This window comes from Erinaceus europaeus, chromosome 1 (genome assembly GCF_950295315.1).
Source record: "Erinaceus europaeus chromosome 1, mEriEur2.1, whole genome shotgun sequence".
NCBI lineage: Eukaryota > Metazoa > Chordata > Mammalia > Eulipotyphla > Erinaceidae > Erinaceus > Erinaceus europaeus.
Genome location: NC_080162.1, coordinates 61,616,212 through 61,904,569, shown reverse-complemented (window position 1 = coordinate 61,904,569; position 288,358 = coordinate 61,616,212). Strand labels below are relative to the sequence as shown.

The window sequence follows — 288,358 nt, the reverse complement described above, 5'->3', positions numbered from 1 at the left end:
AATGGACAGAAGCTGAAAGTATTCCCCCCTCAGATCGGGGACTAGACAGGGCTGTCCACTGTCACCGTTATTCTTCAACATAGTATTGGAAGTTCTGGCCATAGCAATCAGGCAAGAGAAAGGAATCAAAGGAATACATATTGGAAGCGAAGAAGTCAAGCTCTCACTATTTGCAGATGATATGATAGTATTCATAGAAAAACCTAAAGAATTCAGAAGAAAATTACTGGAAGTTATTAGGCAATATCGACCTTCTCGTGGTGCATCCTGTGAGTACCCATTTATTGGGGAAACTGACGATCCTTCCTAGCCGACTGAATCCACATGGATCCCAGTCACTTTCAAAGCCAGCAACAAGCAGACATCAGGCTCAACCTGACGCTGTTGACTGGCTACGGAAGAAGGGCAAATGCTAGAAGAAGAAGGCAATATAGCAAGGAATCAGGCTACAAAATCAATGTGCAAACATCAGTGGCATTTCATTATGCAAACACTAAATCTGAAGAAGTAGAAATCCAGAAATCACTCCCATTTACTGTTTCAGCAAAATCAATCAAATACCTAGGAATAAAGTTGACCAAAGAAGTGAAAGACTTATACACTGAAAACTGAGTCACTACTCAAGGAAATAGAATCTGATACCAAGAAATGGAAAGCTATCCCATGCTCATAGATTGGAAGAATAAATTTCATCAAAATGAATATTCTCCCCAGAGCCATATACAAATTTAATGCAATACCCATCAAAGTTCCACCAAGCTTCTTTAAGAGAATAGAGAAAACACTACAATCATTTATCTGGAACCTGAAAACACCTAGAATTGCCAAAGCCATCTTAAGGAAAAGAAACAGAAATGGAGGCATCACACTGCCAGACTTTAAGTATATTATAAAGCCATCATCATCAAAACAGCATGGTACTGGAACAAAAATAGGCACACAGACCAGTGGAACAGAATTGAAAGCCCAGAAATAAATCCCCACACCTACGGACATCTAATCTTTGATAAGGGGGCCCAAAGCATTACACGGAAAAAGAAGGCTCTCTTCAATAAATGGTGCTGGGTAAATTGGGTTGTAACATGCAGAAGAATGAAACTGAACCACTTTATCTCACCAGAAACAAAAATCAACTCCAAATGGATCAAAGACCTAGATGTCAGACCAGAAACAATCAAATACTTAGAGGAAAACATTGGTAAAACTGTTTCCCATACTACTCCTCAAGGACATCTTTGATGAATCAAACCCAATTGCAAGGAAGACCAAAGCAGAAACAAACCAATGGGACTACATCAAATTGAAAAGCTTCTGCACATCCAAAGAAACTATTAAACAAACAGAGAGACCCCTCACAGAATGGGAGAAGATCTTCACATGCCATACATCAGACAAGAAACTAATAACTAAAATATATAAAGAGTTCAGCAAACTTAGCACCAAAAAAGCAAATGACCCCATCCAAAAATGGGCAGAGGATATGAACAAAACATTCACTACAGAGGAGATCCAAAAGGCTAACAAACATATGAAAAACTGCTCTAGGTCACTGATTGTCAGAGAAATGCAAATTAAGACAACACTAAGATACCACCTCACTCCTGTAAGAATGGCATACATCAAAAAGGACAGCAGCAACAAATGCTGGAGAGGATGTGGGGACAGAGGAACCCTTTTACATTGCTGGTGGGAATGTAAATTGGTACAGCCTCTGTGGAGAGCAGTCTGGAGAACTCTCAGAAGGCTAGACATGGACCTTCCATATGATCCAGTAATTCCTCTCCTGGGGTTATACCCCAAGGACTCCATAACACCCAACCAAAAAGAGTTGTGTACTCCTATGTTCATAGCAGCACAATTCATAATAGCTAAAACCTAGAAGCAACCCAGGTCCCCAACAACAGATGAGTGGCTGAGAAAGCTGTGGTATATATACACAATGGAATACTATGCAGCTATCAAGAACAATGAACCCACCCTCTCTGACCCATCTTGGTCAGAGCTAGAAGGAATTATGTTAAGTGAGCTAAGTCAGAAAGATAAAGATGAGTATGGGATGACCCCACTCAGCAACAGAAGTTGAATAAGATCAGAAAGGGAAACTAAAAGCAGGACCTGACCAAATTGTAAGTAGGGCACCAAAGTAAAAACTCTGTGGTGAGGGGTAGACATGCAGCTTTCTGGGCCAGTGGGGGGTGGGAGTGGGTGGGAGGGATGGGTCACAGTCTTTTGGTGGGGGGAATGGTGTTTATGTACACTCCTATTAAAATGTAGTCATATAAATCACTAGTTAATACGAGAGGAGGTAAATTAATTGTATGTGTTTTTCAAAACACAAACTGAATCTTTTTAATATATAGGTTGTGCAATTGATATGCAGACTCTCTCAAAAGCCTAGACCAAGTAGATCAGAAGCAACCAATAGTACAGCTATTTGCTGTACAGTATCCAGTATTGGATACTGGATACTGTACAGCAAACCCTAACAAAAGGACTTTTCAAAGTTTGTTGTTAAAAAGAAAAGGGGGAATTGTTGTATGCTTTATATTGGGTTGTTCTATCTCTCCCTCTGCCAAGAAAATTGGTTCAGTCCTGCTAGTTTTTGCAGGCCCACTTGTCCCTGCCCCAAGGAACCCCGAGAGAGTTCCAGAGTTCCAGAGTTAGAGAGTGCTTGGCGCCGCCGCGGGGGAAAGAGGCAGCAGAGTTCTGTTTGGTGCTTAGTTTGGGTTAGTTTATGAATTGTTGTTCTTGAATAAAGAAATACAGCTTCCTTGCCCAGCCGTATGTCTCTGGTCGTCTCTGTTACCCGCCTGTGAAGCTAGCCCAGCCAGCTAAAGTCTCCGAATTTTAACAAGAAAAGTTAATCCAATTACCAATTAATTTGATGATAACATTAACTATCGATTGTCTTTTGGAACCCTAAGACAGCAAGAACCTCACATCTCCACTATAGAGCCTCTACTTCCCCCAGTCCTGGAACCCTTGGATAGGGCCCACTTTTCTGCATGCTTCTCCCAATCCATATCAAATAATATTGCATCTGCCGATCACAACCTAACCAATGCAAAGATTGCCACCTCAGCGTGCTTCACTTCAGACTGTGTCCAGAGACTTCACGTGTGGAATGACAACCCTTCAGCTTCATTACTCGGGTGAGACCTTTCCTTTCATAGTATACTCTAATTCCATCTCAGGTGGTTCACTTTCTAACGAAGTCCCAAAACCTAGATATACACCAGGTTCTGTGAGAGAGAACTTATGTTCACACGTATCCGTAAACTACTGCAAAATATATACCTGAAAGCAGAAGTACACTAGAGTTTGCAGTGAGTACCCCCCTAACACTTCCTCTCCACTATTCCAAGTTTTGGGTCCATGACTGCTCAACAATTTGTTTGCTTCGTATGTTAACTCTCTTTTCACTCACCAGGTTCCAGATGTCACCAGGATGCCGGCCAGGCTTCCCTGGACTGAAGACCCCACCGATGTGTCCTGGAGGTCTGCTTCCCCAGAGACCCACCCTACTAGGGAAAGAGAGAGGCAGACTGGGAGTATGGACTGACCAGTCAATGCCCATGTTCAGCGGGAAAGCAATTACAGAAGCCAGACCTTCTACCTTCTGCAACCCACAATGACCCTGGGTCCATGCTCCCAGAGGGATAGAGAATGGGAATACTATCAGAGGAGGGGGTAGGATATGGAGATTGGGTGGTGGAAATTGTGTGGAATTTTACCCCTCCTACCCCATGGTTTTGTTAATTAATCCTTTCTTAAATAAAAAAGAAAAAAACAGAAAAATTCATGTTAAGTGAAATAAATCAGAAACAGAAGGAAGAATATGGGATGATCTCACTCTCACGCAGAACTTGAAAAACAAGATCAGAAGAGCAAATGCAAGTAGAACCTGAACTGGAATTGGTGTATTGCAACAAAGTAAAAGACTCTGTAGTGTGTGGGGGGGAGAACACAACCCCCCCAACAGAGGACTTAGTGGGGCTTGTATTATTACCTGGAAAACTGAGAAATGTTATGCATGTAAAATCTATTGTACTTACTGTAGAATTTAAAATATTAATTCCCAAATAAAGAAATTTTTTTAAAAAAAGTATGCCAGTCTCTTGCCCTTATTCAGCTTTTGCAGTCCTTGCTTTGATAGTGTTAGCTTTGGAGTGAATGAGGGAAGTGTAATAGAAAGTAGGTGAGGAGGTTATCTAAGTCTAAGTAAACATTTTATTATGAACTTTATACTGAATCACGGCAGATTATTGTGTACTTTTGCTTTCAGGAATATATTTTCTCCTAATGTATGGATATGTGTGAACATATACTCTTTCTCATGGGACCTAGTCTATTTCTATGTTTTGGGACCTTGTTAGGAAGTGAACCACATGGAATGGAATTAGAGAATCCTATGAAAGGTAAGGTCTCACCTGAGTAATGAGGTTGACGGGTTGAAATTCCAAACCTTACGTCTATGGGCACAGTCTCAAGTGAAGTATGCTGAGGTGGTACTGGATGCATTGATTAGATTGGGGTCAGTGGATGCAATATCATTTGGTATGAATTGAGAGAAGAATGCAGGAAAGTGAGCCACACCCTAGAGGCTCCAGGGACTGGGGGAAATATAGGCTCTATAGAGGAAGCAGGAGGTTCCTGCTGTCTTAGGGTTTAAGAAAGTAATAGATATTTATTGCTATAATCACATTATTTGGCAATTGGGTTAACTTTGAAATATCCCTTTGTTAGCATTTGCTGTATCATACACAACATCACCATAATTTATGTTCTTTGACATTATTTATATATAGCTGTGCCACCAGTTGCTTCTGTTCTCCCTATTCTAAGCTTTTAAGAGTCAAATCAAAGACTCAGCCTATGGTCTGTGCATTTAAAAGTTTGAGACATTCAATCATTATTTCCCCCCCTCATAGTAATTAAATAGTGATTTATATGACTACAAATTAATAGGAGTGTACATGAACATTGTCCTCTCCACCAAAAGACTGTGTTCCATCCCGTTCTCACCCCTCCTAACCGTGAAGCCGAAAATCTACCCACATCCTCCACCCAGGGTTTTTACTTTGGTGCCCTACTCCAGGAAAAATAGTTTTTTTTTTTTTTTTTTATAAAAAGGAAGCATTGACAAAACCATAGGATAAGAGGGATACAACTCCACACAATTCCCACCACCAGATCTCCATAGCCCATCCTCTCTGCCGGGCTGAGCTTCACTGACGGGAGACAGACGACCAGGGAATTCATGGCTGAGCTGTACACAGTATCTCTTTATTCATGCAGAACGCAGCACAATCTAAGCCATCCTATCCAAACTAAACTAAACTATATATAATTACAATCCTGTCCTTATATATACTGGCCATGTAGGGTGGAAACAGGATGTGATGTAGAGAGGGTGGAGCGAAAAGTGACTGGCGCAAATCAGGGTGTACTAGGAGAAGGGACGGAGCAAAAACACATCATGAATCAGTGGGGATTAAACCAATGCCCTGCAGGCAGGACAGTGCATAGTTAACAGTGGTTATGTAAACAGAATACAGTGTTAAGCAGGGGAATTAAACCAACGAAACAGAAGGGGTTTTTTTAGAAGCAGAATTAGAAGCATACCAACACTCTCCACTGATAGCTTTCCTATTCTTTATCCCTCTGGGAGTATGAACCCAAGGTCATTGTGGATGCAGGAGGTGGAAGGTCTGACTTCTGTAATTACTTCCCCGCTGAACATGGGTGTTGACATAAAATCTTTGGAATAATGGGAGAACAATCCTAAACACGGTGAAAACATAAAGTTGGATTACATCCATTGGTTTTACTCCCAGGGCAAAATTATCTGCCCTTCTCTACAAGCAGCATTTAACGTATCATTAGTTTGAAGTAGTTATTAACTTTGTGGTGTACTTTTGTTTCAGTCAATGCCCTATCATTAACCATTTACATTGTTATAATCTTTTACATCCTTATAAAAATCATTTTTATACACATCTTTGTATTCAAACTTTGCTTACTATTGCATGTTTCTAATGTTTCATCTTCAGCTCTAAAATATCTTAAAGAATCCACTAGTTAAAAATTATATATAGGCTATGTTGCAAAAAAAAAATTCTCTCTTATTCTCTTTCTCTTTATAGAGGGACACCTATTACTCAGTCATTTTTAATATTAAATTATTTAGTAGGATATAAAATATATTGTAATATAGTTTACCATGTAAAAATACTTACAAATTCAGCTTATAAAAAATAACACTTTGTAAAAATTTTCGTGAATGTACTGATAAAATTTATTTTCTTTTTCATTTTAATGTGGATTAACCATTGGCAGTACAGTTGAAGATATATGCTTGTAATTTTTCATCTCCCCAAGAGAGATGTCTGCAAAACACTCTCACCCCCGTATTCAGTTCTTTTATTAACTGAATGATTAATTTTTAGTGCCAGTATATGAGTTGAAGAAAATGATAATCTCATAACCTCTCTGATCAAGGTGTTAATATAAAGAATTCCCTATAGACCATTTTATCAAATGATAGAGACCAAAATCTTGTAGAAATTTCTAAAAAAGTTTTCTGCTTATTGGAAGAGACTAATTTTTTCATCTGAAATTATAATAAATTTTTTCAAAAAAAATCGAGTGTACAATCCAAAAAAGCATTGTGTTCATTAATACTATTACGGGAGATAAAATATTTAGGTTTTTGTTTGTTTTTGCCATTTTCCTAATACTGTCCATTACAGATATTTTCTTTCCTCACACTGCAAGGTTTAGAATCCTTTGAATAAATAAAATGTACTGTTTTTTAAAATGTATTTTATTGGGCAGGGGTAGATAGCACAATTGCTATGCAAACAGACTCTCATACCTGAGGCTCCAAAGGCCCAGGTTCAATCCCCTGCACCACCATAAGCCAGAGCTGAGCAGTGCTCTGGTAAAAAAAAAAAAAATATATATATATATATATATATATAATGTATTTTATTTATTCATGAATTCTATCTAGAGAGAGGAAGAAAGAGAGATCCAGAGTATTGCCCCCTCCAACAAAGTTCTCTCAAGTTCATAGATACAAGTCAACTATATATAGGAATGATACTTTTTTTCCACAGAAAAACAAAAAAAGACATTATGACTTTATACATTTTTTCTTTTTTCAAGTTCATCTATTTCAATTGTTTATATTCCATATATAAGTGAAATAATCTCTTAATTGTCCTTCACTTCTTTACTTACTTCACTAAACATTATCACTAGTTTCATTCATTTATACCCAAAAGACACACAGTCTTTTTAACTGCTGAGTAGTACTCCATGGAATATATAATTTATGACTTTTTTGTATTTTTATAACTCAACTTAGTGATTTTTATTTCATAATGCTAAAGCCCCTTAACTCTAGGTTTTCCTCATAGGTTATCTTTGCCCTGATATTTTAAACTTTTAATAAGGAAAATGAGAAGACTCACACCAGAGAAGCACATGGGCCATTTGGGCAAAGGTGGCTGGTGTTATGTAGAATGTAATGCCTATTTTTCTTCACTTCTAAAGCTTTGCCTTCACTTCTTCTCTATGTCATGCCTAGATCTATTACAACTTCTCAGTGCCCTTCCTTTTTCTCTACCTTCTTAGATAAGGGAAACAATATATAACTTCCTCATATATTTTCTAGATTATCTTCCCTTTCAATAATGGTCCTATATATATATATATATTCAATGGTAACAAAAATTCTGGGTCCCAGTGGAATTGGGATTCAGATACCTCTGTTTATCTTCTCTTAATATTTTATTGATCAAAAATATTTTGGAAGGTGCAGAAGAAAGGAATTCTAGTTTATATTGCTACAGTATCTCTTGGCCAGTTGTATTCATTGTTTCTTCTAAAGACTGGCATGTGGTGACTATAATGTTGATTCTGGAAGAGAGTAGAAGATGAAAAAAATAAACCTTATTTACTATCTTTTGTATTTATTATACTGTACATTTTGTCTTATATTTCCTAAATACTGTATATTTACTACATGTTGAATAACTAGGGTATATGAGGGAATAACTATATATACTATAAATATATATATATTCTATATATACTATATATTGAATAACTAGGGTATATGAGAGAAGTCACATATATAAGTCATAGGGAAGGTGATAAAGATGTTTAAGTCTAAGTAATAAATACTTAACTGAAGAATTTATGGTGCCTTCTTTAGGCTGTTATAATTTATGATGCCAAGCTTATTAGGTCTAAGTCTAATCACAAAAGACTATTTTACTTTAAAGAATAGAATTGCTCCTAATAGAGATGTGAACACATGTGTATAGCCTATATCCAGGAGTTGCAACTTTGTTGAAAAACACACAAGCTAAAATGAAATTGAGTAGTGCCCCTTGTGTTAGAGAAGATCCCACCTGGTAAAATAAGTTGGGGGGTTTTCATCTCCAAGACAGTCTACTACAACGACATAGTAGCAGCATGGCTTGGCATGTGACACAGGTAGAATCAATTTAGTTTAGACCAACAAAAGTGGGATAATGGGGTCAGACATCAAGGCGTAAAAAGTCTCAGAAATTCCAGAACAAGGAAAAGAATTAATTAAAAAATATAAACATATAGGGAAGCTTCCAATGGAGGGGATGGGACTCGGAACTCTAAAGTCGGAAACTGTGTGGAATTGTACCCCTGCAATCTTACAATTTTATTCATTATTATTAAATTACTAACAATAAAAAAGAATAAGGTTGGGAGTCAGGCAGTAGCGCAGTGCGTTTAGAGCAGCAGGTTAAGCACAGGTGGTGTAAAGCGCAAGGACCGGCATACGGATCTGGTTCGAGCCACTGGCTCTCCACCTGCAGGGGAGTCACTTCACAGGCGGTGAAGCAGGTCTGCAGGTGTCTGTCTTTCTCTCCCCCTCTCTGTCTTCCTTTCCTCTCTCCATTTCTCTCTGTCCTATCTAACCACGATGACATCAATAACAACAATAATAACTACAACAACAGTAAAAAAAAGAAAACAAGTGCAACAAAAGGTAAATTAAATAAATATAAAAATTAAAAAAATAAGGTTTTTTTTTAAAAGAATGAATTTTAAAAGAGAAAAGGAAAGAGTCCTTCTAGCCTTTTATGAGGTGTTTAAAGTGATAATAGTTCATTATCACTACAAGCAAGTTACTTAGCTTATTTTTCTTTGCTACTTGATAGAATTAACAATGGTAGACCTAAAGTTAGCAGGCTTTTTGCAATTTCAGAATATTTAATAACAATGCCTTAGTACTGATGGGACCAAATGATTTTGATCTCTCTGTTCTGAGGTTGTGGGTGAATTAGGTATTAAAAAGAAAATTATTTTTAGAACTGCTTAAAGAGTTTAAGCCCAGTATCAGAATTAAATCAGCTTATAAATTTGAGATATGAAATATTTAAACTAAACAAATTATACTTAGTACTAAAATGAAGGCACTTTAAAAACTTAAAGTATTAATTTTTTCACTGACTTAGTGATTTAATAATGGGGGTATAATTAAACAACATTTCTACCACCAAAATCCGGTGTCCATACCACCACAACCACAGGATTGTGTATGTAAAAAAAAATGTTGTCTAAAACCAGTGCAATTTTTGTTTTGCTTTTTCTGTTGAGGTATATTTTTTACATTTGTTTGTTTTGACTAGGATACCCATTGATATGCTGAATAGGAGTGATCATAGTAAATATCTTTGACTTGTTCATTATCTTTATTTGGAATTTTTAATTATATATATGTATTGGATAGAGACAGCCAGAAACCAAAAGGGAATGGGATAATAGAGAAGGAGAGAGACAGAGAGACAATGCAGCCCTGCTTCACCACTCATAAAGTTTCCCCGTGCAGGTGGGAACCAGGGTCTCAAATTCGGGGTCCTTGTGCATTGTAATACATGCGCTTAACCAGGTGTGCCACCACCTGGCCCCCTTGTTCATTTTCTTAACAGAAAATCTTTCAATTACTGATCATTAACTATGGATTTATAAGTATATAGGCTTTATGGTATGTTGCCTGGCTGAGCTTCACTGATGGGAGACAGACGACCAGGGACTCATGGCTGAACAGTATGCAGTATCTCTTTATTCACGCAGAAAGCAGCACAATCAAAGCTAAGCTAAGCTAAACTAAACTAAACTTAAAACTCACAATACTGTCCTTATATATAATTGCCAAGTAGGGTGTAAGCAGGATGTGACGTAGAGAGGGTGGAGCAAAAAGAGATTGATGAAAATCAGGGTGTGACAAGGAGATGGGGCAGAGCAGGTGAGAATTCTACCAATGAACCACCAATGCCCTGGAGGGAGGGTGGTGCTTAGTTAACAGTGGTTATGTAAATAGAATACAGTGTTAAGCAGGGGGGATTAAACCAATGAAACAGAAGGGGATTTTAGAAGCAAAATTAGAAGCATACCAACAGTATGTAAGCATGTTACTTCCATAAATAGCTTGCTCAGTTATTTCATCATGAAAAAAGTGCATTTTACAGAGATACCTCACAGGAAACTAAGATAAACATATGATTTTTCCCTTCTTTCTATTAATGTGGTATATCATTTCTACTGACTTGCATATTTTAAACAATCCTCACATTATAGGAGTGAATTCCATTTGGTCATGGTGTACGACTCTTTTCATATAATGCAAAATTCATATTATTAGTATATGTGGTGGCGCACCTGGTTGAGCTCACATATTACAATATGTGAGGACCCATGTGCAAGTCTCCAATCCCCACCTGCAGGGGGAAAGCTTTGCTAGTGGTGAAGCAGGACTGCAGGTGTCTCTCTGTCTCTTTCCCCCTCTATCACCCCTTTCCCTCTTTATTTCTGGCTGTCTCTATCCAATAAATAAAGATAATAAAAAAAAACAGAAAAATTTTGATTAGTGGTTGGATCTTAATAGTATTAGTCTGTTTCAATTTTCAGTTTCATTGTGATTCATTCAGTAAGGCTGTTCTTTGGAATTTGTCCCTTTTTTCTATACTGTTCAGGTTAGTCATTTATTGGGTCCCACCACTGGCAATTATTTCCTAGGTTACGCCTTGGAAGGGTTGAAACTGAGTAGAGAATTGTTTCAAAATCTCTGTGGGGCATAGAGAGTAATGGTTTCATTGGGTCCCTGCACAGTTAGAGCTGTTAATTAACTGTGACTAGGAGATATAGAAGCTACATGTGTGATCATTTCAGGATTTCCAGGAGGTACAGACAGAAGTGTCTCCCTCTGGATCATTAGCCCTCAAGAAGCTCTGACAGACTATGGTTGTGATAAAACTGGTGTAAGGTCCTTTCCAGCTATATTTTTCTAGAAGGAAAAAGGTCTTTGCCTACTAATTTACCAATATTCTTTATGTTGATGACTTTAGACATAATTCTTTAGAAAGTGGCATATGTTGTAAATATTTTCTATTTTGATTTGGTCTGTTTCTGTTTCATATTATATTTCTGAGCAAGCAAAGCATTTAGAAAGTATAAAAAGTACATAAAAGTATATTACCAATTAGAGAATACTATGCCACATAATGAGTTAGTAAATTTTAGTCTATACCTGTTTCTGTCTAATCCATTGCCCATAGTGGATCATTATGTACATCTTGGATTAGACAACTGCAAGTAAATTTCTGTATATAAATATCATTTCTTCTTCACTCTTATAAATAGCAGAATTTAAGTTTAAATATTCCTGAATTTTCTATTTTGCTTAGGAAAACATATGACATATCTTTCTGTATCAACAGAAAAACTATAATCATTTTTTTTCTTTTTTTATTATTTTTTTTATTTAAGAAAAGATAAATTAACAAAAACATAGGGTAGGAGGGGTACAACTCCACACAATTCCCACCACCCAATATCCATATCCCATCCCCTCCCCTGATAGCTTTCCCATTCTCTATCCCTCTGGGAGCATGGACCCAGGGTCATTGTGGGTTGCAGAAGGTAGAAGGTCTGGCTTCTGTAATTGCTTCCCCGCTGAACATGGACGTTGACTGGTCAGTTCATACTCCAAGTCTGCCTCTCTCTTTCCCTAGTAGGGTGGGTCTCTGGGGAAGTGGAGCTCCAGGACATATTGGTGGGGTCTTCAGTCCAGGGAAGCCTGCCGGCATCCTGATAACATCTGGAACCTGGTGACTGAAAAGAGAGTTAACATACAAAGCCAAACAAATTGTTGAGCAATCATGGACCCAAATCTTGGAATAGTGGAGAGGAAGTGTTAGGGGGGTACTCACTGCAAACTCTAGTGTACTTCTGCTTTCAGGTAATGTGATGATAATGTTAACTATCAATTGTCTTTTGGAACCCTAAGACAGCAGGAACCTCACATCTCCACTATAGAGCCTCTACTTCCCCCAGTCCTGGAACCCTTGGATAGGGCCCACTTTCCCATATGCCTCTCCCAATCCATATCAAATAATATTGTATCTGCCGATCGTAACCTAACCAATGCAAAGATTTCCACCTCAACATGCTTCACTTCAGACTGTGCCCATAGACTTCACGTGTGGAATGACAACCCTTCAGCTTCATTACTCGGGTGAGACCTTTCCTTTCATAGTATACTCTAATTCCATCTCAGGTGGTTCACTTTCTAACAAAGTCCCAAAACCTAGATATACACCAGTTTCTGTGAGAGAGAGCATATGTTCACAGGTATCCATAAACTAGGGCAAAATCATTTCTTTTTTAATAGCAATATAGCTGCTGCATATGACACATGTATATGATACAAGTGGCATATATTATTTAGCAAAATTTGTAGAAATAAAAAATGAGATACTTCACCTTTGCCTTGGGCAAAACCCAGGTTTGAGCTTAGATCTCACCATATTTGAGGAAACTTCCATGCTGTGATCTCTCTCTCTCTCTATCTCTCTCTCTCTGACTCTCTGTCTCCATTAAAAAAAAAACTAAAGAACAAAAATGAATAAATATAAAAAAATAAAAAAGAAATGCAAAAAAAACTAAAGCAAAGCTTCAATGAATAACCTTATGGCTATATTACCTCTTCATATGTAAGGCAATATATGTATAAAATCTATTCCAGGGACTGAGTGGTTAAGCACACATATCACCACACAAAAGGCCCTGGTCTCTACCTGCTGGGAGAAAAATTCAGGAGCGATGGAGCACGACTGCAGATGTCTTTATTTGCCTCTTGACTTTTTTTTTAAATTTATTTGATTTATTATTTTTTTATAGTTTTTATTTATAAAAAGGAAACACTGACAAGAACCATAGGATAAGAGGGGTACAACTCCACACAATTCCCACCACCAGAACTCAATTTCCCATCCCCTCCCCTGGTAGATTCCCTAGTCCTTATCCCTCTGGAAGTATGGACCCAGGGTCTTTATGGGGTGCAGAAGGTGGAAGGTCTGGCATCTGTAATTGCTTCCCCACTGAACATGGGCATTGACAGGTCAATCCATACACCCAGCCTGTTTCTCTCTTTCTATAATTGGGGGTGGCTCTGGGGAAGCAGGGCTCAGGGATACATTGGTGGGGGTCATCTGCCCAGGGAAGTTCAGTTGACATCATGTTAGCATGTGGAAATTGGTGGTTAAAAGAAGAGTTAATGTATAAATACAAACAAATTGTTGACTAATCATAAACCTAAACCTGCTGGATTACTGAAGATGAAGATTTGGGTGGGGTCTCTGTTTTGTAGATAGTTAGTAGGCCTATTTTAATTATATTCCAAAGAGTCCATGACTATACTAGTGCTTTTGTTTTGTTTTGTTTTGGTTTTTTTTTTAACCTGACATCTGATATGCAGGTGGACCCAAGTTATTGTCTGGGGAGATGATGTCATGGCTGGGAAAAGGACCAGAAAGCTGGATCAGGGAAGAGTGTAGCTCCCAAATATGGGAAAGGTGTATAAATATTGTTGACTGTAAATCCCATCAATTTGATGTGATCTGGGTCCCATAATCAGCTTAGGAGTCTATTTGACCTCTGCATCCCTGTAGATCTGAGCTCACATTCTCTGGTCATGAGTAGGAAGGTTCCAAGCTGCCCCAATGTCAGGACCCATCTTCCTTAGGTGTAGCATAGAATATATTGTCCATCCTCCCTTCAGAGGATGGACCATTCTGTACTCTTGTTGATCCATGTTGATGGCAAGGTCCTATGGGGGCCCCTGGAGGGGTCTTTTGTTTTTTTCCTTATAGAGATGACCAGTAGCAATGGAGAGTGGGATTTATTGGAGCTCTAGGCCCATCTTGTCTGTTTGGGAACAGCAGTACTCTCCAAATGGGGCCCCAGCTGAAGAGGTGGCCCGATAGTGACTAAAGAGTCATTATTAAATTATGTCATTCTCTTGTCCTTTTACAACTTTTGTAGTCCTTACTTTGATATGGTTAGCTTTGGAGTGACTGAGGGAAGTGTAATAGGAGGTAGGTGAGGAGGTTATCTACTTCTAAGTAGACATTATTTCATTAGGAACTTTATGGTGTCTTTTTAGGTCTTTCTACTTGCTTCCTGTATATACTCACTCATTGCAGACTATTGTGCGTTTTTGCTGTCAGGTATATATTTTTCCCTAATTTATGGATACATGTGAACATATGCCCTATCTCATGGGACTTGGTCTATATGTAGGTTTTTTGACTTTGTTAGGAAGTGAACCACCTGAAATGGAATTAAAGAATCCTATGAAAGGAAAGGTCTCACCAGAGTACTGAGGCTGAGGAGTTGACATTCCATGCCTGATGTTGCTGGACACAGTCTGAAGTGAAGCTTGTTGAGTTGATTAGGTTGAGATCAGCAGATGCAATATCATTTGGTATGAATTGAGAGAAGCATACAGGAAAGTGAGCCCCATTCTAGAGGTTCTAGGATTGGGGGAAATACAAACTCTATAGAAGAAGCAGGAGGTTCCTGCTATCCTAGAGTTTAAGAAGGCAATAGATAGTTATTGCTGTAAACAAATTATTTGGTAACTGGGTTAAATTTAAAAATTCCTTTGTTAGGATTTGCTGTAACATACACAACATCACTGTAATTTATGTACTTTGACATTATTCGTATATAACTGTGTCTTATAGAGTTATGCCACTGGTTGCTTCTGTTCTCCCTAGTCTAAGCTTTTTAGAGAGTCAACATTTAAAAGACTTGACCTATGGTCTGTGCATTAAAAAGTTTGAGACATTAAATCAATGTTTCCTCTCTCATATTAATTGAATAGTGATTTATATGACTACAAATTAATAGGAGTGTGCATAAACACCATTCCCACCACCAAAAGACTGTGTCCCATCCCATTCCATCCAGTGAAGCCAAACATCCACCCTCACTATCAACCCAGAGATTTTTACTTTGGTGCCCTACTCCACACCCAGTCAAATTCTGATTTGAGTTTCCCTTTCTGTTCTTCTTTCTCAACTTTGTTTATGAGTGAGACCATTCCATACTTATCTTTATCTTTCTTAGTCCATTTAACATAATTCCTTCTAGCTCCATCCAAGATGGGTCAGAGAAGGTGGGTTCATTGTTCTTAACAGCTGCATAATATTCCATTGTGTATATATACCACAGCTGTCTCAGCTTTCTCTTTTTCTTTTTGTTGCCCTTGTTGTTCTTATTGTAATTATAGTTATTATTGTTGTTGTTATTGATGTCATCATTGTTAGATAGGATAGAGAGAAATGGAGAGATGAAGGGAAGACAGAGGGGGGGAGAGAAAAACAAACACTTGCAGGTGTGCTTCACCACATGTTAAGTGACTCCTCTGCAGGTGGGGAGCCAGGGGCTGGAACCAGAATCCTTACACTGGTCCTTGCAGCTTAACCTGCTGTGCTACCATCCGACTCCTGCCTCTTGACTTCTTGAGGTTCTCTTTTGATTTCATCTATCTCTATCCAGTAAATACACAAATCATTTAAAAATATTGAATTTAATAATAAAAATATTAATTATATTAATTCTATAACAATATGATATAACATGTTATATATTATATAATTATGCAATTCGATCTATAATTAAGAAGAATAATTAAACTTATTTTTTAAATAATTTCTTTCCAGTTTACAAAAATCTCTTCCAGAGGTAAGTTTACTGAAACAAAGGACAAATGAATTTATAATGTTAATGTTGATAACTTTTGTCAAATTTCCTTATATGCTTAGTATTTTCCCTGTAAATAAGAGGACTATATATGAAAATATAGAATACAATGCATGAGCATATTACAATCCAGTAATATTTGTGAGGAGGTCCTGAATAGGTCAAGCACATGTGAGGAAGAAGTCAGTATCTTGAGAATTACATTTAAGGAATAAAATTTTTTAATACTTTAGTTTTGAGTCTTGTAAAAGGAGTTTGTGAACTATATTTTGTAATCTGTTTTCTTTGAGGCTAACTACATACATATTTCTTAGAAATAATCCATATTTTTGCAGAAAATGTAGCCTCATTAATTTTCACTCATCTTTTATTTCCTTATTTATTTTAGTGTGCTTTATCTGTTAAGAATAAGTGGTGTAACAAATCCTCCCAGACCTATTGTATTTCTATTTATATCTTTTGTATATTCATTAGAACTGTTTCTAGTTTGATGTTTTGTTTTCCCTAATATAGTTTCATGAAGACTACAACCTTTATAAAATAAATGTACTCACATTATCCTTATGCTTTCTGTTCTGAATTTTAGTATGTCTAATACTAATATTACTATTCTTACTACTATTAATATCCTATCTTCTGTCAAATAATTTTAATTATCGATTACTTATAAACTTCTAAATCAGTAAGTTATAAATGTCTAATATTTAGCATAGGAATTTTACTCATTTATATTATTTCAGAATTTCTATACTTATGATGTTTGTCTTATTTTAGGCTTCTTATTACACTTCTCTATGGTTTCTTTTACTCTCTCTTATTTGCTATACTGCTAATGTTTCCTTTTTTGTCTTTTACTCTTCTTTAAAACAAACATCTTTATTATATCTCTTAGTTAATTTTTTAAAAGATCCTTCAAGTTAGAAACTTTTATGCATCAAAGTTATGAATATAATAATAAAGTTTTGTTCCGTTCTATCCAAGGAAATAAATTTGGTATGTTTATATAATTTTACTGCCTGTGTCACAATCTTCATGTAGTTATTGTTATTATATATACTCAGAGTCCAGATGATTATAATGAAAATATATTTTAATACAAAACATATTTAATACACTTTAAATATTGAAACACACTTTACTAAACATAGTCTACTGCACAATTTAATACCAGAACATATTTTAGAATATCTTTAAGAAGACAAATTTCAAATTTGTATTCAATTACATGAACAACTTTTTTTTACAGCAATTTATAAGCAATTTTATTTTAGCCTGTTCTAGTCACTGTCACCCATCACAACATACCATGATTTCCTCATTCTGGAATTGTAGATTATTATTTTGCTTCCAGGTATTTGGAACCCATAATCAACTCACTTTTTTCCCAAGAGTGGTCAATAGACATTATGGCTGCTGAACATTAGCAAATAGTGTGTGTGTGTGTGTGTGTGTGTGTGTTTTACAAATATCCATGAAGAGTTACTATAGGAGATTATTTATCTGATAAAAGATTTCCCCCCAAAGCGGTGTAGATTCAATTGCATTAATGTCTGTCAGTGAACAAATAAACAAAAAACACAATATGCAGCCAGAAATGCATCTCTTTGTAGGAACCTTTTATTGATAATATCTCTTTTGATGTCAACTAATATTTTTCATAATATTTCATCAATTTCTTTACATTTGTCAAAGTATATACCTCAACTATTTAAATAAGTTTCAAAGTTTTTTTTTTAATTTTTAGTTTTTATTTATGTTTATTGAGAGGGCTAATGCTTTGATAGGACAGGAAGAAATTTGGATAGGGTATGGGTAGACAGAGAGGGAGAGTGAAAGACAGACACTGGAAGACCTGCTTTATGACTCCCCCACCCCCACCCTGCAGGTAGGGAGAGGGTGCTCTAACCTGGGCCTCATGCATGGTAATCTGTGTGTTCAATGGGGTGTGCTATTGCCCACTGCCCTATTTCATTTTGTTTTAATAAGATGCCAGCAAATGAACCCAGGGCTCCATATATGTGAGACAACAGTGAGCCACCAACTCAGCTTAATTTTTACTATGTTTTTAGAGATAGAGAGAGAGAATGGTGTGGGGCATCAAGCCCAAGATTTCAGGCATGGTAAGGCATTCTATTGATGAGCCATCTTCCAGTCCCTCATGCACCACTATTTATTTATCCTTTCTTTTTTTTTTTTTATACAGGGGACAAGAGAGGTAAAGGGGGAGGAAGAGAGAGAAAGAGAAAAAAAGGGAGAGAGGAGAAGGAGAGAGAGAAAAGAAAGGCTACAGCATCAAAGCTTTCTTCAGTGTAATAGGGGTTAGGCTCTAAGCTAGGATTGTTTGATATATAAAATTCATTCAATGAAGAGGTTGAAGAGTGGGAGGGGGGGAGAGTACAGGTCCAAAATGTATGACAGAGGACGTGGGGGGGGGTTGTATTGTTATGTGGAAAACAGAAATGTTATGCATGTACAAACTATTGTATTTACTGTTGAATGTAAAACATTAATCCCCCAATAAAGAAATTAAAAGATTGGAGAGATAGCTCACCAGGTAGGCTGCTTGCATAAACATATATGAAGCCAAGGTTCCAGCCGCAACAACATCTGAGGAAAGCTATTATGACTCCAGGGAGGGTTCCAGTGCTGTGGAATCTCTGTCTGTCTGTCTGTCTCTTTCTCTCTAACTTCTCTATTTGAAATGAGAAAGCAGGTATTCCCAGAGCACTGAAATCATTCATGAACAAGGCGTAGCTTTGCAAATAAGACAGTGAAGATGAATGTTTCCATGTTTTGCTCCATCATAGAGGTATTTCAAAGTAATAAGTACAGGAGGAAGAGTGAAGTAGGACTAACCTGGAGTCGTTCTAACTTGAAAAATGACAGGATTTTTAGAAATTTGTTGGAGAGCTGAACCTAGCTTTCTCCAAATAATGCTTTCTCACTTTTTACTAGAATTATTTTCACTCACTTTTGTGCTGCAGCTGACATCATAATTTATTGCTGATATGAATATCCACAATAGGCATTTATAACAGGTGTATGCACTTCAATGCCTCAGAGTATTTATTCTACTAGGACAGCTGACAGTGCTTTATTTTTGGAAACAATATTTTGATTAACGTTTCAATGTATTTGTAGTGGAATCAGACAATAATTTCTCTATTAATGGTATTTCTAGTTCATGTGGTACTAACACCTTTAACTTCAGTTAATAATTTCACATTGTTTTCTAAATTGGATCTAACAGTTTACACTCTAAACAGTGGGGAGTCCCAGTCAAATATTACAACATTATCTTTTTACTTTTTATGAAAATGTGAGCAATACATCATTGTATGAAGAGTTTATTTGAATTCCTGATGTAATTATCAAATACTTATCTTTTCTCATTTTTGTCCCCCGATTTATTATTCCTCTTCTGTGAAATGACTTTCATCTTTCTCAAGCATTTTTATTATGTATTCTTCTATTTTTAATTATAACGAGATGTTATTAACATTTCGAGATATCAATCTTTTGTGTGTTTTCATATGCATGAAATTTTCTTACCGGCTTATTTTTTTAAATATTATCAAAATCTCTGTGATAAGATGGTGTAGTCTTTATGTAACTTTAGCGTTTTTGTTTAAAATACACAGGCTTATTTTCAACCTGTTTAAGAAATACTCTTTTTCTTCAGGATAAGAACACTATCTTCACATTTATTGCAAAGGTTTTAAAATGGACCTTTAATTGTCCGTAATTTGCACAAAAACTTTTTTTTGTCTATGAATAGAGGTAGAAATGAGTTGAGGTTTCCATATTAAGAAATGACATCAGAGACTGAGTGGTCAATAACTTCTCTGTGATTTGCAATGAGAACTCAGTCATATAACTAGTTGTTTTTATCTTGTTTCTTTCATTGTTTTAACTATTTGGCACATATAGCCCACTGTCTTAATAACTCTAGTTGTATAATAACGTTATTTCTGATAAAATGTGATCTTACCTAAAAATATTTTAGCTATGCTTAGGTAAGTAATTAATCACAGAAGCTTTATAATTATTATTTTTACACACACACACACACACACACCACCCCAAATATTTGTCCTATAACTCCACTAAACAGACTACATAAATCAGAAGTTAGCACCAAACCAGGGCTCAAACTATGAAAACATCTCTTTTTCATTTGCAAATAAGTTTTTTTTAATAATCATATCAATTCCTCCATAGGTTGTTAATGGTTGTTTTCAAGTTACAAAGACAGAATAGATGTAACCTAGAAAGGAAGAGAAGGCAAGACCATAGAAAAAAGAGGCAAGGAGTTGGGCTGTAGCACAATGGGTTAAGTGCATGTGGTGCAAAGCTCAAGGACCAGCGTAAAGATCCAGGTTCAAGCCCCCGGCTCCCCACCTGCAGGAGAGTCGCTTCACAGGCGGTGAAGCAGGTCTGTAGGTGTCTATCTTTCTCTCCCCCTCTCCGTCTTCCCCTCTTCTCTTCATTTCTCTCTGTCCTATCCAACAACGATGACATCAATAACAATAATAACTACAACAATAAAACAACAAGGGCAACAAAGGGGAATAAATAAATATTTAAAATTGTTTTAAAAGATTTAGTAATAATTCTAAGGAAATAATAGTGGAACCTATGTATGCATATGTTTTGTTCAAATTCTCCATCCAATGAAAGACTTTCAAGAATGGGTTTCCCAAGCTCTTGTGCCAGACCCTGTAATGACCCAGATTGCAGTGTCTCTTTGACCTAGTCGTTGCTATGCCTCAATATGAATGAACAAGAAATTAATTTGGTGACTAATCAGGGGAGTTGTTTTTTCTAGTGAATTCACTTTGGTAAAATGAAATAATCTATTTGGAAGAAACCCAAATCTATAGTTGCTAAAGTTAGGTGTGAAATAGTGAAATCATTTTGAAGGATATGTCGTCAAGCCTCCTAGTGATACATTTCATATGGAGAAAGTTAAGAAAGAAACACAAGAAAAAATTAAAAGGGGAGGAGTGCATGGAGGTTAGAAAGATAGCTCACTTGGTAAACTGCCTGCATTGCCATGTGCATGACCCAGGTATAAGCTCCCACATCACATGTCTGCCATGGCAACAAAGGAAACTCTGGAGCTGCTGGGTCTTCCCCACCCCCTTCCACCAACACCACCGTCTCTGCTAGAATGAAAATGGTAGCCATGAGCAATGAAATCACACATATATGTGAGACCTTGATCCTATGATAGAAAGAAAGAAAGAAAAGCGGAGAAAGGAAGAGGGGGAGAAAGAAAGAAGAGAAAGAAAGAAAAGAAGGGAGGAAGGAAAGAAGAAAAGAAAGAAAGAAAGAGAGAGAGAGAGAGAGAAAGAAAGAAAGAAAGAAAGAAAGAAAGAAAGAAAGAAAGAAAGAAAGAAAGAAAGAAAAAGAAAGAAAGAGAAAAAAAGAAAAAATGTGAATCAGGATCTTGCGTCATCTAAGTTTTGAAGGCTATATTAGAGGAAGAACATAGTTGAGATCCAGGATCTGCATTTAGATCCTGGATCTAAACTAAGTTCTGCTTTCAATGTGACCCCCCAAATGCATTGAGCATTTAGGGTAAACATCCACTTGAACAAATACTTGAACTGATAAGTAGGTTTGAACTACAATAATTTAACACACTCAAGTCACACACTCTAGTGTAATTTAAGCTCTGCTTAATAGACTGGAATATTTTCCCACTCTATATGAATAAGATAATGCTTCTAAAACATGTTTAATTTCTTTATTAGAAAAATAATGATTTATACGATAATGTTGTTGGTAGACCAATGTAATTAGCATATGGCTGTTGTCAGGCTGATAGACACATAAACCCACAAGAGATTGTAGGTGTGTTAGAAGTGATTTAAGAGCCAGCCTGCCAGAACTAGAACTCCTTTTCTGAGTGTTTTTCCTTCACTTCAATTGCCATGGCACTTCTCCCGTGACCTGAACACGTGGAGCTGAGCTCTGATAAAACTCAGCTTAAAATACTCTCCTCTCCGGTCATAACGACTAGCTGATATCTCTGCCCCATTGCTTATCTTGCTGTACTTAAATAACTGTGATGTAATAAATCTCTTGACTGTTTAAACTTTGACTAAAACCACCCTGATGTCTTTTATTTTTTAATTACTATAAATTGTGGCATAGGTACAATTTCTTATGATTTTGTGACAGGTGTCTACATACCATTCCCATCACCAACTTAAGTCTTCCTCAACTACTGTGCACCAAATGTCCAATATTCACTCAACCACAGCTCCTTACCCTACCTCCACCTCCCATCTCCAACCCCTGTTGTCAGCCTTGCTATAACAGATCACACCTTATCCAATTTTTGCTTTTCTTTTCTGCCAGGCTAGCCAATACTTTTCTTCTTCTTAAGTTACACTTATAAAGCATTCTAAAAATAGCCAAGACTTTTGGGTTTTAGCAAGTATTAATATTAATTTCCCAGAGCTCCACACATACCTTTTTATATATTTCATTGTAGTTTTGCAGTGAGATACACCTGGTAAATGGTTTTAACTCTTCCTCAATGACTGAAGGGAGAAAATCAAATATAAATCCAATGAAGCTAAATACTTCATTTACCTCATATTCTTAAGTTTACCTTGTTTTCCTCCCAAGTTATAACAGGACTTATCTCTTTCTACCTAAGTGCTTTGACAAGCATTCTATCTAAATATTTTGCTCTCCACACACAACTGGGATGGAAGGCTTCTTACTGCACTCAACTCTATTTTATTCTCTACAATGACATGATGGAGTAAATCGAAATGCAAGTAAGAGTTATAGATTAAAGAAAGGAAAGGACTACTTATCTGCTGCTAAGAGTGGGAGGGGTTTAGGGAAGATAATGTTCCCCATGACTTTAGCTGAAACTTCCCTCTTCAAGGGCTTTTATATTCACTGATCAATGAGAGCAATAATGTTTCAAATTCTTCAAATTACCTATGTTCTGTCTCTTCAATAAAGTTCCATCAGATTATTTTCAATTTATATCATCATCATTATTACTATTACTACTGGTGAAACTGGATCCTGAAACCCTGAAATTTCACTGTTTTAGAGGACATTTTCATTCAGATAGAGAAATTTAGAGTGGGGCCTGTGTGGTGGCATACCTGGTTGAGTGCACTTATTACAATGTGCAAGGACCTGGGTATGGGCTCACAGTCTCCACCTGCAAGGAGAAAGTTTCAGGAGTGGTGAAGCAGGGCTGCAGGTGACTCTGTCTCTTTTCACTCTATCACCCCTTCCCTTTTGATTTCTGGCTGTCTCTATCCAATAAATAAAGATAATATTTTAAAAAATTTTAAAAAGAGAGAGAGAGAGAGAGAGATCAAGTGGGAGAAATACCATAGCTACATTTTCTCCATTGCCATAGCATCTCCCACCTGGTTTCCAGGTCAAAATGTTGGTAAAAAGCATAGCAGGGTGGTGGTAGATGGCATAATGGCTATGCAAATAGACTGTCATGCCTGAGGCTCTGAAGTCCCAGGTTCAGTCCCCCACACCACCATAAGCCAGAGCTGATTATTGCTCTGTTAAAGAAAAAAAAAATATCAGAGTACTCTATCTCTCTTGTCTTCTTTATTCTCTGATGTCTCCTATTAATAAAACAGACAAACAAAACAACTGTTACTCACTCTACTTAGTACCTAATTACAGCTATGTTTAACAACATCATATATATTGCTCTCTATTCTTTTCAGTTGATTTTCCCCCTATCATTCTGCAATCTGAATCTTATGCCTCAACATGGAATTAACCAGAACTTTGGTGGTATTATATGGGCCAATATCCATTGAGCAAACCAAGTCACAGGCTTGAGTGAGACCAAAGTCAAAAAACAGAAAATCAAATTTATGCTTCTGGAGGGAAACATTGCAATGCCATATGGAAAAGACTAACTAAGCAGGGGCCCAGGATATGTTGCACCTGGCTAAGCACACAGGTTATTATGCACAAAGACCTAGGTTGAATACCTTGCTCCCCACCTGCAAGGGGACACTTTACAAGTGGTGAAGCAGGTCTGCAAGTGTCTTTTTCTTTCTCTATTTCCCTCTCCTCTCTTCAAATTATCTCTATCCTATCAAAATAATATAGAAAGAAAAAAGGAAAAAAATCTGCCTGAAGTGGAGGATTTATAGTGCTGGCACCAAGTCCTAGAAGTAATCCAGGTCACAATAAAAAATAAAGAAATAAATGGGGGAGGGGAAGAGTATGAAGACAAGAGGATTGAATAAATGGAAATATTTCATTCAAGCCTCTATACCCACCTCCTAATTATTTGATCTTAGACAATTCATTTAAATTCTCCAAATATGAAATTACTCAGCCATGAAATGAGATGAACACTACTTCTTTCTTTTTCATAAAATTTGATCAAGTAAGACAAGGAAATAAATTATCTAGCACTAGATTCAACTTTTTTTTTTTTAATTTCTACCAGTAGTAACCAATAGGTAAAGTGCTTAGTTAGCCATATTGGAAATAGTTAGTGTTGGGAGCTCTTCAACTAAAGATTGGTCTTATTTCATGAATTATAAAACAGGAAGCAGACATATAGAATTGAAGGCTGGGCAGAATTGGAGGAGAACATGACCATCTCTGCCACTTCTGTTACAATATAATTCTTTCCACATGGATTCTGAACCTCCTCCTCTCCTAGAAGCTGAACATACTATAGACCTATCCCCTCCCCCCCAGAAGCTGGGACATACACATATATAAAACTTTGCCAGTCAATTCCACTTCTCCAATGAATTTTTGACTGTAGAGTTCTAAAAGAAGACCACAAATACCAAAATACCAGGTATTGGTGAATTGGATTGAATTTAAAACCAACAAGTAAAGCTTTATCTGGAAGCAGGTATAGCATCAGGGACTAAAAACTCAACTCTTTCTGGAAGGTCATATCCTTTGTTAAAAGTGGGAGTAGCTGAAAGGCATTAATATCTTTGTTCTAGATGAGTCTAGGTCCTACCAATGAGAAGAATTTTGGTAGGTTGAAAGATTTAGTGGTCTTTGCTCTCTTTCTCTCAAAATTGACTTCCTATCTTTCTCACCCATCTTCACTTCCAACTGTCTAAAAAGAGAACACTTCTTATAAGAGGGGAACTCATCTTCATCCTCAAATTGCACAATAAAGTGGATTCCCCTTCAAGTAAAAACTGATATGTCAGCACTTGGACTGTCATTGGGACCAGGTAACAGATCTTTAAAAATATAGGTTCAAAAGTAGAACGTTAAATTTTCTGGTAGAATCACTTCAGTTTTTAATTCTAAGAGGCCTTCTTAGACTGAGGTGAAAGCTCCATTTTGCCATCAGGAGTGGAAGCTAAGATTTGGAACCTTACTAATGACCTGAAGTCCCTCATACTCTCCTGTTTTAGACCTCATCATCCTTGGCCAATGTTTAAAAGATCTGATGTAACCACAAATTCAGTGAGCAATGACATCACAACCACCACAAACAAATTGATCAGCTTCTTCTTCAAAATATAGCAGATCAAAAAAAAATGAAGAAATGAAAAAGAAAGAATTAAAAATATTAATGCCTTTCAGCTACTCCCACTTTTAAGAAAGGATATGACCTTCAGGAAAGGGATGGGTTTTTAGTCCCTAAGGCTATACCTGCTTCCAGATCAGGCTTTATTTGTTGGTTTTAAATTCAACCCAATTCACCAATCCCTGGTATTAGTATTTGTGGTCTTCTTTTAGAACTCTACAGTCAAAAATTCATAGGAGGAGTAGAAATGATTGGTGAAGTGTTACATATATGCATGCCCCAGCTTCAGAAGAGGGCAGAAAAAATAGGCCTATAGTATGTTCAGCTTCTAGGAGAGGAGGAGGTTCAGAATCCACGTGGAAAGAATTGTATTGTCACAGAAGTGGCAGAGGTCATGTTGGAGATGCTCCATTGAATTATATCTCTTGGAGAAGTAAATTATTTGGTGTAAGTAAATTACTTATCTAGAAGCACTGTTTCTCAGAGGCTACAAGATAGAATGGAAAAATTTACTCCTCTTCTTAGACAAGGTGCTTTATCAATATAGGATATATTTTTTAAATATTTATTTATTCCCTTTTGCTGCCCTTGTGCTTTATTGTAGTTATTATGATGTTGCTGTTGTTGGATAGGACAGAGAGAAATGGAGAGAAGAGGGGAAGACAGAGGGGGAGAGAAAGCTAGACACCTGCAGACCGACTTCACCACCTGTAAAGCGACTTCCCTGCAGGTGGGGAGCCGGGGCTTGAACCGGGATCCTTAGGTCCTTGTGCTTGGTGCCACATGCGCTTAACCCGCTGCTCTACCGCCCGACTCCCAATATAGGATATTTTACTGATCAGCTTCTTGATCAGTAGTGCTTGAGATGGTAGAACAGGACAGTGATTATCTGGCAGGTTTCTTTTAGAAGAATGAGACTCTGGGAAGCAGGTTGTCTAGGAGCAAGAGCTATGCCAAGATATGGTCTCAGTTGCAGTTCGACCTGATAATTTAAAGAGGTCTAGAAGGTGAATTTCAGCACAGAGTTGCTCCTACTCCAGATGGCAAGGATCATATCAGCTATTCATCTCTGTAATTCCATCAGTCACTGGCTTCAGGCTACCTCAGAGGAGAGTGTTATCCCTCAGGCAGTGAAGCTACTGTCAACAAATTCTCAGCCAATAGTGGTAGTGATCATGGTAGCCAACACTCCCAGATACTGGAGGCTAGGATCATCTTCCCATAAAATAAATCTGTACAGGGCATCAACATGTTGATGTTTCTAGTATAACAAAGTTTCTCTCAGCTACATCACATTTTTAAATTTATATTTTTTCTTCTATTAAAATAGATAATTTTATAGCTATGTGGTTCCAGGCTTCATACGCTTTTCTTTCTACTTTTGTACCGATTAACTCTTTAATCTCATTGTAAAAGATTGCCTCTCTGATCTCCTGTGTCATCTTGTCAAGTTTCCTCTATCTACCCAGCCTACCTATATATCATTTTGGTTGCTATATTTTATTATGCTCTAAACCACCTGATTTTGTACAAACCCATGTTTGAGTTCTGTTGAAAAAAATAAGTTATTCTGTCAGCAACATCTGGTGTCTGAGTGTCCCATTCTATCTACTAGTGCCCCGACAACCCATCTAATGTCTGTCACTTTGAAATAAACATTTTACAGTCTCAAAAATTTCATACCTTTGAGGATAAAAGGTTTCATTGGTTCAAAGAAAATGGTTTTGAAATCCACAGATCAAAAGATTGTTAAGGAAATGTTTGGGTTGTCCTCCCAACCCCCTGATTAGAATATTATTTCTGAACATTTGGTATCTAAAGCTATCAGAACATTTGTAGCAGAGTTTTGTTGATCAGATATCTGATCAAAGACAAAATCAATCAGTGTCTTCATAGAAACCCTGACCACTCAATGCCTGAGAGGTTAATGCAGACAGTGTCTGCTTGCCTGAGGTCCATGCTGTACTTTCTGACGACATGGGCAGCTAATGCAATCAAGGTTGGGATTAATTAAATTAAAAGTCTGCTTTTATTGCTTAGGAAATACAGCAAATTCAATACTCTTTGACAGCCTGGAGCTGGAGGCCTGCCTTTAATGTGATCACTGCTACATTGGTACAGCCAGACAGCTTGTCATTTTGGAAGGCAGAAAGACTTCATGCCAGTTCTGAGCTGCCTCCACCTTGTTTTCAGAAGCTTTCAATAAGCAATCAACATTATCCACATGCAGTTCCACCTGCACCTACCTAGGAACAAGCACTTCTCTTTTTCTTACAATATACTCCTTGGTTACCTAGTCAGTCCCTTCAGTTAGCCTAGAGGCTCAGTTGCTCTCTGAAGCTTATGAAATCTGTCTTGTTTTTTTAAATGATTTATTTATTTATTGGTTAGAAATAGAAAGAGAGGGGGTCGGGCGGTGGCGCAGTGGGTTAAGCGCATGTGGCGCAAAGTGCAAGGACCAGCGTAAGGATCAGGTCCGAGCCCCCAGCCTCCCACCTGCAGGGGAATGGCTTCACAGGCTGTACAGCAGGTCTGCAGGTGTCTGTCTTTCTCTCCCCCTCTCTGTCTTCCCCTCCTCTCTCCATTTCTCTCTGTCCTATCCAACAATGAACAGCATCAACAATAGCAATAATAATAACCACAATGAGGCTACAACAACAAGGGCAACAAAAGGGGGAAAAGTGGCCTCCAGGAGCGGTGGATTCATGGTGCAGGCACCAATAACCCTGGAGGGAAAAAAAAAAAAACCTTAGAAAAAAATAAGAGAGAAATTGTGAGGAGAGGGAGAAGAGGAAAGAGAGGCAGACACTTGCATCTCTGCTTCACTGCTTAGGAAACTTTCTCACTACAGGTAGGAACCAGAGGCTCCAACCCAGGTCTCTGTGCATGGTAACATGTGTGCTCAACAGGATACACCACTACTGCTGCCTCCCCCCACCCCCCCCACCCCCACTTTGTTTTTTTGTAATGTACTTCCCCCTCCCATTATTATGCATTTTAGGAACACTTTCAAAAAGGGTATGAATATTTGTACAAATCCTATTTCAGTTTTGGTTGAGTACTGATGTTACCTAGGATATTTTATGCATGGGTCCCTTCTCTAGGGACTTCATGTGTATTATAATTAGTTGAGGGATGCAACTTGGTCATCAGGTGTTTTAAAAACTCCTGAATGCTTCTGTGTATCCATCATTGAAAGCCTCTGCATCATACTCACCACAACAATGAAAAGAAAGACTTTGCTCAGTGGCAAAATTTTTATTGAGTTCTGGAGAATCTCTGAACTCTAACAGAGTAGAAATCTTGACACATTAGACAGAAAACTAGTTCAGCCTCCTTTAGGAGTAGCTGCCCTTTCAAGAACACCAGGAGGACTTTCTATGAAAAATATTATAATATCCAAGGATAGGGACAGACCTTGCCAGTTGAAAACGTCTAAAACACTCCAAGTCTGTACCTGACGTGTATGGACCCAGACCCCTGCAGGCACTAGCCTCAATGCCTAGCTGAAGTATATGGGGTAAACTCAAGACACCCTCCCCTAACAGCCCTGGGCTATAATCTACCTTTCATTCTGTCCTCCCTGTTAGACTCCCTGTGCTCCCTGTTAAGCAATGTGCATATAATTTCTCAAAGATCCAGACACACTGTAAAAAAATTTGAAAATTTTCAGAGATTTAATTGAAATATGCCAAATTCTAACCAGTCTTAGAGACTCCTTGAGGATACAGCAAAATAGTGTGAACTTTAAAAGGTTTTATTCCTTTCTTAAAAAAATTTAATGGGCAAAGGAGAGAGAGAGAGAGAATTGTATTAATTATCAGACTCCAGATTTGAACTGGGGTTGTTCACATATGAAGGCAGTGCACAATCTATTTAAGCTTATTTTGTCAGCCCACTTTTTAATTTTTTAAACAAAGTAATGGAAAATAATTTTGAAAAGTGTCACCCATTTTCATATTACAGTGAGGATTTTTTTGCCTTAAATATATAAGTAAATCTTTCCTTTCCCATATTTGGGAGCTACTCTCTTCCCAGATCTAGCTTTCTTGTCCTTTTTCCAGCCATGACATCATCTCCCCAGATAATAACTAGGATCCACCTGCATATCAGATTTCAGGCTCAGGAAAAAAAAAAAAACTTGTATAGCCACAGCCCTTTGGAATATAAATAAAGTATGCTTACTAGCTATCTACAAAATGGAGAACCCCCCAACTCTTCATCTGCACTACTCCAGCCTTTAGATTAGTCAACAACTTCTTTGGCTTTATATGTTAATTCTTTTGTCAACCACCAGGTTTCAGATGCTAAGATGATGCCAACCAGACTTCTCTAGACAGATGATCCCACCAATGTGTCCTGAAGTTCCGATTCCCAAGAATCCTGCCCCACTAGGGAAAGAGAGAGACAGGCTGGGGGTATGGATTGACCTGTCAATGCCCATGTTCAGCGGGGAATCAATTATAGAAGCCAGACCTTCCACCTTCTGCATCCCACAATGACCTTGGGTCCATACTCCCAGAGGGTTAAAGAATAGGCAAGCTATCAAGGGAGGGGATGGGAAACAGAATTCTGGTGGTGGGAATTGTGTGGAGTTGTACCCCTCTTATCCTATGGTTTTGTCAGTGTTTCCTTTTCATAAATAAATAATAAAAAAAGAAAAGAAATGACCACTGTAAGTCAACAACTGTACTGTAAGCCACCAATCCCCTAATAAAGTGGAAAAAACTACTCAAATATATATATAAGTAAATCTTAAGAAATACATACACACACACACACACACACACATAATCGCCTCACTTTATATAAATGCCCAGGTTTAAAATCAGAGGTGCTTGGAATTTGTCTAAACTCCTAGGAATTTACTGACAGAATAAGGTTCTGATTTAAGCCTTTCAAAATGGTACACTTTGCTAATATATGTCATGCATTACAAATTATACTCTCCATTTATCTTGAAAGACACAAGGTATGGAAAGAGAGGGAAAGTAGAAGTATATTTTAAGTCCATATTACATATGGCAAGACTCAATAGTATTTGTTTTTTCCACAGATAGATGTATTTTCAAGATTCTTTAATTTAAAAAGAACTCTACCATGTACTGACCTATGTGACACCCATGTTTTCTTTACTTTTCTTCTTTTTTGATCCATCTACCTCCATAATTTGAAACAAAGTACAGTGAGAAAGGATGGAGAGAGAAAATATTTGTGGTGTTTTAAAAAAGTAAGGAGATCATAAGGAAAACAAAAATAAACCATTGTGGCCACATCAGATTAAAAAGCTTCTGCATAGCAAAAAGGAACCATCACCCAGACAAACTCCTTACAGAATGCGAGATGTTTGCATGTCACACATCAGACTAAAGGCTAATAGCCAAAACAGATAAAGAGATTAGCAGACTCAGAAACAAAGAAATAAACAACCCCATCCAAAAGTGGGAAGAGGATATCGACAGAATATTCATGAAAAAGGAGGTCCGAAGTGTCATAGGCATATGAAAAAATGCTCCAAGTCATTGATTATCAGAGAAATTCAAATAAAGATAACAATTAGATACCTTTTTACTCTTATGAGAATGTCATACAATAGAAACAGCAATTGTTGGAGTGGTTGAAGAGACAAAGAAAACCTTCTATATTACTGATGAGAATGTAAACTGGTAACCCCTGTGGAGAGCAGTCTGGAGAACACTCAGAAGGCTAGAAATGCCCCTACCTTATAAACTGGCAATTCCTTTTCTGTGGATATCTATCTCTCAAGAAAATAGACACATCTATCCAAAGATATATATATATATATATATATATATATATATATATATATATATCTTCAGATATAAATTGTATATATATACAGTTTATATATATATAATTGTATATACTATATATTATATATTATATTTACAATTATATATATATATATAATTTGTAATAGCCTAGACTTGGAAGCAATTTAAGTGTCCAACAACAGATAAGTGGTTAACAAATTTGTGGTATATATACACAGTGAAATACTACTCAGCTATTAAGAATAATAAAGTCACTTTCTTGGGGCCAGGTGGTGGAACACCCGGTTAAATGTACACATTACTGTGTTCAAGGACTCAGGTTCAAGCCCCCTGGTCTCCGCCTTCAGGGAGGAAGCTTCAAAAGTGGTAAGTCAGTGCTGCAGGTGTCTCTCTGCCTCTCTTTCTATCTTCGCCACCTCTCTCAATTTTTCTTTGTCTCTACCCAAAAGTAAATAAATAATTTTTTTAAAAATAAAGTCATCTTCTTCACCTCATCTTGGATAGAACTTGAAGGAATCATGTTAATTGTGATAAGTCTGAAAGAGAAGGATTAATATGGGATGATCTCACACTCATAGACAAAATATTATAAATAAGAACATAAAGAGGAAACACAGAATAAAACTTGGGCTAGGTTTGGTGTTTTCAGTCAAAACACAGGACTCTGGGAAGGGAGAGGGTTGGTTGAGAGTTTGGCTCCTGGTACATGAGGGTAAAAAAGGATCCAGGATGGGGGTGGGACTGAGACTGTTTTAGAGATACCTATCATTGTGAGATGAGAAATCTTACCCATCTGTCAGAAGCTGTACCATTAATCACCCCCTCATAAAAATAAAGAGTAATGAAATTAGATCTGATTGAACTCAGTGCTGATCTAACTGGTGAGTTTGTGCCAGTTTTTTTCTCTTTTTGCCCTGGTAACATCCTTTTCATTGAATTCCTTCTGGGCACATGACCACATGCACTTCTGAAGCAGTTCTTCCAGCTACTGAAATAGATGGGGATGGACTTGTCAAGGGTCCTCCAGAAATTGATCGCTCTCTTTAAATAAGGGTTTGAATAGCCATGCTGCCTCAGTGCCATCAATCAGCAGTCACTGGGAAGAGAAAATGTTTTCCCTAGTGACTTAATCAATCAGGGGAATGTTGTCTAGCTGACTGAAGTCAGCCAGTATGTAAGTAATTGTTTCTAGTCTATTTTGTCATCAGCTAGTGGCTTAAGCAGAGAAAGGTAGAAGCGGTTAGGCCAGTGATCAAGGTAGATGTTTTTTATGTGCTCCCTTGGAAAGATGCTGATTCAGGGAAAAGAGAAATGAAATTTTTCTCTAAGAAGTTCTGCTATTACATTTAATATGACTTTGTTTTCAGATAGGACTCAGAATAGAAGTGAAAGCAGAAAAAAAAAATGTCCTTTATTGGATGTGGGATGAAGTAAGATACCTTTATTCTTCCTTCCTGCATGCTAGCTCATTGCTAGAATTTCTTTTTCTAATTTTTATTTATAAAAAGAAAACACTGACAAAAAGCATAGGATAAGAGGGGTACAACTCCACATAATTTCTACCATCAGAACTCTGTATCCCATCCCGTCCCCTGATAGCTTTCCTATTCTTTAACCCTCTGGGAGTATGGACCCAGGGTCATTATAGGGTGCAGAAGACGGAAGGTCTGGCTTCTGGAATTGCTTCTTCGCTGAACAAGGGCATTGGCGGGTTGATCCATACTCCCAGCCTACCTCTCTCTTTACTTAGTGGGGCAGGGCTCTGGAGAAGAGGGTCTCCAGGACACATTGGTGGGGTCCTCTGCCCAGGGAAGTCAGGTTGTCATCATGTTAGCATCTGGAACATGGTGACTGAATCAAGAGTGAACATATAAAGCCAAACACATTGTTGACTAATTATGAACCTAATTGTTCTGCTACACCCATCCTTCTTTTTCCTGAACGGGAGGCCTTCTTCAATTACTCTACTTACTGTCTTCAATTACTTACTCTCTTCAATTACTCTACTTATGTTTTCTGTTTTATTAGGGTCAACTACCATCCATGATCTTCTTATTTTTGTTAACTTCTTTTATAAATTTTATTTATAAAGTAGAAATATTGACAATACCATAGAATATGAGGGGTACAATTCCATACAGTTCCCACCACCAGAACTCTGTATCTCATCCCATGCCTTGAAAGCATTCCTATTCTTTATCCTTTACCTGTTCTTTACTTCTACAAAGTAGACTACAGAGCAAATAGGGCCTGATTTCATTCATGTTAGTTTTTCTTATTGCTATCTCAGTGCAGAGAAGATAATGAGTCCATTGTAAGTATTTGGTTAGGGAAACAATTATTTACTATATGGTCATCTCATGCTTTAAATGTTTCTATTACTGATCTGATACTAGTTTACAAGAGTATAAGGTTACAGAAGAATAATTTCACAGCATGTCCATAACTAGAGTTCTGTAACACTGGGGCTATTGTACCCCAAGATAACCACCATAGTGTCTCTCTCTCTCTCTCTCTCTCTCTCTCTCTCTCTCTCTCTCTCTCTCTCTATTTATTGATCTCTCTCATCTCACTTTTTAATTTTTTTTTAATTTTTCATTTATTTACCTCCAGGTTTATCTCTGGGGCTTGCTGTCTATACTATGTATGAATCCACTGTTCTTGGAAGGCATTTTTTCCTATTTTTGTTGTCTTTGTTGTTATTATTGTTTGATATCATGGAGAGAAATCGAGAGAGGAGGGGAAGACAGAGAGAGGGAAAGAAAAATAGACACCTGCATAACTGCTTCACCACTTGAGAAGTGACCCCCCCCCCCCGCAGGTGGGGAGCCAGCGACTCAAACCGGATCCTTAAGCCAGTCCTTGCACTTGGTGCCATGTGCACTTAACCCGTTGTGCTACAACCCAGCATCACCACCATAGTTGTTACAAAGTTTTAGACACAATTTGGTAAGATTTTTCTATCTCTTTCTTTTGCAAGTTTATGTGTTTCAATTCCCTTTATTCCACATATGAGCAAAAACATCTTGTAGTTATCTTTCACTCCCTTACTTACTTCATTATGCATAGTCACCACCAGTTCCATCCATTCAGACATCCAGGGTAAGGTATGACCAGGAAGTAGTGATAGGAATGGGTAAGCAGGTAGAAACTGACACAAGAAAAATCTGGAAACAAGGTAAGCTCAAACTCCTTACAAGCTTTCTTTCATTTTATATATGAGTCTTCTATTTATTTTTATTTGTAATACTTTTTAGTGATTTAATATTGATTTACAAAATTATATGTCAATAGGGGTATAATTCCATGCCATCCATCCCTGCCACCAGAGTTCTAAATCCCCAATCCCTCCATTGCAAACCACTGCGGTTCTCCCAAGGTTGCAGGCATGGGTTAACTATCATCTCTACAACTATCTGCTAGATTTTTATATAATTGCCCCTTTTCTTTTCCAGGTCCAGTCCTCTCTTCCCCTCCAAGCCTCTCATGATCCTATTAGTACATCCAACTGTTCCTCCCTTTCTCCTCCTCTCTGATGGAACTGGCATTCTTATACTCTTCCTCCTAGCAGTTTTCCCCCACTGGGAATATAGATTAAAATATTTTTGGGGATGCAGAAGTTAGGAGTTCTGACTTATATAACTGCTTCTCCATTGGACCTGGGAATTATCAGGTCAGTCCATATCCTCAGCCTGTTTCTAGTTTTTCCTAGTAGAGTTCTGGAGTGGTAAGGTTCCAGGACACACTGGTGAGGTCGTCTGCCCAGAGAAGTCAGGATGAAATCATGGTAGCATCTGCAACTTGGTGTCTGGAAGGTGGCAGGACATAAAGTGAGGCAAAATGGTTAATAAGTAGGAACCAAAAAGTAGGAACAGAGCAGATGAGATTAGGAAACATAGGGTGGAAGAAAGCTAGGAAGTCCATTTTAGGCATGTTTCTAGGGGCCCATGACTATGGTTGTTTTTGCTTAAGTTTGATAGTTAACATGAAGTTGGATAAAAACATTGTCTGAGAAAATGGGGTCAGAGTAGAGAAAATGGCTAGAAAGTTGGATTAGGGAAGAGATCAGCTTCCATTCTTGAAAAACATTGTGTGGGTAGAATTATTTATCTCCACCCATATGACCCAGGACCCATAAATATATTTATATTTAGCATCAGAACCTGTATAACCTCTAAGTCCCTATTGATCTGAGCTCACAGCTCATTGTCAAAGTTGGAAACATTGCAGGCTACACTTATTTCAGGACCAGTCTTCCTCAAGTGGCAGTACAGGATAGCCCAGCCTCCCTTTAGAGATTAGAACAGCCCCTACTATTGCTGCTTTATGGTAAGGGCAAGGTCCTGGGAAGGCCTGCAAGAGGGCTTGGGATGATGGTCCTGATAGAAGTGACCAGTGGGTGATGCAGAGAGGGATTTCATAGAAGACTAGCCCATTACAAGCTTTCTTTCCATATTTGTCTTTTGATGATAAGAATATATCCATAGAAGTCTCTCAGGACCACCATGTGAGCAGAATGTTAAGTCAGCTCTCAATCTTCTTTCTTTCTTTCTTCCCTTCCTTCCTTCCTTCCTTCCTGCCTCTCTTTCTTTTTCTCTACTTCTCTATCTCTCTCCCTAACATGATTTTCTGTGCAATAAAGTTTAATTTACTTGATAAAAAAGAATATATTCATAGAGAACACTATTTGAGGTTTGGCTTTGTTGTTCACTGAAAATATCTGACTAGGAAGGAAGAGGGTGTATAAAGAAAAAAAAATCTGGCAAAAAGCCCAGGTCAGTTAGTATGGAATTAAATAAGCCTCCAACAGATTGATATGTCTTAAGGGCATTGCATATTGAGACTGGATATTGAGGAGGATGTAAAATATGTTAACTATTTCAAAGTTAAGTCAATTGTCAAATAATGTGATTATAGCAATAACTATCTATTGCCTTCTTAAACCCTAAGACAGCAGGAACTTCCCACTTCCTCTTTAGAGCCTATATTTCCCCCACTCCTGCAACCCCTAGGGTGGGGCTCACTTTCCTGCATACTTCTCTCAAGTCATACCAAATAATATTGCATCTTCCAATCCCAACCTAATCAATGCAAGGAGTACCACCTTAGCATGCTTCACTTCAGACTGTGTCCAGAGATGTCAGGCATGGAATGTCAACCCTTCAGTCTCATTACTCGGGTGAGAGCTTTCCTTTCATGGTATTCTCTAATTCCATTCCAAGAGGTTCACTTCCTAACAAAGTACCATAATCTAGATATAGACCAGGTCTATACGATAGAGCGCATGTTCACATGTATCCATAAACTAGGGCAAAATATATACCTGAAAGCAAAAATACATGAGTCTGTAGAGAGTCAGTATCAAGTTCATAATGAAATAGTGTCTACTTAGACTTAGATACCCTACTCACCTACTTCCCATTACAGTTCTCGCACTCACTCCAAAGCTAACCTCATCAAAGCAAGGACTGCAAAAGCTGAATAAGGGCAAGAGACTTGCATACTTTAATGATGACTCTTTAGTCACTATCAGGCCATTCCATCAGCTGGGGCCCTATTCAGGGAGTTCTGAGATTCCCAAATAGACATGATGGGCCTAGACCTCAAATAAATCCCTCTCTCCATTGTTACTGGTCGTTCCTAGCAAGAACAACACAATAGACCCCTTTCTGGGCCCCCATAGGACCTTGCCCTAAACTTGTATCAACAATGGTAGACAATGTTCCATCCTCTGAAGGGAGGATGGACAACATACTCTATGCTACACCTGAGGAAGATGGGTCCTGACACTGGGGCAACTTGGAATGTTCCTACTTATGACTAGAGAATGTGAGCTCAGATCTATAAGGATGCAGAGGTCACATAGGCTCCTAAGCTGAATATGGGCCCCAGATCACATCTATGGGGTTTACAGTCAACAATATTTATACGCCTTTCCCATATTTGGGAACTATTCTCATCCCTGATCCAGATTTCTGGTCCTTCTGACAACCATGACACCACCTCTCCAGACAATAATTAATTAGGATCCACCTGCATATCAGATTTCAAGCTCAGGCAAAAAAAAAAAAAAAAAAAAACTAGTATAGCCAAAGGCCATTTGGAATAGAACTAAATTATGCCTACTAGTGTTGTTTTTGCTGGGCTGGCTTCATGGGCGGGAGACAGAGATGACCAGAAACCCATGGCTGAGCTTAGAATGCAGTTTGATCTTTATTCATGAGTGGGCAAGCAGTCTGACAAACCTAATCACCACACAATGTGCTCCTCCATCTCTCTCCTCTGGCCGCAGTACCCAGAACTAAGAAAGTACATAGGATAGGGGGCGGGAGAAGGAAGAAGAGCGAAACTAGCAAAGACTAGACCAAAATCTCCCGGAGGCAGGGGGAGGGAGCGAGACCAAACCAATGTAACCGAATGACCATGTAGATAGACTACAATGTCAAGCAATGTAACAGAAGGGATCCCAGAAGCAGAACTAGAAGCATACCAACAGTTTCCCCTTTTCTTTTTAACTAATTGACCATAGTATCAGGAGTGTGGGATGAACAGAAACCTATATCATACAGGCATTTTCAAAAAAGAAAGTGGCACAAACATGGAGGAACTAGTAAGCGAGCAACAAGAACCAGTGTGATGCCAAGGGAAGGCCTGAGGGGGGCGTTTCTTGCCTCTGTGGGCAAGGCTTATCAAGCTAAAGGACATGTCTTGCTTCTGTGGGCTTCTCTTGCATCAACGGGCGTTTCCTACCTCTGTGGGCATTACCTTGCATGGGGAGGGGTAGAATGTCCTATATAGTCCTAAGGCAGCTGGCTGGGGGGGTAGAATGTCCTATATAGTCCCAAGGCAGCTGGCTGCAGTCAGTCTTTGAGAAACCCAGCAGTGTAAAGGGAAGCTGCTATAAAGTTGTGCAAAATGTCCAAGAGGTGTACCAGTGAGTCCGATAGAAGTGCCAGTCTAAAGCAGATGTCCACGGAAGAATGCCAGGGGGTGGAACATTGCATGAGGAAGGTCAGCCACTAGAATTCCACTTTTCTGTAGAGAATTTGACAGCTGAAATTTACTTACTTGTGAAACAAAACTTGTAGCAGGTTAGAAGTTTACCACAATTGATAATTCGATGATTATAATGGGTTTAAGTATCTTTATAAATTTGGAAGGTCTTTCTCGTTTCATTTTAAGGCTCTTTAACCAATTTAAGTGCAATAAAATGTGGTAAGGCAAAGAACCACTGCTAGAGCCTCAGGCATGAGAATCATTAGCATAACCACTGTGCAATCCACCGTTTCTAATTGAGAAGGTATTTGAGGGCTTTACATATCAACAACGTCTATTTTTTTTTTTAAGCACCAATGTAACCTTCTGCATCCCACAATGACCTTGGGTCCATACTCCCAGAGGGTTAAAGAATAAGAAAACTATCTGGGGAGGGGATGGTGGTAGTTTCAGTAGATCTCCAGATAAAACTGAAGTTATTCTTTGTTTACCTTTTCTAATTAGGCTTGGCACTTCTTAAGTGTTAGGAGTTCTTTGGGTACTAAATTTCTAGAACTTAAAAAAAATATACAATAAAGTACCAAAGGAACTAAAGGAATTAACTGAATGTGTCAGAACTATAGTAACTGTTCAGAATGCTTCATCTCAATAGATTAAAAAAAAAAAAAAAAAAGTACACAGAGCTTCCCCTAGAACAAGAGGGACCTAAGTCATGCTCACATTGGCGAGAGTTCCAATCCATTCTAATGAACTGCTGCTGTACCCAACAAGAATATTATATTGCCTCTCAAGTTAAATTGTATTGCAGGAGGCTGGCAAGAAACTCAAAGTGCAAATCAAGGATTAGATGAACACTCCCGATAGAATGGAACAGAAATAGAGCAAAGGTCGAGAGTTTCAAGAGAATAACAGTACTTTAGAAAGACAAAACTCTCAAGTATTTCATCATTTGTCAGAGGCAATGATGCTGAATTATTCTGTTTCAGAAAAGGACATAAAGAGCTGAACTTCTTGCTGAGAAGAGGATTATTTGTGGGAGTCTGGCGGTAGTGCAGTGGGTTAAACACACGTGGCGCAAAGTGCAAGGACCAGAGTAAGGATCCCGGTTCCAGCCCCTAATCCCTACCTGCCCAGGAGTCACTTCACAGGCAGTGAAGCAAGTCTGCAGGTATCTTTCTCTCCTGCTCACTGCCTTCCCCTCCTCTCTCCATTTCTCTCTGTCCTAGCCAACAACATCATCAATATTAACTACAACAATAAAACAACAAGGGCAACAAAAGGGAATAAATAAATACTAAAAAAGAGGATAATTTGCTTATCTTTGGATGTTGTCTTAACATTATGGAAACATAAGAATTCCCTTAAAAGCAAGGATTATATCTTAAAATTTTAAATCAATATACATTAACCTGATTCTGGAAGTGTACTAATAATAGTAGCCAGTATTTCTAATACTGAGTAAAGGCATTTGTATTATATGCATCATGTACATGTTTATTTTACCTTCAAAGTAAGCCAAATTGTGGGTTATTATTTGTTTTGGTCTACAAATAAATAAACTGGGAACTACAAATATGGTGAAATTTCAAATTTTTCTAGCTAGACTGTCTAGTGAATATTTTATTTGAATCACATAGTCTGACTTTAGAGCTTGTCATTTCACCATTATGGTTCAGAGCAATCTTAAGAGCATCAACAAATGGAAGAAGAAAGTTTCCAATATAGATCTGATAAAGTTACTGATAGCCATAAAATAATGATTCATGAGCCCCCACACCTATGGATATCTAATCTTTGATAAAGGGGCTCAGATGATTAAATGGGGAAAGCAGAGTCTCTTCAACAAATGGTGTTGGAAACAATGGGTTGAAACATGCAGAAGAATGGAACTGAACCACTGTATTTCACCAAATACAAAAGTAAATTCCAAGTGGATCAAGTACTTGGATGTTAGACCACAAACTGTCAGATACTTAGAGGAAAATATTGGCAGAATTCTTTTCCGCATAAATTTTAAAGACATCTTCAATGACATGAATCCAATTACAGAGAAGACTAAGGCAAGTATAAACCTATGGGACTACATCAAATTAAAAAGCTTCTGCACAGCAAAAGAAACTACTATCCAAACCAAGAGACCCCTCACAGAATGGGAGATCTTTACATGCCATATATCAGACAAGAGTTTAATAATCAACATATATAAAAGAGCTTTCCAAACTCAACAACAAGACAACAAATAACCCGATCCATAAATGGGGGGAGTACATGGACAGAATATTCACCACATAAGAGATCCAAAAGGCCGAGAAACTCATGAAAAAATACTCCAAGTCTCTTATTGTCAGAGAAATGCAAATAAAGACAACAACGAGATACCACTTTACTCCTGTGAGAATGTCATACATCAGAAAAGGTAACAGTAGCAAATGCTGGAGAGGGTGTGGGGTCAAAGGAACCCTCCTATACTGCTGGTGGGAATGTAAATTGGTCCAGCCTCTGTGCAGAACAGTCTGGAGAACTCTCAGAAGGCTAGAAATGGACCTACCCTATGATCCTGCAATTCCTCTCCTGGGGATATATCCTAAGGAACCCAACATATCCATCCCAAAAGATCTGTGTACACATATATTCTTGGCATCACAATTTGTAATAGCCAAAACCTGGAAGCAACCCAGGTGTCCAACAACAGATGAGTGGCTGAGCAAGTTGTGGTATATACACAATGGAATACTGCTCAGCTGTTAAAAATGGTGACTTCACCGTTTTCAGCTGATCTCGGATGGACCTTGAAAAAATCATGTTGAGTGAAATAAGTCAGAAACAGAAGGATAAATATGGGATGATCTCACTCTGAAGTTGAAAAACAAGATCAGAAAAGAAAACAGAAGTAGAACCTGAACTGGAATTGGCTTAACGCACCAAAGTAAAAGACTCTGGGGTGGGTGAGTGGGGGAAAACAGGTCCAAGAAGGATTCAGAGGACCTAATGGGGGTTGTATTGTTATATGGGAAACTGGGGAATGTTATGCATGTACAAACTACTATATTTACTGTTGAATGTAAAACATTAATTCCCCAATAAAGAAGAAATCAAAAAAATAAATAATGATTCATAGGGAAAAAACAACAACAACAAAAAGTTTTGCAGAAAGTTAAGCAGTTCAGTGTGATTAGCAACTTTTCTCTCTCTTTTTTTCTTCTTTTTTTCTCATGGACACTGAATTAGTGTGCTCTCCTGCCCAGGATATTCTCCTTCAAAACTACCTACCTGGACTATCTTTTATCGAGATACAATGTCCATAAAAAATATTCAGAAACTCAATTGTCCTGCCATTCCTCCCAAGTATGCAGAAAAATTATCTCTTTTTTAAAAATTTAATCTTTATTTATTTTCTGGATAGAGACAGTCAGAAATTGAGATGGAAGGGGGTGTTAGAGAGGGAGAGAGACAGGGAGACACCTGTAGTACTGCTTCACCACTTGTAAAGCTTTCCCCCTGCATGTGGAGGCCAGGGGCTCGAACCTGCGTCCTTGCACACTGTAAGATGTGAGCTCAATCAGGTGTGCCATCACCTGACCCCGCAGAGAAATTATCTTAAACACATTAATCTGAACTAAAATATCTTTTCATCTGTCTAGATCAGAGTGGTGAACCTTTTGTATTATAACAATTTCCCAGCACACTAGGTCACACAAAATTATCAACTCTAAAGTTACTACTTACTACTGCTATCATAAAAAAAAAAAAATCTAGTTTTATTGAATTTCAAGTCTAGCTGTGGTTTCCTTGGAAGGGCCAGACTGGATAATTTTGTGTGCTATATATCATTCACAGGCTGGATAATCCCCACCACTGATTTAGATAGTCACATTGCTACTAAATTTCTCATGTGAGAAGTATTCTCTAGTTAACAAGTAAAACCTTTGATTCCTAAATAAATCCTTTCTTCACTATCTGATGGTATATATTAAATAAATATTTTAAGGAGTTAATATGGGGATGTCAGGTGATGGCATACCTGGTTAAGCACACACAGTACTAAGTTCAAGGACCCAAGCAAGGATCCAAGTTCCAGCCCCAGCTCACCACTTGCAGAGGGCATGCTTCACATGCAGTGAAACAGATCTGCAGGTGTCTTTCTGTCTCTCGCCCCTCTATCTCCCCACCTCCCAATTTCTTTCTGTCCTGTCCAATAAAATGAAAAAAAAAAGAGTAATATGGTATGGGCCTAATAAGTACTGATAAATTTGTGGAAAAGATGGGAAAGGAATATGTATTGTTTGCAAAGTAAAGTTGTTTTTGTTTATCTAAATTATGTAAAAACAAGTGTGTGGTGTGGGGGGTAAATAGCATAATGATTAAGCAAAAAAGACTCTCATGCCTGAACCTCCATAGTCCCAGGTTCAATCCCCCACACTATAAATCAGAGATGTGCAATGCTCTCATAAAAAACAAACAAACAGTACAAACAAACAAATTGTGTCTTTACAGATATAATTACTGAATGGACTGCCAAAGATCAGAAGACTTATTGAAATTGCCAGAGTGAAATCATTTACTTTCTTCCTTGTGACCCTTTGATGAACAGTGGATTAAGTTGTATTATTTCTTAAACATTTTCTGAGTCAAGAATTCATGTACCAACAAACATTCGGGCTATTATTCCAGCTAACAATGCTTGGAAGTGGGTGAAGTGAGACCGGAAAAGGGTGGAAACCAATGAAAATCCTCTTAGATAAATTTACACCGTGGAAAGCAAGTGCATTGATCCCCTTGGAGAACCCTGAAAACCTGTGTAGTCAAGTACCAAGGGCTATTTATCTCACCTGAAAGTTGTGGCAGCTGGTATATTTGCATACTAATTTCTATTAGTCATTGGTTAAATGCTGCTCTGGTGGGAAGGGTGTCTTCTTTCTAGCGCTTCATAGATGCTGCACAGGTGTTAAGTTAGATTCTGACAATCAGAGAAAGACCTCAGGCAAAGAAGTGCAGGTGCAGACTAGCATATCCTGAAGTGTGAGGATAAGGCTGTGTAGGTGGCATACTGAATGGCGTAGACAAAATATGCCAGCTTCATTTAGAACTGAACCAAGAAGATAAACAATTATAATTGTTATTCTCATAGTCTCTTTGAATCAGTTAAACTCAATAAAGATAATAACAACACTACAAGCCTTGCATTATGAAATATATTCGAGATATTTCATAATGAAATGGAGTTATTGTGTAATGGCCTCCCTTGCCCAAAGTCACATAACTGCAAAGCAGCAGGGTCGTGAAAATAGCATAAATCTTCTGCCTCTGCTGCCAGTCTTAGTAAATTATATCTATATATTTGTGTACATTCTCTATGTCAAAGTCAAATGGAAGACAGGCCAAGAATTTTTTCTCTTCCCTAAATTATAAACATGAAAAAAGAAAGAGAGTGTTAATCTCAGCTCCCAAGTGTTTTGTGTACTTGCTCAAAGTGTGCTGAGGAGTGTTAATGCTGCTCACTTGTTCCATCTCAATGGTGATTGATTTACCACCTCCTAGTAGAACATCTTATAGCTCTGAGATCTTTGGGGAAAGATTTAATTTCAGTTTACATTTTAGATAAAAAGGGAAGTAAAAAGGCTGTGAAATTGAGGTAGGAGCTACATTATACTCAGAACTATTTATCAATGTATTTCTGTAGGACATTGAGCCTGGACGCTAACAAGAGACAATAAATAACATGACAAGATTGGGTGTGGGGGGTCCTGGAATTGAAGCAGAAGAGGAAAGTTGCTAGACGGGTTCATTTTACTTTCCCCATTCTGTCTTGACCACTCAAGGTCATACTGCAGGTAGTTCATTAGGATCTTTCTATCTCTACAAATCTTCCTGCAAACACATCTATCCAATTGTTCCAGAGAGGCTTTTCTCTTTGACTGTTAGTTAACTGGAACATCAGTTCATATGTTGGACCTATTTCCGGCTCTCACTTCCTAATATATTCATAAACCTTACCTGACACCTTCTAAAAATACAAGGGTTCCTTAGCAAGTAAGGAAGGGACTGGATGAGATGTCAGTCAGAGTATCTTGAGTACAATTAAACTTTACTATCAACCAATCTCCTAGACAGTAAGTACTCACTGTATATAGTAGCATAATCACCTTTCCCTTATGCCTATAGTATTCCAAATCTTGGATAATTGTGCTTCTTTGAATAAAGACAATTTGTCCTATGTATAGTGAAATGTCCTGTCATTTTGTAAGCCTTTTGATTAAAAAATAACACACTAGAAAATTCTTTAGCCAGGCTTCATACAGATTAAATTTGTAGAAAAATCATTTCAGACACAAAAGTCAACACAACTGAACAATATCTTCCCAGCTTATTTTTCAGATTAAATCTTTTTAATTGCATGACTCAGCATTCTCTTAGCTCACATGTAATGAGAACCATGAAAGTCTGGGGCACGGACTGCCAAAAGGCTAACTTCCAAACTAGTGGAAATTAGACTGGCTAAATAGGTAGTATGTATAATATATATTTGGCAACTAATGTCTATTAAAAAATCTCATCTGCTATGTTTTTACCTTTAGCTTCCTGATTATTAAAAATTGTTCTGCTTTATATCTTAATGCTTTGGGGTCACCAAGTTGCAGATGCTACCATGATGCCAACCTGACTTCCCTGAGAAGATGACCTCACCAATGTGTCCTGGAACCCCACCTCTCCAGAGCCCTGCCCCACTAGGGAAAGACAGAAACAGGCTAGGAGTATGGATTTAGTTGCCAACACCCATATCCAGCAGAGAATCAATTACAGAAGCAGACCTTCCGTCTTCTGTACCCTATAATGATCTTGGGTCCATACTCAGAGAGAGATAAAGAATAGGAAAGCTTCCAGTGGAGGGGATAGTATGAAGAACTCTGGTGGTGGGAATGGTGTGGAATTTTACCCCTCTTAACCTACCATCATGTCAATTATTATTAAATCAATCAATAAATGCAAATAAATAAAATAAAAAGATAAATATGTAAGCTATGTGTTGCCTTAGTACTACATAGGAGGAAATGGACTAAGATGAGAAAGAAGAAGAGAAGCAAATAGAAGGAAATTGAAGAAAATGTGTAAGAGAGAGAGAGAGAGAGAGAGAAGGATGAAGGGAGAAGAAAAGAGCCTCATTTCCCTTGGCAGTCTTCACTGGAAGACATCACCAATTTTTAAAACAAGAGATTTGCCTTACCTATCTTCTTAGATCTGATTTTTTTTTTCAAAAAATTTTTTCATCATATTTTCATTTTAGATAGTTAACTTAAGGGAGGCAGTTTACATTCTGACTCCTGCCAAAATTATTGGTTGATTCAGAGAGCAGGCGGACTGGGACTGTCATACTATGTGATGAAACAATTTCCGATACTGAGTTTTCTTTCTATTAAAATGATACTTTTTAGTTGTGACTGTTTTCTTTTAGACCACACCTCTTCTCATTAACTGAAGAAGAAAAATAATAAAGAATATGCTTATGTAAACATTAGAATAGCAGCATATTTTTTAAAAATCTACTTTTTAATTATCTGGTGGCTCATATGCTTGACAACCACTATTACCTGGATAATTCCAATCATGGTCAGATTCATCTATGATAGTTCTCAGGAATACAAGCAAACACACTAGAGGTCTTCCCATCTCCCTTTTGATTGCAGTGTTTTGGTAATGTTCTGAAAGCATGAAGCTGCATCTATTCAACTCAACCAAGATCGGGTTACCTTGGAAAGGTTAAGGAGTTAGTCATCCCTTGAAGACCACGTTCTTACCTTGTCCCACTTCTTTACCTCTCACTATAAGGCTGGACATATTTGTATTTCTATAAAAAGCAGATGAGATAGGAAGAGAGCAGAAACAAGGACTTCTCACATAGCATCAAGTCACTGGACCAGGATGAAAGGAAATTAAAAACTACCTGAATCCATTGTAGGGAAGTGGAACCTGGAGTCATTTCCAAGTGTTTTATAATTCCAGATATATTGATGTGGAGAAAAATAGTTAAAGGTATTAGGGTAAATAAAAGGAACAGTATCAGTTAAGAAATTCTACACAAGATGTTAAAAGGATCTGAATAATACCTCTTATTTATTCTTTTCCTTTTAACAGAAGCTGAAGTAGTGAAAACCTTGAGCAGTGGTTCTCCTGAACTCATAACTTGAGCCTCTCTAAGGTAGTCAGGAATGTCCAGACCACACAAACTGAAAAGTCTACTGCTCCTGATTCTTCCACTTGAAACACAAAGGAAGTATGTCAAAAATGGAAAGTAAGACACTGACCACACCAACAATTGATATACTACTTAATATTTGACCACACCACCAATTGATATACTACTTAATACTTGACTAACCCTCAACAGAGACCCGTTCAATTGGGAGTGTGGTACTTTTAAGAAAATTTAAAACCAACGACGTATTGCCTGTTTGGGGTTACTAAATGTTCCATAGAATTACAGTAGAATTAAGGAGAAATCTCAATTACTGTCATTGTATTGGCATTTAGAAATTAAAGGATCTTTGAAATCCACTCTGTAGGCAACTAAGATTGCATTTAAAAGATACAAGTGTTGATGCTTTAAACACGTGTTATATTTGGGATTCTTTTGGATGATTTAGCTAACAAGGCTGAACTAAATCAGCAGGTTGACATTTTAATTCAGTTCATGTAGTAGAGGAGCTTTGTGAGGTTTCAGAACCTGCTGCCGTTATTATTAACTGATCATGTGCTACAGTGAATATTTGCCCAAACTCATAAAAAATTTCTCTGCAAGGTCTATTGACTTGTTACTGGTATATGTAATATAATAATCAAAATGAATGTTTATTGTGGCTGTAGAGTGAATACACAGAGACTGATTAATCCACTTGTAGAAACTCTGAAATGAAGATAAAAACCATAATAACATCCACCTTTAATATTAACCCTGTGGGGACTCTGTTAATAATTGGTCTGGATTTGAGCACAGATTTTAATCAACTTACAGGGCATTAAATTTACAACCTACCGACTTCTCATTCATCTCCTGGAACTGTGAATCTAATGTTGAACAAATGTCAGAGAGGGTTATTTTAAGAGTTCATCTTAGGATGTTCTATCGGCATTCATAGCTCATAATAAAACAGTTTAGCTGTGTACCTGACCAAAGCAAAATCTGGAGAGAATTCCTCCTCATTTGTCATAGAAGAAGGATAAAGCTTGTTTTTTTTTCTGTATTGCAGAGAATATGGGTTTTAAACCCATACTTGAGTAATTCAGGCCAAACTAAGCATTCTGAGAAGAGAAGAAAAAGGAATTTCACTAATGAAAATAATGTATTAAAACACTGTGGTAATCAACTGATCTGTGACTTTGATCTAAGCTGGGATTCTTTTTTTTTTCTTTATGGGGGGATTAATGGTTTAAAGTCAATAGTAAAACATAGTATTTTGTACATGGGTAACATTTATCAGTTTTTCACATAACAGTCTGCCATCATGTTCCAGGACATGAACTCCTTTCCTTCCCCCCACCCCATAAATTGGAATTCTTAAATAACTGGACTTCAGGAAATTCTTTGGAACTCTTTTTATGTAGACAAATCAAAAGATGTCTACCAAATGTAAACAAAATCCAGGTGACTCATTGAACCCCACTTTCATCCTCTAATTTATAGGTCAGAGACAAAGTGAGATGCATTCATTGAAACTGGAGATTCTCCTCTGCATTTATTAGAACTGGTTTATTGTCTACTTTTTTTCTGTTAAGCTATAAACTCACTAAAGGTAGGAGCCATGTAGATGTTCACTATTGAACCACCAGCATATAAAGGCTTGGGAAAATTTTTTATGAAACTCAGTAAATATTTATGAAATTAAAAGATAGGATATTCATCTACTGAACTTCTAATTTTCAAGTAATGTTAGGGAAAGAAAAAAAAAAGGAACAAGATTTAACACTGATTATTCCTGTCCTCTAGTCTTCATTATTAACAGTTGATTATAATTGAGTGTCATAATGATAGTAACTTTTGGTAAGCCATGATTATATTTATATTATTCATTTAGCTTTTTTTTTAACATTTCCTTTATTGGGAGATTAATGTTTTATAGTCACCAGTAAATACAATAATCTGTGGATGCATAACATTTCTCAACTTTCCATATAGCAATACAAGCCACACTAGGTCTTCTGTCAGCCTTTTCTAGGACATGACTCTCCATCCGACTCACCCCAAAGTCTTTCACTTTGGTGCAATACACCAACTCCAGTCCAGGTTCTGCTTAGCGTGTTCTCTTCTGATCTGACATCATTTAGCTTTTTAATGCAATGCTGCTACGATTTTAGCACACTTAAGAGGCACCAGAAGAAGTAGAGAAACCACAGATGATTTGACTTCACCCTGAGACCTTTGACTTTGGAGGTCTATCTTAGGTCCTGAAATTATGCACTTCTAAGGAGTTCCAGATGATATTGATACTGCCAGTCCATCATCTACACTTTGAAAAGAAAGCCTCTACAACCCCTGTCAAGTTATTCTAGTGGTAATAAATTCAGAGAATATAATCACCTCCAGTGACCACCACAGAGCTACAACTCTGAAAAGTTCTCGACCCCCCCACCCCCCAGTTTCTGTGCAAGTGCTTTCACCTTATATGGCATCTTTAAAACATCTGAACTTCATATTAATCATAGGAAGCTGCCTCAGAAGATAGAATTGAAAATTAAGTTCTTCCCTTGCCTTATTGTGTGAGCATTGTTATAAGAGTATTAATCGGGCAGGGGTAGATAGCATAATGGTTATGCAAACAGACTGTCATGTCTGAGGCTTCGAAGTCCCAGGTCCAATCCCCTATACCACCTTAAACAAGAGCTCTGGTAAAAAAAAAAAAAAAAAAAAAAAGAGTATTAATCAAATATTTTAGAAAGAAAAATAATTTTCTTCTAATCTTCGCATTTTGTCAATGATTTCTTTTTGAATTTTGTCATGAGAATATTAATTTTCAAGTAGCTGTAATAGTGATGAGTGTAAATTTTTTCTTGTTTTTTATTTAATATATTATTTTTTCATTAAGTTGCAATGCATTTTAACTTTAATTTTAGTAATGGTTAAATGAATATGTGAATATACAAATATGTACATGTACAGTAGAGTATTAGTCTTTACATGTTACTCTGAAAAACTATCTCTTCCACTGTAAGAGTCATTCAAGTACTCTTGTAATACCATCTTTGCAAACATTCTCTGAATTATTATTATTATTATTATTATTATTATTATTTTGCCTCCAGTGTCATCACTGGAGCTTGGTGCCAGTGCTATGAATCCACTGCTCCTGAAGGCTGTTTTTCCCATTCTGTTGCCCTTGTCGTGGTTGTTATTGTTATTGTTGTTATAGCTGCTGTTGTTGTTGGATAGGATAGAGAGAAATCGAGAGAGGAGGGGAAGACAGAGAGGAGGAGAGAAAGATTGCTTTCAAAGGGACCCTTCTGCAGGTGGGGAGCTGGGGGCTCGAACTAGGATACTTATGTCAGTCCTTGCACTTTGCGCTGTGTGCTTAACCACTGCACTACCACCCAACCCCTTCTCTGAATTAATTTTAAAGAAATTTGAGAAGAATATCCACATACAGCTTCAATTCATAGTTATTGGCTTTTTTTAATATGACTTTGGGGTCTTTTTGATTATGAAACAAAATGTCCTGGATGACTTTTTTCATTCTTTGAGGAAAAAGGAGAGAGAGGAGAGAGACATCATAGCACTGCTGATGTTGTGATGATATCCACTGATCTACTTCCAGTACCATCCAAGATGCAATCATGTAGTGCAGAGCTCAAAGTCAAGACCTGCGCTTAGTAAATTCTACATTCTCCCAGTCCTCAATCTGGTTTTTATCATAACAGTATTACTCATTATCATTCCTCATTATTAACTTTGTTTGACTCTATGTGAGACCTTTCAATTCCCAGAAACACAAGTGTGTCTTTAAAATATCTGTGTTCACAAGCACTGGAAGATATGAAAATGACTTATTTTGCTTTGTCATTCAATTTCACCTAAACTGATATAATTAAATAGACCTTTTTTTCACTGCAACCCTGTCTATACTTTTTACAGAACTATGAATATGTGAGGATAATGAGTATAACTTTGTTGTGAAGAGTGAGTAAATCTCCCAAGTTGTGAGATGTTACATCCATTTGGTACAAAGTTATGAATACAAGCTACAACTATATAGATGGTAAAAAAAAAAAAAAAAAGATTTGAACTTAGTATCTCATAAGAACAAAGTGTTCTCAAATCAAATTTTAATTCTCAAACACATTTTAGGTATTTACCATTGGTTTATAGTATTAAAGGGGCAGGGTGGTGGCACAGATTATAGAGTATACCTGTTACAATGTGCAAGGTTTTGGGTTCAAGGCTCCAGTCCGCATCTGCAAGGGGGAGCTTCATGGGTGGTGAAGCAATGCTGCAGGTGTCTCTCTTTCCCACTTACTCTCTAAGTCCCCTTCTCCAATGACTAATCTCTGCCTATCTCTACAAAATAAAGTATTATAAAACTCAAGAGCACAACATTTCAGCTACGTGTATAATCTTCACCGCCTCCACTATCCAAGTTTTAGTGTCATCATATTATCACAATGACCCTTCGATTTATTCCTTCCATAATCCCTTTTCTTTCCATCAGGTAATCACAGTATTTGCCACACTATTAATTATTTGAGTTGTGTTTTGCCAGACTTTGCCTAGTTATTTATTCATTATATTTCTATTGGTGATTTGATAATCATTTACAAGACTCTAAAATAATAAGAATATAATTTCACACTATTCCCACCACCAAAGTTCTGGGTTCTACCCTCTTCAACAGTAACCACCACAGTTATCCCAAGATTATAGATATGGATTGACAATTTTTTTTCTTTTTTCAAATTCATGTGCTTCAGTGCTGTACATTCCACACGAGGAAAACCGTTCTATAGTTGTCCATAACTTACTTACTTACTTCATTAATCATAATTACTGTCAGTCTCATCCAGTTAGTGCCAAAGCATACATTATAGTCTTTTTAACTGCTGTGTAGTACTCCATTGAGTATATGTCTCATGGTATACGTGTGTGTGTATGTATGTATGTGTGTGTTTATGTGTGTGTGTGTGTGTGTGTATTTATAAGATTTAAATTATTTTGTGTCCAGTGCAGTCATGGTTTGTGGTCCCAAGAAACAAAGAAGCATATGGTTGTTTCAAAGTACTGGATGCTTGATAAACTAAGAGATGTTTGCTCTTCATCCTCCCTCATTTTTCTAAGGAATAGACTTAAGTATGATCTGGATATGAGTGAAAAAGTGATGCATGTATGGTTCATTAAGATTGATGACTAGGGGGAGTCTGGTGGTAGCGCAGTGGGTTAAGCTTAGGTGGCGCAAAGCACAAGGACCGGTGTAAGGATCCCGGTTCAAGCCTCCCTCCGGCTCCCCACCTGCAAGGGAGTGACTTCACCGCTTATGAAGCGACTCTTGTGCAGGTGGGGAGCCAGGGGCTCAAACGCTGGTCCTTGCACTTTGTGCTATGTGCGCTTAACCAGCTGTGCTACTGCCGGACTCCCCACTTTAAACTTTTAATCAAGAAAATATGACTGCCCTGTGTGGAAGCTGATGCCCATTTTTATTCACTTCTAAAGCCCTGCCTTAATTTCCTTTCTAAGCCACACCTACACCTCTAACAACTTTAGGGTGTCATTCCTTTCTCCTCTTCCCTCTCAGGTAAGGAAAATAGCACCTGATTCTCTCAGATATTCTCTAGGTTCTTTTCTCTCTCAGTGATGGCGCAAAAAAAAAAAAAAATTCCTGTTCAGAGAAGTTCTGAATCACAGTGGAACTTGGGTTCAGAGCCCTTGGGTCATCTTCCCCTAACATTTTCCTCTCTGGAAATATGGACCAAGATTATTTTGGGGGTGCAAAGTGAAGAAGTCCTGGATTCTGTAATTGTTTCTTCACTGGATGTAGATATTGGATGGTTGATCCATACCCCCAGTCTGTCTCTGTATTTCTCTAGTAGGGTATGGCCCTGGAGAGTTGAGGTTCAAGGACACACTGGTGATGTCATCTGCCTAGGGAGGTCAGGATAAAATTGCAATATCTGAAACTTATTAGCTGAAAGACAGTCATATATAAAATAGGACAAGATGCTTGATAAATAGGCACCAAAGAATAGAAATAGAGCCAATTATAATGGGGACCCTAAGGTGGAAAGAAGTTATGATGTCAACTTTAGGTAGGCTAGTAGAAGCCCAGAGCTTTAGTAATCTTCACTTGAGTTTGATAGCTAACATGAAAATAAACTAGAAATATTGTCTGGGAGCGTGATGTCAGAGAATAAAACAGCTTGAAAGCCAGGTTAGTGTAGAGAGTGACTCCCAAACTTGAAAATACATATAAATACAATTGTACAGCCTATATGTTCAAAAAATAAATCAATAAAATTTCTGAGGAAGTAGAGTAATATGTAAAATGCCATTCACTGGCATTCCTACTAAGTAAAGGTACATTAAGACAAAAATAAGACACCATTTCTCATTTACAGCACTTGAAGATACCAAAATATTTAATATATAATTTACAACATAGGTGACAACAGTTAAAGGAGCCAGGCAGTCTCTACACTCTTAATTAGAATAAAAATTGCTACAGCCTCACTGAATAAAAATGTGGCAGATTCAAATCTATCACTAAAGAAAATGTTCATATACCTAAGAACATGCTTTTTTGCTTCTAAGAATTTATGCTATGATCATATTCACAAATGTACACTGAGATATAAGTATACACATGTTCATTACAAAATATTCTTTATGATTTAAAAAATGGGAAGCAACCTAAAGCCCATAGGCAGAGAAATTACTAATAAATTCTGAAACACCCATTCAACAGAACACTAGATAATTACAGAAAAGATATAAAGCTCTGTGTGCTGACAAGGAAATCTCTCCAAGAAATATATTTTTAATTTGTAACGAAAAATAAAAGTACATTGTAAAGTTGAATCTATAATATATATAAAGTGTTTTTGTCTTTTTAAAAACAAAACCCTTGAAGTTAAAAAATATTTAATGTTTATGTAGTCCTTCTTATGAACGAAAATATGTCTTTCAAAAATAATATGAAGATGAAATGAGGTAATATATGTTAACAATTTGTGAGATATGTGGTCCAATCCAGTTATATATTGTCTCGTAGTGGTTGTGGGTAGGGTTAAGGGAACAGAACTTTAGTGGAAGGTGCGGTGACTCTACTATGTGTGGCTGTGAAATTATGTCCATAAAATCTTATAATTTTGTATAACACTGTTAAATCACAAATGAAAATGAAAAAAAAATTTAAACGGTTTATCGAAGGTCACACTGCCAACAAATAGCAAGAGCAGAAATCTCTCCTTTTCACTTAACTCTAGTGCCTATTTTCTCCATCACTTCTCTGTGGAGTTGCATTGTTTTCCTTACTTCAAACTATTCCTTACATTCTCTCTGTAGCTTTAAGTTTTCCTTATGCACCATTTTAAACTAACTAGTGTTGAAGTGTACTCTACCTTCTGCTTTCTCATATATTTGGTTAGTCCAGCTCCTTCCTTCCTTCCTCCCTCTCTCCCTCCCTTCCTTCCTTCTCTTTCTCCTTTCCTTGTTTCCTTTTTTTTTTTTTTTTTTTAACCTCCAAGCTTATTGCTGGGGCTGGGTGCCTGCACTACAAATTCACTGCTCCTGGTGGCCATTTTTTCCATTTTAGTGGATAGGATAGAGAGAAATTGAGGGAGGAAAAGGATAGAGGGAGAGATAAAGATAGACACCTGCAGGCCTCCTTCACTGCTTTTGAAACATCCCTCCTGCAGGTGGGGTGGGGGGAGCCAGAAGCTTGAACCCAGATTCTTCTGTGGGTCCTTGCACTTAGTACTATGTGTGCTTAATTGGCTACCCCAACACCATGCCCCCAGTACCGTTACTTTTCTATGAGTCTTTTGTTGATATTCTTGTCTTGACTCCAAATCACAAATCACAGAATTTCTTCTTAGAATGTCTTGTTACTTCACAACTGCCTCTTCGAATCCCAGATTTCACTCAGTGTCTAGTGTACACATCACACCTTCAGCTATGTTTTCCTCATTTGCCCCAAGCCCAAACCGTTTTTAGATAATGATTAAACACTTTATCTTAACACCACTATCACATGTTGCAGTATTTAAGTGTAAATTATATGACTTCAATCGTAAGAGCACAGCTGCCTGGATGTAGGAGACCTGACTCATTTTGCACACCACCACCACTTACAGATGTGAGACACTAACTGATTAACTGAAGCTTCCTCTTTTCTCGAAAGCATTTACTTCACTATAATTGTGCTTCTGACTTTAAAAAGCATAGGACTCATTCAGGGGTCTTATCAAATATTAGCAGCTGGTGGGGGTCTGAAGTCAGAAGATGACTTATTCAGTACTGTGTAAATTTTGTTAGGCACTTAGACCAGACTACCATGGGCGCACCATGCAAATGGGGAAGCTTAACTAGTGAAGAAGCAGCTTTGTGGTATCTCTCTCCCTCTCTGCCTTTAATACTCTATTTGGAAAAAAAAAAAAAAAAAAGAACTCCCTCCAGGTGTGGTGAAATTGTGCTGGCACTGAAGCTCTAGCAGCAAGAAAAAGGAAAAATTATTCAAAATAGCAGTTTCTGGTTACATAGGCCTCTACCTTGGGGTCCATGACTGTGCTTCATTGGAAAGAGTGTAAGTGATGTTTATACATATCATCTAGTTACCAAACACTGAACAGAAATATCCTACAATACACATTTTTTAGTTTCCCACACTTAAAATTACAAAGCAAGGATTTAACTGAGAAAAATAATGTTTATGAAACAATTACAAACTAGTGTCCAAGATAACTTACTCATTTTCTACAATCAATTTCATATCAATATTTTTGTCTTTTAAAACTTTCTCCAATTCTGTCTGTTTTAATCTGTTTAACAAATAAGTAAGGATCAGGCACTGGCACATAGAGGGCACACATCACAATGTGCAAGGACCTGGGTTCAAGTCCCTGGTCTCCACCTGCAGGAGAAATGTTTGATGAGTGGTGAAGCAACTCCATCTCTCTCTGTTTCTCTCTCTCTCTCTGTTTCTCTCTCAACTTCATCTCTTCTTCTCTCTCTCCCCCTTCCTTCTCAATTTCTTTCTGTGTCTATTAAAAATAAACAAATAAATAAAATATTTAAAAAGATTTTGTTCTTTTTTTTTTAACCACCAGGTTTATCACTGGGGTTCGGTCCTGGCACTAGACATCCACTGCTCCTGCCAGCCATTTTTATTTTCTTTCTAATTCTTATTAGAAAGGACAGAGAGAAATTGAGAGAGTAAGGGTAGATAAAGAGAAGGAGAGAAAATGGACATCTGTTTCACCAGTCATGAAGTGTCCCTCCTGCAGGTGAGGAGGAGAAGCTGAACTCAGGTCCTTGCACTTGGTAATATGTATGCTTAACTGGGTGTGCCACCCACCCAGCCCCTTAAAAAGGTTTTCAAAAAATAAAAAATAAAAGAAGTAAAAATAACTATACAGGCAGGCAGGCTACAGTCTCTTTGTAGTTGAGGTATTTTGTATTCATGGAACAAGGTTTCAAAAGTGATTCTGTCCCAGAAATATTTGCTTTATATCTTCTCAGCATCTGTCTTATTCTCCTGTAGTCTATTATTTGAACTGCAACAATTATGATCATATTAAAATACAAATATGTACCTGGGAGGTAACAAAGTCATAGTTTATCAAACCTGTATGCAGGAGATCCTGGAGGTCCCGGGTTCAATCCCTAGTGTCAAAACATGCCAGAGCTGAGGAATGCTCTGGTTTCTCTTTCGGTCTTTTTCCCATGAAAATAAATAATTAGGTTAAGAAATTAAATAAAATGGGAGGCCAGGCAGTAGAGCAGCAGGTTAAGACGAAGAGCACATGGGATGAAGAGCACAAGGACCTGCCTAAGGATCCTCCTTTGTGCTCCTGGCTCCCCACCTGCAGGGGGCTCGCTTCACAAGCAGTGAAACAGGTCTGCAGTTGTCTATCTTTCTCTTCCTCTCTCAGTCTTCCCCTCCTCTCTCATTTTCTCTCTGTCCTGTCCAACAACAGCAACAGCAATAATAATAAAAATAATGGCAACAAAGGCAACAAAAATGGGAAAAAATGGCCTCCAGGAGCAGTGTATTCATAGTGCAGGCACCGAGCCCCAACAATAGCCCTGGAAGCAAGATAATAATAATAATAATAATAATAAAATAGGATTGTGTCACCTAAATTAAAGCCATATACCAATCAAATCTGTTAGGTGGCTCACACAACCATAGACTCCTTCTCCAGTTCTTTGGAGTCTGTATAAATCTATACATACCATATGTGATGGTTTAGTTTACATTTAATAATTATCCCCATTCCCCAATTCCAATGACAGTAAATTCCTCTATCCTATTATGTTGAACTTAGTCATGGAATTTGCTTTGGACAATAAGATGTTGGTACTTATAACCTGACCAATGACTTTAATAATGTGCTGATATGATTTCACTTGATTTTTCCTCAGTAATAAGAAGAGCCTTGCCTGGGTGGTTGGGATCATTCCTCAGCACCACATTGCAAAAACAATCATTTCAGTAATTCTACACTGTGTGGCTGTGACGATGGGGAGTGGTGAGCTATAGCATAAACAATATAGCAGGCTGGTTGCATTGAGCATAATCATATCTCATAATTATTGACAGGGGTATTTGTAATGAGTTAATGTAGATAAATTAATTTGTATCAAAAGATACTATGAGACTACTACCATGTTTATAACCAGAGCTGGTAACACCTTTTGAGGAGACAATGATGTATTGAAGCAGCTCATATTTAATTGAGAAAAATCTTCACTTTAGATGTTAACTTTTCATTGGAATTTTGATTATTATATGATTATAATTTATATGAAGGCATTTTAGATTTTTGTCCCTGCTTCTCTGGACCTGTGACTGTCAAACCTATGAAACATATTAACTAAAACTTAGACTGTGTACATAATAACAACAGAGGCAAAGAGAGAGAGAGAGAGGAAAGAGAGCAAAAGAGAGAGAGAGAGAAAGAGAGAGAGAGAGAGAGAGAGAGAAGAGAGAGGAGAGAGAGCAAAAGAGAGAGAGAGAGAAGGAAACAGAAGTACCAATCTTCCTTCAGTGTAGTTGGCACCAGGCTTGAATCTGAGTCACATATATGTTTTTAAATGTGATTGTTACAAAATACAAAGAAAAAATAAGAGTTTGTTCCAAATTAAGATCTGAGGGAAAATAAAATTCAATATTTTATGAATAATATTACTAGAAAAATTGATAAAGTGGGGTTATGGACTATAGGTAGTATGCATTAATTGTATCTTAAAATAAATAAGCTGATTTACCTGTTTAATAGTTATATGATAAATCATCTTTATTCTTAGTCAATATATGTTATTAGGAAATTACATCTCAGAAAAATATAAAATAATAAAATTGGTGTAATAAAATATTATAAATTAATATCTATATATTAATAATTTATAAAAGTTCTTTGAATTAGTCTTGTAAATTTTCTATGAATTTGGTATTGACAGAATAGGTTGTAAGACTGAAACAAATCAAAGGGCCAGAAGACCACACACCTGGTAGGATGCATGTGTTATATTTAGCTCAGGTTTGAATTCTGGCATCTTGTGGGGGTACCATGGCACTGAAGGAAGGTCAACCACAGAATTCTTAAACAGGTCTCTGAGTACATTACATTGGGTCTCTTGCACTTAAAAACATTATACCATAAGGGGGCACTAAACCCTATTTTCAAACCCAAATAAAAATTGCAGGGCACCATGTCAAGATCATGCTCATTATCTTCAATAATTATGTATTCCCTCCACTGTCAAAATATGTTGGTTATTTTCAACAATAGTACTCAACAATGATAGTGAGTGGTTGTGTATCTCTATGGAGCCACAGAGAATAAATTCAGAAAAGCAGTTTCAGAGTCTTCATATGATGAGAATTTAGGGGTTGTATTCTGGCTAGGGAGGTAGCAGTGAACTATGGTCATGAGTGATGTTTTTATTCTTATGGGGGGGTAAGTATTGAGCAATACCTTAGAGATAATTAAATCATAAGGGAAATAAAGCTTCTGCAAACCACTTATTAGTGTCACTACTGGTGCAGGCCTGAGACTTGATTTTTTTTTTTTAATCAGAATTTACTACAAGGGCAGAACAAAGAGCAGGTGTAGCATGATGCTCTGAATGAAAAACAAGCTGAAAATGCCTAGACTATAGAAAGCCCAATTTCATAAAATGAAACCACTAAAACAAAGAATGTTTCTAAAAGAACAATAAAACACCAAATAACTTGAACTCTTATATTCTATATGTGTAAAAATCCCTATGAAATAAGGCTCTGAAAGTTACATGCAAAGCTGTCAGTGATTTACTTTTTGTGAAATTGATCTGAAAAATAATTCAGCTCTTTGTCTTAAATGTTTACTTTCTCTGGAGCCTTTGTGCAAAACAGCAACAAAAACATTTTCCTTTATGGTACTTGGCCTGTACTTTCAGGGTACATTACATAAATTAGCATAAAATGTTTCTGTGATGCCCTTATACATTATTTTATTTTTCTTTCAGGGGAGCGATTTATTGATTCACACATTCACTCAATACTTTCCTTAGTAGATACATTAGCACCATTGCTCCTTCACTCACCTGGAGGTAATCAGCAGAGTCATTAAACAATTCTCACTTAGCCATCTGGAACCCTTAGCCTAAAGCCTTTCTCTTGCTGTCCATTGGGTGAGAGGTAGATCTACAGTACAGAGGACTTAGCATGTCCTTATAATAAGCATCAAGCAAGGAGAGATAAGGACCTGTAGGTAAATATTCCAGTTTCCCCTTGTCCTCGGTGGAATAATTCTGAGCTGAGTTCCCCAATCTCTCAGAGGGTTCCCAGTGGTTTAGGCTCTGCTTGCAGCTTGTAGCAACCTACTCAATAACGCGGTCTTTATCAAATGCCTGTTCTTCTCTCATTAACTTCCCCCATCCCTTGCCTGTGTTTCCCAGGATGCAAGCATGTGAATTACTTGAACTGAAGTTCTTGGTTCTACATATTCAAATCAGCACTCCTCTGCCTAAGGCAGAGACTGGTTTTTTGGGAAGGGGGGAAGTGGACAGTTGAAAGACAAAGGCAACAATGCAGGAAGTTTCTGCAAGTGTCAAAGATAAACTAAGTACATAAATTCAAAAATAGGATGCATCTAGACTACTACAAAGACAATAAATGAAACAGACTAATGGGATAGAACTATAAATGAAACAAAATAATGGGGGAATGTGTTGAGTGGTGGCTCAGGGGTTAAATTCACATGGCACAAAGCCCAAGGACCTAAGGCATAAAGATCCTGGTTCAAGCCTCCGGTGAAGCAGATCTGCAGGTGTCTTTCTTTCTCTCCCCCTCTGTCTTTCCCTCCTCTCTCCATTTCTCTCTGTCCTATCCAACAATGATGACATCAATAACAACTACAACAATAAATCAACAAGGGCAACAAAAGGGAATAAATAAATGACTTTGCTTTGGATATATATATCTACACAACTAAACAACCATAATTCTGTATTTTTTTTTTTTTTTTGCCTCCAGGGTTATTGCTGGGACTCTGTGTGGGCACTACCAATCCACTGCTCCTGTGGCCATTTTTTTTATTTTGTTTTGGCGGGGGGGGGGGGATAAGACAGAGAGACATTGAAAGGGGAGGGGATAGACACTGCAGACATGCTTCACTGCTTCACTACTTGTGAAGCTACAGGGTTCGAACTGGGATCCTTGAGCCAGTCCTTATGCTTTGTATTATGTATGCTTAAACCAGTGCACCATCGCCTGGCCCCCTAAACAACCATAATTCCACTATAGAAATATTAGAAGTGAAAGCACGTCTTTAACACAAAGAATATAGCAGTAATATCTCCCTTAGGTTTTTTGAAAGGTTCATTTTATATGGCCCACCTAGAGGCAAGCTATAATCACAATAGTTCCTGTGTTCACAGACACTTATATGAGGATAAAATATCTTGTAGATCTTCTCCAGGGGCCTCGCAAACACAGAGTGCAGTCTCAAAAAATAAATAATATGGTATCTGAATTTCTTTTTTAATGTTAGAACTTTATTGAGTAATGGTTCACAGTAGTCTTTTTTTTATTCACTTTTCTGTCACCAAAGGTCTGTGTCCCCATCACAATTCTCTCACAGCCTTAGATATAGGTTGACTTTTTTCTTTCTCTTTTCCACATTTGTATGTTCTATTCTCTATATTCTGCATATAAGTGACCACACTATAGTTATCTTTCAACTCCTTACTTGCTTCACCAAACATAATCTTCTCCAATTCTATCCACCTTATCCCAGAGGATAGAGTAGTATTTTTTATTGCTAAATAATACTCCATTGAGTATATTTCCCTTTGTTTTATCCAGTCATCAGTCAGAAAGCATTTTGATTATTTCCAAGCTTTTGCTATTGTGAATAAAGCTGCTATGAACAGAAGGGTGCATATATCTCTTCAAATCAGCTGATCAGTGCTGAGTGAGGAATACTAGAATGTTAGAAGAATTTACACTTGGGGATATAGACCCTTGTATTGACAGTCCACAAAGAGAGGAGTTGGTAGACCACAATTTTGCATTGAAGTTGTACACTCCAGCTGGAGTGTACAAATGAAGAATGAAGTCCAGTCCACATTGAAACCCTATATCAATATGGAAATCCCACACAACACTGGGGAAATTGCCATCTAAAATCCCATGTAGAACTAATTCAGTCCAATACACCTCTAAGCCAATGCTTCAAATTTACATATGGATAGATTAGAAATCCTAATCATACTTACCTGCATTCCATTGACACCCACCTATTGTGTTTGGAGGATAGGTTAAGGGAAGAAAACAAAACAAGGACAAGTAAATAAACAAGAAAAAAAATGAATTAAAGTAATGCTTCCTATGGGGAAATTCTTTTTTGATAGCTAAATATGTTAATGGACTAGATATTAGTAGAGAGTTGACATTCCACTTAGTTTAGGTAATAAATTGTGTCAAATTGCTTTAAAAACTTGTAAAATATTGTTATTTACATATTTATTTTTACCAGAGTACTGCTCAGCTCATGGTGGGGTGAAGTATTGAACCTGGTACTTGAGAGCCCCAGGCATGACAGTCTCTTTGCATAACCATTATGTGACCTATCCCCACCCCTATTATCCATTCTTAAGTGCTTTCTACAGGGAAACACCCAAAAATCAGCATATCAATACCCTAAGTTTATTTTAGATAGTCAAAGCTTCTTTAAACTAGCTTTCTAGAGCAACTTGTCCATTATTTCAGATGTTATTACAACTACTTTAGGATGAACACTAACTAGAACATGAATTTTAGAAAGTATAAAATCTACCAAAAAGTTGGCCCCTGTCTCTTTTTCCTATCAATGATTTAAGGTGAATACCACTCACTGATACCTGTTCAGATGAGAGGGTGGGGGTTGGGAAATTACCAACAAATTTCTCAGGGTTATATGCCTCGGTGTTTCTGGATTAGACTATAGGGACCAAATTCATTAAAAGTTACCTCGGGTGTATTAAGTCCGATAATCAATCAGCCCTGAGGCAAAGAAGCAGTCTTTGTGATTGTTTGGAATGTCAGCACTAACCACCCTGTGAAGGAGTCTTAACAGGCTCTAAAGGGGCTTGAGATGAGCTGATATTATTGCCTGGATTGCCTGTGCAAGATTGCAACTAATAACTATGATTACATTCAAAACACCCTTGTCAGAAAATAACAGGACTGTATGCCCTCATGACTTGACATTATTGTGTTCTACACTCTGCTCCTGCAAGATGCTTTTTTTTTTTCCTCATGTTTCAGACAAATCTATACTTCTCTATAGAGGCTGCTTTTTGCTAAATGAATACATTTTCTTTGATAAAAATACCTATGTTCCTTTCCAGCCAGACACTGTGATATTTTTTTTAAGTGAGTAAACACTCTGTAGTCTTTCTCATTGCCCCATTTTTTTCCCCCTTCAGCTCTGATTACCTCTTCAAAATAAACATCAAAAATTGCAAAATATAAAAGCAGCATTTTCTCCACCGCTGAAGTGCTTTTCTTTTTATTTACAGCTGGCAATAGTGCATTTTGTATAAGATTCTACAAAAACATTTACAAAAGTAACAGATCTAGAATTCTGTTTCTTTTACTTTTAACATTTATATCTGAGAATGAGAGACAGAAAAGCCAAGGGGAGGAGAAAGAGAGAGAGAGAGAGAAATCCTTGGTCATCTCTGCCTATGGTGATGCCTTGGCTAGAACTAGAACTTAAGGGCCCTCAGTAATGCAAGTCTTCTGTGCTACCACTGCAAAATCTCTCTGGCCTACTATTTTTTTTTAATTTTTAATTCTTTATGGTCTTTTATTTATTTCTAATCTTTTATTAAGGATATGTTGTTGCGAAGTCTATTGTCTCAGTGGTATAGTATATTAACCGGTTAAAAAAAAAAAGATGGCTTCAGTTAGTATACACTTTAAGATTAGTTTCAATATTTTACAGTTTAAACGTGATCTTTGGAAAGACAGACACTCAGTCCTTCAATCACTGTAAAAATTCTTTCAAATATAAAACAAGACAAACAAGAAAATTTTCAAAATAATTTTAGTTTGAAACCTAACTCAGAGTCAAAGAAACCAACCATTCAAACTGGAGTTTTCTGTCTGGAGTTTCAGGATAAATGGCATTTTGTTAGGCCATTGGAGAAGAAGATGTACTGATAATAATAATGCCTAGACTTTCTCTTAGGAAGAAAAGCACTAAACTTGATATTTCTCAAGTTTAGACAGCTGGAGAATACCACAATTTAAAGATCTACTTACCTTTTAATTTAAATTTTAAATTTAATTTAAATTTTAAATTTCTATCTTGTATAGATATTGTGTGTAGTAGAAGACAAGATTCTACTTTGCATGATGCATATGAAGTTTATAATAGCAAAACAGTAGACAGCTTTTGCAGTGTGATTAAGTACTTTAAAAGCATATTGGAAAGAGCTAGAGAGAGAGAACTCATAAAGTAGTGTGCTTACCTTGCCATTATGTGGCTCAGGCTTGAGCTCTCTAGCACCAAATGGAAGATACCATGACAACTGAGAAAATTCAACTGCTGTGGTGTCTCTCCTCTCAATATCTCTCTTTGTCTCTTGATCTGAATGTAAATGTGTTCTAGAAGGGTGAAATACATGAAGCTCTGGTTCTCCTCCCTCCCCCCATAATATATTTTTATACTTAAAAATATATTTCATATTTTTATATTTAATATAACTTTCTGAAATACATGACCCCCAAAGTACAGTAGCATATATTAGAGGGAGCTCTGAAATGGTCAGTTAGGGTAGGGTGAAACATAGTAGCATATGAGCCAGGGTCTAAAGTAAGGAGGGTGATTAAAAACTAACCACATGAGTTACAGGTAGAGGTTGCACAGATCCAAGGGGCCCAGAGTCATTGTAAGCCCAAAAAAGAAGAGCAACAATAGTGAACGGGTCCCTGTCTGTACAAAATAGAGTGAGGGACTGGATAATACTATAGATGGAGAGGTAACAATAGCTCAGACCATGATTATTCCTGCTTACCAAGAGCATTGGAGAACTTCTTATCCCCTAATCTCAGCACAAACATGGTATCACTGTATCTGCACAGCTTTGTCCTTCATGAGGGAGTAGACAGTAGTATATTCCAGAGATACTAAAAACAAATCTCTAAATCAGGGAGACAGCATAATGGTTACGCAAAAATACTTTCCTACCTAAGACTCTAAGATCCCAAATTCAGTGCCAAGCACCACCATAAACCAGAGCTAAGCAGTGCTCTGGTAATTGCCTATCTCTCTATCTCTCTGGATCTCCCTCATTATAGTAAATAAAATATTATAAAATAAAAATAAATAAAATTCCCCAAGTCTAGATGAACCAATTAAATAGAATAAATGAGCATTAGAAGGGTGTGACTAAGGAACGCATCAGAACATACACAAGCAAGTAAAATTATCTCAGCTTCCCTAATAAATTTATTTTTCTCACTGATGTAGGTAAGGAATTCTTCCATGGATTACAATGGGTCATTGATGAGAATAAGGAAGGTTAAATTAGCAAGCAAATTTTGGGGTGTGCTAGGGAGAGCGTAATATAGAAGCAAAGACTAAAAAAACTGTTTACATGGAAACTGTGAGTATAGCTTCTGGTACAGCATTTTAGGGAGAGGTCATTTGGAGTTATCTATTTGACAGTAAACTAGCACATCAAGTTAATATTCTTTCTCCTACACCAGGGATTGGTTATCATGCCCTGGGTCATGTAAAAAGCAACAATTGTATTAGCTTTCTTTTTGTGACACCAGGTTCTCATTCATGTATGATTCTACCACTCCTTTTTATTTCAGATGGACAGAAAGATAGAACCAGAGAATGGGTGAGATAGCATAGTGCATGAGTTTCCCCCATTATTGTATATTTCCCATGCATTTCCAGGGTTCAGACCTAGGTTGTTCACACAGGGAGGTTCACATCCTTACCTGGTGAGCTAACTGAAAAACCTCTTCACAATGAACATCTACGAAGTACCTTTGTTCAGTGAGAAGTGTCTTGGCTTGATATGTACAGCACAGAACTAAAGTTCTCCACATCCAATTTTAACATCTGAAGAACACCCCCCCCCCAAAAAAAAAACACATTTCTTTGCACTTTGCACAGTTCCTGGTAAAAAGTTTCCCAAGAGCTGTTTTTGACTTAAGGGAATGAGAACTATGGGTGACAGGACATTTACTCAGCAGAGTGACTATTGGCAAAGCAGCGACTGCATCTTACTGGGTGGATTTTATAGGTTCATGCAAATGAAGCATGAGCAATGACTGTTGCAGGGCTTCTAATCAACAAAGTGATATGCCCGTAATTAGGTTTCAACAGACTCAGATCCCATTCTAAGCATTAATTGGGAGAAAATATGTAGATTACTGGTTAATAATAGAACAGTTTTAGTTCCATAGTCATTTTCTTCCTGTTCATCAATTTGTTTGATTGCTTGTGTGGCAAACACTTGATCTTCCCTGTATGTGTTTAAGCTATTTTAGAAGCTTTTTTTTTTTTAACAGCCATTTATTAATTAGACATGTCTTTAAAGCACGGTGATAGATCTCTAAGGTCTATGAAAAACTATTTTGAATATTGGAAGCTTTAAGAGAGTGTCATGGTGTTTCAGAGAATGTGAGAGTGAACAAAACAGTACTGTGTATCTCCCATCTGTGTGAGGGAAGGGGGAGGCAAGATTCACATTCTTGAAATAAAGATGTGCTACAGACTCAGCATATACTGTACCATACTAGTTACCTACTTTCCTATAAAATTATCTGCCCAATTAGACTATAGAATTCTTGTCCACCTTCAAATTCTGTTTACCCCTTTTTTAAACATATTTGTATTTCAGATCAGTTTTACTTAATGGATTTTTCCCTTCTAATTTTCAGACACTTCTTTTTTCCCAAGAGTATAGACAAACCTTTTCTTCTTTCTGGAATTATATGACTTAGTCTACTATGACTCTTAGATGGTTTGGAGTCTATTTACATGCCTGGCTCAAACATACATAGTAGATAATTGGCAAGTTTTCGAAAGACAGAAAATTTAGAAATAAAAATGCTCAGAAGTGCATAGTGCAGACTACACACTATAAAGTCAACTGCTTATATACAAAGCAAAGAGATTAACACAAGCACAAATACTAAAGATAAGTGTGTCAGAATCACTGGGAACCCAGGGGAGAATACTTATCCTAAGTCCACCCCTAGTTCTGAGTCAGTAGTTAGGCAAAGAATTTGTCTTCCCCCAAATTTGAGATTCTGACTTACTAGTCATTTGAGTAGAACTAAATTACAAAGCATATGATCCACAAAACATTAAACAACAACAACAAAATCTATAAGTAAAAGTTTCAAAGAAAATACAGTTCTGAAATATACACATATGTAGGTTATCTGCAAGAAAAGTTCAATTCACTAGCTTCTTATTTAAATGTATTATAAATATAAGCAAAATTAAGAGGGAGGCTGCGTGATTAAAATCATGCAATGAACCTAAAACAAATGATTGATACTTTGAAACTGCCTTTTTTTTTAAAAATCATTTTATTATTTCCCAGGAAAATCTTATTGAGAGATTTCGGAGAAGATAATATTAGGTTGTAAGTAAAGATAGGAAAAGGCCCAAGAGCAGGACTGTTATAAAGCCTGCACTCTCAAAAATTTTACAAAAATGAAGTCAAGACAATCTTTCAAAATAAACAAAGAGCAGAGAAAATTGCTAAAAGTAATTCTCAGAGACTTAAAGAGAAGACTATAAGAGGAATTCATATTAGTTTGCCCAAGGGGCTCTATTAATGACATGTTGGGTGAAGATCTATGTATTTTTTAAAATTTTTATTTATAAAAAGGAAACACTGAAAAAGCCATAGGATAAGAGGGGTACAACTCACTATTACCACCACCAGAACTCCATATCCCATCCCCTCCCTTGATAGTTCTCCTATTCTTAAACCCTCTGGGAGCATGGACCCAGGGTCATTATGGGGTCCTTCCTCTGCTGGGTTCTTGTGTTTTTACTCTGTGCACCTAACCCAGTGCACCATCACTCAATGTCCTGAAATTTCAATATTTCTCTGATCCATTGCTGTCACTCATAGGGTCTCTCTACTTGGTTGCAAGATGGCTACTGTAACACCTTCCTGTTGTGGAAAGGAAAAACTGACTTGGTAGGGTGAATTACCTTCCCCTAATTGTTTCTCCAACACCTTTTTTTTCCTCTGTAAAATTTATGGAACACTTCAAGAATTTGTGTGTCATCCTTGTGCAGGGGCCATGCTAATCTTCTCTTCCAATTTTAGTATATGTGCTGCCAAAGCGAGCACAACACCTTCTTAAATTAGTACTTTCAGTAGAGGAGAATGGAAAGAAGTAGAAGCATTTACAGAAGCCAGACCTTCCACCTTCTGCACCCCACAATGATCCTGAGTCCATACTCCCAGAGGGATAAAAAATAAGGAAGCTATCAAGGGAGGGGATTGGATATGGACCTCTGGGGGTGGGCAATGTGTGGAAATGCACCCCTGTTACCCTATGGTCTTGTCAATATTTCTGTTTTATAAATAAAAATTAATAATAAAAAAGTAGAAGGTAACCTGAACTGGCTCCTATCAATCAAGATGTGTAGCTACATTTAGAAACATAGTTGATCTGGGGAAAAAAAAAGAAACTGAATCAAGCTCCAGAAATGGATATGGCTGTGGGTAGAAGTGACACTGTCAATCTTTGTCCCATATGAAGACTTTGGATCAGAAATGTAGAAAATATATTAAGTAGGGGAGCACTTGCCCTTTAGAAGTTCACAATTTAATCCAAATCAGTAACAATGCAGAGATCACATTACAGGTGATAATGAAAGAGACCAGAGATAACAATTAAGAGAAAACAGTTTAAATACTGCATATATTGCAGTGATAAAATTCCTTATTCCATCTTTCCAGATTTCATCTTGCAGTAAATGCTAATTTGAGAATAGACTTTTTTTTTTTTTTTAGATGAATACCTAATAGCAGAATCAGAATGTGGGCAAGCTACACATTTGCATCTGTTTTAATTTTTGAGAACTGCTCTACTAAATGTGATAAAGGATGTAATTTTCCTTTAGCCCTAAAAATTATTGTGAGTGACTCACAATGTATGTTGCATCACTGGATCTTAATATTTTTTTAAAGTAGGTCTGCAGGCTGGATTTTTATTGGATTCTCTTCCAGGAGTATTCAAAGTTATTGAGAATGTCAGCTTAAAATAAAAGGACATTAATGAGTGATAGTTTATATGCCACACAGACAGTCTGTGATTTGGAGCACTTGGATTTAATTCACACTCTACATTGCTATCTCATTATATTCTTGATTATTTCTCTGGCTATGGGGCTTTGAATGACCTTTTTTTTTTTAGACACTTCTACTCTGAATTCATTGAAATCGTTCTCAAAATTCATGACTTAGGAAAAATAATTTTTCTAACCTGTCTCTTTTGCCCCAAATAGGCTCCATTTCAGGACATAGAGCTTATTTATAGTTATAGTGAGCTCTCCAATCTATATTGCTTACTAAGACATTTCAATTAATGTTGTTTGAATGGCACCTGGCAGAGAGATTGGACAAGTGTTAAACAAATACTAGATACTATTAGTTTTGGTGGTAAGATTCCTGCTACCTCTAAATCTTTATTCTGGAACTCAGGTGGCTAACTATGCAGTCTCTGAAGGCAGACTACTTGGGAAATTATTTTACCTTCACCACATGCAGGTATTTTGAACAAGTTCCACAATCATTTAAATTATAATTTCCCTCTCTATAAAATGGAGATAACAAAAATAGTATAACCATTTTTATTTTTTAAGAACTAGGTAAAACAGTATATCTTAATGCCACTTTTTAAAAATTGATTTAATTATGATTAACAAGTCCATTGGATAAAAGGGATAAAATTCCACCCAATTAGCACCAGCAGAGTTCTCCATCCCATCCCCTCCATTGGAAGTTTTCCTATTCTTTATCTCTCTTGGAGTATGGACCTATGATCATCGTGTGGTACAGAAGGTGCAAAGTCTGGCTTCTGTAATTGTTTCTCTGCTGGACATGGTTATTGACATGTCCATCCAAATTCCCAGCCTTTCTCTCTTTTTCCCTAATGGGGCAGAGCTCTGGAGAGGTGTGGTTCCAGTAAACACTGGTGAGATGATCTGTTCAGGGAAGTTAGGTTGGCATCATGCAAGCATCTGAAATTTGGTGACTGAAAAAGCATTGAAATATAAAGCAGAACAATTTATTTATCTGGAACCTAAAGATAAGAATATAGCAGATGAGATTTTGTGGTCTCCATTGTGGTAAAAGCTAGTAGTTCTATTTTAGGTGTATTCCAAGGGGCCTATAACTTTAGTTAATTTTTACCTGATCCCAATAGCTAATATGCAGGTGTACTAAAGGTATTGTCTGGGGAGATGGTGTCAGAGTTGGAAATAAGAGTAGAAAGCTGGATCTGGGCAGAGAGTAGCTCCCAAACATGGGAAAAGTATATAAATATAACTAGCTGTAAACCCCATCAATTTGATCTGGGGATCATATTCAGCACAAGAGCCTGTGTAACCTCTGCATCCCTGTAGGTGTGAGCTCTAATTCCATGGTCATAGCTAGGAACATTCTAGGCTTCACTCATTTCAGAACCCATCTTCTTTTAGTGGCAGAGTATGTTGACTCAGTCTCCCTTCAGTGAATGGGACAGTCCCTACCATTTGTGTTCCACACTGAGGGCAAGGTCCTGGAAGACCGACAAGCAGGTTCATGATGCTATTCCTAATGCAAATGACCAACATTGGTGGAGAGAGGGATCTGATAGAGGACTAGGCAGGTGGACTTTTTGCTTAACTACTCAGAAATACCAAAGTCCATGTCTTAACAAGGACAGAGCAAGTCGGAGGCTACAATTCCTTTTACATATATTGTCATTATGATGCTTCAGAAGTTATCCATTTTCAGTTCCGTTGTATTCACATACTCACTAGTTTTAAGGAGCAGGTGCATGCATCCCACTGTGCATGCATCCACATGCATCCCTTGCAAGAGTGTCCTTGCCGCTTTGTAGCTAGAGCATGTAATATGGGAGATGGTAATGTTGGGAAAATTTTGAAAAAGAACAAAACAAACAAAACAAGTCATTCTCCAGCTAGATCTAGTATTGAATATGAAGAACAACCATTTCACTCCTTTGTTTCTCTGATGGATTGTATCATTTGGAGAAAAGAGGAGAGGCTATATTTTTAGGGATGCGTTTCAAAATATCTAGTCCTGATTTAGAATACTGGAGGGGATTAGTTGATGTTATTTTTTTGTTGGTTCATGACTAGTTTGTTCTGCTTAATGACTCATGGGTGCTTACACACAAGCATAGAGATGACAATTCAAACACATGCTTTTATTTTTGAAAGTTGATAAAGATATTTTCATTATTCACGCATCTTATAAATAAGCTTATCTCTGTCATTGGGCAGCATCTGCATTTGCAACTGTTTCACCTTTCACTGGCTCTTCCATCAATTTCACCAATTCTTGCAACAGGTGTATGTTTAGCTCATGACAAAACTCTAATTTCTGCAGGATCAATATGTCACCAAAATGAGGAAAACAAACAAACAAACAAACAGGCTTCTGTGTATTTTAATCTCTCTCCTTGGACTTCCCTTTTCCCTTGATATTCCCTAATTTATGTCCACCTTCCTTTTCCAACAGCCTGCCCCCAGGGCTTCAAGTTTCAACATCAGGTGTAAGCAACAATAATCATGGAGAGACCTTTTCATGGATTGTTTTTACAAATCAAAGCACTGTAACAAACCAGAATATGTATATGCATAATCATAGTATTTTTGTTTCTGTTATTAAACTCTGGTTATTACAGTTGATACTAAGTATTATGTTTTATAAAATGGAAAATATGCCAGGTTGCATGAATAATATATTCTTTCTGGACAGAGAAAGAAGATATAGAGGTTTTTCAACATGTTGGCCTTATCAAAATATTCCATCTCTACTGTATATGGCAGGAAAAAAATGAAGAAAATCAAGAAATTTAGTAAACTACAGTATTTATTCTACATTTTATCTCAAGGAAATGAAAGTATATTTCTTTTGTCTGCTACCAGTGTTACTGCTGAGACTCTGTACCAATACAACTTCACCATGAACTACTACAGGCAGCTATTTTTTCTAATGAAACAGAGACAAGTAGAGAGGGAAAGAGAGGATAAGAGTAGAAAGCGAAACAGCTGAAAGTTGGGCAGGTTAAGGGCACATGGCACAAAGCTCAAGGACAGGCGTAAATATCCCTCGAGCCCCTGGTTCTCCACCTGTAGGCGAGTCGCTTCACAGGCGGTGAAGCAGGTCTACAGGTGTCTTTCTCTCTCCCTCTCTGCTTTCCCCTCCTCTCTCGATTTCTCTCTGTAGTATCCAATGACAGCAAGAACAACAATAATAATAACCATGACAATGATAAAAAAAAAAAAGGCATAAAAGGGGGAAAAATGGTCTCCAGGAGCAGTAGATTCATGGTGCAGGCACTGAGCCCCAGCAATAACCCTGGAGGCAAAATAGAAAGAGATAGAGAGAAAAGCAGCTGTAGCTCATTGTTTCTTGAGAAGATTTCATGTACAGTTAGGGACTAGAGGCTTGAACCTGGATACTTGTACTTGGTAATGTGAGCTATAGTTGGTATGACACTGCTCAGCCCCTGAAACTACTTCAATGACTTTTTAAAATTTTTTATTGGGGAACTAATGTTTTATATTCAACAGTAAGTATAATAGTTTGTACATGCATAACATTCCCCAGTTTCCCATATTTTTTTGGAATAATTCACTGTATTTCCTAAAGAAATTCACAGGACTTGTTCCTATCAGAGACAAGTTTTTCTATTCTTTAACGGCATATCAAAATGATCCCACCTAATCACCTAATGTCTTCATTAATTCAGATTTTGCTTTTAAGTTTACAACAAACACAGTTGTTGGTACATGTGTAAATTTTCTCAGTTTTCTGAAAAATACTCTTACCCCTAGTCTAGGTCCTCCTCTACTATCATGTACTAGGACCCAATCCCCAGTCCTTTGATTCCATATCCTTTCTCTCTCTCTCTCTCTTTTAAAAGAGTTTCCTGGGAGTCGGGTGGTAGCACAGTAAAGCACAAGGATCAGCGTAAGGATCCTGGTTTGAGCACAGGGCTCCCCACCTGCAGGGGGGTCTCTTCACAAGCGGTGAAGCATGTCTGCAGGTGTCTATCTTTCTCTCCCCCTCTCTGCCTTCCCCTCCTCTCTCCATTTCTCTCTGTCCTATCCAACTACAACAACATCAGTAACAACAATAATGACTACAACAATAAAACAAGGGCAACAAAAGGGAAAATAAATAAATATTTAAAAAACTTTTTAAAAAAAGAGTGTCCTACACTGACCTCCAAGGAGAGAAATCAGCTGTGAGAGAAGTTGAAGAAGTTCTGTTCAGCTTGTAGCCTTGAAAATAATCATTTATATTGTGGAGATTTTCAACTCTATGATGTTTCTCCTTTGAAACTACAGTGCAGAAGGGCCATAAATTCAGTACATATATTTTAACTCTTTTTAATTTGTGTTATGACAATATATATTTTAAATATTTGTTTATTTACTTATTATTCAATAGAGACAGAGAGAAATTGAAAAGGGAGGAGAGCTAGCTAGCTAGCTAGATAAATGATAGCTAGAGACACCTGCAATCCAGCTTCACCACTGGTTAAATTTCCCTCTATAGGTGGGGACCAGGGGCTTGAACCTTGATCCTTGTGCGCTGTAATGTGTGCACACTTGGCCTTTTAATAGCAATATGTTGTACACTAATACCATTTACATTAAATTTGTTGTTTGAAATCAATTGAGAATATGGGAAGAAACAGTGGGTAAAATAATGTTTTGAATTTTATCTACATATTATTTCTATATCTTCTATATCTTCTATATCATATTATTTCTATATCTTTCTTAGACCTTATAGAACTGTAGTGGAAGCTGCTTTGGTGAGGAATGTGAAAAATATAATTATTATGTAGGAGGTATTGTTCAAGATAGCTCTTGAAATACTCATTTCAGAAGGGATAAAAAGACTGCTATACTTTTTTACCCCTCCTTACTGGTTACATAAAACCAAATAATGGTGATACAAAATAGCCTATAAGTCAAATATTTGTGTTGCTGAAATTTGCAAAATAAACCATTTTTATTTTCAAGACAACCACTTGCTATTTAAAAGGCTACAGTTTCAATAGCTTTTGAAGCTGCCTGGCATTTACAGAAAAAAAAAAAAAAGATCTGCTTTGCAACTGGCTCAGATAACTGCCCTTAAACTTGTGGGGTTTTTTATTGGGCAAGAAATTTAATCTCTAGGTCTCAATTTGTTACTTTGAAAGACTGACATATTAATTCTTATCTTTCAGGGTTGCTGTTTGGATCAAGAACAATATATGAAAATCTCCTGGCTTACATTTCACACATCTGTTGTAGGATTTGGATGAATCCAACAAATTTGTATGCTATGATGGACAAATGGTAAAGAGTTGTGCAGACTGAATGAGAAATGATGACAGGATACACTAGAGGGCATGTGTGTGTGGTGGGTAAATTGCCAAGAGGTCAGGAGGTAGTTTGCCTGGTAGATCCTCATCATGCATGCAGCCATGTTTAGAGCCTCCACTCAACACGGGAAAGCCATAGCACCATGGAAAGCTCTGGTACTGTGGTGTTTATGCCCCACCCCCACTCCCTTTTCTATATCTCTATCTGAATCAAAGTCAGTCAATGAATATTAAAATTGTGGTTGCAAAAGGTCTGACTCCACAAAACAAACAAACAAACAAACTTTTCTGAGAGTTATAGACAAGTATAAATACCCTGAGATGATGATAGGTCAGTATTCACTTTATATAATAGAGCATATATTTAGTTTTTCCTGTTACATATTATGTTAATCTGCCCATTTGATGTTGAGAATAGTTAAATAGTATGCTATGCACATAGTACTTCCCAAAGACAGAAAAGTCAACTAGATATCTATCTCAGATGGGGAACATTATATATAATTTTTTGCCATTCAAAGGAATACACACTGATATTTTATTTGCTTGGTCAGTGGCATTCTGCAACAAATTTTCAAGTACATTTCATTAGTATTCCTCTAGAATCTGTCTCTCTAGGGAAAAAAATATATATAATTTTATCAATGAAGATACTGACCTACTCCCTAAGCCCAGTGTCTAGCATAGTATCCAACACGCTATAGACAGCTAAACATTAAATGAAGCAATAAAGACTTATCATGCATCTTTAAAATATGTATTTATTTTGAGATAGGTAATGAGATGGATATAGGTGGAGAGAGGATCTGAGCACTGCTCAAGTCAAACACAAGATAGTGGCAAGGATTGAGCTTGAAGCCTTTGGGACTCAGTCATAAAAGTTGATTGAATCATTTCCCTGGTCCTCCTAGCATACTTTATAACCTTTGTTTTAAATTTTTTAAAATTTTTTATTTAAGAAAGGATCAATGAACAAAACCACAAGGTAGGAGGGGTACAACTCCACACAATTCCCACCACCCAATCTCCATAACCCACCCCCTCCCATGATAGCTTTCTCATTCTCTAGCCCTCTGGGAGCATGGACCCAGGGTCATTGAGGGTTACAGAAGGTAGAAGGTCTGGCTTCTGTAATTGCTTCTGTAATTGAACATGGGCATTGACTGGTCGGTCCATACTCCCAGTCTGCCTCTCTCTTTCCCTAGTAAGGTGTGTCTCTGGGGAAGCTGAGCTCCAGGACACATTGGTGGGGTCTTCAATCCAGGGAAGCCTGGCCAGCATCCTGATGGCATCTGGAACCTGGTGATTAAAAGAGAGTTAACATGTGAAGCCAAACAATTTGTTGAGCAATCATGGATCCCAGGCTTGGAATAGTGGAGAGGAAGTGTTAGGGAGGTATTCACTGCAAACTCTAGTGTACTTCTGCTTTCAGGTATATATTTTGCAGTAGTTTATGGATACGTGTGAACATAAGCTCTCTCTCACAGAAACTGGTGTATATCTAGGTTATGGGACTTTGTTAGAATGTGAGTAAGAAGTTAGAAGTTGAGTAAGAAGTTAGAAGTTTAGTAAGAAGATCTGAAAGGGAAACTAAAAGCAGGACCTGATCAAATTGTAAGTAGGGCACCAAAGTAAAAACCCAGTGGTGAGGGGTAGACGTGCAGCTTCCTGGGCCAGTGGGGGGTGGGAGTGGGTGGGAGGGATGGGTCACAGTCTTTTGGTGGTGGGAATGGTGTTTATGTACACTCCTAGCAAAATGTAGACATATAAATCAGTAGTTATGATATATGAGAGGGAGAAAATCAGTTGTATGTCTCAAAGTTTCTCAAAACACAAACTGAATCTTTTTAATATATAGGCTGTGTATTTGATATGCGGACTCTCTCAAAAGCCTAGACCAAGTAGATTAGAAGCATCCAATTGCACAGCTATATACAAGATACTGGATACTGTACAGCAAACCATATAACAAAAGGACTTTTCAAAGTTAACCCAATTACCAAATAATGTGATGATAACATTAACTATTGATTGTCTTTTTGAACCCTAAGACAGCAGGAACCTCACATCTCCACTATAGAGCCCCTACTTCCCCCAGTCCTGGAACCCTTGGATAGGGCCCACTTTCCCATATGCCTCTCCCAATCCATACCAAATAATATTGCATCCGCCTATCACAACCTAACCAACGCAACGATTGCCACCTCAACATGTTTCACCTCAGGCTGTGTCCAGAGACTTCACGTGTGGAATGACAACCCTTCAGCTTCATTACTCGGGTGAGACCTTTCCTTTTATAGTACACTCTAATTTCATCTCAGGTGGTTCACTTTCTAACTTTATAACCTTTTAAGGGATAATTCCTCATGCCCCACAAATGAAACCAAGAGATTTTCAGATAATGATACTTGATTTTTTTTTTGTCACATGAAGAAATCCTTTTTTGTTTCTCTATTGCCCCTATTTTTGTTTCTTTTTATAGTGATTATTTGCAAAGCAGATGCTCCATTTCCTCTCTTTCCTGTCAATTTTCTTTCCTTTTTAAAAAAATATTTATACTTGTTTATTATTAGATAGAGACAGAAATTGAGATGGTAGAGGGAAAAAGATATAGAGACACCCGTGAAGCTTTCCCTCAGCAAGTAATGATCAGGGGCTTGAACCTGGTTCCTTGTACTTGTACCCCTAACCAAGTGTGCCACCACCTGGTTCCCAATCTTCTACTCTCTGAAATATGTTCAGCATACTAAATATGCTAAATATTCTAATGATACATTCTTATTGAGATCATGATCTCATTTTGAAGCTCAAAAGACACTTTTTTTTTTAACTCTTAAGTTAATGAATGTCTTTATGCTTGGTTCTCTCATACTTTCATATTCCTTCCTTTTTGATAATTTACTATGTTGGCTGCCTTTATTTCTTCCAGTTAAACTCAGGAGTTTCCCATATGGACATCCTTTGTTCTTTCCTCTCATATACTGCATCCTGAATGATCTCAAAACTTAAGCATGAATTTATATCCTTCCTATACCGATATGAAGTTCAGCAAATAGAAAATTGAGCTGATCACTTTACCTCCACACCTGACCTAACATTTCACAACCCAAGTCAGAAATACAGAGGTAACTCTACACACTTTCTTCTCTCTTACCCTTTCTAACCATCCTTTAGTGTCATTAATAACATTTTCTAGTATTTTTTTCCAAGGAAGCATTTAACAGAATGTGCTCTGCTTAAATAAGTTTGATCATTTTCTAACTCTACTTTTCCCTTATGACACAAGGGGATCTAAGAATTTCTACTGTAAATAATGTCTTTAGTTTTCTTTAATCTAGTACTTTGAAATAACCAAACACCAGTGCCACTGATGAACCTAGAGGAATTTCACAAAGTTAAATGTTTCCAGAAACACAGTCTGAAAGCTTGGTTATTTTGCCCCTCCCCACCTTCACTATCATGTGTAATGGTATTCAGCCAAGATTCCCTGGGACTTCTCTTTTCTTTTCTTTTTTTCTTTCTTTTCTTTCCTTTTCCTTTCTTTTCTTTTTTTATTAGTTCTTAAACTCAGTGTCACCACTGCCCATCTTCTATGTTCATGCCATTAAAATTATTACCTTTATCTTTGATCTTTACAGGATTGTTCTGATGCATGGAATGATATAGTATGTCTGACTACTGGGAAGCCATTAGCCACAATAGTGTTAGGATTAATGTGTGCTTCTACAGAGATATGCAGAAGTGGTTCAAAGTTTTGTCTTCCTCAGCATAGCTTCTAACCAATGGTTGGTCTAGAACAGATGAGGCATGATTTATGCTCCAGATTTTATTTTCAGATGAAAGTGAAACTGGACCTACTCCTGAACTCGTGTTCTTGTTTTGTTTCCGCCGGCTTTTTTGAGCTTCTCATTTCCTGTTATACATTCTTTTGGCAGTATTACCTTTGTAAATCTCTTGCACCTAAATCCCACTTTAGACTCACTTTTTTATGACCAAGAGAAGAAACCTTCTTTTCAAGGCTGCCACTACATCTCAGTAAATGACTTCCCTGCCCCCTAGCTTTACCCTTTGCATTTAATCCAGGATAAGATCTTTAGCATGGTGTCCTTGGTATTTTTTATGTAACCCACATCTACTTTTCCAGTAATAGATCTTTCTATCCCAGTAAGCCTGCTTTCTAGCTATACCAAAGACATTGTTATTTTAAAACATACAAAGGCCCGTCATGGCATCATAACATTGCACAAGCTATGCATTTTTTTTTTTCTTTTTAAGATATTTTTTATTGCCACCTGGGTTATTTCTGAGGCTTAGCATCTGCATAAAAAATCTACCACTCCCTGATGTCACCCCCCTCCCCCCTTTTTTTTCTTTATCTGCTAGGAGAACATTGAGGAGGGGAGAGGTAGAGGGAAGGAGACAGACACCTGCAGTACTTGCTTTATCGCTGGTAAAGCTTCCCCCCTGCAAGTGGGAAGTCCCGGATTGAACCTGAGTCTTTATGCATGGTAATGTGTGTGCTTAACCAAGTGTGCCACCACCCAGCCCCCACAATATACACTGTTTGTGAGAAGTGTTATCCCTCAACTTTTCTAGTTGGAAAAATGATACTTCGCCTTCAAAATTATTTTTAAAGATCCTTTAAATTTATTTTATTTTAATGAGAGAGATAACAGAAAGAAAGGCACAGAAAGACCAGAACATTGCTCAGTTCTGGGTTTTTTATAGTGGTGCTGGGCATGAAATGTGGGACTTCAAAGCCTTAGGCATTAAAATCTTTTGCATAACTGTTATACTGTCTTCCTAGCCCTTTTTTTATACATAGCATAAAGTCACCATTTCTTTAACACTACCCTTTTGCAGTCTCACCTTCTCCCTTTCACTTCTAATAGTGTTTGTACATACCATCTATCCCTGTGTTATTTTGTCTGATTTTTGTTTTGATGTTGACCTTTCTGAAGGTTACTCAGTCTGAATGAATGGTTGCTTTGAGTTCCATGTAGTTACATTATATTCAGAAGCTGTTCAGTAAATATCCACTACAAACTAGAAATCACCAGTGCAGTACTCTTGGGACCATGTTTTCGTTCTCATAAATGCTGGACCCTAACTAATTAAGGGAACAAACCAATTTCTTTGTTGTCACTGTCTTTCCCATTATAGACTGAAAGTTTTCTAAATCAAATAACATGCACACACACCACTAAAAAATGGAATATTTTATGCATCAAATTGCCATCAATAAGTCTGCTTGCCAAATTTATCTGAAGATCTTAAAGAAATTAAAACCAACTTAATTTTTGTGGAATAATTAGATTCTATATCGCTATACCCACATGTTGTGGGCTGAACAGTTAAAAGAGCATTTTACAAAAGGACAGCTGTGTTGCGGGAGGATGTTGGTGGTTGTTATTTTCTTTACTGAGAAGTTGATCTGATTGTCTGAGATTTCAGCACTGATATACTTAAGCTGCCACCGGCTCATGACCTCAAAGTGCCTTCTTTTTGTTGGTTTACCAATGTCTGTATGAAGATAGATGCTATGGGTCCGTGTTCCTTGGAGGCAGTTTCTTTAAAAAGCAAAGTTAGCAGTTTCCCCACTAACCTCTGTCCTCAATTCTCACTACTTGGGATGAATTTGTAGGTATGCCTATAACATTTAGCACCCACTGAATCTTATAACACAAAAGTGAAAAAATAGCAAAATCCATTATTCCCTTAGCCTTGTCTGTGACCTTTACGCTAAGAATGTCATATGGCTTTTGAGACAAACTCCACCAGGATGCCTTTCCTGTCGGGATCTTCCTGAGTTGTCCATAGACTACTGTTGATATAAACAACAACAGCAACAAGGTCATTATTTAAATAGGCATAAAACATTTAGTATAAAACTTCCAGGGGGCCGTGCAATAGCGCAGTGGGTTAAGCGCACATGTCGCAAAGCACAAGGACCAGAGTAAGGATCCTGGTTCTATCCCCAGCTCCCCACCTGCAGGAGAGTCGAAGCTTACAAGTGGAGAAGGAGGTCTGAAGGTATCTATCTTTCTCTCCTACTCTCTGTCTTCCCCTCCTTTCTCCATTTCTGTCTATCCTGTCCAACAACAACACCACCAATAGCAATAATATTAATAACCACAACAAAGATAAAAAGTTCCATAAAAATGCACTTCATTTTATGAAAGTAAGTAAATGTTTATTTATTTATATGCAATGTGTCCAGAAAGCCAACCCTAAACAGTTGTTTGAAGTAGTGAAATATGGTTTCTATAATTTCTATCCTGTCATCTTCATTTGTGTTCCTTTTATTCAATTTTTTACATCTGTGACAAACCAACCCAAAATTTAGTGACTTAAAATAATAGTTAATCATTATTTCTCATGATTCTGAGGATTAGCTTCACTAGCTTAATTCTATTGATTCTCACAATTACTTGTGAGATTGTCCAGGATTTTTTATATTTTTGTTTGTTCCTTTTAAAATATTTACTATCTTAGTCTTTCTTTTATTTTATAAGACAGAAAGAAAATGAGAGAGGTGGGGGAGACAAAGAGGAAGAGAGAGAGAGACACCTACAACACTGCTTCACCACTTGTGAAGCTTCTCCCATGCAGGTAGGGACCAGGGTTTTGAGCGCTGGTCCTTGTACATGATAATCCATGTGCACAACCACGTGTGTTGCCCTCTGGCCCTGGTATTTTCATTTTTAATTACCAGCGGGGTCATTACCACCAGGGTTATTACTGAGGGTTGGTGGTGAAATTGTCACTGTAGATGAATCCATCACTTCTGGTGGCTTCTTAAAAACTTAATTTTTATAGAGACAGAGAGAAATTGAGAGGGAAGGGGGAGACTGAGGGGGAGAGAGATGCCTGTGGGACTTAACTGCATTGCTTAAGAAGCTTCCCCTCTGCAAGTGGGGACTGGGATCTTGAATCTTGATCTTTGCACCTGATAATATGTGCACTTTACCAAGTGAGCCACTGCCTGACACTGACTATTGATCTTAGAAGGGGTTATTCCATGTTGCTGCAGTATCAGCTGGGACACTTGGGTACACTTGATTTTGATACTTACGTTTCAAACACTTAAACTGGCACGTTCACTATGCATACAGCAGAACATGGTGCAAGTTCAAAGACACTTAAGATTTGATGGTCATTTTCACTACACTCTGTTGGTCAAAGAAAGTTGGGAGGCAGCCCAAATCCCAAGGGTAGCAATGAAGCTCTTCCTCTTATTGGTAGATCATAGTCATACTGCAAAGTGTGTGGACACAGAGAAAGATAAAAGCAATTTCTAGCCTTTAACTTTTCAAATATGTAATAGTTTCATTATTTTCAGTATATACTTCTAAAAATACCTCCTTCTTGTCCTTAAAACATGTGGGAAAATAATCTGAGAAATATATTCACAGAGATGAACATTGCCTAAAGCTATATGTTGCTACTGTATACTTGAAAAAGAACACAAGAACAACCACTATCCAGTATGCATACAATATAGAGTCTCTGAAAAGAAGAGCACCATAAATAGCAAGTGGTTCCAAGAACTATTTGCTATGACAAAAGGATGATTCTCATAAAAGTTTTAACCTAGCAGTTATAATAATAACTGTTGATGCAATAATAATTCACTGGTATATTTATTGACCACATACTATATGTCAGACATTGAGTAAAAGGTTTTATGACCTCCTTTCATTGCAGAAGTTCCTATTGGCATAAAACTCTTCTTGTACTAGTTGAGAATGCAAATCACTATGCACAAAGGAAGTGGGTTCATGTCCCCAAGCCCCACCTGCAGAGTTTCACAAGTGGTGAAGCAGTGCTACAATCATCTCTCTTTTTCTCCCACTCCCTTTCTCCTCTCAATTTCACTCTGACCTAACAAATAAAGTAAATAATATTTTTTAAACTTTATTTATTTATTTTTAATGGAGACAGAGATAAATTGTGAGGGGAGGGGTAAATAGTGCTGGAGAGAGACAGAGAGACACCTGCAGACCTGCTTCACTATTTGTGAAACTTTCCCCTGCGGGTGGGTACCAGGGGCTTGAACCCAGATCCTTGCGCACTATAATCTGTGTGCTTAACCAGGTGCACCACCGCCTGGCCCATAAATAATATTTTTTTAAAAATTCTTCTTGTAGATTAAGATATTGAGGCTTAGATTTTGTTTGTGTTAATTCATTTTGTGTGTTTGATAGGGACTTGGTAATATGAGCCTAAGTCCCCAGACACTTGATGACTATGCCAGAAATTTGCACTGTAATTGCTTATCATAAAGTAAATAGCTTTCACCATTAGAGAATTCCTTTGTAAATAAAGGGTAACATTGACCCCACTCTGCTTTTCACAGTTGATTCTCAACCATATTGAGTTGAGTGTCACAGTAAAATCACCTTCTCTTAAAAATGCTGACATAAGTTCAGCAGTATCTTTCACTTGGGAGGGTGACAGCTTTGCCATTATTCATGTGTCCCAGGCCAAGTGTACATGTCCCAGAATACTACATGAGAGTACTACAGCACTGGGGGAAGCCTCACTGGTGGGGTCTTCCTCTAATCTTCCTGTTTTTTTATTTATTTATTTATTTATTTTATTTAAGAAAGGATAAATTAACAAAACCATAGGGTAGGAGAGGTACAATTCCACACAATTCCCACCACCCAATCTCCATATCCCATCCCCTCCCCTGATAGCTTTCACAATCTCTATCCCTCTGGGAGCATGGACCCAGGGTCGTTGTGGGTTGCAGTAGGTGGAAGGTCTGGCTTCTGTAATTGCTTCCCTGCTGAACATGGACATTGACTGGTCGGTCCATACTCCCAGTCTGCCTCTCTCTTTCTCTAGTAGGGTAGGTCTCTGGGGAAGCGGAGCTCCAGGACACATTGGTGGGGTCTTCAGTCCAGGGAAGCCTGGCCAGCATCCTGATGTCATCTGGAACCTGGTGACTGAAAAGAGAGTTAACATACAAAGCCAAACAAATTGTTGAAGAATCATGGACCCAAAGGTTGGAATAGTGGAAATGAAGTGTTGGGGGGGGGTACTCCCTGCAAACCCTAGTGTACTTCTGCTTTCAGGTATATATTTTGCACTTGTTTATGGATACATGTTAACATATGCTCTCTCACACAGAACCTGGTGTATATCTAGGTTTTGGGACTTTGTTAGAAAGTGAACCACCTGGGATGGAATTAGAGAATACTATGAAAGGAAAGGTCTCACCTGAGTAATGAAGCTGAAGAGTTGTCATTCCACATCTGAAGTCTCTGGACACAGTCTGAGCTGAAGCATGTTGAGGTGGCAATCGTTGTGTTGATTAGGTTGCGATTAGCTGATGCAATATTATTTGATATGGATTGGGAGAGGCATGCGGGAAAGTGGGCCCTATCCTAAGATTCCAGGACTTGAGAAATATAGGCTCTATAGTGGAGATGTGAAGTTCCTGCTGTCTTAGGGCTCAGAAGCCTAGACCAAGTAGATCAGAGGCAACCAGTGGCACAGCTATTTACAAGATACTGGGTACTATACAGCAAAACCTAACAAAAGGACTTTTCAAAGTTAACCCAATTATCAAATAATGTGATGATAACATTAACTATCCATTGTCTTTTTAAACCCTAAGACAGCAGGAACCTCACATCTCCACTAATCTTCCTGTTTCTATATGGAAAGAAAATTCTACCCAGAGTGGTTAAGTCACAGCAATGAAGGACAAAATCCTAATAGCTTGGCCCTGCCCCTCAAAATGCTGGTAATTTTGCAAAGAACAGGTTTGAAAAATATGTGTTTTTAAAAATTACTTCAGATGATTCTGACTACAGTTTGAGAATTACCACTTTATACAATTGTGTTCAACCTTGTACACTAGGATCCCTGTAAGAGTCTTTCTTTCTCCCTCTCTCTCCCTCTCTCCTTTTCTTTATTTCTTTTCTCTCTCTCTCTCTCTCTCTCTCACACACACACACACAGACTTTTTTTTGTTCTTTTTTTATTTTTTTATTTTACAAGGTTGTCACTGGGACTTGGTGCCTGAACAAAGATGTCACCGTTCCTAGAGGCCATTTTATTGCATTTACCTTCCTTTTTCCCTTCTTTATTTCTTTCTTTCCTTTTTTTTTTTTTTTTTTTTTTTTTTTTGGTAGAGGCAGAGAGATTGAGATAGAGACAGAAAAGTATAGGATAGAGAATCAGCACAAAGAGATACCTGTTCTTTGAGAAGCTTCCCCCATGCAGGTGGAGACAGGTAGATTTAACCTGGATTGTTGTGCATGGAAACATAATAGATGTACCACTGCTTGGCCCCTAGAGGAGTCTTTTAAGGGCTGAATCAGTCTAGGCTCTGCCCCAGAACAAAACTATGTTTTCACATCAATCTCTGAGAAATTCTAGTATACTCAGAATTGAAAGCCATATTTTTAGACTAGATAAATTGTTCCACACCATACATTTTCAGCATATAGATTATGATTTATTAAACTTATAAAAGTTTTTCTCCCTATTATAAGTGATAAAAACACAATGGTAACAAGCATGTTTCATAAGAAAGAATTTCTAATAAGACGAAAGAATCACACTCCTTGATTAGAGCAGGAACTCAGAAATGATTGTTTGGCATTTGAGCTGTAATTAGTAAGATATTGTGTCAGAAAGATGATCAAGCTGTGAGTACTGGGATGAAGTCACCCATGACCTCAGAACCCATAATGTACATTTTTTAAAAAGCTTGAGTGAAGCCATTATCTTCTCTAGAAATAAATCAAATGCCCAAGCATAACTGACTTTAAGATTAAACTCAGAAGCTGATGGCAGGCATGGACATTGAATCTCCCATGGCAAATAAGAAATCATATTTGACTTCTTCCATCAAGTAACCATTTTCAATTTCTGTTGGCATATCTGAGAAATAGAAGCCCATACCTAATTGGCCCCTTAGCTCTAAGCCCTAGAACAGAAGAAATTAGGTTCAGGAAATATTTCCACTGGAGGTGATTTGGAAACTTTTAAAAAATACTTCCCTTAGTAACTTTTACTCAGAGTACTGCATGTAAGCAAAGAATATATATATATATGTATATGTATATGTGTGTACTATATATGCATATATATGTATGCACTATATACATATATATATTTAAGAAATGTGCTTTTTAGATAATTTTCCTTTCTAATAAAAATGTTTTCAATTTGTATGTAATTCAATCAGTCTATAATTTAATTAAAACATAATATGAGTGTTTATTGACTAAGAAATAAGATACTATATATTGTAGATGATTTGAAATAACTTTTGAAAAGGAGAACTTGATCTTCCAATGACAATTTCAAAACCAGCAATTCCAGCATCTTCTGGGAACTTGTTATGAATGTAGACCCCTACCCAGTCATTTTGATAAGATCCCTGGAGGATCTGCAAAATGATCAGTGTTTGAAAAACATTTCAATAGAATGAATGATCTTGTCTTCTCAAGATAGTAGAGTGTTTTTTCATATAGACATATAAAATTATATAATTAAAGTGTAATTTATGATATATAAACCACTAAATTATATACATACATATAAATACCCATACACATAACCAAGTGATATATATATATATATATATATATATATATATGAAAAGTTAAATAATATCTTTAAATTGAGGACAGAATAAAGCATGGGTCCTCCTCTATAGAACTTAAAATATTAGAAATACATTAATGTGACAAATTTCTTTAAATCCAGTACCACAGGACTAGAACCTGAGAATAGGGTTTAATGCACAGTGGTATGTGTGTGTGTGTGTGTGTGTGTGTGTGTGTGTGTGTGTGTGTGTGTGTGTGTGTGTGTGTGTGCGTGTGTAATGGGAGAAGGTAATCTGAGCCAGGAGAGGGAATTAGATATGAATATGATTCTAGAATTATGACTCTTATGCTCTATATGACACAATAATTATGTGCTTCTGTGGTTTGAGGGTACATAAACTCTTGACAAAGTGGTCTTTAGCAGAACCATGGATTAAAAACAGGTAGGCTGTACAGCCATAGAGCATATGTCTTAAACTTCTGAGGCCCTGGGTTTGATCTTTGGCATCACATGAGAGCAATATAAACAGGACAATAGAACTTTATGGATGGTGGAGTGTGCTCTTTTCTCTCTCTCTCTCTCCTGCAACTTCACACTGTTTTACATTAAAAAAGAGACAATTCTCTGAAGGAGGTGAGCAACTATGAGATGTTAGCAGCCAACAATCATAGCAGATGAGGGATGGGCTTATGGGCCTTTAAAGATAAACTTGACAGGACTCCAAAAGCATCCACTGGGATAATACAAGCTCTTAAAAATAGCACAATTAAGAGGCTGGCTGCTATGGCAACATACTTCACTTTTAGTATCTTTTATGTACTGAAAGCGAGAGAATAGTCAGTGTGCTCTGTGATCTGGAAATATGTCATAGAAAGTTGAATTTAACTGGACAGTAGAGAGCAGTCATTTTTTTTCTTTTTCTTCCTTTCCAATAGCAGTATTTGATTTTCCCTGGGGAACACTCCCTGCATCCACTATCACCACATGTGGTTTATGTGATCTGAGTCTGACTTTCTACCTATTGCAGTTAAAAGTTTTCTAAGATTTAGATGTGAATACAATTTTCCTCTTTTTGATATTCTTTGTGGTTTTTTTTTTAAAGATGTGTTTATTTTTATGAGAGAGAGAGAGAGAGAAAGAGAAAGGCACAGAAAGAAAGATCACAGAATTACTCAAGTCTAGGTTATTGTGGTGGTACAGGGAACTAAACCTCGGCCCTTTAAGACCACAGGATGTAAATCCTGTGCTCTAAACTATTTATCTATCTTCCCAGTCCCGTGTTGTTTTAATAAAATGAATTTTCTAATCTAGCTTCCTTTATCCTTCTTAGAAATTGTATAATCATTTTTCTTTCTTTTTAAAAATTTTTAATATTTATTTATTTTAAAATGTTGCTCTTGTTTTTTATTGTTGTTGTAGTTATTATTGTTGTTATTGATGTTTTCATTGTTAGATAGGACAGAGAAAAATGGAGAGAGGAGGGGAAGACAGAGGGCGAGAGAAAGATGGACACCTGCAGACCTGCTTCACCACCTGTGAAGCAACACCCCTGCAGGTGGGGAGCCAGGGGCTCAAACCGGGATCCTTACATCAGTCCTTGCGCTTTGTGCCAGGTGCGCTTAACTCACTACTGTGCTACCGCCTGACTCCCCCCTTTTTTTGTTGTTGTAAATGTGTTCTCTATTCAGATAATTCTGAAAAAAAATCAAATTAAGAATATTTTGTTACCAATTACTTCAATCAAATACTCTTTTTCAGTTCAAAAATTCTATAACGAAAATAAGATAAAGAAAATGTATATTAAAAAGATGATCTTCTTAACCCAATGTTGACCAATATATATAAATTGATAGATTGATTTTCTACAATAAAATGTGTTCAAAAGATTTTTATCTGTAAGCTCTATTTTATTTTCAAATATTGTTAGAAGTATTCTAAATAAGCTGAGAACATATTAATTTAAAAAGAAAAAAACCTGAACAAAACAGTTTAGTAAGCATTTTAAGTGGCATCAAAACTAGACAATTTATTTCCAGTACTGAAAAACATGAAGCAATCAGAAATGCACTAGGGAAAAAACATTGAATGAAAATAAATAAATCTGAATTCTCAGTCTCTAAAAGTGAAACTGGAGTTCCCATTTCCAATGTTTGTTTGTGCTTCAATATTATTAAATTTTCAAAATTGGTAGGGCATTGATAACTCATTGGGTAATTGCATTTACTTATCTGCTTATTTTTAATGATGTTATGTGTTGAAAGGAAACATTACTTACAACAGAGGTCATCAATCCAGTGCTCACCAAGTAGACACTTGACAAAACTTATCTATTTTAATTTGTATTAAATATTCATTGAGAGAATAAAGATACTGGTATTAAGGTTTTATCTTTCTCCCTGCCACCACCAAGGTTAATACTGGGTCTCAGTACTTGCATGATTCCATTATTTCCAAAGGCGATACTTTTTTTAAAAGATAAATAATGGGGAGTCTGGTGGTAGTACAGCAGGTTAAGCACAGGTGGCATGAAGCACAAGGGCTGGTGTGAGGGTCCTGGTTCAGCCTCCGGCTCCCCACCTGTAGAGGAGTCACTTCACAGGCGATGAAGCAGGTCTGCAGGTGTCCATCTTTCTCTCCCCCCTCTGTCTTCTCCTCTTCTCTCCATTTCTCTCGTCCTATACAACAACAACATCAATAACAACAACAATAATAAAACAAGGGCAACAAAAGGGAATAAATAAATAAAATAAAAAATAAAACTTTAAAAAAGGTAAATAATGAAAAATAGAGAAGTAGAGATAGAGACAGAAAGAGTGAAGAGATACTGACCTGTTGGACCACTTCACCACTGCTGTAGCTTCACCACAGCAGGCGCTCTTCTATATTGGCCCAGTAATCAAAACCAGCTCTTCAACTGGCAGTCTGTGCTCATTACTTGGCAAGCCCCTACGTGGACATGTTTTCATGTACGGTCCAAATACAGTTTAAATACAAACAAAACTGAATTCGCCCCAAATCTCAGTACATTCAAAGCCATGTAACCACCCTGCACATGCCACGTCAGATCTGATTTCCCTCCCTCTCTCTTGCCATATACTATGTTCTTCTGAAGTACCACTGAATATAAAGTGGTGAAGGCATTACATCTTTCTATACTTATTATTTGTTTTGCATCATCAGATCTTCACCAAGACACAGGGATGAATTTTTCAGGTGGAGACTGACAAAGAAGCAGATAGAGTAAAGAAACCACAACCATAGACCTTCCTTCAATGTGGTGGGAGCTGGGCTTGAACCTGGGTCATGTAAAAGGCAAAGCAATGCACTGTGTACTGTGTTGCTGTTCTGAAGGGGATCTCTTTAACCTTATCCTCTAAGTTGTCTGGGAAATATTATATTGACACTAAAAGAAAAAAGAAATCAATCTAACAGTGTTCCTTTCTACGTCAGACTTGTACCAGGTACTGAAACCAACTGGATAGTACCAGAAAGGGAAGATTATAATATTTCAAGGTTGAGATATATCTGTGACAGAATTAGTCCAAAGTGAGGTTCCATCTGATATAAATGCAAGTATGTGTGATACCTGATGTTTCTGTTAGAATTTTCCCAATTTTCCTTCCTCAAAGATAGGCCACATAGCATAGCAATTACATCCAATAGTAGTTCACAGGATTTTGTTTCACACTTGCCAACCACACTTACTGTTACCCAACTGCCTTTCACACTTGCCATTCCACATATAACCATTTCATACTTCCTGTTTCACACATACAACTTTATTTTTGGTAAGAAAATTCAAATGACTGTCAATTATTCACGGGCAAGCCTATTGGTTTGCTAGATTCTGCTCTCTTAAGACAGCAAGCTAGTTACTATAATGAATGTGAGTCTAGTGAAGGTAACATGTTTGTTCTTTTTGTAAGGCAAGTATATGTTTTAAAAAGTATATACAGGGAGTCCAACTGTAGGGCAGTGGGTTAAGCACACGTCGTGCGAAGCGCAAGGACCCACTTAAGAATCCTGGTTTAAGCCCCTGGCACCCCACCTGCAGGGGAGTTGCTTCACAGGTGGTGAAGCAGGTTTGCAGCTGTCTATCTTTCTCTTGCCCCGTCTTCCCCTCCTCTCTCCATTTCTCTCTGTCCTATCCAACAACGATGACATCAATAACAACAACAATAATAACTAAAGCAAGGGCAACAAAAGGGGAAACAAAAAAAAAGTATATACATTGTGATTAGTGTTGAGGTTATATTTAGGACTAGGGTCAAGCAAAGCAAAAGAAAATGTTCAGTGAAAATGCACTTATAGGTTTTTCCTTTCGTTTTCTTTTTACTTTCCCTTTTTTTGTTGCCCCCCTTTTTTATTGTAGTAGTTATTATTGTTGATGACTTCATTGTTGGATAAGAAAGAGAGAAGTGGAGAGAGGAGGGGAAGACAGAGAAGGGGAGAGAAAGATAGATACCTGCAGACCCTCTTCGCTGCCTGTGAAGTGACTTCCCCACAAGTGGGGAACTGGGGGCTTGAACCAGGATTCTTACAAGCTAGAACTGGCGCTTGGCGCCACAGGTGCTTAACCCGCCGCGCTACTGCCCATCTCCAGCACTCATGGGTTTTATAAACTAGTTTATAACTAGCGATTAGTCAAATTTAGTTTAAAAATTTATTTATACTCAATCAGTCCCAGTGTTTTCAGATAACCAATCTATATTGGTTAATGAATTGATGATTAGTACCCATTATTTTTTTTCTAGTATTCCAGAAAATTCTTTTAAAGATAAGTAAAAAAATCTTAGTATAAAGGTCTCTCCTCTCATTATTTTATGTCTTACCATATGCATATGCTTTGTTCAAAAAAAGAATAGTAAAATTGTATTTTAAGTCATTGGACAGTATTATTTTGAATGGTCTTTATTTGTCCCTAAGTTTATAGTTTGGAAACAGAATGAAGATAACTAATTTTCATATAGATGGCAAGATACACCAAAAATAGCCTGGACCAGCAAGAAAACTCACTTGGGAAAGGTCCTACTTTATCGAACACAGAATGTAGGTTCAAATCCTTGGCTCCTGTGGCCACAGAGGGAATCTTTTCTCTCTGTGTCTGTCACTCCCTTTATATCTGAAAAAGTCATACTGTAGTAGTGAAGCCCCACCCATAGCTTTTTTTTTTTTCTGGGACTTTGTATTCCTTGGAGTCTGTGAAAGGAATAATCTTATTTTTAATTTTTTTTAATTTGTGATTTATAATAGATTACAAGATTGTAAGATTACTGTAAACATTTCTAAAAAACCCAGCTAAAATTTCAGGTGTTTCTGCTTAAGAATACGTTCATTAGGGAAAAGAAGCTGCCCTGTTCCATAGTTTACACTAGTAATAAATTTAAATCATTTTGAACTTTACATAAGCCATAAAATGTCTTTCTTTTTGGCTTAAGCTTATTTGAACTAAGCTTTTCTGTTAATCCCGAGTATTGTAATCAACATAGAAATTCCAATTTATACCTACTTATGTCCATATTTTTTTGGAATTTTCCTTTAGGAATACAAGCAATCAGTGAAAGTGTCTCTTAAAAAGAATTTATTTGTGGGAATTCCTCAGCTGTTAGACATTTTATGGGTTTCTTTGGTATAAATTCAGACATTATAAATTACATGAGATTTCTTAGATTAGACTGGCAGAGAGTGTTGTCTCTACTCTGCAGGACCTAACTGAACCCAGCCAAGAGCTAGAGTCCAGAGATTAGTAATCTTGATGGTATCTTTCAATGCTAGGAAGTTACATATGATGGAATGAATTTGGTGTTAGAGAGGGGTACAGGATCTTTTTACCTTAAACATTCATCTGCTTTTTGAATCGTAGACCACAGAAACCTTTTCCAAGTCTCAACATAAATAGGAAAGTAAGAATCTGTCACATAATATGTTATGGTTTTATATACACTAGGGTCACCTAAAGGGCTTATTAAAATACAAGTCTCTTCTTCAGTACATCAAAAGTCAGGCCCAAGCATTTGCAATTCACAAGTATCTAGATGGTGCTTATTATGCTAGTTTCGGGGCTACTTTTTGAGAACTCCAGCCAAGAAGAAATCATTTATAGCACATGTAGTAGTGTTGGGTGGATAGGTTGCATTTGACGGTAGTTTTCACACAGATTTCAGTGCTGATGAAGAATCTAAGATCCATTTCCCCAAACGTGTTACACTCTTTCTGAGGTTCCTTGATGCATTTACATACCATTAAATTTAGTTTCTTTCTCTTCTAGTTTGGTCAAATTCACTAAACAAGACATGCCAGTCATTTTAAGTGATTTTTCTGCCTTCTTGTCTTTTTGTGGCTTAATCAGAGTTTGCATTAGCCACAAAAAGATTACCAGTCATGGGACAAAAGCTACTGTAAATACAAGCCAGACAGCTTAAATGAGGAAATCTTCAAACAGGATAATTACTCAAGAAAAGTAAATACTTTCTAGCAAATGTCATAAAAACCACTTTGGATTTTCAACTAATCAATTTACTGAACCATTTCTCTAAAGAAAGTGTCAGGAACCAGTTCCTACTGTGTGAGTTTTCAGGGAATCAGAAAGAGACTGAGCAGAATTAGAGTATCTTGTCTAACTTTAGAAACTATAGGAAAAAAATATTCCACCTAAATTAGTCTTCCCTGTCTACAGGCTGTTTAAGTCTCAACCTTCAGAGAGCATCTCTATTTGGTCACTGGACACCAAATCAAGATCCTCAGAACATCAGCTTGTTTGCATTTGACTAGAGTCTGATAATCTTAAAATTCTCAATTCTACAGAAATATGTTAGAAAAAAAAAAAAGAAAGAAAGAAAAAAACCTCAAGTAAATAACTTGACTTCTCATGTGAAGTATTTAGAAAAAGAACAAAGAAAACCCAAATGCAAACAGAAGGAATGAAATAACAAAAACCAGAGCAGAAATCAGCATTTACAATAAAAATAAATAAATAAAACGATCAATGAAGTTAGATGCTGATTCTTTGAAAGGGTAAACAAAATCAACAGACCTTTAGCCAGACTCACTAAAAGGAAAGGAGAAATGACCCAGATAAATCATATTATAAACGAAAGGAGAGAGTTCACAGCAGACACCACTGAAATCCAAAGTATCATGAGAAACTTCTATGAACAACTATATGCCACCAAACTGGAGAACCTGGAGAAGATAGGCACATTTTTAGAAACACTCTTTCAAGACTAAATCAGGAGGGACTACAAAACATGAATAGACCATTACAGCTGAATAAATTGGAACAATAATAAAAAAGCCTTCCCAACAACAAAAGTCCAGACCCAGATGGTTTTACAAATTAATTCTACAAAACCTTTAAGGAGAAGCTACTACCTATATTCCTCAAGTTCTTCCAAAGTATCGAAGACACAATACTCTCTAATCCTTCTATGAAGCTGACATTACCTTGATAGCAAAAGTAGAGATATAACTAAAAAACAAAACAACAGACATAGAATATAGATGGCTAAACTACTCAACAAAATCCTAGCCAACAAGGTACAGCACTTTATTAAGAAGATTATGCACTATGGCCAAGTAGTATTTATCCCAGGGATGCAAGGCTGATTCAGTTTATATAGTCAATAAATATTATTCCCCACACCAACAGCAGAGAAGCAAAAAAACACAAGTTGCATAAAAAGTCTTCAACAGGATTCAGCATCTGTTCATGATCAAGACACCAAAAAGAATGGGAATAGACAGGAAATTTCTCAGACTAGTTGTATCATACTCAATGGTGAGAAACTAAAAGCTTTCTGTCTCTGGTCAGGTACAAGTTAGGGCTTTTCACTAGCGCTATCACATTTCATCATAGTATTGGAAGTCCTTAGCAATATTGGCCATAGCAACTAGGCAAGAGAATAATTAAGGGACTCAGATTAGAAAGTAAAAAGTTAAGCTGTCACTATTTGTAGATGATATGGTTGTATATATAGAAAATCCTAAAGAATTCAGTAATTTTAAATGATTATAGGCATGCTTTAAGTCAATGTTATATGACAATTAATACCCATGGTCACCTGCTACATTTAATCCTTTATACACAAAGATTATTACTGTTCTGAGATAATCCTGACTTTAAGGAACTCAGAGTAGTTGGAGTGAGAAAATACACAAATGATACCACCTTTATGAGTAGGATTTATACTGGTTTAAGAAATAAGTATAACTGTCCATTGTTGCTAAAGACATTCAAATTATCCAGCTTTTGTACTTTGGATGAAACAAAGCAAGAAAGAAAGAAAGAAAGAAAGAAAGAAAGAAAGAAAGAAAGAAAGAAAGAAAGAAAGAAAGGAAGGAAGAAGGAAAGAAAGGAAAGGAAGGAAGAAATACACTATCAAAGGAGCACCAGGCCTGCGGAAAAGTTGCCCCCATTCTCATTCAGAGGTTTCTTCAGGCTCCAAAAAAAAAAAAAAAAAAGTACTATAATTGGTGTAGTGATGAAAGGTACAGAAGTGGTGGCTTTAACAAGCCCACACTGAAGATTACCTTACCTATTATGTACGTAAAGCAAAGAAAAATAACTCGTCATATATGCATAAAGTTACCATAGAACCCATGGGACATCCCTTCAGAAGTGACACCACCAATAGTTAGGCAAGCCCTATGTCAGTCACAGATACATTCCTGTACAGTGGGTTTAATTGCTGCAGGCTGATAAGGAAGTCTCTAAAGAACAAAAACTATGAAAAAGAAAGGGAACTTGTACAGGTGTGTGTGTGTGTGTGTGTGTGTGTGTGTGTGTGTGTGTGTGTGTGTGTGTGTGTGTGTGTGTATCTAAAGTCTAGGGAAAATGTTCTGCTAGGTAGGAATTAGTAAATTCATACCCAGATTATCAATCACTGGGTATGGCATGCATCTTGCTTTGTGCATACTAAGTTTGAATCTCAGCACCACATGGGATGAGCCATGTCACCAGAGAATGCTCTGATGTATTAGTGTCCCTGCTTATCTCTCTCTTCCTGATTCTATTTAAATAAAAAATTAGCCATGAAATCATACATGAACAAGATCTTGAGTTGGCAAAAATAAGCCAACAAATTCTTCATTCATGGTGCTTTCTTGCATGGAAATTATCTTCTAATCTGAGTGTAACTCACTGCTCTAAGATCTTGTAAGAGAAGGATGAGATCTTGTGTATATGTTCATTGACCAGCACATATTACACATTTTGTTGGTGTCTAATTAATATAATAATTGAGAATGCATTAAAATACAAGGCAACATGTAGTATCTTTATTAACATATAGAACAATGTAATAAAGAAGTTGAGAAAAATTTCCTCAAAATAAGTATCTTGGGAGTTTTACATATGAAGAAAAAATGTTCTATATAGAATTTTTGGCATTGCTGAATTCACAGGAGCTGGAAGGCAAACCCAAAGTTCTGAGGTATAGATGAGAATGTTCACCTGCAGTGGAGGCTTCATTTTGGAAAAATACGAAAAGACTATAGTGAAAGCTATGTCAACTTATTTGCATGGATTATTTCATTAGATTCTGTGACAATCCCGTGAGTTAGTTACTTATGACTTTTGTCTTATAGATGAGGTACCATGCACCTAAATGGTAAATATCTGTTCTAAGTCATTCATCAAGATATTATAGGACTTGACTTTTAGTGCAGTTTTCTGTACTAAATGTCTGAACTAGTGACTACTACAGTCCAGTCCTTTGTAAAAATCAAACAGAACCCTTTAGAACTTGAACTAAGAACAGCTGATATAAACAAATTTGCTTTATCTCCAACTCCTGTTATAATAAACTAGTGACTAACGGTTGAACTTAATTGGAAGCCTAGTAGTATATAAAGAAATAATATTTTCTAAATTCCTTAAGTGTGTTCATTAGTATAGTAAGCTAGACAGTGTTGGAGAGAAAAGCTAACATACCTGGGCAGAAATTTAATACCTTCATTGGTGTCAGGGCCTAGCACTTAGGTTCAAAGACTGGGTGAGTACATTAAAATGACCATTTCAGCTATTTATAGTATGGCAGTCTTTTGGGTGAACACATCATTAGTTTAGGTTCATTCATTTTTGTTTAGCAAGGCATCATCTCAGTAATGGAGACCCTAACCAGTTCTGTGAATCATACTAATGATCTATTATTTTTTTCTTGGTTGACAGGATTTCAGGCATCATAATGGACTTCCTAAGCCTCTGGGTCAGTTTTTCTTTATTCTGTTGCTTCACACCTGACTATACACAGTTGTCCACATTACTTCTACTATTACTTCAAATAATAGATTGCAGCTGAGATGGGTAACCTGCAAGTTCTCCATCAAAGAATCTATAGGTGTGTTGTGATCTCTGCTGCTTCAGTATTGTTGCTTCAATGACAGGGAGTACTCATCTCTTCACGTTAGTAAGAGATTAGAGATAGAAACATGTTCTAACAGAGAGCAGAGGTACTGGTCATTCCTCAGCAGAAGTCAGACGTCAGTGAGAAATACTAATGGAGATACAGAGGAAAAGTATATAAATGCAATAATTTTTTTAACAACACTACCACTTGGAGCATTGTTTCATTCAAATGCTATATTAAAGCCAATGAAATCGCCCACCTGGGAGAGTGCCAGCTTTTTCAAGCACGAGGTTCAGAAAAAAACCTCTGATATACCCCATGGAAATATTGTAACATTAATGGAAACTTCGGTTCTGTGTTGTGTTTTCCTCTCTCTCCGTCCTCTTTATATCATAAAAAGTTGGCCCAGAGCAGTGAAGTGATGGTTATGATAAAAGGGGTTGATGTATTATTCCAGGCATGTTGCAAAACATGAAAAAATAAATGTGAATTCATTCAACCTTGAATATTGTTTGAGTAATCCAGAAACTACCCTGTGTCATGAGTATATGGTGATAAACAAGGCAGATGCCTTCCTGAAGTTTACTGACCCAGTACAGAGATTGACAATAAATTATAACTCCATATTTTTGTTGAAAAGAAAAATAGATCCAGTAAAGAACAGGAAGTTATGATGTGATAATATTATGAATATAAAGGATAGAGATTTTTCCATATGTCCCTTCCCTACGTATATATAGCTTTCCACATTATTATAATACATCCATCATTTTTGAAACTTTGATGATTTTACACTATTACACCATTTTCAAAGGTCATGAATAGACATTTTTTCCAAAGAAGACATATAAATGTAGCCTTGTACATATAAGAGATACACATGGCAAATAATCAGAAAAATGTAAATTAAAATTACAGTGAGAAATTACCTTGGGACTGGGTGGTGGTGCACCTGGTTGAGCACACATGCACAAGGATCTGGGTTCAACTTCCCAGTCCCCAACACCAGACTGGAAAGCTTTGTGAGTGGTGAAATAGGGCTATAGGTCTCTCTCTCTCTGTCTCTCTCTGTCTCTCTCTCTCTATCCATGAACCTCTTCCCTCTTATTTGGCTATCTTTATCCAATAAATAAATTAAGATAATGAGAATGAAAGAAATTTTAAAAAAAGAAATTACTGAGTACTTCTTAGGATGACTATTATAAAAACATGACCAGTTAGCAAATATTCACAAAGATATGGCAAAAAAGAAAGCATTATGCCCTGTTAATGGGCAGGGAAATTGGTACAGACACTACAGAAAATAGTATGGATATTTTTCAACAACTGAAAATAGAACTACCACATGGTCTAACAATTCAATTCTTGGTACATATGAAATTAAACTGTTATATATTTTTTTAAATTTTGGTTATTTTTATTTTATTTCATTTTTATTATTTATTTATAAAAAGGAAACACTAACAAAACCATAGGATAAGAGGGGTACAACTCCGCACAATTCCCATGACCAGAACTCCATATCCCATCCCCTCCCGATAACTTTCCTATTCTTTAACCCTCTAGAGTATGGACCCAAGGTCATTGGGATGCAGAAGGTGGAAGGTCCAGCTTCTGTAATTGCTTCCCCACTGAACATGGGCATTGACAATTAGAGCTATACTCCCAGCCTGCCTCTCTCTTTCCCTAGTGGGGTGGGCCTCTGGGGAAGCAGAGCTCTAGGACACATTGGTGGGGACACATTGGTCATCTGTCCAGGGAAGTCTGATTGGCATCATGCTAGCATCTGGAACCTGGTGGTTGAAAATGGAGTTAACATATAAAGCCAAACAAGTTGTTGACTAACAATGAACCTAAAGGCTGGAGTAGTGCAGATGAAAAGTTGGAGGGGGAGGCTCCATTCTGTAGATAGCTAGCAGACATATTTTATTTATATTCCAAAGGGCCTGTAGCTATACTAGTTTTTTTTTTCTTTTTCATTTTCCCCCTGAGTATGAAATCTGATATGCAGATTGATCCTAGTTATTGTCTGGGGAGATGATGTCATGGCTAGAAAAAGGACTAGAAAGCTGGATCTGGGAAGAGAGTAGCTCCCAAATATGGGAAAGGTGTATAAATATGGTTGATGGTAAACCCCATCATAGGAGCCTATGTGACCTCTGCATCCCTGTAGATCAGAGCTCACATTCTATGGTCATGAATAGGAACATTCCAAGCTGCCCCAATATCAGCACCCATTCTCCTCAGGTGTAGCATAGAGTATGTTGTCCAGTCTTCCTTCAGAGGATGGAACATTCTCTACCATTGTTGATCCAAGTTGAGGGCAATGTCCAATGGGAGTCCACAAAGAGGTCTCTTTTGTTGTTCCTGATATAGGAATTATACTTTGATAAGTATAATTTGGGAGTGAGTGAAGGAAGTATAATAGGAAATAGGTGAGGAGGGTATCTAAGTCTAAGTAGACACTATTTCATTATGAACTTTATACTAACTCACTGCAGACTATTGTGTACTTTTGCTTTCAGATACATATTTTGCACTAATTTATGAATATATGTGAACATATGCCCTATCTAATGGTCCTGGTCTATATTTAGGTTTTGGGACTTTGTTAGGAAGTGAACCTCCTGGAATGGAGTTAAAGAATCCTAAAAAAGGAAAAGTCTCACCCCAGTAATGAGACTGAAGGGTTGACATTCCATGCCTGATGTCTCTGGACAATAGAAAACTACTGGAAGTTATTTGGCAAATGTTGGTATGCATGAGACCCCTTCTGTTTCATTTGGTTTAAATCCCCCCTGCTTAACACTATTCTATTTACATAACCACTTCATTCTATTTACATAACCACTGTTAACAAGTACCACCCTCCCTCCAGGGCATTGGTGGTTCAGTGATAGGATTCTCGCCTGCTCCGGCCCCTCCTTGTCACACTCTGATTTTCACCAGTCATTTTTCTCTCCACCCTCTCTATGTCACATCTTGTTTCCACCCTACTTGGCAAGTATATATATAGACAGCATTGTGAGTTTTATGGTACCTTGAGTTTAGCTTAGCTCAGCTTAGATTGTGCTGCGTCCTGCATGAATAAAGAGATACTGCCTACAGCTCAACCATGAGTCCCTGGTCATCTGTTACCCGCCCGTGAAGCTAGCCCGGCAAAAACAACATAACCCATCGAAAACAACAGGCAAAATAGCACTATGCCAGGCTACAAAATCAATGTACAAAAATCAGTAGCATTTCTTTATGCAAACACTAAATCAGAAGAAGAGGATATCCAGAAATCACTCTCATTCACTGTTGCAGCAAAATCAATAAAATACCTAGGAATAAAACTGACCAAAGAAGTGAAAGACTTGTACACTGGAAACTATGAGTCACTACTCAAGGAAATAGAATTGATACCAAGACATGGAAAGACATCCCATGCTCATGGATTGGAAGAATTAATATCAAAATGAATATTCTCCCCAGAGCGATATACTGCCAGGAGCCAAAACCTTAGCTAAGTCTCTCACATAACCGGTGAGCGGACATTCCGATCATTGTAACTGCAATTACCATCTAACTGTTTGGAAAGTTGCTCACCCACCTCCCTCCCCCCACTACCTTAGCAGAACTTCCTCGTGGTGTGTGCTTAAAATGCGGCTGTAAAATAAAATTTTCAGAGCTTGATCAGAAACCTGTCTTGCTCTCGTTCTTTGTGTCTCTTGTCCCCTCCATTCTCTCGCCCCCTACCCTAGGTTTCCGTCGATAACCCCGCAGGCCGGGGCAAGTTCTATTCCCATGCCTGATTCAGGAGACCCTATCCCTGAGGCTCCTGCTAAGTCCCCTCCTGTTAATATTTACCCCTCTTTGACAACCTTAAGACCCCCCCTGCCAAAGATGGGCCTAATGATAGTCTTTCTCCTAAAGAGGCCTTGATGAAGAGATGGCCAAATATCATAATCCTGACCGGCCACCCCTTTGCTTTTCTTTGTCCAGACTGCCTCCCTATGCACCACCCCTCCGTTTTGTGCTCCGGTCCTCGACTTGGCTGACACCACCAAGGCTAAAACTCAACTAGCACAAAAAACAGCTTCCCTTAGAAAATTAATAGAAGAAAAATGAGACCATTTACAATTAGTTAAAGAACTGTGGGCTCTTGATTTGGCATTATCTTAAAACTAGCCAGCAAAAAAAAAAAAAAAAAAAAATCCAGGTTTTTCCCTCTGGCTACCACCAGAGCTCTCAGAAAGCGTTAAACCAATTCTAAGCGACCAATTCTAAGCGAGATCTTATCTGGCTAGCAAGCTATTCTCTAAAGAAAGAATAAAATCAATCAAGCAAGACATTCTCTCTAACTTAAAAACTATTATTCAGAGAACCAGCACACACTTTTGATAGAAATTTAATGATTTGTTTCTCTAAAACTCTAAAAATGTACCTTAGCCCAGAAAAAGAATTTCAAAGATTTTTCTCCGTGCGGTAAACTAAACCCACCTGTTCCGTCCATGCAGCCAATCATGGCACAGAGCTACTGCTCCACAGATTGGCAAAAAATTCAGTCATTCATTCCCCTAAGCCACAAATGCCACTCCTGGTTGGGGGGGTGTAAAGGATGGAGTTAAGAATCCAAAAACCAAAGCGGTTTTTCAAAGGGAAATATTTCTTTTCACCAAGAATGTCTGTTGTAAGTCTGTGTGCTAATCTTGTTTCCATTAATGTGTGTTAACCCCCAAGTAACTAAAGGTTGTTTTAAGTTTTAAATAAGATTCAGTTAAGCTAAATGTGGTTTTAAAGATCCTGACTCATAGAGCTGGCACACCTTTACCAGAGTAAAATATAGGACAGTTTCGTCCTTCTAATAGCTAATATCAGCATCAATTCATTAGTTAAAAGATTTTCTGAGATCTCTAGGCATGGTAAAATGCCCCTGCAGTCTCTTTCCCTCTTGTGAGAATTGTAAATCTTACCAGCACCCAATACCAACTGCCACTGTTTGTTAATTTGTTAATTCCATGCTTGAAATGGCTTTCTAATAACCCAGTCAGTGTAGAGCAGTGGCCTTGCCAGGAAAAACGGGTTAAACATGATATTCCTGGCCTGATAAAAATTTTTCATTTGGCAGATGTGATTCAACAAAATTATTTAGTGTAAAATGGTCATCTAAAAGAAATGTTAACAGTAAAAATTTATTTTGAACATTTCAGCTATGAGGTTTATCTTAGCTTTTTAAGTTACCTATCCAAATCAAAGTGAAATATCAATTAAGTTGTGTACCCACACTTGTTCATAGCTGCCCTAAGGGTGTGATAGCATTGTGATAAGCAAAGATCCTAACAAAGTTTAACATTTTACTTAAAATTGTTTAAGTGATTTCAAAAAAAAAAGTTTTAAAATACTTTCTCAACTAAACAGGCAAAACTGGCTTGGGTTAGTAAAAGATAACACAATGGTTATGTTAATTATCTAACACCAGAGGCTTTTGCTCTGATAAATGAGGTTTAATTTAAATAAGATATGTAAAAAAATTTTTTTTTCCAAATAAAACTTATCAAATAAATATGAGACAGCCTAATTTAGAGCTGTATAGATGTTTTAGCTAATCTTTTTACATTTTATTCAAGAAGTATGCCCCTGGTTTCCCTGAAAAAGAACTCTAGATATTAAAACATGAGAGACTAGGTAAAAAATTAAGAGAGTTTTATGTCTGATATAGACGAAAATGCTCCGGTTAAAATTTTTATTTTAAAACTTGTTAGAAGATTTTTTTTTTTATCTTACTCATGAGCTAGTTACTTTTGCTTTTATAGTAACTTACTCCTTTTGATAAAGTTGTTACTGAGATAACTCCCCTATTTAAAAAGACTACAAAAATTATTTTCAAATAATTGGCTTTTGAGAGTACAGATTCTACATGTCAAACTTTAATCAGTTCTTTTAGAGAGTAAAAAAATAAATTTATCTGGCTTGTTTTAAGACACTGTCAGAGGTTTATTCTTGATAAATTAAGGTAATACATGGTGCTTCTGGTCTGATAGATTTGTTTTGACAAATCCTGATTTAACAAAATTATTATTTTAAACATTTAAGCTATGAGGTTTTATTTTAGCCTTTTAAGTTGCCATTTTAGAGTTCTAAAGAGCAAAATCTATTGAGTTTTATATCTACGCTTACTCATGATAGCTTTGTGATGAGTAAAGATCTTAGTAAACTAAGTTACAATAGTGTGCTTAAACTGTCTAATCAGTTTAAAATAATGCTAAAAAATGGTAAACATTTTGTCATGTCAACACATTAGGTATTGACTTTCTATAACATACTGGTATATTTTAATAAAGAGCCTTCTAAAATCATATGAAGGAACTCAAGCCAATTCTAACCATTAGATCATCAATTAACTTGGTACAAGTTCTCTCCCTAAGTAAATAATTATAGGTACATCTGCACATGAATAACTGACTGCTCATATGGTAAGATTTAAAACTAAACATTTTTATTTTTTTATTTATGGGTGTGTGATGACTCCTAAAGTCACTCATATCCTAAAATTTTTCTCATTTTTTTACAAGCCTCTTAAAATTTTAACGCTTGACCTGCCATAGTGAGAGCACTTTACTGGCTCCTGCATTGTTTAATTAAGATCCTGCTATTCAGACTTTTAAGATTAATCCCCATTGATAAAAGCCAATGCTCTCTGACAGATTGATGTAATTCACCTGCCCATGTTTAGTAAACAAAAACTTTTTTTTTTCTCAGTGGATACTTTTTCTAAATTTATGTGGGCTACAGCTCAAACAAGAAAAAGCTCAAAAACCTTAGGAGTCATATGCTCTTTTTTGCTTCAATAGACATCCAATCCATATATTTTTGTTTCCTTTAGAACATTAAAAGCTCAATAAATAAATAAATAAATAAGGGGAATGCACCCCCCAGTATTCAGTTGGCTAAAGTGTCAATGAAGTAACTATATAAACCCTTTTAATATTTACAAAAATTCAAATTGTCCATTTATTATATCTCATTGACAAAGCCACCTACTCTCCCAGCCATAGAGTCATATTTCTTCTTTCTTTCTTCAACACTGGATGTCCATGTTTGTTTTCCTTTTATTATGGTGGATGACATTATGGATCTTGCAAAATCCACAGAGTCCCTGTTGGCAAGTCCTTACCACAAAGGATGCCATGACAGTATATAGTCCAGCTAACCTGACCAGCCTATCCAAGTCTTCTCTTTCTGCTGACCTACCACTGCTGACTTCATCCTTACATGTTTATTGACTGCTCGCTTTTCTCAAAATATTCCTCATGTTCAAGGAACCTCACCTTGACTTCTAATATGTATGCACCTCCTCTGTGTTTTGGTACAACACCACCCTATATTTTCATGTCAATTCTTCTCTACCTGGTCCTTGCCTCCTAGTTTTGCTTGTTCCACAGCTGACCCTCTATGAAGAAGAAAAATTTCATCAGTTGGTGCCGACGACCACCGGAGGACCAGACGTGCTGTTTCTTCCCCTGGACATCACATCCACTGACTGCTTCCCTTAGACTTGCTGGTGACGTGCTAGGACATTTTGATGCCCCTTATGGGACCCCTGATTAGTCTTTTGTTAATGATTACCTTGGGACCCTTTATTTTTAATAATATTATTGGCTTTATAAAACAACAAATTGACTCCTTGGCATCGAAACCCTTACAAATATATTATCACAGACTTGATTTGGCTGACAGAGGCTTGGCTGAACCTGAGGGTGACACACCTCTTTTAGGAGCTGCATAAAACTCAGACTTATACATACCAGCCTTGGCGTGGCATGGGCACTGGTAAGGGGTGCAAGGCAAAGCACTGCAGGGGGAGGACCCTATAGTCCGCCTCTGAGTCCCCTGTGAAGCAAATCTGATTTGTATGGAGGTTGGTGTCAGTCATCAAAACTCTTCGCCATGAGTTTTCCTCACCTCAGAAATAGTGGCTCTTCCTCCCCTCTCGAAAAAGACACCAAGAGCCGTGTAAGATGCGGGAAGATCAGTTCTATATTTACCCCATGGGAGAAATCAGGTCAATACTTCTCCCCTCTGGTTAATGCCTGCTTATCTCTTGATAAGATTCCTAGCTTTTACCCTCAATTGCTGCCTCACTTAAATTGTAAAAAGGGAGGACATGCCGGGAGCCAAAACCTTAGCTAAATCTCTCACATAACCAGTGAGCGGACATTCCGATCATTGTAACTGCAATTACCATCTAACTGTTTAGAAAGTTGCTCACCCACCTCCCTCCCCCCACTACCTTAGCAGAACTTCCTCATGGTGTGTGCTTAAAATGCGGCTGCAAAATAAAATTTTCAGAGCTTGATCAGAAACCTGTCTTGCTCTCGTTCCTCATGTCTCTTGTCCCCTCCATTCTCTCGCCCCCTACCCTAGGTTTCCATCGATAACCCCGCAGGCCGGGGCAATATACAAATTTAATATGTTACCCATCAGACTTCCACCAAGCTCCTTTAAGAGAATAGAACAAAAACTACAATCACTTATCTGGAACCAGAAAACCCCTAGAATCAACAAAAAAATCTTGAGGAAAAAAACCAGAAACGGAGGCATCACACTCCTAGATCTCAAACTATATTATAAAGCTATCATCATAAAAACAGCCTGGTACTGGAACAAAAATAGGTACACAGAGCAGTGGAACAGAACTGAAAGCCCAGAACTAAACCCCCACACCTATGGACATCTAATCTTTGATAAGGGGGCCCAAAATATTAAATGGAAAAAGAATGCTCTCTTCAATACACGGTGCTGGGAAAACAGGGTTGAAACATGAAGAAGAATGAAACTGAATCATTTTATCTCACCAGAAACAAAAATTAATTCCAAATGCATCAAGCACCTGCATGTTAGACCATAAACCATTAAATACTTAAAGAAAAACATTGGTGGAACACATTCCCACCTAAACCTCAAGGACATATTTGATGATGCAAACCTAATTGCAAAGAAGAGTAAACTGTTACCTTTTCTTATTTTTAATTTATTTTTTATTTATTAAAAGGAAACATTGACTAAACCATAGGTTAAGAGGGGTACAACTTCACACAGTTCCCACTACCAGAACTCCATATTCCATCCCCTCCCCTGATAGCTTTCCTATTATTTAACCTTCTGGGAGTATGAGCCCAAGGTCACTGTGGGATGCAGAACGTGGAAGGTCTGGCTTCTGTAATTGCTTCCCCACTGAACATGGGCATTGACAGGTCGGTCCACACTCCCAGCCTGTCTTTCTCTTTCCCTAGTGGGGAATGATTCTATGGAAGCAGAGTTCTAGGACATATTGGTAGGGTTGTCTGTCCAGGGAAGTCTGGTTGGCATCATGCTAGCTTCTGGAACCTGGTGGTTGAAAAGAGTGTTAACATACAAAGCCAAACAAATTGTTGACCAATCATGGACCTAAAGGCTGGAATAGTGCAGATGAAGAGTTGTGGGTGTCTCTGTTTTGTAGGTAGCCAGTAGGCATATTTTAGTTATATTCCAAAGGGCCTGTGGCTGTACTAGTGTTTTGTTGTTGTTGTTGTTATTTATTTTTATTTATTTATTTTTTGCCTGAGCCTGAAATCTGATATGCAGGTGAATCCTAATTATTGTCTGGGGATATGTCATGGCCGGCAGAAGGATCAGGGAAGATAGTAGTTCCCAAATATGGGAAAGGTGTGTAAATATTGTTGACTGTAAACCCTTTTTATCTGATGTCATCTGGGGCCCATATTCAGCTTAGGAGGCTATGTAATCTCTGCATCCCTGTAGATCTTACCTCACATTCTATGGTCATAAGTAGGAACATTCCAAGCTGCCCCAATATCAGGATCCATCTTCCTCAGGTGTAGCATAGAGTTCATTGTCCATCCTCCCTTCAGAGGATGGAACATTCTCTACCATTGTTGATCCAAGTTGAGGGCAAGGTCCTATTGGGGCTAAACTGTTTTCTTAAGAGGAATATATACACATGTTTTTTTCTTAGCATTATTTACATTAACCAAGACATAGAAAAATATATCTAACAACAGATGAACAGCAAAAACAAAAGATGTGGTATAATATGTACAAAGGTGTATTATTCAGGCACACAAAAAAGAAAAATCTGCCATTTTCAACAATTATTTACTTATTGTTACCATGCACAAGGATCTAGCTTCCAGCCATCAGCCCCCTCCTACAGGGCAGAAGTCTCATAAGTGGTGAAGTAGTGGTACAGTGTCTTTTTTCTCCCTCTTAATTGCTTCTCAATATATCTTTTTGTTTATCCAATAAACAATTTTTAAAACAAAATAAATTGTTTTTTATAGTTTTTTTAAAATTATCTTTATTTAGGGGGCCAGTCAGTAATGCAGCGGGTTAAATGCACATGGTGTGAAGCACAAGGACTGGCATAAGGACCCCAGTTCAAGCCCCTGAGTCTCCACCTGTAGGGGAGTTGCTTCACAGGCAATGAAGCAAGTCTTCAGGTGTCTTTCTCTCTTACTCTCTGTCTTCCCCACCTCCTCCATTTCTCTCTTTCCTATCCAACAATGATGATATCAATAACAACAACAATAATAACTACAACAACAATTAAAATTTATCTTTGTTTATTTGTTGGGTAGAAATGGTGAGAAATCTAGAGGAAAGGGGTGACAGGCAGAGAGAAAGATAGACACCTGCAGACTTGCTTCACCACTCACAAAGCTTTCTCCCTGCAGGTGGGAAGAAAATTGAGGGTACTGAACATGGGTCCTTGTAAATTGTAACACGTGTGCTCAACCAGGTGTACTAACACCCACCCCTCTTAAATTATTTCCAATTATGTTTCAATAAATATGAACAAAATAAAAAATATAAATTTTTCAAAGTATACAGCCTACATTAGAGTTCACTCTGGACATTATACATTCTATATATTATAAAAAATTATGTCAGGGGACTAGGTGGTGGCACAGCCAATTGTAAGCACATGTTACCACATATAAAGAGCTGGGTTCAACCTCCAGGTAACCTCCCCCACAGAAAGAAACCTTCATGTGTACTGAAGCAATGCTACAGGTGTCTCTTTTAATCTCTTGCCTCTTTATTTCTTCCTTCTCTCTAACTTTCTCTGTTTCTATCCAATAAATAAATAAATAAATAACTTAAAAAACTAAATGTGATCCTACGGTGGGCAGAGCCAAGATGATGACTTGAAGGCAGCTGCTGGCATGAGCTCTGATGTATAAGGAAGGATACTGGGCCGTCAGCAGGACGGTGAATAAGGGGTCCTACGTGGGACACCAAGGAAAGGTCCTATAGCTCAATCTTGGGTTAGAAAACAGAGTAAAAAGAAAAGAAATCTTTTGATTATTTCTGAAGCACACCCCTCCCCCCCACCCCATAACCAGGCCCCAGGTGCTGGAGACATGCTACTAGCAGGCTCCCTGCTGAGCTTTTTTTCTTTACCAAGATTCCTGGCTCACCAGGGGTGTCATTCCAATCTTTTTCCTTTTTGATTTCCTTCTCTCCTTTTTAAATTTATTTATTCCCTTTTGTTGCCCTTGTTTTTTTATTGTTGTAGTTATTATTGATGTCATCGTTGTTGACTAGGACAGAGAGAGATAGAGAGAGGAGGGGAAGACAGAGAGGGGGAGAGAAAGATAGACACCTGCAGACCTCTTGTGAAAGGACTCCCCTACAGGTAGGGAGCTGGGGGCAGGAACCAGGATCCTTACAGCAATCCTTGTACTTGGTGCTACATGCACTTAACCCTGCACTACCACCTGACTCCCTTCCTTCTCTCTCTCTCTCTCTCTCTCTTTCTAAGTGGCTGGAGCTCTATTTGAATGGCAATATATCTGACCAACACAGCTTCACCCCTGCCTGGGAAAGAGTATCTGGAGGTTTTGTTTGTTTGTTTGTTTGTTTAACAATTGGCTGTCTTTGCTCATGCTGCCTGAGCCAATCCGGAGCCCTCCAAACTACAGACTGACTATTAGTGTTTTTTACTCTGTTCTATTTTATTATTACTATTATATATATGTGTGTCTCTTCCCCCCCCCCTTCTTCAGGTTGACCAAAATTAACTATTATTGTTTCTGGACATTTTTTTTTTTTTTGCTATTTGTTTATTTTCTTTGCTGAAGTATATGTTAAGGCATTTGGTCTTTTTGTTTGTTTAAAAGTTGCTATTGAACTCTAAGATTCTGTATTTCCTATTTTAAACAGAAGTCCTTTATCAAACATCTTCTGCAACTATTTTCTCCAACTATTACATAGAAGAGCTGGTAAAAGGCTGTTTATTGTTGTCTATAAGAAAAACCTGGCTTATTTTTTTATTGTGTTTTAACCCAGAACTTAGTTTCTGTGGGCCTTACCTACTCAGTTATTTATCTCAAGATTCATGCTATTTGTAGTTAGTCTCAAGAAGCCTCATCAAGGTTTTTCCCTATGTTAAAATTAATTTCCGTAAAGTGTTTTATATATACAAATATATAATTTTTTATAGATGATATTCTAGTTACTTAATAACCATAATCATGTGTTAGGGCATTTTTCCTCCAATTTATTACGTTTGCTGCTTTGTCAAATGTCAGTTAAGTTTATTTGGGTGAATTTATTTTCATTTTCTCCTTCAATATTTTTGTCTATTGTTTTCCTATATCATCCTGATTTTTTTATTACTAAAGTTTTATAGAAGTCTTAAAATCAGAAAGTGTCAGTCCTTCAATTTATTGCTTATATGTGTCTGGAAAAAAATTATCAGTTTTCTCAGAATTTCTACAGATATGATCATGTCACCTGTAAACAGATTTATGTTCAATCCTTCCCAGTATCTATGCCTTTTATTTTATTTTGATAGAGACAAAGAAGCATACAGGCAGAGAGAGAACAAGAAGTATAGATATAGATATAGATATAGATGATATAGATATAGATGATATAGATATAGATATAGATATAGATATAGACATATATATATATATAGAGAGAGAGAGAGAGAGAGATTATCAAACCACATTTTGCACAGAGCATGCACAAAGTTTTCTTCATTGCTATGAGGGCTAGGCTCAAACTTGGCTCATGCAAATGACAAAACAGCAAGCACATTGTCTAAATGAGCTATTTCACTGGACCTTGCATTCTTTTCTTATTTTACTGCATTAACTAGAACTAGTTGAAGACTAGTAGGGAGAGGACACATTCTCACTTTGTTCCTGATCTCAATGAAGATCTTTTAATTTCTCATAATTAAGTGCAACATTAAATGTAAATTTTATATAGAAATCCTTTATAAAATTATTTTTATTGATTAAATTCTCTTCTATTCATAATTCAGTAAGCATTTTATTAAAAATAGATACTGGGTTTTGTTAAGTGTTCTCTTTTCCATCAGTTGATATAACTAGGTCATTTTTCTTCTCTACTGAATTTATCTATTAAACTATTTGGTTTTCAAAGTTTAAATCAGTTTTACATACCTGACATAGATCACCATAAGAAATAACATATAATTCTGTTTTCATGTTTGTTTGATTCAATTTTCTCCTTTGGAGGATTTTTGCATTTGTATTCATGAGAGATACTGGCCTGCAGTTGTCTTTACTTATAGCTTTGTCTGGTTTTGGTGCCAGATAACTAACTAATTAGGCCAATGCTGACCCAATAAAATAAAATATAAAGTGATTGTTTTTCATCAGTTTTCTGAAAGAGATTGTAGAACATTTGTATAATTCCAGCCTTAAATGTACATCTATCCATACAGCCTAACATCACCAGAATGACTGGACTTGAGTTCCCAATCATCATTAAGTATATCTACCTTATTAAATATCAAGAAATCCTACGGAACTTGCCTAGGTCCTAATGCATTTCTGAGGCACAGAAATGTGGTACTTATGAAGCACAGAAACATGGTATTTAGGAAGAAGACTCTCAAATTACATTGCCATAGTAGAAGTGAATTGGAAGAAGGAATAGTAGTATGGCTATCTCTTTTGTATCCAGAGAATCGGGCTTAGATCTCAGTGCTGGAATAAGCCCTTTTCCAACAGGACTGATATCAGACTCTGACCATTTACTCAACCTCCAAGATTCTTCATCAAGTCCACTGATGCCAACTTTCTGGCATTTGTCCTCAAATTAGCATCTCTCTAATCTTTAATTTCTGTTCTTCTCTTAGAATGCATTTTCAGGGGTCCAGGAGGTAGCGCACCAGGTTAAGCTCACATAGTACAAAGCCCTAAGATCTGAACAAAGATTCCAATTCCAGCCAGAGGCTCCCCACCTTAAGGGGGTGTGGGGTTGCTTCACAAATTGTGAAACATGTCTGCAGGTGTTTATCTTTCTCTCTCTCCCTCTTTACCTTCTCCCTCCTCTCTCAATTTCTCTTTGTCCTATCATATATAAAAAAAGAAAGGGGGGATGGCCTCCAGGAGGAGTGGATTCATAGTGCTGGGACTGAGCCCCAATGATAACCCTGGAGGCAAAAAAAAAAAAAAAGAATGCATTTGCTTCTCCAAAGATATCTTCCTGAAAATTTCCTGATGTGACATATAAAAATAGATTGCACATACACTTGCATACATGCAAAGGTGCATGTACATGTTTTTTCTTTTGGCATGAGTGGAAAGACAACATAATTTGAGGAAACCATGGCTAATGCAAATCAATCGATTTTGTGCCCCTACGTGAGACATCATCTCTCCTGAGAATATGACCAATAAAAAGAGAAACTTTATCTCTGATAGTGCATTCTCCCTGTTGTATACATTTTTCATTTGGTAGTAATCTATACATAATCCACCAACATATTGAAGTGATCACCTCTTTCATTTTCTCTGTCTCTTGAGCATACACTCCTGGTTATAGTAGCACTGGTCTTATATTGACTTGTTTCATCCAAGACCCTCCCCCATGAAAACTCACAGAAAAGAAATAGCAAGATGAAAAAATATATATACAAAAGAATTAAACCTCTAGATACAGTAACCATGCCTCAAAACAACAAAGGTTGATAATGTGTTTCATCAAGGCAAGGAACTCAAGAATTTTGCCCTAATAGACATGTACATACAAATAATTAAAAGGGGTATTCATTTCTTGGAATAAATCACTATAGTCTGTAGTTTTATCTCTAAGTTAGTATAAGATTGAAAACATTAGTGTCATTGTGGATATAATGCTCTATGTAATTAATTGTCAATAGAGTCAACTGATTCAGTTTTAAGAAGAGTTGGACAGAAAATTGGAGCAATTATCTTCTTTGATCACTAAATATTATATCAATGTATGTTCTCTGTAAAGAAAAGCTTTGTTACATAAGGATATTGTTTCCTTAGAAGAAGATGAACATGATTTTTAGATAAAATTTTAGTTCATAATTCTAAATTACATGCTCTTAGTAATGAAACATCTTTCTTTTGTCATTGCAGTAAGTAGGGACTTCCTCATGCTTATTTTTTTTCCCTTAGAAAATAATCATGGAATGAGATGTATTATATTTGTTCATAACAGCTTCATGCCAGTAGACACTAAAAAGATATCCATCTTCAATGTGAAGCATTGACAATTTTCTTTTTACATTGCCACTAGAGGGTAAGACTGACAGCAGGATAAAGGACATATTTTTAGCTTTATATATATATTTTTTCAAGCAAGCAAAGAACTAGTTGTTGGATCATACCCTTTCCTTACTTCTCTTTACACTTAGTTGAGATTTGGCAATTTTATTTTTCATTATGACAGTAGAGATGTATAAAAAAAGTAATACAATTCAGTCATCAGTTTGGCCATTATTTAAATGTCTTGTAAAAGGTTGAATAGGATCAAATGTTAAAGTTACTTATTGAACATGAAGACATAGAAATATTTGAATTTTCTAGATGTCCATATTGTCTTTCTGGTTTTGCTAATTCTTAGAATAGCTGTGGAAAATTCAACAACTATTAATTGGCTTAATTAATGTTTAGGCTTTCCATTGATCCTTGTATCTTTCCTGAGTCTCTCTTTCTCTTGTGCTCTCTCTCTGTTTCTACACACACACACACACACACACACACACACACACACACACAAATATACACACTGACTTTCAAATATTTGTGCACACTTGAATCATCTATAAGACTTGTTAAAACTTACTCCCATAACTATGTCCCAGGATTAGATCTTCTGAGTCAGTTGGTCTCAGGACAAAAGAATTTGCATTTCTAGTGTGTTCTCAAGTAATATTTACACTACATGGCCAGGAAACAGCACTTCGTAAAAGTGCTGTTCTAACTTATGTGCTCTCTTTTCTATGGTTTCTCTCCCTCTTCTCAGGAGCATGTATTGTAATTAAAAAATATAACTTGATTCAGGATTTGTCTGGGTTTTAAACAAATGGGAAGTTTACTACATTGCAGGTTATTTAGGTAGAGCAAAAAAAGTTAAATTGTCAAAAATTAGCTACTCATGATGGGCAGGAGTCATGAGTCCATAAACTAGTTACCAGTGCTTGTCTACACATGTTCAGGAAAAGTGGGGAGCAGCTAGGCAGGTCCCAGGAAGAAGAAGAGCAGGCAAGGACTACAGGAACAGAGTGCATGCAGAAACAGAGCAGGGACAACAAGCAGGAACAGAGAGCTATTTCTGGCAGACACTCACTTAAATCACTTCCTGTAAACCCACAATCCCTTGTGAGCTTGCATAAATCCATAGTATTACTCATCAGGCTTACATAAGCCCTATACTAATTAAGTTCGTGTCCCAGCAGAATCACCTATAAAAAAGTTTGTTTCTACTTGTCCTTTCAGATTTTAACTGCACTTAGGCAGGACTTTCAATCTCACGAAAGAATAAAACTGGATTTTATATATAGACTTTTCAAGATTGGGAGCCATTCTCTGCCATAATCCAACATTCTAGTCCTATTCTCAACTCTGATACCATCATCCCAGATAATAGATTTTTTTCTAACTCTATGTTACCTAACACAAGTAAAAACTGCAAAAGTTATGGGACCCTAAGAACATATCTAAAACAGAAGTCATAGTTTCTTTCCACCCTAAACTCCTTATTCTTATCTGCTCTCTTCCTAGTTTTTGTCTCCTGTTAATCATTTTGTCTGATTTATAGCTTTTCACCTTTCAGTCATCAAGTTGCAGATGCTATCATGATTTCATCCCCAGCCATCGGCAGAGGGCCTCACTGGTGTATCCTGGAACTTCACCATTCTAGAACCTTACCCCATTTGGGAAAGATAGAAATAGGCTGGTTGTATAGATTGAGCTGCTAACACATATGTCCAGTGGAGAAACAATTACAGAAGCTACAGCTCCTACCTTCTGCACCCCAAAAAGAATTTTGGTTTATATTCCCAGCGGGGGAAATATGATAGAGGAAGATAACCAGAGTGTTCTGAAATTCAAGTCCATCAGGACCCAGAGAAAGAAGAGGAAAAAAAGGAAGGGTGTTAGGAAGTAGTAATAGGTATAAGATGTGACCTAGAAAGGAAGAGAAGGTAAGACCATAGAAAAAAGAGGCAAGGGAGTTGGGCTGTAGCACAGCGGGTTAAGCATATGTGGCACAAAGCTCAAGAACCAAAGTAAAGAACTTGGTTCAAGCCCCCGGCTCCCCACCTGCAGGGGAGTGGCTTCACAGGTGGTGATGCGAGTCTGCAGGTGTCTATCTTTCTCTCCCCCTCTCTGTTTTCCCCTCCTTTCTCCATTTCTCTCTGTCCTATCCAACAATGACAACAATAATAACTACAATAACAATAAAAAGACAACAAGGGCAACAACAGGGAAAATAAATAAATACATTTTTTAAAAAAGAGGCAAATACATACAAACATAGACAAATAATAATCAACCTGCCTCTGCAATGTTGGGAGAAGTACTGTAGCTTTTTTTAATCATATATATATATATATATATATATATATATATATATATATTTTTATTTACCCCTTTTTGTTGTGCTTGTTGTTTTATTGTTGTAGTTATTATTATTGTTGTTGGATAGGACAGAGAGAAATGGAGAGAGGAGGGGAAGGCAGAGAGGGGGAGAGAAAGATAGATGCCTGCAGACCTGCTTCACCGCCTGTGAAGTGACTACCCTGCAGGTGGGGAGCCGGGGGCTCAAACTGGGATCCTTAGGCAGGTCCTTGCTCTTTGTGCCACTGGCGCTTAACCTGCTGTGCTACTGCCCAACTCCCTTTTTAATCTTATTTATTTGTTATTTATTATTTGATATAGACCAAAAAAATGGCAGGGGAGATAGAGAAAGGGAAAGAGATATAGAGATACCTGTGGCCCTTCTTTACCACTCATGAACCTTTCTTCCTGCAGGTGGGGACCAGGGGTCTGAACCTGGATCCTTGTGCACTATAATATGTGCACTTGCCAGGTGCATTACCTCCTGGGCCACTTATTATTATTTTTTTAATTTCTCTCTCTCTTTCTTTTCTTTTCTTCCTTTCTTTCTTTCTCTCTTTCTTTCTTTCTTTCTCTTCTTCCTTCCTTATTTATTTCTGTAGTTTACAATGGAAGAAATAGAGATATAGAACTCTGAAGGTGGGAATGGTATGGAATTATGCCCCTGTTATATTATAATTTTGTAAATCCGTATTAATCACTAATAAAATTAAAAAAAATATTAAAGGGCATAATGCACAGGTCCTGGGCAAAAGAAATAAAAAGACTAAATCTGACAGAGTTCCTTTCACCTGGATATTTTGCTGTTCTTCTATCTCAGAGACTCAGGAACTACAGGAACACACTCCCAACACAGATATTGTTCTATCTTCTGCTTTAAATTGTTCTTTTTCCTGGCACTACAGTCCTGAAAAAAATATATCCAATTGCTGGAAATGAGCAACCTCAAGCTGGGTTACAACTACTGTCAGCCCTGTAATTAATCCAGTCTGGAGTTTAGTGCTTAGGGAATCATTTCTCTATAGTTCAGGACCCACCATGGAAAGAGTCTCTTCTCTTTCCTAGAACGGGTCTCCAGTTTCTTCATAAAACACCACACACACACACACACACACACACACACACACACACACACACACACACACACACACACCATTTTCCTGTGTGAAATTTCATGAGAAAGGGTCAGGGGAGATAGCATAATTGTTATGCAAAGAGATTTTCATGCGTGAGGCTCCTAAGCCCCAGGTTGAATCCCCCACACCACAATAAACCAGAGCTGAGCAGTGTTCTGTTCTTTTTCTCTCTGTGTGTGTCTCTCTCTACAGTTCTCTCAAAAATAAAATAAATAAAGTATTTAAAAAGAGAGAGAGCAAGCACAAGGGCAGGAGTAAGGACACAGGTTCAAGCCCCCAGCTCCCCACCTGCAGGAGGGGTCACTTCACAGGCAGTGAAGCAGGTCAACAGACGTTTATCTTTCTCTTGCCTTTCTGTCTTCCCCATCTCTCTCCATTTCTCTCTTTCCTATCTAACAACAACAACATCAATAACAACAGTAAAAATAACGACAACAATTAAAAAGGGCAACAAAAGGGAAAATAAATAAATATAAAAAAGAAAAAGAAAACTTAAAAAAGAAAATACTTTAAAAAATTTATGAGAAAGTCACTAACCATCAGCTTTGCTTCATACTATATTGTCATAAACCTGTCTCTCTGAAGGGTCTTTTCTCCACCTTTTTTCCAAGGCATTTTTTATTTGTGCTTAATAGTGGTTTAAAAGATTATAAGATGTAGTTCCAGGCTGTACCCTCCAGTCTATAGTTCTGTGCCCCAGCTCTCCCAGCGATGATCACCATAGTTCTCACAAAGTCTTAAAGACAGTTTTTTTTCCTCTGTGTTTTTTGTTATAGTTGTTGTTGATTTGTTTGTTTCTTGGCAAGCTCATTTTTAAACATTCAGCTGTGAAAGTGCTTCCTAAGAGATTTTCATGTTAAACTCATGGCAGTTTTCACATTTATCCTTCAATAGAGAACACAGTCCTCTGTGAATCAATCATCACTCCCTGCCCATTAAGATGCACCTTTGCAGTTGGAATTTGGTAAATGTAATTCAGGTCAAGGTAGTAATTTAATAATGTAATGTTATATTGCTTCTTTCTGACCCTTATTCTGAAAGCTTCCACACTATCACACCTTTGTGAGAAACTTGAAATACCCAACCCCAACTGCATGTCAGAAATTTAATTGGAATAGTTAGCATTATTATTATGCAGTGTACCAGGCATTCCTTATAATTATACAAAATCACCTGTGTTGTCATTCTTTAATCTTTTCTCATTCCTAAACCTAAGACCATGTCAGTCTTTCATTCTTACTGAAAAAAAAAAAAAGCTATACCCCCTTGTCTACTTCCCCAAGAAGTACAATCACAATCTGCCTATGTTTGAAGATGTTACTATGAATCAATGTTGTTTTCTCACTAAAGGACTGGTGATTCTATAGTCATGTGCTCAGCTTTCTACCCGCCCCCCCCCCACTCAGTGACTATATTTTCTGATAGTGCTCTGCTAATTTGCACATTCCAATATTCTTCTCTTATGATTTTTTTTTTACCAAATACCACCCCATAGGATTTATCAGCCTTATCCCACATTTATTTTTGTATGGGTGGGGAAATCAAAAGCCAATTCATATAGCTTCTGATTTATCCCATTCACTGAATCACTGTTTTGTTTCTGGTATGGGAGAAAATATCAATATTTTTCAGAGAAAAAGACAGAAAACAGGTAGGGAGAGATACTATGAGACTGATGTTTGCCCAGGTACTGTGGGGCCCAGGTTCAAATCTGGGTGTTAAGACAAAACTTGAGCACTCCCAGGTAAACTATCTTCCCAGCACTGAATCAGATTTTTTTAAAGAGCTTCCATTTGAGCCATAATTCTAATGTATATGTCTGAAATAGGATGCTTATTTCTTGAAGTCCAATGTTGCCAAGTGTCCCATGATGCATCACCTTTACAGTCAATCCAAACTACATTAAAGAAGGCACAATTTCCTCGAGAAAGAATGTAACTCTAAAGAGTACCCTGATTATGGTATTATCCCACTCAAATGGAAATAATATCAGCAATTTGTCTGCTAGGGGATGAAGTTTAATGACTAAACTCAAATCTTCAGAGGGCATAATAAAACAGCGGGAAACATTCTGAAATGATCAGAATCACTGAAAATGTGATTTTATAAATGTACATAGAACAGGCATTTTTAGTGAGAGCTTGTCTGGAGACAAAATTGATTTAGAGTCTTGATAATCGGCTGACCTTATTAAAAGCACCTAGTACCTGACCGCTTATAGACCCTTTTTTCTTAATTGCTTTCTGAATATTCAGTCTGATCTAAAGTTAAATATTTTTCTAGACAAGAAGCATGATTTTAATATTCAAGTAGACTTGTTATTTAAATATTGCAGAGGAGCCAATCAGTAATAGTCATTCAACCTTGAAAGTTTAGATTCTGTTATGTGGGGAGAAAATAAAAGAGTTAGAAGATTCTATCAGTTAGAATTTGCTATAAAACAAGTCACCCTAAATAAAGAATAGGAAAGCTTCCAATGCAGAGGATGGGATGGAACTCTGGTGTTAGAAATTGTGTGGAATTGTATGCATCTCACCTTGTGGTCTTGTTGATCATTATTGTCAATTAAAAAATTGGTAGCATAAGGTAGTAGTTATGAATCTCTCTTATGATCCCATGGTTTCATAAGTGGTAATATGGTTTTCTGAGTGGCTATTCTGGTCTCACTAGGCTGGTTTCCATATCTATGGACAAATTCTAGTTATCTGTGCCTAGTTAATTTATGGTAAGCAGTCTTTGCTTCACATTTAAGAAATATGTCTCATCAGAATAGGTGGGGGATTCTTCTCAGCATCAGGACGCCAAGATAAGTCTTTTAATGTCTGGATTCAAAAATATCATAGTGCACTCCTACTATATTTGTCAAGAAAATTCAGAAGCTTAAAAAATTCAAAGGATGGAGACTGTTTTTACATCTTCAATGGGCAAACAGCAAAGCCACATGGCAAAGGTTCATGCATACAGGGAAGAGAAAAATGTGTGGCCATTTTTTTTATTGCAAATAATCTACCACAAAAAACATTTTCTAACTTAGACATATTTAGATTTACAAAATCCTATCAGAAAAAAATTAAATTAAAAATTTCCCTGATGGGGTATCCCAGTGGTAGAATTCATGAATGAGACCCTGGATTTGATTTCAGGTACTATATAAACAAACAAACTCTATAGGTATATGTAGAAAGACTTCCTAGGTACTAAGTCATCATCCATAGTTGCTATCAACTGATAACCAATTACTCATCAATGTGTTTCTTTGAAGAATTTTCTTCCTCTTATTTGTGTTTCTCACCCTGGTCATTTCTGACCTTTTCATCTTCCTTTGGTTTTCTTCAATATTTTTTAAGTGAATGTTCAAATATTGATGATTTTTACTTGAAATTTTATTGTGATACCTGATGTGCATGGAAAATGTTTTTAATATGTGACCTACATGGGGAAATTTTATAATAAGAAATTTGGACACTGGAGTCAGCTCAGTGGTAATGCATATGACTGATACTCTTGGTTCAACTTCTAGAACCAAATTAAATTATATATATTTGTGTGTGTGTGTGTGTGTGTGTGTGTGTGTGTGTGTGTGTGTGTGTGTGTGTATGTGTTTCCTGAGCATCCACATTTAAAAACTAAACAAAAAAATGTAGTATGATTAAGTTCAAGGTTATATTTTTATAACTCTATTGTACCTAAAATGTTAGATCTTCAACATAAAATAGAAAAATGAGTCTCATATTGCATTTTAGAACAAAGCATATGTCATGATTCTCTTTGTATGCTCCATGCTCAACTAAGACCTTTGAACAAAATTATATGACCAATAAATGTGACTTGAATAAAAAAAGTGCCTCAATTTGGAAAATAGTAAAAATCATCATTGTATATTTGTTATATACTAGCAGACAGTTCAGTGTTTAAAGACAATATAGCCATTGCTTATGATATAGATTTTTCTCTCTCTCTCTTTTCTGGTTTTAAATTATTAAAACTATTATTAGGTTGACTATCATATCTTTAGATTCTCTTGTATGAAATTATATTGAATCTCAACTCTATGGACTATCTAAGGCCATTTATTCCTCAGTATGTAGCTATTTTCTTTTTCATTTAAATTAGTGTTACAATAGCCTATAGATTGTGGGAAGGATAATCCTTGATTGTCCTGGGCCCTTGTATAAGGACATGTATTTAATTTAATTTATTTATTTAATTATTTAATTTTTTATTTATAAAATGGAAACATTGACTAAACCATAGGATAAGAGGAATACAACTCCACACAATTCCCACCACCAGAACTTTGTATCCCATCCCCTCCCCTGATAGCTTTCCTATTCTTTAACCCTCTGGGAATATGGACCCAACATCATTGTGGGATGCAGAGGTGGAAGGTCTGGCTTCTGTAATTGCTTCCCCAGCTGAACAAGGGCGTTGACCTCAAACTAATTGCTCTCTCCATTGTTTCTGGTCATCTATAATAGGAACAACAAAACAGTCCCCTTTGTGGGCCTCCATAGGACATTGCCCTCAACTTGAATCAATGTTAGAGATTATTCATTTCTCTGAAGGGAGGATGGACAACATACTCTATGCTACACCTGAGGAAAATGGGTCCTAATATTGGGGCACCTTGGACTGTTCCTACTCATGACCACAGAATGTGAGCTCAGATCCACAGAGATGCAGAGGTCACATAGGCTCCTAAGCTGAATACTGACCCCAGATCACATCAAATCAATGAGGTTTACAGTCAACAATATTTATACCCCTTTCTCATATTAGGGAGCTACTCTTTTCCTTGATCCAGCTTTCTGGCTTATGGTGGTAGAGGGACTTGAACCTGGAACTTTGCTTCAGGCATGAATGTATTTTATTTTTCCTTTAAATGAATTTCAGTTCTTTATACTTGCAACCCAGTTGACTATTTTCTATTACTGCATTCTTATATTTATTTTTTAGCATTTTTTTTGCCTCCAGGGTTATTGTTGGGGGTCCATGCCTGCACTACTAATCCACTACTCCTGGAGGCCATTTTTCCCCATTTTTGTCGCCCTTGTTCTTGTTATTATTGTTATTGTTGTCGTTGTTGTTGGGTAGGACAGAGATAAATGGAGAGAGGAGGGGAAGACAGAGAGGGGGAGAGAAAGACACAGTTAGATCTGCTTCACCGCCTGTGAAGTGCCCCCCCTCCAGGTAGGGAACTGGGGGCTCTACTGGGATCCTTACGCTGGTCCTTACGCTTCGTACCATGTGCGCTTAACCCACTGTACCACTGCTGGCCCCCTACTTCATTCTTTTATAAAAGCATTTCGTGTCTTAACTCCATTTGATGGGCATTCCTTCTAATATCCATGAAGTTTTCTGTAAATAGGGCCGGGCGGTGGCGCACCTGGCTGAGCGCACATGTCACAGCAAGCAAGGGCCAGGATTAGAGCCTGCAGGGGTGAAAGCTTTGCTAGAGGTGAAGCAGGGCTGCAGATATCTCTATGTTTCTCTCCCTCTTTTCCACCCCCTTTCCTCTTGCTTTCTGACTGTCTCTATCCAATAAATAAAGATAAAAAATTAAAAAAAAAAAGTTTTCTGTAAATATTGGTTTCCGTTTTTCATGCATAAACATTTCAATAAAAGAACAATCATAATCATATATCAAAACAAGACAGGCTGCAACTTTAGCTGGAATTTTATTTGAAATTAATAATCTATAAATTGTAGGTCACAGTTTAAAAAAGAAAAACCTAACCAATGCAAATGGAATGTCATATATATATATACTTATTTTATTTATTCCCTTTTGTTGTAGTTATTATTGTGTTGTTACTGATGTCACTGCTGTTGATGTCGTTGTTTTTGGGTAGGACAGAGAAAAATGGAGAGAGGAGGGAAGACAGAGAAGGGGAGAGAAAGATAGACACCTGCATAGCTGCTTCACCGCCTGTGAAGTGTCTCCCCTGCAGGTGGGGAGCCAGGGTCTTGAACCCAGAGCCTTATGCCTGTCCTTGCATTCTGTACCATGTGCGCTTAACCTGCTGTGCTACCGCCCGACTCCAGTAAATGGAATGTCTTAATGTGAATGAAGCCAAGTGTTTGAAAACCAACTGTTTAATTTTTTGTTTGTTTGTTATTGATAGGACTTTACTGCTTTAGTTAAGATAGGTAGATTGATAGATATGATAAATTGATGATAGATAATAGATATAAGTTAATAGATAGAGGATATACCACAGCACTGAAGTTTCTCCCAATGTGGTAGGGATGGGCTTGAGATAAAGTCTTACATACGGCAAAGTAGGTACACTATCCAAGTAAGCTATTTTGTTGATACAATTTAAGCTTTTTATCTTCTAAGTCAATAAACCAAAAATTACTGAATATTTTTTATGGAACAAAACTGATGGGGGAATAATGGGGAATGGAAGGGAAGTATGTCATGATCAATGCCTTCTCTCTAGATGCTTAAATTTTAGTTGATAAATAAACCCACAATCACTGCAAGGCTACTTTGCTTCCTTTTTGTGAAATCCTTTCTATAGGACAGGATTGATTCCTGAAAATTATTTTCCTACAAACCTATACTATACCTTATTTACTACTTGTATATTTTTGCTACCATTGCTAGCTGAAAAATAACCTACATAGACTAGCTAAGCATATGATGGTGATGGTGAAGATAGATGATAGGAAGGTAGATATATAGATGATAGGCTAGAGAGATAGATAATGTTTAGTAGCTAATCTTTGTGTACCTTATATTGAGAGACTAAAAAATATTGAGAATAGAACAGTAGGTTCCTGGTGTTCCAAAATATTTTTATTTATTATTGGATAGAGACAGAGAGGAATTGAAAGGGGAGGGGCATACAGAGAGGAAGAGAGACAGAAAAACCTGTTCCACTGATGATGAAATTTTCCCTCTGCAGGTGTAGTCTAGGGTCTTAAACGAAACCTTGAGGACTCCAAAGTATATGCTTAACGAGGTGCAATACCACCTGGCCCCTTCCTCTATTTTTCTACCACCTCATGGGTGGTGTCTAGATTAAAGTATGTGTGGTGTGCATAGCAATTCAGGTACCCCATCAGGTGGGTTATTTATTTCTAAATTTATTTATAAAAAAGAATCATTGACAAAACCATAGGATAAGAAAGGTATAAATCCACACAACTCCCACCACCAGAACTCTGTATCCCATCCCCTCCCTTGATAGCTTTCCTATTCTTTAATCCAAGGTCATTATGGGATGCAGAAGGTGGAAGGTCCAGCTTCTGTAACTGCTTCCCCTCTGAACATGGACATTGACAGGTAGATCCATAGTCCCAGCCTGTCTCTCTCTTTCCCTAGTGGGGCAGGGTTCTAGGGCATTGGAGCTTCAGGACACATTGTTGGGGTCATCTGTCAAGGGAAGTATGATTGGCATCATGGTAGCATCTGGAACCTAGTGGCTGAAAAGAGAGTTAACATATAAAGCAAAGTAAGTTGTTGACTAATCATGAACCTAAAGGCTGGAATAGTGTCGATGAAGAGTTGGGGGGGGCGGTGTCTCCGTTGTGTAGATAGCTAGTAGGCCTATTTTAGTTATATTCCAAAGGGCCTGTAGCTATACTAGTTTTTTGTTTGTTTGTTTGTTTTTTCTCTGAGCATGAATCTGATATGCAGGTGGAATGTAGTTATTGTCTGGGGAGATGATATAGACAAAGTCCCATGAGATATGGCATATGTTTACATGTATCCATAAATTAGGGCAAAACATATACCTGAAAGCAAAAGTGCACACTAATCTACAGTGAGTCAGTATAAAGTTCTTAATGAAATAGTGTCTACTTAGACTTAGATACCCTCCTCACCTATTTTCTATTATACTTCAGTGTAGATCTGAGCTCACATTCTGTGGTCATCTGTAGGAACATTCCAAACTGCCCCAATATCAGGACCCATCTTCCTCAGGTGTAGCATAGAGTATGTTGTCCAGCTTCCCTTCAGAGGATAGAACATTCTCGACTATTGTTGATAAGTTTAGAGAAAGGACCTATGGTGGTCCATGAAGGGGTCTGTTTTGTTGTGCCTGACAGAGATGACCAGTAACAATGGAGAGAAGGATTTATTCTAGGTCTATGCCCATCATGTCTATTTGGGAATCTCAGAACTCCCCAACTAGGGCCCCAGCTGATGGGGTGGCCTGATAGTGACTAAGGAGTCATCATTAAAGTATGCCAGCCTCTTGCCCTTATTCAGCTTTTGCAGTCCTTACTTTGATAAGGCTGGTTTGGGAGTGAGCATTTATTTAAACACTTTTTCCATATTTGGGACCTACTCTCTTCCCTGATCCAGTTTTCTGGTCCCTTTTCTCACCCTGGGTTATCTTTTTATCCTTCTGTGGATTCTTTACCTTTTCTCAGTGTTGTCCCCAGTCTGATGGAAGTTTCAGGGAATACTTTGGAGATTATGCCCCCTAGGTGGTGCCAAACACTGAAAGGAAACTTTTCTTGGTAAGAAATTGATTGAGGAATATAGCTAAAATATGCCTACTAACTATCTACAATATGGAGCACCCTCAACTCTTCATCTGCACTATTCCAGCCTTTAGGTCCATGATTGTGCAACAATTTGTTTGGCTTTGTATGTTAACTCTCTTTTCAGCCACCAGGTTCCAGATGCTACCATGATCCCTACCAGACTTCCCTGGACAGATGACACCACCAGTGTGTCCTGGAGTTCTGCTTCCCCAGAGCCCTTCCCCACTAGGGAAAGAAAGAGGCAGGCTGAGAGTATGGATTAACCTTTCAAGGCCCATGTTCAACAGGGAAGCAATTACAGAAGCCAGACCTTCCACATTCTGCATCCCACAGTGACCTTTGGTCCATATTCCCAGAGGGTTAAAGAATAGGAAAGCTATCAAGGGAGAGGATGGGATACAGAGTTCTGGTGGTGGGAATTGTGCGGAGTTGTACCCCTCTTATCCTATTTTGTCAATGTTTCCTTTTTAGAAATAAATAAATAAAAGAAATTGATTCAGGATCCTACTACTATCAATCGTTGATAAAACAAGAAGCTTAAATAGTAAATGAATTTAGGAGTTTTAACTAGTCCACTGGTTTGCATCCTCTGTTATTTAAATAGAGCTGTATTGAGACAACAAGTGATTGAAAAAATTGTAATCGTTAGAATAATAATGAAGAAACCCTGGGACTAGACTGCTATTTCATCTAGAAAAGAGTAATTACTAACATCATAGAGAATTTGATTAAGTTTCAGAAGGAAAAACTAGTGGTAGTTAATGATTGTTCCTGCTAGATCTTGCTCCTTGGAAATAGCTCATATATACTTACTTTCTGTCTTTTCCACTGTAACATAAGCTCCTCAAGGATGCATATCTCTCTTTGCTCTATCATTGATTCTTCTGAGCCTAATTTTGATTAATCCATAAATGTCTGTTAGCTGAATAAACAAACAGGTAGCACTTCTTATGGTATTAGAGGCTTTTTTACATGACAAAAAATGTTTGGTTGAAATTTCAAAAATGGAAACATACAGAGATTTAGAAAATTTCCCCAAAATGAATGGAAAAGGAATAATACATTTCCAATCTAGTCGTAATTTAGACTGACTTAAATACAGGAGACTCAAAAGTTATATTGAGATTCTCCTTACCTAAAATTATAGCTACTTAATGATATTAAGCTTGTGTAACTAATTGCTACTGTGGAAATTTTCTTCATTCTTTGCATTTCCTTTTGTGATCTTCTATTACTAATAAAACTGTCAATTTTTGTTTCCTTCAATAAAAGGTCACATATGACAACAACCCCCTTTGCCTACTAACAGCAAGGAACTTTATTAATATTTTAAATGTACACAGTGATATTTTCAAAAGGTCATATTTTTTTCAAAAGACATCAAATGCCAACCCTCTTTTCCCTCTTTTCTATGCCCAGCTTTTTAATGTTTAGGTTCAGATTTTGTGCTCATTATAAATTATGTTTAACCAGATAAACATCTGTTGGGGGTATCAGGCAGGGGGTCTAGCCATCCATATTTCTCCTGTGGCTAAATGTGCAAACATGACTATAGTAGGAAGATTTATAAATAAAATTTTTCTGGCAAGTCATCATTAGTAGTTCTTATGATTTTTGTTTATTTTCTACTACTTCTAACAAATCATCTCAAAATACATTTTAATTACCGTATATTTATTTCATCAGTCAGATATATGGATGTGAGCAAGCATTTCTTCAGATTCCAGGTTATTTAGAATATACAGTTAGAAGAGGCTGCAGTTATGTCAAGACAAACCTGAGGGAATATTCACTTCCAAATGCTAGGTGTGTTGATGAAGCTGTCGAAAGAGAACTTTTTTCTTCACAGACTGTTGAACTGGAGGCTGAATATTGACCAGAGACCTCCGCCAAGTTTGCTACATTGGTGTCTCTATGGGACAAATGATAACAGAATCTGTCTTTCCTCAGAGCAACCATATAAAACGTTGAACAAGGTGGAAGCCACAGTCCTGATGTAAACTGTTCTTGGATAGGGGAGTCGGGCGGTAGCGCAGCGGGTTAAATGCAGGTGGTGCAAAGCGCAAGGACCAGCATAAGTATCCTGGTTCCAGCCCCAGGCTCCCCACCTGTAGGGGAGTTGCTTCCCAAGCAGTGAAGCAGGTCTGCAGTCGTCTTTCTCTCCCCTCTGTCTTCTGCTTCTCTCTCTGTCCTATCCAACAACAATGACATCAATAATAACTGCAACAATAAAACAACAAGGACAACAAAAGGGAATAAATAAATAAATAAATAAAAATAAAATAAAATAAAAAATTGTTCATGGATGTGTCACCGTATCAATTTCACAACATTCCTTTGGTGATAAGTGAGCTTTTCTGTCCTCAGTTCTTAAATTCTGACTATAAATGATATCATATCCATGAACCATATTCATGAACCAAAACTGGGACTCTAGAGAAAGAGAAGATGGGAGTACAAGCCAGCTGTGGTCCTGGTGCATGACAATGAGAAAGGACCTTATTTGGGTGTGAGAGTATTTTGCAGGCACCTATTATGGTAAGATGAAAAATGTTACCAATGTATCAACAACTCTAGTATTAACCGTTAAACACCTAATACAATTATATACAAAACAGTCTCTAAGTTCAGTCTGTATTCAAAGGGAGAAAATTACACAAAGGCATAAATAGCAGACTCTTATCTGTGAGGCTGCCTACTATAAATGATGAGCATGGTTTTGCACCAATTACTGACTAAAATAAATTACTTATGTCTTACTATGTGACTCCCATAGTCCTAAGGATTATACATTTATAATTCATTATTTTATAAGAATTTTATAGTGCCATTAGTATCCACCTTGTATATGTGAAGAAACTAAGTCACAAGGCAATTTTGTCTAGGGCTTGACTGATCTGGTCAACCCTGCCCCTTAAATGTGACTCTACATCATGTTTTTCTGTTCTTTTGATGACCTCCTTTATGATTAACAATAGGCATTTATAAAGATAGCTAGCAAATGTTTGGGCCCTCTCTCTCACTATGGAAGAGTGCACAATGAACTAGACTACTCAAGAAAAGAAACTTAACTTTTATATACTAAGCTATTTTTCTCATGTTAGGAACAAAAACTAGGAGTAAAAGTTAATTAGCTATGAACATTACTTCAAGAAGCTACTTTCTGATGGGGAGACTGACATGTAAAGAATCCAGTATTCAACTATGATACATTTTGCCCAGAGAAGGAAACATCATGAACTGATTTGCTCATTCAATTTGCCCAAGAAGACTGAAATAAAGTTTCTGACCATGGATAATTCACATCCTGTTCTTTATGAAAACATAATTTGAAATTTTACTAAATTTTATACTTTATTAATCCAATGTCACTGTCTGGCATAAAGGAAACATTTCTTTTAGCAATATAAATTCTCTAGGATGGTCATTTTATATAATTTGTGGGTATCTAATAAATATGAGAATATAAGTATAATAAATATAAGTATATAATAAATATGAGAAAATTCAACTCATAAAATTCGGGGGGGTGTTTTTAAATTTTTTATTTATAAAAAGGAAACACTGACAAGAACCATAGGATAAGAGAGGTACAACTCCACACAATTCTCACCACCAGAACTCTGTATCCCATCCCCTCCCCTGATAGCTTTCCTATTCTTTAACCCTCTGGGAGTATGGACCAAGGATCATTATGGGGCGCAGAAAGTGGAAGGTCTCGCTTCTATAATTGCTTCCCCACTGAACATGAGCTTTGGCAGGTTGATCCATACTCCCAGCCTGTCTGTCTCTTTCCCTAGTGAGGCAGGGCTCTGGGGAAGCGGGGCTCCAGGACATATTGGTGGGGTCGTCTGCTCAGGGAAATCCAATTGGCATCATGTTAGCATCTGGAACCTGGTGGATGAAAAAATAGTTAACATATAAAGCCAAAAAAAGTGTTGACTAATCATGAACCTAAAGGCTGGAACAGTTCATGCCGGGAGCCAAAACCTTAGCTAAGTCTCTCACATAACCGGTGAACGGACATTCCGATCATTGTAACTGCGATTACCATCTAACTGTTTGGAAAGTTGCTCACCCACCTCCCTCCCCCCACTACCTTAGCAGAACTTCCTCATGGTGTGTGCTTAAAATGCGGCTGTAAAATAAAATTTTCAGAGCTTGATCAGAAACCTGTCTTGCTCTCGTTCTTCGTGTCTCATGTCCCCTCCATTCTCTCGCCCCCTACCCTAGGTTTCCGTCGATAACCCCGCAGGCCGGGGCACCTGGCGCCCGACATGGGACCTTTTTGGGTCTGGGGTCCGAGAGAACGTCGCTCCCCGATGGTCGACCAATGAGCATAGGACCGCCACTTCAGAGAAGGAGTGAGTGAAGGTTCGCATTGGATCGCCGCTCTAGCCCAGAGTGAGTGAAGATCCGCGTGGTGATCGCCGCAGATTCGCCCGTCTGTGAGATTGATCCGTTTTGAGGTAAGAAAGAGCGACGCAATTATGGGACAAGCATTGAGTAAACATGATTTGTTGCTTAAGAGCCTCAAAGAGTCCCTCAAGACACGAGGAGTAAGGGTTAAGAAAAAGGATCTCAAAAAGTTTTTCGATTTTGTGAATGATGTTTGTCCATAGTTTCCCTTAGAAGGGACTACTGATGAAAAAAGATGGGCCAGAGTAGGAAACTGTTTAAGAGATAACCTTCTGTTTGTGAGTCTGTCTCTATTCCCATGCCTGATTCAGGAGACCCCATCCCTGAGGCTCCTGCTAAGTCTCCTCCTGTTAAGATTTACCCCTCTTTGACAACCTTAAGACCCCCCGCTAAAGATGGGCTTGATGATAGTTTTTCTCCTGAAGAGGCCTTATCCCTTGATGAATAGATGGCCAAATATCATAGTCCTGACTGGCCACCCCTTTGCTCTTCTTTGTCCAGACCGTCTCCCTATGCCACCACCCCTCCGTTTTGTGCTCCGGTCCTCGACTTGGCTGACACCACCAAGGCTAAAATGCAACTAGCACAAAAATAGCTTCCGTTAGAAAATTAGTAGGAGAAAAATGAGACCATTTACAATTAGTTAAAGAACTGTGGGCTCTTGATTTGGCATTATCTTAAAACTAGCCAGCAAAAAAAAAAAAAAAAAAAAAAAATCCAGGTTTTCCCTCTGGCTACCACCAGAGCTCTAACTTAAAAAAAACTATTAATCAGAGAACCAGTACACACTTTTGATAGAAATTTAATGATTTGTTTCTTTAAAACTCTAAAAATGTACCTTAGCCCCGAAAAAAGAATTTCAAAGATATTTCTCCGCGCAGTAAACTAAGCCCACCTGTTCTGTCCGTGCAGCCAATCATGGCACAGAGCTACTGCTCCACAGATTGGCAAATTCAGTCAATCATTCCCCTAAGCCACAAAGGCCCCTCCTGGTGGGGGGGTGTAGAGGATGGAGTTAAGAATCCAAAATCCAAAGCGGTTTTTCAAAGGGAAATATTTCTTTTCACCAAGAATGTCTGTTGTAAGTCTGTGTGCTAATCTTGTTTCCATTAATGTGTGTTAACCCCTAAGTAACTAAAGGTTGTTTTAAGTTTTAAATAAGATTCAGTTAAGCTAAATGTGGTTTTAAAGATCCCAACTCAGAGTTGGCACACCTTTACCAAAGTAAAATATAGGACAGTTTTGTCCTTCTGATAGCTAATATCAGCATCAATTCATTAGTTAAAAGATTTTCTGAGATCTCTAGGCATGGTAAAATGCCCCTGCAGTCTCTCTCCCTCTTGTGAGAATTGTAAACCTTAACAACACCCCAATACCAACTGCCACTGTTTTTTAATTTGTTAATTCCATGCTTGAAATGGCTTTCTAGTGGCCCAGTCAGTGTAGAGCAGTGGCCTTGCCAGGAAAAAAGGGTTAAATGTGGTATTCCTGGCCTGATAAAAATTTTTCATTTGGAAGATGTGATTCAACAAAATTATTTTATGTAAAATGGTCATCTAAAAGAAATGTTAACAGTAAAAATTTATTTTGAATATTTCAGCCATGAGGTTTATCTTAGCTTTTTAAGTTACCTATCCAAATCAAAGTGAAAGATTAATTAAGTTGTGCACCCACCCTTATTCATAGCTACCCTAAGGATGTGATAGCTTTGTGATAATCAAAGATCCTAACAAACAAAGTTTAACATTTTACTTAAAATTGTTTAAGTGAATTAAAAAAAAAAGTTTTTAAAATACTTTCTCAACTAAACAGGCAAAACTGGCTTGGGTTAGTAAAAGATAACACAGTGGTTATGTTAATTATCTAACACCAGAGGCTTTTGCTCTGATAAATGAGGTTTAATTTAAATAAGGTATGTAAAAAAAAATTTTTTTTTTCCAAATAAAACTTATCAAATAAATATGGGGCGGCCTAATGTAGAGCTGTATAGATGTTTTAGCTAACCTTTTTACATTTTATTCAAGAAGTATGCCCCTGGTTTCCCTGAAAAAGAACTCTAGATATTAAAACATGAGAGACTAGGTAAAAAGTTAAGAGAGTTTTATATCTGATATAGACAAAAATGTTCCGGTTAAAATTTTTATTTTAAAACTTGTTAAGAGATTTTTAAATCTTACTCATGAGTTAGTTACTTTTGCTTTTACAGTGACTTACTCCTTCTAATAAAGTTGTTACTGAGATAACTCCCCTACTTAGAAAAACTACAAAAATTATCAAATAATTGGCTTTTGAAAGTATAGATTCTACATGTCAAACTTTAATTAGTTCTTTTAGAGAGTAAAAAAAATATTTATCTGGCTTGTTTTAAGACACTGTCAGAGGTTTATTCTTGATAAATTAAGGTAATACATGGTGCTTCTGTCTGATAGATTTGTTTTGGCAAATCCTGATTTAACAAAATTAGTACTTTGAACAATTAAGCTATGAGGTCTTATTTTAGCCTTTTAAGTTGCCATATTAGAGTTCTAAAGAGCAAAATCTATTAAGAGTTTTATATCTATGCTTACTCATGATAGCTTTGTGATGAGTAAAGATCTTAGTAAACTAAAGTTATAATAGTGTGCTTAAACTGTCTAATCAGTTTAAAATAGTGATAAAAATGGTAAACATTTTATCATGTCAACACATTAGGTATTGACTTTCTATAACATATTGGTATATTTTAATAAAGAGCGTTCTAAAATCATATGAAAGAACTGAAGCTAATTCTAACCATTAGATCATCAATTAACTTGGTACAAGTTCTCTCCCTAAGTAAATAATTATTGGTACATCTGCACATGAAGAACTGACTGCTTATATGGTAAGATTTAAAACTAAACATTTTTCATTTTTTATTTATGGGTGTGTGATGACTCCTAAAGTCACTCATATCCTAAAAATCTTTTTTCTCATTTTTTTACAAGCCTCTTAAAATTTTAACGCTTGACCTGCCATAGTGAGAGCACTTTACTGGCTCCTGCATTGTTTAATTAAGATCCTGCTATTCAGACTTTTAAGATTAATCCCCATTGATAAAAGCCAATGCTCTCTGGCAGATTGATGTAATTCACCTGCCCATGTTTAGTAAACAAAAACATTTTTTTTTCTCTCAATTGGTACTTTTTCTAAATTTATGTGGGCTACAGCTCAAACAAGAAAAAGCTCAAAAACCTTAGGAGTCATATGCTCTGTTTTGCTTCAATAGACATCCAATCCATGTATTTTTGTTTCCTTTAGAACATTAAAAGCTCAATAAATAAATAAAAAAAGAAGGGGAATGCACCCCCCAATATTCAGTTGGCTAAAGTGTCAATGAAGTAACTTTACTAAGCCTTTTTTATATTTACAAAAATTTGAATTGTCCATTTATTATATCTCATTGACAAAGTCACCCACTCTCCCAGCCATAGAGACATATTCTTTTGCTTCTGTTTTTCAACACTGGATGTCCATGTTTTGTTTTCCTTTTATTATGGTGGATGACATTATTGATCTTGCAAAATTCACAGTCCCTTTTGGCAAGTCCTTACCACAAAGGACGCCATGGCAGTATATAGTCCAGCTAACCTGACCAGCCTATCCAACTCTTCTCTTTCTGCTGACCTACCACTGCTGACTTCATCCTTACATGTTTATTGACTGCTCACTTTTCTCAAAATATTCCTCATGTTCAAAGAACCTCACCTAATGTGTATGCACCTCCTCTGTCTGTGTTTTGGTACAACACCACCCTATATTTTCATGTCAATTCTTCTCTACCTGGTCCTTGCCTCCTAGTTTTGCTTGTTCCACAGCTGACCCTCTATGAAGAAGAAGAATTTCATCAGCTGGCGCTAACCCACCGGAGGACCAGACGTGCTGTTTCTTCCCCTGGACATCACATCCACTGACTGCTTCCCTTAGACTTGCTGGTGACGTGCTAGGACATTTTGATGCCCCTTATGGGACCCCTGATTAGTCTTTTGTTAATGATTACCTTGGGACCCTTTATTTTTAATAATATTATTGGCTTTATAAAACAACAAATTGACTCCTTGGCATCGAAACCCTTACAAATATATTACCACAGACTTGATTTGGCTGACAGAGGCTTGGCTGAACCTGAGGGTGACACACCTCTTTTAGGAGCTGCATAAAACTCAGATTTATGCACGCCAGCCTTGGCATGGCGTGGGCACCGGTAAGGGGTGCAGGGCTAAGCACTGCAGGGGGAGGACCCTATAGTCCGCCACTGAGTCCCCCGTGAAGCAAACCTGATTTGCATGGAGGTTGGTGTCAGTCATCAAAACTCTTCGCCATGAGTTTTCACCACCTTAGAAATAGTGGCTCTTCCTCCCCTCCTAAAAAAGACACCAAAAGCTGTGTAAGATGCGGGAAGATCAGTTCTATATTTACCCCATGGGAGAAATCAGGTCAATACTTCTCCCCTCTGGTTAATGCCTGCTTATCTCTTGATAAGATTCCTAGCTTTTACCCTCAATTGCCACCTCACTTAAATTGTAAAAAGGGAGGACATGCCGGGAGCCAAAACCTTAGCTAAGTCTCTCACATAACCGGTGAACGGACATTCTGATCATTGTAACTGCGATTACCATCTAACTGTTTGGAAAGTTGCTCACCCACCTCCCTCCCCCCACTACCTTAGCAGAACTTCCTCGTGGTGTGTGCTTAAAATGCGGCTGTAAAATAAAATTTTCAGAGCTTGATCAGAAACCTGTCTTGCTCTCGTTCTTCGTGTCTCTTGTCCCCTCCATTCTCTCGCCCCCTACCCTAGGTGTCCGTCGATAACCCCGCAGGCCGGGGCAAGTTCAGATGAAGAGTTGGGGGGGGTGTCTGTTTTATAGATAATAGGGCTATTTTAGTTATATTCCAAAGGGCCACGAGTATATATTATTTTTTTCTTTTTTTCCCCCCTGAGCCTGAAATCTGATATGCAGGTGGATCCAAGTTACTGTCTGGGGAGATGATGTCATGGCTGAAAAAGGAACAGAAAGCTGGATCAGAGAAGATAGTAGTTTCTTAATATGGGAAAGGGATATAAATATCGTTGATATAAATACTGTTACCCACTGTGCTACTTCCTGACTCCTTATTCTCTTGTCTTTATAGCCCAACACTCTTTCCATAATATGACATTTGCTCTCTTTAGAAAAATAATCTAATGGCAGTTCAATATACTTAGTAGGTCATATAAAATTGTTGGCCAGTTTTGTTCTCTTCACTGTCATATTAGAGAATAATTAATTTAAAAAAACGTATTAAATATATGTGTAACTATCTGTAATCTGACATAGTGGAAACAATAAAATAGAACTGGCCATCTGGAGACCTAGAACCAAGTCTCTTAAGTGTTACTAGTGTTCTTTTGACTTTAGTGAATTTTATTCTGATTTTGTTACACTATGCCACCCATGTTTCCTCAATGTAACAATATCAAAGATAGTTCAATTTCTTTTCTCACACTACTTGGTATTATTTAATTTGTTCTCTGGGTTCACTATCTGATAACATAAGTTTTGAAAAAGGAGTTTGGACAGATTAAAAGATCCCATTTTTCTATGTTTCTCCTTTGTTTTGTGCAAAGATATAGAGTCATATCTATTCATATTATTTATTCTTCATCTTCTTTAAATTTCTTTTATAATTAATCGATGAGAGATAAAGAGAAAAGGAGGGAGAGGAAGAACGAGGGCATATGTGATGCTGGGGATTAAATCTTGGACTGCATGCTTGAGAGGCCAATGCTTTAGCCACTGTAGCATTTCCCAAGCTGCAATTCAATTGTTTTTCATAGTGTTTAGAAAGATGCATGTCTTCATTTCCTATATCAAAGCTGTTGTAACTTTTACACTTAGGTAAGAGAGAGAGGTAGAGAGAGAAGATCACAACATCAGAGCATTAAGTGTTTACCCCGTGTAGTGGTGATCAGGTTTGAATCTGGGTCATGTGCACAAGGAAAGCACATTATCTAAGTGAGGGCTTTTTTGTTTGTTTGTTTTTGTTTGTTTTTGTCAACCATATAATTTTTATTTTAAACCCATAAGAAATAAAACAAATAGAGCCAACCTAAAGAGCTAAGAATACTAGAAGCAAATCACATATAACCATAATTATTATTTTAGCGAAGAGGAATTAAGACAACAGACATCCAATTAAAGAGTGGTTCACCTAATTAAGCATGCTAATTCTGGATTTTACTGGAATTTTTCCTTTTTTTAAAAAAAAATCTACTTTCTAAAGTCTTTCAATTGTAAATCTGTTTTTGCTATTGCTTTATCAAAACAGTCCTCAGCTCTGGTTTATGATGGAACAAGGATCAAACCTGGGACTTTGTAAGTATAAAAATCTCTTTGCATAATCACTTTGTTGTCTCCCCTACCTCTGCATTTGTAAATCTCTATAAAAACTTCAAAAAGTAATTTGGTAGAAAAATGTTTTTACTAAACATCTTCTGTCGTGATATGTCTGGCCACTTATTCCCCCTGCCTATGGAGTGCCCATCCTATAATGGTGTTGAATATCCAAATGTACCTTGCTGGATAATTATTCAAGCAGAAAAGAGTTGGTTTCCAGATGCTAAACTAGTTCACTTTTTATTTATTTACTTATTTCCCCTTTTGTTGCCCTTGTTTTTCATTGTTGTAGTAATTATTGTTGTTATTAATGTCGTCGTTGTTGGATAGGACAGAGAGAAATGGAGAGTGGAGGGGATGACGGAGAGGGGGAGAGAAAGACACCTGCAGACCTGCTTCACTTCCTGTGAAGCAAACCCCCCTGCAGGTGGGGAACTGGGGGCTCGAACCAGGATCCTAACACCGGTCCTTGAGCTTTGCGTCAAGTGCGCTTAACCCGCAACAGTACCACCTGACTCCCTCTCGTTCACTTCTATACAAACTAAAATATGGTGTTAAGAACTGCACAGTGTGTGTGTGTGCGCATGTGCATGTGTGTGTGTGTGCATGTGTGTGTGTGTGTGTGTGTGTGTGTGTGTGTGTGTGTTTGACAGAGAGAGAGTGAGAGAAGGGGTGGATTAAAGCTTTGAAAAATTATATTTTTAATATTTTATTACTCTTTATTTTATTTTTATCTATTATATATCTATCTCTATAACTAGAAAGTATATATATTTTTAATTTTATCTATTTCTCAGGAGGAACCCAAATCAATTTTTATAAGCAAGAATTAATGGTCAACACGACAAAAATAATGTCATTTTGGATTTCTGTAGGTGTGGTTATGGAGTAGCAGAAGCTGTGTTTTTGTTCTCTCTCTGATCAGTGAAGAGCAATGAAACTCACCTGAAAACTCAACAAATTATCCAAGATCTCTTCAAACTCATCAAGCACAGGTGAATACAGACTCGTGCAGCATGGACAGAAACAGGGTGAGGGAGCAATTCCCAGGAACAAAAGGCCACATTCAGGAACAGCTAGTACCAGAATGGGCACTACTTCTAGGTTAATGAAATGATGGCTAAAAAAAGAAGAAGAAGAAGAAGAAGAAGAAGAAGAAGAAGAAGAAGAAGAAGAAGAAGAAGAAGAAGAAGAAGAAGAAGAAGAGATAAAGAAATTACTTAAGTTGTAGGTGAATACAGGCATATATGGCTTGAGAACTGAAAGGGAGTGAGTGAGTGATTCCTAGACTGAAAACTGGAGCTCAGAGACAGCAGACACCAAATTATATTGGCATCTGAGACACCATTTTAATTTGCTCACGTCTGTCAATTCTTGCAAGAGTCTTTCAAGTATTTGATAAATGCTTTCATCTTCTATTCTTTCTTTTTCATCCTTGTGTGAACATACAAAATGTGTATACATTATACTTTTTGACTACATAAAATTGATTTTTTTTCAAAGTAAGAATGACACAAGAATGCCAGAAAGAATGGATATGATGGGATTTTCTTCCCTTTTCTAGATTTTCCAATTTTATGAAGCCTCTTGGCTAATGAAGGAAAAAAGTATATGAAAATGAAAGGTACAATATTGTTTTACTCCTGAAGAAAATGTAAGTAGAATGAGAGATTAATGAATTTGCAGACCTTTGATAAAATGATGATAATAAAATGTAGGCTTCTCATTTAAAAAGTAAAGCTTAGGCCAGGGCCGACTGCTATTTTTCTTAATGGGGAGGTTGTGGACTCAAAAATAAGTCTTTGCCATTCCATAAGTGTGTGAACTTTCCATTTGGTGAGTTGTATACACATAAGTGTGTAACTAAACTCCTAATATAGTATTATCAATGAGTGTTAAATCAATAAAAATGTTGCCAAGGAAAAACAGTTGTCTGACCCATGAGCTCAGGCTGATTTTGTTACACTATGCCATCCATGTTTCCTCAATGTAACAATATCAAAGATAGTTCAATTTCTTTTCTCACACTACTTGGTAATATTTAATTTGTTCTCTGGGATCACTATCTGATAACATAAGTTTTGAAAAAGGAATTTGGACAGATTAAAAGAAAATCCCATTTTTCTATGTTTCTCCTTTGTTTTGTGCATAGATACGGAGTCATATAAATGTTTCCACATTTGTCTTCTGTCTGGAAGAGTCATTGGTATGAACATCAACCTGGAAATGTCAAAATGTCTGCTACAAATTTGTTAATGGAAAGACAAAACAGAAGACCTGCTGTTAGTAAGACTCATGTTTCTGTAGTTTAAGTTATAAAGATTCTGGTTTTAATGCTCAACATCAAGAATGTCTAAGCATTGCAACCCCTCTCATGTTCTCTGACTCATCAACTAACCACAAGTTTTCAAACATATGTCTTTCCTAAGAAGTCAAATGAAACACAAAAGTGAAACAGGCTGGCTATATAGAGTGGTGTTATTAAAGTCTTGGTGGTGGTAACCTGAGCCATAACTTCTATATGTTTTACAATAACCGAGTTCTCCACAATGTCAAGTTCTAGTGAATTGCAGTGATAATCTACTCAATGGATCCTTTTTCTTTCCTTTACTCAATCTCACTTTCCTTCTAAAGTTTGGGGTTGACTTCCCAAATAATCTCAAACACATACATCTTTGTTTTAGGGTCTATTTCTGGGGAAACCTAATCAATGACAATCTTCTTACATATCCACATATATCTAAACACACACACACACACACACACACACACACACACATACACCAGGTGTATTATTGCAACATCAGTTAGAATTAATCCAGGATTCAGCTGGAAATGAATGGTTTACCTATTTTTAAGCATGACTAAACAGGATCCTATCTTGAGTTAAGTAGCTCTAGAATGTGACTAGAGGGCAAACAACTTGTGAAGAGTTAAGCCCTTCCACCTTAGCAGCATATACTTGCTTATTCCATCACACCTTTGCAGGTGTATCCTCCCCACTCTATCCTGAAATAGCTCTATTTACCAACTTGAATGGAAGACATATTTAGCTTGTCAAAACAGTCATTATAAAAGCTTCAGAGGAACTCACAGAAGTAAACACAGCAACCAGCCTTGTTAGACTAAATTGTAATATACTATCTTCCTCTCCATTCTTAGGGTGTGTCACTTTACAGTGATTCATAAGCTACTTCCCCAAATTCTCTCATTAAAACTACTTAGAATTAAAAAAAAAAAATGAGCCTATTTGCCACTAAGAGCTAATTTACTAAATTAGTCCAAATGCATTATCCAAAATATTCAGTCCCTCCTAGATAAGGAGAAAAAATTGCCTATGAAATCTTACAGTGTTCTTCCTTTGTTATCTATCACCAATAGTACTTTATCCACTCGAGAGGTGATTATATTAAATGTTTACATAAGGGTGATTACATCAAAGGTTCCACTAACACCTTGTGAAATTATATATTGATCATCATGAGACTACTATTTATGAGTAATACTGGAAGCTTCCTGAGTATCTATGATAAGATGTTGGACAATCACATCAGCAGCCAGAAGCCTTTGGGGAGATCTTAATGATCTTGGAAGTGGTCTTGGGTAAGGCAGAGTGGTCATAGAGTACTCAAGGATCCTGAAGATATAGCTCCTTACCAACCTGTTACCACAAAGAAGTATTTTAATACAATGAGACTGTTTTGACTATCTTCAAGTTGCCCTTTAATGCCATGTCATGATTAAGACCACATTCAGAGCTAGCTGGGGTGATGAACCTCTAACAACACTACCTTCCAGCTTCTAGATGCTGCCATATATTGAGAGTTAAAAAGTGTCAAAAATGGCAGTGCTGTGTAACAAAATTAATTTCCTTTATCTTCGAACTTGGGATCAAATTAAAGCTGGGACTCCTAAAAAAGCAGCTCTCTTGCTTAATTCAACTCTTTCCTTTCCTCATCAGTTTCTTTTCATCTTCACTAGTTCTTCTTGAAAGCACGGGAATCCTGACCTCAGGATATGGCTGATAGAGACCTTACCTGAAAACTCTCTAAGTTGCAGTTACTTGTAAGAACTGAGTATCAGGATTTATCTCTTTCTCTCCTGTCCTCTAATGAAGTTCTATTGGAATCTGTCAATAAAACATTGCTACCAGATTGAAAAAACAGACAATGACTCTGTTTAATCTGCCTGTTATCCAAACTCTCAATTGAATATATCTTCCCCTAGGAAAGTTTGAGATCAAAATTCCTGGCATTGATGGGACACAGATAAAGCCCAGGTTGCATGTACAAATAATTGGAGATCAATTATACTGCTCTTAATCTCTACCTCTTATCCCCCATTACCAAGGCCCTAGGCCTTACTAATGCAACTGGGAGCTCAAACTTCCCATTTATGCCCTTCTGAGGCCACATTTAGTAACCAGCTCTCATCCAATGACACTATTCCTTGGCATAGTTCAAATAGCCCATCATTTAATTATCTTTCTCTGAGACTCAGGAAAGAAAAAAAAAAGTTGCACAAGAGCATTTCCAGGCAACATGAACTTATTGAGGCAAGTATCCTAACAATTTATACAAGAGATAATATAATAGGTGTGGGAGTCTTCTCCCTCCTTGAATTTATTTCATACTCTTCTCAGCTGACCCTTCCTTTCCCATGAAGTTATTAAAGTTCTCCTCTGTCTGTCTTATCTGTGAAAATTGAAGTCAAATTGAAATTAACTTTATTACTATCACATATCAAAGGATATTTTTCCCAGAGGAATTAGTCTACTCCTACAAATGATTTTTTTTGCATCTTCTGGAAGAAGATAACATGTTCTGTATGATGGTAAGGAGCTCTATCTAAATTGGGTAAACAAAGAAATATTCACAACCATCCATCTCACCCCCAGAAAATGCAAATGAGATGTTTAACTTCTTCAAATCTACAAAAGCTAACCTTTCTTTTGAAGAACCCTATGGAACTACTGAAACAAAATTCAGAAGTTGTGGCCAACCAAATATATTAGTATTTTAAAAATTGTCAACTTTGATATATATATATATATATATATATATGCGTGTGTGTATTCATATACATACGCACTGTATTGATACTATTCATAAAACAACCATAGATATTAATTCCATTTGAAAAATGTAGAAATCTGTTTATTAATCCTGGTATAAAACTATAGTTGAATATATTTATCATTGATTCTAAAATGTAAATATTATCTTATATAAGAACATTCCCAGTAATTGATTTAATACTTTCACAAATGTGAAGCCATGAGTAAATGGGTCTCCTTCTCTCCTACCTAACACATTAAATTATGTCTTCAAAGTGTCAGGCCAAGAAGCAAACTAAATGGACCTCCTTTTTCATTAATATTTGCCTTAGTGTCAACCCAAACAATAAAACCTATTTCTTTTTTTGTATTTTTTTGTTTAAAAGTTTTGTGAGACTATAAGTTAATAGGAGTATATATTAACACCATTCCCACCACCAAAGGTCTGTCCCCAACCCACACACCCCCAGTGAAGCTGAACATGAAATATTTCTATTTTAATAAAAGCATCCCTTCCCTACAAATAACTAATTTGGAAAGCATACATAAAAAAGCATTAAGGGTAATATATACAATCTGGGTAAATAAATTGAGAGATACATTTATACAGATAAGTTGTTTTCAGGACCGCCCCTAAGCAATTAATCACCCTGTCAATTATTGCTTTTATTCAATTGTATAAACAAACAAACCCTGAAACATATCCAATAAGTGTGCTGTCCTGCTGTGTGTGCTGCAAATATTTACAGAATCACATCAGTTTCAAATTAAGAAAACACACCACATCATATTGTCCACTCTGTATTATAACCCATGAGCAATAAGTTTACATAAAACATTGAGTTATTAAATAATATAGTGTCACAAAAAAAGACAATTATAACTCTAGGTCACCTTAAATGTTGCTCCTCTTAAAAGGAAATTAAATTGTACCTGCATTTGTAGCTTTCACTTTTCCATTAGAAACAGAGCATCATATTAATACATTTTCAATGAGAAATCAAAAAGATACTATCATCCCATTATTCATCATGGGCTTAGTGTGGTAGAGCTTCTGAAATGAGTAAGTCCTATATAGCTATACAGCATAGTAGACACCCACCAAAGATAGTGGGTACCAACTTCACCCCATTCATGCTGCATGTCACATAAAAAAATGCGATTTTATTCCATTTCCCTTGAACATGAACTGTTCTCAGTGATTTAACTGATCAATAGATTGCTTTAGAAGTGTTGTTCTGGCTGAGAATAGGTCTTGAAAATTTCTTCTTACTCTTGTGGATGTTCCCACCCTAAGTCCAAATGTCCTTGCTATCAGAAGCTCACATGACGTGAAGGGACTATATGTAGGTGTTCTAGATGACAGGGCCAGATGAGCAACCAGACAACAGCTGCTATCAGTTGCCAGTCATGTGAGCAAGGTATCATGTGTATGCAAATCAACCATAGCTCAAATGACTGAGTCCTAATGTGTTGTCTGATTACAATAGATGAAAGACCTAAAATAAGAGCTACCCAGGTGATGGGAAATTGTGAGGAGCCTCACAAAGAATTAAGCCAGCTTCCCCTCCTCCACCCTGCATTCCTAATACTATGGCCTATCTACATAATCATTGTTTTGCCTGAAAAATCCCCACCCATTCCATTCCTTTGATCTATCTTCTTTCTACCCTCAAGACACTCCCTGCCTGCAGGGTAATATTAATCCTACCAGTTAAAACCCTCACAACAGTTGCTAAGGAAGTTTCTACCTTCCCAGCCCCTTTTGTCATTTTCCACCACTTTCCTAGCCATTTCCGTTTCTGACTTGCCACTTCCTTGGCTAAGTCAGAAAGATAAAGATGAGTATGGGATGATCCCACTCATCAACAGAAGTTGACTAAGAAGATCTGAAAGGGAAACTAAAAGCAGGACCTGACCAAATTGTAAGTAGGGCACCAAAGTAAAAACCCTATGGTGAGGGGTAGACATGCAGCTTCCTGGGCCAGTGGGGGGTGGGAGTGGGTGGGAGGGATGGGTCACAGTCTTTTGGTGGTGGGAATGTTGTTTATGTACACTCCTAGTAAAATGTAGTCATATAAATCACTAGTTAATTAATATGAGAGGGGGAAAATTAATTGTATGTCTCGAAGTTTTTCAAAACTCAAACTGAATCTTTTTAATATATAGGCTGTGTAATTGATATGCAGACTCTCTCAAAAGCCTAGACCAAGTAGATCAGAAGCAACCAATAGCACAGCTATATACAAGGTACTGGGTACTGTACAGCAAACCCTAACAAAAGGACTTTTCAAAGTTAACCCAATTACCAATTAATGTGATGATAACATTAACTATCGATTGTCTTTTGGAACCCTAAGACAGCAGGAACCTCACATCTCCACTATAGAGCCTCTACTTCCCCCAGTCCTGGAACCCTTGGATAGGGCCCACTTTCCCGCATGCCTCTCCCAATCCATATCAAATAATTTTGCATCTGCTGATCACAACCTAACCAATGCAAAGATTGCCACCTCAACATCCTTCACTTCACACTGTGTCCAGAGACTTCACAGAGGCTTCAGCTTCATTACTTGGGTGAGACCTTTCCTTTCATAGTATACTCTAATTCCATCTCAGGTGGTTCACTTTCTAACAAAGTCCCAAAATCTAGATATACACCAGTTTCTGTGAGAGAGAGCATATGTTCACACGTATCCGTAAACTACTGCAAAATATATACCTGAAAGCAGAGGTACACTAGAGTTTGCAGTGAGTACCCCCCTAACACTTCTTCTCCACTATTCCAAGCTTTGGGTCCATGATTGCTCAACAATTTGTTTGGCTTCGTATGTTAATTCTCTTTTCAGTCACCAGGTTCCAGATGTCATCAGGATGCTGGCCAGGCTTCCCTAGACTGAAGACCCCACCAATGTGTCCTGGAGCTCCGCTTCCCCAAAGACCCACCCTATTAGGGAAAGAGAGAGGCAGACTGGGAGTATGGACCGACCAGACAACGCCCATGTTCAGCGGGGAAGCAATTACAGAAGCCAGACCTTCTACCTTCTGCAACCCACAATGACCCTGGGTCCATGATCCCAGAGGGAAAGCTATCAGGGGAGGGGCGGTGGAATATGGAGATTGGGTGGTGGGAATTGTGTGGAGTTGTACCCCTCCTACCCTATAGTTTTGTTAATTAATCCTTTCTTAAATAAAAAAGAAAAAAACCTATGGAGTCATATCATTGTAAAACTAACAAAACTCTGTGATAAGGAAAAAAAAAAAAAATCCAGGCTCCTGAGGAAAGGAAAGAAGTTATATACAAGTAAAGTTATGAGGTCTTCATCAGACTTCTCTTCACAACCCCTAGGAGCAAGGAGAGTGGAATGACATATTCAAAGCATTAAAAGAGAATTCCATAAAGTGATCTCATTTCCTGATAAATTATCTTTCAAATATGAGGGATAAATAAAGGTCTTCCCAAATACCCACAATATTTGCAATCACCAACTCTACCTTACAAAATTATTGAAAGAAGTCCCAGGTAAAGGTTAAGCAAAAGAATACATATTCTAAGTGATGTGAACAGCAGTAGATTAGAACTAAGAGCATGACCAAAAAGGAAAAGGACAGTAAAACAGGAAAGTGGAGGAAATTAATAGACAAACCAGTTATATCAAATGTTAATCAAGATCAATTAACAAAAAACTTTTTTAAGAACCATAAAACTCTGTAATGACCTGGTTGTACTACACTGCTTTAAGTCATTAAATTTTGAGTAACATGTCACATCCTAGTAAAAAGGGTGGTTTAGGAACATACACAAACAAACAAACAAACAAAAATCAATTTCTGCTAGGTCTATCAGATTCCATGGAGTAGACACACTGCTTTCCTACAAAATTTACATCTTACAATACTTGCATATAAATATGGATACCTGTGTATCACAGATACAGTGACCGAGATAGTTGTGACATTTAATACAGGACAGCTTTTCAGCTTACAAACTTCAAGTGTCTAAATTGTCAGATATTTTTGAATATCTTCTTAAGTAAGAGTAAATTTAATCCATTTCATAAATAATAAACTATCAGAGATAGCAAGTGATCTATCATGATAGTAATTATTCGATTTCCATGACATCAAGTTATTTTTGAATAAGTTGAAACTAATTTTCTTTTAACCTGTGAAATGTTCTTAACACAGATTTTAAATCTGAGGGTTTATTTAAGCCAGTAGAAACTGCCTAAATCCTCTTATGTTTTCATTTTAATAACTTTAATAGTTTAGAGGAGTAATCTTTAAAATTATAACCAACTTTTTAATGAAATTTAGGGTAAATGGTGCATATTTACTTAGTAAAATTACTATTTTTTACTTAGATGAACATATGCAAGAAAAAATTTTCTGGAAAAGGCCAAAAATGTAAATAGTTTAGAGTTTGAAGGCCATATAACATATATTATTATTATTTTTTTAATTAGGCTGGCAAAGTAACTCACCTACATATTGTTCTTGCTTTCCTGTGCATATAGTCCAGGTTTCAGTCTGAGTTGTACCACACTGGAGGAAACTTTTGTGCTATGTTGTCTTTGCCTCTACCTCTCTGTTTCTCTATCTGAAAAAAAGTCAGCTCATTATAGTGAATCCTTGGAGATTACCAAAAAAGTAAAATAAATGAAAACATTTAATTTTAGAGATGCAAAATTAGCTTCAGGGTGTATAAAACAATAAAGTGGTTGTATCTGGATCATGTGCTGAAGCCTGCAATTCTTGATTTAGAAAAAATATGCATGCATGGGACAAATGACAAAATGAGTACTGATTATCATTGACAGTCAAATGTTATTTGGAAAATGCTGAAATAAAGGGGCCAGATGGTGACACACCTAGTTGAGTGTACAGGTTACAATGTGCAAAGGGTTCAAGTCCATGGTCCCCCATCTATATGGCAGAAGGTTTACAATGATGAAGCAGTGTTGCAGGTGTGTCTGTCTTCTTCCCTATCTCACTTTTCCCTCTCGATTTCCACCTATCTCTATTAAATAAATAATGTTTAAAAATAAAATGCTAAAATAAATCAAAGTAAATAAGTTCTTCATGTAAAACTCAACCTTTAATATACAAATATAGATTGTGAATCATTAAGAGATGAGTTTAGTTTCCCAAATTCCCTAAATTTTTAACTTTTGAATTACTTGTATGGTAATTTGAAGTAAGTAATTACTTCCATAGAATTCTCTTAGAGCAATACACTTAGACTAGTGGGATATAATATGATTTTCTTTTCTTTTATCTTCTCTTGTTTTCCTTTTTTTCTTTTATTTCTTTCTTCTTTTTGTTTATAAAAAGGAAACATTGACTAAACTATAGGATAAGAGGGGTACAACTCCACACAATTTCCACCACCAGAACTCCATTTCCCATCCCCTCCCTTGATAGCTTTCCTATTCTTTATCCCTCTGGGAGTATGGACCCAAGGTCATTGTGGGATGCAGAAGGTGGAAGGTCTGGTTTCTGTAATTGCTTCCCCACTGAACATGGGTGTTGACAGGTCGATCCATACTCCCAGCCTGTCTCTCTTTCCCTAGTGGGGCAGGGCTCTGGGGAATCAGAGCTCCAGGACACATTGGTGGGGTTGTCTTGTCCAGGGACGTCTGGTTGCATCCTGCTAGCATCTGGAACCTGGTAGTTGAAAAGAACCTGGTTGTATGAAAACATACAAAGCCAAACAAATTGTTGATCAATCATGAACTTAAAGCTTGGCATAATGCAGATGAAGAGTTGGCGAGGGGGGGGGCCTCCATTCTGTAGATAGCTAGTAGGCCTATTTTAGTTATCTTCCAAAGGGCCTATCACTATACTAGTTTTTTTCTTTTTCTTTTTCTTTTCCCCACTGAGCCTGAAATCTGATATGCAGGTGGATCCAAGTTATTGTCTGGGCAGATGATGTAATCACTGAAAAAAGGACCAGAAAGCTGGATCAGGGAAGAGAGTAATATGGGAAAAGGGTATAAATATTGTTGACTATAAACCCCATTGATTTGATGTGATGTGGGGCCCATATTCAGCTTAGAAGTCTGTGAGACCTCTGTCTGCATCCCTGTAGATCTGAGCTCACATTCTGTGGTCATGAGTGGTTTATGGTGATGCAGGGGACTGAACCTAGGACTTTGGAGCCTCAGGCTTGAAAGTCTCTTTGTATAACCATTATGATATCTACCTCACACTAGAATATGACTTCTAAGAAATTTGATGAAGGATATGTATACATTAACAGAAAGTTTCAACTGTTATCAACTTTTAATCCAGCCAGTGGCTTAAAGTTATTGTGGCACTACTGAGAATTATTTCCATCTTGAAAATTAGCTCCTGAAATCATTTTGAATTGACTGCTTGTTCTACATTATCACCAGACTTACCTTTTTTCTCAAGAAAACCTTATCAAGGTTGTTTGCTGATTTCTTTTGTTTGTTTGTTTATTCCCTTTTGTTGTCCTTGTTTTATTGTTGTACTTATTGTTGTTATTGATGTTGTCGTTGTTGGATAGGACAAGGAGAAATGGAGAGAGGAGGGGAAGACAGAGAGGGGGAGAGAAAGATAGACACCTGCAGACTTGCTTCACTGCCTGTGAAGCAATTCCCCTGCAGGTGGTGAGCTGGGGGCTCAAACCAGGATCCTTATGCTGGTCCTACTAGCTTAGCACCACCTGCACTTAACCCTCTGCACTACCGCCTAACACCCATTTGCTGATATCTTATGAATGGGAGGTAAATGTTTAAGTCAGGAAAAAAAAAATAGCAGCATCCATACTTAGGAACTAACTGCTTACTTAGAAATTGTCTCTCTGACCAGAAAATTGCTAAGAACAGCCCATTATGTCTTTTTTTTTCCCCATAATTTTTCTGACAGTTTTGAAATAGAAACTAATAAATATTTTATTTCTTCTGATGTTATAAGAATTTGATAAAAGAAGAATTAAAATGATTGGCTGAGATGTGAAGTTTTGGTGACCTGTGCATTTGTTTCCCTGGAAATTTTTAACGGATTTTACTTAAGATTAGTGTACTCTTATTCTACTCTCCCAGCAGTACTTTTCATTTCCTTTCAGCCCTTCATTCTGTCATTTGAGTTTCATATCAGTGTAGTAGATTTTTTCAACTTAGTTATCTATTAACTGTAGTTTGGGGAATACAATTTAACTTCATTAACCATCACTAAGAAGATCTTGTGTAACTGAAGTAGTAGAAATTAAATGACATGATGTATATGTATAGCATTTTTAAGCAGGTCTTACATATAGCAAATTTTATTTGTTCTCTTCATTTCTATTCCTGTTGCCTAATTAATTCAACTTCAGGTTTGCGCAACATAACACCCTTCAAATAGCACATAAAAAATAACACTATGAGCAGGAGATATTGTTCGGAGATGATATCAGAGATAGCTGTGGTTAAAATATTTGTCTATATTTACAAGGGCGTACCAAAGTTTTGTAATGAAGACCCAGGCATTCATGACCCATGAGCAATTGAGCTACAGAAAAAAAAAAAATGATGGAAAGATTAGTTGCTATCAACCTTTCTCATAGATATGACTCTATTATTGTGAGGTAGGCAATACCTTAAAAAGCTTTCTCTCACCTGAACTGGAATTGGCATATTGCACCAAAGTAAAAAACTCTGGGGTTGGGGGGGTTACAGGTCCAAGAAGGATGACAGTGGACCTAGTGGGGGTTGTATTGCTATATGTAAAACTTGGAAATGTTATGCATGTACAAACTATTGTATTTACTGTCGAATGTAAAACATCAATTACCTAATAAAGAATTTTGAAAAAAAAAAAAGCTTTCTCTCCTCTCTAAAAACACCCCTGCCCCGCCTTCTGTCATTCAAGTTTTCTTGGCAATTTCCATGGTTGTAAAGCATAGAGCATACACAATCAAGATACCCACTTATACTTGCTATAGCAATCCTGTGGTTCATGTTTTGAATTGACTATTTTTTCATAATTTTAACTTTGTAAAAACGCTAACAAATGTGGAGTTCCAAAATAGCTGTCCACGTGCTCCTATAATTCTATTTTTCTGTACTTAGATGATCCTCAGTGTTCACCACTGAGCAAACCTTCACCTGATAATTCCAGAAAAGATAGAGAATCTAAGCAATCCAACTGTCATCAAGGGGTAAAACTTCAAAGAACTGTCTTCCTCAGAAACTATCAAGCAAATAGTTTTCAAGGAAATTTTGACTGAAATAATAGATTATTTAAAGTTCACTGCTTTAAATTCTTCAGAAGCCCAGAAAAAAATTCAAACCTCTTATTTCCTTTGATACTGCTATAATGTTGGCAATAAAGCCTAACAACGATATTACAATGAAAGGATACCCCATAATAATCACATCAGGAAGTGATACATTATTCAAAAAAATTATCAGGCAAAATGCAACAGTATACTTAAAAAATCTGAACACCATGTAGAATCAATAAAAGAATGCAAGAAATTACCAATATGAAAGAAATTGTTATTATAATACACCTTATAAATAGACCAGAGGTGAACATTTATTGTTGCATAATCTCTAAAGTATTTTAACCAAAATAAAATTTCATTCTCGATTAAAAAACACTTTAAAGTAGAAGTAAAATAATGCTCTGAAACATAAAAGATCATAATCTAATGTAAACACTGATTTTACTAGGGAAACATTAAAAACCACATCCAGTGATGTTAAGAATAAAATAATATGCAATTATTAGTTATTACTCAATGCTGTTTTAGAAATACTATTCAATGCAATTAAATATAGGAAAATATAAAGTAAAAACCTCAGACATAAAATATTAATGCGCATATGTTTTATTGAAAATTTCAAACAATTTTATTAGAATGCTAGGACAGATTTGAGATATACTTAGTAATAGGGTATAAGGTTTGCATGCATGAGGCCCCAGGTTCAATCTTGCCATGAAGCATATTGAAGCTGAAAGATGCTCTGGTCTCACTCTCTCTATTACAAAAAAACAAACAACAACAACGAAACTAGAATAGCTAATTCAAGAGCTCAAAAAATACCTGAGTCTGAGCACAGAAGTGATAGACTGTAATTAGTAGTCTTCATCCACTCAGATAGTCAGAAAATATCATGGACCAAGACACCATATTGAGTAACATCCAGTGTATAGGTAGAAAAGGGAGTTAAGTGTAGTATTTGTTTGTATATGTGAGGTCCTGGGTTTGATAGCCTGCATTATCTACTCTGTAGTGGTGTTTTGATAGCTCTCTCTCAAAAAGAAGCATATCTAATATTCTTAGCATTTTAATAATATTAAACATTCAGGTTAGCTTTAAATTGAAGATTTAAATTGAATTTAGACATGAGCAGTATTCTGTTTAGAACTTGATAAACTCACTTCACAATTCATATGAAAAACAGAGAAGCAAAAATAATCTTGAATACTCAGGTAAGTCGTAAATATGTTGACCTAATATTAAAACATGTTATGTAGTCACAAAAATTAACTGGTGTAGTACTGATATATGTGTAAACAATAGGCAGTAGAGGTACAGCATAGCCATACACATAGAAATTATATATGTAGTGAAGATAATATTCAATTCTCAAGGTGAGGAGAGGAAGACTTATATAATAAATATATTGGAAAATTAAATTGATTTATGATATATATATATAGCAAAAACTTCATAACTTAATGAACACTGCAATATAGCGATCTAATAGGAAAAATTATTGTAGTAAATGCAACCAGAAATTACTACAAAGGGAAAAAAAGCTTTTATATCATCTTGAGATACTCAATATCAAGTGAAATAGAAGGTCAAGTACAATAAAAGATAAAGCCGATAACTAGGTTGGTTACATGAAATCCTTTTTTCTCAATGGTTTGAAAAAATCACCATAATTAAGTCAAAAGTCAAAAAAATGTAAAAAAAAATATTTATGACTAGTATAACAATTCACACTTTCAATATACAAAGTGTACACAAACAACTAAAAATTTGCCAGTCTAATGAAAAAGTAAAAAACAAACAAAATTTTAAAAAATCATGACACAGGCTTGTTAAAAATTATAAATATAAGGGCTCGTTGGTGGTACACCTGGTTAACACACATGTTAAAATGTACAAGGACCCACATTCAAGCCCCTGGTCCCCAATTACAGGGGGAAAGCTTTGTGAGTAGTGAATCAGGGCTGCAAGTGTCTCTCTATCTCTCTTCCTGTCTGTCTCCCCGTGCCTCTCAATTTCTGGCTGCATGTATCCAATAAGTAAATAAAAATTATTTTTAAAAATCCAACCTTAAAAAATTTCAAATGTAAAAATCTTTACTTCCCTCAATAACTTTATCTACTCAATTAACTACACAAAAGAAAATAAGATATATTTCCTAATATTTTCTGATAGCAATAGCATTAGTGTCACCTCCTTGATAATCTTTAGAAGAACTACTGTATACAATTAATTAGCCGAGAGCTATACCAGTAAAAGTACACATATCAACTAATGGAAAATTATTGCAAGAAAGTCAATATATTTAATTGACAATAACAATCTATAATTGGGAGCTGACAAGATAGTTTGCCTGGGTAGTGCACCTGCTTTATTATTCTTACATTCCAGGTTCAAACCTGGCACTACCACACTGGAGGAAGCTTTGGAGTTGTAGTGTCTTGTATTTTCCCCCTCTCCTGTTTATTTCTTTCTTTCTTTATATCTGAAAAAAAAAAAAAGCTTTTCAGAGAGGTGAAATCTCAATGACAACAACAACAAAAAAGTATGAATTATGTAAATTAAAAGTCTCTCTGCAGAGTCACTTAAAAAGATGTCTCAAGATTTTTAAATATTTATAGCTTTTGAAGTAACAATTAACCCTCTAGAAGTTTATCCTAGATAAACTGGTAAGATAAACATGGTGTATGTATATCATGCAGTGATAATATATATCTGACAAATGTGCAACTTCACCCCTTGGAGTACTGTTTACAGCTGCAAAATATTGTTAAAATCCTATGTATCTACAACAAAGACCAGTTAAATAAATTAAGGTCAACTAAATACTAAAATACTACACAGTAATTAGAAAAACAACCTAGTAGGCTATTAGAACTGATTTAAAAGATAACGTTTAAACATTTCAAAGTGCAGACTTGCGTATATAATAAATACTGTTTGCGTGAATACAAACACTAAAAATAAAAATTGTTGCTAGAATAACACACAATTGATTGATAATTGTTTTTTTTATCTAAGGTTACTAGCTCTGTCTGCCAAAGATAGAAGATAACTTACATGAGGTTCCTTCCGTGGCTTTTTTTTTTTTTTTTTTTGTGATCACTGGAGCTTCACTGTTCCTGGTTGACTTTTTCAGATAGTGATAGAGACAGAGAAACAGAGAGAGAAAGAAAGAAACCACAAAATGGAAGTTTTCTTTCAATTTGGTGAGTGCCAAGAGAAAAACTGATTCTTTCTCATGGCAAAGGAGCAAATTATCCAAGTGAACTATGTTGCTGGCCCTTTACTGTCTTTGAAGGACTTTTTATTTCCTCCAACCCAACATTTAAATGACCCATACTTAACTGCATCTAATATGGACTTTAACTTTCTGTTTATCTCTTTTACATTTTTGTCCATGTTTGGAATGATTTATGAAAGAATCTAGAACATACAGCATTTTCATGTTATTTGTTTATTTATTTGCCTCCAGGGTTATCTCTGGGTCTCGGTGCCTGCATTACAAATCCACTGCTCTTGGTGGTCATTTTTTTCTATTTTGTTGGATAGGACAGAGAGAAATTGGGAGAGGAGGAGGAGATAGAGAAAGAAGGAGAGAAGGACACCTGCAGACCCACTTCACCTCTTGTGAAGCGACGCCCCTTGCACAAGTCCTTGCACTTCTTACTATATGCGCCTAACCCGGTGTGCCACTGCCAGGCACCCGATTATGTTACCACTTTAGCTAGAATCTTCTAATTCCATTTTGTACTTTTAGAATTTTTAACCACATATATTGATCACCTATAAAAATAAATTTAAAAAAACTTTTGTAAATATGTTTCAAAAAGTTAAATCTTTAATTTGGTCAATAAGCCTGCTTATTATTTTAAAATCAAGATTGTATTGGGAACAATCTAAGTCCTGGGGTTTCTAAACCCCATTATTTGACTCAAAGGGGATAAAGGCGATGATGGCCTAAGGAGTCTTATTTTTACTTTAAAGGTGTTTTCTCCTTCAATATTACATATTACTGCCTCAGTCTTACATAGTATTTCAATAAAAACTGATTTTGCTACTACAAAGTGTTTAAGACACATTGTAACCCTTGTCCTTGAAGTTTATGGCTCCACTCAGGACTTTTTAGATATCACTTTACCCTGCATTTATGACTACAGAGCCTCAAGTACAATTTTGCTATTTAAAAAAAAAATTATATGGCTTACAGTTGTTATGTGTTTTATATTAACGTTTTTGACAGTCTTTGGTTACTCAATGCTGAGTTTCACATGGGAAATATAAGCCCCAACTTAAGGACTGTTCCTTTAGAAATTTTATCCTGCTTGCTGTCAGTTCATTTGCTATTACATCTTCCCTAAATACCCTGTGGTAAAATTAGAAAGTTTAAAATGCCTATGGTTTTGGAGGAAAATTTGTGATTCAATGAAATATCCAGTATAGTTATATACTGTATTTTCATGACTCTATACTTTCTTAGTGCTTGAGTTGGTTGCTTCAGGGTATAATTATATATTTGCTTTATATTTATATCAAGACAACTAACATTTTACAGATCACTGTGTTCTGGAGGAAATATACCAAGCTGACTTCTTAGTTCAATGTGAAAAAATAGTTTGTAGAACTCATCAGTTTCAACCAGAGAGCAGGTATTGTGATATAGATTGTAAATCATAAACTTAGAAATTAATAAAATTCTCTCTAAATATATAGTTTTTCCAAATGTTACTTCATAATCCTCCAATAAAAGTGAAGTCAAGAGTCACATAAAGACACGGAGTACAAAACTGGTGGACTTTATAGATGCAACTTTTCTGAGTCTTCACCAAGTACAAAGGCCTCAAGTTTGGTGTTTCTGGAAAGGACTCAAGAATGAGCAGATAAGATGCTATCTCTTCTCCCTTCTATTCCAGGCTGCTCTAATTACAGCATTCTAAACTTGAGTGTTGTATATGAAGAACATACCTGAAGTGACCATGCCTTCCATTAAGTGGAAAAGCAAAAGACAGGGGACCTGGTGTTGAAGCACCCGGTTGGCTACACATGTTACAATGCACAAGGACCCAGATTTGAGCCCCCAGTCCCCACCTGCAGGGAGAAAGCTTTGCAAGTGATGAAGCAGTACTATGGGTGTCTCTCTGCCTTTCAATTTTCAGCTGTCTTTGTCCAATAAATAAATAAATATAATTACAAAAAAAGAAAGAAAAGCAAAAAATTAAAATGTAAACATCATCAAAGCTAAGTATTAAATTTACTTGAATACTTGAAGTGTCAATATTTGAGTTATCTATTTTTCTTTATCCTGCCTCATTTGACAATAATCTTTTGAGCATCTACCATGTAGAATCATGCTTACTAGATTCTAGGGAGCAGATGACTAAATGCGTTATCCTTTCCTTCTAATATCCACTGTCTAATGTCACACAGATATTGAAATAGTTAGGTAATCCCTGTGGTTTTTCCTGAGCACGGTGATAGCAAAAAAAAAAATGGGGTTGTGATGATGTTTGAGCCCTGGTATGGTAGGTTAAATTTCCCAAAAGATAAAAAAAGATAGATTGGACTGAGAAGACAAGTAGAGATAGGATATCAAAGAGTGTTTATATTAGCTAGTCAAGGCAAAACAACTACACAGATATCTCTGCTCTATTAGAAGAAAGCAGGTGATGTGAGGAAACAACAGGTAAGAAGATCAGAAAAAGGAGAGGCCAGATTGAAATCAGTGGCTAGGTTTATAACACCTATTTAGAAAATTAAGACTTTTTATTGTCGATTTATATGATTTCTTAAGAATATCAAAACTTTGCTGATTATGTGACCTGGAAATAACTTCTCAGTGAAATATTAACTTTCCTTATAAATGATAACAATTTTTTATCACAAAATAAATGTAATTGGAGTTGATTAACTAATTGAAAAAACTTAGGATGTGAAAAACAAACACTGGGTTATTTCACCCATGTGTAGAATATTTTTTAAAAAGCAAACTTACAAACATAATAATAGCAACCAAACTCTTAGACTCTGTTATAAGAAGAAATGGAGACGGTATATGGAAAAATAGCCTCTTTGTTGTAATAATAATGGACATTGGTGGTGGATGCAGCAAGTTGTGTGTGTGTGTGTGTGTGTGTGTGTGTGTGTTTGTGTGTGTGTGTGTGTGTATCTGAGAGAGAAACTATAATACAAACTGCTAAAATATCATAAATAAATTAAAATAATAAATAATGTACTGTATACAAGAACATAAAAATAAAGTTAAGGGGGTTTGAGGGGTCTTTTTATCCTTCTGTAAGTCAGCAAGAGAAGAATTTTGCTATCCTCAAAATTATTCTCTGCTTTGTAGTAATTTCATTGTAGTAACTTAACTGGTGATGACCATACCAACATAAACTGTCTTTCAGTTTTAGAATCTGAAATTAATGTCATCACAGCACACACACAGAGAGAGAGAGAGTGATAGTTTTGTAGGACCACCTCTTTAGTCATCACTTTTAGTCCCAACTTAGGAATTTCATATTTAATGAAGATTCTACAGATAAGTAAAAATTGTATGTGCAAACTCAGTCATACAATGAGCATTTCTATCTGGGCTTTACACACACTTGGAGATGATAAAGCAACAATTGCAAAGTCTATAAACTCAGAAATTTTATTTGTTTCTAATCTTCAGATTTTCAGTCTACCTTGCAATATTCACTTTGTGACTGAAACTGCTGACTTCTACACATTGGTTTTGCAGATCATCTTTTTAAAAATGCACAGTCAGCTCTTTCATCTCCCGATCCACCTAAAACGGCAGATTATCAATTTTTTTTTTTTGCAAGTCCTGATTTCAAATACCATTTCTCACACTCGGTTAATCAGCTCTTCAGGGTAAATGTACTTAATATAATATCCATGTCAAAAAACATGTTTGCATAATGTGCATGGGTTATATATTCAATTTCATTTGTATTCTATACTTAACAGAAAGTCAGTAAGTTGAAAAATGAAGCAATGGTGTTCCCCGTAAAATCAAATAGTCATAATGAAATATGTATATGTACATGTATATGTATATGTATATATGTTGTAACTAAAAGTAGCCATCAAGGGAAGATATCTCTTTGCCTCCAGGGTTATCGTTGGGGTTTGGTGCCTGCACTCTGAATCCATTGCTCCTGGTGGTTATTTATTCCATTTTATTGGATAGGACAGAGATTAATTGAGAAGGGATGGGAAGATAGAAAAGGGGAGACGAAAAGATAAGACACCTGCAGACCAGCTTCACCCTTTGTGAAGTGACCCCCGTGCAAGAGGGTAGCCAGGAGATTAAACTGGGATCCTTGGGCTTTGTACTATGTGTGCTTAACCCAGTGCCCCACTGCCCAACTCCAGATACCTAATTGTTATCAAATTCACTTCTGTAGTAAGTAGATAAGTAGATGGATATTTGGGTAGTATTCAAGTAGTCTCAAATTCCAAAGTAAGAATGAAAATAAAAGTATTTTCTGTTATATCTGACTAAATTGAAAATAGGGCACCAAAGCAAAAACCCTGTGGTGAGGGGGAGGATAGACATGTGACTTCCTGGGCCGGCGGGGGGCCAGGGTTCAGTGGGTGGGATAGGACACAATCTTTTGGTGGTAGGAATGGTGTTTATGTACACACCTATTAAATTGTAGTCATATAAATAACTATTTAATTAATATGAGAGGGGGAAAAATTGATTGTATGTCTAACAAAGGGACTTTTCAAAGTTAACCCAATTACCAAATAATGTGATGATAACAGTAACTATCCATTGTCTTCTTGAACCCTAAGACAGCAGGAACCTCACATTTCCACTATAGAGCCTAAACTTCCCCCAGTCCTGGGACCCTAGGGTAGGGCCCATTTTCCCGTATGCTTCTCCCAATTCTTATCAAATAATTATTGCATCCGCTGATTGCAACCTAATCAACTCAAGGAGTGCCACCCCAGCATGCTTCACTTCAGACTGTGTTCAGAGACTTCAGGTGTGGAATGACAACCCTTCAGTTTCATCACTCAGGTGAGACCTTTCCTTTCATAGTATTCTCTAATTCCATCCCAGATGGTTCACTTCCTAACAAAGTCCCAAAACCTAGATATAGACCAGGTTCCAGGAGATAGAGCATATGTCCACACGTATCCATAAACCAGGGCGAATATATACCTGAAAGCAGTAGTACACTAGAGTTTGCAGTGAGTACCCCCCCAACACTTCATCTCCACTATTCCAACCTTTGAGTCCATGATTCTTCAACAATTTGTTTGGCTTTGTATGTTAACTCTTGTTTCAGCCCCCAGGTTCCAGATGCTATCAGGATGCCAGCCAGGCTTCCCTGGACTGAAGACCCCACCAATGTGTCCTGGAGCTCAGCTTCCCCAGAGACCCACCCTACTAGGGAAAGAGAGAGGCAGACTGGGAGTATGGATAGACCAGTCAACGCCCCTTTTCAGCAGGGAAGCAATTGGAGAAGCCAGACCTTCCACCTTCTACAACCCACAACGACCCTGGGTCCATGCTCCCAGAGGGATAGAGAATAGGGAGGGGATGAGATATGGAGATTGGGTGGCGGGAATTGTGTGGAGTTGACTTTGTTAATGTCTCCTTTCTTAAATCAATAAAAAAAAAGAAAATATCATTTGGAAAAACACAATGTTTTTTTTTCTGAAAAAAATAGTAGACATTCACATATAAACTTATAGTTTTCCCTCAATGTCCAACAGTAAAGTTAGTTCTTAAAATAAATAAGTAAATAAATAATCGATCATCAGATCCAACATTTTATCTTCTAGGTGCCTATCTGAAGTGTATAAAATTTCTGACCTGTAAAGATATGTGCACATCTATGTTCACTTCACTGCTTATTTTTATTAGCCAGGATTTGGAAACAACTCAAATTCCCAATGACTGATGAGTAGATAACAAAGTTGTGGTATATATACATTATGGAATACTACTCAATGTTAAGTAAAGATGAAATCTTAATTTTTGCCACACCATGGATGGAACTGTAGGGGGACATCACACGTAAAACAAGTCAGAAAGAAAAGAAGAAAGGGGGAGTCGGGCTGTAGCGCAGCGGGTTAAGCGCAGGTGGTGCAAAGCACAAGGACCGGCATAAGGATCCTGGTTTGAACCCCGGCTCCCCACCTGCAGGGGAGTCGCTTCACAGGCAGTGAAGCAGGTCTGCAGGTGTCTATCTTTCTCTCCTCCTCTCTGTGTTCCCCTCCTCTCTCCATTTCTCTCTGTCCTATCCAACAATGACGACAACAATAATAACTACAACAATAAAACAACAAGGGCAACAAAAGGGAATAAATAAATAAAATAAATTAAAAAAAAAGAAAAGAAAAAAGGACCAGAAGACTTCACATTTATGTGCGATATAGGAAACAGCAAGGTAAAAATGCAAATAAGTCCCCACTGCCCCACCCCCCATATATATCCGAAGCTCTGACATTACTAAAAGGAGGGAGCATAAAAAGAGGCACGTGAGTCCAACTAATTTTCTGTGGTGAAAGGTGGAAGGAGGTAGTCTTTTGGTGGATAGTGAGATGTAAATGCATATATTTTAAGGAAGGTATGAAATTATACTGCTAGGACAATAGTTTTGTAAAGCAGCATTTCCTGAATTAAAAAAAAAAGTGAGTTCTTTGAATATTAGAACATCACAGGAAAAAAAAAAGTATAACCATTTTATAGTTTTCTCCAAGCCAAGGACTTTCTTTAGCCACCACCTCCAACAAGCCCAGAAACAAGCTGACTTGTAAAGTCCAGCCATATATGACCATTTGAAAAGTGATTAGGGATAGCCAGTAACTGTCTCTCAGGAGTTCTGCTGAGCTCAGGTAATGAGATTTTCTAGGAATTAAAATCAAATCTCAATCTGTTCATTAGAAGATAAAGTTAATGTATCTTAAACTCCTCTTGTCTCCATCTTTCCATCCCTCCTCCTGTTAACTTGGCCAAGAATCCCTTAAGGTAGAGGAAAAAGAGTCAGCATTTATTGCTTTATGATCAGAGTTCAGACAACATGCTTAGTCATGATTAGTCAACAATGTGTTTGGCTCTATATGTTAACTCTCTTTTCAGCCACCAGGTTCCAGATACTAACATGATGCCAACTGGACTTCTCTGTGTAGATGACCCTACCTTGTGTCCCGGATCCCTGCTACCCCAGAGCCCCGCCTCACTAGGGAAAGATAGAGACAGACTGGGAGTATAGACTGACCTGTCAACTCCCATGTTCAGCAGGGAAGCAATTCCAGAAGCCAGACCTTCCACCTTCTACACCCCATTATGTCCCTTGGTCCATACTCCCAGAGGGATAGAGAATGGGAAAGCTATCAGGGGAGGGGATGGGATATGGAGTTCTGGTGGTGGGGACTGTGTGGAGTTGTATCCCTCTTATCCTATAAGGTTTCTCTGTCAGTGTTTCCTTTTTATAAATATTTTTTAAGTTTTTTTTTTCTTTGTTCATGAGTACGTTTCATGTTTAAAGAAGAACACTACCTGAAAAGGCAGAAATCTTCCTTGATTTCAGTTTCCATTTCTGGTCTGTGACAACTGTCTTTATTTTATGCTGTTTCTCATAAACTCTGGTCCAAAACTTTTACTTATGGTATAACAGAACTATTGTTGTCTCCTAAATCCATCTTCATGACCTGGTAGGATTCTCCAAAACTATAGGGAAAATTAATTAGACTACATTAAGTGATAGATTTATTTTGTTATTTTGTAATTCATTCCATGTACTGTTATAGTACTATATAGATCTGATAGCCAATTATAAGTTTCCAAAGGGTATCTTAATTAAGGATAAAATATCATCATGTTCCATACCAATTATAAGAAATGCCTACAAAAAAGTAAAACAGGTTGTCAAGAAATATTGCTAAAACTTATGAATTTTACAAATGCTTTCACACAAATGCAAATTTGTTAGAGTTGATCAGAAAGTAACTCTATATTTGTTAAAATAACATGAAAATTTTAAGTTATTTTTTTTAATTTGTTTATTTGTTTTGGGTAGTGACAGAAAGATTGAGAGGGAAGAGGAAGATAGAGAGGGGAGAGAAGGAAAGATACCTATAGCACTGCTTCACTACTCATGAAGCTTCCCCCTTGCTGATAAGAACAGGGGGCTTGAGAAAATTTCAAAAGTTATCATGGATAGTGGTTAATATATCTGCCATTGGTACCTAAAATTGTGTTTAGTTATTTGAAAAAATATTGGCAAAATAATTTCATTTTACTCTAATATTTGAAAAAATATTTAAAGATTTATTTTTACCAGATATGATATTCATAGAGCAATTAATTATTTCAGAAAGAAACTCAATGTGGGATATAGTGAGCTTTATTAGAGTATTTCCTTTAGCACACAGTAGGACCTATATCTAACTAGAAAAGGTTGAGCTTTTTGATTGCTTTAAGTTTGATAGTTCTTATCCTAAGAATGAGCCATCTATTCTTTTATTTTCACATCAGCTATATGAAGTAGATGCTGTTATTATTTACCCATTTTGTAGATGACTATATTCAGACACAAAGGTTGGAAGGTTCATAAAAGTTCTGATGGACAAAAAGTAGCTATGTAGATAATACCTGTTTCTACCCTCACTCTTAGTCACTCTATTTGAAATGTAACTTTGCTGAGAAGCGAATCACAAATATTGTCACTGTTTCACTCCTCAGCATGATGTGTTAAAAGGCTCAGCAAGTGAGACTAATGGTGTAGGGACTCTGGATTCCTCACAGAGACAAAATCAGTGGATCTTTTCAAAATGGAAAACATGAGGTTTTTACTTCTTTATTTTGCTTTCAGGGTATTTTGTAACTACCTATTCATCATTGCTATCGCTGTATAATAGAGAAAAAAATCAAAATCAAAATGGTTAAAGGATATAAAGGTGACTATTTAGTTTTGTGGAAACTTTGACACCTTCATTCTATTTATTTCTGTCACAGACTAGAAAAAAAGTAATTAAACTTTAACAATGATGTGTTTGTTTTCAAACCTTTGTTTTGTTTTCAAACCTTTCCATCTAGATTATCTAATCTGATTGTCTTTTGTTTTAATCATCCTTAATATTCTTCCTCTTCTATCTTCTCTCCTCTTTCATCACCTCTACCTCCTTTTGCTCCCTTTCTCTTGTCTCCATCTTATTCTTCTTCTCCTTTGTTTCTCTCCATTTTCTTCTATGTGTTTAGCAGGGATAATTGTCAACGACATAGTTAAACGGAGCCCAATACTTATTAACAAAACATTGGGACCTGCAGAGCTACTGACTGAGTAACCATTCTGTCAGTACTTAAAAATTAATAGTGGTGAATCACTAGTATTAAACCAACTACTATCCCCCACTATAATATTAATGCATTAAATGTTCTGTCATCCTGTATCTTTCTGATTTCTTCATGACTGAGTAGCCATTCTGTCAGTACTTAAAAATTAATAGTGGTAAATCACTAGTATTAAACCAACTACTATCCCCCACTATAATATTAATGCATTAAGTGTTCTGCCATCCTGTATCTTTCTGGTTTCTTCGTGACTGAGTAACCATTCTGTCAGTACTTAAAAATTAATAGTGGTGAATCACTAGTATTAAACCAACTAGTATCTCCCACTATAATATTAATGAATTAAATGTTCTGCCATCCTATATCTTTTTGGTTCTTTCTGTTTTATCTTCCCATCTGCAGGATTTCTTTCTGTAGTTCCCAAACTAACTCCTCTTTCCACCAAACTAACTCCTCACTCCAAAGAAGTTTCTTAAATTTCTCCCTCTCATCACAGTATCACTGTCACTAGAAAAGGCCTTATGGCAGACCCTGCCACTGTGACTGATGCTGCCAATACCTCTTTTTTTCTTTCTGCTCTCTTTGTCCTTTATATGAAGAAAGTCTGACCACATTCAGCATAATTTCCTAGAGCTTCCAGGTGAACTGAGTTTCAGTTACTTTCACTAGTAGTAATTTATTTTATAATAACTCATGCTTTTTCATTTCTTTTTTTTTAAATTTTTTATTTAAGAAAGGATTAGTGAACAAAAGCATAAGGTAGGAGGGGTACAACTCCACACAATTCCCACCACCCAATACCCATAACCCAACCCCTGCCATGGTAGCATTCTCTAGCCCTCTGGGAGCATGGACCCAGGGTCGTTGAGGGTTGCAGAAGGTAGAAGGTCTGGCTTCTGTAATGGCTTCCCCGCTGAACATGGGCGTTGACTGGTCGGTCCATACCCCCAGTCTGCCTCTCTCTTTCCCTAGTAGGGTGTGCCTCTGGGGAAGCTGAGCTCCAGGACACATTGGTGGGGTCTTTAATCCAGGGAAGCCTAGCCAGCATCCTGGTGGCATCTGGAACCTGGTGACTGAAGAGAGTTAACATATGAAGCCAAACAATTTGTTGAGCAATCATGGATCCCAAGCTTGGAATAGTGGAGAGGAAGTGTTAGGGAGGTACTCACTGCAAACTCTAGTGTACTACTGCTTTCAGGTATATATTTTGCAGTAGTTTATGGATACGTGTGCACATAAGCTCTCTCTCACAGAAACTGGTGTATATCTAGGTTATGGGACTTTGTTAGAAAGTGAACTACCTGAGATGAAATTAGACTGTACTATTAAAGGAAAGGTCTCACCCGAGTAATGAAGCTGAAGGGTTGTCATTCCACACGTGAAGTCTCTGGATACAGTCTGAGGTGAAGCATGTTGAGATGGCAATCGTTGCTTTGGTTAGGTTGTGATCGGCGGATGCAATATTATTTGGTATGGATTGGGAGATGCATACGGGAAAGTGGGCCCTATCCAAGGGTTCCAGGACTGGGGGAAGTAGGGGCTCTATAGTGAAGATGTGAGGTTCCTGCTGTCTTAGGGTTCAAAAAGACAATCAATAGTTAATATTATCATCACATTATTTGTTAATTGGGTTAACTTTGAAAAGTCCCTTTGTTATGGTTTGCTGGACAGTACCCAGTATCTTGTATATAGCTGTGCTATTGGAAGCTTCTAATCTACTTGGTCTAGGCTTTTGAGAGAGTCCGCATATCAAATACATAGCCTATCTATTAAAAAGATTCAGTTTGTCTTTTGAGAAACTTTGAGACATACAATTGATTTCCCCCTCTCATATTAATTAACTACTGATTTATATGTCTACTTTGCTAGGAGTGTACATAAACACCATTCCCACCACCAAAGGACTGTGACCCATCCCTCCCGCCCACTCCCACCCCCCACTGGCCCAGGAAGCTACATGTCTACCCCTCACCACTGGGTTTTTACTTTGGTGCCCTACTTACAATTTGATCAGGTCCTGCTTTTAGTTTCCCTTTCAGATCTTCTAAGTCAGCTTCTGTTGATGAGTGGTATCATCCCATACTCATCTTTATCTTTCTGACTTAGTTCACTTAAAATAATTCCTTCTAGCTCTGTCCAAGATGGGTCAGAGAAGGTGGGTTCATTGTTCTTGATAGCTGCATAGTATTCCATTGTGTATATATACCACAGCTTTCTCAGTCACTCATCTGGTGTTGGGCACCTGGGTTGCTTCCAGGTTTCAGCTATTATGAATTGTGCTGCTATGAACATAGGAGTACACACCTCTTTTTGGTTGGGTGTTATGGAGTCCTTGGGGTATAACCCCAGGAGAGGAATTATTGGGTCATATGGAAGGTCCATGTCTAGCCTTCTGAGAGTTTTCCAGACTGCTCTCCACAGAGGCTGTACCAATTTACATTCCCACCAGCAATGTAAAAGGGTTCCTCTGTCCCCACATCCTCTCCAGCATTTGTTGCTGCTGTCCTTTTTGATGTATGCCATTCTTACAGGAGTGAGGTGGTATCTTAGTGTTGTCTTAATTTGCATTTCTCTCACAATCAGTGACCTAGAGCAGTTTTTCATATGTTTGTTAGCCTTTTGGATCTCCTCTGTGGTGAATGTTTTGTTCATTTCCTCTGCCCATTTTTGGATGGGGTCATTTGCTTTTTTGCGGCTAAGTTTGCTGAGCTCTTTATATATTTTGGTGATTAGTTTCTTGTCTGATGTCTGGCATGTGAAGATCTTCTCCCATTCTGTGAGGGGTCTCTCTGTTTGTTTAATAGTTTCTTTGGATGTGCAGAAGCTTTTCAATTTGATGTAGTCCCATTGGTTTGTTTCTGCTTTGGTCTTCCTTGCAATTGGGTTTGATTCATCAAAGATGTCCTTGAGGTGTATGTGGGAAAGTGTTTTACCAATGTTTTCCTCTAAGTATTTGATTGTTTCTGGTCTGACATCTAGGTCTTTGATCCATTTGGAGTTGATTTTTGTTTCTGGTGAGATAAAGTGGTTCAATTTCATTCTTCTGCATGTTTCAACCCAGTTTTCCCAGCACCATTTATTGAAGAGAGCCTCCTTCCATTTAATCCTTTGGGACCCCTTATCAAAGATTAGATGCCCATAGGTTTTGGGATTTACTTCTGGGCTTTCAATTCTGTTCCACTGGTCTGTGTGCCTATTTTTGTTCCAGTACCATGCTGTTTTGATGATGATGGCTTTATAATATAGTTTAAGGTCTGGGAGTGTGATGCCTCCATTTCTGTTTCTTTTCCTTAAGATGGTTTTGGCAATTCTAGGTGTTTTCAGGTTCCAGATAAATGATAGTAGTGTTTGTTCTATTCTCTTAAAGAAGCCTGGTGGAACTTTGATGGGTATTGCATTAAATTTGTATATGACTCTGGGGAGAATATTCATTTTGATGATATTTATTCTTCCAATCCATGAGCATGGGATATCTTTCCATTTCTTGGTATCAGTTTCTATCTCCTTGAGTAGCGACTCATAGTTTTCAGTATACAAGTCTTTTACTTCTTTGGTCAACTTTATTCCTAGGTATTTGATTGATTTTGCTGAAACAGTAAATGGGAGTGATTTCTGGATGTCTTCTTCTTCAGATTTAGTGTTTGCATAAAAAAATGCCACTGATTTTTGTACATTGATTTTGTAGCCTGATACCTTGCTATATTGCCTAACAACTTCCAGTAATTTTCTACTGGATTCTTTAGGTCTTTCTATGTATACTATCATATCATCTGCAAATAGTGAGAGCTTGATTTCTTCCCTTCCAATCTGTATCCCTTTGATTTCTTTCTCTTGCCTGATTGCTATGGCAAGAACTTCCAATACTATGTTGAAGAGTAACGGTGACAGTGGACAGCCCTGTCTAGTCCCCGATCTGAGGGGGAATGCTTTCAGCTTCTGTCCATTGAGTATGATGTTGGCTGTAGGTTTGCTATATATAGACTCCACTATCTTGAGGAATTTCCCATCTATTCCCATTTTTTGTAGAGTTTTGAGCATGAATGGGTGTTGGATTTTGTCAAAGGCTTTCTCTGCATCTATTGAGATAATCATGTGGTTTTTGGCTTTGCTTTTATTGATGTGATGAATGGCATTGATTGATTTACGGATGTTGAACCAGCCTTGCATTCCTGGGATGAATCCCACTTGGTCATGATGAACAATCTTTTTGATGTGTTGCTGTATCCGGTTGGCCAAGATCTTGTTTAATATTTTGGCATCTATGTTCATCAGAGATATTGGTCTGTAGTTTTCCTTTTTTGTTCTGTCCCTATCAGCTTTTGGTATCAGGGTGATCTTGGCTTCATAAAAGGTGGAAGGGAGTATTCCTGTTTCTTCCATCTTATGGAATAGCTTAAGAAGTATGGGTATTAACTGTTTCCTGAAAGTTTTGTAGAATTTGTTTGTGAAGCCATCTGGTCCAGGACTTTTGTTGTTGGGGAGATTCTTAATAACGGTTTCAATTTCTCTGTCTGTGATTGGTGCATTTAGATTTTGTAGTTCTTCTTGGTTCAGTTTTGGAAGTGCATAGGTTTCTAGGAATTGTTCCATTTCTTCCAGATTCTCTAGCTTGGTGGCATATAGTTCTTTATAGAAGTTTCGCAGAATTCTCTGGATTTCTGTGGTGTCAGTTGTGATATCTCCTGCATCGTTTACAATTCTATTAATTTGAGTCTTCTCTCTTTTTTGTTTGGTGAGTCTGGCTAGGGGTTTGTCAATTTTGTTTAATCTTTCAAAGAACCAACATTTGGCTTCATTGATCTTTTGTATGGTTCTTTTATTTTCGATGTTGTTTATTTCTGCTCTAAATTTAGTGATTTCTGTCGTTCTGGTTGCTTTAGGGTTCCTTTGTTCCTCTTCCTCTAAGTCCTTGAGGTGTGTAGTAAGTTCGTTCATTTGGGCTTCTTCTTGGTGTTTAATATGTGATTGTATGGCTATAAGTTTCCCTCTCAGTACTTCTTTCGCTGTGTCCCAAATATTTTGATAGGTTGTGTCTTCATTTTCATTAGTTTCCAGGAACATTTGAATTTCCTGTTTGAGTGAGTCTCTGACCCAGTGGTTCTTAAGGAGCATGTTGTTTAGTTTCCAAATTCTATGTTTTTTATTAATTTTCCGTTTGTTGTTAAAAGTTAGTTTTACTCCACTGTGGTCTGAGAAGATACTTGGGATGATTTCAATGCTCTTGAATATATTGATGCTGTCTTTGTGGCCTAACATGTGGTCTATCCTTGAGTATGTGTTATGTGTATTTGAAAAGAAGGTGTATTCCAGTTTTTTGGGGTGGAGGAGTCTGAAAATGTCCAAGAGGTCTAGTCTGTCAATCTCTTCATTCAATTCTCTTGTATCTTTATTGGTTCTCTGCTTTGTTGATCTGTCTAAGTGTGAGCGTGGGGTATTGAAGTCTCCCACTATTATTGTATTACTATTGATGTATTTTTGAAATTCTTTCAGTAAATGCTTAATGTATTTAGATGGTCCCTCGTTGGGTGCATAGATGTTAATAATTGTTAAATCTTCTTGGCTGATTGATCCTCTAATCATTATGTAATGTCCTTGCCTATCTTTTATTAGTTTATTTAATTTAAAATCTATCGTGTCTGAGATGAGAATGGCTGTTCCTGCCCTTTTTTGTGGACCGTTAGCCTGTATGATAGTTTTCCATCCTTTTACTTTAAGTCTGTGTTTATCTTGTTGTGACAGATGGGTTTGAGTTGAGAAATGTGCAGATAGTCTTATGGGTTTTCCCCTGTATGTGACTTTTTGTTTCTCTCTTGCAGCCTTTAGGATCCTTTCTTTATCCTTACTTCTTCTCATTGTGACTATGATGTGTCTTGGTGTTTTCAGGTCTGGGTTGATTCTGTTTGGTACTCTCTGGGCCTCTTGAACCTTGATATCCTTTCTGTTATTCAGGTTTGAGAAATTTTCTTGTATTATTTCCTCTAGAATGTTTTCTTCCCCTTCCTCTCTTTCTTCCTCTGGCAGGCCAATTATACGAATGTTACTTCTTTTGAGATCATCCCATATGTCTCTGTTGTTGCTTTCAGTGTCTCTCAATCTCTTTTTAAGCTCTTTCACCTCTTTCTTAGTTTTCTCTAACTCATCCTCTGTCTGACTAATTCTGTTTTCTGCTTCTGTTAGTCTGCTTTCCCTTGCCTCAGCTTCTTTCTTCATTACAGCTATTTCAGCTTTCAGTTCTCTAATTGTCTCAAGATAATCAGTATTTTCCTTGGGGGTCTCAACTCTTGTTTCCCTAATACTGCCATTCCTTTCCTCCAATGTTGTTTTCATTTCTGTGATTAATAAGTTTATTATTGCTTGCATACTTTTCTTATCTATGGTTACTTCTGACTGATTTGTGGTTTCTTCTGGGCTCTTGTCTTCATTCATTGGGGAAGCAGTTTTATTTGTTTTTAATCTACCCATTTTTTTTATTTATGTGTTTCTCTCTCTTTTTTTTTAATGCTCTGTTGTTCCTCAGTTGTTGTGTTTTGAGCACAACTAACACTGTACTAAATACCTTTATGACAATTGCACTCACCAACCTCCGGAATTACAGTAGCAACTGAAGTAAGTATTGAAGGAGTTTAATCCTTACCAGTTAGCCAAAAAATTTCTCCAGTCCGTGAAAAAATAGTAACCAAATCCCAGTGAAGAAAGAGAAAAGAAAGAGAGGATAGCAAGAATAGACAGTTATGCAAATCTACTATCCAGTGTATATTCTAGGGGTAACAAGAGTGTAAAGTGAACTAGAGCAGAGATACACACATAGAGAGTCCACTCTGGGTCAGATTTCTTCCCCAAAGTAATTCACAAATTCAGAAAGGCAAAGAAGAAAGAAGTGTATGACAAGATTAAAAAAAAAGAGAGAGATAGAGAGAGATAAGAGAGAGAAAAGGGAGAAGATAAGAAGAAGATTTGTAATTAAAGAGCAGTGCGAGGAACTTCCCAAATGTGTATCAGTGAATTAAAAAAAAAAAAAACACCCTGTTTGGTGGTATGGGGTATCCTGCTAGTAGCTGGTCCCAGGCTCTGCTTACGGGGGGGGGGGGGGGGGCGGCGGGAAGGATGTATGCTTGAAAATTGAAAGGAAGAAAAAAGAATTTTTTTCCCCTACTCTAATTCTTAACCCTAATTAAGTTATAGACACCTCCTTGGTGTCACCGCTATGGCCCCTTATTGGCTGGCCTGCTAAAGGCAGAAAATCCTATTGTTTACACGAGATGTGTCCGGAGCTCAAAGGCTAGCTGCTTCTCAGTCCGCCATCTTCCGGGAAACCCCCCCCTCCAGACTTTTTTAAAGGATTTCTCAAAAATGAAAACTAGCTCCAAGTCCTTTGATCCAATGAGAGCTATACTCAAGAAGTCTTTGGATCCACCCTCAGGGTCGCGGTGGACCCTGGAGACTCCAAAGAGGAAGCCCCCGAGCTAAAGTGCTTTCTCCGGGTCCTCTGTCCGCCGCGCTCTGCAACCAGTGGAGGAGCCGCCTTCCTGGGCTGGCGGAGGACAATGCCCGGTGCACTCACCTTGCCCGGCGCTGCCTGGGAATTCTGGAGCCCCGCTAGTCCGTGTCACCTTTACTCTAATTCTTAACCCAAATTAAATTGTAATCACTTCTTTGGTATCACCCCTTACTGACTGGCCTGCTAAAGGCAGAAAATCCTACCGTTGCCGACGATGTGATCAGAGCACTCGCTGTTAGCGACTTCTCAGTCCGCCATCTTCCTAACTCTCCTCGCTTTTTCATTTCTTTGCTTCCCATTCCTCAGTTTTTCTTGGGATTGTTTTCTCAGTAAATTATTTATTCTTAAACTCGAATTTCAGACTGTGTCTAGAGGAGAAACCAAACAACCCCCCCTTTTTTTTGACATTGCTCTGAACCAAAATATATATATAAAGAGAGAGAGAGAGAGCAAGAGAAAGATAATTGGAAAGATACAACAGCATTAAAACTTCCCTCAGCACACTTTCGGATGGTCTTTAAACTGGGCTCCACATGTAGGAAAGCAGGTATCCTACCAATGGAGCCAGTAAGTTAGTCCTAAGGTTCTATCTTAAGGAGTTTCATAGTGTATTGGTCATTATTATAGGTTCCTTAGCAAGAGATCATTGCAAAAGTAAAACAATATAATCAACTTCCTCGAAAAATTGAACAGAAGTCAACTTCCTTGAAAAATTGAACAGAAGTCAACAAAAAGGCTGGGACTCATCTTCCCCTTGGCTACCAACAAATCACTGCTATCTGCCAGGTGACTTGCCATTGCCCATCAATTATGTTTCATTTCAGACATTATACAAAGGGCCAGACTAAGATCATTCAATTTAGACAATGTGTAGACTCATGTGAAGCATTTCATTTTTGCTCAGATAGTACAATGTAGTCATACACTACAGAAAATATGGTGGCTGTGAATATGAATTAATCCTAAAAACATTTCAAATGCTGTGCAGAGTGATTCATAAAAGATTTTTTCATATGACTGATTCACTGTCCTTCTAGTATGAATTTTCATGATGGGTGGAGACCATTTTTGATCTATAACACCAATATTTTCTACTATAAATTAACAAATCGAATGTCCCATCTCTGGACATATGTGGTTATGTAAGAATTTTAAAATAATGATTTCTGATTGATATTCAGTTTGTTTCTGAATAACACATTCAACATTTTTTGCCTTTATGAAACTAGACTCATCCACCAAAATTTCACCTTGGATTGCTTAGTTTGCAAATGCAAGATAATATCTCACTCCCCTTTTTTTTGTAAACACATAAATTTGAGATTATACAGATAGAGTAGCTGACAGAAGACAGAGAAAATCCTTCCCTGTTTCTTAATTACCATCATTCAATTTGAATTTTTCACTATGATTTTTATCCAGTAGTAAATCTAACTCTGTTTTCAAGACAAATGTATTTCTTGTTATTTTTCCACTCTTTTGAACACTGATCAATTCATTAATTGTTGACTAATACCTTAATTAAAATGGGAGATTATCATGACAACAGAGAGCTGAACACTTACTAAGAAATAGAAAATATCATGAGGAATCATATCAAATTTTCAGTAAAACTAAACGAATTCAGCCAAAAGAATCATGCTCTAACATGCTACCTAAAATCCAAATCTGAAATCAGATAAAAGAATAATAAACTGGAGTTTGGCACAAATATTCCTTTACTCCTGAAAAGTCAATTTGACATGTAATTTTGACTAAACCTGGTTTAGTCATTGAATTTTTTCATTTGCAAACAATTTTGTATGCAAATTCACTGGTTGTGATGTTAAAAAACAACTAAAGAAGAATTTGGAAATACATAGCTGAACATGGAATAGTAAAAAAAAAAAAAAAAAAGTAAATTATAGCTTCCTTCTTAAACTATTTCCCACAATTCTTCTTAAACTTGTTCACTTGTGATAGACATTTTGATGTGCTCATTGCTTATTTATTACCAATACTTGAATTTATTTCTATAAATTGAATACTTCTATGTTGTTTTCTACAATAAAGAACTTCATTTTCTATTAAAGCATGTTTTTAAAATTCATTTGATTGGAAGGTTAACGGTTTACAGTATGGTTGTTCACACATGGCTGTTCAAACATAGCTATTAAGACATGTGCACAGATTTTTGTTTCCCTGTGGTAGGTTTCTGTAGAACACTCTATCCACACCCCCCACATGTCCCATTTAGGCCTTTTCCCACCAACATGCAGCAGAATTCCAAAGGTTTTTTCATTCCATCCTCCTTCCCCAGAGTCCTCTATTTTAGTGCAATATTCCACACCCAGTACAAATAAGCGATACTTTTAAACAAGCTTTGTTTTCCATTTTTTAAAGATTTTATTTATTTAATAATGAGAAAGATAGGAGGAGAGAAAAAGAGAATGACAGAGACACACAGAGAGAGAGAGAGAGAGAAAGAGAGAGAACAGACTCTGATACATGTGCCAGGGACTGAACTTGAGACCTCATGTTTGAGAGTCCGGTGCCTTAATCGCTGCACAGTCTTTAGGACCATCGTAGTTTTGTTTTCCTTTAAAAAATTCTAACATTTGAGACTGTTTAGTCTCTGATTGAAGACAAATCTCCCTGCAGTTAGCCTAGAGTCAAAAGGTAGGCTTCATATTCTGTAATTGTTAGAAAAATAATCACACCAGTTAAATTTATGACTAGTTAGAGCTAGAATGTGTTGTAATAATCACAATATTTTGTAAAAATCTATTATGTGCAAGGCATTTTAATTCACTATGTCTAGTCCTCATAACAGCCAGCAAGAAGGTATTTCTAGGGAGTTGGGCAAAAATGCAGCAGTTTAAGCGCACGTGGCGCAAAGTTCAAGGACTGTTGTCAGGATCCGTGATAGAGACAAAAAAAAAAAAAAAGGAAGAAGAAGGTATTTTTTTTACCTGGTGTCCTAACATGTGAGACCAGTAAAACAATGCCTCTGGTTAAATTGAGAAAGGAAAGCCTGGAATCTTATAGCTGAAACTCCTCCCCTGTTTCCCAACCTTCCATGCACCAGTCTCATATGTTTTTATGGGAAAATAGGGCTCTTGTGAAGCCCTGTGTTAGTCTTCTGTTTCATCTGTATCCCTCAAAACAAATGTGACCATCTTTATGCATATCAGAATCACAATCTCAGGTGATTGCAACACAAACTTACCAAGTCTTTGAAATAAATGGAAGCTTCATTTTCTCTCCTTGACATGAATTTTAAACTCATAGGTCTCTAAAGATAAATACAATTATTTTTGTTGAATAATAATTTCTGTATCCCCAACACCAAGAAAGATGATATTATTTTCATTTTCTATATCTTATAGCAATATACGGTATTTATGCTACATGTAGTTCTTAGTAAGGTGCATATGAACACAAATATGAAATGTAAATTAAACCCTCCTGTTTCTTTCTTTATTAAAATATGAAATTGGAAAAACTATCCACTAAGGAATTCTCCCCTGGCTACAATGCCCAAGGCAGAATGATGTTTTTTTAAATTTTTCTCTCATTAAATGAAAAAGAAGTCTGCTTTTTCAGGATTTGTGCGTATTTATACCAGAGCTTAACTGGCATTTTCATCATGGTGTTTATGAATCGTAATATAGTTCCACTGCAGTTTCTGACACACTCATTAATTTGTTCCCAGCGGCAGTTCATTACCAACATCACAAGCAAAGCACTGTGCTCTCCCTGGGCACTGAGGGTCCACCGGAAATTAAGCAGACAGGGGCTGTGCAGCATCTCAGAGCACAGCCAGCCTGCTTCCTCTCCCACAGCAGGCTTGAGGCAGTGAGCGCATGTTGGCTGCTAGAATGAAAACCATATGCAAACCTCCTCATCTTGTGCTTTCAGGTTTTGTGCTCATATAAAGTTATGATTCCATGATGAGGACAGGATCTTGCTGTCTTGGGCATTTGCTTTCTCTGATCAGCCTGCTGTGGACCAGCTATTAGAGCAACAGCTTCAAATTTTCAGAACTGGGAAGTCTTAAGGGGTTTCTTTTTGATGATGGTTCTACTTCCTGGGCTGACCCTTCTTATCAATAGGGAACACTGAACTGTGAATTAGACCCTGTTCTGTGTTCTCTCTCTCTCTCTCTCTCTCTGCCTCCATCATAAATGAGAGATGAGAAAGAGAGAGAGAGAGGAGAGAGAAAGATAAAAGGAAACTAAACTGAGTTTATTTCTGTTAATTATTTGTTGTTGTGAGTAGTTTCACCATTACATGATCAGGATCTGCAGCACTGCAGTGTCAGAAGACCCAGGCCTCACCATGAGTGTGGCAATGAGAGAAGCCTGAAGCCTGGTCTCTAGGCATCTCTGTAAATATTTCTAAACTTTGTGTTTCTTGTTTACATTAAATAGCTATTTACATCTGTACCCCAGATTGCAAAGTTAATAAAAAGGAAGGTTGGATGAGACAGTCATGGGGGAGCTCACATAGGATGAGAATACATGCTGAATGTAGAGACTAGAGAGTATACTACATTGGAGAAACCATGCCATCTCTGGATGAACTGTTTCATATATAAAATCAGAGTATCTAGAAGATTCAGAATAAGGAGACTGTAACAGACCCTTTGAGAAGTAAATTTTGAGTGAGTTGTTTCTCTCATTTCTACAATGTAGGTCTCCCCAGAGCTCACACAAGAATCTGGCTTGCAGATTTCCCCACATTTAGTCATTAATGAAGCCTTGGCTAGAAAACTAGGAATGTCGGTGGATGGAAGCATTACAAGGACCCAGACAAATTCACTGGTGTCTCCCTGGACACCCCTCTTTCCTCTTGAGTAAGCAGTAAATCATCTGATCAGTTTCATTCTTTCAGATGGTTTCAAGTGGAGTAAAATCCAAAATCTCCATCACGGTCAGAAGGAACATCATGATTGGTACCTTATTAGCTACTATGAGTTTATCTCTTTCCACCTTTCATGCCCCCCCCCCTTTTCTCCTACCCACTCCTTCTGCTCCATGTGAAGCAGCTACTTCACTTCCATGAATCATATGTATCAGTGTGTTCCTACCTAGACACACACACATTCACATACTGTTGCCTCTACCTGGAGACATCTATCCTGAGAAGCATTAAAAAAAAAAAATCACATATTTTTCCAGTATCCAGCTAAAATACCACCTTTACAAAAGACCTTTCCTAATCAGCATCTCTCACTACATTATTGAAAATAATGAGCACATGAGTGCTGTGTGCATGCCTACACACATCTATACATGTGTCTTTTTATTTTCCGTTATATTTTATCATCACTTTCTATACAGTTGTCCAATTATTTTACTTTTGTCTGTTCTCCTCTTTGCCTGGCTTGACTAAAAAATATAAAACAAACAAGCTTCCTAAGAGTATAGAATTTCCTTGATTTACTATTCTAGTGTCAAAATACTGCATTATAAATATATAATATGTAATAAACATTTAATATCAAAATAATAGTATGAATGGACTTGTTTATATAGTAGACTAGTTCACTGTCACAAAAGAACACCAGTTATTTGTATGTAATTAAAAGACTTTGGTGATGCAGAAAGTATTCATGACCTCAGCAGGCAGATTCCAAGAGACAGACAGACACATTAACATTAGCATCAAGAGGACAAGCCTAGATTGGACTGCAAATCCGTCTATGATCTTGCAAAGAAGCACTTCCCCCCTCCCCCCCATCAGAAAGAGCCATTCCTTAAAATTCATTATGAAACAACCAGGGTGGATAATTTATATTCTACCTGTGCTCTTCTTTGAGATAAGGCTGATCTGTTTTCAATATTCTATCCTTCTCACTTCCTTAGTTATATCTCAGACAGCAATTTCATGCCACATGGACTATGAATCTAACAGGTGAATTTTGATCTAGGGTATATGCTCTTACAATTGATGTAAAGAATGATTAAACAAATGTATAGTAAAATTTCTATTTGGAGGCTGAAAACAGCATCCAATAAAATAAGAGATTGGGGAAATTATTTAAATATGGAAAGTAAATAACCATCACCAACTTTTTTTTTAAATCATACAATTTTCCATGGAATATATGTCCCATAATGGATTGAACCTATACATCACATATATGCTTTTCAGTGTACTTTCCATTTTCTTCCCCTTTAAACCTGAAATAAACACTCAGCTATATGTATTATTACTTTTTTGTGCTTCTATTTCTTTCAGCAAAATTTCCTCAGTTAGGATTAGACAACATATTAAAAAAATTGTAAACAATATCCCTAGATAATTTCCCCAAATGTTGTAACAACTTATTTTCCCACTATATACATATCTATATGATGTTGTTCCCTCCCTTTTCTGGAAAATTGTAATTGAGGGCAAATAGTGGAAAACCAGGTTAAGCATTCACATTACAGTGTGCGAAGACCCAGGTTTAAGCCCCTGTTCTCCACCTGCTGGGGGAAAGCTTTGCAACTAGTGAAGGAGGGCTGCAGGTCTCTCTCTGTCTCTCTTCCTATTTATCTCCCCTCCCTATTCAATTTCGCTTTGTCTCTATCCAATAATAAAAATAAATACATAAACTTTAAAAACAGTATTTAAAAATGAACATTATAATTCCACTTTTAGTTTTTATTTTCCTGCCTGTGACTGATATTTTAGTTAATTGTTTTTTATCCAGTTTTTCTTCGCTAAGTTGCATGCTTACACACACAGAAATGTCTATAGTGGTAGGATTAGTCTTTTTATAATTTCTGTTGTAACTTTGTCAATTTACATAGTATATATTCCTTTTGTTAATGGTATACCTGTCAAATTATTTAATATATATAGTGAAATATTTCTGCTGTGTAAAGGCTTCTAATTTAATAATGTTACATCATCCTACATTTATAACAAATTCCCTTATACTTTGTTCCAAAATTGTTTCTCTTGTTATTGTGTCTTTTAATTTATCTGGAATTATATTTATATTTGGAGTAAGAAAAGGGTTTAATATATTTTCATATAGTTAGCAAATATTACAAAATAGTAAAGTTAAAAACTATTTGGAATTAAAGTGATTTTATATACATGAGAAAATCCCATAATTGCCTGGATAAGGTTTCTACTTTCTCAGTGATTCTGATAGCAGCAGCTTTTCCCTCAAAGCCATATAGATCATCTGAACTAAAATACAATTTGTTTACATATTATGAACAGATATATCCATATGCTTTTTCAAAGTTCCAAGCAAAAAAGATTTTTGCTCCTGCTAAATCAAGCTAATGTAACCATAAATTTACACCAGACAGGCTTCCAAATATCTTTAAACAGATTTTTCCTTTTACTCCTTATACTAAACTTGTAAGGTTATATTACATTTATTTCCAAATTGTGTATTTAATACTTAAAATGAAAGACTTTTTTTGGCCTTAGACTTCAAGAAGGATAAACATTGAGGCTTAGATTTGAAGCTTCCAAGTCTGAGCTCAAAGAACTTTTCACTTTGAAGGTGGACTCTGTAACCGTGTACACAGCAAACATCTGTTTGGATTTGAAATGATTTCTTCCATAACTCATGGGGAAAAAATTGTTAAGGGCAGAGAGGTAGTTCACTGAGTAGACCACACATATTCCCATGTGTGTGAGACATTGGGTTTGAGCCCTGAGAACACATATAAACACCATAGCACTGTGTGGTGCTACAAAGATGAGAGCTTGGTGAACAAATCATGTTAAGTGACATAAGACAAAAAGAGAAGGGTGAATATGGCATGATCTCACTCATGGGCAGAATTTAAGAAACAAGAAAAGAAAGGAGAAATAATATAAAGCTTGGACTGGTGTTGTTGAGGTGGTCTGGTATCGGGCTGCACAGCGGAGAAGAGAGCGGACGTCCAGAGCAAAGGGGTACACAGATCTTTATTATAGGATGGGGGGGGGAGGTTTGGTTCAGACCACGTGGAGCCAGCCAGCAATGGCCGACCACGGGGGGAGAGCAGGGAGCGAGACCTCAGAGAGGGAGAGCCGAGAGCCCAGAGAGAGAGAAGGGAGGGGTGAGGGGGCTTTTTATTGGGCGACAACCAGGGGTGACGTGTAGGGCCAGGATTGGTTGAAAGGGGGCACTCTAGGATTTAGCGGGGCATAGAAAAACCTGGGGGCGGAGCCAGGATTGGTTGAAAGGGGGCACTCTAGGATTTAGCGGGGCATAGAAAAACCTGGGGGCGGAGACTGCATCAGAATAAGTCCTCAGCAACATCTCCTCCTATCCCTTTATATCTAAATGGACACAGTAAAGAAAAATGGAGCAGGCTTAAATGTTTTAGAGGAATGCCATGCTCGGGTGGGAAGATGTAGGACTTTCTGTGGAGGAGGGAAGGCTTAAATGGCTGCCAACCTTGTGAGATTTATGCGTCCTCCTATGCTCAACCCCTCTTTAGAGAGAGAGACTTACCTGGAGAGACTCATCTCATAGGTTTAAGCGCAGCCTGCTCAACCATCTCTTCACAATATCTCTACATCTTTTCTATCTTTCTACCTAGTAATAGCATAAGATGTACAAAGTCTATAAAAGACTATCATGGGGCAGAAACCTTTTGGGCATAAGCCTACATGACATAACAAAATAGGAAGGGACACGAAGGGGAGAAGTAAAAGCCAGTGTGGTGTGAAGGGAAGGATTGGTGTGTAAAGGAACATTCCCTGTTTGGGTGGGGAAAGGGGCAAGGGTACATAATGAGGGGGAGGCGGGAGGCATGACCCACCAAACAGAGGGGCTATTTGGCATTGTATAGTCCTCAAGGCAACAGTCTGTAAAGTCTATGAATTACTCAGGATCAGTCTATGAAAAACCAGCAACGTGAAGGGAAGGAAGCTGCTGTAAAATTGTCTAAAGTGTCCAAAGGGTATACCAGCAAGTCCGATAGAAGTCTCAGTCCAAAGTAGGCGACTAGGGGGAGAAATGGCAGGGGATGAAATGCTGCATGAGGAAGGTCAGCCTCTGGAATTCTGCTTTTCTGTAGATTGTGAGCTGGAACCGCCAAAACGTGACAGGTCAAAGCAAAAGCAGGAAAGGCAGACAGGCAGTAAAAAGGTTCTGTCCTTGCAGTCTGCGAATCAGATTCTTCAGATCGCGTTGAGTGACATCTAGGGTTTCGGGGGGTGTGCCACGGTAGTCGTGCCATCTAGTGAGTGACGTCAGGGTGTGCAGGGGTTCAGATGGTTTTTCCGGGATTCCTGTAAAGAAACACAAACAATCTGCTTCTCGTGGTTAGCAGGGCATCTGATTTGAATGCTTTATAGAAGAAGAGGTTTGGTGCCTTGACCAACTGAGTATTGGGGGATGTATCTTTCCTATTCATTTATGATTACATTTTATATTATTTGTCATGGTAGTCAGCCGTTTATCTGGAAGGTCCTGGGTGATTCATGGGGAAAAAGACCTTATCTTTTAACAAAGACTCTAAGGTGTAGGGAGGCGGGAACTATCTTATCCTTTTTTTTTTTTTTTTTTTTGTATCTTGTATCTTGTATCTTGCCTTTTGTTGCCCTAGTTGTTCTTGTTGTAATCATATTGTTGTTATTGCTGATATTGTGGTTGTTGGATAGAACAGAGAGAAATGGAGAGAGGAGGGAAAGACAGAGGGAGATAAAGATACCTGTAGACCTGCTTCACCGCCTGTGAAGTGATTCCCCTGCAGGTGAGGAGCCGGGGGCTCAAACTGGGATCCTCAAGCCAGTTCTTGCTAAACCCGCTGCGCCACCACCCGATTCCCAGGAACTATCTTTTAACATAAACTCTATGGCCATGACAATAGCAACCTTGAGGGCACATGTGGCTCCCCACATGTCCCCCTGTCTTATATCATGTTTTGATGTTTGGCGGACTTTGTTTTGTGGCAGGGTGGACTGTGCCTGTCTTAGGTTGGGGATCAGCCTTCCGTCTTACCCGTCATTGGAACACCTGGTCATTTTTGCCCAGTAGTACCAGATGCCCTGTCTTAGGTTGACTGGATAGTGCTAGTTTCCTCTTACCCGTCATTGGCTAACCAGCCCTCTACATGGTGGACGTTCTGATGGAGGGGGGCAAATCCTCCACAGCAACTCAATATTCTGCCATGTCCAGCCTATGATAGTGACTTTGTATAGGTTGCATCTTTATGGCATCAATGGCCTGACCCATTATTGACCATGGGAAGGGGTTTCGCATGCATTTTCCCTCAAAATTTCTCTAAACCTGTCTGGGTTCCTGCCCGCCATGTCCGACAATACCCGCAGGATGGCGCTGTTATTCCTGAAGAACAAGAAATAACACAAGAAGACCAGATGCAGGATACATCCCAGGATCCATAATATGGCATGGCAGAACCTACAAAAGTTGGCTCACAGAGCCCTCTCTCCTACCCCTTCCCTGAATGTCTTATGTTATGAATGGCCAGTTGTGTTTTGTGAGTGAGTGTGCTGAATGACCAAAAATTTTTTGTATGACCCATCTGCTCAGAAGTACTCTAAATGTTAAAACCATTGTTACTAACATACATTAACTCTCTAAGTAACCTGAGTCTGCTTATAGTCCAAAGTCAATTATAGTAAACCTCTAACTTGTTACAAGTTTTATTGTTTTTCACAAGTAAGTGATTACAGCTATCAAGCCTTCATATGAGGAATCATCTGTTCATACGGTAAGGTATTAAACTGTAAGAAGTTCCTCCATATCCAACCTATGTGAATTAGCAACATTCACATATTCTTGTAAACTTAACTGGTGTATCTTGTCTTGCCACCATAGGCCTGCCTTTGTCAGCCAACAATTTAAAGATGTTTCTCTTTATAGCATCACCCATGCCACGGACATCCTTTACTACCCCCAAAGACAAATGGCTGTTCCCCTGGACATCACATTCACTGACTGCTTCCCTTAGACTTGAGATATGCTCCTACCTCTTCATATCAATGGATACATTCCCCCTTCCTTACCTGTATACCCTTAGTTGTGGGACCCTAGCTTGTTTTACTTCTTCTGCTCACAATAGGTCCTATAATTCTTTTTTTTCACATTTTAAATTTATTTATTAATGAGAAAGAGAGAAAGAACCAGACTCACTCTGGTACATGTACTGCCAGGGATCGAACTCAGGACCTCATGCTTAAGAGTCCAAGGCTTTAGTCACTACATCACCTCCCAGACCACAGTCCTATAATTCTTAACAAGCTCATGGCCTTTTGCAGCAACAGATTGATGCCATAAAGATGCAACCTATACAAAGTCACTATCATAGGCTGGACATGGCAGAATATTGAGTTGCTGTGGAGGATTTGCCCCCCTCCATCAGAACGTCCACCATGTAGAGGGCTGGCTAGCCAATGATGGGTAAGAGGAAACTAGCACTATCCAGTCAACCTAAGACAGGGCATCTGGTACTACTGGGCAAAAATGACCAGGTGTTCCAATGACGGGTAAGACGGAAGGCTGATCCCCAACCTAAGACAGGCACAGTCCACCCTGCCACAAAACAAAGTCCGCCAAACATCAAAACATGATATAAGACAGGGGGACATGTGGGGAGCCACATGTGCCCTCAAGGTTGCTATTGTCATGGCCATAGAGTTTATGTTAAAAGATAGTTCCTGGGAATCGGGTGGTGGTGCAGCGGGTTTAGCAAGAACTGGCTTGAGGATCCCAGTTTGAGCCCCCGGCTCCTCACCTGCAGGGGAATCACTTCACAGGCGGTGAAGCAGGTCTACAGGTATCTTTATCTCCCTCTGTCTTTCCCTCCTCTCTCCATTTCTCTCTGTTCTATCCAACAACCACAATATCAGCAATAACAACAATATAATTACAACAAGAACAACTAGGGCAACAAAAGGCAAGATACAAGATACAAAAAAAAAAAAAAAAAAAAAAAGAGATAAGATAGTTCCCGCTTCCCTACACCTTAGAGTCTTTGTTAAAAGATAAGGTCTTTTTCCCCATGAATCACCCAGGACCTTCCAGATAAACGGCTGACTACCATGACAAATAATATAAAATGTAATCATAAATGAATAGGAAAGATACATCCCCCAATACTCAGTTGGTCAAGGCACCAAACCTCTTCTTCTATAAAGCATTCAAATCAGATGCCCTGCTAACCACGAGAAGCAGATTGTTTGTGTTTCTTTACAGGAATCCCGGAAAAACCATCTGAACCCCTGCACACCCTGACGTCACTCACTAGATGGCACGACTACCGTGGCACACCCCCCGAAACCCTAGATGTCACTCAACGCGATCTGAAGAATCTGATTCGCAGACTGCAAGGACAGAACCTTTTTACTGCCTGTCTGCCTTTCCTGCTTTTGCTTTGACCTGTCACGTTTTGGCGGTTCCAGCTCACAATCTACAGAAAAGCAGAATTCCAGAGGCTGACCTTCCTCATGCAGCATTTCATCCCCTGCCATTTCTCCGCCTAGTCGCCTACTTTAGACTGAGACTTCTATCAGACTTGCTGGTATACCCTTTGGACACTTTAGACAATTTTACAGCAGCTTCCTTCCCTTCACGTTGCTGGTTTTTCATAGACTGATCCTGAGTAATTCATAGACTTTACAGACTGTTGCCTTGAGGACTATACAATGCCAAATAGCCCCTCTGTTTGGTGGGTCATGCCTCCCGCCTCCCCCTCATTATGTACCCTTGCCCCTTTCCCCACCCAAACAGGGAATGCTCCTTTACACACCAATCCTTCCCTTCACACCACACTGGCTTTTACTTCTCCCCTTCATGTCCCTTCCTATTTTGTTATGTCATGTAGGCTTATGCCCAAAAGGTTTCTGCCCCATGATAGTCTTTTATAGACTTTGTACATCTTATGCTATTACTAGGTAGAAAGATAGAAAAGATGTAGAGATATTGTGAAGAGATGGTTGAGCAGGCTGCGCTTAAACCTATGAGATCAGTCTCTCCAGGTAAGTCTATCTCTCTAAAGAGGGGTTGAGCATAGGAAGACGCATAAATCTCACAAGGTTGGCAGCCATTTAAGCCTTCCCTTCTCCACAGAAAGTCCTACATCTTCCCACCTGAGCATGGCATTCCTCTAAAACATTTAAGCCTGCTCCATTTTTCTTTACTGTGTCCATTTAGATATAAAGGGATAGGAGGAGATGTTGCTGAGGACTTATTCTGATGCAGTCTCCGCCCCCAGGTTTTTCTATGCCCCGCTAAATCCTAGAGTGCCCCCTTTCAACCAATCCTGGCTCCGCCCCCAGGTTTTTCTATGCCCCGCTAAATCCTAGAGTGCCCCCTTTCAACCAATCCTGGCCCTACACGTCACCCCTGGTTGTCGCCCAATAAAAAGCCCCCTCACCCCTCCCTTCTCTCTCTCTGGGCTCTCGGCTCTCCCTCTCTGAGGTCTCGCTCCCTGCTCTCCCCCGTGGTCGGCCATTGCTGGCTGGCTCCACGTGGTCTGAACCAAACCTCCCCCCCCATCCTATAATAAAGATCTGTGTACCCCTTTGCTCTGGACGTCCGCTCTCTTCTCTGTGGTGCAGCCCGACACCAGACCACCTCAACAACAGACTGGTTTGTTTTATTGCACCAAAGCATAGGATTTGGGGAAAGAAGGACAGGGAGAGGGGTGGGAGCAGGAGGGATTTTAAGTCCTGGTATATGATGATGGACCTAATTTTTGGCTGAGAGTGTTTTGAAGAGATATATCTTGGTGAGATGAGAAATTGTACCCATGCATCAACAACTGTAACTAATTGACCTCCCAATAAAACAATAAAGAAAAAAAAGTGAATGAAGTTGGTCTAGGAGCTATGGAAGCACACATGCACAATGATCCAGAGTTGAAAAAATTAAATATTGAGAATAAAGTTATTTTTATATACTGTCTGTGATGAAGACCCAAGTAAGTAATTTCTGCCTTTATTCTTGGTCCTGCAAGCAATTCTATTCTGAAATTAAAAAATTAAGTATGAGTTGAATTAAGTGACCAGATTATGCATAAAACCCCTCATGATTGGATAAAATCTTTGACTTAAAAAAAAAGGAACAAAACATGCTTTTTTTCATAATATTGCCTCACACCATTCAGAAACAGTCATTTGAAAAATAATTTGCTTCTTGAAAACCCCAATTTCAAAACAGGGTAATTTTGGTAGCTGCAAAGGAACAGCTCTAATGAGTTCAGCTAAAAAGTCTTCTCACCAGGAAATGATTGAAGACAAGAAGATAACCTCTCATTAATTCCTTATTAACTATTTTAATCAGGATTACATCATTGGCTCACTCAGAGCAGAGACAATAGCCAGCAGGCTATGGTACTCAGATTCATTAAGCTGACAAGGTGGAAAGGTCTGGACAGCCAGAGGGGTCAGTATTGTGCTTCTACCCAATCATAGGAGTCTTATTTGGTGAAAAAGTGACACCTTCATTTCTCACAGTGCAGATTTTCAGCTCGTTTATTGTCAGGAATCCCTCAAAGGCCAGGCACTAATGGTCTCTTTCAATGAATTCTCAAATGTTTGCTTGTGTCTGGAAGCACAAAAGCCCTGTGGGGAGGACTAGCAAACAGAGAGAATCAGCTCCTGCACTTGGATGGACACCCTAACCTCAGGGTCATTCTCTTGAGGACTCAGCCTCTTCAGGTTCATCACTCTGCAGGAAGAAATGGTCCACTTTCCACTCCAGGGCTTCAGAGAAATGTATTTTGTAGAAGTATGAAGGGGATCAGGAGTGGGGAGAATCTTTTCTTCCCTAATGAAATCATCAAAAAATTTCAAAGGATTCACAGGTGTCTTGACATTCTTCGTAGTCAACATAGCTGCCTTCACTCTACTAAACAGTCCTCGGAGATACACCTGTTTCCATAATTAAGAACCAACTGTCAATGAGGTTGGTTCAAGTATTGATGTTCATGACCCATTGGAAGTTAATGGAATAGTAAAAAGCTCAGGAAAGCACCTAGATTTGAAATCTATTCTGCTTTCTATATATGTCCTTGGAAATATATTTATGTAGTTTTATTTTATTTACTTATTATTTTAAGAATTGCATCTTTTTCATTAGTGATTTAAAATTTATTTACAAAATTATAGGACATAGGGGTATAATTCCTCACTTTTCCCACCACCAGAGATCTGTGTCCCATTCTCTCTTCTGGAAACTGCAGTAGTTCTACCATGATAAAAGCTATGGGTTGGCTATATATACATATTAAATTTCCTATGGCTCTACCTTCTCTTAATTTCTAAGTCATACCTATACCTTTTACTACTTCCAACTGTCCTCCTCCCCACCTCTTTCTTTAGGGTCCTGATGGAGTTGTGGTTCAGAGGCCTGTAGACATTTTTCCCCAACATTCCCTTCTCTCTGGGAGTATGGACTAAAGTCATTCTTGAGTGCAGAAGGCAGAAAGTCTAACTTCTGTAACTGTTTCTCCACTGTACATGGGCATTGTCAGGTTAATCCATACCCCTGCCTGTTTCTATCTGTCCCTAGTGGGGTAGGCCTCTAGAGGGGTAAGATTCCAGGAAACATTGGTGAGTTCTTCTGCCCAGGGAATTCAGGATGGGATCATAGTAGCATCTGCAACTTGATGGCCAAAAGGCAGTAAAATATAAAGCAGTGCAGAATATTTAATAAAAAGGAAACTAAGATAGGAATAGAGCATATGAGAATAGGGATCTTAGGATGGAAAGAAGCTAGTATTCCTATTTTAGGTTTGTCCTGGGTGGTGGCATGACTTTAGTAATTTTTGCTTGGGTGTGATAAACAACACAGAGGTAGACTAAAAATATTGTCTGGGAAGATGGTGTAGAGTTCAGAACAGGATTAGAAAGTGGGATTAGAGAAAAGAGTAGCTCCCAAACTTGAAGAAAACATATAATTAACTGTTTACCACATCAATCTGACCCAAGATCCATGAATATTCATATTTAGCACAGAATCCTGTATAACCTCTGTGTCCCTGTCAACCTAAGCTTTCAGTCCATGGTCACATTTTGGAACATTCTAGGCTGCACTCATTTCAGGACCAGTCTTCTCTGAGTGGCAGGGTAGGATGACCCAGCCTCCCTTCAGACAGTTGGGCAATCCTTACCACTGCTACTTTAGAGAGGGCAAGGTCCTAGAGAGGTCCATGAAAGGGCTTATGATGATTTTTCTGATAGAAATGACCAGTGATGTTGGAGAGAGGTTTAGTGGCCTTGGAAATTTAATTAAACTTTCCTTATTGCAATTTTTATCTTCATTTCTAAAATAGAGGGAATATAAATAGCACCTCACATGTAAATTATGATTAAAGGTGCTGCTTCATCAAGTACTTTCTAAACAACTAGCAAATTAAAAGCTAGTTAAGAATTAGTCATTATCTTTTTTCCCTTCAGACTTCTTAAGAGAAAAATTTTCATCCTCTTCGATGTATTTAAAACCAAGATAATTTAAGACCTAGAAGTGCTATAATTTATATCTGTAAAAGGAGCAATTATCAGAAAATTAAGCCAAGCTTTGTGATTAAAAATGAGTTAAAAGAAAGAAAGTAATAATTGATCATAGTCTTATCAGTTGAGGCATGGTTTAGCTGTGCCTAAAACAAGCACTTTGACACATCTTATTTTTCCCTTCTTAATTCAGTTTAATTTGGGTTTTCTGGAATCTTCTCTACAGTGATATTTATCTGTTTCCATCTCTGTAATAAGTTTCTCAATAATTATTGGATGGTTAGGACATCTGTATGATGCAATGAGCAAAATGTAGAAGAGGAATGCTATAGTTGTCCTTCCACATTCATATGCTTCCCAATAAAGTTCCCAAAAGCAGATGAATGCGGGAATGGATTTTATAACATAATGGTTGCCTGGGTCATCATTCCTCCAAGTATAGAATAACAGGATTTTATGGTTTGTAGAGCTTCTTGAATGGGCAGATAAGCAGAGGACACACTGATGAACTGTGAAGAAACAACCTGCAAAGACCTGCAAAGCCCTTGGTTTGAACATTTACACAGCTGGGCTTTTGTATAAGCCACAGTGACCTACAGAAGACATACAAATTTTTGGATTCTTTCAGAGGATAAAGAGGAGAAGCAAGTAGGCCACCTCTGGATCAATTCAGAAATCATGGCCTGAGTAGGACACATGTGGGTACCTATCTGTTAACTTTCTCAGAAACTCAGAATTTGATAGAGACCCAACATAAGCCTGCAGAAATCTTTCTAATTGTCTTATTTTTTCAGCTACAGATAGTTCTATTCACATCTTCTATGTCTATAAATGCATTATTTCTCATTCTTTAGTGCATACGATTACTTTGCCTAAAATTGTATGTATCTGCACACACTCACACACACACATACACACACACACACACACACACACACACACACACACATACACACACACCCAAGGGGGAGTGCGGGGGGAGATGTACATATCCAGCTCTTCTCTGCTTTCTAAATCTTCCACATCTTTATAGGTGCATTTCTCCATCATCTCTTCTTAAATGATTCACTTTACAAGGTTATTCTTTTTTTTTATGAAGTACAATAATTTATAACATTTATTTATCATATAATGTGTGGTATATTCTACTGCTTTGTACACTGAGGGAAAAGCAGTAAAAGGAAAGTTGTGGTCTTTAAAAACAGTTCACTCGGATAGGGTGCTACTTTGCCAAATCTGCCACCCAGGAATGATCACAACCCCCATCACATTGAAGGAAGCTTTTAGTGCTTTAATTTATTTCCCTCTCTGTTTCATGATCTCTGTCTGCAAGAGTCATCCAGGAGCAGAGAAATTCCAGTGATGAAAGACAAACAAACAGACAAGTCTGATACATTGGTGTACCGGCAGTGTTTAAGGACTTCTTCCAACCAGCTTTTGCATTTTTATGACAATCCTACTCTGTAGTACTTTTACAGATTTCATAGAATAAATAAATAAATACTATGGCTAATTTCAAGCTATCAACATTTAATGGTACCTATTACATAGAACTTCTATTCTATAGGAACAATGAAGATAAGTAACACACTATGCATGTATAAGCATGCAAGGTAATAAAGCAGTAAGGACTGAATGTTTATAACTTTTATTTTCAATTGGATTCATTTAATTAAATTTCCATATAATTTTATTTTGATAACTATGTTTTGTTATGAGTTCCAAAACTTCCAGAGACAGTTCTCTAAACAAGGTACAAATTGGGTATTTAAAAATAAAAAGTACTATGCCTTTTCCAGTTTACAGAAACTTATCTTCTAGAATATTTGAAAACAAAGAGGTAAAATATTTATCAATAATCAGATTCATCTGAATATTTAATTTGGCTAGTCTGTTGCTTTATTGTGTGTGACAAAGGTTCATGCCTAGTTCCTACATAATTTAAGTTAGTTTCAGTGATGTGGCTTCTTTTACTCTTTTTCTACCTTCTTCTTAAAAAAAATCAAATTAACAAACATAATAAGATAAGCATATGTAGTTAGTAGAGTAAAGTCAAACAAGGCAGTTAAAAGGATATGGAACATCAGGAAAATGAGAGTTTAGGTAGAATGAGCAAGAGACTTTTCAGAACGATGCATGCATATCTTCCATTTAAGTAAATTAAACAAGTGACAGATATGTAAATCTTCTGATGTGTTCTGCATGTGTTCTAGGTAGAAGAAACAGCATGTGCAAAGGCCCTGAAGAAAGAGTAAGCTTTCAGACCAGGAAGAACAGAAGCAACTGGTGGCACAACTATATACATATAAGGTCAAAGGACATAAATTATGGTGACGTTGTGTATGATACAACAAATCCTAACAAAGGGATTTTTCAAAGTTAACCAAATTGCGAAATAATGTGATTATAGCAATAGCTATCTATTACCTTCTTAAACCCTAAGACAGCAGGAACCTCCCAATTCCTCTACAGAGCCTATATTTTCCCAGTCCTGGAACCTCTAGAGCAGAGCTCACTTTCCTGTATGCTTCTCTCAAGTCATATCAAATGATATTGCATCTACTGATCCCAACCTAATCAACTCAACAAGTACCACCTCAGCATGCTTCACTTCAGTCTGTGTCCAGAGACATTAGGCATGGAATGTCAACCTTTCAGCCTCATTACTCAGGTGAGACCTTTCCTTTCATAGTATTCTCTAATTCTATTCCAGGCTGTTCACTTCCTAACAAAGTCCCAAAACCTAGATATAGACCAGGTACTCTGAGATAGAGCATATGTTCACATGTATGCATAAACTAGGGCAAAATATATACCTGAAAGGAGAAGTACACAAGAGTCTGCAGTGAGTCAGTATAAAGTTCTTAATGAAATAGTATCTAATTAGACTTAGATACCCTACTCACCTACTTCCTATTACAGTTCTCACACTCACTCTAAAGCTAACCTTATCAAAACAAATACTGCAAAAGCTGAATAAGGGCAAGAGACTGGTTTACTTTAATGATGACTCTTTAATCACTATCAGGCCACCCCATAAGCTAGGGCCTTATTCATGGAGTCCTGAGATTCCCAAACAGACATGATGGGCCTAGACTTCAAATAAATCCCTCTCTCTATCGTTATAGGTCATCTCTGTCAGGAACAACAAAATAGACCCCTTTGGGGGTCCAGCAAAGGACCTTGCCCTCAACTTGGATCAACAACAGTAGAGAATGTTCCATCCTCTGAAGGGAAGATGGGCAATATATTCTATGCTACACCTAAGGAAGATGGGTCCTGATATTGGGGCAGCTTGGACTGTTCCTACTCATGACCGCAGAATGTGAGCTCAGATCTACAGGGATTCAGAGGTCACATAGGCTCCTAAACTGAATATAGGCCCCAGACCAAAACAAATCGATGGGGTTTACAGTCAACAATATTTATATCCCTTTCCCATATTAAGGAGCTACACTCTTCCATGATCCAGCTTTCTTCTTCTTTTCCAGCCGTGACATCATCTCCCCAGACAATAACTTGGATCCACCTGTATATCAGATTTCAGGCTCAGGGGAAAAACGAAAACAAAAACAACTAGTATAGCCACAGGCCCTTTGGAATATAACTAAAATATGCCTACTAGATATCTACAGAATGGAGGACCTCCCAACTCTTCATATGCACTATTACAGCCTTCAAGTTCATGATTGTTCAACAATTTTTCTGGCTTTGTATGTTAACACTCTTTTTAGCCATCAGGTTCCAGATGCTAACATGATGCCAAACAGACTTCCGTGGACAGATAACCCCACCAATTTTTCCTAGAGCTCTGCTTCTCCAGAGTTCCACCCTCCTAGGGAAAGAGAGAGGCAAACTGGAAGTATGGATCAACCAGTCAATGCCTATGTTCAGTGGGGAAGCAATTACAAAAGCCAGACCTTCCACCTTCTGCATTCCACAATGACCTTAGGTTCATATACCCAGAGGGATAAAGAATAGGAAAGCTATCAGCTGAGGGGGTGGGATACGGAGATATGGTGATGGGAATTGTGTAGATTCATACCCCTTTTATCCTATGGTTTTGTCAATGTTTCCTTTTTATAAATAAAAATATAAAATAATAAAATAAAAAAGTGTAAGCTTTATATATTCAGGAAATAGTAAGTAGGCTCCTGTGACTAATGTAGAGTGCTTCAGTGAAAAAGAGGTGATAAAGAAGGCAGTTGAATAGGCCATCAATGTCAAGTCATAGAGAATCTTGTAACCACAGTGAGGATTTACTCTTTCAATCTTCATAGGTTAAGAAGTCATTTGAAGGATTCTCTACTGGGCCAGAGGTGGCAGTGCACCTAGATAAGTAGCATATTTTAATGCACATGGACCAGGGTTTAAGTCCCCAGTCTTTACCTGCAAGGTGGGAAGTTTCACTAGCAGGGTAGAAGTGCTACAGATGTCTTTCTTTATCTCTCCCACTCTGTCTCCCCTTCCCATCTCATTTTTTTCTGTTTTATCAAACAAACAAACAAATAAACAAATGTTTTTTAAGAGGATTCTGCACTAGAAATAAAATGTGGGACACAGGAGTTTTACTTTCCTAGTTATTAGATTTTAAAAAGTGAGATAAAGCATCTTCAAGTCATTGTTATTTCAACAGTATTATGATGTTAGCAATATTTAGAAGGTACTTGAATGCGAATTTGATCTTTAATTTTGTGAATGATATCCTGCATCATGTCTTATGCAGAGCATTTCAATTCTACTGTTAATGCTCACTGGGAAAACTTTACTAAATTTATTCAATATACTCCTACTCCTGAGTCTATGAGAAACTTTAGAGACATGATCTTCTGCCCATTCTCTACCACAATATCACAGCATGTGGCAATAAAACTCTGTTGGTGGAAACACAAAGTCATTAGGCACTGTAAGTCCCCATGGAGAATGGAGCAATAATAGGCAGTAAGATAGCCCACTGTCTCAGATACTAGCATAATGCCATTCTCTCTCTGGGTTTCATTGAAATGTGGCTCATACACAGAAGCCTGAATCCCACTTTTGTGGTGCATGACAGTAAATGCTTAGCTTAAGTAGCCTCTTCATTCTTTATAAAAATACAGTGTCTTGGCACCCATCTTTCTATTGAATTGTTGTCAGGTAAGGCTTTGCCCAAGGTCAGCATAACAAGCCTTTCTGCCAGCAGCCATAGTCGACTTTAATACATTCAGGGGATTTATGTCAGATTCCAAATGCTAAAGATTGAGCTGATAATCGTAGGTATTTGGCAGAGACATTAGCATTTCTTTCTGTGCAGATTTCAATGCCCTGTTAACTATCCTGAGGAATCATTTACTCAGTGAGAGAAAGTACCAAGTTGAGTTAGGGATTTCCACTGCAGACAATGTCATAGAATTCTCTATTGCTTTCTGCATGGTGAAATTTATAGGTATGACACATCATTTTAACTACTAATAAACTGAATGCACAAACATGAAGATTTCAAAAAACAACACTGGGAAAACAGAGGGTAAAAACATGCTTCCATGTGAGAACCCTCTGTGAAAACCCCGTAGATAATTTTCTTGGAACAAAGTGAATGATTCTCCATAGTTCCAGAGATCATAAAAGCTGACCTACTCTGCAGGGTTTATCCTAATTGTACCACAGTTAAGTTTCCTTTATCCAAACTGCTCTCACTTTAAGTACAAAATACTACATAGAGTAAAAAGCACAAAACTGACAAGTAGCTCAGAAGAGGGCATGGAGCAAAGTGAAAATTAAATCAGAAGGGTCAATTTTTTAAAAAATAGACAATTTGATAATTTTGACTAAAAATTAACAATAGGTTTTCTTATATTATCTTCATTTATTGGATAGAGGCAGCCAGAAGTCGAGAGAGAAGGGGGTGATAGTGAGAAAGAGAGACAGAGAAACATCTGCAACACTCCTTCACCACTTGCAAAGCTTTCCCTCTACAGGTGGTGAATGGGGGCTTGAGCCTGGGTCCTTGCACATTGTAATGTGTGCCCAACCAAGTGCACCACCACCTGGCCCCTCAGTAGGCTTTTAAAGTACACAAGATGCAAATTGACCATGCTTTGTTTGTTGATTCTAAACGGACTTTACATTTTTAAATGATGAAGCTAATATTTATTTTTAGCTACTAAATTCTCCAACATGCAAATCTTGCTAGAAAAAAAAAGGTATTCAAGTTTTCTCCCTATATCATGAAATAACCATCTATCATAGTGAAAAAAAAATGCCACACTCTGAATTGTCACCTTTTGGAAGGTAAACCAGTGCTTGCAAGTCACCAGGCACTGTGTGAGCTTCAATTGCTCTTTCATCTCATCTCTCTCCTTAGTTTCCTAGAAGACAAAAATGATAACCATATATACATTTTCATATATTTATATATTTTATATATTTATATCTACTTTCATCTCCTAAGTTTCCTAGAAGACAAAAATAAGAACCATATATATGTTTTTATATATTTCAAACCTCTTAGCACATTGCTGTTGCTGTGTAGAAAGACAATCTTCCCAAATAAGTCTTATTTTTATTATTATCACTATTATTGAAATTTCCATAGAATTACAAGAAGTGATGTAATTTGTTAATGACTGAGTATTGAGACCTCTTTTATTACAATACACAACCATAGACTTAAATCAATACTTCTTTCTTTTATTTTTAACCTGAGACAGGGATTCTTGTTCACTTAATTAATTGAGAGAGTAAATGGAACCAGCAGTGCTGCACCAGGTTCAGCAGTCACATTACAGTGCTCAAAGACCCAGATTCGAGCCCCTGGGCCCCACCTGCAGGAGGAAAGCTTCACAAGAGGTGAGGCAGGGCTGCTGGTGTCTCTCTGTCTCTTTCCCTCTCTATCTCCCCCTCCTCTTTCAATTTATGTCTCTATCCAATATTAAATAAATTAAAATATTTTCTAAAAGAGAGAAGAAGCTCCAGAGATAAAGCGAGGGAATCAGGGTACAGTAGCAACAGAATAAGGGAGGTGCTAAACCAAGATATAGGAGGCTCAGCTGAGTTAGCTCTAAGAGGACTCCATTAGAAGCTCTGGAAGGGGAGTCGGGCAATAGTGCAGCAGGTTAAGCGCAGATGGTGCAAAGTGCAAGGACCAACCTAAGAATCCCGGTTCCAACCCCGGCTCCCTACCTGCAGGGGAGTCACCTCACAGGTGGTGAAGCAGGTCTGCAGGTGTCTATTTTTCTCTCCCCCTCTCTGTCTTCTCCTCCTCTCTCCATCTCTCTCTGTCCTATCTCACAACAATAACAATAATAACTACAACAACAATGAACAAAAAAAAAAACTAAAAAAAAAAAAGCTCTGGAAGATGAGCTAACACCAAACCATTTACTCAGAATTCTTACAGAAGACTCTGATTCTGACTACTAACATTATTTTTTATGTCATCTGTGATTATATAGGTTTTCTCACCTTCTACACAGTAAATAATGCTCTCCACCACAAAAGTAAAGCTACTCTGAGGTGGTATTTAAGAAACGATCCAATTCCCTTTGCAAAAAAAGAGAAAAGGCAAATATGAAAAGCATATGTTTGTAACATATTTCTTCCTAATAAATGTAGGGAATTTTTTTCCATTTTATTTCACCCCAACATAGCACAAGGAGTGTGGTTTTCTCTAATATTTCCAATTATTATAGGAAATCTGTTTATTAGGCAATCCATGTTGAATAGTCTCTATTCTGTGTAAGTCTGGTGCTTAGTATTTAACACTAAGGTATATTCAGAGTCTTGGAAAGTTAACCATTCTGGGGCAAGAATTAGAGCTGAAAACATGCTACTTCTATATAAGGCACTATGAAAAAGCACTTTTGAACAATAGTATATGTATCAAATAATACCACTAGTACAATGTTGTAGAAATGGCACTATTCATCTATACTAAAAATAATGGATGCAATGATGTCTTCCAGGGCACAGATATGACTGGTTAAGGCATAAAACTAGTTTTTTCCCCCTAACTACTGTAGTAGGGTATCATTAAACATCCACAACCAAAATAGAAAGCAGAAAATTATTTCATGGGATACACTGATCATATCACATGAGACTAAGTATGAATGAGAATTTAATCATGAGCCTGAAGTTCAGCCCTATGACTAGAAGATGTACTGGTAACTTCATCTACTGAAAAGGAGAACTAGGAAAAGTTAAAGCATAGAATACAAGGTCATGAGCTTGGCACCAGAAGTTTGTAAAAAAATACAGAAAAGGGTAATAATGGCATGGAAAAAATCACTTATAATCTGAGAAAGGTGTTGCTGAGGACTTATTCTGATGCAGTCTCCGCCCCCAGGTTTTTCTATGCCCCGCTAAATCCTAGAGTGCCCCCTTTCAACCAATCCTGGCCCTACACGGCACCCCTGGTTGTCGCCCAATAAAAAGCCCCCTCACCCCTCCCTTCTCTCTCTCTGGGCTCTTGGCTCTCCCTCTCTGAGGTCTAGCTCCCTGCTCCCCCCCCCCCCCCCCCCCCCCCCCCGTGGTCGGCCATTGCTGGCTGGCTCCACGTGGTCTGAACCAAACCTCCCCCCCCTTCCTATAATAAAGATCTGTGTACCCCTTTGCTCTGGACGTCCGCTCTCTTCTCCGCGGTGCAGCCCGACACCAGACCACCTCAACAACAGAAAGGCATCCACAGATTACACCATCCCTTAAATCCAGGTCAATAGTCAATTGCCATCTCCTCTCTCCTCAAGATCATAAGAAGCCTTACACATGTGTTTATTCTTAGTTCCAATCCTTAGTATAAGTACAAGTTCAAGATAGACTAGTAGAGGGCCATCCGCCCAACAGTCAGTCAAGTGAAGTGACTGAGGTTGTCCAAGACCTGTTCATTCCTTAAATTTACTGTAGGTTCACTCACACATGAATAACCCAGATTAGTTCTGAGTGAGGCCAGACTAATCTCCTAACAGATTTATTATCTCAAAATAAATAAATAAATAAAAATCTACTGTAGTTTCAGCTTACTGAATTTTGGGGTGGCGTTTTCAGAGACAAACTATAACTAATGCAATATCTTTAAACCTCAAACTTTTTTTTTTTGCAGAGGGAAGAGCTAAATGAAATACCTTCCAGGGCTTTTATTGTTTTATTTGTTTTTCTCCTACTTTTATTAGCTTGCAGCTGAAACAATAGCCATCCATGTGAATATATTGATTTTTCTGGACACTAGAGAGCCACCAATGTACACAGCACAAATACGTGAACATAAAGCCAAGGCATTTGGAACCATACATGTGACACCAGGATGGAGGCAGGAGAAGGAAGCAGAGTATATGCTCAGTAGTGCAGGATTCAGAGGACCTGATTACCTGCTGAATTAGGGTCGGTATTACTCTGGTTTCATACTCCTACTCTCTCTTTCCTCACCCCAGGGTCTCCTAGATTTTATTTGACAAATGCATTGTGATTGTTAGTATTGATTTTATACCAAAATCTTCCATTTTCAGACTCAAGATGGTATACCTTACACCTCACAATTGGCTGGGGTTTTTATGGTCAAATGGATCCAACCTATCGAGAAATCATTTGGCTTTATTTTAAAACAAAGTAGAAACGTTCTACTGTTTGCTTAATGGAACAACATAGTGTCAATCCAAAAGATCTCTTGGGGATCCCCCAAAGAATGCCTGCAGTAGCATGGATGTTCTGCTGAACCACTTGAAAAGCATTTATGCATTCTTAGCCTGTCTTTATTTTTACTTTTTTAACAATGAAACATTTAAAGGCACTAAAGTACTTAAAGTTTTCAACTTAGTCATTCACTATGTGAGTTGGACCCAGTTGCTTAGTCCCTCTGAATATTAGAGAGGAATAAACTAACAAGAGATCATACACAATCCTAAGGTTACTTTGATAATTAAATGAAACTTACATGGAAACAACATGAGACATTCTCTGTTACTCAATTAATATTCCTTTTCACTACAAGATATACAAATTCATTTCCTACAGCACAAGATTCAAAATCTAACCCAGGTGGCACCCTTTAATTACAGAAGCCAGACCTTCTACCTTCTGCAACCCACAATGACCCTGGGTCCATGCTCCCAGAGGGATAGAGAATGGGAAAGCTATCAGGGGAGGGGGTGGGAAATGGAGATTGGGTGGTGGGAATTGTATGGAATTGTACCCCTCCTACCCTATGGTTTTGTTAATTAATCCTTTCTTAAATAAAAAATAAAAAAATATATATAAAAAAAGAAAAGAGATAAAAAAACTAGTGATAACAGAATTGCTTCTGCCACATGAAGATATGTATAATAAGCTATGTAGCATTGCATAATTAATTAAAGTCTTTGGCATCAGTCTATCACACACATGATGGGAGCATATGATAGTGATGAGTTAGTAAAGCCGTGTCAGTGAAGGGCCAGTGGTGCTGGATGGGAGTGGCAGCAGGTATCAACTGAGATAAGAAGAAGCACATTTATCTTATCCTCTCTGAGCTCTCCTGTGTGTCCCCCCACACACACACATAAGCATGCACATTGGTGCTAGATGTTTATGTATTTATGAAATGTTGTAGTAGATTAATTTGACATGTCTTTTCAATTAGATTTTATATGCACATGAGGCCATGTGTTTTACTTAAAAATCTCTCGTCTTTATCAATTTTAAATAAATATTTGTTTGTTAATAAATATAACTGGCTGGTTGATAACAAAAGTTACTCACGATTGCTCTTGACTTAGAAGACACCTCACAGTTAAAATACGAATGGATTACCAATTTTTTTATGGTTTTTGAAATGTAACACACAAAAAATATCTTAAATGTTCAACTCAATAGATCTTCGTGAAGTGAGCATAACTGTGTAGCCAATATCCATTTCAAGAAAAGTCTTGCAGTACCCCAGAAGTGCTCCTGTATTCTTTTCCAACTACAGTCTCCTCATCAAAGGTAACCATTATTCTGATGCCTAACAATGATTTTTGTTTTTTTGAAGATTATATGTAGTGTGTACTCACTTATATCTGAGTTCCTTTACTCAACTTTTTTATTTTTTATTTTCTCCTACCTCATTACTGGTAGCTATGTTTCTTTATTCTCATTGGCATAAAATATCCCATTGTGAGAATATGCGCCAGTCATCCACTTAGTCCTAATGATTGATTATTAGGTATAATGTTCTGAGCATCCTTGTAGATAGACTCTTGTAAAGACATACATCCTTCAAAGTTTGATACATCTCTAGGAGAACTGTGGCTCAAACAGATGATCTATCTAAATATAGAGATAATGTCTTTAGTAAATAATGTGCCAAAGTGTTCCAAATTGATTATACTAGCTTGTGTTTTTGCCAGCAGTATGCATACTTACTTTTAAAAATATGGCCATTTTAATGATGACTCTTTAATCACTACCAGGCCACCCCATCACCTGGGGCCTAATTGGGAGTCCTGGGGTTCCCACACAAACATGATGGGCCTAGACCTCAGATAGACCCCTCTCTCTACTGCCACTGACCATCTCCATCAGGAACAACATATTGGACCCCTCTGTGGGCCACTATAGGACCTTGTCCTCAATGTGGATCAACAATGGTAGAGACTGTTTCATCCTCTGAAGGGAAGTTGGATAACATACTCCACCTGTCACAGAGGAAGATGGGTCCTGAAATTTGTGCAACCTAGAACATTCCTACTCATGACCACAGAATGCAGGCTTAGACCTACAGGGATGCAGAGGTTGCATAGGCTCCTATGCTGAATAGAGGCCCCAGATAAAATCAATGGGGTTTACAGTTAACAATATTTATACACTTTTCCCATATTTGGGAGCTACTCTCTTTCGTGATCCAGCTTTCTAGTCCTTTTTCCAGTTATGACATCATCTCCCCAGACAATAACTTGGATCCACCTGCACATCAGATGTCAGGCTCAGGCAAAAACTAGTAAAATAATGGGGCCCTTGGAATATACCTAAAATAGACCTAGCTTTTTCCAAAACAGAGACCCCAAGTATTCACCTGCAATATTCTTGCCTTTAGGTTCATGATTAGTCAACAATTTGTTCTGCATTATGTCTTAACTCTTTTTCAACCACCAGGTTCTAAATACTGTCATGATACCAAGCTGATTTCATTGGGCAAGAAAGCCCACCAATGTGACCTGGAACCTTGCTTCCCCAGAGCCCTGCCCCACTAGAAAAGAGAAAGATAGGTTGTGAGTATGGATCAACATGCCAAAGCCCATGTTCAGCACAGAAGCAATCACAGAAGCCAGACCTCCCACTTACTGCATTCCATAATGATACTGGGTCCATACTCCCAGAGAGATGAAGAATAGGAAAGCTATCAGGGGAAGGGCTGAGATAGGGAGTTCTGGTAGTGGGAACTGTAACTCTCTTATCCTATGGTCTTGTCAATATTTCCATTTTGTAAATAATTTTTTTTTAAATTAAATGTTCCTTAATTTGTATTTTTTTCCATTTTCAACACATCATATTGGATGCCATTATTTAAAAAAAAAAACAAAAAAAACTACCCTGGTGTTCTCAAGAAGAATGGCATCATTTATTTGTTTAAATGATTCCCAAAAGCATTTTCGGTTTTCTAATACTTAATGCTGTTTTTTCTTTAAATGATTGTAGGCTATGATGTTGAGATTGTTAAATCAACAGTGCTTCAAAATAAAGACGGCTGTAATCATACAGCTTTAGAGAGAACACAGAGACTTCAGTTCCCACGCCTCTTTATCAGTTTGCCATGAATCATCGATAACCTATCGCCTCTTTTTCTAACTTGTTTTTTAAAGTGATTTGTTCACAATTGTTTATTAAGGATATTACATTACTTACAGCCTGTTCATCTACAGCCTGCTTCCAAACGTGATGGAAAAACAATATAACTTGTCTGTCCTAAATATCTAAGGGGTGAAAAGATATGCAAAGCTTCTTGCTATTCACAAATGAGACAAGATAAAAATCTCTGCAGAATTTATAAAGTCTGTGCAATTCCTTTGATCTTGATATATTGCAATACCACCCTCATTCTCCCATCCACAGTGATGCTTTCAATATTTTACTGTGCTGGCCTAACACATAGCCCACGATTTTAAACTGACAAATCTACAAGCATAAATTTTAGATGCTTTTGACAAAACAGCAAGACTGAGGACAAACTGTACATTCAAAGCATTATAGCCTGTTCTAATTCATACCATTTCTACACACTTTGTTCCCCCTCTGGAGGCTTTTAGGGCATATTTCAAACAAATATCAGTGCTTTGTGTGTATGTCATGTAATAAAGAATCTCTGGGCCTGCCTCTAGGAGAATATCTGTTTTTCAAATCATCTCAGTTAGGGAGAGAAAACAGATTCCACTGCGTCAAAGTGTAAGAGTAGCCCCACAAATAAGCATTTAAAACTTGTTTTCTGGGAGTTTGCTAGGGGACCACCAGCTATTTATGGCTGGTATGCTCCATCCACAGGTAAGTACAGTGTCATGAGTGATGTAAGGAGAGGCTGACTGACTCCAAGTACTTCCCTCTCTCCTCAATACCTTTTTTCCTTTACATGCTCTTCCCATGCACTCATTCCCACAGGAAACAATACAAGAAACTGTGGTGTTTTTCCCTCCAAAGTTTTGATATGTCCTCAGATTCCTGCCAACAGTTTTGTTAACTGCTACTTACCAGTGTCAGCAGTAGCTGGTTAGAATTATGTACAATTTCAATAATTCTAAAGGAGCTATCAAAGTTGACTGTGATGGAGATGGAGATGGAGATGGAGATGGAGATGGAGATGGATATGGATATGGATATGGATATGGATATGGATATGGATATGGATATGGATATGGATATGGATATGGATATGGATATGAAGAGAGGGAGAGAGGGCGAGAGAGAGGGAGAGACAGAGAGAGAGAGACAGAGAGAGAGACAGAGAGAGAGAGACAGAGAGCGAGAGAGAGAAGAGAAGATTGATCATTAACATTAACATTTTGCTTTGTGGGGTATTGGAAGGTGGAGCACCTTGTTGAGAGTATACAGTTCCATGAGTAAGGACTCTGGTTCGAGCCCCTACTCCCACCAATAGAAAGGATTCTTCATGAGCAGTGAAGCAGGTCGGCAGTTGTCTATCTCTCTCCATTTCTACCTCTCCCTTCCCTCTCAATTTCTCTCTGTCCTACCAAATAAAATAGGGGTGGGGGAAATGGCTGCTTAGAGAAGTGGATTCATAATGCTTTGTTTCCTAGGTATTTGGCAGTGATAATAGGGGTTTTGACCATAGTAGAACTATTGCTGCTATGTGCATGCTATTCTGCAGGTTGATATGATTATTAAATTGATTCATTTGATTCTTAGCAAATGAGAATGCCAAGAAATATTAAGATTTAGTCTCTCATCTGTAAAATGGGTATAATAGTGGTCACTGTCTCATTGTTTGTCTGCAATAATAGATAAGGTTATGTATTAAATGTCTTCAAAATATTACCTGGATATCAATAGATATGTTAATTTATTCCTGACACATGATCTACACTTTGTAAAATAGGTTGTGATGCAGCAATACTGTTTCTTAAATAATAAATCAGATTGTTTTCTTTCTTTTTAAAAAAGAATTTATTTATTTAGTCATGAGAAAGATAGGAGGAGAGAAAGAACCAGACATCACTCTGGTATATGTCCTGCCAGGGATCAAACTCATGATCTCATGGTTGAGAACCCAGTGCCTTATCCACTGTGCCACCTCCTGGACCACATAAATAAGACTTTTTTCTATACTTTTATACTTCCCCTTTATTTTCTCACAAATGTTTTTTTTTAGACTTTTTTAAAAAATATTTATTTATTTATTCCCTTTTGTTGCCCTTTTTTTTTTTAGATTTTTTAAAAAAATATTGTCACAAATGTTTTGAGAGCAGAGTAGCTTACTCCTTCCACAAGCACAACAACTAGGGGCTGTTATTAACAACAACAACAAAAAAAATGTAAGTGTCTAAGGACAGTTACATTCTCTCCCAGAAGCAAGCTTTAATTTTGGCACTGATAGAAGACAGAGAAATATCTACAGGATAACTTATATTAGAAAGAAAATTAGCTAGATGGTTTAGGTGCACTCAAAGAGGAAAACAGAAAAGGAATCTTCCACAAGGAGGACCAGGATAAGAAGTAGACAAAATAGGGAGGATGGACCATTCCTGTTTCCCATAAAGGTCCCTGAAGAGAGAACAGGCAATTTGAAACCTTCTTTATGGGATCTGGATGCATGAAATAAGATCTGGACTTCCCTCCCATCCTCTAGGTAACAAAATGAAGTAGGGAAAATCTACCTGCCACTCTAAGTGGGACAATAATGAGCTCAAGGTCAGAGATACCTTGATTACAATCCATACCTATAAAAATGATGTCAAATCAAAATATAATATAAATGATGTGTAATTTAGCTTAATCATCCTTTTCATTTTTTTGCATCACCATTATGCTATCTCCCCAAACCCTCATTCTTTTTCTAATAGACATAGTACAAAGAGGTAAAATTAATTTAACAGTGTTAATTTAACCACATATACTCAAATAGTATTAATATTCAATATGTAATATAGTACAATTTGAAATCATCTGCACCAAGTCTGTGAAGTGTAGTGCATATGTTAAATTTACAATACAATTCAATTTGTATGAGCACATTTTAAGGACTCAAAGGCCACATATGACTACTGTCTGCTCTATTGGAGAATATTTCCCCATATTCTCCAAACCCACTCAGAAATGTTGAACATATCATACTTATTTTATAGACAAAGAAAACATAACTCAGAGAAATAACACTATTCTATCAGTTACTGATATTTAAAACCAGACCTTGGCTGGCAAAATATCTCAATTGGATAGTGTGCTGCTTTTCCACATAATCAACCTAGGTTTGAGCCTGACCTCCACTTCATTGAAAGAAACTTTGATGCTGTAGCCTTCCCTTCCTCCTCCTCCTCCCCCTCTTCCTCCTCCTCCTCTTCTCTCTTCTTTCTTTTCCTTCCCCTTCCCCATTCTTCTTCTTCTTCTTCTTCTTCTTCTTCTTCTTCTTCTTCTTCTTCTTCTTCTTCTCCTTCTCCTTCTCCTTCTCCTTCTCCTTCTCCTTCTCCTTCTCCTTCTCCTTCTCCTTCTTCTCCTTCTTCTCCTTCTTCTCCTTCTTCTCCTTCTTCTTCTTCTTCTTCTTCTTCTTCTTCTTCTTCCTCCTCCTCCTCCTCCTCCTTCTTCCTCCTCCTCCTCCTCCTCCTTCTTCTTCTCCTTCTTATTCCTCCTCCTCCTCCTTCTTCTTCTTTCATATCACTCTTTCTTCCTCTACATTGTTCTATTTATCTAATATAAAAAAATAAATAAACACAATAAAACAACAGAAATACCACTTCTGTTTTTGTATGATTTTGTTAACCTGCTCTGAAATTTGAGATGAGAAAACAGAAATAATACAATATACCTCTCTGAGAAGGTCAATATGAAAGCAATGAAATAAAAGAAACCAATTCCATAAAAATAGTCTATTTTTTGAAATTTTAAGTAGTCACTATGTTTTTTGAAATTTCTGTTCAAAACTGTGTTTTCCTTTAAAAGGTAATTCACATGTAAATAAGATTATGTTAAGACCAAAGATAACCCAGTTTGAAAATATTCTTAGTTAATACATTTTAAAAATAATGAGCATTCAAAAATCATTTCTAAAATAGTCTATCATAAATGGTAGAGAAACATTAAAAAGTCCTTTATGAAGTTGTGAATGTTTAGTTTAATGACAAGATGGCAACTGTCTGCTTCTTCACAGTAGAAAATGGAGGAAGCTATTTTAAGATGGCAGGACTCCAGTGGTGCAATGCTTATTAATATCCTGCATGGAATATAGATTTTCATTTTAAAAAATATATATATTTTATGAAAAATAACCAAAATATAGAGTATCACTCAACTCTGACTTATAGTGGTGCTGGGTATTGAGCCTAGGATTTCTGGGGTCTCAGGTGTGCAAAGTCTATGCTCTAACACATTGCACTATTTTTTTAATATTTATTTATTTTCCCTTTTATTGCCCTTGTTGTTTTTCATTGTTGTTGTAGTTATTATTGTTATTGATGTCATCAGTGTTAGGACAGAGAGAATTGGAGAGAGGAGGGGAAGACAGAAAGGGGGAGAGAAAGAAAGACACCTGCAGACCTGCTTCACCACCTGTAAAGTGACTCCCCTGCAGGTGGGGAGCCAGGCTGGAACACGGATCTTTATGCTAGTCCTTGTGCTTTGCGCCATGTACGCTTAAGCCAGTGCGCTACCACCGGACTCCCCACATTGCACTATTTACCAGCACTAGGGAATTTGATTTTCCTTTTCTTTTTTAAAAATATATTTATCCATTTCATGGGTAGAGACAGAGAAAATGAGATGGAAAGGGAAGATAGAAAAGGCAAGAGAAAGATTTACATCGGTAGTACTGCTTCACAGCTAGTGAAGATTCCCGTATGCAGGTAAAGACTGGGGGGTTGAACCCAGGTCCTTGTGCATGGTAACATGTACACTCAACTAAGTAAACCACCACTCATCCCCCATAGAATTTCTTTTGAAGGAATTCCTTCAGTTGTACAGAACCCTCAAAGTTACTTCTTTTTAAATTTTTTTTTATTATCTTTATTTATTTATTGGATAAATGAATTGGGGATAAATTATTTATTGGATAAATTATTGGAGACAGCCAAAAATTGAGAGGGACTGGGGTGATAGAGAAGGAGAGAGACAGACACCTCCAATGCTGTTTCACCATTGTAACATGTGTGTTCAGCCAGGTATGCCGTCACCCAGCCTCTTCAAGATATCGAAGAGGAATGTAAGGCTGCAACACTATTGTTTGTACCCAATGTACTTAGTGTTGCTTCTATGCTCTGTCCTTTTCCACTCTAAACAAGTTAAACGCAGTTTTTTTTAAATTTGGAAGCACATTCATATGTAATGCAAGACAGGAATAGGAGAAAGTTATATATAAGTATAAAATCTAGTTTTTATTTTATTATTGAGAAAAATAGGTATGTGTCTCAAGACAACATAAACTACAAGAAAAAAAAAGAAGAAGAAGGAAGATTTGAAATGTCTTCATATTGTAAAGAAAATTGTCAACCCACAGAATGGGAATTTTTTTTTTTTAATGACTAGTGTCAAGATCCTGCTCCTTAAGGTCCCCTGCTATACGACCTCATAGAATAGGAGAATTTACTGAACATAGATATGCCTTACAAAGGACTTATATTCAAGATATATTACTACTATTATTCAGTCGGAAAAAGACAAATTACTCAGTGAACTAGGAAAATGAGCAAGTCTTGATAAGTTTATGAAAGTCAGTGTACAAATAGCTAAGAAGCAATTTAATTCACCAAAAACCTTGTATGTGTTTCTTACAGACGTTTTCTTGATAACTGCTAAAACCTGAAAACAGTCTAGATTTCTATCAATATGAAGCTTATTAATAAGCATCATGATATATTCACACAACGGAAATGAGAATGATGGAATTGTCATGAAAAACTAATGAATCTCATAAATGTAATATCTAACAGTGGAAGATAGAAACAGTAAACATGGCATGTATTACATCTGTCCAGCATTCTAATACCATTCTAAATTACATTATGGTATCAGAAGTCATGATAGTATTTAATAAGTTAGAAGGAGCAGGTAGGGTGTGTGTGTGTGTGTGTACATACAAGTACTTGGGGGCTGGGAAAACATCTATAAAAGCTATTTATGAATCTTGGTGACAATGACATGCGTGCTTTATTTTTAAAAATGTAAGGTAGGTATATTTTTGTGCACATATATACACATGTATTTTACTTCAATGACAGGTTTTTCAAAATAGAAACTAAAATTGCTATAATTCTCCTCAAACTAGATGTTCATGTTAGTAAATCTGATGAATTTCAGACCTTTCCTATTTCTATCCTCTACATATACTTCTGTTGGCCATAGCCATCATATAAGGAAATATTTTGGGGGGTAGTTAGAAGTTCAATTCAGGGGCTGGGTGGTGGTGCACCTAGTTGAGCACACACATTACAATGCACAAGGGCCCAGGTTTGAGTCCCCAGTCCCTACCCGCAGGGGGACAACTTCACAGACAGTGGAGTAGGGCTGTAGGTATCTTTCTGTCTCTCTTCCTTCTCTTTATCTGACTTTAAAAAAAATTCAATTCAATAAAATAAAATAAAATAAACCTCAATGAGTATTTTGGGAAGAAGTTACCCTCAGGTCACTGAAGTCAAAAAGTCCTGGTGAAATAGTATCAAATGATTCTAGTTAGAATATTTCTTCTTCCCTCTTCTGTAACCCAGTGTCTGTACCAGATATTTTGCACAATAATGCAGTAGCCATTAGTTTTATTGCTCCAGTTATGTATAATATATAGGAATTTTAACTGTTATTTTTAAAAAGAACAACAACAAAAAAAATAAAATGGCACATAATAGAAATTCAAGTCCATTTATGAAGGTAAAATAAATGTGATAGATATAAACATTAAAAAAAAAGGAGAACAACTTTAGCTTTGGGAATCTATAATCTTAGCATCATACCCATGATGCTGTAAACAGAAACTGTCCTGTTGATAATATTTAGGACAGTACTTATTCCCGGTGGAGTCTCTACAGAATTAGTTATGCCAAGTCTGTGTCTAGATCTGAAGGCCTCCAGCAGTGACAGGGCCTTGACACATTTACCAAAGGAGATCTAGTAGGTTGTCCTCAACTTTGTAAAAAAGACATCTATAGAGGTAGAATAGTATTTTATACAATCAAAAGACACTGTATCCTCTCACAGTCCTTTCCCCTCACATCTAGTACTTTATTTATAGCTGCTTATTATTACTGGAGCATGAGAAAGCGAGAAAAGAATTCATGTCCATCATTAACTTTCAAAACAGTGCTTAGAGACAAAGGTGGAGTGGTACCAGTAAAAACCCATTCACTTTTACAGCCTAGAACTGTTCACAGAACCTCCTAGAACATTGATTTGGTGTCTGCCATGCTTCTGCAGATCACCTCAGTGGATACCAACAGGAGTGATGGTAGTTTTAAGTCTCAAACACTTTTGTAGACAGGCAAGCAAAAGAATCTGGTGAGCTCATCCAGTTGAAAATGTAATTTGATATCATTGCCTTCAGACCTATCAAGCTGGACAATGGAAAGATATCCATTTCTTCATCAATAGCAAAATGAATAAAATATAAGAATGCTCCCTAAGCCTGGTCAGAAAAATGCAGGATTAGTTCCTACACACCTATAGTAGACTATTACTTTATTCAACATGGGGACATTTTCTCGCACACATGTTAGAACTTGGACCTACCTTCTGTGTAGGTTGCACTGTCAGCAAGACAGCCTTGAATAGGAGCACATGGACTTAACAAGTTGTTACTGAAGGTGTAACTCACTACATGAAGAATTAGCTCTGTGAATGCTGTCCCTGAGGCTGACTGAGAAACTGGACATCTAACAGAGAATTACAACTAGATATCTGGTTACATCATAAGGACATATGTGTAATAACTAGTTCTGAAACCAGAAGCATAGTCTCACAAAAACAAGCACCATTTATCTCTCCACCACTGCGCATAAGGCCCAGAATGTTCACTTTTTAAGAATGAGAACCACTATCACAGTCATTAATGTTCTATGTAGAACTGAAAAGAATAATAACTTTCCCCAGTGGGGTTCACTGCATATGTACTAGATTGGTGAGATATTGATATATGGCAAATTCCATATCTCCAGGTGCCCTAACATCCTGACTTCAGAGTATTCATATTAATAGCATTATTGAGTTATAACTGACAAAAATGTAGTGTATGTGTTTAAGTCATGAGATAATGTTTTGAATTTGTAGACACTTCTAGAATTGTCAAAATAATCATAACAGAACCATGGGGATTAGGTATGGTGGTTATGCAAAAATATTTCATGCCTGAGGTTCCCTGGTACCAGGTTCAATCTCTAGAATCTTCGTAAATCAGAGCTGAGCAGTGTTCTAAATTTAAAAAGCAAAAAGACATAGGAACAATTAATCAGTTAGTTTGTTGACTAGTAGTTACAAAAATTTTACCACTTCAGGCTTCCTTTTTCAGGTAGGAAGATAAGAAAAGAGAAGAGAGGAGTGGGGGTGGGGGGAGAAAGATAGAGATCACTACATCAAAGTTACATGCACTACTATGGTATTCACATGTGATGTACCAGGCATCCTCCCAAGTGAGCTATCTTTCCAGCCTTCTTTACCATCTTTTTGCTTCTGACTACACAAACACAGGCCTGCTTCCTTTCCTATAGATTAGTTTGTATTATTCAAAATTATATACAAATACCAACATATAGTATATAGCATAATGTATGATTGAAGTTTATTTCCATTGATAAGTTTTCCATTGATTAAGTTCTATTGGGAATAATGCTTATAAACTAAAAATGAAACTTATTGATATAAAGAAAACATGTCATTCACAGTAGACCACTTAGAGTATGAAGGTGTAAATCTATACTATTAAAATGTGATAACATTATAAGGCAAGGATGAATCTACAAAAATAATAATAAGAAATATTATATATATGTATATACATACATACATACACACACACATACATGGAGAGAGAGAGAGAGAGAGAGGGATCAGGTCCCTGGTGTCCAGTGCCCTGATCTGTCCACTTAATGGATGGCTGTGTTGAGTAGCTGGATGCTGGTCTCATTCATTACCCACTGCCTTTAACACAAAGGATACCTCCCGTGTTTCTCCTCCCAGTGCCACCCATTTCCCTGGCTGCTCTGCAACAGGGCCGGATTGGAATAAATATGGCATAGTTTCTATGGATCACAGCATAGAGCTACTACACAAGTAGAAAAAATTCTAGAAGCTGCACATAAAGCTTGACAACCATGGCTGTTTATGGAGATAAGTGGAAGTAAAACTCAATATAAAACAAGCAGGCTCATGTAAAAACATTTGTTCTAATGTTTTCACATCACTTTTGTAGATAATACAGCATAAATATTTTTAGCTAAAGTCAGTAGGTAATTTTCAATGAAATTTACTTTTCTAAATCTAGCAAATTAGATAAATATACATGTTTTTGAAAAATTAAAAAATCTGTTTTAAACATTGACTTTTTCTATGAATTTTCAAATTCCTTTTTTTTATTGCCCAGTGTTATTGATGGGGCTTGCTATTTGCATGGCAGATACACCAACACCCCAGGCACAGAGCTATATCTAGTCTATGTCTCTAGGGCTATGTCTATTTCTGTATTGGATAGAGACAGAGAGAAATTGGGAGGGCAGTAGGAGACAGAAGAAGAGAGGAAGAGAGATACCTGCACTACTGCTCCACCATTCATGAAGTTTCCCTTTTGTAGGTGAAGATCAGGCTTGGACCTGAGTATTTGCCAATTCTCAGCCCTACTTTTTCCATTTCTAACATGCTTTATTAATATTATCTGTATAACAATTGAACTTCAGCTCACAGCACTAACATGGAACTTTCTTTGTTGTTCAAGGTGTTTTAAGAAGCACATAGTATTGCAAAGCACAATACTAAGGCATCAACTCACCCACTCAGTGTAGTTCCTGCTCACAACCCCATGAATGGAAACGGTAATCTAAGAAGTGGAAAGAAACCATGTTCCCTGCCTCTGAATGAGGTATCTATCACAAATTAAAAAAAAAAAAATGAAGGGTGAATATTAAGGAAGAACATAGGAACCTCATAGGATACCCTTAGTAAGTGGTAAATGAGATGACGTGCAAAAAACAGTGACAGACTACATATGACTTTCCAACAACTAATACTAATGCTTTATTTGTTAATATATTCCCTTTTGTTGTCCTTGTTTTATTGTTGTAAGTATTGTTGTTTTTATTGATGTCGTCATTGTTGGACAGAGAGAAATGGAGAGAGGAGGGGAAGACAGAAAGGGGGAGAGAAACATAGACACCTGCAGACCTGCTTCACCGCTTGTGAAGCGACTCCCCTACAGGTGGGGAGCCGGGGACTTCAACCAGGATCCTTAACACGGGTCTTTGCACCACCTCTGCTTAACCTGCTGTGTTATCATCCAACTCCCCACTTAATGCTATTTTAAAATACACAGATACACAAGAGGCTTTGAAAGAATAATCTACATCAATCACAATTGTTTTTCCAATGCCTTGGTATTACACTGTAGTAAAACATTATCAAGCCTAAAACTCTACTGGAAATTATTCAGTCCCTGAAAATCAGAATTTGATGACAAAGAACAAGTCATGCAATATCCTTCACCAAGTATTCATTGTGGAATCACAATAACACCATTCCAACCCAAATGTTCCCATTTTATCCAAACTATTATTTTATGAAAAAGTATTCCTATTCTGTTATTTATTTCTATCCTTTCTTTATGTTATTATGATTTTACTTCATTTTTGTGGAGCCCACACCTCCCACATAATTATTTTATTAATCCCATGTAAATATGTTTTTGTTAACCCAGAGAGACAGAACAAGGAACAGGGAGAAAAGGAAAGACACCGTAGCCTTGAATTTTAATTGATTTTTTTTTAGCATTTGTAGGGATGTGGCTGGCTGAATGCTCCTCTCTATTACCCCAAAACTCTTCTAATGTTAAGTTCTCCCTTCAACCTTCACTGCTTCCTATAATATACAAGATATATCTTCTGTGTATCCTTCCAGATGCTAAACTGCACAGTTTTGTTGATCAGTCAAATTATCATGATCTTTGTTAGCAGATGTTTTTCCACTGATTTCTTGGTCTTAATTTAAAAAGTCTTTATTTCCAATTCAGTAATTCAGTCTGCTTCCTATTTTCCCTTTTTTTTTTTTTTATGATCAGTGAGTATTCTGACAAAGGATTTCAGAAGTCATCAAGCTCAAGATCCTAATGTATTACACATCAGGTTTCTAATCGGGAAGTGCTAGCAAGTGAGATGGAAATCATGTGTTTTGATGATGCAGCTGGCAGGTGAAATATTATGCTACTTTCATAATAAACATCATACTTAATGCTAGAAGTGCTTCCAACTATGAGGGGCAGTAAGTTCTATTTATGTTTGCATAAATCTTAACATCCATCTCATATGATCCTCTTTAATAAGGGGTCTATCAAATGCTGCACTGTTCTGTTAAATCAACTACAGCCAGGGAACTGGCATGAACAAACATACTTTTGCATTTTATTGCTTATTGCCATTTTTATTTTCACAAGGTTTAGAAGAGATGAAAACAGTGTAGATATGAAGGGCACAAGGTAACCACTGAAGACCCTCCTGTTTTCCAACCATTGAAGTTTCTAATAAAAGTCTATTTGAGTCTGATCCCAGTACTGTTCTTGGCAGAGTGCCTGGTGTGGCTGTGTTAGGAGGCACTCACGGAGGGGGCAGGTGGCTGGGTGGTGGCCAAATGTGGTGCCCAAAGCAAAGAGGTTCCATCACTTTTAAATTTGCTGAAAAATGAAAACTTGGGGACCTTTCTTTAACAATGATGAAGAATCGCAAGACAGTGGTGACAGAGCATTAAATCAAGTGCTGGGCCCTTTCATGTGACAATGGTTCTGCTTGGATGTACAGATGCAAGCCCTGGGACAGAAATAAGCAGCTTGAGCTTTGTGCAGCTGATGAATTGTGCAGGTTGAGAACTGTTCTCCTTGAGGAGATGTTTACAATGGGTTTCTTTCAATAGTCAGGTCACTTTCAAAGTCTTTGTTTGCTTTACTTTTATTATCATATCCCTGTTATGGACAAGGAGCCAGAATACATTAAAATACAAATGAGGTTGAGTCCAAACCTTACCACACTGGAGAAACTTTCAGTGCTGTTGTGGCATTCCTTTTCTGTGTGTGTCTGTTTCTCACTTTCTGTCTGAATAAATCAGCCTGGAGTACTGAAATCCTGGTAATAACAAGAATATGAATGTTTATGGTCTAGAGCTATTTATTTCTCATAAAAATAAAACAGAGACTTTTCAGTCAAACAGCAAAAAAAAAAAAAAAAGCTATCCTTGGGAGGAAGAAGGAAAGAGGTCATAAACTGAAGATTTTCTTAGAAAAGGGGATAAGGCTTCTCTCAAAACAACTGGTTGCCATGGCAAAATGATAAGGAGGACTTTTCTAATTTGAAAACACAAAAACCTAGGGGAGGGATCAAAGATAACTTCCAGCAAATACAATTGCATTTAGACCACATGTAAAATAACAAGAATTGATCTTAATAGACACGTCAGCTGAAGTATCAGGACTCAGCTTCAATACCTGACAGAGGGAGCAAGTCTACAAAGCACCAAGAAACCTCCAAAATTTGGAACAGGATCAGAATCACTGTGTGTGCAGCATGGATACTGCATCCTGAGCTAAGCCAAGCACCTTCCATAAAGCATTTCATTTGTATACTCCTCACAGCAAGTTTGCATGGTACATATAGCATCCTCATTTTCCAGAGGAAAAATTGAGGTCAGAAAGTTCATGCAATTTAGCTAAAGTTGTATTGCGACTAAGTGACAGAGTCCTGCTCTGAATCTCGACGAGATGGCCTATAAGGGAAAAAAAAAAAAAAAGCAAATGCAACAAGAAGGGGTTATGATATAGAAATTGCAAACTTCATAGCTATAATGCCATTTAAGAGTGTGATTGAACTAGAAGATGGAAAGTTTAAATGAAGCTAATAATCTGGCATTCATCTTTCTGTCTTACATATTTTTAACTGATACTTTGTATTTCCTTGTATCTATTAGAAGTGAATTTAGAAAAAAAAATTCTTATCTCAGTTTTTCATCAGAAGAGAGGCTGTTTATGTTTTGTTTTGTTTTGTTTTGTTTTTAATAATAGAGAGGTTGTGGGCATCAGGTGGTAGCCCAGTGAGGGGGCTTGGTTGGCGGTAGCCCAGCGACTTAAGCGCACATAGCGTGAAGCGCAAGGACCAGGGTACAGACCCTGGTTCAAGCCTCTGGCTCACCACCTGCAGGAAAGTCGCTTCACAAGCAGTGAAGCAGGTCTGCAGGTGTCTGTCTTTCTCTCCCCTTCTCTGGTTTGGCCTCCTTTCTCCATTTCTATCTGTACTATCTAACAATGATGACATCAACAACAACAATAATAACTACAACAACAATAAAACAACAAGGGCAACAAAAGGGAAAATAAATAATTTAAAAAATTAAAAAATAAATAATAGAGAGGTTGAGAGGGGGGAGATATATAGTGGTAGTGTATTTGTTTGCTTGTGAGAGCCCCAGAATCAGTCCTCTAATAGGTAGAGTGAAGTGGTGTTCTGGGAATAAAATAAAATAAAATAAAATAAAATAAAATAAATATAAGAAACAGAAATCCCATTCATTCAATAGCAGTTTAAGTAAGTGAGCAAAACATGTCAAAATTATATTGCACAAGAGGCAAAATAAGAAGGCATATACCAGGACCTTGCACTCACTGTGGAGCAGCTATGGTAGGGATTGCCCCACTCTCTGAAGTGAGGCTGGTCAACCTACTCTGCCATTTAAGGAAGACTAGTCCTGATATGAATGCAGCCTACAATGTTCCTAGCTGTGACCATGGACTGAATGATTAGACTAACAGGGATTCAGGTTACAAAGGCTCCTGTGCTAAATAGGACTATATATGTACTCTAGGTTGGAAGTAAACAGTTAATGTTATTTATATGCTTTTCTCATTTTGGGAGCAGTGGCTACCCCAGTTCAACATTCTAGTCCTATTTTCAACTCTAACAGCATCTTTCCAGACAATATTTTTTGTTCACCTGCATGTTAGCTATCAGGCTCAGGAAAAAATAAATCTCCTGAAATTGGTAGAGCCTGGAATGTTCTGAGCCATGACCACAGAATGCCAGCTCAGACCTACAGGGATGCAAAGGTTACATAGGCTCCTGTGCTGAATATGGGCCCCAGATCAAATCAATGGAGTTTATAATTAACAATATTTAAATACTTTTCCCATATTTGGGAGCCACTCTCTTCCCTGATCCATCTTTCTGGTCCTATTTCCAACTATGACACCATCCCCCAAGACTATAGCTTATGTCACCTGAATATTAGATGTCAGGTGCAGGCAAAAACTAGTAGGGTCATTGCCCCCCTTTGAATATACATGAAATAGACCTATGAGCTTTTTTCCAAAATGGAAATTCTAAATCTTCATCTGCAATATTCCATCCTTTAGGTTCATGATTAGTCAACAATTTTTTCTGCTTCTTATCTTAACTCTTCTTCAGCCACCAGATTCCAGATGCCAACCTGACTTCGCTGGGCAGAAGACCCCCCCAATGTGTTCTGGAGCCCATCCTCCCCAGATCCTTGCCCCACTAGGGAAAGAGAGAGATAGGCTGGGAATATGGATCAACCTGTCAGGGCCCATGTTCAGCAGGGAAGCAATTACAGACCTCCCACCTTTTGGACCTTGTTGGTCTGCTTCTAATTCTGCTTCTAAGACTCCTTCTGTTGTGATCATCATGTTAGGTTCGCTTGCATTGCTTAATGCTGTGGTCTATTTACATAATAACTGCTTTACCTGAGACCCATCCTGCCTACAGGGCATTGATTTAATCCCCACTGGTTAGACGGAAGCTTGATACTTCTGAGTGCTTGCTTTTTCCTTCTCCCCATCCCCTATCCTACATACTTCCTCTTCCAACCTGACACTTCCACCTCAGGAGATATAAAGGACAGGATTTTCTAATGAATAAAGATTAGATTGATTGCACTGCATTCCTGCTCATCAATAAAGATTGAACTGTGTTCCCAGCTCAGCCATGAGTCCCTGGTCGTCTGTTTCCCGCCCACGAAGCTAGCCCAGCAGTACCCCATAATGATCCTGGGTCCATACTCCCAGAGGGATGAAGAATGGGAAAGCTATCAAGGGTGTGGATTGGATATGGGGTTCTGGTGGTGGGAATTTTGTGGATTTGTGTCCCTCTTATCCTATGGTCTTATCAATATTTCCATATTATAATTTTAAAAAAATCACTAAAATTATGGGCCCCTTCAAACATACCTAAAATAGACTTCCTAATTTTTTCCCATGTGAAGACCCATCATTTCATTTGCCCTATTCATTCTTTGAGTTTCTGTTTATTAAAAATAAAAATTATCCTGCTTTATATTTTACTGCTTTTTAGACACCAAGTAGGAGGTGCTACTATGATTTTATCCTGACTTGCCTGGGCAGAAAACCTCAATGATGTGTCCTGAAGTCTAACCTCCCCAGACCCCTACCCTACTAGGGAAAGATAAAAACAAGCTGGGGGTATGGATCTACTTGTTAACATCCATGTCCAGCAGAGAAACAATTAGAGTAGCCAGACCTTCCACCTTCTCCACCCAATAAAGAATTTTGGTCTATATTACCAGAAGGATAAAGAATAGGGAAGTTTCCAATGGGGGGGAAAGGACACAGGACTCTGGTAATGGGTACTATATAGAATAATACCCCTATTGTCTTCCAATCTTGTTAATAATTATTAAATCTGTTAAAATATTGAAATAAATATATAATAAAATTAAATAAGGACATATTGTGTATATATATGTACATATATGTATATATGTATATATATGTATATATGTATATATGTATATATGTATATGTGTATATATGTATATATGTATATATGTATATATGATGTATATATGTATATATGATGTATATATGATGTATATGTGTATATGTGTATATGTGTATATGTGTATATGTGTATATGTGTATATGTGTATATGTGTATATGTGTATATATGTATATGTGTATATATGTATATATGTATATGTGTATATGTGTATATATGTATATATGTATATATGTATATATGTATATATGTATATATGTATATATGTATATATGTATATATGTATATATGTATATATATATATGCTGATGACATATAGCAAATGTTCAGTAAATACGTATAGAATGAATGTCCTAGAAATGAGGAGTAAGGAGACAGAAGGAATAATAAGGTTAGAAATACATTTGTTGTATAAATTTGTTAAGTATTTGACTTAAACAATGGCAATTTAAACTTAGTATTATACTAACAGGAGATTATAAACCTTCATCTGACAATATACCCTCTTCAAACAAGGGTGCATTTATAAGCCTACCACTGTCATGTGGTTCACCTTGACACTAGAGGGAAACCTTAAGCACTCATTCCAATTTACTGATGTCTATGAAAACTGTCCATTCGGATGTCAGGCAGTAGCGCAGCGGGTTAAGCACAGGTGGCACAAAGCACTGGCGGAAGGATCCCAGTTTGAGCCCCCAGATCCCACCTGTAGGGGAGTCGCTTCACAGGTGGTGAAGCAGGTCTTCAGGTGTCGATCTTTGTCTTCCCCTCTCTCCATTTCTCTCTGTCCTATCCAACAACGATGACATCAATAACAACAATAATAATATAACAAGAACAACAAAAGGGAATAAATAAATATTTTAAAAATTTAAAAAACAAAACTGTCCATTCATAATTGGTTAAGATTTCTACATGGTCAGTCAGTACCACATGGGAAGTGTCACAGCACTGGGAAAACTCTGGTATTGTTCAGTCTCTCATCCTCTTAGATTCTTTCTTTATCTGAATGAAAATATTGACTCATCATCAGTACAGCAATGCATGGACAAGGCTCCAGGTTAAGAAAAAGATAAGAAAAAAATTCTACACAGCAACAGAAATTATCTCTTTTCTTTTAATCTTTAAAAAATTATTATCTTTATTTACTTATTGAATAGATACAGCCAGAAATTGAGATGAAGGAAGAGATAGATAGAAACAGAGAGACAGAACGACATCTGCAGACCTGCTTCACCACTTGTGAAGTTTTCCCCCTGCAGGTGAGGGCAGGGGGTTTGTGCCTATGTCCTTGAACATGGTAACCTATGCACTCCACCAGGTATACCACCATCTGGCCCCAGAAATAGGAGTTTTCTTTCTCTATACTCTTGCTTACTCTATACCAAAAGCTGAACAGGAGAGCTGTGTATCAACTCCCTCCCATTATAATTTAACAAAGGGTTTTAGAATTACCATGGACTGAAGCAATGTCAGCTTTCTCATTGACCAACTCTTCTCTCTGCCCCACTTTAAGATATCTTCAAGTATGCTTCTGTAATCCCTCATTAATGGTATCAGCCACCCTCAGACTGGTTCAGAAGAAAGTGTCTGCTCTGTGGTATTTGCCCAACAAATATTAAGTACCTTCCTTTACTGCTATGGCTCACTCTCTGCGATCTCTCTACCCATAGCTAGTTTTGTATTTTACTTCCTTGAGGTTGTACTCTCAGGCAGTTCTCATTTTTGAAAAGGGATCTGCCAAGCTAATCCCCACTGAAGTGTTAACTGTTGGCAGTAATATAATGTGTCACCTGCTCAGGGTTATTTGCATTTTTGTGACTCTCAGACACAATCAAATCTTACCTACTATATTGTTCAGTGACTGCTTCATGAACACTATTCAATGAATTGCCTGAACTAGACTCACTAAAGAAATGAAAATTGAATAGTAGGAGTGTATGAATATTTTCAAGCCAGTAGGAAATATTTCTTGAATAGAGAGGTTTTCTAAGTGTAAGTAACTCAAGAACCATATAGAACTAACTTTAGGTCTAACCTCCCCATTAATCAGAAAAGATATGCCCTATTTGTGGAAAGAATTCCTTCCAGCAAAACTTAACCTAAATCCTTTCCTGCACAGCTCCATGGAGAAAGAGCAAAGCATTTTCCTTCTTCCAAAAAAGAAGCTTTTCATTATTTCAAGATTATAGTACTGGAGGGAGGAAAGGATTGATTTATTAACCAAGTGAAATATTTACCCACCAGATATTCTTCTATGAACAAAGTGAACAAATCAAGCTAAATATAAAGTTAATATTATTTCAAGTTAACTTGAACCACATATTTAATTGCTTATGCTTTCCCATTAATTAATTGTTAGTAATTATAAAATAAAATCTTCCAATTTTAATTATGGAATGTTTGGTAAAAATGTGAGCATTTAAATTTAGTTATTTTTAAGTGAGTGAAATGTAACAAAAATCATACTTCATTTGGATACCAAAGAATTGTTCTTTAATTATGAGTATTTCCACTGTATTCTGAGGTGATAATTTAATGGTTATACAGAGACTTTAAATGCCTGAGGCTTTCCAGTTCCCAGGTTCAATCCCCAACACCACCATAAGTCAAAGTTGAGCAGTGCTCTGGAGAAATAAAATCAGAATTCTTTGTATGACTTTGGCCAGTGAATTTAGCCTCCTTTTAGCTTTTCTATTGGGAGATGAATTATTTAATCACTTAACATTATGCAATGCCTACCTTGGATCAGGAACTGAGCAGAATATTTTTTTAAATGTGTACTTACTTAATCCTCCTGGTAACTTAGGCACAAAAACTATTAACAGACTTATTTTGCATATCAAGGATCTGTGGAAGAGAAAAATTAGCCATATCCAAGGTCATTCAGCAGCTAAGTCATAGTCAGAACTTGAATCTAAGGAGTCCAACCCAACAGTTTGAGGCTTCAACCACTGCTCAAGAGTATGCTTTTCACAAGTAGAATCTAGGTCATAAACTAGGAACGCACTTTAGGGATAACACACCTTTTGAGTTAAAGTTTAATTATAAAAGAAATATGGTCAGCTTGACATAGAGTCCCTGAACTATGCATTAATTGGCAAAAAGGGTGGTTGTTAGATGCTTATGTGTGTTTGGTTCCTTTGGAAGCAATCCAGGAAAAAACACTATAGTACATGTTAGCTGTCAGACTCAGGCATGGGCTCCTTGGAATATACCTTAAATCGACCTACTAGCATTTTCCAAAATGGAGACCCTTAATCTTCATCTGCAAAACTCTTGTCTTTAGGTTCATGATTAGTCAACAATTTGTTCTGCTTTATATCTTAACTCTTTTTCAGCCACCAGGTTCCAGATGATACCATGATGCCATCCTGACTTCCCTGGGCAGACGACCCCACCAATATGTCCTAGAACCTTGCTTCCCCAGAGCCCTGCCCCACTAGGGAAAGAGAGAGACAGTCTGGGAGTATGAATCAACCTTCCAATGTCCATGTTCAGCGGAGAAGCAATTATAGAAGCCAGACATTCCACCTTCTGTACCCAATAATGACCTTGGGTCCATCCTCCCAGAGGGATAAACAACAGGAAAACTTTCGGTGGGGGGGGGGGAATAGAATAGGGAGTTCTAGTGGTGAGAACTGTGTGAAATTGTACCTTTCTTATCCTATGATTTTGTAAATATTTCCATCTTATAAATAAAGCAAAAATGTTTTAAAAATATAGTTTATTTAGGAGATAATCACAGGAAGCCATAGCCTAACAGAGGAATGACAGTAAAACAGAGAACATAGGATTAGGCAAAGTTTATGTTTTTTTATCCTTAATTTATTTAACTATAAAAGTTTTTTTCAAAAATAATGAAAGCAACAATTCATTTGATAATTATAGCTGATCTATAAATGAAATGATTGACAGCAATATAACTATTAGTAAGAAGGAATTTTTTGTTATTTTTTTATTAGGGGGATTAATGGTTTACAGTTGATATAATTTTTGGTGCATGTATAAAATTTCTCAATTTTCTGAAAAAAAAAACCACTCTCAACCCCAGCCTAGGTGTCCTCCACCATCACGCACCAGTATGTGAAACTACCCCTCAGAGTCCTTTACTTTGGTGCAGTACATACCAAACCCAGTCCAAGTTCTATTTTGTGAATCTCCTTTCTGTTCTTATAGCTCAACTTCTACAGGTTACTACCTGGAAATTAAATCCTATAGCAAACACTGAGAGAAGACTGAATACTGACCTACCCAAAAGATAAAAGCTGGGGTTCTTGGTCTTTTAGGGGGTCAGAACTCAAGTGTAATCTGAAACTCCTCTGTGCCCTACATGGAGAGAAGAAAAGACATGGTTAACCATGTCATATTGGTAGGTAGATAATTTGTTTTTTTTTCTTTTTTGCCTCTAGGGTTATCACTGGGGATCAGTGTTGGCATTGTGAATCCACCACTAAGAAGTTTATATAGAGGTTTGAAGTGTGTTTAATCATTTGTACCATCTAGATGATCTGAGTAATTCAGTTTATCTCATGGAAGTGTCTCTGAGAACAATCACATTTAAATGCACATCAGGTAATTTGGAAGAATATCAGGCTTTCAGAGCTGAAGAGATACCTTACAGGTAAAATATCTGCCTTGTCATGCACAGGGCCCAAGTTCAAGCCCTGGCACCATAGAGGAGGTGCTGTGTCACTGGATGAATCTCCAGAGCTACAGTGTCTTTCTCTCTCTGTCTTGCTATCTAAGTAAAAAAATAATAAAAGTGAACTAGAACAATGAAATCACAAATGTGTTTCAAAATTTAGTCGTTCACCTTACACGTGTTTAAAATTTTTTATCAAACACTTATATAAACCAGGAAATCTTAAAAAAAAAAAAAGCCAATGGGACTACATCAAATTGAAAAGCTTCTGCACATCCAAAGAAACTATTAAACAAACAGAGAGACCCCTCACAGAATGGGAGAAGATCTTCACATGCCAGACATCAGACAAGAAACTAATCACCAAAATATATAAAGAGCTCAGCAAACTTAGCACCAAAAAAGAAAATGACCCCATCCAAAAATGGGCAGAGGATATGAACAAAACATTCACTACAGAGGAGATCCAAAAGACTAACAAACATGAAAAACTGCTCTATGTCACTGATTGTCAGAGAAATGCAAATTAAGACAACACTAAGATACCACCTCACTCCTGTAAGAATGGCATACATCAAAAAGGACAGCAGCAACAAATGCTGGAGAGGCTGTGGGGACAGAGGAACCCTTTTACATTGCTGGTGGGAATTTAAATTGGTACAGCCTCTGTGGAGAGCAGTCTGGAAAACTCTCACAAGGCTAGACATGGACCTTCCATATGATCCAGTAATTCCTCTCCTGGGGTTATACCCCAAGGACTCCATAACACCCAACCAAAAAGAGGTGTGTACTCCTATGTTCATAGCAGCACAATTCATAATAGCTGAAACTTGGAAGCAACCCAGGTGCCCAACAACAGATGAGTGGCTGAGAAAGCTGTGGTATATATACACAATGGAATACTATGCAGCTATCAAGAACAATGAACCCACCTTCTCTGACCCATCTTGGACAGAGCTAGAAGGAATTATGTTAAGTGAACTAAGTCAGAAAGATGAAAATGAGTATGGGATGATCCCACTCATCAACAGAAGTTGAGTAAGAAGATCTGAAAGGGAAACTAAAAGCAGGACCTGATCAAATTGTAAGTAGGGCACCAAAGTAAAAACCCTGTGGTGAGGGGTAGACATGCAGAGAGCTTCTTAGCATCTCATAGAACATAAAACCTTTCTAGTCCCCTCTGGTCCCAGACTCTCAGATTACTCTCATGAGAAAACTAAGATCAGAAACTCACAGAGCTAGAGTTATATACCCAGGGATACAGAGTTGACTGTAAATAGATACCAGATATATGAATTATATGATTGACGGTTAGTTCTATAGGATTAAAAGGAAGAGTGAGGAGATTAAGCAATGTTGTGTGACTGATATAACTTTAAATGTATTACTCAGAGAAGACTCACATCCAGAATGTGAAATTTAAGCAGAAATTAGAAGAGATAGAAGGGTCAGCCACACAAGTATCTGAAATATGATGGGTTGGGTTGGATTGAAAAAATTCAACTAACAACTACTAGTTCAAGGGTTGGAGGAGGTGGAAGGTGGCTACCTAGATGTATGGAGATAAGCATACCTGAGACAGTAAGAAATGGAATCAGAGAGATAAAGTTGAGTCAGAACCACTGGCACATGGGGAATTTAGGGGCACAGAGAAAGGAGGATGCACTAGGGGAATTTTACTATGGCATCCACTCAGTTTGGTTAAAAGCATACCATCAGTGCAGAAGTAAAAACACATTGGCCCAGTTTGGAGGATGTCATAGTAATCCAACAAAGAAATAAATGAAGAAGGCTGGGTTAGGTGGTAGCAATGGAGTTGGTGAACATAAACTTACTGTATTTTTATTAGAAATAGAACTTCCTAGAAAGAATTAGTGGTTATGAGAGCTTCTTAGCATCTCATAGAACATAAAACCTTTCTAGTCCCCTCTGGTCCCAGACTCTCAGATTACTCTCATGAGAAAACTAAGCTCAGAAACTCACAGAGCTAGAGTTACATACCCAGGGATACAGAGTTGACTGTAAGTAGATACCAGGCAGGATTCCTTCGTACAGAGTCTTCTATCCCCAATTGCTTTCCCTTGTAATGAAGGGAAAACAGTAAGGTCAATCAGTTTACCTGGTAGAAGTTAAAAGGACATGAGTTAGAAGATGTTTGCCATCTGCTAGGCCCTTTTCTCTGGAAATATTATGTTTATCTTTGTATAGGTACCCAGTACCAAACAAAAACAATATATTTATAGGAGATGTACATAGACTACCTTTCTAAAATATTGATAAATGGTAATCTTTCAACAATTTGGATCATTGTCATATGATGACAATAATTGTACATGAATTCATGGGGACATCTCTAACTCTCTGTTCCCCACTTTACTTAGCACTTGGCCATATTTCATAAATGAACTTTCTATTCTAATAGTATCTAGGAAGCTATTTGACTACCAGCAGTAAAGTACCCTTGTATCTCAAAACCATGAAGAAACTAAACCATAGTTTTCTCACAGTCTTTCAGTTTAAATAGGGACCTTAAGATAATTGCATCTCTATTTTTGTGTTATAAAAGAAATCTCATAACAAATACCTAGCAACTGCTTTTATTTTGCTCATATGAGGCTGAATTAAGGACACTAGTTTTGGAATTAAACCAAAGTAATTTGGAGGAAAGTCCATTTTCACTTTCCTATTCCCTGGCACACAATAGTGTGTGTGTCCCTTCTTGACATATTTAACTGATGTGAGCACTCATTTAGCAAACTTAACTTTTATTTGTGTATAAAATAACATATATATTGCAAAACTATCTAAGCTTGGTTGGATTCTTCTTAACCTAGGAAAATAATCACTTTGTATTCTCGGAATACATATCCATCAGCTAGCAGAAGCCTGCTGAGAAACGGGAAGACTTCTGCCTTGACTCAAAGCCAGCTTTGTTCATCCACAGAGCTGCTCACTCAGCTTTTGTGGTGTCATTAACATAAGGCCTACTTATGCCAAGTATTATTCTGAATAACGCATTATTGATATATTCTGAAGACTAAGTTAAGCTCTCTTTCACCTAACAGTGAAATAAAAAAACACAAACTTGACAGATTGTCCTATTTTTTCCTGTTACTGCCTTTATGACAGCCTTGCCATCACATTCTTTTCTAAAAGATGTGAAATAACCAAACTATTTTTTCAATTTATGGATCACTAAATCCAATACTTCTGAATTATGATATGTGCTTTTTAAAAATACAAATAATAAGCCTCTTCCTCATCTTCCACTCTTCAGTCTAGATGCTAAAGGATTTCAAGGAGGATTGACATCTCATGTTTACCTCTGCTATTAATATATGCTCTTAGTATTAAGTAATTCCACCGCTGCTTGAATAACTCTTAATTGGGAGAAAGAAAACCAAAGAGATTCAGAGATATGCTTTAAAAAAATGGGAGGCATTCCCAATTTCAACACAAAAATTAATTTTGACAAGAGGAGTTTATGAACATGTGGAAGCAGAATGTGGATTTGAAATTGATATGTTTAACAGGAGATGAGATGCTCATGCCTGCTTATATATTTTGGTGGTTACTAATAATCCCTAAACATAAAAGACTCACAAGGCATATGTTTCAGTTACAACAGAACCACGTCACTGCATCATCAGACAGGATAACATGCAAAGCTTATCTGAAGCCACATGGCATTGCCTGTATGTAGCCAACTTTGGTTACGGGTGAGCAATAATGCTGTTTCAACTCCTGGTGTCAATACCCAGGAACCTGGCACTGAGGGAAAGAAATAAATTAGAAGACAACCCAGGTGGAGTAATCATTCTGTTGGGCAGCAGGGTGACCTCCTAAAGAAAGCATGTGCCATCATTCTGTCGTGTCCCAGCTGAGATGGCCTATGTTGCACTAAATGCTTCCAATAAGACAGATTTGTGACCCAAGAATGGGATAGGAGAGAATTTTGAAATATTCACTGTAGGGAGCTCTAACGTGCTTCATAACACCTACCCTTGTATTGGCTGTGCACATTTTTCATTCATCCTTCCATTAGTGATCATGCTACTGGTTTGGCTCCTTTCCTTCAAAAAGTCAGTTAAAAAGTTGAGAATAGGGGTTGGGTGATGGCGCAGCTGGTTCTTCTTCTTCTAGAATTTGCCCTTCTTCCGTAGCCAGTCAACAGCGTCAGGTTGAGCCTGATGTAAAGTTTTGAGACCTCCTTTGAATCTGGAGAGGTGGCAGTCGTTGACTATGTGGGTCATAGTCTGCAGGGGCAGTTCGGGTCGTCTCTGGCTCCCCAGCTATGGAACATAGCGGCACACCGGCCATGGCCTGTTCGATAGCGATTGAGGAGGGCCCAATCATAACATGCTAGGTCAAAGCCAGGTTGATGCTTGCAGGGGTCTGTGATGAGGTGTTTGTTCTTTACCTCAGCTGACTGCCAACTCTGTTTCCAAGAGACTGGAACAGAGAAGTTCAGTGTAGGCATAGGAGACCAGATTGGATGACGAGACGTCAAGCGTTGGACAGGGTGGGCGAAGATATCCACATATATTGGCAGGTCTGGTCGAGCGTAGACATGGGAAATGAACTTAGATGATGCCGCATGCCGCATCCCGATGAATATCTGGCGGGGAGATGTTGCTAAGAACTGGCAGCCATGGAACCAGGGTGGAACGGATGGTTCCAGAAATTATCCTCATGGAGGAATATAATTTTGAATCCACCAAGTGGACATGGGGGCTACGGAACCATACTGGGGCACAGTATTCTGCAGTGGAATAGCATAATGCCAGAGATGATGATCGTAGTGTGGAAGCGCTCGCGCCCCATGAGGAGCTGGCCAGTCTTGCAATGATGTTATTCCTCGTGCCCACCTTTGCTGCAGTTTTTATGAGACATTTGTGAAATGACAGAGTGCGATCGAGAGTAACGCCAAGATAGACTGGCTGGGCTTCATGCCGGATTCTCGTATCGCCAAGCTGCACATTAAGCTCACGCGAGGCCGAGGCATGGTGTAGATGGAAAACAGATGATACCGTTTTTGCAGTGCTAGGGATTAGTCGCCATTTTTTTACAGTAATCAGATATCAGAGACATGTCTTTTGTGAGTGTTTCCTCGAGGATGTCAAATTTGGATGCCTGAGTTGCACAGCAGATGTCATCGGCGTAGATGAACTTCCTTGAAGAAGCTTCTGGAAGGTAATTGATGTAAATATTAAATAGCATAGGAGCCAGAACAGAGCCCTGGGGGAGGCCACTTGAGACAAGTCTCCATCTGCTAGACTTGTCACCCAGATGCACCCGGAATCTTCTGTTTTGGAGAAGAAACGATATAGTGTTGGCCACCCATAGAGGCAGGCATCTTGAGATCTTGACTAGGAGACCACAGTGCCAGACCGTGTCATAGGCTGCTGTGAGATCAACAAAGACAGCACCCGTCTTTAAATTCTTCTGGAATCCATTTTCAATGTAAGTTGAGAGGTCCACGGCTTGTTCGCAGGTAGATCTTCCTGGGCGGAAACCAGCTGGGGCGGGTGATAGGAATTTCTCTGTAAGAGGAGAAATACGTGACAGAAGCAGCCTCTCAAGGAGTTTGTAACACACGGAGAGGAGAGAAATTGGTCTATAGCTGGCGGCCAGTGTTGGGTCTTTCTTTGGTTTCAAAACTGCTATTATCTTCGCACAACGCCAAATTTTGGGCATAGATTCGGATTCCAAGATGTGGGACAGGAATGTAGTGAGCCACCTGGTTGAGTGCACATGTTACAATGTGCAAGGACCTGGGTTCAAGCTCCCAGCCCCTACCTGTAATAGAAAAACTTTGCAAGTGGTGAAGCAGGGCTGCTGGTGTCTCTCTGTCTCTCTCCCTCTCTGTGTCTCTTTGTCTCTTATTCCTCTCTCTCTTTATTTTATTAATGATTTAATATTGATTTGCAAAATTACATGTCAACAGGGGTATAAATCCACTCCATTCCCACCACCAGGGTTCTGAATCTTCAGTTTATTACCCCACTGCAAGACAACATATAAGCCAGGCATCATCTCTACAACTATCTGTCTACATTTATATGTAGTTGCCCTATTTTTCTTCCTGATCCAATCCTCTCTTCCCCTCCAAACCACTCATGACAACATTACTACCTTCATATGACCCTCTTCCTTTCCTCCTCTCTCTCTAGGTGCTGATGAAGCTGGAGTTCAGAGCCCTCTTATCTTCTTCCTCCTATCACTTCTCCCCCACTGGGAGTATGGATCAAGGTTGTTTTGGAGGGTGCAGAAGGTAGGAGTTCTGGCTTCTGTAATTGCTTCTCCTCTGGATATGGGCATTGCCAGGTCAATCCATACCCCCAGCCTATTTCTATCCTTCATCTGTGGGCCAGAGCTCTGGAGAGGCATCTCTCACCCTCTCTGTTACCTAGTTCCCTCTCAATTTCTGGCTGTCTCTATCCAATAAATACATAAAAATAATACAAAAAAAACTTTAAGAATGTTTTCTGCGGAGCCAGGTGGTGATGCAACTAGTTAAGCTCACATGGTACTAAGCACAAGGATTCAGGTTTGAGCCCCTGGCTCCCCATTCACAGGGGGATAACTCACAAGCAGTGAAACAGTTCTTCAAGTGTCTCTCTTTCTCTTGCTCTTTATCCCTCGCCTCTCAATTTCTCTCTTGTCCTGTCAAATAAAATGGAAAAAATGGCCTTCAAGAGCAGTGGATTCATAGTGCCAGCACCAAGCCCCAGCAATATCCCTAGAGACAAACAAACAAGAAAAAAAACAATGAAAGCATGTTTTCTGTATAATGGTGACAGATTCATCTCCGCTCTAAGAAAAATATTTTTTTGAAGATAATCTGTGTTTGTAGGGAAGGGACCCAGCATAAAAGTTGACCTTTGAGGCCCATATCTTTAATTGACTTCCTAACTTTACCCAAATAGAGAACCCAAATCTTATCTGCTATATTCTTACTTACTTTTTTAACCTTTTTTAAAAATTTTATTTATTTTCCCTTTTGTTTCCCTTGTTGTTGTAGTTATTGTTATCTTCGTTGCTAGATAAGACATAGATAAATGGAGAGAGGAGGGGAAGACAGAGAGGGGAAGAGAAAGATAGACATCTGCAGACTTGCTTCACCACCTGTGAAGCGACTCCCCTGCAGGTGGGGAGCTGAGGGTTCAACCAGGATCCTTATGCAAGTCCTTGCTCTTCACACCATGTGCACTTAACCCGCTGCGCTACCGCCCAACTGCTATTCTTACTTTTATGTTCCTGATTACTAAACACTCTTTCTATTTTATATGTTAATGCTTTTCAGCCAATAGGTTGCGGATGCTACCATTAACACCAATGTGACTTCCCTGGGTAGACAGCCTCACCAGAGTTCTAGAATCAAACCTCTTCAGAGCCCTGCCCCACTACGGAAAGATAGACAGTCTGGGAGTATGGATTGACCTGCCAACACCCATGTTCAGCAGAGAAGCAATTACTGAAGCCAGACCTTCCACCTTCTGTATCCAATAACAACCCTGGGTCTGCTTTACAAAACATGGGTCACTGACCATTATCATCATGATACCCCAGAATCTTTTCATAATAATTATTGTTAATACTTATTAGAAGATTAAAACAATGGATTGGGTATAGAAACCACTTTTTAAAATATTCATTTATTATACTTATAAATTGATAAAATAGAGAGAAATTGAGAGGGAATGAGAAGTAAAGAGGGTCAAAGAGAGACATAGACAAGATAGAAATGGAATAACAAATGGGGACACAGACAGAAGTGAGAAGAAAAACATATTTAACTTGTCTAGTTCTCAGTATTTTTTAAGAATTGATTTCCTGTCAGAACGGACTTTACACTGTTCTTAAACTTGTGAAGTCAGTTGTCACTCTGACGTGCTCAAGCCTCCTCTGTTTTTGACCTTCACACCCACAGTTCTGACAATACTCTGCAGTGCATTTAGAACTTTTTCTGGAGGTGACACCCAGGGTAGAATGGTTTCATAACAGGACATGAGAGAATGTGCTAAGTGTCCAAAGGGAAGAAATGCCTGGTCTTCCACTGAAAGTATCTCAGAGTGTGTTGACACACCTTCAAGCTTTCACAGTTACTGAGCTGACCTCTATAGTACCAAGGAAGATAAAGGTAAGAGCTCTTGATTTCACAGAAGAAAATGTCACTGGAAATACTGTCGCCACCCAAATATATAGTTTACCTTTAGGTAGAATAAGGGGGAAATAAAAAATAATAGTGCCAACTATTCGAAAATACATTTCCAACAGGATTATTTAATTTTCTCCAGAAATAGTCACATCCTTAGAGAGACTTGGAATTTCATTTCAAAATATTCACCAAGTAGTATTCCAATACATGTTTTCTAGTGAACAGTTTTTACCTCTATGCATTTGTAATTCTTTTTTAATTTTAATTTTTTATTATCTTATTTATTGGATAAAGATAGCCAGAGATTGAGAGGGGTGGGGGTGAGAGGGAGAGAGACAGAGAGACACCTGCAGACCTGCTTCACCGCTAGTGAAGCTCTCCCCCTGAAGGTGGGGACCAGTGGCTCGAACCTGGGTCCTTGTGCACTGTAATGTGTGCACTTAACAAGGAGCGCCACCGCCTGGCCCGATATTTGTAATTCTTACTCCTCTTTTTGGTGGATTAATATTTTCATTTATCTTTATACGGAGAACTAGACATGCATGTATGTTTGTGTTAGTGGTCTTTGTGTAAACTAATAATTTCTGTGTATCCATGTATGTATGTATTGTGTATGGGAAAGTATATGGTCTTCTCAATATGACACATATATGAATTGAGATATGTATGTCCACATGTCATATTTGTATTGTTTATGTTTCCAAGACTCCAACATATGTATTTACATAGTATACTTATATGCTACATATGTGATATGGGTGTGAAGGTGTGTCTATATATTATGTTTGAGTGAGTTTGGGATGTATATTTAAAGATTGGTCTTAAATGTACTTTTAGGTACATACCCTGAAGTCTTGTGCATGTTCTGAATTAATGAAAATTAAAGCAAAATTTTAAAATACAACAAGGCATACTCTTTTCTATATGTACAAACATGTTTATGAAGTAGATACTGAGTGTTTGTCTCCACTCAAAAAAAAAATTGAATTTCTGGGAACATGCCCAAAATAATTCTTCTCAAAAGCATTTTCAAATTGGAATGGACATGACATTTTTAGGTATCTAGAGGATGGCAGGAGATAGTTGATGACGTTTTCTCTTAGATGGAGAAAAAAATATTAAAATGTCTCTGACTATAGCAACAATAAAACACTAATGAACCAAAGGAACAGATGGAAATTGAAAAGCATGTGCAATGTCAAAACCCAAAATATAGTGATTTGTTAAATTACAAGGTTTGTTCCCCTGAGAGAGGAGCTGCAGTTTGCTGATAACTCAACAACAACCAGGATTATTACTGTAACACAGCAACGCCATTTTTTGCCTGAAACCTGGAAGAACTAATTAATTATATTGCTTTGGTTACTAGATTAGAACCAAGCTTTGCTGTCCACTTTCCAATGACTGAACTTTCTAAATTGTTAGAAGAACAGAATGTTCCTAATTATCTGCTGACTACCGTAGATAACTCCAAAAGCAGCTATCGATTGCTATGTGCAAAACCTCAAGATAAATTCAGTTTGTTCTTTGACCATTTTTTCCTACATTAAAAAAAATTAAGCCATTAAAACACATGAGATGTATCATGCTGAGCTAAACCTTCAAATATAAAGTTAGAAGCTGGGAGTGAGTGACTCCTAAAAAGGATTTTAGAATAGTGCCAGGTGGCCAGATGAGGCTAGATATGCCATAGGGGAAATATGTGTTCTGTTTTAGAAAAAACTCCCTAGTCTAGTTTTTTAAATAAAGGAATGAGGTCTGAAAGCCTCCTGAGCATAGACAAATAGGAAATAATGTTCTGTTCATTATAAAGGGAAAGAATCTCCTTTGTGTTACTTCCCCCCAAAAGTAGTTAAGAATTAGAAATCAAATTAATCCAGGAGGCTCTCTGAAAACACTTACTGCTAGTCTCCTGTGGTCCCCAGGCCTTTTCCCTCTTTAGAATACCTTGTCACATTCACCCAGAACTTGCTACAGGTCTGCTGCCAAGGAAACAAGTCCTCTCCTGTCCAGTGGTAGAATGACTTAATAGGTCACACTGGGTAGCTGCTTGTAGATACCTCAAAAATTGTAATCACATATATTCTGCAGCCCAAAATGTACTTCTCAGTTTCTTATCAAGAGAAATGGACTCATCCATTCACACTAAGAGAATTGTACAAATACAGCCAATACCCTGGCTGGGAGATGGGAATGGGGGGGGGGGGGGGTCGGTAAGGAGTTGCAACTGGAAGGGACTATCAAAATCACTGATAGTGGAAAGGCTAGACAATAGTCAGTTTAGGTTATGAAATTATTTGCAGTGCCTTAGACAAAACAGATTCAAATTACGATATCAAAAGGCTTCCAGGACATTTTGTTGAGTTGAATAAAAGACAATAACAGAACAATATTCATATAGTACGATAACATTTAGATATATGCTTTAGTGAGGGAGAGAGAGAAAGAGAGAGAGAGAAGATAGAAAGAAAAGAGAAAGAGAGAAGAGAGTGCCTCTTGTACATGAAATATTAAGGATGGAATCCAGGGACAAGCAAATCTAGTACTCTAACACCATGTCTGTTTGGGAATCTCAGGACTCGCAGAATAGGGCTCCAGCTGATGGGGTGGCCTGATAGTGACTAAAGAGTCATCCTCAAAGTATGCCAGTCTCTTGCCCTTATTCAGCTTTTGTAGTCCTTGCTTGGATAAGGCTAGCTTGGGAGTGAGTGAGGGAAATATAACAGGAAATAGGTGAGAAGGGTAGCTAAACCTAAGTAGATAATATTTCATTATGAACTTCATACTGACTCACTATAGACTATTGTGTACTTTTGTTTCAGGTATATATTTTGCCCTGATTTATGGATATATGTGAAAATAAGCCCTATCTCATGGTTTTGGGATTTTGTTAGGACGTGAACCTCCTGGAATGGAATTAGAGAATCCTATGAAAGGAAAGGTCTCACCCCAGTGATGAGGCTGACGGGTTGACATTCCATGCCTGAAGTTTCTGGACAGAGTCTGAAGTGAAGCGTGCTGAGGTGGTAACTTGTTCCTTTGATGAGGTTGGGTCTGGAGCTCCGCTTCCCCAGAGACCCATCCTACTAGAGAAAGAGAAAGGCAGACTGGGAGTATGGATCGACCAGTCAACGCCCATGTTCAGTGGGGAAGCAATTACAGAAGCCAGACCTCCCACCTTCTGCAACCCACAACGACCCTGGGTCCATGCTCCCAGACGGATAGAGAATGGGAAAGCTATCAGGAGAGGGGATGGGATATGGAGAATGGGTGGTGGGAATTGTGTGGAGTTGTACCCCGCCCCCATCTTATGATTTTGTTAATGTCTCCTTTCTTAAATAAATTTAAAAAAAATTTGGTGAGGACTCTGGTAGTTATATGTGTGGATGGGGGGTACAGAACTTTAGTGGTAGGTGCAGTATGGAATAGACCCCTTTATTTTTATAATCTTGGGAACTTCTATTAAATCACTAATAAAAATGTTTTAAATCTATTTGAATTGCCAAGAACCGGTCTATAAAATTATAAGGACATACAGGTTATCTTCTCTACTTATGGATTCCACATTTGCAAATTCTCTTACTCAATTTTATTGTAATTCTAATACCTGTACTCCCAGAACTTTCACATTCTTTCACAAACATGCACAGTGTGGTAAAAAAGTTGAGCATCCTGACATATAACTTCCAATAGAAGTCAACAGAAGATCTCTTTGCTTCCTTATTTCAGTTCTCATCCTGTGAATAAGTGTCTTTTCCATGGTCTGTGTGATGCCACCACTTTTTTTAAATTTTAAGTCTTGTATTAGTAGCTTTGTTATTTAAAATGGAACCCACACAAAACTAAACTGCTACCCAGAGTTACTAAGTGCAAAAACACTGTGAGTTGCCTTACAGAGAAATGGATTCATTAGATAAGTTTTCTCCAATTATAATTTACAGTGCTATTAATTGTGAGTTTAGTTTTAGTCAAGCAATTCCATAGCATGACCAGAATAAAAAGAAAGAAAAGTCAATAACCTTTAAGTGACTGTACTCCAGAAAGTTCTAATATAGTGACTACAGTGCTACCGAGAAGATATGACATTTCTGGAGTTTTGAGATCATGTCCAATAAAAAATGAATAGAGGATGACATCTTTCTGAGCTTAAAAACAAAATTTTATGAAATGTTCTCCAGGTCAAGAAAGTGTCAAATCCTTTTTAGCTTGTTTATATGTTTCAAAAATAAATGTGGTATTTAAAAAAAAGTTAAAATTATAAATTTTCTATGTCAAAAAAATTCTAATTTATTTTAAGTGCAAGAAAATTTATAAGTGTAAGCATATATTTTCAGTGATGAAGACACTGGCTTCTTTTATGTGAATGTTGGCAAATACATCCATTTAACAGAAAAGGCATTTTTTTCCACCAAAATATTACTGAATGCTCTCAGGACCACAGCTATATCTATCTCAAAACAAATTTAAATATTTAGTAGTTCAGATTTCAGGGTAACTTCATATAAATACAAGTGATAACAAAAACATATTATGGGGTGTCTCTGTGTGTGCATATGTACAAACACATACATATATACACACATTAAAATAAGCAAAGCTAAGTGAAAATTATTCTCAGATAGTGAGAATAATTTTTCAACTCTTTTTAATTTTCCCATTCCAATTTAACTCTCCCAGATTTTCATTTAATAGTTTCAGGTCAAGTTCTCCCATCACACACATTTGTCATGTGATATTTTCACAAAGTTTTGCTTTGTTTTTTTTTTAAATCTTTTAATCCGTTACCACTTTAAGTTAATCTTTTAAAATCCCCTAAGGTGGGGATTGTGGTCATACTCTTCTTTATAATTGCTTTAGTTTTTTTTTTAAGGTTTTAGAAGATTTGTTTTTAGAAGTTCACTTATTTGATAAAAATGGAAAATGGTTTGGCACTGACTCTATTCCTACAGATATTACCGTAACTGGGGGACATACATAGTCTCGGAGAGTGACTATGAATTTATTATTTCCTATTGAGAAATTAGGTTTTCTTTTTATTTATTTATTTATTTATTATTGGATAGAGACAGAGAGAAATTGAGCGAGAAGGGGGGATAGAGAGGAAGAGAGACAGAGAGACACCTGCAGACCTGCTTCACTGCCTGTGAAGTGACTCCCCTGCAGGTGGGAAGCCAGGGGCTTGAACCGAGATCCTAACCAGTCCCTGTGATTTATACCACGTGCACTTAACCCTCTGCGCTACCATCCGACTCCCAGAAATTGGGTTTTTCTTTTCCTCTTCTTCTGCAAAAGCCTCACAGAGCTTTGTAACAAAGGGACCATTTATAGTCATTTTTGGCATTACAGCATTACAGTGTGTGTGTGTGTGTGTGTGTGTGTGTGTGTGTGTGCATATGTGCACTGTTGATATAAAATTGATAAGTATCCTATTATTACACACCTTTTTCTTGTCTAATAATCTAAGAATTTTTTATTGGTACCAAGATTATCACTAGGCTCAGTGCCTGCAGAAAGAATCTAACCCACTATTCCCAGGGGCCAGTGTTTTTTCCTTTATTTTGATAAGACAGACAAATTGAGAATGAAGGGGGAAATAGGGAGAGAGAAAAAGAGACACTTGAAATCCTACTTTTCTATTAGTGAAGCTTCCTCAATGCAGGTGGGAATTAGGATCTTGAACCCCAGTCCTTCCACATGGTAACCTGTGATCTGAACGAGGTATACCACCACCCAGCTCCCTAATAATTATTTTTTAACTTGAAATTGAAGAGCAGCAACAAAAAGTAATTCCTACTTCACTTTCACTTCTCCAGGTATGCCTCACTGTGGTCTAGAGGGTTGAGCTAGTTGCCCCTACTTGATTGCAAATTAGAGCACATATGAGAGGGAAAATAAATATATATTAGCAAATAGAATATTAAAGTATTTTAAATGTGCTTTCACAGAAGTGATAAATGTGTTATTGGATAGGAAAGAAGAAGGAGAGAAAGTTTTTCTATGTGACAGACTCCGGAGTACAATTTTAGTCATATAAACTATATACAAAGGCAAAAACTATGTTACTGAGAGCCAGAATACTTTCTCCTATTCTAAATCATATATATATATTTTCTCACCAAACATACTACCAGTGTTTCAAACACACTGACTTCTATCCCTTCCATAGGTAGGGATAGGAGTTTCATAGTTAAATTATTTCAGACTATTTTAGGAAGCAATTCTTCCTGGTAATGACAATGATATATACTTATGTCATCATCACTTTAGTACAAAATAGATTCCAATGGTGTAGGGGAGACTAAGGTAATGTAGTTATGTTAGGCTTATATGGACACCTTAGGCCTTCTAGAAGATGACTAGACAGAAATAACAAAACCATGTAAATATGTTTTTCATTTTTGCTATTTCTCATTATGTAAACATTTTTTTCACAGCTGCAGCACATGGTCATTGTATTACAACTGGTTGACCACCTAGGCATCCAGGTTAGTTTGCTACTCCTTTTTATGTGATTTGGTATAAATATACCCCACTTTTAGCCAAAGGAGAGAAGTGTCTTCTGTCTCCCCCATTTCTTCTTTTTTTTTAATTGGGGGCTAATGATTTAAACTAAGTACAGTTATTGACACATGGGTAATATTTGTCATCTAGTCATGATAGATGTCAGCGAAACATTTCACCCCAGCCCAGATCTCCCTCCATCATCAGACACCAGGACCTGAATGCTCCCCCATCCCAGAATCCTGTGCTTTAGTGCAATAAATTAAACCCAGTCCAAGTTTTACTTCGTCTTTTCACTTTCTAGTTTTATTTCTCAAGTTCTTCATATGAGTGAGATCATCCCATATTCATTCTTCTACTTGGCCATCCTGCTTCTTGGCCTTTGGGTCTTCACTGCCATCCTGCATACACAGAACAGTTACTACTGCTCTTGTAGCTGACCAGGGCTACTGACCTTGGCTACTGCCAAGACATAGAGTTTCTGGACAAGGACTGAACAAAGGGGAAAAAATGAGCTGGCTCCCTTCCAGAATAAATTTATGTCTCTACCTGATACTAGTGCTTCCCTGTATTTCCTTTCAGTTCCCACCACACCTGCATCCCACAACACAAGTATAACATATGGAGGAATATAACAAAAAGTTACAGAGAATGTGATGTATGAGTACCTAATTTTTTTTTGTAACTACAGAGAAAAAGTTACAAGCTAACAATGCCTAAACCAGGTACTAAATCTATATTATATTTCTGTAGTACTCAGTTACTTCCAACCCCTATTTCAGTTACTGTAGACAAGGATCATGATATCATGCTTATTTGTTTATGCAATTCAGAGGCTATCTTTGAAGCAGAAATGCAAGTCTTGGGACAAATAATATTTTTACTTTGGATTCTCTTATAGTGATATTACAAAATACTTCACAAAAGTAGGTGGAGTTTATTTTTTAACGTTTTTATTTGTTGACTTTTCATTATTTTATTGAGCCTACGTAATATATTAGACATTGCATTCTCCTCTATTTACTAGATACAGATATAAAACTAATATTTCCTTATCTTAATGTGTAAATTCAGTAAAAGCAACAGGCAAGTTAATTACACTGCAGTGTTACAAAAACCACCTTTTGAGAAAATCTGAAAAATTTTTGACTGCCAACTATGAATTTCATATCTTGTCCTTGACATTAACAAAAATGTTACCAATATTCCCTCTGGAGTTTCTTATGTGTACAGATTAAATTAGTGTATTCGATAGCAGTTTCAGGGTTTTCAATTCACTTCCTTGTGTTACATCCCTTGTTCTATGGACCACCTCACCATTCCTTAGCACCTATAATGCTGCTTCCCCCCCCCCCCCAGTGAAATTGCTTACCTTTAGGAAATGTTTATAAACACAGTAAGGCAAGGAAAGTAAAGCTGAAGGTTGAGTGAAATAGGGCTGGTATCTATTCCTGTCAGTTCTTAGATGAGAACCAATCAAAGTGAACAATAATTCTCTAAAATTGACAGTGTAACAAGGAAAGCTCTAGAGTTGAGAGGGAGAGAAAGAGAGAGAAGGAGAGAGAAAGAGAGAGAGAGAGAAAGAGAGATAGGGAGATAGACAGAGAGAGAGAGAGAGAGAGAGAGAGAGAGAGAGAGAATTCTTAGAATAAGCCACAGTAGTTAGAAATAAAAGCTGTGGTACATATACACAATGGAATACTATGCAGCTATTAAGAACAATGAACCCACCTTCCCTGACCCATCTTGGACAGAGCTAGAAGGAATTATGATAAGTCAGCTAAGCCAGAAAGATAAAGATGAGTATGGGATGTCCCCACTCATCAACAGAAGTTGAGAAAGAAGAACAGAAAGGGGAACTAAAAGCAGGATCTGATTAAATCGAGAGCAGGGCACCAAAGTAAAAACCCTGTGGTGAAGGGGAGGGTGGCCCTTGGGCTTCCTGCCGCTGCATGGGGGGGGGGGGAAGAGGTGGGTAGTTGGGATGGGACACAGTCTTTTGGTGGTGGGAATGGTTGTTTATATACACTCCTATTAAAGTGTAGACATATAAACCACTATTTAATTAATATGAGAGGGGAAAAATTGATCATATGTCTAGAACTTCTTAAAACACAGACTGAGTCTGTTTAATACATAGGCTGTCTTTGATATGTTGACTCTCTCAGAAGCCTAGACCAGGGAGAACAGAAGCAACTGGTAGCACAGCTATAAACAAGATGCTGGGTATTATAGCCCAAACCCTAACAAAGGGACTTTTCAAAGTTAACCCAATTACCAAATAATGTGATGATAACAATAACTATCCATTGTCTTCTTGAACCCTAAAACAGCAGGAACCTCACATTTCCACTATAGATCCTATATTTCCCCCAGTCCTGGAACCTTAGGGTGGGGCACACTTTCCTGAATGCTGCTCTCAATTCAAATCAAATAATATTGCATCCGCGGATCACAATCCAATCAACACAACGAGTGCCACCCCAGCATGCTTCACTTCAGACTGTGTCCAGAGACTTCAGGTGTGGAATGACAACCCTTCAGCTTCATCACTCAGGTGAGACCTTTCCTTTCATAGTATTCTCTAATTCCATTCCAGGTGTTCCACTCCCCAGTAAAGTCCCCACACCTAGATATAGACCAGGTCCCCTGAGATAGAGCATATGTTCACATGTGCCCATAAACTAGGGAAAAATATATACCTGAAAGTAAAAGTACACAAGAGCCTGCAGGGAATACCTCCCAACACTTCATCTGCACTATTCCAGTCTTTAGGTCCATGTTTGTTCAACAATTTGTTTGACTTTGTACGTTAACTCTTTTTCAGCCACCAGGTTACGGATGCCAGCACGATGCCGACCAGACTTCCCTGGACAGATGGCCCCACCAATGTGGACTGGAGCTCCACTTCCCCAGAGACCCACCCTACTAGGGAAAGAGAGAGGCAGACTGGGAGTATGGATCGACCAGTCAACACCCATGTTCAGTGGGGAAGCAATTACAGAAGCCAGACCTTCCACCTTCTGCAACCCACAATGACCTTGGGTCCATGCTTCCAGGGGGATAGAGAATGGGAAAGCTATCAGGGGAGGGGATGGGATATGGAGATCGGGTGGTGGGAATTGTGTGGAATTGTATCCCTCTTATCCTATGGTTTTGTTAATGTTTCCTTTATTAAGTAAAAAAATAAATAAAAATAAGAAATTAGACCAAATGCAACACTGCACAAATGCCAGAGCCTAAGTACCTATGATTGATGGATGATAACTATAAAACACTTAAAGCATCTACTAAAACTACCTCTTGAATGAGTCAAGTCTCAAATGGAAATTTGGAAACAACCTAAAGGGAAGAAACAAAGTCAATTAAGCACTCAACTCTTGCCAACTACACAATCAACCAGAAACCAATCATTGTACCGTAAAAACTATTATAGGTAAAAACAGTAACATTTTGTTTCACTCTGGCTCCTCACCATGGTCAGCTCATTTGTGTGTCCACACTCACTTTTTATACAAGTAGCTTCCCACTCTCATGGTTAATATCCAGAAGGAAGGCTATTCCAGAGTCAGCTTACTGTGAGATCTAAAGCTCAGGTCTAATCTATGAATAAAAATAGCATTCATCACTTCAACATATTGCTGCTAGGGCTAAATCTTATGATATCTATGAATGCTTCTTTCATATCGGGCATGTTCAACTAAATTAAAACAAATCCCCTCTATCATTGTAGTATACAAAAGAGTATCTTGAGATTGAGACTGTTCCCTTTCTTTATGAAACTACACTTATGCTTATTTGGCAAAATCAGTGACAACAATATGCTTTGTTAGGGTCAGAGAACTCCCTAGATCTCTGAAATGTACCCTATACTTTTTTTAACCATTGATCATTTTTGTGCCATGACTGCCTATTTGCTGCCTGTCAAACTTCACTGGAAGTTTTGCCTTCATTGCTGCTCTAAAGGATCATTTTCTCTTTCCTTGTTCCCTATGGACTCTTAACTCTTGATGTCAATTGAAAACTTATCTTTCCCTGTCCAGTTTATTCATTTTAAATTCAGTATCCTGCTGGTTGGATTTTTCTTCAGCATCTGGGTTGACTAACTTACAGTGCACCATGGGGGATACAGATGTGGAACAGATGCCAGGCTAAGTGGAAAAGATATTGTGTCAAACGGAAAATACATTCAATTTGTCTTAAAGATGGTAGCACTATTTACCTTAAGATCTCTGGTCTTAAACTGAATGCTAAGATTTTTAATGTTTTATAGAACACAACACAGAAGAGAAAAATGCGCAGTCTCAAGTATACAGCCTGATAAACTTTTATAAACTTAACACATCTGTGTAAAAAGTACCTAGATCAAGCAGGAGGACATTTGAAACTTGAAAAGAGAGAGAGAGAGAGAGAGAGAGAGAGAGAGAGAGAGAGAGAGAGAGAGAGGAGAAGGAAGGGAAAGAAGGAAGAAAACAACGAACAACACAGGGTGCAATGTTGACTGGGTGTGCTCTATTTAAGCCAAGGAAAAGGAGGAGGGATAGTGGAGGGAGTGACTCTGAGAGCATTGTGGGTCCAGTTCAGGATGATGGAGGAGTACGTAAGTTTGTGATGAGTGGTGTGCAAACACCCATTGCAGAAAGATAAAAAAAAATTTCTCCTGTGAGAACAATTGTCATGTAATAACTTTCTTAATAAAATAATTTAACAAGTAAAAGAAGAATAATTCTTAGTACTTAAACTAGATGATGATACATTGGGAACTTTGCTATATTTAAAGATTTATTTCATAATATAATAAAAACAATGTGTGTCATGCTTGACACGTTCAGTGTTCAATAATTATTAACATAAACACTATCACTAACATTTTTATCTTATTGTGCTAGCTTACAAAATAATTTTCATGAAAATTCTACATTTTAAGTTATTGTTAGTATTACTGTTTCACAGATGAGAAAACTATGAATTAATCTTCCTTTACATACACATAAGTGCACAACAAAAATTAGGAAAACCACAGTTGGAATCTTAATTAGGTCTCCTGATTTCAAATTTCATCTCTATTTCCGAGCCCATCTTCTATGTTGGATCATAGAACAAGAATTAAACAAGAACCTGATGCAACAAACATACTCATAAAATGTGTTGCTAATTTCTCTACTCTGAATCATATGTGTACCTTGGTATCCCCACCTGTTAGAAGACTTCCTATTATGAACATGACCAAATGAGAAAATGTCAAGCTGACAAGAATGAATATGTTGAAATGTATAAAATGCTGAACATGAGTATCTGTGTTATTTTGATGTACATTTGCCTATATCTTGAGTCTGAACTAACGTTGAATCTACATTAAATGAACATTGTAGTAATTTTTTATTCTTCTTTCAAAGCTTCCGCCTACACATCCATCAAATGAATGGATAGTAGAGATTAATCTAATTGGAAGACTTCATCATTGGAGTCATTTGCAATCAAGCTCTCCATGCCTAAAACATTCGATTGCAATGGAAACAAACAAAATCTCCTTTTCCCACTGAAATTTGATATAAAACATTTTCTCACTGAGTCAGTCTAAAAAGGTTAACGTGCACAGTCTGGGAAATAAAGCTTATTCTCAGCCTGTTTTTAACATAAAGCAATCTCCTGGACTATCTCATAGGTCTCCTGACAGAGGGGAATCAATTGGGAAGATTACGCTTGTTATCACGGAAAGCAATGAACTTTCCATTTACATTGGACTTTTATAATCTGATGAGAGAAAAGGTACACTTATCTAGTATTTTATAAAGGAAAAGGAAACCTTACAAATCTGTCCATTATACCTGCCACGAATCTAAAGTGAGGTCAAGACAAAAGCAAATCATTTTTGATAGTGTTAATAAGAGTTTATTGCAAGACTTGCAAACAAATCTCCCTCCATAGACTTTTGAATAGCTTTGGAAAATAGGCTATTGTTATAGTAATAATAAAGAAACTTATCTCATACCATAGGAAATTCAAAGATCCCCAGGGCTTCAAAAGCCACATTATTACACTTTTATAGAATTGAAACTCAGGGTTGTTTCTCATCACAAATACCTGGCCAAGGTGGAAGATATAGGAATTACCTTAGACACAAAGGCACACCACTTATAATATGGTATACAAATAATATAAACCCAAAAGAGTCTTTTCTGTGCTTGTGACTACATATCTGACAATCTCTTTCTGAGACAGTATTAGCACATTAATGAGTTAATGGTCGGTCACAAGCACCACAGATTAATTTTATTTTTTTAGTTTCAAGGAAACATTTAATATGAATTTTCTTTTTCTTTAACTTTTTTTGGTCAAGGAATATCAATTTTAAACTGTTTTTATTAACAGTGTGTTTTTAAAACTATAAGAATATATATGTATATATACATATATGATATATATTTCACATTGAAGCCACCACCAAAGTTCTGTCTTCCCACCTTCCCAAATTTAATCACCATAGTTCTCACAAGTCTTAGACACCATCTGATATTTTTTGCACATTCATATGTATCCGTTTTCTAGATTGAACATATAAGTGAAAGCGACTGATAGTTGTCGCTCATCTCTTTACTTGTTTTGCCAAGCATAATCTTCTTCAGTTCCACCCATTTTATCCCAAAGGACATAGGATCATCTTTTAATTTTTTTTATTGTAGAGTAGTATATATCCCATAACTTCTTTATCCGTATATCCAGAGATTGACGACATTTAGGATGCTTCCACTACTTGGTAATTGTGAATAACAGTTCTGAGCATAGGGATACATACGTTCCTTTGAGTTAGTGTTTGAATTTCCTTTGGATAAATGCCCATCAATAATATTGCTAGATAATAACGTAATTCTATTTTTATTTCTCTAAGGTATTTTCATATAGTCTTCAAAAGGGGCTGCACCAATTTACATTCCCACCAGCAATATAGCAGAGTTCTTTTATCTCCACAATCTCACCAATATTTGCCATTTCCTGTTTTGTTGAGGTAAGCCATCCTTACTGGTGTAAGGTGCAATCTAAGTAATTTTAATTTGCATTTTTACAATAATAACTGAAGTAGAGCAGTTCTTTATATGTCTGTGAACCACGTGTATCTCTTCTTTAGAGAACTGTCTATTCAGTTATTTGGCCCACTTTTTTACCGAGTTATTTTTTTCTTTTGTTAAGCAATACCAATTATTTATAGATACTTGGTATCAGTTGCTTGTCAGGTGTGTGATGTACAAATAGATGCTCCTACTTACTGGGTTGCCCGGTTATACTATGTCATTTTCTTTCAGATGCTAACTTTCAACTACTTGTATAATAAGGGAATATATTGGGAAAATAATAATGTTCAAACTATGAATGGCTGGTTATTATTTTCTCAAAGCCAATAAGAATCAAGTGAGTGATGGAGATGAGAAAAAATGCATAATAACAATATCCTATCTGGAAAACTACCTTTATCATATGCAATGTATATTTATTATGTTCTTGGTTTAGAGTTCTAGAAGAGGCCATCTAATTTTTAGGTATCCTCTATACCTCATTGAGAATGTATCCAAATCTCATTTTATGTCTGATTCAGATACTAAGATAAAGATTCATGAAAAATTGTTTTGGTCACTATTGCTAGAAGACAAATACTAATTTTGCCTACATATGTTCTTCAGATCTCAGTTCTACATCTTGGACTAGTAATAAGCATATTTTATTCATTTCTAGATAATGAATGCTTACAGTGTAAAGGATGGATCTTTATAGAGATCATTACAGATGCTTAATAGGTAATATTGAGTAGCAGAAAAAGTCATGAAGGATATTTATATGTCTTTCTATGCAAAAAATGTGCCATGAATTTTCTGACAATGCAATAGTTGTGCTTCAGTTGCTGGTGAATGAAATACTAGCTCCAGTTGAAATTTGTCAGTCAGTGATCTGACAATACTCACCAACCTGAAAAGAGAATAGACATAGGTGACTGGGGAAGAATCAGATGTTGAATAAAAGATTTATTTATTTATTATATTTGTTTTGTATAGACAAAATCATTAACCCCTTCAAACCTTATGTCTGGCTCCTTTATGTCCTTAACTCATAACTGCCAGTCAAGGACAACGAAGCTATATAATGAAGAAAGAACCAAAACACATATATAAAATATAACACCTGGCTTTATTTCCTTTGAATTTCAGCCTCAGCATCTTTATTGTTGTCACAAAGTAACTTGTTATAGAAATCACAAAGCAAGCTCTTACTGTTTACTGTAAATAATAGTCTGTGCCAGGTACTTAGCTAGATACATTAACATGAATTACCATGTTTGGTTCACACAACTTTAACATGAGGGAAAGATTATTACCATTTGAGACCATTTGGCTTGACAATTCAATATAACTTTTTACTATTGTACTAACCTTGTACTATTCACTTTGTTACAGAGATATATGAGGGTTCAAATGAAAATTCAAGAACCAGAAGTCTTAGATTTTAGTCCTATATTATGCCTTACTATCTGTGTAATCTTTGGCATTCTACTTCTCAGCACCTCGTTTCCCTCTAGATGTTGATGGATAGTGCAAAGGCACTTGCCCTTTAAGAGTGTAGTTAGTCCCCATACCTATGGACATCTAATCTTTGATAAGGGGGCCCAAAATATTAAATGGAGGAAGGAGGCTTTCTTCAATAAATGGTGCTGGGAAAACTGGGTTGAAACATGCATAAAAATGAAACTGAACCACCTCATCTCACCATAAACAAAAATAAACTCCAAATGGATCAAGGACATGGATGTTAGACCAGAAACTATCAAATACTTAGAGGAAAACATTGGTGGAACACTTTCCCACCTAAACCTCAAGGACAATCTTTGATGATACAAACCCAATTGTAAGGAAGACTAAATCAGAAACAAATCAAATTGAAAAGCTTCTGCACAGCCAAAGAAACTATAACACAAAGAGACCCCTCACAGAATGGGAGAAGATCTTCACATTCCATACATCAGACAAGAGACTAATCACCAAAATATACAAAGAGCTCAGCAAAGTTAGCAACAAAAAAGCAAATGACCCCAACCAAAAATGGGCAGAGTAGAGCATAAGAACAGGGCATTCACTACAGAAGAAATTCAAAATACTAAAAAACACATGAAAAATTGCTCCAGTTGGCTGATTGTCAGAGAAATACAAATAAAGACAACAGTGAGATACCACCTTACCCTTGTGAGAATAGCATACATCAAAAAGAACAGCAGCAACAAATACTTGAGAGGCTGTGGAGGAACCCTTCTGCACTGCTGGTAGGAATGTAAATTGCAAATTTATTTATTTATTTATTTATTATATTTGTTTTGTATAGACATAATCATTAACCCCTTCACTAACCCCTGTCCACCTTCTGTGGAGAGCAGTCTGGAGAAATCTCACAAAGCTAGACATAGACATTCCATATGACCCAGTAATTCGTCTCTTGGGGATGTACCCCAAGGACTCCATAACACCCAACCAAAAAGATATTTGTACACTTCTGTTCTTAGCAGTACAATTCATAATAGCTAAAACCTAGAAGCAACCCAGGTGCCCAACAACAGAAGAGTGGCTGAGAAAGCTGTAGTATATATACACAATGGAATACTATGCAGCTATTAAGAACAATGAACCCACCTTCTCTGACCCATCTTGGACAGAGCTAGAAGGAATTATGTTAAGTCAGCTAAGTCAGAAAGATAAAGATGAGTATGGGATGATCCCACTCATCAACAGAAGTTGAGAAAGAAGAACAGAAAGGGTAACTAAAAGCAGGATTTGAATAAATCTGGAGTAGGGCACCAAAGTAAAAATCCTGGGGTGAGGGAGAGGGTGGATATTTGGGTTCTTGGGGCAGTGGGAGGGGGGTGGATGGGTGGAATGGGACACTGTCTTTTGGTGGTGAGAATGGTGTTTATGTACACTTCTATTAATTTGTGGTCATATAAATCACTAATTAATATGAGAGGGGGAAATTTGATTGCATGTCTAAAACTTTTTAAAGCACAGACTGAGTCTTTTTAATACATAGGCTGAGTCTTTGATATGTTGACTCTCTCAAAAGCCTAGACCAGGGAGAACAGAAGCAACCAATGGCACAGCTATATACAAATAATGTCAAAGGACATAAATTATAGTGAAGATGGCTATTATACAGCAAATCCTAACAAAGGAATTTTTCAAAGTTAACCCAATTACCAAGTAATGTGATTATAACAGTAACTATCTATTGTATTCTTGAACCCTAAGACAGCAGGAACCTCACATTTCCACTATAGAGCCTATATTTCCCCAGTACTGGAACCTTAGGGTGGGGTCCACTTTCCTGCATGCTTCTCTCAATTCATAACAAATAGTATTGCATCCGGCATTCCCAACCTAATCAATGCAATGAGTACCATATCAGCATGCTTCACTTCAGACTGTGTCCAGAGACTTCAGATGTGGAATGACAACCCTTCAGCTTCACTACTCGGGTAAGACCTTTCATAGGATTCTCTAATTCCATTCCAGGTGGTTCATATCCTAACAGAGTCCCAAAACCTAGAAATACCAGGTCCCATGAGACAGAGCATATGTTCACACATACCCATAAACTAGGGCAAAATATATACCTGAAAGCAAAAGTACACAATTGTCTGTAGGGAGTACCCCCCAACACTTCATCTGCACTATTCCAACCTTTAGGTCCACGATTGCTCAACAATTTGTTTGGCTTTGTATGTTAACTCTCTTTTCAGCCACCAGGTTCCAGATGCCAGCATGATGCTGACCAGATTTCCCTGGACAGATGACTCCCCCAGTGTGTCTTGGAGCTCCGCTTCCCCAGAGCTCCTACCTACTAGAAAAAGAGAGCGGCAGGCTGGAAGTATGGATTGACCTGTCAACACCCATGTTCAGTGGGGAAGCAATTACAGAAGCCAGACCTTTCACCTTCTGCATCCCACAATGACCTTGGGTCCATACTCCCAGAGGGATAAAGAATAGGAAAGCTATCGGGGAGGGGATGGGATACGGAGATCTGGTGGTGGGAATTGTGTGGAATTATACCCCTCTTATCCTACGGTTTTGTTAATGTCTCCTTTTTTAAATAAATAAAAAAAATTTAAAAAGCTCAGTAAAAGAAAAAAAGAGTGTAGTTAATGTTAAATGGATAAACCTCATTAGAACATTAAAAGTATTTTATAAATAATTGGCAGGACCATTGCCCTCCGTGCATTTGCTTTAGTCCTCATTTTATTACCCGGTCTTTTTCATTCAGACTACTAATCTAAAAATGGGATGGAAGCACAATGACTGTTTGCAGAGGCTTATCTCATCAAAAACACCCATACTCACTTCCATTTTGACATGGAATCACTAGACCACTTGGGATTACCTGTTCATATTTCACCTTACATTGTTTATTTATTCTCCTTGACCATTACTAGTCTAGGAAGTAGCTAGCCTGGTGTGTGTGTGTGTGTGTGTGTGATAATTAAAGCCAGTTTTTGCCTTTTCTATGAGTTCAACTGTTTAGAATTTTTGTTCTTAATTTTAGACATTTATATCTCATTTTATATGGGAAAATCTAAGATTTATAGTTTCCATGCCATAGCAAGTAATATTAAAAATAAATTCCAGGCCTTAAATTGGGGAATTAAAACACCTAATAATTGGATTGGAGAAATATGAAAACACTGGATTCAGTGAACCAGTGCCAGTCTAATTTAAATGTCTAATTAAAAGTTATTTGGAGGCACAGCATACACAAACTGCTTTGCAGTCTTCTGTGACAGGAAAGGGAGCTTAGTAACCAGAAGAAAAATCAGTTTGCATGAAGAAATAAGAATATAGTGTAATCTTTAAGCAGAGTGCTCCTTTTTAATCAAGGCATGTCCAACTTTATATCCCATGACTGCTTCATTAAAATATTCTGTCCCTGGTGCTGAAACTTCTGTTAGTTGTTTAACCAAAGCAATCATACTTCAAGCTAGTAAAGCAGGTAGTGATGAATATATGGAGGAAAGACCTTTTGTTAGCAGCAGCACTATGTATCCAAACTTGCCTGTAGAACTAACTACACAGAGAGAAAAAGAAGAAGGCCTGTGATGAGGGGAGTCTAGATTAGAAATGATTTGACAAGAATAAGCCTGCCAGTCTGCCAGCTGAGTCATAGGCAGGACTATTCATAGCAGAGGGCTACTTAGCACATTGTCAAATATGACAATACAAAAATGTAGCATGATCATTGGTACAAATAGCTAATAAACAGTGGGTATGTGCTACTAGGCAAAAATAAATCTATTACCACATGGAGGAAAGGGGACATAGATGTCCAAGTTAAACTCAAAAACTTGTTTTTAGAGACTGACAAATAATCTTTAACATATATATATATATATATATATATATATATATATATATATATATTCATTCAGTATGGGATAATATTTATATGCCTACATTGAGGCAAAGTAAGAATTAAATCAGTTAAAGTGGATAATGTAATTAGAACAGAAGTCAGTAAATGGGTAGTTTGTTAATAAATATCAATTGTTGTCCTTGTTATTAAACTATTTTTCCTTTCTTTCCTTCTTTCTTTCCCTCTTCCTTACTTCCTCTCTCCTTTCTTCCTTCCTTTCTTTCTTCCTTTCTTTCTTTCTTTCTTTCTTTCTTTCTTTCTTTCTTTCTTTCTTTCTTTCTTCTTGCCTCCAGAGTTATCACTAGTGTTAGACACCTGCAGACCTACTTCATCTCTTGTGAAGCAACCTCTCTGCAGGTGGGGAGCCCTGGGCTCAAACCTGGGTCCTTGTGTTTGGTACTATGTGCATTTCACCAGGCTCCCAATTGTTGTTGTTTTTTTAACCCTATTAAACAAATACTTTTCTTAATGAAGAAAGTATGAGTAATGATCATTTTCATAGGCACCACTAACCTTAATCTACTTGCAAAGCTTAATCCTATTAATAGTGTTATGCAAAAGGTTCTCATGTTTATGTAGAACATAATTTATTTCTCTAAAAATATCAACAAATATCCATGTGACCAAAAATAGGCTATATTATTTTCAAGTACCTCATTTTTCTTTCATTTCTACTGAGTATTACTTTACTTTTTATTAAATTAATTTATTCAAATAAAAAGTTTCCTTTCCAGGGCCTGCATTATTCCATGGCTCACAATGGGTTCTTTATTTTAAGACTGTAAATGAGAGAAAGAGACAGAGAAGAAGAGGCACCATGAGACTGTTCTACCACTTGTGAAGCCTTTTGCATGAAACTCCTAGGACCTTGTGAATGGTAAATTGTGTGCTCTACTGGGTGAGATATCTCTTCTTTCTCAGTCCCTTCTCTCATTTTCCTACTGTCATCAATTTAGTTCATCCACTCATTTTTAAATGGGATTTATTGTTTTCTATTCATATAGAGAGACAAAGAGAGAGAAAAGGAGAAACCTTAGCACTAGAATTTTCTCTGTTATCATAGCACCTTGGATATGGTGTCAGTGCTTAAACCTGGACCATGTGCTTGAAAGGCACAAGCTCCACCTAAAGAGTTATCACCCTGACCTTGTTTATGCAGTTTTAAATCTCCTTTAATTAGCTAATAATTGTCTATACATGCTACTTGCTAGACATATATCTTCTAAGAGATACAAATAAAAAATTATATGATCATGAATGAAAAGAACTATCAAAATATAATCTATAATTTATGTGCATATTATATTACAAACACTGCACCAGCTGTGTTAGTATCACATGTAACCGATGAGTAAAGTAAGGATTAGAGAAGGAAAGATCACGGCTGGGTGGTAGTGCACCTGTTTAAGTACACACACTACAGTGCGCAAGGATCCTGATTCAAGTCCTTGGTCCCCACCTGCAGGGGGGAAGCTTCACAAGTGGTGAAGCAGGTGAAGAGGTGAAGCAGGCTGCAGGTGTCTCTCTATCTCTTTCCCTCTCTCTATCTCCCCTTTCCCTCTCAATTTCTCTCCAGCTCTATCCAATAATAAATAAATAAAATCTAAAAGAAGATACATATATATATATATATATGAAGATCTGGCTCAAGTATTCTGCTTAAAATTTTTATAGGTATTATAATATACAATCTTTGTTCACAATTATTTATTGCATGGCCCAAGTTAAAGGAAATGCTGAAATTCCTCTCCTTTCTCAAGATTCTATGAGGGAAAAAAAAGAGTCCAGGGTAATGTGATTTAAGGACTAAGATTTCTCAGTGAAGGACAAAGTCCCAGTTCCTCCTCCCTCCCCCTGAGACACTCTGTCAATAGAGTGTGAACTAAGAAAAATCTCTGCAGTCAAAACAGGGTGAGCTCAGCAGATGAATTACTCCTTATCTTTAGTTCTGCTACCATCCTAATGAATAAATGAATCAATAGATCTCCAGGTCACATGCTCCTCTTTTTTACTCCAAGCAAGTGTTTTATTTTACTTTTGTTTGTTTGTTTTCTGTTGTTGTTTTCTTTATTTAAAGCTAATCAACCTAAACAACCAGAGGCCATTTTCACAGTTTACCATCTAACAAAACACAGCAGTGGTAATTAAAACAATCTGAGGCTAAGGAAAGATGAAAGGGAAATCTGTCACCACTGAGACTCTCAAGAAGAGAATGCAGAAATGCTGACAATTTGTTAGATCTAACATGAAACTGACAAGCAGTGAAAGGGTGAGGAAAATTGTTACTGGGGGAAATGTCAGCCTTATGTGAGAAGTCTGTGAAAACCTTTAGAAAGGTCTCAAAGTTTTCATCTTCTGCCAAGCCCAGGAAGGAAGGAATTTTCTCTGAACAAATGTGAGGTAGATATTTGGCAGTTGTTTGCATAGTTGAGCTTTGGAAAGGAGTGACCATATTCTGTATATTCACCCATGCTAGTATAAAGTAAAGGGTCAAAAAATACTAGCTCATATCCTGACCCCAAAGTCCTGTAATTTTTCATTTAACTTGACTTACAAATAAATCTTACAGGTTTGTAGTATGAGTTTTCTCATTTCAAGTTTTTTCTCCAAACACCCATCCCTGCAGCTTTCTGCCTGGGATGAAATTGCTCACCAGTTCATCCTTTCCTGTCTAACCCAGGTGAAAGTATCATGAACAAGCCTGACCAATATCAAGATTCACACAGCCCATGCCATATACGCCAGTCTCCATATTCTTGATCTCTGTTGAAGGAAAGGTTTCTCGCCTCAGGTAGAAACATGAAATCTAGTTGAGAATTTTTGATAGTCAGCACACCTGCAACACTGCTTCACCACTCATAAAGCTTTCCCCTTGCAGTTGGGGAGCAGAAGCTTGATCCTGGTTCCTTGCACACTGTAACATGTGTGCTCAACCAGGTGTGCCACCACCTGGCCCCTATTTTTTTTCGTGCCCAGCAAGATAGCTTACTTAAATAGTGCACTTGCTTTGCCATAGGCACCACTCAGGTTCAAGCTCACCTCCATTGCACTGAAGGAAGCTTATGTACTACAGTGTTTTTCTTTGTCTATTTGTCATTCCACCTGTAAAAGTCAGACTAGCAAGGTGAGGAACCCACGAAAAATAAATAGATAAAATGAATTTTTTTTCATTACTGTCTCTCCAATTTTTAAAATAATTTTATTTACCAGTAAAACCCTTACCTCCCCAAAAGCCTGCTTTATCTAGCATACAAAATATAATCTTAGCTGGAATACTGGCTAACTGCATAGCAAGTGGGAGTGTTTCAGTGTTTACAAATATACTGGGTCTTATCCTGGCAGTAGTGAGAAAATAAATTACCCTTCTTTACTTCTATTTTGAATTGTCATAGAAGAACAATTCAAATCACCAGAAAACTTTTCAATAGTATCATTATTTGTAGATCCTGGAAACAGAAAATATTAAAGGATGAAATTGGTATAGTAAGTGAAAACTATTACCCCTATTGCATGTTGTCTGTCAAATAATATCACTTTGATACAACACTATAGATAAATAGAATATAATAGAATGGAAAAGAGATGTCGTGCAAATATTAATTAAAATAACACAGTAATAGCCATGTTAATGTCAGATAAGATAAACATCATAATAGATAAAATTTCCAGAAGTGGGGGAGTCAGGCGGTAGCACAGCGGGTTAAGCACACGTGGCACAAAGCGCGAGGACCTGAATAAGGATCCTGGGGTCACTTCACAGGCGGTGAAGCAGGTCTTCATGTGTCTATCTTTCTCTCCCTTCCTCCCTCCATTTCTCTCTGTCCTATCCAACAACAACGACATCAATAATAACTACAACGATAAAACAACAAGGACAACAAAAGGGAATAAATAATAAAAATAAATATTTTAATTTTAAAAAATCCAGAAGTGGGGCCAGATGGTGGAGCACCTGGTTGAGAGCAAATGTTACAATGTGCAAGGACCTGGGTTTGATCCCCTGACTCCCACCTGCAGGGGGAAAGCTTCACAAGTGGTGAAGCAGGGCTGCAGGTGTCTCTCTGTCTCTCTCGCCCTATCACTCCCTTCCCTCTCGAATTTTACCTGTCTCTAGACAATAAATAAATACAAAAGAATTTAAAAAGAATTTCCAGAAGTACAGAGGGAGAATATATAATAATAGAGGTGTCAGTCTGCCAGGAATACCTAACAATCATAAATGTATTTACAATAGACAACAAAACTGTGGAATATGAGAGGCAAAAAATATATAGAACTAAATGAAAAGTGAATTAATGCACAATTAAAGTCGGAAATTTCAGTCCTCCACTACCTGATAGAATAACTCTACACAAATAAAAAAGGATTTCAGTGACCTTAACATCATCAAATGGAATCTAATTAATATTATATCATAGGAAAACTTAGCCCCTAAAAGCTGCATACATTTTTTTAATTGTGGAACATTAAGATAAATCATTCAGTACCATAAAACAACCTAAATGTTTTCATCTACCTCAATGAAATAAAATTCTAATCAATTAGAGAGATTTAAAAAATGCATCTTCAAATATTTTAAAACTGACAACACCCTACTGAATAATCCATGAAAAAAAGAAATTCCAAAATGGAATTTCTTTTTTTATTGGGGAAATTAGTGGTTTACAGTAAATACAGTTGTTGATAAATAGGTAAATTTTTGCAGTTCTCTGCAAAATAGTCTTATATACAATGAAGATCTTTGTCCACCATGATGTACCAGACTTTGAAAGGCCCTCACCCTGTTCTTTCCCCAGAGTCTTTGATTTGGTGCAATACACCAAACCTAGTCAAAGATCTACTTTATATTTTATCTTTCTGTTCTTATTTCTCAAACTTTTGTCCATGATGGAGACCAACCCATAATCATTCTTCGCTTTTTGCCTTATCTCATTTAACATGATTCTTTCAAGCTCCATCCAAGATGAGGTGAAGAAGGTAACTTCATCATTTCTAATAGCTGAATAGCATACCATTGTGTGTATATCCATAGCACAATGTAGATAGCCACACATCAAGCTGTTTTTTTCTTAAGACTTATAAACATGGTTTATTTCCACATGTAGTTACATATATAATTGTATATATTATATTATACATCCCTTGCAGAGTTTATAGTTCTTTTTTTTCTTTTTAATTTCTTTATTGGATAATTAATGTTTTACATTTGGCATTAAGTACAAGAGTTTGTACATGCATAAAATTTCCCAGTTTCCTATATAGCAATACAAACTCCACTAAGTCCTCTGTCATCCTGTATTCTCCCCCTCACGCACCCCAGTCAGAATCTTTTACTTTGGTGCAATAATGCCAATTCCAGTTCAGGTTCTACTTGTGTTTTCTCTTCTGATCTTGTTTTTCAACTTCTGCCTGAGAGTGAGATCATCCCATATTCAGCCTCCTGTTTCTGACTTATTTGACTTAGCAAGAATTTTTCAAGCTCCATCCAAGATGGGCTGAAAATGGTGAAGTCACCATTTTTAATAGCTTAGTAGTATTCCAATGTGTATATATACCACAACTTGCTCAACCACTCATCTGTTGTTGGACACCTGGGTTGCTTCCAAGTGTTGGCTATTACCAATTGTGCAGCTAAGAACATATGTGTACACATATCTTTTTGTATGGGTGTGTTGAGTTCTTTAGGATATATCCCCAGGAGAAGAATTGCAGGATCATAGGGTAGGTCGATTTCTAGCCTTCTGAGAGTTCTCCAGACTGTTCTCCACAGTGTTTGGATCAATTTACATTCCCACCAGCAGTGCAGGAGGGTTCCTTTGACCCCACACCCTCTCCAGCACTTGCTGCTGTTACCTTTTCTGATGTATGACATTCTCACAGGAGTGAAGTGGTATCTCATTGTTGTCTTGATTTGGGGGTTGTTTGTTTTCTTGTTGTTCAGTTTGGCAAGCTCTATATATTCTGGTTATTAGCCTCTTGTCTGATGTATGGCATGTAAAGATATACTCCCATGTGAGGGGTCTCTTGGTTTGGGTAGTGGTTTCTTTTGCTGTGCAGAAGACTTTAATTTTATGTAGTCCCAAGGATTATGTTTGCCTTAGACTTCTTTGTAACTGTGTTCGTTTCATTGAAGATGTCTTTAAAATGTATGCAGAAAAGAGTTCTGCCAATATTTTCCTCTAAGTATCTGATAGTTTCTGGTCTAACATCCAAGTCCTTAATCCACTTGGAATTTACTTTTGTATTTGGTGAAATATAGTGGATTCAGTTTCATTCTTCTGCATGTTTCAACCCATTTTTTTTCCAACACCATTTGTTGAAGAGATTCTGTTTTCCCCATTTAATAGCCTGGGCACCTTTGTCAAAGATTAGATGTCCATAGGTGTGGGGGCTTACTTCTGGGCTCTCAATACTGTTCCACTGGTCAGTGTGCCTATTCATGTTCCAGTACCAAGCAGCTTTGATGACAGTGGCGCTATAATACAATTTGAGATCTGGGAGTGTGATGCCTCCAGTTCTGTTCTTTCTTCTCAAGATTGTTTTGGCAATTCTAGGTCTTTTCTGGTTCCAGATAAACATCTGTAGCACTAGTTCTATTGTCCTAAAAAGTTTTGGTATAATCTTGATGGGGATAGTATTAAATTTGTATATGGCTCTGAGTAGTATATTCATTTTGATGATGTTAATTCTACCAACCCATGAACATGGAATATCTTTCCACTTCTTTGTGTCTTATTTAATTTCCTTGAGTAGTGAATCATAATTTTCAGTATGCAAGTCTTTCACTACTTTGGTTAGGTTTATTCCTAGATATTTTATTGCTTTTGTTGCTATAATAAAAGCATTTAATTTCTGGATTTCATGTTCTTCTAACTTAGTGTATGCATAGAGGAATGCCACTGACTTTTGAATGTTAATTTTGTAGCCTGACACCTTACTGTATAGCCTGATGATTTCCCAAAGCTTCTCACTGGATTCCTTAGGTTTTTCTATGTATACAATCATGTCATCTGTAAATAGGGGGAGTTTGACTTCTTCTCTTCCAACCTGTATCCCTAGAATTCTTTGCTCCTGCCTGATTGCTATGGCAAGAACTTCCAACACTATGTTGAAAAGTAACAGTGATAGTGTACAGCACTGTCTAGTATCTGATCTGAAGGGAAATACTTCCAGTTTTTCACCAGTGAGTATGACATTGGCTGTAGATTTTCTATATATATAGACTCCAATATCTTTAGGAATTTTCCATCTCTTCCCATTTTTTGTAGTGTTTTGACCATAAAGGGACATTGTATTTTTTCAAAGGCTTTCTTTGCATCTATCGATATGACCAGGTGGTTTTTGGTCTTGCTTTTATTGATGTGGTGGATCACGTTGATCGAACATATATTAAATCAACTTTGCATCACTGGGATAAACCCCACTTGGTCATGATAACAATATTTTCAATATACTGCTGTATCCAGTTGGCTAGAATTTTGTTCAATATTTTAGCATCTATGTTCATCAGAGATATTGGTCTGTAGTTTTCTTTTTTCATTGTGTCTCTGTCTGCTTTTGGTATCAGAGTGATGTTGGCTTCATAGAAGCTGGAAGGGAGTATTCCAGTGTCTTCAATCTTCTAGAAGACTTTTTAATTTTTTTTACATTTATTTATTTATTTATTTTCCCTTTTGTTGCCCTTGTTGTTTAATATTGTTGTGGTTATTGATATTGTTGTTTTTGGATAGACAGAGAGAAATAGAGAATGGAGAGAAAAACAGAGACGGGGACATCTGCAGACTCGCTTCACCGCCTGTGAATTGATTCCCCTGAAGGTGATGAGCTGGGATTCGAACCGGGATCCTTATTTCAGTCTTTGCACTTTGCGCCACATGCGTTTAACTTGCTGCACCACAGCCTGACTCCCCTCTAGAAGACTTGTAAATGTGGAGGTACTAGTTCTTCTTTGAAGGTTTTGTAGAATTCATTTGTGAAAACATCTGGTCCAGAACTTTTACTTTGGGGATGGTTTTTGATAACTCAGTTTCATTAGCTGTGATGGGCCTGTTCATGTTATTTTGTTCCTCTTTACTTAATTTTTGAAGTTCACAGGGTATCTAGGAAATTGTCCATTTCTTCCAGGTTCTTCAGCTTGGTGGCATACAGTTGTTCATAGAAGCCTCACATGCTATGTTGAATTTCTGCAGTGTCTGTTGTGATATTTCCTCTTTGCTTTATGATCCGATTTATTTGGGTCTTCTCCCTTTTTTGTTTTATGAGTCTGGCTAAAGGTTTTTCGTTATTGTTCACCCTTTCAAAGACCCTCATTTACTTTCATTGATCTTTTGTATGGTTTTCTTATTTTGCATGTTACTTATTTCTGCCCTAACTTTAGTTATATCTGTCCTTCTGGTTACTTTAGTATTCCCTTCTTCTTCCTCTCCTTCTCCTTCTCCTTCTCCTCCTCCTTCTCCTCCTCCTTCTCCTCCTCCTCCTCCTCCTCCTCCTCTTCCCCTTCCCCCTCCCCCTCCCCCTCCCCTCCCCCTCCCCCTCCCTCTCTTTCTTCTTCTTCTTCTTCTTCTTCTTCTTCTTCTTCTTCTTCTTCTTCTTCTTCTTCTTCTTCTCCTTCTTCTCCTTCTTCTCCTTCTCCTTCTTCTTCTAGGTTTTTAAGATGTGCAATCAGGCTGTTTAATTGTGCTTTTTCTTATTTCCTAATGTGTACTTATATTGCTATGACCTTCCCTCTCAGTACTGCCTTAGCTGTGTCGCAAATATTTTGATAGCTTGTGTTTACATTTTCACTGAACTCTGAAACATTTTGATTTCTTCCTTTATTTCCTCTTTGACCCAGTAGTTGTTAAGTTATGTACTATTGAGCTTCCACATTTTGGGACTATTACTTATCTTTTCTTGATTGTTAAGTGTTAGTTTATTTCCACTGTAGTCTGAGAAGATGCATGGGATGATTTCAATGCTCTTGAATTTGTTGATGCTGTCTTTGTGGCCAAACATATGGTTTATCCTTGAGAATGACCCATGTGAACTTGAGTAAAATGTGTATTCCATTTTCTTGGTATGAATGACTCTGAAAATGTCCAATAGTTCTAGTTTATCTATCTCCTCATTTAGCTCCCTCATTTCTTTATTGATTTTTGGCCTGGATGATCTGTCAAGTTGAGAGGGAGGGGTGTCGAAGTCTCCTACTATAAGTCTCCTACTATGTGTTGCTGATAATGTTTTGCTGTAGGTCTTTCAATAGATGTTTGATGTATTTAGATGGCTTCTCATTGGGTGCATAAATGATAATAATTGTTAAATACTCTTGAATGACTGATCCTCTGGGCATTAGGAAATGTCCATCCCTATCTTTTTATTTTTTTTATTTTAAAATCTATCATGTCAGATATAAGAATAGCTGTTCTTGCCATTTTTGTGGGTCATTGGATTGTATGATAGTTTTACATCCTTTCACTTTGAGTCTGTGTTTTTCTTGTTGAGTTAGATGGGTTTCCTGTAGACAGCATATTGTTGGGTTGTGTTTTCTGATCCATCTTCTACTCTATGCCTTTTAATAGATGAATTCAGGCCATTGACATTTATTGATATCAAAGATAGAAGATATTTTAAGGCCATTCTTATAGTTTTTTAAAGTGTTATGATAGATGGCATATCTATGGTGGTCTGACTGTTTATAGGAGAACTTTCAGAACTTCTTTCGGGGCAGGCTTGGTGATATTTGATTCTTTCAACTGTTGCTTGTCTGAGACGATTTTTGTGCCTCCATCTAGTCTGAATGACCCTCTAGCCAGATACAGAAGTCTTGGTTGAAAGCCTTTCTCATTGAGCACTCAATAGATATCTTGCCATTCTCTTCTGGCCTGTAGTGTCTGTGTGGAGAAGTCTGCTGCTAATCTTATGGGTTTTCCTCTGTAGGTGATTCTTTGTTTTTCTCTTGCAGCCTTCAGGATCTTTTCTTTATCCTTATTCCTTTCCAGTCTAAATAAGGTCTGTTTTGGTGTCTCTAAGTCTGGGTAAATTCTGTTTGGGATTCTCTGGGATTTTTGAACCTTGATGTCTTTGATGTTGTCTTTGATGCCTTTGATAGGGATGTCATTAAATTTGTACATGGCTCTGGATAGAATAGTCATTTTGATGATGTCAGTGCTACCAACTAATAAATATGGAATATCTTTCGATTTCTTTATAACTTTTTTCTATTATTTTGAATGGTGATTCATAATTTTCAGTATAAAAGTATTTTGTGTTTATTAGATTTATTCCCAGATATTTCATTGTTTTTGCTGTAATAGTGAATGGGACCAATTTCTGGATTTCTTCTTCTCCTGAGTTAGCACTTGCATTAAAAAATGCCAACTTTTGTATACTAATTTTGTAGCCTGAGACCTTATTATACTACTTGATAATTTCCAGGAGCTTCCTGCTGGATTCCATGGGTTTTTCTAGGTATACTATCATATTGTCTGCCAGTAGTAATAGTTTAACTTTTCTTCCAATCTATCTCTTTAATTCCTTGATCTTGCTTAATTGTTATGGCAAGAACTTCTAGCACTCTGTTAAATAGTAATGATGATAATGGGCAGCCATGTCTAGTATCTGATCTAAGTGAGAATACTTTCAGTTTCTCACCATTGTGTCTGATGTTGGCTGTATGTTTGCTATATCTGGATTTCACTAGAAAAAGAATTTTCCATCCATTTCCATTTTTGTAGTGTTTTGATCATGAACTGATGTTGATTTTTGTCAAGGGCTTTCTTTGGATCTAATGAGATAATCATGGAGTTTTTTGTTTTTTCTTTTATAGTGAGGTAGATCACATTTATTGATTTACATATATTGATCCAGCTTTGTACTCCTGTTGTAAATTCCACTCCTCAAGGGAAATTTAAAGGCTCATTTATTAGGAATAGGAAATAGTTCACTCAGTTGAGAGCACGTTTACCATTTGGGACCTTGGATTTGAGTGTCCAGCCACAGCATGGAGCACTATGCAAAGAGTGCTCTCTGAGACTACCAGAAGCAATAGAATCTCACAGGTACAAAGCCCAAGTAGTGTCTTTGTTGCAAAAAATAAAAAGAAATTTATTTTCCTGAAATTTTCAAATTCATGAGTGAAATAAATAAAAAAAGGAGAGATTAAAAATGGCATTTTATTAGATGTTCATTTAGAAGACTCAGAATAATAAAACTGGTAGTTCTTTCCAAACTGAAAATACTCCTTTATCATTTTTACTATCAATTTCAAATAATAAAATTTGTAAATAGTAAGTCTAATGTTTACTTAGAAAGGACAAAAACTATTAAAAAAAAGACTGAAATTATTTTAGATGGGAACGAATAGTACAGTGTGAAGAATTATTTTTAATGATTTCAATATTTATTTCACTCACAGAAATTAGAACTGTAGCTAGGTGGAGTGATAGATGACTAGTAAATCAAACAGAACAGAGAGCTGAGTGGGAATGATAACCACACAAAAATATCCAACTATTTATTTTTAAAATAAGCCAAAAGAATCCATGGAGAGAAATTAGCTTTTAGTGTTATTTTTTTTATCTGATGATAAAAAAAAGGTGAAGGAATGTAAATTTTTGTTTTTGTACATAATTATGCAAAAAAAAATCCCTTGTCATCATCTCAAACTTTGTATAAAAATTAACTCAAAGTACATCATCGGTTTAGATGGGAAGCAAAACTTTTTTAGGCTAAATATTCCCATTTATTTCTTATTTATTTACTTGACAAAAAAAGAAAAATTTAGAGAGAAGAGACAATAGGGAGAGAGGCGTGCAGATCTCTTTCACCACTCCTAAAGTCAATGCTTCTGCAGATGAGAATGGGGTCTATGGTAATGTGCACTCCATTCAAGAGATTATCCACTGTCTGGCCCTCACTTTTTTTTATTCCTTTCCTCTCTTTCTTTCTTCCTTTTTTTTTTGGGGGGGGCTGTTTTTCATACTAATGATTTAACGGTGATTTACAAAAAATTTAAAATTTTCAGGGGTATAGTGTTGTGTATATGTGTGTGTGTGTGTGTGTGTGTGTGTGTGTGTGTGTGTAAGCTATCACATCCATCACCAACCAAAGTTCTGTGTCCTTCAGTCTCCTAATAACCACAATAGTTTCAAAACTAATCAAAGAATTCTTGAAAAAGAACTCAAAACAATGGTCAACAAAAAATTTTAAGTTTCACACTGGACGCTGGAGGTGGCACACTCAATTGAGCACACATTTTACCAGGCCTCCAGTCTCTACCTTCAGGATGGAACCTTCACAAGCAGTAAAGCAATGCCACAGGTCTTTATTTATCTGTGTCCCTCTCCCTTCGATTTCATTCTGTTCTAAAATAAATAAAAATAAATTAAATATTATTTAATAAATATATTAATATTTATATATTATATATACTATATAAATAATATATAATATATATTAATTATATTAATAAATATAATTATTAAATAAAAAGAAAGCAGGAGAGGAGATCCAAAATGACTCTCATGCCAGAGCCTCCAAGATTTCAGGTTCAATTCCCTGTACCACCATAAACCAGAAAAGAGCAGTATTCCAATAAAAATATTAAATTTAATTTAATTAATTAATAAAGCCACTAGGAGCAGTAGATTCTTTGTGCAGGCACTGAGGCCCAGTGATAAAGCTGACGTCAATAAAAATAATTAAGTAACTAATTAAACACACTGGATTTCATCAAAATTAAAATTGTTCCTTTGCTTAAGACAAGGGGATAAAAACACAGGATAGTCTGGGAAAATATTTACAGCTCACTTATCTTAAAAAGAACTTTTATATTGAATATATAAAGAGCTATAAAAAGTTCACTGAAGGAGATACTATAATTTCAAAGTACTTGTACATATGCTTAGTAACATTAAGCATTAGGAAAATGCAAGTTAAAATCACAATGTGGAACCATATCCCTGTAATTTTATAATCTTCCACCCCACTACTAAGTCACTAATAAAACTTTAAAAAATAATTAAAATCTCCATGAATTATCACTATGCATGTAGCAGAAAAGCTTAGATAGGTGACAGCATACACAGATAAAATAGAGAGGTTCATATATTGGTGGTAGGTATATAAAATGCTATAGTCACACTGACAACAACGACAACAAAAAATTAATGTCTTTAAAAATAAACATAAAACTCCATACAATCCAGCAGTTGTATTCATGAGCATTTAACTTACAGAAATAAAAGCACACTCACGTGCACATATAAAAAAAACTGTAAGTGAATGTTTATAATAGTTTTATACAGAGATTGTGGGAACAAGTAAGATGCTCTGCAGTAGATGTTTAGATAAGCCAGGGTAAATCCATACAATAAGTACTACTCACCAACAAAAGAGAACAAGCTATTGACTTAGTCAACAATCAAATTAGTTTCCAAAAAATTATCTCCACAAGCTACATGCTTCTACTTATTAATAATTAATTACAGAATTATAGAAATAGCAAAATATTTATTTTCAGGAGAAATAGTAGGCAGGAGGGAAGTTATTGAGGCTATAAGTGGGGGCAGGGGAGAAAGGACTTCTTCAGTGTAGGAGGCATTCTGTATTTTGATAGTAGTATGTTGATAGTGATATTTTCTAAAAGTTAATAAAATATTCTTATTGTTGAAAACTATCCATGGGTCGAAATTGTATATTGGATCACTGAGTACCATTCCTACAAGTAAGTACGCACCTACGCTTATCTTGAAATAAAACATTTCATTTGAAAAAGCCGGTGTAATTTGTTAGTCGTAGTTCTGAAGCTAGTGTTTCAAATGCACATTCTGTGTTCTACCATAAGCTGTCAGGAAAAGCTGTTCTTCTGTGGAAACTTGCTTGGCACATGAAGTAGATATCCTGCCATCTACACAGGCATCCTCTCTAGACTGTCTATATGCTGGTCTTCCTTCTAGATGCAGAAGATTCCAACTCATCACTTTATTTTTATATTTAAATATATATATATGCAAAGCCATCAATAAGCTTGTTTTCTGCTGATAGTTTTAAATCAGAAGTAGATACTGTCAAACACTGAGCTACTAGAGGAGCCCATATGCCACAACAGAAGGCTCACAAGTTATGGTTTTTATTCGTATATTTTTTCTGCCTAGTAAGCTTATCAGTAAACATTACAAATAAGTATTATAGACAAAAAGGAAAAACATACATCAAATTTTATTACATAGTGGAATCTCAGAAATATGAGAACAGCATTCTACAGTTTCCAACTGAGGACGGATTTTATTGTCAAGAATTCTTATCTTTTGTTTTGGACTTTGAATGAGGTGGTTTTTAGGGTGTTTGTGTGTGATGGTTATAAAAAAAAAAAAAACTCAGACACTGTAGAAAATCTGATGAAAGTTTTGAACACTGAACCCTGATAATATGCAAAAACATAATACAAATACTCAAATACAAGTATTTGTTAAATTTTCACTGTGTAAACACCACTGAAACTATTTTTGGTAATCTGTTCTAGAAAACATTAAAACCTTCAAGATATGTTTGTGTTGAAAGATCCATATAGGAAATGCTAAACACATTTCTGAATTCCTTGAGTCTATGACTGTAAAATTTATTGCCATGACATAGAGGCAATTGTTATTTATAAACATATCTGTTTTACAATTTTTTTCTTCCATATTCAAATTGCTTATCTTCTCTACCTGTTTTGATCCTTTGAATATACAGCAGACTTGATATATTACATATTCTCAGTGTACCATATGAAAGCTAATCATTTCCACTGCCCCAATAATTCTGTATAATCAATCATTTCAAAATTGAATGGCTTATAATTGTATTTTTCTCACATTTGCATATGATTTAACTTGTACATAAGCTCAAATGGGCTTGATTTGGTTTGGGGCTTAATCTAAGTGTCCTTTGGTGCTTTGGGCATAAAAGTCTACATGACTTTCATGATTATTACTCCAGCCCACTAAGTTTGTCTTGTATTAAACCAAAAAAAATTCTAGACAAAGTCCTAATTTCAAATGACAGAAGATTAAATAGTGATACAGGGACCAGGCAGTTGCACACATGGTTAAGCTTGTATGTTACCATGCACAAGTACACAGGTTTGATTCTCCTGCTCACCACCTGCAAGGGGAGAAAATTCACAAGTGATAAAGCCAGTACTACAGGTGTCTGTTTGTCTCTTTTTCTATCTCCTCCCCCCCCCCAAAATGCTCTATGTCCTATCAAATAAATAAAGAAAAAAATTGGCCAGCAGGAGTATTGGATTCATTGTGCAGGTACTAAACTCCAGTAATAACTCTGGTGGCAATTAAAAAAAAAAGTGATACAAACCATCCAAGCCTAGTTAAAGCCTCCATTTGCATTACATCTGCTAATATTCTATTGACCAAAGACACATGGCTGCTTCCAGCATTAGTTAAGAGACCCACAGCTGTCCACTATCAGAGAGAGGAAAGGAATAAATATGTTCTTTCAGACACCACAAACCCCTTTTTTAGTATTCTTTTACAATAACAAAGATATTCTAATGAGACGTTACCATATGTATATGCCTAAACCAACTGATCAAAAAGCTATAGTTAAAACTGAGGCTTATTTGTTTCAGCTGTTGTTTCAGAGGAGGATTTTCCAATTGGCACTACCACTATTTTAGACTAGTAAACTTTTGTTTGGGAGGCTATTGTGTGGATGGTAAAATTCATATTCATATTCAATCTCTACTCACTGGATGCCAGTATGACTGCCAAATGCATAAATAAAAATGCCTTCAAGCATTTCTAAATGCTTTCTTAGGGTAAAAATTGACAGTGCTTAGAGTCACTATTTTATTGAAATAACCATTCACAGTAAGACAGCATTATCAACTGCCAGTAGAGATTGTCAGTAACCCAATATTTTTATATATCAAAATAAATTTATACTCAAAATATCTGATTGGGTCATTTTGTATTTTTGGCATTGGCTAATCATCCTCAAATCTTATAAACATTCTTCCAAGCGAATATAATTGTTTGATTTATTAATGATGAACTAGAGAAACACTTAAGTAAATTGTTCAAAGGCCCAAGGATTTATTAGATTACAAAACACTAAATGAATCATGAATGAGTCAACAACTAAGAAATACACATATTTCTCATTGTGAAAATTACTTTTATTTTTCTAAACTACATTCAAAATCATCATGATCAAAAGTGTAACTTTCAAGTAGAATTAGTTCATATTTAACTTTCTAATTTATCTATAAAAAAACATGTCAATATATTCTTCTTAGAGATCATGAGCTGGCAAACATACATAATAAAGATTGTTTCTTCAAACTTGGACTGTAGTTCCTGGATAAATCCAGAAAAATGTGGATTAGCTAGACCCAGATATAAAATGGGTTCACATTATGGTCAACTGAGGTAATAAAGACTGATCTGCCCAGAATATCAGTACAGGGAAGTAATGTATGTAGTTATATAGGCTGATCTTTTTGTTTTTTAATTTATGTATGGGTGTAGTCAAAGTCAACTCCAGCTGTAGTTCAGAAGTCAAGAGTTTCTAAACTAGATCATTAACACTAATCTCAGGTCTTTTCTGCTAACAAGGGAGAGCATGTCGCCCGAGAGTAGAAGGAAATTCTACTAGCATAGCAAGCTTGGCCTTAGAACTAGATTCAAACTAGATGGTTAGCATAAGCTACAAGTATTGAGTGCTGTAAATCAATATCAGAATACTGAGGGTACTAGAAGCAATGTTGTAGAAGATATAAAAATGGATGCAAAGACGAAACACAGAATAATAAATATGGCATGTGACAGAATAGTAGCCTTCAACAATTAGAAATACAATAAAGAATGCAGAATAACCTAATGAAGTCTATCCCAAGGTAAGTATAGACATTAATCCTGTCACTAGGAGCCTTAAATTCCTGGTATTAACATACCAGGTTTTGGGTTTCTTCCTAGTAAGACCTCAGGTCTCAAAAGCAAATGATAGGATAAACCTTTTTATTTTCAAATGACAATAAACATTGATATGTATATAACTTTTTTCACTTAAAAATGTGTTGGTGTAATTTAGATAAATGAACAGTCCCTGTGTTTTCTCCATCCCTGTGGCAGTTTCCAAGATGAAAACATTTGACAAGCGTGGAAAGATTCTACAAGGATGGATGCCTTTGTCCTTTCCCAATATGGGTTTTTCGGGTTCCTTTTGGGAAAATGGGCATTAGAAAATAAATTAATAGTCTTTTCAAATATGATAAAATTATTTCATCATCAGAAAGACTTACAGACATCTGCCTGATTAAAATTTATCTTTAGAATGGATTGACAAAATACTCAATGAACAAATGTTATTGTGAGTTTAATAATACTTTCTGATACATTTTATTTATGAATAATACTAATATGTATTTTGGGCATTGCTTAATCACCCTCAAATCTTACAAATATTCTGCCAGGTGAATATCATTATTTATTTTAGTGATGATGAAATAAAGAAATATATGTATGTGAGCATATGTTATGAAAATGTTAGCATGTATGAATAAGATATAATATTATTCAAATAAAATTATCTTCTATCCATGTGGAATATTAGAGCCTTTCATTGCAATAGAAACAAATGGAAGTCTCAACTCAACAACTGTCCCTGGATGTTCTTTTAAAGAGAAAAACCTTAAAAACAAACGCTTTTAAAAACATTTTGAGGATGGAAGGAAAGAACCTGAAGCATGAAGTCAAAAATATCTAAAACAAGAAAGAAGAAAACTGAGTTGTTCTGTGTGACATGAATAGAAGAATTGTTTTCACTCTGGAGAGCATGATGTGAGGAGGAGTTATGGAGTGGAACAGGAGTGATATGGGTTATGAAAATCTATAGAGCAGTGTGCTCATGGAAAACTCCTGTAAGTAGGTAATGAAAGGCTTTTTCAGAAGGATGATTAATGTTTCCTTCAAAGTTTTTCTTTGCTATGCCTCCATAAAACCCTTTCCTCTTACTGTAAATACATCTTCAGTAAAATTTACCCATCACACAAGTTGCCTGAAGTAAGCAGACTTCTTCTTTTTTTTTTTTTTTTTTTTTGGGTGTGTGTGTGTGTGTGTGTGTGTGTGTGTGTAGTAAGGATGGTATTCCAAGGATAGCAAAAGTATTCACAAACTTAGAAGGTCAGAGGCCAGAACTAGAGCAAACCTGACAACAGAAAGCTTGGCAAATTCTCAGAAGTCAAGAGTTCTAGAATCCAGAGAGTATGTATGAGTGGTGTTTAAGAATGACTTCAGACTGTGTCCAGAGACTTCAGGTGTGGAATGACAACCCTTCAGCTTCATCACTTGGGTGAGACCTTTCCTTTCATAGTATTCTCTAACTCCATCCCAGGTAGTTCACTTCCTAACAAAGTCCCAAAACCTAGATATAGACCAGGTTCCAGGAAATAGAGCATATGTTCACACGTATCCATAAACCACGGCACACATATACCTGAAAGCAGTAGTACACTAGAGTTTGCAGTGAGTACCCCCCAACACTTTATCCCTACTATTCCATCCTTTGGGTCCATGATTCTTCAACAATTTGTTTGGCTTTGTATGTTAACTCTCGTTTCAGCCCCCAGGTTCCAGATGCCATCAGGATGCCGGCCAGGCTTCCCTGGACTGAAGACCCCACCAATGCGTCCTGGAGCTCCGCTTCCCCAGAGACCCACCCTACTAGGGAAAGAGAGAGGCAGACTGGGAGTATGGATCAACCAGTCAATGCCCATGTTCAGCGGGGAAGCAATTACAGAAGCCAGACCTTCCACTTTCTGCAACCCATAACGACCCTGGGTCCATGCTCCCAGAGAGATAGAGAATGGGAAAGCTAGTGGGGAAGGGAGGGGATATAGAGATTGGGTGGCAGGAATTATGTGGAGTTTTAACCCCCATCCTATGATTTTGTTAATGTCTCCTTTCTTAAATAAATAAAAAAAAACATAAAAATATATAAAAATAAAAAAGAATGACTTAGCTAAATTTCAAAAGGTCTTGATTTGTCACTAATATTCACTTTTATGTTAATTGAAGTATCGTTGCATTAAAAATTGTATAGGCTTCATGTATGTATCATGGAAAATCAACTTTAGAACATTTTCATCCTATGTGTCCTAATTTAATGATCTTTTCACAGCCCCTTGACATCTGCCTCTTCTCTATATTTGAACAGCATAGGTTTAATATTTGAGAAATACAATGTATATGAAGGTGAAGTTAAATCAACAACTGCTCGAAACACATATAGAAATAAATAGATAAGCCTAACACCATTTCTCAAATTTGTGCTCCAAATTTCTTTACATGAACATGAAAGTGTCATAAACAGTCACAAAAGTGAAATCATGCCATGAGTTAAAACCTCCTGAAAGTAAAATTGCATTGCAACAACAAAGTAGTGACACATATATTTTCTCAGATCTCACATTGGGATGCAATTTTATTTAACTTCAAATAGTTTCTTTAATCCAGAAATGAAAAATTAATATTAAACAATGTTTTACTGATTGAGAGTGGTAGGAATTAAACATCACACAGATGGTTTCCCCATCGACGGTTAAGATGGTGCAATCTATAACTTTTCTCCACGCTCTGTATAGCTTACTTGGAGAAACAGCTAAATTAGTAATTAAAATACCATACGAATGTCTCACTTAAGAGGGCTTGTGCCTTGCTATACTTACTACCCTGTTTCAAACCCTAGAACCACATAAAAAGTGCCATGACACTAGGTTGTGGTTCTCCCCCTCCCCCCCGCACTCCATCTATCTATCTCTCAGTAAGAACCAGAATAGTGAAACTGAACATGTGAGATTCCAACTTAACTAACATATATATATATGTGTGTGTGTAAACATAAAACTTTCATATTTTGGGGGGGAAAGAGGGCCACCACTTGTTTACCCAGTATTTAAAATATTTGTCACACATTATCTCAACAAAGAATTGAGAAGAGAGCATGGTTTTCAGGCATTTTAAATTTTATTCAGGAAAATTGAGAATATCCACATGTTAGGACATGAGAGAGAGAGAGAGAGGGAGAGAGAGAGAGAGAGAGAGAGAGACCCACTTACTACTCACATGATAATCTGAACAGAGAGAGCCCACAGTTCTCCCTTTTAAAAACCAAGCCTCCACCTTTCCAAGCCAAACCTGTCACAACTCTCATTTTCTGGGAGGTACCTTCTAGGTACTTCCTGTCCTTCAACAATATGACCCAGAAATACCCAGAAATACACTCTTGGACATTTATCGAAAGGACACTCAAACACTAATTCAAAGAGACGTATGCACTCTTATATTTTCAAAATATTTCTATCTATTTATTATTTGATAAAGACAGAGAGAAATGGAGGTGTGGGAGAGGACAGAGAGAAGGAAAGAAACAGAAAGACACCTGTAGCCATGCTTTAACACTTGTGAAGCTTTCCCCCACATATGGAAAATAGGGGCTTGAACCCAGGTCCTTGTGCATTGGAATGTGTGCTCTTAACTAGGTGCACCACCGCCTTGCTCCCACTCCTATATTTTTATAGCTGCATTATTCACAATAGCCAGAGAGTGGAAGCATCCTGAATGTCCATCAATAGATGGCTGGCTAAAGAAGTTTTGGGATATGTACCCCATTGAATACTATGCTGAAATAAAATAGATATCTTATCCTTTTGGGACAAAATGGATGGAACTAGAGGTGATTATGCTTATTAAATAAAGAGATGAAAGACAATGACCAGATGGTTTCACTGGTATGTGGAATCTAGAGAGCTGATACACTTGCAAAAAATATATATAATAACAATAACAAGGTAAAACAAAAACAAAATCAAGCAAACTCTTAGTAAGTTTTGTGACAACTATGGTGGTTATCTTTGGAAGGTGGAAGGGTAGAGACACAGCACTGTGGTGGTGGGTGTGGTGTGGACGTATACCTTGTAATCCTACAATCTTGAGACACATTATAATCACAAATAAAGTTTGAAAATAATAATAATAAAATGTAGAGGATAGAAAAACTGAAAAGTAAATTAGGGCTACTAAAATATCAGAACCAAAAGATATAGAGTTAGGGAGACAGAGAGAAGTGGAAGATGTTAAGATGATGTTTTGACAACAGGACTTGGTAAGTGGCTGTGTGAAAGAGATGGGGGAATATAAGGAGAATCCCAGGTTTTAAACACTTCCTAAAAAGATATATATTAATAGAAGAACAGATTACTTGGATTTAAAAGGGGGTTAAAATAAATAAGGCCAGTTTGTCTGTAGAGCAAGTTCACAGTGAGCTGATCAGAATCTCAAATGGAACTCTAGTTTTGTACCATTTTTCTAATTCTCTCAGCAGTTTTACACCAGCCATCTCTTTTCAGTTTCTAGCATGATCAGCACAACTACTATCATTGCATATAAAAATATGCCCCTTTCAGATTGATGGCGTCACTTAAAGTTGGTAAAGCACCTATAGAACAAAAATAGATAAGCCCCTCCCTTATCTCTTAAGACCACACATAGAGGAAGCTCAGAGAAAGATATTCTTCAGCACCAGACATCTCACTCTACATATCTTACCTAAAGCTAAAGAAAGAAATCTATTCCAAAGTATTCTGAAACATGAATGATGCAAAAGAAAAGTCTCATTAAATCTGAAAAGTACCTACAATCTAAAGGAAATGTCAAGTGAGCCAAGTTATCTTCCTCATCTTCCCTTTGCTTTTTCTCTTTGTCATCTAGGTGAATCTGAAATTAACCATGACCCTGGCTTGAAGGTCAAATGACTGATTAGGGGAAACTGTATACAGACATGTAGGTGGCATGGCAGTAAGACAAACTCACTGACAGCTTTATCCCATTGCCATGGACACTCAGGTGTGGGATCTCATCAAACACTGGGGACACTTTGACATCACATGCTTGATGTCTCCTGTTACCCCCACAGATACACATTAAGGTGATGAATTCCATGTCAACTCATTTTATTTATTACCTCCAAGATGGGCTATTTAAAACCACCATCATCAAATTTCTCATGCATCTGTCATGATCCAAATAGTGTGAAAAGTCCCTAAAAGCTGGCATTTGAGTGAGAATGTTCTTGTAGGAGAAATAAATGAAAATTACCATATCTCTGATGAATCAAATCTAATGCTAGTAAATTTGGGAACTACATTTAACAGAAAAAAGTATTCCAATCAGGAAATATTAGTATCACTGTAATACTTGGTTATAGAATGATGGAATAGAATATGAAGAGAGGCATATTTATTATAAAATAATTTTATCTATGTAATTAAACAAAGACTCAGAGAACTAGAATGTAGGATTAAAATGTCTAAGCTCACAAGTGCTCTGGAGGGTGAGTAAAGTGGAAGAGTATTGAGAGGTCCTGGGGGACCCAGAGTAGGATGGTGGAGGAAGACTGAAGTTGGTGGTAGAGTGGTGTGCTGACACCTATCAAAAGGACATAAGAAATTACACTCATGTGACAACTTTCTTGTAAATTATTATTTACCTAATAAAACATTCAATAAAATAAAATGTATAGACACAAACATCAAAATTTCAGAAGCCTTAAATATATGTGAACAGTTTCTCAAAAACAATGAATCTGAGACTTCTATTTTTATTATTTTTTTTTGTTTTGGATAGAGACAGAGAAAAACTGAGAGGGAAGGGAGATTTAGAAAGGAAAAGAGGCACCTGCCACACTGATTCACCACTTGTTAAACATCCTACATGCATGTGGGGAGCTAAGGTTTGAATCCAGGGTCCTTGAGCTCTTTAATACAAGTACTCAACCTGGTGCACCACTGCCTGGCCCCTAAGAATCTGAGACTTTCCATCAGAAACCATGGTACTTCTATGTTTCTTTTAGCTATTCGAATCCATATAGACACATGGCACACGAGAAAACTTAAGGGAGTTAAACTTTTATTGTCACCTATAAACCTATAGTAGAAGCAAAGCTAGAGACATAGGAACAGTTTCGCCTGGTAAGTGTAAGGGATGGTGGATTATTGCAAGCAGCGCAGGGTTGGACATGGAGATGCTCCCACAATGTAGCCATTGTTCAAGAGAGGGTGGATATACTCAAGAGGAAAGATGATATTCCACAGAGTGACTATAAACTTCGATTTAAAGTGTCCGGACACAGAATATCTTTCTATGTCACTGTCTACCTGAAAAAGACACCAAACATTTTCTATCTTCCTTTTACAGAGGAGGCATTTGAGCATGGATAGACAGTTAAGGGATCCAAATGCTTAATAATTACCTTATGAATAGAACACAGACCCCCTCGACTCAGAGTTGATCTTTCTACTACCTAATTCTCTTGCATGAATACATTGAAATTCATTAATCATTCTGTGTGTTTAAGGCATTACACTAACTTCCACAGGGATAATTTTACTCTATCCCCCATTTTGATAAAACAAATCACTGGTCTTTCCCAAATAGTCAGCTGTCAATTAATGATTTAAAATCACTGAGATTAATTTATTTATATTGTTCCTTTCCTAACATTACACTTTCAAATCTTATAAGCATGCTTGGGTGATAATTCCTTCTGTGACCTACACCTGTATTTTCTTGTACAGCTGCTCTTGGGAAATTCTACTTCACATGACACTCCTTACTCTCAAAAATATAGACTGCCTGTTCTTTTTTCTCCTTTTAAATACTAGTCTATTTAAAGTGTAAATCACAAAAGTAATTGTTTTCTACATGATCCTACTGTGCATCCATATTTCAGCTCCCTATCACAATGCTGTGAACTACCTATAAAAACAATGTATGGAGAGAGAGGCAGACTGGGAGTATGGACCGACCAGTCAACGCCCATGTTCAGCGGGGAAGCAATTACAGAAGCCAGACCTTCTACCTTCTGCAACCCTCAACGACCCTGGGTCCATGCTCCCAGAGGGCTAGAGAATGGGAAAGCTATCAGGGGAGGGGGTGGGTTATGGAGATTGGGTGGTGGGAATTGTGTGGAGTTGTACCCCTCCTACCTTATGTTTTTGTTCATTAATCCTTTCTTAAATAAAAAATTTAAAAAAAACAATGTATGGAGTAAGCACTTGGTCACAAAGAAGACCCTAGAGATTATGATAATCCTCATCATTCCAATATTATCACAACTACTGGATTCATTAAATATTCTATGAAAACCTACCATTGCATTGCTAAATAGACATTCACTTTTACTAAGTACTAACTTTTCCTTTTAAATGTGAATCTTTCTGAAAGTGTCATGTGCACCAAATTTTTAATTTAATGAATCAGACTGCATTCCTCATTGAAGGAGGGAGAATTGAATAAAGGCTGCATAGCATAAGCAGGGGTGGAGTAATCACAGTGATGACCTCAGCTATGTACCGTTCTTGAGAAGGAGAATACAGATCCTGAGGGGCAGCCATTCTGCTCTAGCAAGTTGGTATTGTACAGCCTTTTCTGGAGCGATAATTACTATAATCATCATCATAACAATTAAAGCAACTGGTATTTATTAGGGGTTTATTATGTTCCAGACACTGTACTGAAAGCATGATAACACTGAAGTCACAGTCACATATCTCTGAGAAGCTTGCACTTACTTCCTACCTTACTAGGTAGTCAAGGTACTATAAGTAGATCTTAGTTTAGGCATCAGGGGGAAAAAAAAGGCTGACTATGCACTTGTGAAATTGCTAAGATCACTAGCAAATATGTTTACTATCTTTTTAGTTATTTATAAAATGGAAATATTGACAAGACAATAGGAAAAGAGGGGTAAAATTCCACACAATTTTCACCACCAGAACTCCATATCCCTTCATCTCCCTTGAAAGTGTTCCTATTCTTTATTCCTCTGGGAGTATGGACCCAGGGTCAATATAGGGTGCAGAAGGTGGAAGATCTATCTTCTGTAACTGCTTCCTCACTGAATATGGGCATCAGCAGGTAGATCCATATTCCCAGCCTGTCTCTCTCTTTCCCTAGTGGGGCATGGGTCTGGGGAGGGGGTCAGCTCCAGGACACATCGGTGAGGTCTTCATGTTGGCAACATGGAAGCATCTGTAACTGGGTGGCTGAAAAATCATGAAGATATAGAGAAGAAGAAATTGTTAAATAATCATGAACCTAAAGGGAAGAATATTTCAGGTGAAGATTTGTGGTCTCCATTTTGTAAAAAATCTAGTAGTTCTATTTTAGGTATATTCCAAGGGGCCCATGACTTTATTAACTTTTGGCTGAGCCTGACAGCTAACATGCAGATGGACCAAAGCTATTGTCTGGGGAGATGGTGTTAGAGTTGAAAATAGGACTAGAAACCTGGATCAGGGTAGAGAATAGCTCCCAAACATGAGAAAAGCATATAAATATTATTAATTGTTAACCCCACCAATTTTATCTGGAGCCCATATTCATTGCAGGAGCCTGTATAATCTCTGCATCCCTGTAGGTCAGAGCTCACATTCTGTGGTCATGGCTAGGGGCATGGCTAGGCTGTACTAATTTCAGGACCCATCTTTCTCTAGTGGTAGAGTATATTGCCTAACCTCCCTTCAGAGAATGGGCTGTCCCTACCATTGTTGATCCACACTGAGGGCAAGGTCCTTTAGGGGCCCACAAAGGGATACACATGGTTACTAATACTTATTAGTAATTTAATACTTATTAGTAATACATGACGCTGTTGAGATGGCTACGGAAGAAGGGCAAATGCTAGAAGTAATTTAATAGTAATTTACAAGATTGTAAGATAATAAGGTTATAGTTCCACACTAGTCCCAACACCAACATTCTCTATTCCTAGACCCCCAACAGTAGCAACTACAGTTCTCCCAAGGTCATAGCTATGTATTGATTTTTTTTCAAGTTCATGTTCATTTCTCTAAATTCCACATATGAGTGATCATCTAGTAGTTGTCCTTAACTTCTTTCCTTACTTCAGTATAATCACCTACAATTTTATCTATTTTAATGTAGTTTTTAGTGGGAAATAATACATTTATGCAAATTCAAATAGAAAGATATATATATATATATATCTTTATATAAAACTATAACTCAAGTGTGGGTCCTAGAGTTTAACTGTCTAGGGTGAAATCCTATCTGTGTGCCCATTCTTTTCTCTTATCAGTAAGATGAATTGTAAAATGTTGCTTCATAAAGTCTTCATACGAACTTAATGAGATAAGATTTGTAAATTATTAGAGCATAGTGACTACTGCTAGCTGCTCTTATTTTTACCACTTGCCAAAATTATTAGCAGAATGTGTTTATATAGAGTCCTGGCACAGAGAAGAGTGGTTAAAGTCTTTGCATGCAGGTTACTGCAATATCTTCCCTTTGTGAAGTTCTTGAAGGCTTAGTTGCCTAAGAATCTAAACAAGACTCTGGGAAGTTTTCTGCATTAATGCATGTGTGTCTGTTCCCTAAATGTACCACATGATTGATTTTTTACAAGGCCTTTGCTACTTTCCTAAAGCACTATTAGAAGATTGCTGCAGTCCCTAACACTATTTTACTCTTTTCTCAATCCTGGACCAAATGAAACATTTTTCAAGTATATAGAAGGGATCAAAGTTCTAGTTCCCTTTCTCTCTCAGATCCAAATCTTCATTTTTTTCCCCTAAAGAACAGAAGATTTTAGAATGTGAGAACCTGAAAGATCTGCAGGCTATTTTTGTTTTTCAAACTTCCTGGTTTCCCTTGTGCGTTTTGACTCTGAAGAATTTATCACTTACATACCTAAAGGTAAATGTGGAAAATCCAGTGAATAAATATATATGTATGTATATATATATCCCCATATATTATGCAACCTGCTTAATTAAGAAGATATTCTTTTTCCCTTCCTTCATCTCCCCCTTCCCTCCCTTCCTCTTCTACTTGTCTCCCTTCCTTCTTCTTTCTCCCTTCCTTCTTATTTCTCTCTCCCTCCTCTCCCTCTCTCTCTCTCCCTCTCTCTTTTTTCTCTCATTCATTTTTTTTTTTGTTTTCATTGTTGGTATTATTGTTAAGATTAGTTATTCGACTATTAGACTTTTTTTGTCTCTAAGCCTTACTAGTCAATAAAAGGACAAAGTAAGAATAATCTGTTCATTCATGGTTGAAATTGTGTTAAAGTTCACTGAAGTATACTTTATTTGAATTATGTCTTTGCCTTGAAGTTTTAACTGTGTTCTCACAGAAGACATATATGGTTAAGTTAAAGTTTTACCTTGGGAATATTTCATCTACAACCTAAAATTATTTTTAAATATCACACAATTTTGTTACTGCCTTTTCATTTGTTGTTCTGAACTATTCTTCTCCCATTTTGGGGGGGGGAACCACAAAATGAAAGAAAATTTTATTTTGGAAAGGATTGTGGGTTCTTCTTCATCCTTGATTATTTTTGCAGTCTTTTTAAAAGCAGCTTTAGAAATCATGTTTTCTGTTCCTTATTACCTTATTGGGAACAGTAGTAACTTGATAGATGCTCAGCTAATCCAGAGAATCCCTAAGCACTGCCCTCCTGCCCTTACTGTGCTTTCATCCTGAGACCCAGCATTGGCCCCTGGAGTTGGGTTAAGGCCAGGAAGGTGGAGGTTAGTGAGCAGCAGGTATTAAGGGAATGAAAGTATTTTTTCATTCCTGGTGGATGGTGGAGCTGCATTTCTACAAACCTGGGGACCTAATCTCTCAAGGCTGCCCCTAATCACTGAGCCACACTACCAGTCTTTTACCCATCCCCCCACCACAAACACACTAGAGAGTAATGAAGGTTGCTTCAGCTACTAACTGCACTTTAGGTCATTTATGTTTAGCTGCTTCTAACTTTTATAGATGTTATTACAAGGTTATAGGTCATTCCTTGCTTTAGTTAAGAAACAGAGTTTAAGTGGACCAAAATCCTTGCCCTTTGGTTTTTTTTTGTTTTTGTTTTTTTTTCTGCTGAGGGACCTACCTCTCTCAGGTGTGAGTGTGTGTGTGTGTGTGTGTGTGTGTGTGTGTGTGTGTGTGTGTGTGTGTGTGTGTGTAGTTAGACCTATGGCAGAACAGGATATCTTGAAAGGAGCATCCCTGCCACTTAGCACTTCACAGTCACATCAACTCTACAAGATTCCTATATAAATGAACTTCTCTCTCTTTTTTTTATACATAGACAGTATGACAGAAGGCAAACACCTATAATGACTATAAAAACTAGAATGTAAAACCACATTTCTTTAACCACAAATATTGTAATTATACTGCCACCTATTATTTTTTTGTTTTCCTATGCTTAAATTATAATAGAACCACCAATGGGTGGTTTAACAAATAATTAATAAATTAATAATGAAAGGGGATGGCAAGATAGCTTTACCTAGTGCCTATGTTGTCATTCTCAAAACTCAGGTTCCAGCCCAGCCGTCATCTAGTTGGGTGGGCCTCATTTCTGTAGTATCACTCCCTCTGTCTCTATCTTTTTATCTAAAATATCAACCCAGAGCAATGAAATCCCCAACAATATATAAATAGGTAGTAAATTTGGACATTATGGTTTTGGAGGTATTATACCCGATATTCATTACAAGGCTAGGAATGTCTTATTACTTTATGACCCTTCAACCTGTTTTGGAATTTGTTGCCACCGGCAAGTTGCTACTCAGCAAATTTCACAATGGGTATGATAGCTGCATCATGTAGAGTCCTGGCATAGCAAAGATGGATAGTCAAAGTAGTAACAACTGGTGTTTAATAAAAAAGGCAATTTACAGAGGTGAAGACAGACTTTAGAAACCAAAGCTGTATCAATAAAGTGTCCTCAGGATTAGAAGTAGCCAGTTTGATTCCAAGTAAAAAGACTGCATTGTGAACAAACATAATCTGTGGACTGGTCTGAGTTTCAGTTGGGGACAAAGGACACCCTAGCATGAATGAAGCTGTGTTCCAGTCTCCTTCCCATCTAAAAATCTCCTATTATTGCCTCTTTTAAAAGCAGTTTAGGAAATATCCAGCCTGCAGACTGTGTATATATTGATATGTACAACTTATTTATTTATTTATTTATTCCCTTTTGTTGCCCTTGTTGTTTCATTGTTGTAATTATTATTGTTATTGATGTCGTCATTGTTGGATAGGGCAGAGAGAAGAGGGGAAGACAGAGAGGGGGAGAGAAAGATAGACTACTGCAGACCTGCTTCACCGCCTGTGAAGCGACTCCCCTGCAGGTGGGGAGACTGGGGGCTCAAAAGGGGATCCTTAAGTTGATCCTTGTGCTTTGCGCCATGTGTGCTTAACCCGCTGAGCTACTGCCCGACTCCCAATATGTACAGCTTTTAAAGTCACCTGCACTTGTCCTGCCAAGGCAACCAAAGGCAGGACTTGAAATTTAATAAAAATATGAGCTTTTTCTTAGCAAGACTAAGTGCTAATTTTTAAGATGATAATTTTATGTAACTCAAGAATGATGTTATAACTATCCTAGTGGTCTTTAATTATAACTCCTCTTCAAGGAGTCTAAAAAGAAACCCAAGCAGTAGGAATAATGACCAGAAATAAATTGTTGAGGTCAACTTCCTGAAACAGAGGAAAAGATAGAATGAAATCTGTAAAGACAAGTCTTAGGATACCTGGTGACTTAAGCAATGAGATTGCAGAAATATGTGGAGTAGGATGTAAGGAGAGGGTGTTGTTTAGCACAGATCCGTACTTTCTACAGTCTTGAAGTAAAGTTTATGATGCTGGAAAAAGGCTGGGACCTTCTCTATATTTTAAATATCCAATTCAGTATGGATGTTCCCTGTACACTGACGTAAACTTTCTTTCTTTTTTTAAATATTTTATTTATTTATTCCCTTTTGTTGCCCTTGTTCTTTTATTGTTGTAGTTATTATTGTTGTTGTCGTTGTTGGATAGGACAGAGAGAAATGGAGAGAGGAGGGGAAGACAGAGAGGAGGAGAGAAAGATAAACACCTGCAGACCTGCTTCACCGCCTGTGAAGCGACTCCCCTGCAGGTGGGGAGCCGGGGTTCGAACCCGGATCCTTATGTCGGTCCTTGTGCTTTGCACCACCTGCGCTTAACCCGCTGTGCTATAGCCCGACTCCCAACTTTATTGCTTTTTCATTTTCTTTTTATTCCAAAGCTGTAGAAACACTCAGGGAAATTGCAGAATCAGAAAAGTGTTAGGCTCTTGAGTCACCTGCCTGTCTCCTGGAGGATAACTTTATATATCTGCATTGCCACAGAGGAGTGGCATTATTTTTATGCACATGCATATAGAGAGGAATAAAAATACACAAACATAAAAATAGTCCTGTGGTTTCTTAGCAATGCAGCTCATCTTCAGGGTTATGCTATCTGTATTCATCTGCATTGCAAACTCAGAGACTATTTGAGACATGAGGGCAGAGAGCCTGGATCTTTAGACTTAACAGGATGACTGGAATCTGCCCAGAGAATAAACCACTTTCCCCAAATAAATTAAGTGGTGAGGGAGTAAAAAAAAAAAAAACAGTCCTTTCAGAGTGGTGAAATAACTGAAGACTGTAAAAAAAAATGCAGAAAAGCATGTCATATGTTAAGGAAAATAATATGTGCTGTTATGTATGTATACTAATGTATATATGCACCTATATAGTTACGCTAGTTACACATGTATATACATATTAATACCTAATTATAAATATAATAGAGAACTAGAGAAAGAGAATTGAAAAGCAGCTTGATAAATGCTAAGTGGGAAGTGTTTATTGAGCACACTGTAGGGATTCCTAACCTTTTTGCTAGATGTAGATATAGGTATATCAATGTATGTTGTCTGGTACATAAAAGACTTTAATGAAAAACAAAATTTCCATTGTTACATGAAGTATAAAGTGCTAAACTTAAAAATACTCAGGTGTCAAATTCATTATGTAAGGCAAGCCAGTATCTGCAATCCTTGAGCACGAATCAAGATGTATAAGACCTTGGAACTTTACGCTCAGCATTTCCTGTGAGACAGTGGGCAGGAACAAGTAGGACTTATCCCTACCAGTCTAATTGCCTTGTGAGATGGATGCTAGTATGTGTCGCCTTGCCATAGTTCAGGGCTTATCCAAGTCAGATCTCTGTCCTCCAATGACAGATCTTTGTTCCCTGGGAGAGTATGAAATGATTTTCCACTTTGATTACATCGTGTGACATTGATCATGCTGAGCATTTGCTCATTGTTTTGTCAGAGCTGCATGTCATCTTCCTTATTTTTAAATTTTTTTTTCTTATCTCTGATGAAAACCATTTTCCTCTGTGAAAATCAACATGGACTGAGAAAGTATAGTGCTATCTAACTTTTCGCTCCGTGACTACTTCTTTTTAAATTTTTTTTTACACTTTCCTACATGTTATTCTTTCGATTAAAAAATATGAGTGAAGTGACTTCATGTTGTCTTCCTCAGTTATTCTTCCCATTATTAGTTGGTGGTGCTAGATTTGCAGCAGGCTGGAAAGGTTTTCTTTGACTCTAGCCTCTGACTCAATCCTCTGTTTGCTACAAAGCAGGACAGTGAGTAATAGCAGGGGACTGACCTTTGCTTTGTTTATTCCAGTGCTGTGGAACCCTGGGCTCCTTTAACTCCGGAATGACCAATGTGCAAAGCAGGGTGTAGTATCCTGCTGAGTTATCTTCCCACCATCTGTCAGAGGTTGGATTAGAGGAATTGAGGTGAAGAAACTAATGTTCAGCACCTGTGTGGTAACCTGCACCACAATATACTGAGAAGAAAGTAGCAAAATCATATTTTAGATGATAAGTTACATTATGATCACCTAGTTTTCATATGATTCATAAGTTCCATATGTGCTGACCCTCACAAGACTTAACAACCTTGCAATTAATGCTCATACATTTGAATCCAGCCATACCTTCTCATTTCCCCAAATACATTATCTCTCTTTGTTCTTTTAAAAAAATACTTTATTTATTTTTTAAAATTTTTTGCATAGAGACAGAGAGAAATTGAAAGGCGAAGGAAAATGGAGAGGGAGAGAAAATAGATGCACCAGAAGCACTGCTTTATTGGTCTTCAAGTATTCCCCCCTACAGGTTGGGGGATCAGGAACTTGAACCCTGGTCCTTGCACATGTGCATTCTACAGGGCGCATCCCACCACCTGGTCCCCTCATTCTGTTTTCCTGTCCCATATCCTCTCAACAAGCTTGACCCTCTTCTCTCTCCAAAGTTAGTTAAAACTCCAACCCTTTCTCTGCTTTGATATTTTGCAATATCTTTGCAATGTCTATATTGGGCCAGCATTCATAACAATCATAGAGTAAAAGAAGGCAGTATTGATGATTTAGAAATGGTCACAAGAAGCCAGATGAGGAAACGAAAAACTCTGGGGATGTAGAAAAGTGAGCTGAATGCTTTCTCCAGCTGTCCAAGATATTTTAGGAAAGTGGGCTCTAATTTAGATGGCATGAAAGAAGGTCTTGGCTTGTGGTATAAAATTAGGTTTATCTTCACAGAGTCACATCAATTGAAGTTGGTCCCTCTTGAAATAAAGACCTTGTACAGGCTTGTTTTTATATAAATATTTTAATTAATAGATCCTTCATCAAACATGAAGAGAATTAAGCATTAGCACTCACCAGAGGCCCCGAAATTAGATTGATTATCTGCGTCTTAATTTGCTTTCTTGACATTACTAATTTATTCTTAATAGGACTGTAATTTAGCTTTATCTACTTCTTATTCTGCTTGCCAGACTCATATGCCTGAAGCTCACCAGTGAGTCTCTATAACCTTTAGATATTGCTGTCTACACATTATATTAATTTTTAAATTATCCAGTCCAATGTGAGGAAGAACTTCAATTAATTTCCATACAGAAGTCAGGCTAATAGCCATAATACCCACCATCACTCAGCAATAGGTTCCAAAGCAGCGACCAAATGTAAATAAAATTTCTGTTTATATTTGTTAAAGAAATGTAAATAAGGAAGAATGGCAGTTGTAGGGAAAATATATATTAAAACTGAAAACTCTTACCCTTGTATTATAGAATCTGCTTCCCTTGAAATATTTTGAAGTGAAATCATACAAAGTTTGTCTTTCTTTTTCTTTCATATTTCACTAAGCATAGTACCTTCTAGGTCTATCAGTATTGTTGCAAATGACAGAATTTTATTTTTACAGGTAAATAATAATCCATTCCATGTATTAATTTTCAATGCAAGTGATGTTGGCATAACAATTATTAAATTCAAACCATACTACAAAACTATAGTGAATAAAATAGTATGTTATGGGGGATAAAAATAGACACAGAGGTTAATGAACTAAAATTAACAGCCTTAGAGGCCAGGTAGTAGTGTACCCAGTTGAGCTCACACAGTACCATGCACAAAGACATGGAATTGAGTCCCCTTTCTCCACCTGCAAAGGGGAAGCTTCATGAGTGGCAAAGCTAGCTTCAGATGTCTCTCTTTCTCTTTCCATCTCAGTTTCTATATACACCCATTTTTCTCTGCCCTATCTAATAAAAAAGTAAGAGAGAGAGAGAGAGAGAGAGAGAAGGGAAAAAATGCCTACCTGGAGCTGTGAATTGGTCCAAGCACTGGGCTGCAGCAATAACCTTGGTGGCAATAAAAATAAATAAATAAATAAAATCCCAGAAATAAATCCTTACATATATAAACAATTATTTTGTAACAAGGAAATCCAGACCCCTTAATGAAGAAAGTAGAGTCACATGTGTGAACATGCTCTATAACAAAAAGAAGAGAAAGAATAATGTTGGCATGGCTGTAGAGAAAAAGGAAAGCCAGTAAACTGATCAAATCCTAAAAGAGAGGGAGTCGGGCAGTAGCGCAGAGTTAAGCCCACGTGGCACAAAGCACAAGGACCAGTGTATGGATCCTGGTTCAAGCCCCTGGCTCCCCACCTGCAGGGGGATCACTTTACAAGCAGTGAAGCAGGTCTTCAAGTGTCTATCTTTCTCTCCCCCTCTATCCATTTATCTCTATCCTATCCAACAATGTTGATATCAATAACTACAACAATGAAAGAACAAGGGTAGCAAAAGGGAATAAATAAATATTTTAAAAATCCTAAAAGAGAATCGTTTGTAGAGTTCTCACATTACCGAAAATAGATCTGCTAGTTGATCCAGCAGTTACACTCCTAGAAATCTATTGACAGTACAAAAAATCACTACTATGAAATGGTACATGTACATGCATATTCATTACAGTGCTATTTATAATAGCCAAGATACCGAAATAGTCCAAATGTCCAATGCCAGATGACTATATGAAGATGTAATATTTATACACAATGAAATATTACTCAACTATAGAAAGGGATGTTACAACTTTTGCTACAACATAGATGGTAAGAAAAACATCAATATATTTGAAAAAAGAGGTCACTTTCAAGATCAGATGAGATTGGTCATGTTCAGTGTGTTCAGGCCAGAGACATCAGGATCTGGCAAGAGAAGAGGAAAAAGAAAGACATTCAGAAGTAGCAGTGGGTATAAGTTTGACTTGAAGGGGAGTAAAGGGCAAGACTATAGGCAAGTATATACAAGTATAGAGAGATAGTTATAGAAATAATAGTTGACCCATATCTATGACCTTGGGAGAAGTACTGCAGTTTCCAGTGAAGGGAATAGATATTTGGAATGGTGTGGGAACATTGTGGAATTGTACTCCCTATTGTCCCATAATTTTGTAAATCAATATTAAATCATTAATAAAAAAAATAGAAAGGAAGAGAAGGCAGGACCACAGGAAAAAAATGAACAAAAATATAAACAGAGATAAATAGACAGATATTTATAAAAATAGCCAACCCATATCTGTGACTCTGAAAGAATCACTGGAGTATCCAGTGGAGTGAATGTGGACTGAAAACTCTGGTTGTGAGAACAGTGTGGAATTTTACCCCTATTATCTTTTAGTTTTATACACCACTATTAAATCATTAACTCAGAGAGGGAGAAAGAAAGAAAGAAAGAAAGAAAGAAAGAAAGAAAGAAAGAAAGAAAGAAAGAAAGGAGGAAAGTCAATTTCATCTGCTAAATTCCTATTTTATGGTTCCTGTTTTTTAGACATTTTGTCCTGCTTTCCATCTTACTGTATTTCAGCCACCAAGTTCCAGATACTAATATGATACCATCCTTACTTCCCTTGGCAGGTCACCTCAGCAATGCTTCCTGGAACCTCACCTCTCCAGAGCCCTACCATATTAGAAATCTAAAAACAGGGTAGGGGTGAGGATCAACCTTCTAATATCCATGTCCAGCAGAGAAGCAGTTACAGAAGTCAAAACTCCCACCTTCTGCACCCTAAAAAGGATTTTGGTACACAGTTCCAGAGGGATAAAAAAATAGGGAAGTTTCCATTGGAAGAGATGGGCAGAGCTCTGATGGTAGGAACTACACCACTATTACATTTATACTCCTATTACACCCCTATAGAATTACACCCCTGTTACAGGTATACCACTTACAATCTTGTAAATCAATGTTAAAGAATTGCTAAAAAAAAAAAAAGCATTAAAATAAACAAATAATTGAAAAGAAAAGGTCAAATTCTGGGTGACCTCACTCATCTGTGGGTATAAAAAAACAAAAATACACAATCAAAAACAAATCCTGAGATTCTGATGCAGAACTGAGATTACAGAAGGGAGGAGCATGGTGTTGAGGGGGTGAAGGGAGTGTAATCAATAGTGGGGGGTATTGGTGGGTTTACTATGGTAACAGACAACTTGAGGGCTGAAATTTACCCAAACAATGTATATAGTCATGTATACAACATCATTATCCACTCATCTATCAATTGATGGATTGCTTTAACATCTATTATAGTGAATAAAAGCTTCAAAATCATTATTTTTAAAATAATGGTTCAGTAATTTTTTGATAAATGTCTAGAAGTAGAATATCTGGGTCATATGGTATTTTTCTTCTACTTTCTTCTTTTTTTTTTTTAGGCTCCTTAAATTATAACAGTGGAGGTTCCAGCTGGTACTATGTGCTCTCTGCATGCAGGGTACCATCTGGACCTGTTTTACCAGATGGGCTTAAAGGTTCTGTAGAACATCAAGAGTCAGCTAAACTTATCCTTCTGGGAAGAGATCACAGAATCTACTTAAAATACTTTTCTCTCGGCTGTGATATCACCAGGATCATTAAGGAACCCTGGATCAGAACTTCTGGATCTTAGATGAGTGTTAGAAGCATCCTCATAGGATCTATTTTTTATATATTTATTTATTTTCCCTTGTTGTTTTTTATTGTTGTAGTAGTTATTGTTGTTGTTGTTATTGATGTCATCATTGTTAAATAGAACATAGAGAAACTGAGAGAGGAGGTGGAGAAAGACAGACACCTGCAGACCTTCTTCACCGCCTGTAAAACAATTCCCCTGCTGGTGGGGAGCCGGGGGGCAGGGGGGCTACAACAGAGATCCTTAAGCTAGTTCTTACTCTTCATGCCACATGTGCTTAACCTGCTGCACTACCAACTCTCTATTTTTTTTATATACTCTCAGAGAGAATGTACCACCTCTTCTTTCTAGTTAAGGTCTTCATTCATTTCTCTCTTCAAGTTGCCACAGTCAAGAAAAAAAACATTCACAAATATTCAATAGCAATATATACCCACTAGTAGCTCAACCATTTCTACATGACCAATTGGGTGAGAAACAAAGCAAAAATTAAACATTTTGTGTAGAAAATTTTGACAAAAAAAATATTCAGAGAAATAAAAAAGACAAGATGAATAGGAGTAGGGGAAATGTGAATTTGGAACATTAAATGTACAGAGTAGAGTTTCAACTGTCTGTTGTCAACTGATATTTCCTCTAATATTTTGAGTAGAAAGATTCTCAATGTTTAGTTATCAGATTGGTTTCCTTCTAAGTTCTGTACAATACCATTTTGTTTTAATCCTGAGAAATAAATACAATAATAAATATGTTAAAGGAATAAAATATTAGTAAGTGTTTATAGAGATATATTAATACTATTTATGATTGTTTTCAAAGGAATAAAAGCCGGGGCCCTAGTGAGGGAGTCCTGAAATTCCCAAACAGACATGATGGGCCTAAATCTCAGATAGATCCCTTTCTCCAGGGTTACTCGTTATCTCTATCAGAAACAACACAATAGATCCCTTTGTGGGCTTCCATAGGACCTTGCCCTCAAAGTGGATTAACAATGGTAGCAAATGTTCCATCCTCCGAAGGGAGGCTGGACAACATACTCTATCTTCCACCTGAGGAAGATGGGTTCTGAAATTGGGACAGCTTGGAATATTCATACTCATGACCACAGAATGTGAGCTCAGATCTATAGGGATGCAGATGTCATATAAGCTCCTAAGCTGAATATGGGTCCCAGATCACATCAAATCAATGGGGTTTACAGTCAAAGGTACTTATACACCTTTCCCATATTTGGGAGCTACACTCTTCCCTGATGCAGCTTTCTGGTCCTTTTTCCAGCCATGACATCATCTCCCCAGACAATAACTTCAATTAACCTGCATATCATATGTCAGGCTCAGGAAAAAAAAAAAAAAAGCTAGTATAGTCATGGCTCTTTGGACTATAACTAAAATAGGCCTACTAGCTACCTACAAAACAGAGACCCCCCAACTCTTCATAAGAACTAATCCAGCCTTTAGGTTCATGATTAGTCAACATTTTGTTTGGCTCTGTATGTTATCTTTTTTCAGCCACCAGGTTCCAGATGCTAACATGATGCCAACCAGACTTTCTTGGGCAGACAACCCCACCAATGTGTCCTGGAGCTCCGCTTCCCCAGATCCCTGCCCCACTAGGGAAAGAGAGAGATAGGCTAGGAGTATGGATCAACCTGCCAATGTCCATGTTCAGCGGGGAAGTAATTCCAGAAGCCTGACCTTCCACCTTCTGCACCCCATAATGACCCTTGGTGCATACTCCCAGTGGGATATAAAGAATGAAAAGCTATCAGGGGATGGGATGGGATAAGTTCTGGTGGTGGGAATTGTGTGGAGTTGTACCCCTCCTATCCTATGGATTTTTGTCTGTGTTTCCTTTTTATAAATAAAAATAAAAAAGAATATCTTCAACAGATACAAGTTAAAATAGCTCATTCTCATTCTAGCTGTAAATTAAAAAGAAGAAAGATTTTCTAAGGTTATTTAAATTTCATGGAAGGCATGCTGACTTCAGGTATGTCTGGTTTTCATCTAACTTGAAAAAAGCTTAGATTTCAAAATGAAACTATGCAAATGATTAGTCAGTCATTTTGTGTAAATGCTTTAGGCTTTAGATGTTACTATGAAAATAAAGTAAAATAAAACAGCTTTAATACTGCCACTGTAAGCGTAGTCTATGGACAGCACATTAAATCCTGAATTACATACTCCACCAAACTCTTCCTAATGAGCCATCCAAGTCTCTGATGTATATAATAAGCCTTTTTAAAAAATGCATGAATACATATTCCACCCACAGATTTAGATGACTTCTTTGGGTTATTTAAGTTTCAAAGGAGTCCATCAGTCTCCCTGGTATATCATTCTGAAAATGCTTTAAACAAAAATTCCGAAATTAGAAGCTTAAAATACCTTGAAGGGGAACAATATATCAGCCCCCAAAACCAGACTGTTCAAAAGCAAGGTTGATGAGGCATGTGCCTCCCTGAGTTTTCTGTCTTTTGTCAGTTTGGGTCACAACCCTTAAAAACAGCTGTAACTCTATTCCTTCCAACCTAATTATGCAACCCCAGCTTACTTTATTTATAATTAGAATTCAATAACCTTTTCTTGACTTGTGTCTGTGCTACTTTTATATAGCTGTTCTTGGATGTTGGATTGTGATTCTACTGAACAGGAAACGGCAGGATGTTCAAAGTCTCAGGAAGGAGTATCCAGGCTGTTTGGCAAAGAATGTGAAGTCTGGGGCATCCCAGACTGAGGGAGGTAATGAATCCAGAAAGGAAATACCTCTGGGTAGAAAAGAGAGAACAAGTCACAAGAGGGCCTTATAGAGAAGAGATGAATACAATCTTTCTTCTGGGAAAGCACAAGAAATAAACAATGCATGACTTAGTAAGCAAAAGGAATTAGGCAGAGGGCCAAGACAGATGATGAAAGGAAGGAACAAGGTAGGGAAGAAAGCAGCATTAGTTGAGGAAATTTATTTGCAAACACTCTCATTAACTTATTTTGTTCACATTGAAACTTGTAAAATCTGGACTCTAAAGCCATTTGATCTCCCCCACCCCAGCCCAATTAATGATGGATGCTGTGTGACTGAATTTCAGATACTGTGAAGATCGAAAGGTGTCTCTCCAGCTGTGTTTCTTGTGTGTTTATCCAACTGTAAAAAATAAAGTCCACTCCATAGGATTGTTTGATGAATTCAAATAATTACCCTCTTCTTCACCTTCTCCTCAAATTCATCATAACTTGCCCTCTTTTCTAAAACATTTTAGTTGAAGACATAAAGTCAAAAAGGAAAGTCTTCATTTCCTTTTATTTATGTGTCCCTCAAATCTTTAGTTGCTAGACTAGATACTTTTTTTTTTAACTAGAGTCAGAAAGAGTGTAAAAGAGACAATAGTACTGAAACTTCCTTCTGTGCGATAAGGGCTGAGGTCAAACTTGGGTCTTGCACATATCAAATCAGCCTACTATCCAAATATCCAAGTGAGTTATTTCATCAGCCCCACCTACTATTTTTTTCAAGCTGTCCTCATAATATCAAACATTCCCTATGAAGATTTCCTTATAAGTTCATGGGATATAATTACGAATTGCTGACATGAAGAAGAAGAAACTATATATGCTATCCAAAGAGAGAAAGGAGGGAGGGCAAAGGGAGAAGGGTAGAGAGTGTGAGAAAGAAAGAGAAAGGAAAGAGAGAGAAAGAGGGGACGGCTCTGTTTTTTTATCTAGTAGACTATGCTCTCTACCTGGGCTCATTTCACAGCTGGTCCTTCCTTGCCTATCTGGGCTGTGAGTCTCCTCAGTAACTATCTCTCTTTTTTATCAAATACCAAATATCTCTTGGTAACAACCTATGCAGGGATGATTTTCTGGGATCTAAGAAATTCACTGATGATCAGACAGAATCTTGCTTCAATTGTTCCCAATGGTTGAGATTCTTCTAAAAGGGAGGAGAAAGAAACTTTATACTCAAATAGTTTCAGGAGCTGCAGTTCAATAACTTGAATTTGTAAGGTAGAAATGACTTAGAGAAAAGACAGCTGTTTAACTGAATTTCTAAGAGGAAGATTCTAGAGCAAAGAAGATAGTAGAGATGGAGAAAAGGTGGCAGAAAAAAGAAACCATAACAATTCAATGGCTGAATATTGAAGGGCAATGGTTGATTTTCCTTGTTGCTTTGTCCACCCAAATTCTGAATTGAGAGGGAATGATTTAGCGCTTTCCTCAGATTATATCACACAGTGACATTACCCTAATGAACATCACTTTGAGAAAAAAAAAAAGAGGAGGATGAGCTTTTTAAATAAGATAAACACTTTTTTATTTATTTTATTTATCTTTAATAGAGACAGAGAAATCAAGAGGGAAGGAAGATGTAGAGAAGGACTGTTAACACTTGCAACACTACTTCACCATGTATGGTGCTTCCCCCTTTCAGGTGGGGACTAGGGGGCTTAAACCCTTATCCTTGTGCATTGTAATATGTGTGTTCAATCAGGTGCACCACCACCTAGGCACATAAATGGATTTTTTATGAAGGGTTTGTTGTTTTGCTTTGCTTAGTTGCTTGTTCTCAGCATAGTTTTAATTGAATTTCCATTCTCTTTTCTTTCTTTTTTTTTTTTGTGTGTGTACATAACACACTCTGCCCAACTGAAGTGTGTTACAGGCTAGCCTGTTTTGAACTATAAGAGATTGAGTTAATTAACCTCTCATCAGCTGATTACTTTCAACCTTTTTGTTAGCTCATTGGGGAAATGTATTAGTGGTTACTAATTAACGGTATTGAGTATACCTTTACACTTCTTAAAATTCTTAAACTTCTGGAACTATGTTGATTACAAAGAAAATAAACAAATGCTCTGTTGATTTTTATTCTTTCAAATAGTTAGGAGAGGAGAGTTAGGCAGTAAAGCAGCGGGTTAAGCGCACATAGTGTGAAGAGCAAGGGCCACCCTAAGGGTCCAGGTTATAGCCACCAGCTCCCCACATGCAGTGGGGTCGCTTCACCAGCAGTGAAGGAGGCCTGCAGGTGTCTATATTTGTCTTCCCCTTTTCTCTTGATTTCTTTCTGTCCTAGCCAACAACAGCAAGGGCAACAAAATGAGAAAAATGGTCTCCAGGAGCAGTAGATTCATAGTGCAGGCAAGAGCCCTAGTGATAACCCTCCCTAGAGGCAAAAAAAAAAAAAAATTGGAGAGACTATAAATAAAACCGTTAAAAGGGAAACTGACTTTGTTTTGAAACTAAGTTTGGAACCTTGGACAACTTTGTAAAAATGATAATAGTTGAGAGTTACTGAATGTTTATCAAGTATAAAAAAGCATAATAAAAGCTTTACACATTGTTCCGTATTTAAATCTCACAATTCTGAGACAGATACAAATTCTAACTCTATATAACAAGATGAGAAAATTAAACCTTAGAAGGCAAGTAAATTGCCCAAGTTTCCAAAGTTAGCATACAACAGATGTGGGGCTTAATGTAGGTGGTCTGTCTCCAAAGATAATGAATTCAATCTCAACAAGTTTAATTTAACTGATAATGCAACCATTACTGTCAAATTGAAGGAACTTAAACACTTGTAATTCCAAAGTTCATCATGTCACCTCAAAATTCATTTCTTTTCTTTTTCTTTTTTTTTTTTTTTTGCCTCCAAGGTTATCACTGGGACTCGGTGCCTACACTATGAATCCATTGCTCTTGGAGGCTTTTTTTTTTCCTTTTGTAACCCTTGTTGTTTATGGTTGCTGTTGTTATTATTGTTGTTGTTACTGCTGTCATTGTTGTTGGACAGAGAGAAACCAAGAGAGGGGGAGACAGAGAGGTGGAGATAAAGAGAAACACATGCAGATCTGCTTCACCACCTGTGAAGTGATCCCCCCTACAGGTGGGGGGCAGGAGGGGTGGAGGGCTAGAACCGGAATCCTTAGACAGGTACTTGTACTTTGAGCCATGTGCACTTATCCTGCTGCACCACCGCCCAGCCACACCAATTAATTTCTGTGCTCATTGTTTCTTGCATATCATTCTGCCCCACACATTTATTAACTTAACATGGGAGCAACTCATGGCTCAGGGTTCCTCAAGATTATAGCCATGATTGCCCTAATCTGAAGTCTCAACTGGGACTGGCATACCTACTTTTCAGCTCAATTAAGTGACTGTGATAGATCCATTCTATAGTCCAGTGACCTCTGTTTCTCACCACCAGGGAGTCATGATGTATCTTGAGCATATGGTAAATGCATTCTCTCAGAGTAAGTGGCCCAAGAGAGATAGTGTCTGTGATAGAATCTGAAGGCTTTTATAGACTAATCTTAGAAGAGATGTGCCATTATTTCACTTCTGTTGGATACATAAGTTATGTCAACTCCTATTAGACACATAAATCAGTCCTTCTACAATATGGGGTGACAAGGAGCCTATATAGCAGTGAGTAACAAGAGTTAAGGATAGTAGCTTGAAACTGCTTGTCTTCCTACATTATTCACTCAGTAGAGAATTCCCTTGTGAAACTTGTCCTTATACTTTTCTTCTAGGGATCCTTCTACTTATTTTAATGGGTGGCAAAAGGAAACAGAACAGCACTCTGGCATATGCAATACTGGAGATTCATCTCAAGACCTCACATTTGGAAGTTGACTATTTTATCCACTGTGCCACTTCCTGAGCCACTGCCTTTCTTCTATTCATCATTAAAGACTGATTCAATGACGCACCCAGTTGAAAAGCAAGGATCTGGGTTCAAGCCCTGCTCCCTACCTGCAGAGGTAGGAAGCTTTAGGAGTACTAAAGCAAAAACGCAGGTGTCTTCTTTCCCTCTACCTTTCGATGATCCCTTCCCTCTTAATTTCTCTCTGTCCCTATAAAATAAATAAAAAGTAAGTATTTTTAAAAATACTGATTCAAATGTATTTTCTTTAAATAATTCCCAGTTGTAATGACTTTGATGATTATTATATTAATCACAAATGTAATTTGATTTCTTATTTATAAATTGCCTTAGTGTAAAACAGCCCATAGAGCAAGAAAAGGGCTTTCACTCAGGGAAAATATCTCAGAAAAAAACCTCCAAGGAACAGCAGTGAGAATTAGCAAGAATAACACATGAGAGAAGGATAATTAAGTCCAAGAAGTATTTAGTCAACTGGTCAACATTTCAGGCAACCACACTTCACACACTGAGTTCTCTGAAGAACTGTATAAAGAACTATGTAAAGTGTCTAGAAGTGTCTGCTTAGAATAATACAGAGGATGAGAAGTAGTAGAATTACCCTTATAAGTCCTGCCTCCCCAGAGATTAAGGGCTGACTTTAATACAGTTTAAGACAATCGACAACCACGTATATCAAGATACATGAATAATAACATATACTAGAATATTTCAGGTGAATGCAGTAGCAAAAAACAAAAACATTATCAAGGGAGACTGTAGTATTTCAACATATGGGGACCAAGTGGTGGCACACACAGTTGAGTGTACAAGTTATAGTGCATTGCAACCCTTGTTTCAAGCTCCCAGTCTCAGGGAGGGGGATTTCGAGTGGTGAAGTAGTGCTACAGGTGTCTTTCTCCCTCTCTGTCTCCCCTTTCTGCCTCAATTTCTCTATCTAATAAGTAAATGGGTAAAATATTTTAAAAAAATATTTGTCCTCTATGTAGCTATAAATCCAAATTAAGTCATTTAAGTGCATCATTTATCTATGTTCCCCAGTACACAGAAAAATATCTATCAGTTGAAAACCTATCCCATATGGATACTCTTAGTTTATTTAACAAATATATATATATATGTGAGACATATGCTGTAACATAGACAATATTTAGTAACCTGTAATTTGCAAATGCTGACCAGTTAAATGAATGCCAGTGCTTCACAAGTGGTAAATTTATCCTAGAATTTATTTTGTTTAATAAGTTGTATTGATTTACAGTTAGTTTAATTCATTATAGAATTTTATTTATGTAGTGCAACCACTTAAATGATGAGAGAGAGAGATAGAGAGAGAGAGAGAGAGAGGGAGAGAGAGAGAAAGCAGTTACAGAGATGGCTCAGTGTATGGAGAACATGTAGGATAGCTCTGAGGTCCAGATCAATGACAAAGTAGAACTTTTTCTGTCTATCTCTCTTTCTCTCTGACTCACTCTCCTTATGTCTTATAAAGTAAGTGAATTATCTTACTAAGATAAAATCAAACAGTATGCTGGAAAAAAAGTGCTTGATTCACCCAAAAGAAGGCAGAAAAGTAGAAGTGAAGGGAAGATGA

General features: G+C 37.3%; 1 pseudogene; it reads right to left on the bottom strand.

Moving 5' to 3' along the window:
• Positions 1–67,386: 67,386 nt before the first annotated feature.
• LOC132542731 (U6 spliceosomal RNA) lies at positions 67,387–67,486 on the bottom strand (annotated as a pseudogene).
• Between the last annotated feature and the right edge of the window lie 220,872 nt (positions 67,487–288,358).